At 39.9% G+C, this 261759-nt stretch overlaps 2 protein-coding genes and 1 non-coding gene across 7 annotated transcripts; 1 reads left to right on the top strand and 2 right to left on the bottom strand.

The window, feature by feature from the left end:
• The first annotated feature begins 99107 nt into the window (after positions 1–99107).
• Positions 99108–129896, top strand: F9 (coagulation factor IX). 2 transcript variants are annotated; one of them, XM_065915891.1, is made up of 8 exons: positions 99108–99195; positions 105462–105625; positions 105820–105844; positions 110054–110167; positions 117315–117443; positions 119839–120044; positions 127593–127707; positions 129210–129896. In XM_065915891.1, the coding sequence occupies exons 1-8, from the start codon at positions 99108–99110 to the stop codon at positions 129755–129757; spliced, it is 1389 nt and encodes a 462-aa protein (XP_065771963.1). In that variant the 3' UTR covers positions 129758–129896. The 2 variants fall into 2 exon arrangements, with proteins under 2 accessions (XP_065771963.1, XP_065771964.1); XM_065915892.1 differs by lacking the exon at positions 110054–110167.
• Positions 129897–138959: 9063 nt separating this feature from the next.
• Positions 138960–260475, bottom strand: MCF2 (MCF.2 cell line derived transforming sequence). 4 transcript variants are annotated; one of them, XM_065915113.1, is made up of 31 exons: positions 260359–260475; positions 225817–225885; positions 221593–221707; positions 220291–220381; positions 207047–207166; positions 206108–206224; positions 204507–204656; positions 203492–203625; positions 203068–203182; positions 200335–200454; positions 198064–198255; positions 196585–196776; positions 191885–192056; positions 190344–190391; positions 187538–187575; positions 184742–184830; positions 183356–183422; positions 182109–182224; positions 181927–181996; positions 179802–179894; positions 167924–168016; positions 167062–167187; positions 166153–166374; positions 160610–160702; positions 158558–158636; positions 157942–158008; positions 154368–154477; positions 152707–152816; positions 149557–149669; positions 148563–148657; positions 138960–140523 (listed from the first exon to the last, which is right to left on the bottom strand). In XM_065915113.1, the coding sequence occupies exons 1-31, from the start codon at positions 260441–260443 to the stop codon at positions 140480–140482; spliced, it is 3345 nt and encodes a 1114-aa protein (XP_065771185.1). In that variant the 5' UTR covers positions 260444–260475; the 3' UTR covers positions 138960–140479. The 4 variants fall into 4 exon arrangements, with proteins under 4 accessions (XP_065771185.1, XP_065771186.1, XP_065771187.1 ...); XM_065915114.1 differs by lacking the exon at positions 190344–190391; XM_065915115.1 differs by lacking the exons at positions 138960–140523; positions 148563–148657; positions 149557–149669 and adding an exon at positions 150921–151306.
• TRNAE-CUC (transfer RNA glutamic acid (anticodon CUC)) lies at positions 246001–246073 on the bottom strand. The gene has a single exon. It is a non-coding gene; the product is annotated as a tRNA-Glu (tRNA).
• Positions 260476–261759: the final 1284 nt, after the last annotated feature.

The following is a 261759-nucleotide window of genomic DNA, read 5'->3' as shown; positions in this document are numbered from 1 at the left end:
AAGAGCAAATTTAACCCAAAGTAAGAAGTAAAAATATAACACAGATAAAGCAGAAATCAGTCAATTGCATAGAAAAAAGAAAAATAATAGAGAAAAATCAATTAAACTACAAACTAGTTTTTGGAAAATACCAATATGGGAAAAAGTAAAAAAAGGCACAAAATACCAACATTAGGAACAAGAAAGGGGACATCAATAAAGATCCTACAGTCTTTATTTTTTTATTTTTATTTTTTTATGTTTTATTTATTTTTATTAGTTGGAGGCTAATTACTTTACAATATTGTAGTGGTTTTTGTCATACATTGACATGAATCAGCCATAGATTTACATGTATTCCCCATCCCGATCCCCCCTCCCACCTCCCTCTCTACCCGATCCCTCTGGGTCTTCCCAGTGCACCAGGCCTGAGCACTTGTCTCATGCATCCAACCTGGGCTGGTGATCTGTTTCACCATAGATAATATACATGTTTCGATGCTGTTCTCTCGAAACATCCCACCCTCGCCTTCTCCCACAGAGTCCAAAATTCTGTTCTGTACATCTGTGTCTCTCTTTCTGTTTTGCATATAGGGTTATCATTACCAGATCCTACAGTCTTCAAAACGATAAAAAGAAGTTTTCATGAATAGTTTTACACGTCAAAATTCAATATCTCAGAATTAACAAATATCTTGAAATACAAAGCTCACCTAAGACTATAGCATCTGAATATCACAGTATCTATTAATACATTGAACTTTCTCACAAAGAAAACTTTAGGCCCTGATGGCTTCACTGGTGAATTCTAAAAATTAAGGAAGAAAAAAGTACCATTTCTTTTTAAAAATATATTTATTTATTCATTTATTTATTTGGCTGCACTGGGTCTTAGTTGTAGCATGTGGGACCTTTTCCGTTGAGGGATGTGGGATCTAGTTCCCTGACCAACGATCAAACCTGGGCCCCCTGCATTAGAAGCTCAGAATCTTCCTGGACTACCAGGGAAGTCCCAAAAAACACCTTTTCAAAACTAGGAGAGACAGTAATCTTTTCAATTTTTTCTGTGAAGTCAGCATTATCCTGATATGAAAGCCTGGTAAAACATTATAAAAAAAAGAAAGCTATGCTTTTGCGACCCCATGGACTGTAGCCAGCCAGGCTGCTCTGTCCATGGGGATTCTCCAGACAAGAATACTGGGTTGCCATTTCCTTCTCCAGGTGCTCTTCCCAACCCAGGGATCGAACCCAGGCCTCCTGCATTGCAGGCAGATTCTTTACCATCTGAGTCACCAGGGAAGCCAGCAAAATATTACCAAAGATAATTCAGTCAAGACATAAAAGGGATAATACATCAAGGCCATGAGGGGCTTAGCCCATGAATGCAGAGTTGGATTAACACTTCAAAATCAACCAATGTTAACCAACATATTAATTGACTAAAATAAGAAACACATTTATCTCAACAGATGCAGAAAGTATCTTGACAAACTTAAATACCCTTTCATAATATCAATTCCCAGAAAGCCAGGAATAGAAGAATAGAAGGATGCTTCCTTGAGTTTATAAAGTACATTTGATTTTTGAACAGTTGAGCTTGAACTGCACAAGTCCTGGATTTTTTTCAGTAGTAAACGCTACGGTACTATACCCACCACAGTTGGTTGAATCTGCAAATGCAAAACCACAGATATGGGGGAACCATGTTTACAGAGGGCTGGCTATCTTTTATAAGCAGATTTTCAGCTGTGCGGAGGGCTGGTCTCTCTAACCCTCGCATTGTTCAATGGACAATTATGTATCTTTAAAAAACCCTCCAGCTAATATTGCACCCTGTTTTCAGTAATAAGGCAAATTTGTCCATTCTTGCCATTTTTATTCAACATTGTATTAGAAGATCTAATATAGTAAGAAAAAAATTAAAGATTGGAATAGAAGAAATTAATCTCTATTTGCAGTTGCCTTCATTGTTTACACAGATAATTAAAAAGAATTTCCAAATCAATTACTAGAACTCATAAGTGAATTCAGTAAAGTGTCAGGATATGACATCAATACACAAAGATCAATTGTATCTTTATATACTAAAAGGAAAAAGTTGTAAAATGAAATTTTAAAAGAAACAATTCCATTTACATTATCATCAAAATTATATGATGCACTGAGAAAGCCATAATATCACTCTTGTGGTATTTCTGCCAAAAATACATAACCTTGCATCCAATCATAAAGAAACATCAGACGAACTCATATTGAGGGACAATCTACAAAATAACTGGCATATATTCTTCAATAATCTCAAAATCAAGGTATCAAAGAAAGTCTGAAGAACTATTCCAGATTAAAGAAGATGAAATTCCACTGGGGAAATGTAAGTCAAACCACATGGAATGTCACCTGTTAGAATCAAAAAGACCAGATAACAAGTAAGTGCTGGTAAGGACATGGAAAAAAGGGAACCCTCCTACACTGTTGGTGGGAATGTAAACTGGTGCAACCACTGTGGAAAAGAGTATAGAGGTTTCTCAAAAAATTTAAAAAAGAGTTAAAAGAGAGTTACCATAGGATAGGCACTTTCACTCCTGGGTATACATCCAAAGAAATTAAAACACTAATTCAAAAAGAAGACATGGAGACAACTTAAGTGTCCACCAAAAGATGAATGAGTAAAGAAGCTGTTGTATATATACACACAATGGAATATTATTTAGCCATTAGAAAGGAATGAAACCTTGCCATTTGTGACACCCTGGATGGACCTAGAGGGCATTATGCTAAGTTAAATAAGTCAGTGAAAAACAAATGCCTCATGAACTCACTTATGTGTGGAATCTTTAAAAAACAAACAAAAAATCAAATTTGTAGATACAGAGAACAGATCAGTGATTGCCAGAGTCAAGAGGTGGAGGGTGGGCAAAATGGATGAGAGGAGTCAAAAGGTACAAACTCATGTTATAAAATAAGTCATAGGGGTGCACAGGATGTACAGCATGATGACTAATGTACAGCATGATGGTTAATAATACTGTATTGTATATTTGAAGTTTGTTAAGGGATTAGATCTCAGGTTCCCATCACAAGAAAAAAAAATTCTGTAACTATGTGTGGTGACAGCTGTTAACTGGACTTGTTGATCATTTCACAATATATACAAATATCAAATCATTATGCTGTATGCCTGAAACTAATACAATGTCATCTGCCCACTGTACCTCAATTAAAAATAATAAAAGAGATTAAATTCACATGACAGCAAGTGTAATGCATGACACTAAATTATAATCTAGATCAGGCAAAACATTAGCTATACAGGACATTATTAGGATAACTGGCTAAATGTGAAAACAGACTACGAATTAGAAAACAGAATTGGTTTGCATCAATGTTAAATTTTCTGATTTTGATAATGGTACTGTGTTTATCCTTGTTTTCAGGAAATATACACTGAAGCATTTGCAGGGTACCATATCTCTTAATTATTGCCATATGATTCAGGAAAATATAAGTGCTGTGTCTGTGTACAGGCAGAGAGAGAAAGAGAAAGAAAGACAGAGATAAGTACATACAAATGGTGCAAAATGTAAATGGTTGATGGATTAGGGTAAACGATACATGGCACAGGGTATTTCCTTACACTATTCTTACAATGTCTTTTTATTTTTTTAATTATGTCAAAGTAAAAATGAAATAACTGACCAAGTGCACACCCCAATGCATTGGAGAAGGCTGCCCTTCCTGGGGAGGGGGTGCTAATATGAACACAAGTCATCATTTGACTTATATTTTCCCCACTAATTAATAGGTTGATTTTCTAATTCACGGTCTGAGCTTTACTGGCATAAGCCAGCTTTCCCAGAGCTAAATCACTAAAGAATGAGCTGCTTGAGGAGATTCTGGACCTCATTTTTCCCCTCAGACATGTCCTGAGGGCATCCTCTATGCAAGGCTCTATACTACTTGGGCTCTGAAGTCAAGTAATCCTCCCAGGAGGCTGGGCCTATGTAGTCTGGTTTGTATAATACATCCCACCAGTCTCAACCATCTTCACTAAAGGGAATCCACCTCCTCGCTCCATTTGTTTGGCAAAAGACAAAGTGATATCTTGTCATTTGGGTTTCTCACTTCTTCAACTAGTTGCAAAAACAGGCTCTCCCAATTGGCAATTCTACAGTATCAATTGCCAAAATGTTTTTTTGCCACATGCTCTGTTTTGTAATACACTGCTACAACTTTGTTTACTCACTAAGTGATTTCTCCCATCACCACTTAGAAGCCCCAGCATTCTTCTTGAGATCACAAAACCCTCAAAGGAATATCACTCTATAAATTCTGAATTTCCTCCTTGTGTACTTATTAACCCTGAAACCAGTCCTTGTGTTTGGGAAGGCAGGCAGCAAATCACCAGATAAACTAAACTCTTTTGTGTTTGTTTTTACATGAAACTCATTTTAAAGAGAAGAGGGTGTGTGTGTATATGTGTGTGTGTGAACGTGCAATGACCTTTTCTCACCTAGTACTAAAATATGATTGTGCTGTGGGAGGCAATTTGTGAGGGACTATTCTATTCCTTTGTCTTTGAACTTCCCTATGTTTGCCTCATTTTTCCTTTAATTTCTCAGTTGGTATTATGTGGGCCCTTTAATCCACACATACTCTATTTAAAATAGTGCCATGGCTTATCATTCATTTTTATCTATCTTCTTCACTTGCTTTATTTTTCTTCTTATCACTACCTGATGATATCATAAATATGGTTTATTCTCTCCTACCAGTGGAATAAAAGTCCCATTACAGAAAGTATATTGTTTTCAGTGCTTTCTCTCAGGACCTAGAAGAGTGTCATATATATATATATAGTCAGTCTATCTATCTATCTATCTATCTATCTATCTATCTATATATAGTCAGTCTATCTACTTATATATATATATATATAGTCAGTCTATCTATTTATATATATATATATAGTCAGTCCTCAATAAACATTTGTTAAATGAATGCATGATCAGGCAGTGATAACATAATGCCTTATGTTATCAATGCATATTACAGGTCAAAAGCACGTTCCTGTCTAACACTATTTGATCCTTATGATAGCCCTGGGAGGTAGACAGAAAATGTGATATTATCATCATTTTATGAATTAGGAAGCTGAATTCATATACCACAAGATACCAGAGAGACTAAGTGATATGCCCAAGTTCATACAGCAAGACATAAGCAGAGTTGAAAAACATATATCATGGTTTTCCCAAGCTTTGAGGCTAAATACTTTCCACTCACCTACTATGCCTTGACAGACCTCTGTGGTTTCGGAGTAAACCTGGAGGGTGGGTGGGGGTGAAGCAGCCTGGCAGCCCTAGGGTAATTCTTCCTTTAAGTTACTAATTTATGGCATCCTCTTCTACCTGGGACCAAATTTCCCCCTCCAACCAAAATGAAATGATGAAGTGACAGATGAGAGGGCCATGGCTTTTGCCTCAAATCTAAGCCATGGTGGTTTATCTGATTGTGGCCTCATGCTGACTCTTCTACTTCTTGAGCTATCAGATGTCATGGTCACTGCCATGACCTGACCTCATGGAAAACCCTAAAACAGTGCACACTGTACCTCTGGCTACTCCCTTCCTCTCTGCCCCTGCCCCAAGTTCCCTCAGTGCCAGCTCTCAGTCATTCACTGAACGCCCAAGAGGCCCCCTAGCTGAGCTCATCCAAGTTCAAGCTCTAAGCATCTTAGAAACACATTTGAGCACAGTTTGGAGTCACAAAGAGCTTCCCTGATGGTTCAGCTGGTAAAGAATCCATCTGCAGTGTGGGAGACCTGGGTTCGATCCCTGGGTTGGGAAGATCACCTGGAGAAGGGAAAGGCCACACACTCCAGTATTCTGGCCCGGAGAATTCCCTGGACAGGGAAGCCTGATGGGCTATGGTTCACAGGGTCGCAAACAGTCGGACAAGACCGAGTGACTTTCATTTTCACTTTGGAGTCATAAAAGGGCAACACTGTGAAAGGAGAAAGTTTTGTTCAGGCACAAAATCAGTAACTGAAGAAGCAATGGAAGCTAAGTACTGCAAGGTTTCTTAGACTTTTTGGCAAGTTACTACTTATATTAGTCAGGGTCCTTCCGAGAAACAGAACTAATATATATTGGATAAAAATATTTTATATGGGTGATTAACTCATATGATTATGAAGGCTGAGAAGTCCCAAGAGCTATAGTTGGCAGGCTGGAGACCCAGGAGAGCCAATAGTGGGGGTTCCAGTCTGAGTATGAAGACCCAGGAACCAGTAGACTCGATGGTATAAATTCCAGTCCAAGTCCAAACACATAGGCAGGAGAAGATCAATGTCCAAGCTGGAAGACAGTTGAGAAGAGAGAGTGATTCCCCCTTACTCAGGCTTTTATTTCTATTCAGGCCTTCAAAGGATTGGATGAGTCCCATCTATATTGGAGAGGGCCATCTGCTTTACTCAGTCTACCAACTCGAATGTTAATTTCATCCAGGCACCCCCCCTCACAGACATACTCGAAATAGAATTTAACCAAATATTTGGACAACTTGTGGCCTAGTCAGGTTGACACATAAAATTAACCATCACAAGCCTACAAATTCTACAACGTGGCACCATAGGCAACTCCTTAAACCACATTTAATCTCCAGTAAAGACAATAACAAGGTCATAACTCCAACTAACTGATGCAACTATTTGCATATAACTGAAAATGTACTAATCTCCTCCCCAGAAGAGCTAAAGTCCTTGAGGGATGTTTACTTTTATCTTTCATATATTGATACTTAAATACTATGTTATAAAACTGACAATAAGAAATACAATGACAAAGTCAATATATATTATATGATAAAGGAATAAGAAAAGGAAGAAAGAAAAGATTATTTGCTTAGTATATATGTGTATAGTATTTAAATACATATACATATGTATGTATAACACACAAATATATTCATAATGAAATAAGGAAATATTCATATAATTATAGTTCTCATTTCTGAAACTGGTCACATGGTCATAACTGGTATCCATAACTACCTTCTCCCACTACTCAATAACAGTATTCATTATTGTCAGTGCAGCCAGCTCTTTTCTCAAGGGGAACTGGTCCCTCCTTCACTGAAGATGTTTTGCATCTATAAAGTGACTCAAGTCTAAGAACTGACTAAGAGACCATGACTCTCTGTTTTTATGATTCAGGTTACGATTTTTCCTCATTTGACCTAAAACTTTTCTGTTTATGCAGACCAAGTAAGAACTTAGTAGGTGTTCACAAAATCTCAATATCATATAACAAAAAGTCTTTATTTCTTACTTATAAGTGTTTTCAGTCAGATAGGGTGATTCTGTTCCAAACTACAGGCGAAGAATCAGCTTGCTGCATGTTTCATGAAGGAAGTCCAGGTCAGAGAGGCAGCAACTACCTGGCTCGTGTTTTTCTCACAGCAGAAGACAAAAATCATCAAAAGGGCAAGAAGACACAGGTCCTGCCTCTAAGATCTAGACTTGGAACTTCCACACTGTCCGTTTCACCCATATTCCATTGCCCAAAGCACCAGGTATGGAGGATATTTGCAAATGTTAGTCTAACTACTTCATACTGCTTGGGTTTCCACATCCATCCAAGATGGAGTAATAGGAATGGGATTTGCCACCCTACTTGAAACAACTAAAAAAATGGCCAAAATATATTTAAAAATAAAAAATCTATTTCTAAGACATTGAAAGTGATGCAATAAAAGACAGTGATCCTTGAAATATGGAAAACAAATGAGATGAGACCTACAATTTCCCATGCTTGTTGCCTGAAGGGAGTTTCCAGGCGGCTGAGCAGAGAAGATGCAAAGAACTAACTCATTTGAAAAGACTCTGATGCTGGCAAAGATTGAAGGCGGGAGGAGAAGGGGAAGACAGAGGATGAGATGGTTGGATGGCATCACCGACTCAATGGACATGAGTTTGAGCAACTCTGGGAAATAGTGAAGGACAGGGAATCCTGGCGTGCTGCAGTCCATGGCGTCGCAAAGAATCGGACACAACTGAACGACTGAACTGAACTGAACCGAACAGAGAGGGGAAACCCAGAAGAGCCCTATGGCGCCCCTGAGTGGAAGAGACAGGGATAAAAGCCTGGAAAAGCCAAAGGGGCAAGAGTTCATAGGACAGAGTAACAGAGAGAAACAAGGTGCACAGAGAGAACTCTGGAGATCTGCTGAATCTGCAGTTTGAGTACTGAGGAGCACATGTGTGTGAGGAAACTACCAAAGAAAGAACCACACAAGACGTTTAGGCAAACAATCTTCAGTTCTTGCACAGAGATGGGAAAAGCTCCTGTTCCTACAAGGCAGAGTGGACAACTCATAATTCATGAGGTACTGAGTACTCAGAGAGGTTTTCCTCAGTAGTGAAGCAAAATAAATAGTAAGTCTTCCCTTGTGGTTCAGCTGGTAAAGAATCCATCTGCAATGTGGGAAACCTGGGTTCGATCTCTGGGTTGGGAAGGTCCCCTGGAGAAGAGAACGTCAACCCACTCCAGTATTCTGGCCTATAGCACTCCATGGACTGTATAGTCCATGGGGTCGCAAAGAGTCAGACACAACTGAGCGACTTTCACTTTCACTTTTCACAGGAAAATAAGCCTTTGAACTAAATGCTACTCTGATGCTTCCTACCAAAGCAAGGCCAAAAGGATCAAGCTGTTTTTGATTAACATAACTGTGGTCCAGTATAAAGCTCAAAAACATTTTTAAAAATCCAGCACTGTAAAGATAAAATTCAAAATATCTGTCATGCTATCAAAAATGATCAGGCATGCAAGAAAGCAGGAAACTAAGATCCAAAATTACAAGAAAAATCAACTTAAAACCAGTGACACAGATGACAGAATTAGTAGACAAGTACATCAAAACAGGTGTTGGTTATACATGTGTTTCACATATTTTAAGAAGCTAAAGAAAATATTGAACATGATAGTGGAGACACACAAGATATTTTAAAAGACCTAAATGAAACTCCTAGAAATGAAAACAATGAAAAATACGCTAGAGTTGATTAATACCAGGCTAGCCATCACAAAAAGAAAGATCAGATAATTTGGAGAAATAGAAATAAAACCTATAAAAAATGAAACACATTGATATATGGCGGAAGCCAACACAATATTGTAAAGCAATTATTCTCCAATTTAAAATAATATTTTTTTTTAGAAAAAAGATCAACAAAATTGAAAAAAAATTGAACAGAGTAACATTGGGCTTTGGGACAACTCCAAGCAACTGAATATTTATGTAACTGTAACCTCTGAAGCAGGGAAAGGGGAGCAGAAGAAATATATGAAGAAACAGTGACTGAATATTTTTCATATTGGATGGAAACTATAAACCAACAGATCTAAGAAGGCCAACAAATCCCAAATTCCAGAAACATGACAAAAGCAACAGTAAAGCACACCACAGTCAAATTCTTTAAAAGCAAAAGTAAACCACTTAAAAGTAGCCAGAGGAAAAAATACACATTAAATACACAAGAGAAAATATAAAGACTACTACAAATTTATTATTAGAACAATGCCCACCTGCAATGCAGGAGACCTGGGTTTGATCCCTGGGTTGGGAAGACCCCTGGAGGAGGGCATGGCAACCCACTCCAATATTCTTGGCTGGAGAAATCCCATGGACAGAGGAGCCTGGTGGGCTACAGTCCATGGGGTCGCAAAGAGTTGGACATGACTTAGTGACTAAATCACCACCACATGAAGTGATATACCATCACTTAAAAGTAGAATGTGAAAAATCAAAGATGTACACTACAAGCCAACTTAGCTATTTAAATAACAAAACCAAAAGTCATAGCTAATAAATTGACGAAGGTAAGAAAATGGAATCAAAAAAATATTCAGTTAATTCAAAAGAATGAAGACAAAAGAATGAAAGGAACAAAGAACAGGTAAGAAAAGAGAAATCAAATAGCAAGATAGTAGATTTAAATCCTATCATATTGCCTATCACATTAAATGCAAATAGCTGAAATCCCTCCCCTCAATAAGGAAACAGAGTGCATGAAATTAGATAATAAAGCAAGACTCAATCATACCCTTCCTAAAATAAGTCATGGTAAATATAAAAATGGGCTTCCCTGGTGGCTCAGAGGGTAAAGCATCTGCCTGCAATGCGGGAGACCTGGGTTCGATCCCTAGGTCGGGAAGATGGCAAACCACTCCAGTACTCTTGCCTGGAAAATCCCATGGATGGAGCAGCCTGGTAGGCTACAGCCCACAGGGTCGCAAAGAGTCGGACACGACTGAGCAACTTTACTACTTTAAATATAAAAACACATATCAATTAAAATTAAGATAATGAAAACTAATATCTCATCCTAATAATGATCAAAGAAATGTGAGGTGACTATATTATTATCTGACAAAGTAGCCTTCAGAGCAAATAATATTACCTAAGACAAAGACACCAAGAGAACCTAAGACAAAGATACCAAAAGAGAAACTAAGACAAAGATACCAAGATACCAAGAGAATTAGAGATACCAAGGGAAATTTTCATGCAAAGATGGGCACAATAAAGGACAGAAATGGTATGGACCTAACAGAAGCAGAAGATATTAAGAAGAGATGGCAAGAATACACAGAAGAACTGTACAAAAAAGATCTTCACGACCCAGATAATCACGATGGTATGATCACTCAACCTAGAGCCAGACATCCTGGAATGCGGAGTCAAGTGGTCTTAGGAAGCATCACTATGAACAAAGCTAGTGGAGGTGATGGAACTCCAGTTGAGCTACTTCAAATCCTAAAAGGATGCTGAGAAAGTGCTGCACTCGATATGCCAGCAAATTTGGAAAACTTAGCAGTGGCCACAGGACTAGAAAAGGTCAGTTTTCATTCCAATCCCAAAGAAAGGCAATGCCAAAGAATGCTCAAACTACCACTCAATTGCTCTCATCTCACATGCTAGCAAAGTAATGCTCAAAATCCTCCAGGCCAGGCTTCAACAGGAAGTGAACCGAAAACTCCCAGATGTTCAAGCTGTATTTAGAAAAGGCAGAGGAACCAGAGACCAAATTGCCAACATCCGTTGGATCATCGAAAAAGCAAGAGAGTTCCAGAAAAACATCTACTCCTGCTTTATTGACTACGCCAAATACTTTGACTCTGTGGATCACAATAAACTGTGGAAAATTCCTCCAGAGATGGGAATACCAGACCACCTGACCTTCCTCCTGAGAAATCTGTATGCATGTCAAGAAACCACAGTTAGAATTGGACATGGAAAAGCAGACTGGTTCTAAATTGGAAAAGGAACATGTCAAGGCTGCATATTTTCACCCTGCTTATTTAACTTATATGCAGAGCACATCATGAGAAATGCTGGACTGGATGAAGCACAAGCTGGAATCAATATTGCCATGAGAAATATCAATAACCTCAGGTATGCAGATGACACCACCCTTATGGCAGAAAGTGAAGAAGAACTAAAGAGCCTCATGATGAAAGTGAAAGAGGGGAGTGAAAAAGCTGGCTTAAAGCTCAACATTCAGAAAACTAAGATCATGGCATCTGGTCCCATCACTTCATAGTAAATAGATGGGGAAGCAATGGAAACAGTGACAGACTTTCTTTTCTTGGGCTCTAAAATCACTGCAGATGGTGACTGCAGCCATGAAATTAAAAGATGCTTGCTCCTTGGAAAAAAAGATATGACCAACAGCTTATTAAAAAGCAGAGACACTACTTTGCCAACAAAGGTCCGTCTAGTCAAAGCTATGGTTTTTCCGGTAGTCTAGTATGGATGTGAGATTTGGACCATAAAGAAAGCTGAGAGCACCAAAGAATTGATGCTTTGGAACTGTGGTGTTAGAGAAGACTCTTAAGTGTCCTTTGGACAGCAAGGAGATACAACCAGTCTATCCTAAAGGAAATCAGTCCTGAATATTCATTGGAAGGAGTGATGCTGAGACTGAAACTCCAATACCTTGGACATCTGATGAGAAGAACTGACTCATTTGAAAAGACCTTGTGGGAGAAGGCGAGGGTGGGATGTTTCGAGAGAACAGCATGTATATTATCTATAGTGAAACAGATCACCAACCCAGGTGGGATGCATGAGACAAGTGATCGGGCCCGGTGCACTGGGAAGACCCAGAGGAATCGGGTGGAGAGGGAGGTGGGAGGGGGGATCGGGACGGGGAATACGTGTAACTCCATGGCTGATTCATGTCAGTGTATGACAAAACCCACTGCAATGTTGTGAAGTAATTAGCCTCCAACTAATAAAAATAAATGGGAAAAAAAAGAAAGAAAGAAAAGGCCCTGATGCTGGGAAAGATTGAAGGCAGGAGGAGAAGGGGACGACAGAGGATGAGATGGTTGGATGGCATCACCGACTCAATGGACATGAGTTTGAGTAAGCTCCAGGAGTTGGTGATGGACAGGGAAGTGTGGCATGCTGCAGTCCATGGGGTTGCAAAGAGTCGGACACAACTGAGCAACTGAACTGAACTGAAGACAAAGAAGATCATTTCCTAATGAAAAAGGGGATCATTCATCAAAGACATAACAATCCCATCTGTTTATGTACTTAATAATAGAGTTTCAAAATCTATGAAGCAAAAATTAATAGAACTTTCAGGAGAAATGCACAAATCCACAATTTTAGTCAGAGATTTCAACACATTTCTCCCCAGAACTTACAGAAAAAGTAGAGAGAAAAATGTACCATAGTCTACATCTTCAAAGTGTCATGTAACTTTTCTACTTCTTACCCTTTGGCACATCTCTAAAAATACTGCTTCGCAAATATCGTTCTCATGTTCAGTAGTTTCGTACAGTTAGGTCCAAAGACCCAAGTCAGGCATTCAATATCTTTAATAATCTAGCCTCCATAGGCTCCCCTTGAGGAACTTTCCAATCTAGTCAAATGAATCTAGGCATGATCTCCTAAACACGCTGCTTGCATTCTCTGATCCAGGTGTTTGTTCACTACTTTTCCCAGGTGGAAGGAGATGGACTCTCCTATCATCTCCCCTTAAAAAAGCTCTACTTACAATTCAGCTCAAATACCACCTCCACAGGAAGTCTTTGCTACCTCTACAATTCAGTGCAAACCTGTGTCCCATGAACTCCTCATATACTTATTGAAGGTTTCATCTATTTGAATATTAACATGCCAAACTATAATGCATTAGTTACCTCATTTCTATATGTTCTACTTTTCCAACTAGACTCTCAGTTGTTGAGAGCCAGGATACCATGTCTTACACCTCCTTGTATTCCCAAGAAGTTAGCTATTGCCTTTTACACAGTAGATCCTAAATAAATGATTACTGATGATGATCGTGAACATGATGATATTGATGCTTATGATGCTTTCTTCCTTATGCCTGCCAACCTTGACAACAAAGCAGTTAGATTTTAACTTTTATGCAATTTAGGAAAACCATTCATATAATTCCTCTTGCAAAAAAAGACCTAATGTTAAACAGAAAGGGAACATCAATGCCAAAATGATTACCTACACTCTTTAGAATGAACAGAGACTGTGGATGAATATGTTACATACAGGCTAAGAGGGGCTTAGGAACATGGCTTTATTTCGTCTTGTACTTTGGCCACCTGATTAGAACAGCCAACTCACTGGAAAAGACCCTGATGCTGGGAAAGATAGAAAGCAGAAGGAGAAGAGAGTGGCAGAGGAAAAGATGGTTGGATGGCATCACCAATTCAAAGGACATGAACCTGGGCAAACTCCAAGTGATGCTAAGGGACAGGGAGGCCTGGCGTATTGCAGTCTATGGGGTTGCAAAGAGTCGGACACAACTTGCCAACTGAATGACAACAATCTTGTTTAGACAGGGAGTTAGACAAGGGCCTTAATGTCTGCTTTATCGTAAAGTTGTCGTTGGTTAGTCGCTGAATCGTGTCCGACTCTTTGTGACCCCATGGACTGCAGCCCGCCAGGCTCCTCTGTCCATGGGATTTTCCAGGCAAGAGTACTGGAGTGGGTTGCCATTTCCTCCTCCAGGAGATCTTCCCTACCCAGGTATCAAACCCGAGTCTCCTGCTTGGCAGTCAGATTATTTACCACTGAAGGAAATCACTCCTGAACTTTCATTGGAAGGACTGATGCTGAAGCTGAAACTCCAATAATTTGGCCACCTGATGGGAAGAACTGACTCATGTGAAAAGACCCTAATGCTGGGAATGATTGAAGGCGGGAGGAGAAGGGGATGACAGAGGATGAGATGGTTGGATGGCATCACCGACTCAATGGACATGAGCTTGAATAAGCTCTGGGAGTTGGTGATGGACAGGGAAGCCTGGTGTGCTGCAGTCCATGGGGTCACAAAGAGTTGGACACAACTGAGCTGAACTGAAGTGAACTGAACTGAGCCACCTGGGAAGTCCCTATCAGGCACAACATTGTAAAATCAGTCAGTCTACAGAAGAGGCTGGATTAAAATTGGGTTTCTGTTTCATCCATCTCAGTAGAACTGATTCAAATGAATTCTTTTTAATGGCTGAGTAATATTCCATGGTGTATATGTACCACAGCTTCCTTATCCATTCATCTGCTGATGGGCATCTAGGTTGCTTCCATGTCCTAGCTATTATAAACAGTGCTGCGATGAACACTGGGGTGCACGTGTCTCTTTCAGATCTGGTTTCCTCAGTGTGTATGCCCAGAAGTGGGATTGCTGGGTCATATGGCAGTTCTATTTCCAGTTTTTAAAGAAATCTCCACACTGTTCTCCATAGTGGCTGTACTAGTTTGCATTCCCACCAACAGTGTAAGAGGGTTCCGTTTTCTCCACACCCTCTCCAGCATTTATTGCTTGTAGACTTTTGGATAGCAGCCATCCTGACTGGCGTGTAATGGTACCTCATTGTGGTTTTGATTTGCATTTCTCTGATAATGAATGACGTTGAGCATCTTTTCATGTGTTTGTTAGCCATCTGTATGCCCATTATACAGAGTGAAGTAAGCCAGAAAGATAAAGAACATTACAGAATACTAACACATATATATGGAATTTAGAAAGATGGTAATGATAACCCTATATGCAAAACAGAAAAAGAGACACAGATGTACAGAACAGACTTTTGGACTCTGTGGGAGAAGGCAAGGGTGGGATGTTTCGAGAGAACAGCATGTATATTATCTATAGTGAAACAGATCACCAACTCAGGTGGGATGCATGAGACAAGTGCTCGGGGCTGGTGCACTGGGCAGACCCAGAGGAATCGGATGGAGAGGGAGGTGGGAGGGGGGATTGGGATGGGGAATACATGTAACTCCATGGCTGATTCATGTCAGTGTATGACAAAACCCACTTCAATACTGTAAAGTAATTAGCCTCCAACTAATAAAAATAAATGAAAAAAAAAATTGGGTTTCTGGCTGACAGAATAAATCAAGCTCACTTGTCTAGATAGCTAAACCCTTTTCTACTAATATTTATGGAAAACAAGTCAAGTTCTAAATTATGTTACCTTCTTTTCTGAAATTTGTATTTTAAAAAGATGGTGGAGATAAGGGTTTCTGAGAAGGCCAGGTAGGACACTTGCATCTCAAAGAGCTCTCATAAAATTGGCACAAGCTTTCTGCCTGCTCCACTTTAGCAAGCAACCCTGCAGTACAAGAGAGAACAAGGGCTGACTAAACTATTTGATTTTTCTGCTCCTGTAAGTAAAAGTTATATTTTTCATGATAGGAAATCCTGGAACTTTGCTATCTCTAACTTTAATTATGTTGCCTTTTCTGCAACACAGTGATTTGAGTCAATTGCACTGTATTGTCTCATTCAGACAGATGCTGTCATCATTGCTATGGTACCAATGTGGTTAGGGGACTTAGGGACTAGAATCAAGATGCCCAATATTATAAGATGGCATTGCTATGGGAAACCAGGTCCTATCTTTGAACATCAAATTGACTGATGTCCCTTTCATATTTGCACAACAATTTTTTGCTTGTTGTCTGAGCAAGGTGGGAAGCATCAAAACAGAAACAGTTGTCTTCTACTTCTGGAACATATGCAGAGTTCCATAATTAGATATTTATCTGGCAATACACATTGTTGTTCAATGAATTATGCCTCCAGGTAAGCAATTTTAGAAAAACTGTGCCCTGTTTTTCATTAAATGTATCCATTTCCTAGGGTTGTTGTAACCAAGTACCATAAATTGGGTGGCTTAAGTTTATTAGATGTGTAACGGAGGCCAAAAGTCGAAAATCAAGATGTTGGCAGGGCCATGCTCCCTTCAACCTTTCCAATGAATGATGCTTCCTTGACTCTCCCAGTTTTACGGAACCCCAGATACCCCTTGCTCGTGGCAGCATACCTCGAATCCCTGCCTCTGTCTTCACATAGCCATCTTCTCTCTATATGCGTCAGCATCCCTTCACTTTTTATAATGAAGCCAGTCATACTGAACTTTAAGAGCCCATCATTCTCCAGCATGACTTCCTCTTGGTTACGTCTGAAAACACCCTATTTCCGAATAAGGTCACATTCACAGATACTGGGGGTTAGGATTCAAACATATCCATTTGGGGGGACACAATTTAACCCATAACAGTAACTAAATGTGTATATATATATATATATATATATATATATATATATATATATATACACACACACCCACCATATATCTTTGCTGATATACACTACATCACAATTCTTTACCCTGACACAATTTAACCCATAACAGTAACTAAATGTGTATATATATATATATATATATATATATATATACACACACACCCACCATATATCTTTGCTGATATACACTACATCACAATTCTTTACCCTGACTGCTATTTGACATGACCACAGCATTCCCTTGAAACCTCCAAGATGAATATTTTTTGTGTAGGCGAAACGCTTTGGAGTCTCTAACAGTGCTTTACAACTATAACGAAGTGCCACATAACCATGTAGAAATAGGGTCCCAGAGCCTTTTCAACTTACTAAGGAAATGTTTCTGAGATAGAGGTTAAGACATAGCAAGAGAGAAAACAAATTAACTGAGAAAGTAACAACATTTCATCAGTTTTTCAGTTTTAAAAGTCCCAGTGCTTGTTGCCAAATAAACTCTCTAAGTACTTTCTTCAGAATAAATGGATTTCTCCCTAGCTGAACACTTTTACAGGTCAGTCAAATAAGACAAAAATATCAAAAAGGCAAAAAAAAAGTGATGATTGCGTCAATAAAAGTGTTTGCAGAATGAATTTTTTATATGTCCTAATGGCCACAGCCATATCTTTAGTTCCCAAGTAATATCAATGGCTATTTGACATAAAGTTACTTTCTCTTAGGCCTAATGAATATGAGCAGTGTCCTTAAAAATCCATTTTTATAAACTCAAAGGACAAGAAATCCTAGCAAATTTACCCTCCTCATTTATCACTTGTCTCTCCACTTATACCCACAATATATACCTGACAAAGATTCTAAAGAGTGGAAGTACACTGCAATCAGACCAACTGCCATTCCAAATCTTCCTTGCCAACGAACACAACTTCTCCATCAAGTTAATGCCATTTTAGGCTTAAAACTAAATACCCATTGCACTTCATTGCAGTGTTAAAGGGTAACCAACGGTCAGAAAGGTACGTAGTCTTCAGATTTGGCATTGGCAATTTAAGGTGATTTTTTTAGCAGAGTAAACCTGCAGGCACAAACATGTCAAATGAGTAAAAGCCAATTGAGAAAAAATGTTAAGAATGAGTTTAATTAGTTGGAAGCAATGCTGTTAACTGTTAACACCCAAGTGTGCCTCCCCAGGAATTAAGTCAGAGTTTGGTCAAAGAAACATAGTGGAAATACATGTGTGCTAGATCAAAGGCCGGAGAAGGCAATGGCACTCCACTCCAGAACTCTTGCCTGGAAAATCCCATGGATGGAGGAGCCTGGTAGGCTGCAGTCCATGGGGTCACTAAGAGTGGGACATGACAGAGCGACTTCACTTTCACTTTTCACTTTCATGCATTGGAGAAGGAAATGGCAACCCACTCCAGTGTTCTTGCCTGGAGAATCCCAGAGACGCGGGAGCCTGGTGGGCTGCCGTCTATGGGATCACACAGAGTCGGACACGACTGAAGTGACTTAGCAGCAGCAGCAGCAGACCAAAGGCAATGGCTTAACCCAGCAGGATGAGGGAGACTGCAATTTGAACATTGTTTCTCCAAACTAAAGCAGTGTTTTTGTTGAGTAATGTTCACAATGGCTGATTATGAGTTCCACAAAGGATATCCAGACAGAACACTGATTGAATATGCCCTCTGAGCAGTCATTTGTTGCTCTAACTGGGAAGCAAGATACTCATATTTCCCAGATTCCCAAGAATACTCAAATCAGCCAGAGACACCCTTGACTTTTGTGCAGAACAGGCAGAGAGGGTCAGATCTCATACAGGAGGAAAGGAGTTACAGTCTCAACCTCAAAGAGCTAGTTTCTGACTTCCTCTCCTTGCTGAACATATGAAAGAAGAGTTGTAGGAAAGAATGAAGCGAAAATAAAGTACAATGAATTAAGAGATCCTTCAGATCCACTGAGTGCTCATATAACTTCTACATTTGGAAAATCTATCGCTTAATTTGCGAACTCAGTGAATTCAATTCAACACATTTGAGTGCTTACTAATACCAGGTACTGCTAACCTGTATCAGCATCATCTAGAAAAAGTAAAGGTGAAAGTGTTAGTCGCTCAGTCGTGCCTGACTCTTGTGACCCTTTGGACTGCAGCCCACCAGGATCCTCTGTCCATGGGATTTTCCAGGCAAGGATATTGGAGTAGGTTGCTATTTCCTTCCCCAGGGGATCTTCCCGACCCAGGGATCAAAGCTGGGTCTCCTGCATTGCAGGAAGATTCTTCACTGACTGAACTAGGAGGGAAGCCCTGGCATAGTCCAAGTGGAGGGCAACTTCAAGTGCAAAGGCCATGGGGAAGAGTGTATCTGGCATGTTTGAGAAATAGCGAGAAGGCTAAGGAGGTTGACATGGAGTGATGGAGGAAAAGAAAAGCCAATGATGAGTTAAGAGAAGCAACAAGGAACCAGATCATGTAGGGCCATCGCAGTTTTGAGTAAAGGAGTGTACCAGTAAAGCAACTGCTCAGAAAATAGACTGTTGGGGCAGGGCAGAAGAAGGAAGAACAGTAAGGAACTGAATGCAATAATATAGGTAAAAGATGATGGTGGCTTGAACTAGTATGATAGCAATGGAAGTGATAAAAAGTTGTCAGATTCTAGAATGAAAGAACAAAGAAAGGAAGGGAGGGAGAAAAGAGTCAATCAGGGTAGAATGAATAGCATTTTCTGATGGATTGGATATAGAGTATAAGAGAATATGAGGCAGAGGATAACCAAGATGAATTCCAAGGTTTGTGGCCTGATCTGACTTAAAACTCAACATTAAAAAAACTAAGATCATGGCATCTGGTCCTATCACTTCATGGCAAATAGATGGGGAAACAATGAAAACAGTGACAGACCTTTTCTTGGGCTCTAAAATCACTGCAGATGGTGACTGCAGTCATGAAATTAAAAGACACTTGCTCCTTGGAAGAAAAGTTATGACCAACCTAGACAGCTTATCAAAAAGCAGAGATGTTACTTTGCCAACAAAGGTCCGTGTAGTCAAAGCTATGGTTTTTCTAGTAGTCATGTATGGATGTGAGAGTTGGACCATAAAGAAAGCTGAGTGCCAAAGAATTGATGCTTTTGAACTATGGTGTTGGAGAAGACTCTGGAGTCCCTTGAACTGCAAGGAGATCAAACCAGTCAATCATAAAGGAAATCAGTTCTGATTATTCATTGGAAGGACGGATGCTGAAGCTGAAGCTCCAATAGTCTGGCCACCTGATGTGAAGAACTGACTCATTGGAAAAGACCCTGATACTGGGAAAGATTTAAGGCAGGAGGAGAAGGTGATGACAGAGGATGAGATGGTTGGATGGCATCACTGACTCGACAGACATGAGTCTGAGCGAGCTCCAGGAGATGGTGATGGACAGGGAAGCCTGGAGTGCTTCAGTCCATGGGGTCGTAAAGAGTCAGACAAGACTAAGCAACTGAACTGATTGATTAATAATAAAAAGGAAGGATGGGATGAATTGGTGTTGAATTATTTATGGAAGACCGTTAGTAGAGAAGGTATGAGGGTGGTTGAAGATTAGGAGTCCTGTTTTCAACATGTCAGTTTTGAGATGGCTATTAGATAACCAAATAGGTATGTCAAGTAGAAAGTTGGATATACAAAGATGGTATTAAATGGAGAGATTCAAGCAAGAGATATACATGTCTTGAAAGCCTATGTAAGTTATTTAAATTCATGAGACTGGATAAATTGCCAAGGGAATGAGTATAAATAAAGAAAAAAGGCCCAAGGCCTAAGCCTGAGTCAAGCCAAAGTCAAGAAGTCAGAAGATGATGTGGAACAAGCAAAGGAGACTGAGAAAGAGAGACCAGTAAAGTAGGAGAAAAACAGAGAGTAGACTATGTTGTTCTAGAAGCTAAGTGAAGAAAGATTTTTCCAAAAGGAGGAGGTGATCAACTTTGGCAAAGCCAGCTAACAGATTAAGTGAAATGAAGACTGAGAATTGATCACTGAATTTGAAACAAGGCTGTCACAATGGCCTTGAAATGGGCAGTTTAGTAGAGCAGTGGGAGTGAAAGCTCATCTAGAGTGGGTTCAAGACAGAATGGGAAGAGATGAAGTGAAGACAGCTAGTGTAGACAACTCTATGAATTCTCATGTAAATTGAAGGAAGGAAATGGTACAGTGAGTGGGGTGAACAGAAGACTATCACAAACTGAGATGAGCAATAGCATGTCTTTATGCTGATGAAACTGATCAAAGAGAAAGGGAAAAATACATGAGGGAGAGGGGAGAATTGCTGGAGAATGTAATGGGGAGATAGGATCTAATGCAGAGTTGGAAGGGGTGTCTTTTGAAGCAATGGAAGTTCATCTGTAGTCACTGTATAAAGGCCGAGAATATAAGTAGACATGAATGTGTGTGGGTAGATGTTTTGGTAGGAGTCTGCAGTTTTCTTCAGACTGCTTCAATTTTTCTCAATAGAGAAGGGAAAAAGCACACTATTTGAGAGAGTAGTGGAGGGAGGAGGTGTTAGGTGTTGGAGAGGAGAATGTGTGAAACAGTCATCTGGAAGAGTGGGTGCAAACACGGACCAGGAAAGAGCAGACGGACCTAGATAAGATCATCATCACTTAGGACTGAAGGTTTGAACAGAGCCATCAACAATAAGCAGGGGTGACAAAGCAACTATGCAAACATACTACTGCAGACAAAGAAGAAGGGAGGGGAAAGAGAGAGAGGTGAATGAAGGGAAGACCCAGCAATTCTGAAGGAAAACAAAACAAGAAAACAAATTCATGTTTAAATGTCTTATGGAAGGATATCATGCTAAAAAAAAAAAGAAAATAAAACAGGAGTTATAAGATAAAATCAGAGGACAGGGATGGGGGGGTAAAAAAATAAAATGTTAATACACATTATAATATATAAATTAAAAATAACAAGAAAATAGAATGGACTAATGGAGGAAAAATTGGAGAGAACAAAGGTAGATATTCTGGTTAAATTATTAAACCTGAAGTATCCCTGGAGGTTCGGATGGTAAAGAATCTGCCTGCAATGCAGGAGACCCAGATTGGATCCCTGGGTTGGGAAGATCCCCTGGAGAACGAAATGGCTACCCACTCCAGTATTCCTGTCTGGAGAATTCCATGGATAGAGGAGCCTGGTGGGCTACAGTCCATGAGGTCACAAAGAGTTGGACACGACTGAGCAACTAACACTTATACTTTTCATGAGGAAAATCTATTTAGGTATCCAAGCAGAAAAGCAAGTCATCCACAAAGGGGGGACAGTCTGGCCTCAGATTCTTCCCTAGAAAACTTTCGGTGCTGGAAGAAAGACCAAAATCGTGACTCCAAAATGCTTTACCAAGACAAGTTGTTCAAGTATGAAAATAATAGGCGGACATTCTCAAACATGAATAAATTAAACACTCAGGAAATGTAGCCCTAATGAGCTTCTGGAAAAAGAAATACTACTTGATAATGAAACTCAGTCAACCAAGAGGAGAGTCTAATGAAGAACTCAGGACAGGATAACATAAGGTAATGGGACAGTAAGCATCAAACCCAATTAAACTAGAATTTAACTGAGAGAATTGTGATTGCAGAATAGTAATGTAAATATTATAAGCTCTGATGACATGAAACCCAGACAAGCAACGGAAACCAAGAGGTAGAGGGGAAGGAAGTGAGAAAAGTGGTAAGAGAACTAAGTAGCTGGTCTTTTAAGGTCATTTATACTGTTAAAAATTGGAATATGGGGCCCTGTAACAAATATTACTTCAGTCTCATAATGACCTTTAGAATCTGTTCATCTGAAAGAAATCTTTTAGAAACCAACATCTCTTATGGCAAAAAAACTTTTACCTAATGTTCAGTGAGTTCTTCAGTTCTATTTTATTTTCCTTTTATTAAATTCAAGGAAAAAATGTAAATCTAATACTTTTAATATTAAAATAATAATATTCTTCCATATGATCCAATTCTTTTACATTTTTTATCTGCACATTCATACATCCATTCATCCTTCTGTTTTTATAGAGAGTGCTATCCATAATAATGTCTGCAAAGTGTGATAACATCAGTCATTTCTGAGCACTGAGATTTGAGATTTTCTAAAACATATGTTTTCGTCCTTTGTTATATTGCTTGAATTTTTAAACCTTGCCTGATTCATTTTATAAAAAATATTCATTCCTATTAAAGGATCACTCTGTGATAAACAGGTAAGGGAGAAAGAGTTGGCCAAATATTTAGTTTTGACCCTAAAATGAGGCTTTCACTGTAAGTCTTCCATGTCAGAACTACTTTGCAGGGTCATCACTTAGGGCAATTTCAAATTGACTTAAGTTATTGAACATGCATGTGCTGCCTGTACTGTTCCAACATGTGATTCTTTCTCCTCTTGCTTGTGGTGAAACAAACCCTAGCCAAGAGAACACTGACAGAAGACATAAATTATCCTGTGAGTTAAAAAGGGCAACCAAGGCTTTTGCCTTCTGCAACAGTGGTTTAGGAACTATGCAGAGAAAAGGATCGTGGTAGCAAAAGCTCTGTGATACACTACTGGAGGCTGCTGGAGACCATGGTAACTGTCTAGGGCTTCTATCAGTATAAGACGGCCTCACATGTCATACATAATCCAAAGCAGAGCCTGAGACAGACAACACTGATTTAGAAGCATGCATAAAGAGCACAATTCTGAGGTTATAAGTCAAGTGATACAGGATTAATTTTATTTATAGACTTACATATCTGTAGATTAACTCCCAACTCACATATAACTAATAAAGGTATGTGTCCTATAGAAACATTCACTAGACTGGGAATCTAGTCCCTCCCCTTGAAATCCAGGCAAGTTTTGCCCACCAGGGACAGGAACAGAGATCTTCAGAAAGGGATTTTCCTAGCACAAAAGTGGCAAAAATAATACAGTTCACATCTACCCTTTATCCAGCTTCCCCTAACTAATATCTTAAACAACCACAATACAATCATCAAAAGCAGGAAATTAACATTAATGAAATACTATTAATTACAGGTCTCATTCAAGTTTCACCAGCTTTTCCACTAATGTCCTTAATCTGTTCCACGATCCCACCTTGCATTCAATTGTTAGTTCTCTGTATTCCTCTCCGACCTGCAATAATTCCTCAGAATTCACTTGTCTTTCATAACCTGGACATTTGAAGCATACTGAGCAGTTAATTTGCAGAATGGGTCTCAATTTGAGTTTGGCTGGTATTTCCTTATGAGGTTATATAGTGTTGGTATGAATGCCATAGAAGTCACGTTGTGCCCCACCTACCTGAGTGCATTGTATCAGGAGGTCCAGCAGGCCCATGTGTCTTATTACCCTTGATGTTAATCCTGATTAGATAGTTTAGGTGGTATTTGATTGGTTTCTCCACAGAAACGTTAATATTCTTTTCTCTTTGCAATTGGTAAACATCTTTGAGATATTTTGAGACTATGCCAGTATCTTGTTTCTCCTCAAATTCTCACCTACTGTTTTCCTTTTATCCATTGGTGGCTCTTCCTGTAAATAATTATCCCTGTGCTGTTTGCGTAATGGTGATTCTGCATTTTGCTCATTCCTTCTACACATATTAATTGGAATTCTTCTATAAGAAAGAGCTGCCCATTATCTTCTATTATGAACTGAATGTTTGTGTCCCTCTAAAATTCATATGCTGTAAACCTACCCTCCAATGTAATGATATTAGAAGATGGGGCCTTTGGGAGGTAATTAGGGCTAGATGAGGTCACGAGGTCCTTACAAGAGTCAGGAGGTAGCTTACTGCTCTCTTTCTGCGACAAGAGGAAACAAGAAGTCAGCAATGTGCAACCCAGAAGAGGGTCCTCACCAGAACTTGACCATGCTGGCACTCTGACCTTGCATTTCCAGCCTCCACAACAGTGAGAAATAAATTTCTGTTGTTTATAAGTCACCCAATTTACAGTACTTTGTTATAGCAGTCCAAATGGAGTAAGATATCTTCCAGGTACTTATTCATTCATTCATTTATATCAGTATGGACAAATGGATATTTATTGCATTCTACAGGTTATAATAGTACTATACTATGATCATTTATTTTGTTGCTCAACTTGTCCCAAATTTGGCCATTGGGAGTCTCATCAGATTGGATCCTATCTCCTTTTGACATGCTTTTTTTGTGTGAACATTTTCTAATTGTCTTACCACAAGACGCTCCAGGTTCATCTTATATTTTCTATGTTTCAACTCTGAAATCAGTCACTTCTCTGAGAAGCCTTGGTTCCTTTTATTAGAAAACTATTATTTCAAAATCAAGGTCTGGGCACTAAGTGCACTTATTGCTAATGGGTTGTCCCAAGTGCTAGGTCTTTTCAGAGAAAAAAGCTAAAGATATAGGTGTGTATATTAACTCACATATAAAAAAACATCAATATATTTCTATATCTATCTCTCTGTAGCTATACTAAAAGTCATGAGTTCACACTGATAATGCTGAGTCCAATCCAACATGTCAATCATTCTAGCCTTCCCTCTTTCCTGATTTGTAACTTCTTTCTCCACCTATGAGAAAACAGGCTCTCATTATCTACAATAGATTCATTTGATTTGTTCAATCTTGACCACATAAAGTTGTTAAAGAATTGCTAAGCAATACCTTACAAATAACAAGAGTTAACAAAAGGAATGCAATATTTGGGTACAGTTTTTTGTCTTTAATCTTACTGTAACCAGTCAGAATGCTGTTTTCCAAAGTCACTATAGTAGTTAACTATTGCTACATAACAAAATTTCCCCCAAATTTGGCAACTGAAAACCACAGACATTTTTCTCACTAGTTCTGTGGTGTCGGAGGTCTGGGCATAGCTTAGGTAGATGCCTTTGGCTCCTGGTCTCTCACAAAGCTGCAATCAAGGTGTCAACCAGGGTTGCATGCATCTCAAGCTCACTCGTGTGGCTGCTGGCAAGCCTCAGTTCCTCCACAGCTGTCAACTGGAAACATCAATTCCTTGCCACAAGGATCTCTCTACAGACAGCTCACAGCCAGCTTCTATCAGGATGAGAAAGGAAGAAGGGTGCCCAAGACAGAAGTTAGAAATACTATCTGGAAATACAGTTTGAATACTGTTTGTATTCCAATTGAGTTCCTTCCCACCCCCCACTCCCTGCCCATCTTGGTTGATTTAAATCATCGATTCATTTTTGGCAGGGTATTGGGAACATTACCACAGTTCTAAGAACCCAAGTTATACCAAAAGAGCAGCCCTGAGAAATGTCACTGCCTCCTCATCCCTACTACCTCATGGCCATCCTTCTCTTCATTCCATCCCAGACCCTGCAGGCAATCAGTCTGTTCAGTTTCTGGTTTAACCCTCCCTCCTGCTTATATTGTACACATGAGCAGATACGTCTATATGTTCTTAAATCCCTTTCTTCCTTACATGAAGGGTATAGTCTTTTGCACTTTGCTATTTCCATTTAAGAGTATATTCTTGAAATGATTCCAACTCAGTTAATTAGACTCTCCCTCACTTTTTTAAACTGCTGCCTACGACAACATTGTGTGGATGGGTCATGCTTTACCCAACCACTCAGGGAGAGGAATTTTTTACTATCCCCTTTTGACCAAGAAATGTTCCCCAAATATTTAAGGATAATTTTAAAGTAATAATTGGGAAAGAAGATTGTGTTTCCTCTAGGCTACTCTGACGATTAGAAGAGCAGTGTTTCAATTCTCATTGCCTGATAAGGCTGAAATGGAATCAGAATCTCCACACTCTGCTAGTAGCCTTCTGAACAGAAACATCATCTTAAAAGTGGCATAGCAATATGTAAGAGCCACTTCCGTTGACTCACTAATTCAACTCATAGGAATTTAAGAAAGTCATTTAGCAGAGGGATAAATCTTGAAGCAGAAGGATGTTCATATTAATAGAAAGAAAATGTATAGTCTTCAAAACCAGAAAAATAATCTAAACATCCAATAAGGGATGGCCTGATAAATTATAATTCATCTACACAACAGAATATTACATTGCAACTAAAAATAATTATGCAAACTCTGCAGACAGGAATGGTTTGAATATCTTGGGTTGGTCAAAATGTTTGTTCAGGTTTTCCCAGAACATCTTATGAAAAAACCTGAATGAGGTTTTTGGTCAACCAAATATGGGAAGTGAAAAAGCAGGATACAAAATGATTATGGTTACAATGCTGCCAAAGCGAAAACCGTGTGTAGCTGCTCTAAAGTGGGCTGATGCTGAGAAGTGGCTGCTCTATCTTAGTACATTTCCCAGTTCCTCCAGCATCCTGGCAGCGCCACGTGCCTGAGTTCTGGCTAATAGAATTGTGTAAAATTTATGTGAGCAACCTTTCTGCCTGGGTCACACCCATTTCCCATGTGATTTCTTTCCCTGTCGGCTGATGTCAATACAACGAAATCATGTGTTGAAGAGAACAGAATCTCTGTTAGTCTGAGTCCCTGATTGTGGGATACCATCTCACCCCTACCATTGCCAACTGGACTTTAATAAGCAAGTAACAAGTATCTAACATGATAAGCCACTGAGGTATCAGGGTCTATCTGGTTTGAAAACTTCTTTAATGCTAACATTTTACTCTATGGCACTCCAATCTGTAGGGGAAAAAAAAAAGTGAGTTGAGTCATTAGTATTCCTTCCTACGGTACTTCATCAGAAAGACAGCCAGCAAAAGCCAAACACCTATCCTATCGCTGATTATTCTCAGCAGAGTCTCAGAACACTCCTGGAGAGGGGAGGGGAGTGGATTTATGTGCCTTTGACTCTCAACACGCTGTACTCACAGGGCTGCCACAGCCAGCAGGAACACAATCATCTAGGAAGCCAAGAGTGTCAGAGATTTGGGGCTATAAAAGATGACTAGCCATATATCAAAACATCACCTTAATCCAATTGTTCAAGCAAAGATGTATTAGACAGAACAGCTGCCTTGGGCCTGTCGGAGATGGGCTGACCCAACCCTCCAGATCCTGACAGAGGCAGCTATGGGGCTGTATATCATCAGCCTTAATATCTGTGACCACATCGATGTATGGCATTGCTTCTCTTGTTAGAATTCCTGCTACCCGTTGGCCTCCTGTGTTTTCCTGCTGAGAGTGCTAGTGGTTTCAACACATTCCAAGTCAAAACGTGGACAAGCCAAAGGAACAGCTAAAGAAGTCTATTATAAATATTTAAAGTTTCTTGTATATTATGATGTTTTGACATCCTAAAAAAAATCTTCTGAATGGAAAAAGCCTGCCCCTCCGGGACTAGCCAATTCTCAGAGATAAAGTATCCAGGCAGAAGTATGCCTTTGATATGCAAACCAACTAATCCAGAGCCTATCTCCTTCTGTCTGGCCCCTACACCCCTGAAGACATATTCCTCTGATGTAATCACTCAGCCCCAGGTGTCAGAGGAATAAGGACCGACCCCTCTAGGCCACAGCCCAAGGAAACTCTTCCAACTAAACCATCCCAAACTGTTCACCTTGCCTCAACCTTCCCCTCCCTCCTATTTTCTGTGCCTCCCAAGCACCCCCTCTCTTTCCTATCTGGAGCCTGTGGGGCAAGGTGGCCCCTCACCCCATCCCCCTCTCTAGTACCTGAGAGTATCATCATCTTTGTTCCCTGACCCTGTCCTCTGTCTCCTCTTGTGGCTGTGCCTGACTAACCACCTCATAAAAGAATACAATCAAGGAGCTTCCAGCTTATAAAAGAATCCAGATGAAAGCCAACTCCTTCCAGAACACCATCCCCACCCCACCTCTCTCCGTCAACTACAGAAGGGGAAAAAAAAGTAAAACTTTGACTCCTATAAGCTCTTCAAATGTAACCAGAGTACATTATGCTTATTATAATGATTTAAGTATCTATCTCATCGCCCTTCCTGCAAGTTCCTGCAGAGTCAGATTGTATATTTTTTATTTATCACCTACCCCCTCCACCTTCTCACTTCAGGGTCTAGAAAAGGGCCACACGAATCCTCTCTTTTCACTGAATTTGAAATAGACTTTCAAACACCCAAATAGTCAATACCTTTTAAGTAGAGTGCTTTCACTTTCAATTCACTTCAGTCGCTCAGTCGTGTCCAACTCTTTGTGAACCCATGAATCTCAGCATGCCAGGCCTACCTGTCCATCACCAACTCCCAGAGTCTACTCAAACTCATGTCCATCGAGTCAGTGATGCCATCCAGCCGTGTTATCCTCTGTCGTACCCTTCTCCTCCTGCCCCCAACCCCTCCCAGCATCAGGGTCTTTTCCAGTGAGTCAACTCTACGCATGAGGTGGCCCAAGTATTGGAGTTTCATCTTCAGCATCAATCCTTCCAATGAACACATAGGACTGATCTCCTTTAGGATGGACTAGTTGGAACTTCTTGCAGTCCAAGGGACTCTCAAGAGTCTTCTCCAACACTACAGTTCAAAAGCATCAATTCTTCAGTGCTTAGCTTTCTTCACAGTCCAACTCTCACATCCATACATGAATACTGGGAAAACCATAGTCTTGACTATATGGACCTTTGTTGACAAAGTAATGTCTCTGCTTTTAAATATGCTGTCTAGGTTGGTCATCACTTTCCTTCCAAGGAGTAAGCATATTTTAATTTCATGGCTGCAATCACCATTTGCAGTGATTTTTGAGCCCAGAAAAATAAAGTCAGCCACTGTTTCCCCATCTATTTGCCATGAAGTGATGGGACCAGATGCCATGATCTTAGCTTTCCGAATGTTGACCTTTAAGCCAACTTTTTCACTCTCCTCTTTCACTTTCATCAAGAGGCTTTTTAGTTCCTCTTCACTTTCTGCCATAAGGGTGGTGTTATCTGCATATCTGAGGTTGTTGATATTTCTCCCAGTAATCTTGATTCCAGTTTGTGCTTCTTCCAGTCCAGTGTTTCTCATGATGTACCCTGCATATAAGTTAAATAAGCAGGGTGAAAATATGCAGCCTTGACATACTCCTTTTCCTATTTGGAACCAGTCTGTTGTTCCATGTCCAGTTCTAACTGGTGCTTCCTGACCTGCATATAGGTTTCTCAAGAGGCAGGTCAGGTGGTCTGGTATTCGCATCTCTTTCAGAATTTTCCACAGTTTATTGTAATCCACACAGTCGAAGGCTTTGGTGTAGTCAATAAAGCAGAAATAGATGTTTTTCTGGAACTCTCTTGCTTTTTTGATGATGCAGCAGATATTGGCAATTTGATCTCTGGTTCCTCTGCCTTTTCTAAAACCATGTTGAATATCTGGAAGTTCACGGTTCACGTATTGCTGAAGCCTGGCTTGGAGAACTTTGAGCATTACTTTACTAGCGTGTGAGATGAGTGCAATTGAGCGGTAGTTTGAGCATTCCTTGGCATTGCCTTTCTTTGGGATTGGAATGAAAACTGACCTTTTCCAGTCCTGTGGCTACTGCTGAGTTTTCCAAATTTGTTGGCATATTGAGTGCAGCATCACAGCATCATCTTTCGGATTTGAAGTAGCTCAACTGGAATTCCATCACCTCCACTAGCTTTGTTGGTAGTGATGCTTCCTAAGGCCCACTTGACTTCGCATTCCAGGATGTCTGGCTCTAGGTGAGTGATCATACCATCGTGATTATCTGGGTCATGAAGATCTTTTTTGTACAGTTCTTCTGTGTATTCTTGCCACCTCTTCTTAATATCTTCTGCTTCTGTTAGGTCCATTCCATTTCTGTCCTTTATCGAGCCCATCTTTGCATGAAATGTTCCCTTGGTATCTTTAATTTTCTTGAGGCAATCTCTAGTCTTTCCCATTCTGTTGTTTGCCTCTATTTCTTTGCATTGATCACTGAGGAAGGCTTTCTTATCTCTCCATGCTATTGTTTGGAACTCTGCATTCAAATGAGAATATCTTTCCTTTTCTCCTTTGCTTTTCGAATCTCTTATTTTCAGAGCTATTTGTAAGCTGTGACCCACTTCTGAGGTCAGGGGCTGCAGCCGAGAGGAGCTACCCCATGCCCAAGGAGCAGTGGCTGCACAGGCGCAGGAGGGCCGAGAGGAGCTACTCCACATTCAAGGTCAGGAGGGGGGGCCGTGAGGAGATACACCTCGTCTAAGGTAAGTAGCAGTGGCTGCTCTTTGCTGGAGCAGCCGAGAAGAGATATCCCATGTATCTCTTCTTACTTACCCAAGTAAGACGGTAGGTGTTGTGAGAGGACATCAGAAGGCAGACACACTGAAACCACAATCGCAGAAAACTAGCCAATCTGATCACAGGACCACAGTCGTGTCCAACTCAATGAAACTAAGCCATGTCATGTGGGGCCAGCCAAGATGGACGGGTCATGGTGGAGAGGTCTGACAGAATGTGGTCCACTGGAGAAGGGAATGGCAAACCACTTCAGTATTCTTGCCTTGAGAACCCCATGAACAGTATGAAAAGGCAAAATGATAGGATACTGAAAGAGGAACTCCCCAGGTCAGTAGGTGCCCAATATGCTACTGGAGATCAGTGGAGAAATAACTCCAGAAAGAATGAAGGTATGGAGCCAAAGCAAAGACAATACCCAGTTGTGCGTGTGATTGGTGATAGAAGCAAGGTCCGATGCTGTAAAGAGCAATATTGCATAGGAACCTGGAATATTAGGTCCATGAATCAAGGCAAATTGGAAGTGGTCAAACAGGAGATGGCAAGCGTGAACATCGACATTCTAGGAATCAGCAAACTAAAATGGACTGGAATGGGTTAATTTAACTCAGATGACCATTATATCTACTACTGTGGGCAGGAATTCCTTAGAAGAAATGGAGTAGCCATCATAGTCAGCAAAAGAGTCCAATATGTAGTACTTGGATGCAATCTCAAAAACGACAGAAAGATCTCTGTTTGTTTCCAAGGCAATCCATTCAGTATCACGGTAATCCAAGCCTATGCCCCAACCAGTAATGGTGAAGAGGCTGAAGTTGAATGGTTCTGTGAAGACCTACAAGACCTTTTAGAACTAACACTCAAAAAAGATGTCCTTTTCATTGTAGGGGACTGGAATGCAAAAGTAGGAAGTCAAGAAACACCTGCAGTAATAGGCAAACTTGGCCTTGGAGTATGGAATGAAGCAGGGCAAAGGCTAATAGAGTTTTGCCAAGAGAACATATTGGTCATAGCAAACACCCTCTTCCAACAACACAAGAGAAGACTCTACACATGGACATCACCAGATGGTCAACACCGAAAACAGATTGATTATATTCTTTGCAGCCAAAGATGGAGAAGCTTTATACAGTCAGCAAAAACAAGACTGGGAAATGACTGTGGCTCAGATCATGAACTCCTTATTGCCAAATTCAGACTTAAATTGAAGAAAGTAGGGAAAACTACTAGACCATTCAGGTATGACCTAAATCAAATCCCTTATGATTATGCAGTGGAAGTGAGAAATAGATTTAAGGGACTAGATCTGATAGATAGAGTGCCTGACGAACTATGGACAGAGGTTCGTGACATTGTACAGGAGACAGGGATCAAGACCATCCCCATGGAAAAGAAATGCTTTCACTTTAGTAAGCCACTAATCTAAAGATGCTGATGTGTTGGTAAACCCAATAAATTATTCATTTGTTTTAATTTAGGGAAATTTTCCACACAAATGTCTCTTTTGATTAAACTGACTAGTCAGTTCAGCCTTTCTAGTAAGTCAGATACTTTAAAAAAATTATTTAGTATCAAATAGCTGATTTGACTGGTTTTCTGTTTTGTTGAGGTAACCAATAGCTGTTCAGTCTCAACTCCTGTCTAAGATGAATATAAGAACTCTCCTTTGAATCTACTGTAGCTTAGGTAACTTGTTAAATGTGGCTAAAATTTCACTCATCTAGTCTTCAGAAAACTCTGAGATACAGATACTAGGCCCATTTTATAGAGAGAAAAACTCAGGCTCAGGTAAGTAAATGACAGTACCATGATCTGAACTTAGTTCTATCTGATTCCAAAATCCATTTGACCAAGACTTGTCCAAGGAGTGGGGAGAAAGCAGACCCATGTCTGAGTGGTTTCTCTGTGTGGAACACGTCCTCCCCTTCAACTGTAGCAGCTGCAGCATCAGGGAACACAGGCCAGCAGCCTAGAATGAGCATGGGCAGAAATCTGATGGAGGAGTAGTTGAGTGGATGGGGAAGGAGTCAGTCAGTCCCTAGGAGCAGCTGAAAATGGTGTATGCTGGAAGATGTCCAGTTGTAGTGAATCAAGTCTCATGTTGTTGTATCCATTTCCTTCCCAAACAGCACAAAGTGAGGGTAAAGGAGTAAAAAGAGGACACATGAACAAGAACGCAATGCTATAAAAATAAAAGAAGAGCCAGAAAACAAGATACACTCCTGTGATTAAGAATTCAGAGCAGACTTTGTTTTAAAGATCACATAAGTGTTGGAAACTAAAGTTGAGATAATCTGATCTCTTTAATTGCAGACTGGCTGGCTGGTTAGGCTGAAGAGGCTTGAAATAGTTCACCTTTAAGGCCAGCAGAAGCACTTAAGCAGCTGTCAGGATGAACAGCTATGGATATGGGCTGCTTCTGGCTGCTAGCACTCTAGAGAGTCCACAATGCCTAATGGTGTTCTATGGCATACATACTGAAAAAGATAGTGTCTCCACTCCCAGCTCTTGAACCTGCTTTTATCGTGACCAGCTTAGTCTAACCACTGTCCAAATGCGCTGATCTTACCGAAGAACTTCTCAGAGCACAGACCTGCCATGTCTGGCATCACTAACTGTATATATTGCAAGGTAAAATACAAATCCATTCTCCTACAAGAAACATATCCCTCCAAAGTGCACACCTACAATCCTAATGCTAGTCTTGAAGGAGAGTACTGCTATCAACAACCATATAGAGCTGCTATATCCGGGTGCATACTTTGGCCTGCAATATAACTGAAGCCATCCATGTTACAGAAAGTTTCAGTGTTGTGGAATTTGTCTTTGTGTGTTCAGACTGCTAAAACAGAATACTGTAGACTGGGGGCTTAAACAACAGACATTGTTTCTCAGTTCTGGAGGCTGGGAAGTGCAAGATCAAGGTGCCGCAAGATGTGGATCTTGAAAAGGGCTCCCTTATTAACTTGCAGACAGTCGCCTTCTTGCCATGTCCTCATATGGCCGGGAGAGGAAGCTCCAGTGTCTCATCTTCTTCTAAGAAATCTAACCCTACCATGGGGGCTCTACCCTCACAACCTCATCTAATCCTAATTACTTCCCAAAGGCCTCACCTCCTAATACCATCACATAGGGGGTTAGGGCTTCAACATACAAATTTTGAGAAGACAAAAACATTGCATGCATAAGAGAGTTCTACTTCATTCAGTCTTGGCAGAGACAAGGCAATCTCATCCTTTACTGTCCTTCTAGGGTTGAGAACAGAAAACAAATTTATATAATCAAGATATTTTAACTCTAACGGCTTGAGTTAGGCTAAAATTATTTTTGGCAAATATTCCACACAGAACATCTAATTCAAGTAAGATTTATATCTCTCCCTTCTTGATGCAATTATACCAGAGCTTTCAAATTAAAATGCATAGAAATATGGGTGACAGTCCAAGAACTGAACGCTTGAGTTAGACTGTCCTCATTGATCTTGCTTTGCTATGTAACAATAGGACCAGATCACACACAGAAGTGACCACACAGAAAGTTCATGTCAAGTCAGGGTTGATCAATCTCTGGCTTCTCTCCTAAATTTCCAGCCACAGAAGAGGTAGATAAGAAGGGTATGGAAGTTATGTTTTTGTTTGTTTGCTTTTCAGGGTTTGGGTTTTGTTTGTTTTTTATGAAGTTCATTTTATATCTCTTAGAAAATGAAATTGGAAATGAAAGATTCCCCTGTTGGTGTCAGTCATGTCCTCCTTCTCCATAAAGATATTTCCCAAGGACCATGGCAGCTGTACTCACCAATATGTTCCTGATCTCAGAGCCATCTGAGCAAGCAATTCATAAAGTAAAAAGAGGAATAATATTTTATCATCAATGTACATGTACTGGAAATCTCCTTTCGCTTTTCAGGGCTTCAGTATTCAAACACTGTTGGCCATTATGGTATTCTATTCTTCAGAAACAGAGGAAATAAACGACTCCCCTTAGAACCAGTATCAGTTCAGTTGCTCAGTCGTGTCTGACTTTTTGTGACGCCATGGACTGTAGTACGCCAAATTTCCCTGTCCATCACCAATTCCTGGAGCTTGTAGAACTAGTATAATATCCAAAATATTTAACAACCAGAACACCACAGGCACTAAACAATCTAAAAAGATACAGACCTCAGGGATCAGCTAGTTACTGAAAGTCCCTTGATTCACTAGAACCTAACCCCTTAGTTGCCAGATTGGGGGGGTGGGGGAGTACAGGTAGGTTGAGAAGGCTTGTCTTGTCTTTGTAGGACTGGAAATTAGGCTACATCAGTCAAACTAACCTGGCCAACAACTTCAACACAGCTACACGGTACAGTGTTACCACTCCCACTGGTGGAGGGGAACGTCTTCGTCACAGCTGTAGTAGTAGTACTAACTAGTAGCGGCAAATGCAGCAGCAGCAGCAATTAAGCTAGTTAAGCAATTGAGGGATTAAGTACATGAGTTAGGCTTACTTATATCATCTCTAATCATCAAAAGTGACTTGCAAGACAGGTATTTTCTACAGTCTGTAGATATGGACACAACGTTTCAGAAACTTAAAAGTAACTTTCTACAAGTCACACAGCTAGTGCATTAACAGAACCAGGATGGGAGCTCAAGACTCCCAAGCTGATGCTCTGCTTCTTATGCAATACTGACTCCTCCTATGAAGGCAGGAAATCAAAGGCTAATGCTCTCCACTCTGAGGTTCACATTTCATGACTTAATTTTATCTGTGAGGACCAGTAACATTCTCTGGTAAAAATTCTTTAATGGGAAAAAGTGATACAACCATTCTTTTGGATACTAGGTCACTCAACATTTTTTTTTTTCATTTAAAGATAGAGAATCTGAAAATTTCCTGGTTCTCCAGAGGTTAGGACTCCACTCTTTCTTACTGCTAAGGCCCCAGGTTCTTTTTTTTTTCCATTTATTTTTATTAGTTGGAGGCTAATTAATTTATAATATTGTACTGGTTTTTGCCACACATTGACATGAATCAGCCATGGATTTACATGTATTCCCCATCCCGATCCCCCCTCCCACCTCCCTCTCCACCCGATCCCTCTGGGTCTTCCCAGTGCACCAGGCCCGAGTACTTGTCTCATGCATTCAACCTGGGCTGGCGATCTGTTTCACCCTAGATAATATACATGTTTCGATGCTGTTCTCTTGAAACATCCCACCCTCACCTTCTCCCACAGAGTCCAAAAGTCTGTTCTGTACATCTGTACATCTGTGTCTCTTTTTCTGTTTTGCATATAGGGTTATCATTACCATCTTTCTAAATTCCATATATATGCGTTAGTATACTGTAATGATCTTTATCTTTCTGGTTTACTTCACTCTGTATAATGGGCTCCAGTTTCATCCATCTCATTAGAACTGATTCAAATGAATTCTTTTTAACGCCTGAGTAATATTCCATGGTGTATATGTACCACAGCTTCCTTATCCATTCGTCTGCTGATGGGCATCAAGGTTGCTTCCATGTCCTGGCTATTATAAACAGTGCTGCGATGAACACTGCAGAGCACATGTCTCTCAGATCTGGTTTCCTCAGTGTGTATGCCCAGGAGTGGGATTGCTGGGTCATATGGCAGTTCTATTTCCAGTTTTTTAAGGAATCTCCACACTGTTCTCCATAGTGGCTGTACTTGTGTGCATTCCCACCAACAGTGTAAGAGGGTTCCCTTTTCTCCACACCCTCTCCAGCATTTATTGCTTGCAGACTTTTGGACACCACCCATCCTGACTGGTGTTTACCTCATTGTGGTTTTGATTTGCATTTCTCTGATAATGAGTGATGTTGAGCATCTTTTCATGTGTTTGTTAGCCATCTGTATGTCTTCTTTGGAGAAATGTCTGTTTAGTTCTTTGGCCCATTTTTTGATTGGGTCATTTATTTTTCTGGAATTGAGCTGCAGGAGTTGCTTGTGTACTTTTGAGATTAATCCTTTGTCTGTTGCTCCATTTGCTATTATTTTCTCCCATTCTGAAGGCTGTCTTTCACCTTGCTTATAGTTTCCCTTGTTGTGCAGAAGCTTTTAAGTTTCTTTAGGTCCCATTTGTTTATTTTTGCTTTTATTTCCAATATTCTGGGAGGTGGGTCATAGAGGATCCTGCTGTGATTTATGTCAGAGAGTGTTTTGCCTATGTTTTCCTCTAGGAGTTTTATAGTTTCTGGTCTTATATTTAGATCTTTAATCCATTTTGAGTTTATTTTTGTGTATGGTGTTATAAAGTGTTCTAGTTTCATTCTTTTACAAGTGGTTGACCAGTTTTCCCAGCACCACTTGTTAAAGAGTTTGTCTTTTTTCCATTGTATATCCTTGCCTCCATTGTCAAAGATAAGGTGTCCATAGGTACGTGGATTTATCTCTGGGCTTTCTATTCTGTTCCATTCATCTATATTCTTGTCTTTGTGCCAGTACCATACTGCCTTGATGACTGTGGCTTTGTAGTAGAGTCTGAAGTCAGGCAGCTTGATTCCTCCAGTTCCATTCTTCTTTCTCGAGATTGCTTTGGCTATTCAAGATTTTTTGTATTTCCATACAAACTGTGAAATTATTTGTTCTAGTTCTGTGAAAAATACCGTTGGTAGCTTGATAGGGATTGCACTGAATCTATAGATTGCTTTGGGTAGTATAGTCATTTTCACAATATTGGTTCTTCCAATCCATAAACACAGTACATTTCTCCATCTATTTGTGTCCTCTTTTATTTCTTTCATCAGTGTTTTATAGTTTTCTATATGCAGGTCTTTCGTTTCTTTAGGTAGATATACTCCTAAGTATTTTATTCTTTTTGTTGCAATGGTGAATGGTATTGTATCCTTAATTTAATTAATTAACTAATTCCTTAATTTCTCTTTCTTTTTTCTCATTGTTAGTGTATAGGAATGCAAGGGATTTCTGTGTGTTAATTTTATATCTTGCAACATTACTGTATTCATTGACTAGCTCTAGTAATTTTCTGGTAGAGTCTTTAGGGTTTTCTATGTAGAGGATCATGTCGTCTGCAAACAGTGAGAGTTTTACTTCTTCTCTTGCTATCTGGAATCCGTTTATTTCTTTTTCTGCTCTGATTGCTGTGGCCAACACTTCCAAAACTATGTTGAATAGTAGTGGTGAGAGTGGGCACCCTTATCTTGTTCCTGACTTTAAGGGAAATGCTTTCAATTTTTCACCATTGAGGATAATGTTTGCTGTGGGTTTGTCATATATAGCTTTTATTATGTTGAGGTATGTTCCTTTATTCCTGCTTTCTGGAGAGTTTTTATCATAAATGGATGTTGAATTTTGTCAAAGGCTTTTTATGCATCTACTGAGATAATCATATGGTTTTTATCTTTCAATTTGTTAATGTGGTGTATTACATTGATTTGCGGATATTAAAGAATCCTTGCATTCCTGGGATAAAGCCCACTTGGTCATGATGTATGATTTTTTAATATGTTGTTGGATTCTGTTTGCTAGAATTTTGTTAAGCACTTTTACATCTATTTTCATCAGTGATATTGGCCTGTAGTTTTCTTTTTTTGTGGCATCTTTGTCTGGTTTTGTTATTATGGTGATGGTGGCCTCATAGAATGAGTTTGGAAGTTTACCTTCTTCTGCAATTTTCTGGAAGAGTTTGAGTAAGATAGGTGTTAGCTCTTCTCTAAATTTTTGGTAGAATTCAGCTGTGAAGCTGTCTGGTCCTGGGCTTATTTTTTGCTGGACGATTTCTGATTACAGTTTCAATTTCTGTGCTTGTGATGCGTCTATTAAGATCTTCTATTCTGGAAAGTTATACTTTCCTAAGAACTTGTCCATTTCTTCCAAGTTGTTCATTTTATTGGCATAGAGCTGCTGGTAGTAGTCTCTTACGACCCTTTGTATTTCAGTGTTTTCTGTTGTGATCTCTCCATTTTCATTTCTAATTTTGTTGATTTGGTTCTTCTCCCTTTGTTTCTTGATGAGTCTGGCTAATGGTTTGTCAATTTTATTTACCTTTTCAAAAAACCAGCTTTTAGCTTTGTTGATTTTTCCTATGGTCTCTTTGGTTTCTTTTGTATTTATTTCTGCCCTAATTTTTAAGATTTCTTTCCTTCTACTAACCCTGGGGTTCTTCATTTCTTCCTTCTCTAGTTGCTTTAGGTGTAGAGTTAGGTTATTTATTTGACTTTTTCTTGTTTCTTGAGGTATGCCTGCATTGCTATGAACCTTCCCCTTAGCACTGCTTTTACAGTGTCCCATAGGTTTTGGGTTGTTGTGTTTTCATTTTCATTCATTCTATGCATATTTTGATTTCTTTTTTGATTTCTTCTATGATTTGTTGGTTATTCAGAAGTGTGTTATTTAGCCTCCATATGTTGGAATTTTTAATAGTTTTTTTCCCCCCTGTAATTGAGATCTAATCTTACTGCATTGTGGTCAGAAAAGATGACTGGGATGATTTCAATTCTTCTGAATTTACCAAGACTAGATTTATGGTCTAGGATGTGATCTATTCTGGAGAAGGTTCCATGTGCACTTGAGAAAAAGGTGAAATTGATTGTTTTGGGGTGAAATGTCCTATAGATATCAATTAGGTCTAGCTGGACCATTGTGTCATTTAAAGTTTGTGTTTCCTTGTTAATTTTCTTTTTAGTTGACCTATCCACAGGTGTGAGTGGGGTATTAAAATCTCCCACTATTATTGTGTTATTGTTCATTTCCCCTTTCATTCTTGTTAGCATTTGCCTTACATACAGCGGTGCTCCTATTTTGGGTGCATATATATTTGTAGTTGTTATATCTTCTTCTTGGATTTATCCTTTGATCATTATGTAGTGTCCTTCTTTGTCTCTTTTCACAGCCTTTATTTTACAGTCTATTTTATCTGATATGAGTATTGCGACTCCTGCTTTCTTTTGTTCTCCGTTTGCGTGAAATATTTTTTTCCAGCCCTTCACTTTCAGTCTGTATGTGTCCCTTGTTTTGAGGTGGGTCTCCTGTAGACAGCATATATAGGGGTCTTGCTTTTGTATCCATTCAGCCAGTCTTTATCTTTTGGTTCGGACATTCAACCCATTTACATTTAAGGTAATTACTGATAAGAATGATCCCGTTGCCATTTGCTTTGTTGTTTTGGGTTCGCGTTCATACAACCTTTCTGTGTTTCCTGTCTAGAAATGATCCTTTAGCATTTGTTGAAGAGCTGGATTGGTGGTGCTGAATTCTCTCAACTTTTGCTTGTCTGTAAAGTTTTTGAATTCTCCTTCATATCTGAATGAGATCCTTGCTGGGTACAGTATTCTGGGTTGTAGGTTATTCTCTTTCATTACTTTAAGTATGTCCTGCCATTCTCTTCTGGCCTGAAGAGTTTCTATTGAAAGATCAGCTGTATTCCTTATGGGAATCCCCTTGTGTGTTATTTGTTGTTTCTCCCTTGCTGCTTTTAATATTTGTTCTTTGTGTTTGATCTTTGTTAATTTGATTAATATGTGTCTTGGGGTGTTTTGCCTTGAGTTTATCCTGTTTGGGACTCTCTGTGTTTCTTGAAATTGAGTCACTACTTCCTTCCCCATTTTGGGAAAGTTTTCAGCTATTATCTCCTCGAGTATTTTCTCATGGCCTTTCTTTTTGTCTTCTTCTTCTGGGACTCCTATGATTCGAATGTTGGGGCGTTTCACATTGTCCCAGAGGTTCCTGAGGTTGTCCTCATTTCTTTTAATTCTTTTTTCCTTTTTCCTCTCTGCTTCATTTATTTCCACCATTTTATCTTCCACCTCACTTATCCTATCTTCTGCCTCCGTTATTCTACTGTTGGTTCCCTCCAGAGTGTTTTTGATCTCATTTATTGCATTATTCATTTTTAATTGACTCTTTTTTATTTCTTCTAGGTCCTTGTTAAACATTTCTTGCATCTTCTCAATCCTTGTCTCCAGGCTATTTATCTGTAACTCCATTTTGTTTTCAAGATTTTGGATCATTTTAATTATCATTATTCCAAATTCTTTTTCAGGTAGATCCCCTATCTCCTCCTCTTTTGTTTGGCTTGGTGGGCATTTTTCATGTTCTTTTACCTGCTGGGTATTTCTCTGTCTTTTCATCTTATTTAGATTGCTGTGTTTGGGGTGGCCTTTCTGCATTCTGGTGTCTGTGGTTCCTTTTTATTGTGGAGGTTTCTCCCAGTGGGCAGGGGGGAGGAGGGGGCTGGACATTTGGCTTGTCAAGGTTTGCTGGGTAGGGAAGCTTGCATTGGTGTTCTGGTGGGTGGAGCTGGATTTCTTCTGTCTGGAGTGCAATGGAGTGTCCAGTAGTGAGTTTTGAGATGGGTCTATGTGTTAGGTGTGAGTTTGGGCAGCGTTGCTGGAGAATTTGCATGGTATGTCTTGCTCTGGAACTTATTGACTCTTGGGTGGAGGTTGGTTTCAGTGTAGGTATGGAGGCTTTTGGATGATCTCTTATTAATTAATGTTCCCTGTAGTCAGGAGTTCTCTCATGTTCTCAGGTTTTGGGCTTAAACCTCTTGCCTCTGGATTTCAGTCTTATTCTTCCAGTAGCCTCAAGACTTCTCCACCCATACAGCACTGATAATAAAACTTCTAGGTTAATGGTGAAAGGATTCTCCACAGTGAGAGACATCCAGAGAGGTTCACAGAGTTACATGAAGAAGAGGAGGAGGGAGATAGAGGTGAGCAGGAGGAGAAAAAGGGGGATTCAAGAGAAGAGAGACAGATCTAGGCAGTACTCTGTTCCCTAAGTGTTCTCCACAGCCCAGAACACCTACAGAGATTCACAGAATTGGACTGAGAAGAGAAGGGGGAGGAAGGAAATACAGGTGATCTGGGGGAGAAAAAGGAGAGTAAAAAGGGGAAGAGAGTGATCAAACCAGTAATCACACTCCTGAGTAAAAATGGGTACTGAAGGTTGGATTCTTAAATGTCCAAAATTGATATGAAATACTGAAAAACAAAGATTAAAAATCTAGAGTAGAGGTTAGGCTCTTAAAAATACAATATTAAAAAAAAGCAAAAACAAAAAAAACTTAAGAAATATATATGATGTTCACTTTAAAAATAGGGTCCTTTTTTTTTTTAACCAGGTTATAGTGGGTTATAAAAATGAAAATTAAGGGTAATATAGGAGTAATAGAGGACTTTAAAAAAAAGAAAGAGAAAAAAAAAATTTTAATTAAAAAATAATAATAGTAAAAATATATCTAGGAATTTCTCTGGAGCTGTTGCGGGCAGTGTGGGTTTGGTTCAGTTTCAGAGAGCTCCTTGTTCCAGCTTACACTTATCAATATCTATAGGCCCCTTCCCGTGTAGTCGGTGTTAACTACAGGGATTTTAATCTGTTGCACCGCTCACTTCCAAGGCGGTTCCCTTTGTTTATTTGGCTTCTGTTTGCAGGTCTCTTCAGTATCTAATTTCCGCCCTGACACACGTGGGCGGAGGTGGTCTCTTGTTTAGGTTCGCTTGTTCAGTCGTGCTGCGGGGAGGGAGGGGCGCTGCAGACAAATATCACTGGCATGTGTGGGGAGCACTGGCAGTGTTCCGGCCACACTGGGTTTGCCGCTGCTCAGGGCGCGTGTGCTTTCCCCGTCTACACTGCTCAGGCTCCAGGTTGCTCTACAGGGCGTGGGCCCTGAGTTGTGTGCACTTCCCAGGCCCAAGCCGCTCAGGTTCAGGTTTTCAGGTACTCCACAAAGGCCCAGACTCAGTTGGGCCTGCGTTTTGTGCTTTCCCAGGTCAGAGCAGTTCCGGCAACCAGGAGTTTGACAAGCGCACTCTCCCCGGGTGCAGTGCCCCTTATCCCCTCCGCAGTCCAAGTCTCAGTTTCTGGGGTGTGCCAGTCGGGTGCGCCTTGTGTCTCTTCTGGGGAGCTGATTTCTGGCTGTGACCCTCCCGGTGGATGTCAACCATCCAGAATCTCAGGAAGTCCTTGGTTAGAGACTGGAAGCCTGTTTGCAGTTTGGTAGGGGATGCCGTCTCTGGGGCCGAGTTTGCCCCTTTTCCCTCCCCCCTGCCTCCGGAGTGGGATGGGTTGGTCCACAGCCGGCTAGCTCTTCTCTGGTATTCGCTCAGTCCTTTGCTCTGGGAACAGGCAGGCAGTGCCTAAGTTTAGGGCTTTTCCCAGGTTAATTCTCTCTCTCTTGCTATCCCACAGTTTAAATTGCTATCTCTCGTTAGCTCCCTCCGATTGCCCTCATGGCTTTCAGGCCCGGTCCTTACCCTAAGCAATGCTGCCGCCTGCTCCTCTCCGTTCAGCCCCCACTTGCTGGTGGCGGATGCGAGCGTCTGGGGTACTTTTCTGCTGGGAGCTGTTTATAGGCATGTAATCTGTGGGTTTTATTTATTTTTCCTCCCAGTTGTGTTGCCCTCCGAGATTCGAAAACTTCCCCCAGACCCGCCGGTGAGAGGGTTTCCTGGTGTTTGGAAACTTCCTCTATTAAGACTCCCTTCTCGGGATGGATCTCCGTCCCTAATTCTATTGTCTCTCTTTTTATCTTTTATATTTTGCCCCACCTCCTTTCAAAGACAATGGGCTGCTTTTCTGGGTGTCTGATGTCCTCTGCTAGTGATCAGAAGTTGTTTTGTGGAGTTTGCTCAGTGTTCAAATGATCTTTTGATGAATTTGTGGCGGAGAAAGTGGTCTCCCTGTCCTATTCCTCCGCCATCTCAGCTCCTTCTCCGAAGGCCCCAGGTTCAATCCCTGGTTGGGAAACTGATTCCACCAGCCATGCTGTGAGATCAAAAAAAATTTTTTTAAAGATAGAGGATTCAACTACTTTAGTGTCAAAGTTCCTCTTTCTGCTGCTGCTGCTGCTAAGTTGCTTCAGTCGTGTCAGACTCTGTGCGACCCCATAGATGGCAGCCCACCAGGCTCCCCCGTCCCTGGGATTCTCAAGGCAAAAACACTGGAGTGGGTTGCCATTTCCTTCTCCAGTGTGTGAAAGTTAAAAATGAAAGTGAAACCACTTAGTCGTGTCCGACTCGTAGCGACCCGATGGACTGCAGCCTACCAGGCTCCTCCGTCCATGGGATTTTCCAGGCAAGAGTAGTGGAGTGAAGTGCCATTGCCTTCTCCGCCTCTTTCTGCTAGCCTCCAGTAATTTTCACAAGAATGGTTAATACTGGAATTGATTGACAGGTGTAGTGACTAACATTCTTCTCATGAGTAATTCATGCTCATTTTTAAACTTTGGGAAACACAAAGAAATACAAAGATTATGAAAATCATCCATAATTCCATTGCCCAGAGAGAATCCTAGTTAAAATCATGACATATTTTCTTCCAATCCTTTTGCTATACATATACTTACACAAAAATTGAGATCACTTACACGTGTTTAAAATCTAAGTATTATGAGCATTTCCAGTGGTCATTAAAAATTCCAAGAAACAAAATTTAAATCTTTTTTAATGGTCCAACATATAGATGAAACATTATTTATTTAACCATTCCTCTATCTTTGGAGAACAGCAAGCCTTGGTCAGGAAATAAATAGCTATGTAAATAACAGGACCTGAATTAAGTGCAGAAGATTAACAACCGTAGGTTATTCCTTGGTCTCTGCAACTTAATAGAATCAAGAAAGGCAGGACCAACAAAATATTTTTAGCTTTTAGAAGGATTCATCCATATACATCTATACTTAGCCTTTTTGCTGATGTGTTATGTTGAAAGGTGCCCCTAGATCAGAGCACTTAAGACAGGGGTTCCTTACCAGAATGATGAGAGTGGGTCTCATATCTGTACTGGTCAGAAACCAGTACCAGAGAATACAACTCAGGGAATTCAACTGGACCAATAAAAACCCAGCTTCTAAGAAAATTAAATCAAGGTTTTCATTCCCCATATTCACGATATTTAACAAAAACTTGAGTTGAAATTATTATCAATTACTGTATCTGTTTTTTTTTTAATTTTCTAAATGATGATCCAATTTTAATGGGGGGATTCCTGGCTCTAGAAATCATAAATGGTAAGCTGTTGTAGTGCCACCCATGATGAGGTACCCACTCTTCTCCAGATACATTAATTTTTTTAAAAAAAACTGCATTTGTAACTGGTGACTCAGACTTGAAGATTTCATGATTATACACAGTTCATTTGGAATGGGGAACAGAGCAGGTCACTTAGGAGTCAGAAGAGAGCTCTCGTGGAACAAAGTTCTCAAAGCACAGTGAAAGAGAAACAGGCAGCAGAACACCAAAGTGTACTGTTGTCCCTGGGAAGTGACTGCCCAGCCTTGGGCTACTTTTCTCAGTCCTTCCTTCATCTGTGTGGGGCCATGTGAAGTTTTGGCCAATGGAATGAAACAAGTAGAGAATGTACCACTTCTGGACCAAGTGTCACTTGGTTCCTTGTACTTTCTTTTCTTCTGCAGTGACCATGGAGGCTCACCTTGAAGATGACAGCATCGCAAGATGGAATGGGGCTGCATGCTTGAGTCACCATTTATAGGAGAGCTGCCTAGGACAACTAATTAACCGGGAACATCAACTTTGGATCTTGTGTGACCAAGAAAGAAATATCTCTTGTGTTAAGTCATTGACATCTGAGGGTTGTTTGTTAAATTCATCAGACTGTCTCAACAGCGACTCATGAAAAAGGCCTCTCTCCTATCTGACAACCTGATTTAGCAGAGACAGAGCATGGGGGAAAAGATGAGTGTGGAGTACTTCTTCAAGATGGAAAACATCATTCTTATAATAAAACTGGGAAGAAAAAAAATAGAATAGAGAACACAAGGAGGGGAAAGACAAAGCAGGAAGACAAAGCACTAAGGTTTATATGGTCACAGAGAATCTAAATCAAAGCTCTAGAAAATCAAGGTGGCAGAGGGAAGTCTAAAATCAAAATTTTTTTTGATCTGACATGGACTTTTGATGTGTTCCAGGGCCTACATGACCAATGAAACATTAGTTACAAATGTATATTTCTGTCAACAAGCAGTGTTTCTTTGGTATTCAAATCATTTCTGTTTCCTAAATAATCTCCAGTATTGATTGATGACTCTTCACTCTTGATTTTTAGGTCACATTCTAATTCACTGAGTTCTCTTGAGACTTTGGTTACTGGTTGAAGCGACAATAAAGGCATGAAAAATAGTTCAAGATTTCATTACACAGATTAAAGATGTTAATGAAAGCTTTTTGATCCGAAGCAAGATCAGTCAGGGTTTTTCAGTCAGCTATAGATTTTTCAGAGCTCTGGAAACATTCACAGTGACATGAAGCTGCACCCACCTGTTTACCGATATCTTGAGTGTTAAATGTGCCTTGTGTTATTCCCCAAGGACAGAGCATTGAATTGGTATAGCTGCCCCTCACCTTCTGAAGCCCTGCTCCGCTGGAATTGCTGAGCTTCATTCCCATTTATCTCTCAATCTATATATGTATATATCTTATCTATTAATTTTTAAGCCCTAGTAAGGCGCTACACAGGGAATATGTGTGTGTGTGTGTGTTGGTCTCTCAATCGTGTCTGACTCTCTGCAACCACATGGACTGCAGCCCACCAGGCTCCCCTGTCCATGAAATTCTCCAGGCAAGAATACTGGGGTGGGCTGTCATTTCCTTCTCCAGGGGATCTTCCCCACCCAGGGACTGAGCCTGGGTCTCCTGCATTGCAGGCAGATGCGTTACCGTCTGAGCTACTATACTAAACGCTGAAACCAATCTTTTTTTTTTTTAGAAGGGAAAATATTAGTTTTTGTTTTCATTTGACAAACCATTATTTCCCCCTTTATTTTTTTTTTAATTTTATTTTATTAGTTGGAGGCCAATTACTTCACAACATTTCAGTGGGTTTTGACTAGGACAGAGTGTCTTACAAGAGCCCCAGCCACAACCAAAGATGGAAGCCAGACTGTGGTGCTGCCCTAGAATGATCCTAGGTCAGTCTATTGGTACTATATCCACTGGCCTCTTAGTTCCTTAGTCTATTGGAATTATATCCTCAATGCCTGGCTCAGACTCTGGCACAGAATAAGTACTTGACAAATGTACATGGAGCAGAACTAAGTTCTGGAATGCTCTAAGTCATGATTTTCTTGGAATGCTTTCTCATTTGGTAAAGTCTGTTTGTGTGGGCTTCTGCCTCGGTTTCTTACTGGTGCTGACTATCAGGCTTGGTGGCTCAGGTGGTAAAGAATCTGCCTAAAATGTATAGAGCTGGGTTCAATCCTGACACTGAGCAACTAACTAATCAGGCTTGCAAACAAGCCACACTCCACCCCAGCATGGTCAACCCTTCCTACAGGATTTTGAACCCTGTTCTCAGTGGATCCATCTCTTGCTTGAGAACCTTCTCTAAGAGAAACAAGGCATTTTTCAGTTGATTTCAGATCATCACCCACTCCTGACATGCCCCCTCCTACCCTTACACACATATAAATTGGAATTTTGAAGATTCTCATGTAAGTCTTGGTCAAAGAAGAGTTCACTCACTCCACTGGGTGCTGCATTTTTCACTGTTGGATAGCCATACCTTAGGAACAGAGCTTGTAACCCTGCCTTGTCTAATAACTTGTCCCACTATTTCTCCTGCTTTTCCCTCAGCACCTGCTCACTGAAGAGGCTCTAGTAAGTTCCTCCAAGAGTCCCCTCACTCCTCTAACCCCAAGGTATGAGCTAAAGCCAGTTAGAAGTTCCATTCAAATGCTTTCTGCTACTTCAGACCTGAGGTTTGCTACATGCAATTCACTACACACATAATTAGAAACTTACAGAATACGTCTTCTACCAATACTTCATTCAATCCAGGATTTATGGACGGTGGAAGAACTCAATCTACTTACAAAAAGAATTGAGGTAATATACACCTGTGAATAATTCTAGATAAAATTAATGGGGGAGGGAGGTAGGCATGGTTATAAAAAAGGAACAAGAGGGATCCCTTTGGGGTTGTAGCTCTTCTGTATGTTGACTCTATCAATGTCAATATCCTGCATGTGACACCATATGATAGTTTTTGCAAGATGTCACCTTTGGGGAAAGTGGGTAGCCTGTATTATTTCTTGCAACTGCATGTGAATCTGCAATCATGTCAAAATAAAAAGCTTAATTAAAATTAACGAACAAGAGTAAAAGAAGTTAGGCTCTTTTGAAATTTGTTCTTAAAAGTCTTATGTACACAGGCAGAAAGGCAAATAAACTTTAGCTAAAACTGACTGAATTGATCTATTGATAATGAAAATCCAAACAAGACACAGGTTAGACAAGTCTCAGTAAGGAAAATGAAGAGCAAATAGAAACATAGTATCAGAACCTTCTAGAACTCAAAGGGTATAAACCATTCAACTTCTGACGATAACACAAATTCCTCAAAGCAAAACATTTAATTATTTCAGTTTCCATACTGTACATGCCATAGTAATAACTATAGGTGCAAAAAACTAATCTCTTTCTACCACATTCCATTTAGAAGTCTATAAAAAATAGCCAAATGAATCTCTCATTCACAGTTATAAGTCATATGAGATAAATTGTGATTTAAAAATGAGATGCCTGATGACCTGATAAAGAAGTATTACATTGCGACCCAAAAGTCAACTAAATAAATCCATAGCATTAACTTGGAACTCTTCTCAATAACTGCAGCATAAAGCAAATTATTAATGACATACCTGTTGATATACTGCAGCTGTCTGGGCAGCAATGTTTAGTTATACTCCTCACATGTACCTTCACCAGGAAATAATCATAATTACTTTTAGTACAGCCCTGAGCTACCATTAGTGAAAAATAACGATGAGGAGTGCATTAAACGTTATTGACTACATGAATGATAATACTATTAACGAATTAGATTGAAGGTCTTATCTAAAACAAATGTTCTAATGGGAAGGAGTAAAATGGTTTCAATATGAGGCCCAGAGCGACTTCCAGATAGCCAGTACTACCTCCTATGAATTCTGATGGAATAAGATAGATGACATAAAAGGTGGTAAGTCTCAATTCAACAGATACTCAGGAGAATGTTCTGAGTAAGTATGAAGGATATCTTTGTACTTCCCACTTGTGTTAATTAGCCAAGACTTCCAGCTTCCTGGAGAGAGACCCAGGGATCTTGGCACTGAAAGCAGCCAATAAACTGGGAAAGATCCAGGGCTTCAAGTCAGTTTTACTAGAATAGAGATCTCACTAGAAATGCCAAATCACAGGGTAAGTCAGAACAGGAAGACCTTGTGCCTATCCACCCAAAATCCACCATGAGAGCTAGAGAGGGGCCAGCTTGATGGTATATGCTCAGGCTCACAGGACCCAGCCAAGGACAGGTACATGCCCATTTTTTCTCCATCTCTAGCCCCAAAGCCTTCATTTATTTTTTTATCTTATACAGTTTCATGGTAATTTATCTCAAATCCTGTTTTTGGATAAAGTACAAATGAAAAGACAAAAATAATGGCCTTATTCACTGGCCTTCCTTGTTGCTCTTAAAGGCTTATAGCACCCTTCCTTCATGGTGGCACCATGGCTGTCCAAAAGCAGCTGAAGTTGTGAGGTTGTGAGTCACCATTAATCAAGCATTGATTTGGACATGGGCGTTTCTGGAGAACTGTCCTGATCAGAATACAAGCCATCTGGTCTCAGCTACCAGTGGTCTCTGAAGAGACAGAGATCTTGCTTAGAGAACTATCCTTGCACTGCTGGGTCCCAGAGACAGTCTCAGATTAGAAAAGTTGACCTGAACCAAACAAATTTGGACCCCATCACCAAATGCCTGCTGGGCACTTTTCTTCTATTTTTTAAAGTAATTTGAACTAGAATCATTGAATATCTGAACTCTACCTATTTCCAAAAGGACTAAACATGTTCAACACCTATGACTGTGGATAAAAATAGATGGGGATGGGATTCATTTTTTTTTTAATTTTCTCTTGGAGCCTTGTCAACACATGCAGAAAGGTTAAGAAACTTCAGCTGAAAAAATGACTGAACTGACGGAATGAGAAGGAAAAATCATCCCCAGCAGAGGCTGCTCGGTCAATTTTCTACAGAGTCAATGGGAGCTGAAAGCAAGGACAGGAAACCCTAAGTGCAGTGTGAAAGCACAGCTCTTGTCTACCTTCTTAGGGGCTGTGTGTGTCATTTCTGCTGCCCAGAAAGCCCTCCCTTCAATTTTCATACCAATCATGAGTATGTCTCTAGACCACTCATTGCTCAGTCACGTCTGAGCCTTTACGACCACATGGACTGTAGCCCACCAGGCTCCTCCCATCCATGGAATTCTCCAGGCAAGAATCCTGGAGTGGGGTCCTGGAGAAGGGATCCTCCCTTCTCCGGGGGATCTTCCTGATCCAGGGATCGAAGTCTGGTCTCCTGCATTGCAGGCAGATTCTTTACTGTCTGAGCCACCAGGGAAGCCCTCTATCACTCATTCAGTTCAGTTCAGTCGCTCAGTCGTGTCCGGCTCTTTGCACCCCATGAATCGCAGCACGCCAGGCCTCCCTGTCCATCCCAACTCCCGGAGTTTACTCAAACTCAAGTCCATTGAGTCAGTGATGCCATCCAGCCATCTCATCCTCTGTCGTCCCCTTCTCCTCCTGCCCCCAATCCCTCCCAGCACCAGGGTCTTTTCTCATGGGTGTTTCTCATGATCTATCACTCATTACCTCTTCCCTATTTCCATTCCTCATTCTCCTAGTGGCAATCTATTTCTTGAAAGCAGATCTTTTGACCCTTTCTGCTATGCCCATTTCTCTTCCCCTCCAACCTTAAAAGAAGCTAATTACAGGAATAAGATCACAATGCAACCCTACCGGAGGTACACCATGCCTTGCCTAACCTGTTGATTCTTTTCCTAGACAAAAAGAAGAATAAAGAATTAAGCAGTTAAATACCACTTCCCCCAGCAGTCCCCTTAGCAGTCCTGCAGGCACATCATGTGGGCAAGAAAACATGTGAAGAGAGTCAGCCAGTCTGCACTCCATGGAGAAGGATGCAGAATCCAACCTTGAGGATTCACTGAGATTTTTTTCCCCTTTTTCAGTTTAAAAACTGTCACAGCTAAGCAGAATCTTTGGAGATGGTCTCTGGACATAAATCCACCTTCTCCCGAGATTGCCGGCTTTTTTGATTAAAGCACCTTTTCTTTATACTAACACTTTCCTCTCAAATTATTGGCTTTTGAAGAGTAAGCAGTCAAATCTTGGTTCTGTAACATCCTTTCTTGATTAAAAGGAAATCACAGAACTTTCCTGGGGGTCCAGTGACTAAGAAGACTCTGTGCTCCCAATGCAGGGGGCCCAGGTTAAATCCCTGGTCAGCAAACTAGATCCCACATGCTGCAGCCAACAGTTTGCACGCCTCAACTTAAAAAACAAATCCTGCATCCTGCAACAAAGATTGAAGATCCAACATGCCAGAACTAAGACCTGGTACAGCCAAATAAATTAATAAAAATAAATATATTTAAAAGGAAATAGAGGCAAAGAGAGTCTCTTCAAGAAAATTAGAGATACCAAGGGAACATTTCACGCAAAGATGAGCACAATAAAGAGACTAGAGATCTCAGAAGATCTAGTTTCTTGGATCAGAGATCTCTTCAAGAAAATTAGAGATATAAATAAAGTGCTGCAGTCCATGGGTCGCAAAGAGTCAGACACGTCTGAACAACTAAACTGAACTGAACTGAGAGGTAAAGAAGATGAAGTGTTGGTAATAAGGGAATGGAAGTCAAGCCTCAACATGGTTTTCCCTGGCAGATGATGGAATATGTTGGGATGTGTAAGAGGGTCTGCAGTCCAGTCTGGTCCCTACTGTGGAGGAGCAGGAGGAGGAATGGCAGAACTGAATAAGGCAGATTTCTCTTGCCTGACTGCAGAAACATATGGCTTTTCACTTGCATGCATTGGAGAAGGAAATGTCAACCCACTTCAGTGTTCTTGCCTGAAGAATCCCAGGGACAGGGGAGCCTGGTGGGCTGCCGTCTATGGGGTCACACAGAGTTGGACACTACTGAAGCGACTTAGCAGCAGCAGCAAGGGCCCAAGCACAACATCATCACAGGAGAAGAGAGCCAGGGAATAAGGAGTAGACCAAAAGAGAGTTAAGTCTGTGTGTGAAAGAGGAAAGACACAGGGACAGCACCCAGGGGTTAATATTCTCATTATACCCCTGGAAGCAGGATTGTAGATTTAGCAAATAAAAATATAGACCCCCAATTAAAGCTGACTTTTAGATAAACAACAATTTTTAGAATAAGTGTATCCCAAATGGGAAGGGCTTCCAGGTGGCTCAGTAATAAACAATCTGCCTGCAATGCAGGAGACATGGGTTCAATCCCTGGGTTGGGAAGATCCCCTGGAGAAAGGAATGGCAACCCACTCCAGTATTCTTGCCTGGAGAATCCCATGGACAGAGAAGCCTGGTGGGCTACAGTTCATAGGGTTGCAGAGTTGGACATGACTTAGCGACTAAAACAACAATCCCAAATGGAACACACATATTTTTAAAAAGTTGCTATTTATGTGAAAATCCAATTTAAGTGAGCAACCTTATCCAGACCTTAAGCTCTGGAGTCAGATAGACAAAACTGGACAAGTCACTCAATTGTGTGTGTGTTTACCTCAGTTTCCTAAACTGTAAAAGGGAAATAATAATAGTGCCTATTGCCCAGGCCTATTGTGAGGATTAAATGAGATAATTCATGTAAAGCCCTTAGAATAATGCCTATCACACGGCTCACAGAATGTTAGTCTATCTGGAAGCACAACAACTGGATCAGAAAGGTAGCAGTAAACCACTCTGCTGTTACCTTTATGCAAATAAGCTCCCAAAGCAATGTGTGTAACAAACTCCTCCCCTGACTGCTGATACACCAACTTCTGCGACATCTCACACCTTCTAAGGCAAGCACATATCTCCAAAAGTTACAGGTGCTTAAGACAACCTTGTTTCTGTTCATAGCACCATCCTTCTCCCAGCACAAAACCTAGCAGTCATCTCTACCACTCCCTCTCCCGATCCCATCCTTGACATCTTTGGTTAACTATTTGCAAGTTGCATGTTAATTTCTTCTCAATACCTTAAGACTATGAAATTCTGACTTGGCATTATAACCACACTCTTCTTGCTATATATGCACATTATTCATCTGATCAACATTCCTTTCAGAAGCAGGAAATATTTTTATTGATTTTGCTGTAAATCCCACAGTCGGTGCTTCCTTCATATAAGAAAATAATGTGAAACTTGGCTGTCCAGAAGGTCACAGATTTTGGAGCTAAGCCAAAGGCCTGAGTTTTATTTGGTTGTTGTTCTTTAAGAAGAATCAATATTTATAAAAGAGACTTAAAGATTCTTCCACACCTTTAACCACATCATACATGTTTCTGTGCAGTCTGAATCCAACTTCTTTTGCAACTATACCTCATGCCAACATAGAATACCCAACAGTTCATAGACAAACTCTTCATTTTCTACCTCCATGCTTCTTTGATATTTGTTACATTTCCAGATTCAGATTTTTTGAGCACTATGTCAGATGATGAAACAAACCTTGTACCATCTCATCTCCACTGCACTGCCCCCCCCCCCCGCCCCTCTGCCAACCCCTGCCTTGACCACAACATGCAGCTAGCAGGATCTTAGTTTCCCGAGTCCTAGACACTGGACTGCTGGGAATTCCCTGTACCATTTCATCTAATCCTCATAACAAATGCATCAAGTGATTGGTACCATCATCCCCATTTAACATATGAGGAAACTGAGGCTTTGAGACATTTAGTGACTTGCCCTAGGACATGGGCTAGTGAGTGGCAGAGCTTGTACTGGAATTCAAACCTTCAGGCTCAGAGCCTCACGTTTCTTCCCACTACACCACACAACTTCCCTGGGATACAAAGTGGCTTTGACTGCACCCCAGTCCAAGTTTTTACCTACAAAAATGTCTTTTTTGTGTGTGTCTGTTTCAAATATAATGTCCTCCCTAAAGTTCTTGATCACTCATTCCAAAACTGAGCTCTCCTTACTCAGATTTCTTTAGCATGTTCTCTATTCAGTCATTCAAGAAACAACTGAGTACCTACTGGTGTGCTAGCTTCTATGGTAGGTGCTGCAGAAACAGCAGTGAATGACACAGGAAGGACATTGATTCCATGGATTGTGTATCTTTGCAGTACATACATGTGTGCTCAGTCGTGTCTGACTCTGCGACCCCATGGACTGCAGCCCGCCAGGTTCCTCTGTCCATGGAATTCTCCAGGCAAGAAATACTGGAGTGGGTTGCCATTTCCTCCTCCAGAGGATCTTCCCAACCCAGGGATCCAACCAGCATCTCTTGTGTCTCTTGCATCAGCAGGCGGATTCTTTACCACTTGTGCCACATGGGAGGAGTATGTTTGCAGTATGTATCATAAAATCAGAATGATAGTTTTGCATTTCATGTTATCAAAAGCCCTTATTTTACAGATGAATAAACACACACATGAAGTTAAGTGTCATGCCTTCACAAGCCTCCATCCACACTGCTCATCAGTTTTATCTGTGCCCATGGCATCTTTGCCCTCACAGGCTCTCAGCAACTTAAGGGCAGAAACTGCCTTAGTCATCTCTGTTCATCCTTCAGCATGAACACAGGCGGTCCAAAAAAGGGACATGGCAAACAGGAAAGATCTATTACAGACGAAAGAACTGGATCTTTAACATATATAAAGCATGTCACCATTCAAAGTATTCTCCCACACCATTCATTCCTTAGCAAAGGAGCTTTCATAAATTATGGATGGACACTGCAGAGCCAAGCTTGTGGGGAAGATCACATATTTTAAAAACACAAAATGCTGTTTTCTATAATAACCTGCAATATTTCATTGTTATCCCCTCTTAATTCAATCCCCAGAATTATGAATAGCATATTAATACCTAACTTATCTCAAGGCTACCTACCTATCAACTTCAACCCTGAAGAAAGCACTTAAAATTTAAAAGAATGCAGAAAATTCCTCTGAGCAGCTAAAATCTATCTTACAAAGTACGGGCACTGAAGAGATACACTGCACTGGTTCTTTGGTTTGTTCATTCCACAGTGCCTGAGGGCTCATGCTTTCTGTGTGCAAGTTACTCACTCTGGGGCTCTTAACTCTTTCTTAGTTTGGGCACATTTCTAACAGGTGTCAAATTTTCATGTTTCATAGCCACTGAAATGCAGGAAACAGAACTCGGAAAAGGTTGGCCAGAAGGAGGCTATTCTCCCCCATTCTCAGAGTTCAGTGGAATGCCAACAGCCACAGGTGTACCTCATAAATGCCCAAGAAAGATGACAATGCAGAATCAGTCTATGGGTTATGGTTCTTCATTATATTTGTGACATGTGTAGCATAAAAATACACTGCGCAGAACCAGGGTTCCTTCTTAGCTGCAAAGGATCAGACTATGGCTGCTGGAAGATATATTCATTTATGTTTCTGTATTTAAAAGGCAGAATTACCTTTGTGGGAGGGAAGGCACTGTGTTACAGTGAGACTGAAATTCCCTCCCCTTAAATTTTTCAACTCCTGAACAGACTATACCTGGATTATCTTTCACCAGCAGGGGGAGGTTAATACAAGGAAGTGCTAAAAATGTCCAAGTCCTCACCCGAGGGGCTGAGCCATTTTGCAGTGTGACTGATTGACTCCTGTAAGCAGCACAGTCTAATTTAGAAAGGTCAGGAAATTGTGTTCAACATTTACTAAGGCAACAAACTTAGGAAAAATGAAAGCGGTAAAAAGGAAACACTCTCAGCAGGACTGTCCCTTACACAATGGCTTCAAGAAGAGCTGAGGGGGAGATTTCACAACGTCTGCACCACTGCCAAGAAATCATTTTTGCCCTGAACTCACACTTGGTGTATGTTTTTACAGTGAGAATACATCTACACATCAACTCCAGAGACAGCTGAGTGCTTTCTCTACGTTGCAATGAAACCGATGATGCAGAGGCATTCGCTGTTGTTTTTCTGCGGAAATCACCATGGGTAACTCCAACTCCTTGGCAGGACCAAGGACCTGGGCAGAGGGCAGCCAGCTCCCCTCTGCAGCTGCCATTGGGCTCGAACAAAGATGGGCTTCGGGGTCTGGGAAGGAGCATAGCACTGGAGATTCTCCAGGGAGGCTGAGTAACAAACTGTGAAGTTACCTTCACCTTAGCACAAAACCAAAGAACCACCACAACCACAGGGAGAAAGGTCAGTCTTTGAAAAATGCACATACTGCCAAATTGCTTGCACTTCCTGAGAGACAAAGGGTAGCAAATCTGGCGGAAGTCCAGGCTCTAACATGAACCTGCTGTGTGAACAAGTCACAGTCCCTCTCGTGGCTTCAGTTCCTCCGTCTGCAAAATGAGGAAGTAGTATGGACTACAGAGTCTCTAAAACCATCTCAGTCCTAACAGCCTGGGCTCTAGGATTCAATTGCCAGGTTGAAACTATGTGAGTGGGATTATCTTCCGAAGCTAAGGTTGTCCCACTTCTTTGTTTATTCATCATAAGAAAGATGGGCCAATTATCATAACTGATCAGCCCTCCCTCATGAACTGTGCTCATATTTGGGCAACATTTAACTAGATAAAGAACAGGAACCTGCACTGACTGGCTGCAGAATACCTCTCTGGGAAAAAAGCTGTTTTGATTTAGGACAAAGACTATGTTTGGTTTTGAAAATGAGCTCCCAGGGCAGAGTCTGTATGGGCTGAACTGAGACTGGTCTAACAGCTAATCTGCTCTCTATAAGAAAAGGGAAGAAATGCAAGTGGCCAGAAAGAAAGGAGCTGAAGAGGGAAAGAAAAGAGGTAGAAGGCAGGAGGCAGAGGCCATGCAGCACAATGGAAGGCTGAATCACACATATAATGGGAGTCTCAAGAACAGCTCCCAGAAGCTGGGCTTGCAGATCAAATTTAACTGGATACCTTGCATTTTAATTTCAGGTGAACATGAAATAATTTTTAGTATAAGTATATCCCAAATATTGCTTGGGACATACTTATAGTAAAAAAAATACATTGTTTATCTGAAATTCAAATTTAACCTGTAGCCTGTATTTTTTTATTGGCTACATCTGGCAACCCTACCAGGGACAGAAATGACAAATGCTCTAGGAATTTCAATCTGAGGTTGTTTAGCTGTACTAGAGGGTAATCCCCCTCAGAGATGCCACCTAATCCATAACACAGGTTTGGGTTAGTTATAATAGAAAAAACTAACCCTTCCTCCCAGGACCTAGCTAGGGCACAAACAAGGCTTGGTGAGTGGCTCATGGGCTGAATTTCAGCCTCCATTCCCCTCAATCCTGCCCTTTCCCTGTCTTTAAATTTTTAGCAAAGTCTGCTGCACACAGCCCTAAGTCAAAGGTACGGAGGCACTGAAGCCCTCTGCAACACCGTCCCCCCCCCCCACCCTGCCCCCTGCCCAGTCCAGGATCTGCAAGGAGAAATGCAGGAAAAAAATCTGTCAGGCTTATTTCAAGAGATAAGACACACAGCAAAGATCAAGGATTCAATAGTGGCCCCAGAGAAGAGGATTCAGAAATGCTGGAGGGATTCTAGGCTGCCCACTTTGCATTGGGTGGGATTAGAGTTGATTATAAAGGACAGGGTACAACCTAAAGATGGGAGAATTTGGGCATATCAATGTGGTTACATAGGAAGAGGAATCCTGACTCAAGACTTTGAGATTGAGGTTAGCTGTTACCTGCTCTGCAAAGCTTTTCCTGATGACTCCAGGCCCGGGATTCATTCCTTCTTTGTGCTCCCCTGTTCCTGCAACCTACCTCTGTTAAACCACCGGGAAAGAAACAGCCAGAATCCAAAGAGAAAGAGAAAGAGTGTGTATGTGTGTCCCCCTAACTAGATCAGGAGTCTGGAGAAATGATTTTTTGGCAGAAGAATTATCTAGAACTGGTTATTTTTAAGTAAAAGCTCTGAAAACCTAGAAGTTACCTTCTTGTAAGAGACATTTACAAGGGAAATCCCCATTTGTAAGTGTGTCTCCCTCTTCAACCAGGAAGACAAGGAAGACTCTCTCTAGACAACTTTATCAATACAGAAGGCAGACACTTCAATCTGCCCAACCTTACCCTCCTTTACAGGCGTCCCTGATAGCTCAGTTGGTAAAGAATCCGCCTGCAATGCAGGAGACCCCGGTTCGATTCCTGGATAGTGAAGATCCCCTGGAGAAGGGATAGGCTACCCACTCCAGTATTCTTGGGCTTCCCTTGTGGCTCAGCTGGTAAAGAATCTGCCCGCAATGCGGGAGACCTGGGTTCGATCCCTGGATTGGGAAGATCCCCTGGAGAAGGGAAAAGCTACCCACACCAGTATTCTGGCCTGGAGAATTCCATGAACTGTATAGTCCATGCGGTTGCGAAGAGTCGGACACGACTGAGCAACTTTCACTCATTCACTCACTTCACCCTCCCTTACAGGGCTTTTCCCAGTCACTTCCCTCAACTGACTCCAATCACCTGCTGTCTTTAGCTGGAGATGGTAGATTATATTTAAGGTGGTGACTTGGGCCTTTGGAGGAGTTACTCAGTTTTCCTGGGTCTCTCCTATGTATATCAAAGGCATACATGTCATTAAATTTGCTTTCTCCTATTACTTGGTGTTTTATCACTTCAGGGCAGGGGGGAGGGTGGGTGGGCACTCAGCCAAGGGGTATTTTTACCTGCCTACAAGTTCTTTGAAAGCAAAGACTGATTTATTAACTTATTAATTTTAAAGCCACAGTAACTGGCACGTATTAGTCACTTAATGCATTTATGGGAAAGAGAAAAGATGCTCTGAGTTTGAAATGAGGGCTGTAGGGCAGTATAAGAATGTCTTTGTGTATATAAGGGATTATTCTCCATGTCCATAGAGAGCACAACAAGAGAAAAGCATCTGAAAAGCACGGTGAGGGAAGTAAGCTAGCCAAAAGCAAGAATGGAAGTCACCAAGTAATCAGTCTCTGATGTGGGCTTCCAAAAATAGAAACAATTTTTATTTACTTTAGCTAGTTTAGCATGGTCCTGTCTCTCAAGGTCCCTTGCAGATGGAGATTCTGCTTTTCATGACTTTGAATTCTAAGTACAGGAGAAGCCATAGCATGACCATTTCCCTAGCTGGTAGGGGAACACACTATTCACATTGTAATGCTTTGCTGATGGCCAGTTCCCAGAAGGGAACCTGCACAAGAAAATGCAGCCCCCAAAGCCCCAAACTGCCCATTCATAAGAGACTCTTAAGTATATGCTTTGAGTCAACGCTCAACTTTACCTTTAAGATGGGAGAGACGCAATTGACTCTTGAATGCCCTGCTAATTCAGTCCTGTTGACTAATCGTCTTGGGTTAATTTTGGAAATGCTGGAACTGTCTGAACTCTCATACGAAAGAATTGTAAATAGAAATCTGGAGAGGAGAAAGGAAGGACAGGTCAAGTCTCAGAATAATATTGGTAATAGCGATGATGAGAATTTCCCTGCCCTACAAAATCACACAGAGGTGTCATTCTCTGTCTTTAGGGCATTGTTTGACTCTAAGGAAGAAACACATTCCTTTTTCCAAGGTGAGGTCCACCCTAATTGGCACTTCTGTGCCCATCCCCCTTCTAGGACTTTACCCTGTTGATTCTTGTTTTTTCTCACCCTCCTCCTTTCCCCTTTACAATTCCCTTCCTCTGGCACCCTTCTCTTGCCCTACACACATAATCAGTTCTCTCCCAAGTGGAAAACACTTCTCCACTTCCCTGCTCCTTTCCAAGCCAACATGACTTGTCTTCACCCAGTTCTCTCCTCCGAGATACGTAACAGTCCATACTGCCCACTCCTTATGGTTAGGAAAGCTCATGTGGCTTGTTCTGGCCAATGAATTGTGAAAGGAGGTAACACATCACTTGCTTAGAAGAGCAAACGTATCAATAAAATGTCCATGCACTTTTTCCTTGAAGGAGCAGCTAACCTCATGTTCTAGAAGGTATAGCAGCAAGATGATTAAAGCCTTTGTCAGCCTGACTTAAACAGAGACCTCTCCCCTAGCTTATGATGATCAGACAGTAGGAGTAAGAAATCAGCATTCCTCACTGACAGAGAGTTAAATACACTGAGGTTTGGGGCTGTTAGTTCAATCTTTTCTAATCAATTCTGATCAACAGTCTTTTTTTCTCTCTTGCTTCTACTTTACTACCAGTTCCCTTCAATAAAAGTTGAGCATGTGGTTCTGAAATCTACCTGTGTATGAGAAACATGTAGAGAGCTTTTAAGAAAGCAGAGTTCTAAACCTACCCCACACCCGAGGAGTCTGAATACAATTTGGGGGTTGAGGCTTAGAAATCCAGTTTTTTATTGTCTCCCCAGCTGACTCTGAGGCAGCCAACCTGTCCCACTCCTCAGACACATCTGAGTACCACAGTCTCCACTCCTCCCTCCCGTTTACACATCACCTGCCTTCTTCATCCCCCGCCCCTTACCACAGACCAGGTCAGACCTCCATGACCTCCTCATGACAAAACCACTGTCTCTGTCCTATTCATGTTCCTTGTAACATCTGGCACTGTTATCTGCCACTCCCTTTATTGAAATTCTTGCCTCCCAAAGTTTCCGTGACATGACATTACTGTTGCTTTCCTTCTAGCTCTACAATAACCAATATATTTATGGGTCTTCCGATTTCCTGTTTTCTTTCATTCTGGATAGATGTGATCTTATGCTTTGAACTTGAGTCCTCTGCTCTTTTTCTCCCTTACATATGTTCACCCTCTGTTAGTGTGCCGGAGCTATCATAACAAATCCCCATGAACAAGATGGCTGACAGGACAGAAATCTGCCTAACGGTTCTGGAGGCTAGAAGTCTGAAGTCTATGTGTTGGCAGAGTTGGTTTTTCCTGAGGTTATGTGGGAAGGATTTGTTTCAGGCCTCTTTCCTTAGCTTGTAAACAGCCATCTTTTCCTTATATCTCTTTATACTGAAGGAGAAGAAAACATATTCCTCTACCCTTCTGGGTTCTTTGGTTGGTTTAATAATTAAACTAGCATAAGATAGATTAACCATACAAAAACAAATTTCATGACTCATGTACGGGAGCCCCCAAAATATGATACCTAAGGGCAAGTTGGGCAGTTGAGGCTTATATGCCATCCCGAGCTAAGAGATGGGATGGGGGTCTGGTGTTTCAGAAAGGAGGAGGGTAATTCACTGGACAATAAGAACAGATGCTTGAAAACAGAAACAGACCCACAGACACAGAAAACAAACTATGGTGACCAAAGAGGAAAGGCATGGGGGAGGGATAAATTAGGAGGTTGGGATTAACATGTACACACTAAAATAACCAACAAGGACATGCTGTATAGCACAGAGAACTATACTCAATATTTTGTAATAACAGACGGGAAAGGAATCTGAAAAAGAATGCACACACACACACACATATGTATAACTGAATCACTGTGTAGTTCAGAGGGGGTAAAAAGCTCCTCCTGAAACTTTGGCAGCCCAATTGTCTTCAGGCTCCAAATAATCCACATGCCAAAGTGGCACATTTTGGGGAGACATGTTCTGAATCCCTTTGATATCATCTTCCTTCCATGTGAAGGGGAGCAAGAAGATATATCACCCTAAAATATGCCTCTTTGACATGACGATTATCTTGAACTGGTTATTTTTAAGAAATAACAGATACAGGAGAAGTTCTGAAAGTCAACTAGAAGTTACCCTTTTGTAAGAGAGATTTACAAAAAGGGAAATAAGGGAAACCTCCATTTATAAGTGTGTCTCCCCCTGTATACCAAGAAGAGAATGTCCGCATTTCCAGAAAAATCTATGGAGAAGGCATGGACTTAAAGCTGCATGATAACCGTATCTTTGTTCACTGTGCTCTTCCTGGTCACCTCTCATAACTGATTCCCCTGCCCCTAACATTTTCTTCTCTCTTTACCTGGAGATGGTATTTAATGTGATGGCTTGGGCCATCTGGGAGAACTGCTTTGTTTTCCTGGATATCTCTCGTTCGTACAGGAGGTATACATGTTATTAAACTTGTTTGCTTTTCTCCTGTTGCACAGGGTCTTAGCCAAGAACCTAAAAAGATAAAGGGAAAATTATTTTTCCTTTCCTATGTATGCATGTCTGTATCTGTCCAAATTTCCCCTTTTTATAAGGACACCAGTCATATTGGTTTAGGACCCACCCTCTTTACCTTATTTTAGCTTGATTACCTCTATAAAGACCCTATCTCCAAATAAGGGCACATATTCCAAGGTACTGGAAGCTAGGACTTCAACACATGAATTTGGGGAGACAGTTCAACCCAAAACATCCCTTCACTGATTTTATCTACCAGTGGTTTGAATGATCACTTTGGTCATTGTTATCCATCAGATTTAGCCTTGACCTCTCTCCTAATCACTAGCTCACTAATTAAAAAAAAAAAAAAAAAAAAAAAACCATATTGTGAACCTATAACTTCTCATTGAACAAAGGACATTGAACAAAGTCCTTCTCCATACAGAGCTAATAGAAACTCATTACACACATAGCTATAAGGGAAGGTGGTGTGCAGGTAGGGAGCGCACAGGGAACCTATGGCAGGGGGGTCTGCACTAGTCTCATTTCACATTTCCAATAGTATTTGGGGTACCTTTATTCAGATGTTCAACTAGCACAAAGCCGTCTGTTCAAAACCAAATGTCCACTTTCAAATCAATGACCCCAGCTGCTTTCTCAATTTCTATGAGTGATCCTATTCATTTACTCCTCTGGGTTTGAAAGCTTGCTGTCAACTTTGTTTCCTCTCTACCTTATTCCCAACAGTCCATCAGTCACCAAGTCAGAGCCAATTCACCTCTCCAATGTCCATCAGTCCTGTCTCTATTCTTGTCCCAGTACCACCAGAGTTAAGTCAGACACACATCATCTCTACCTAGACCACTGCATTAGTCCAAGTGCCTTCCACACATCTACACAGTACTATCCAACTAGTGTTCTAAGTAATACCTGCTGGTGGCTGGCACTAACATATCTTTCCTGCCTCATTTCCTGTCCCCACCCCACTTTACCTGGCATTGTACTTGGAACGTGACCTGTGTTTTCCCATCTCTCTCTGTGCCTTTATCATCTAAGATAAGACACTCTATATTTAGGGAGAACATGGAATTTGACACCCATCTCTATACCATCCTTACATTAATGAGAATGTCTTACATGCAATAAGTTCAGTAAATATTTGTTGACTTGTAGTGTGTAGTGTTCTGTGTTTCACAAAGGATATCATATCATTAATCCTTAAATTAACCTTTCAACATGGTACTGTCTTCGGCAGGGGTATACTAATCCCATTCCCGCCCCAAACCTGCCATTCTTCATGGTTGTCAGCCCTGGGCTAATCTGACTGGGCCAGGAAATGGGGAAAACAGCCATTCTAGAGCTTCGAGAGCCTATCCCTTGCCCCACAAAGCATGCAGGGACATGCAGAGGAAGGCTGTGTTCGTGAAATTACTTTAGACACAAGTTTCGACCCCTGCCACCTTGTTCTCCTCTCTGCTTGCTCCCTTATTCTCATCTGGCTTCCAGCTAGTACAACTCTTCCAGAATGGTGACCTGTTTGACTAACTGTTCAGCTCTTGACTTTCTGGCTTTCCTTCCCAGCTATAGATTGCTTTTTTCTTTCAGATGCAAAACTTTCTTAAGTTCAGTTACAAGACACCATTTGGCTTGGCCCCCAAGACTCATGACTAGGAAGATCATCCTTCTATTCCATCCCAGGAAGGAACCTATCACTCTGGAGCTGCCTTCCAATTGTGTTCTAGAGGCTGACAGCAGCAACTAAAAACCAATTCCTGTTCCGTCTTGTCTTAGCACAAGCAGTATAGCTTGCATTGATTATTCCTGCAATCCTGGGTCCTGTGGTGGAGGGATGTCAGGACCTAAGTTGATTAGTATCTCAGCACCACCTCCTCTGTCACCACCGTGTTTGCTGACCACTGAGGAACTGGGCATTGATCTGCCCCATTGTGAGTGGCGTCCCTTATCACCTCCCAGCATAAAGCTCCTTGGTGATACTTTTTCTAGACTGAAAAGAGAAAATGTTATCAGCTTTTCCCCATTCTCACCTGCTGAAAATCCTGTCATGCTTTTATGCTTCTGAGATGGGTGATAGGAAGGTCTTGTCTAAAGGGCTAATCCAGACAAACGGCAGATCTTATATCAATGTGTTTGCTCTGCTTCTCTCTTGACAGTTCCTGAACTAAAAGCACAGGGCTGTGAGCAAAATATTTACTCAACCATTCCACGAATATCTAAGGAGCACCAACTCTGCACTAAGTGCTGGGAATCCATAAGCTGCTTGCCTCGAGTAGTTTCCAGCACAGTAGGGAAGAATGAGCCAAACAGATCAACTTCTTTTTTTATTATGATCATGCAAGGCAAGCATTTTCTCACATTTGGGAGGCCCCTGTTCAACCTTTTCCCATCAGCTTCTGTCTTTTTCTTTTCCAGAGGAGTCGGGTGGAGAGGGAGGTGGGAGGGGGGATCGGGATGGGGAATACGTGTAACTCAATGGCTGATTCGTGTCAATGTATGACAAAACCCACTGAAATGTTGTGAAGTAATTGGCCTCCAACTAATAAAATAAAATTAAAAAAAAAAAAAGAAAAAAGAAAATGAGAGCTTTGCTTAGGGAATTATCACTTGGATCCAGGCGGCAGAAGGGAAAAGATCTTCATGGCAGTGGTTTACTACAGCCTTTTCTTTGCAGAGATTATTCAGCCACAGACGATAATTTCATTCACTTGAGGGTTTGCTTCATTTCTTCTTTCCTTCGTCTTGTGGATATCATATCATCAGGTAACATGAACTTGAAAACATCCCACCTCCACAAAGAGATCATTTCTACACATGGAGACTGGAACAGAGGTAGAGGGGAGGCCATGCTGCTAAAGAGACACAAGAGACCAGGCCTGGAAAATGGGCAGTGGGGCTCAGAGCCCGATCTGAAGGACTGGGGTAGGAGGCAGGGGATGAGTCAGGCTAAGAGGACCATGCTGGATGAGGTCCTCATCCCAGGCAGAGCTGAGAGTAGGAACAATGGCAGGAATGGAGAACCTGGCACCTATCCCTGGAATAGGGATCCCTGGTCCAGGGATTACTGAACCATCAGCAAGGAATGGGAGATGAAGCGCCATGTTAGACAGAGTCAAGTCACCAGGAGGCTATCTTCACTTGCTCTGCCAACAGGAACAACAAAGGATCTGCAAACTATCTACCTCTGGTCTCTGGGAAATCTCTTCAGGGACTTTGGGAATGCTTTCTCTTCACCTTGCTATAAAAAATTTCCCTTTCTCCTCTAATTGGAGAAATGATAAAATCCTCTAATGATATAGCCAAAGTATCCTGGGTGCCCCTGTCATGAGGGTCCCTCTTGAAGTCACTGCAGATATTTGAAAGGATGGAGAAAGTCAATGGATCTCCTTTGAAAATACAGAGGCCCTCAGCAGCCCCCCAGGGCCCTTTTGTAAATGTGCAGCAACAAGTGTCCAATTGTCAGAGACACCTGGAGGACAAGCTCGCAGCCTGGACCAGACAACACAGGAGGTGTGTAGCGATCAATGGAAGGTCTCAAAAACAAGAGTGAAGAGTTACGGGAGGGAGGAGACATGCCACGCGGATGGATGATGAGCTGACAACAGAGCTCAGCATGGCGCCTTGAGATGATGAAAACTGTGGTCTAGGGCTGAGAGGAGCCAGAGAGGAGTCTGGTCAGATATCTGTGCAGAAGGAATAGTCAACGGACTACCTGGCCCACTGTAGTGCGTACTCATTTCCCATGGCTCCTGTAACAAATTACCACAAACTTGAAACAACAGAAATTGTTTCACAGTTCTAGAAGTTCAAAATCAAGGTGTCAGTAGGTGTATGTGCCCCTCCCAGGAGGACCTAGAGGTGAATGCTTCCTTGCCTCTTCTGGTTCCTCGTGACTAGCAGTATGCCTTCATTTATGGCCAAATTCCACTTCAGCTTCGTGACTTTCCTCTCTGCATCTGTACCTTCTCCTCTTCTGTCTTTCATAAAGAGACTTGTCACTGGATTTACAGCCCACCTGAACAGTCCAGGATGTTCATCTTGAGACCCTTAAGTTAATCACAACTGCACTCTCTTTCCAAATAAGGTCCCGTTCACAGGCTCCAAAGACTAGGAAACTGACATATATGGGGGTGTGCCACCATTCAGACCACTACAACAGCATTTACAAGGGGTAAAGAGGTACCCTCTCTTTTTTTCTGATTATAAAGTTAATACACGTTCCTTAGCACAAAGGAAAAGAAAATCCATCTTTAATTCTACAACTCAGAAACAGCCATTGTTGACAATTTGAGAAATTATATTCCAGACTTCTCTGGATATGTGCACACATTTTATTAAGCTCCTACTGGGCTATCATATAATCTGCTTTTCCTCTAATTATTGATATAGCGTAAATATCATCCTATGTCATTCAATCCCTTTTCTATAACATGGCCATCACTTAGCTGCATCACAGTTTAATTAACCAGTTCTGTTCTATTTGATGCTTAAAATGTTCCCAAGTTTTCAGTGTTATAAGTAACACTGAGATGAGAACAGGCATGTCAGGGTATTTCAAGACAACTTGGGCCTATAAAAAGGATGACACAAAAGGATACTGATTGTGTATACCCTACCTTCTCTGAGTCTTATAGTAGAGTGTAAACTGGACTTCACTGAATTAGGCCAGGGTTAGGCCAAGGATTTGGCCCAGAGCTGAGAATGACTTTACTACTCTTTCTCTTTCTTAGAAAAATGCCTCATTATTCAGCTTCATCTTCTGCCACTCTCTGCCGTGTGCTTTTTATTTGCAAGGGGGTGGGGATGGTAACACAACTGTTTCCTCTTTTTAAATCTTGTATTTTATTAATGCTTGCCAGCTTTTTAAGCCAAGCCAACCTTCTTACTCAATGAAGTATAAATACAGCTTTTTATTTTAAGCTCCCTGAATAGCACTAGAAAAATCTACCATGGTTTTTTTCTTTCTACACCTGCCCTGAGAAATATTTGTCTCTAGACTAGAATGAATGGAGGCTAGGGGTGGGGCCATGGGTAAACTGAGTAAATATGGGGTTGTTTGAAAAAGCTATTCAGACTCCTGAACAGCTAGAAAAGATAGCCCTCAGACTGATGTGAAACGGAAGCTTATGTTTGAATTACAACAAAATCAATGCAAACCCACCTCAGAGTCTCATATAATAAGGAATACAAAGAGCCTTCTGATTGTTCATTAAAGAAAATTAGTGTTTGCTGAGGAAGCCCATTCTTCTACACAGCCAGCTGACTTTGTGAAATGACACAGGAACCAGCAAGTTCCGATCTACCTACATTTGTGATTTCTAGGATTACTGCCATAGAATTTTGGCCCATGAAGGGAATGTTCTTTCTGGTTTGGCCTTCTGCATTCTTAAAGTGACAAACTGCTTTTCTAAAATGTCAGTCTTGCTGTTATCTCTGCATCTGTGTAGCACAAGTGGGCAATTCTGATAATGAAATCACAGAAATGACAATAATACACAGCCCTCATGCCTACAGTTTCAAACAATATGTTGAAAGTGCATTTTCATCACTCATTCGGGTTGGCTCAAGCAGTGATTTACAAAAAAGAATTTTTTATGCAGTCCTGGCAGAGGGGGTTGTTGAGAACGTGAGAAAAACACAGTTCAGTCCAAACAATCAACTCATTAAGAGCAGCTTCTGTCATCCTGCAGACTCATGCAGCTCCCTGCTTTCCACAACGAGCCTTGACACAAGAGCACAAACACTGAGCCCTTGGATAGGCCAAGAATGCTCTATTAGATTTGCCCCATTCAGTCATTTCTTCATTCTTGAAATAGCTAATATGTCTACCATCAATCATCTTAAAATCTAATGAAATAAGCAATGCACCAATGAGAGTGCCCAGCCTGCTAAGTAAAGTAGAAAGGTCAGAGTGCAGAGAAGGAACAAACACCTATCCTGCTAAACCACCATCAGGGGCTCACTTCCAGGGTCCTACCATCTGGCTTGGTACCCTGGCTGACTGCTCAACCTCTAAGTTCTTGCCAGCTTGACTGCAGAGCTACCATTTAGTTTTTATTTATGTGGTGCTTAGTTATATGACATATTTTACATGCATCATCTCATGTAATCCTCACAACTATTATATGAGGTAGATACAAATTCTATTTCATGGGTGTAGAGAAGACGAATAAAATTACCCAAGAGTTTGAGCCCAGCTTGGCTTAACTCTTGGAGAAGGAAATGGCAACCCACTCCAGTATTCTTGCCTGGAGAATTCCATAGACAGAGGAGCCTGGCAGGCTATAGTCCATGGGGTCACAAACAATCAGACATGACTGAGCGACTAACACTCAGCCTAACTCTACAGCTCTGGTTTATTCCATCTCACCATCCTCACTCTCAAATTTTATTCCATCTCACTCTCAAATTTTAAAAAGGAAAGTGGCTAACAGGGTTAAAAAGTGCAGATGGGTCAATCAGAGTGTGCAAGAAGGGGCCTTTGGCTTTGAGCATCAAGAAATCCTATTTGTGGTCATTGTACTGGGGCTTTCAAATAACAAAGTGCCACAAACTGGGTGGTTTAAACAACAGACATGTATTGTCTCATAGTTCTGGAGCCTGGAAGTCAGAGATCAAAGCATTGGCAGGGTCTGTTCTTTCTGAGGGCTGTGAGGGAAAATTTCTTCCATGTCCCTTTCCAAACTTCTGGTAGCTTCCAGGGTTCCTTGGTTTATAGACAGTATTCCTCTGGATGTTTACATAGTCTTTCCTCTGTACATGTCTGTCTCTGTGGCCAAATTCCACTGTTTATAAGGATACCAGTCATATAGGATTAGGACCCACCTTAATGATGTCATTTTAACTTGATCACCTCTGTACTCTATTTCACATTTTGAAATGTAGAGAAATATCAAATCACTATGTTGTGTAACGGGAACTAACATAGAGTTGTAGGTCAAAAGTGAAAGTGAAAGTATTAGTTGTTTGGTCGTGTTCAACTCTTTGTGACTCCACAGACTGTAGCCCACTTGTCTTCTGTCCGTGGGATTCCTCTGTCCATGGACAGAATTCCTCTGCCCATAGGATTCTCCAGGCAAGAATACTGGAGTGGGTTGCCATTCCCTTCTCCAGGAGATCTTCCTGACCCAGAGATTGAACCCAGGTCTCCTGCATTGCAGGCAGAGTCTTCACTGCTTGAGCCACCAGGGAAGCTCTTATGCCTCAAAAACAAAAAAATAATAGAAAAAGAGATCAGATTTGTGGTGACCAGAGGCAGGGAGTAGAGAGAGGGGAACTGGATGAAGGCAGTGAAAAGGTAACTATCAGTTGTAAAATAAAAAAGTACTATACTATGAGTATAATGCTCAACATGATAAGGATGATTAACACTGTTGTGTGTTATATACAAAAGTTGTTAACAGTCAATACTAAGGGTTCTCATCACAAGGAAAAATATTTTTTCTATTTACTTAATTTTTATCTATATGAGATGATAGATGGTCTCTAAACTTACTGTCGTATCATTTCATGACATTTGTGAGTCAAATCTTTATGCTGTATACCTTAAACTTATACAGTACTGAATGTCTATTATAGCTCAATAAAACTGGAAGAAAAAAGAAGACTTTCATAAACAAGTCATATTCTGAGGTGCTGAGGTTAAGACTTCAACATACCTATTTTGGGGAGGAGATCCTTAAACCCACAGCCCCCATGGAAAGCACAATTTCAGCTCAGTAGTAACTACAGAAAGGGCATAAGGGCCGGGACTTGGTAAGGTCAAGAGAATTGGCTGGCAGCTAGAAGAGGCCTGAGAATGTCCTCCAGGTGAGAGAAACATCCCAGGAGGAAAGGAAAACTTCAAGAACTATGGAGAGAAAATAACCGATGGGCAGAGTCAGGCAGGAAATGGGAGGGGACGTAAACTGTCAGAAAGATGGTAGCCAGTCACTTTTGAAACAAAGGAAAAAGGGAGAAAAGATTTAAATAACTGATACTGATGTGCAGTTTTGGAGACACCTTTAGCATCTCAGCCCAAACCTCAGCCCAAAGTCTCCAGAACCCTGCTTCATATTTCTTCAGTAACTTGCAGTTATAGCTTTGTAACTCAGATCAGCTTTATTTGTAGTGCTATAATTCTCCACTACTGTTTTGCACGTGATACAAAGTATCACAGGACTATCTCACAGTTATTTCTAGAAAATGTTTGAATGATTAAGTAAATAAAAAAAACACATAGATATGAGAAGACAGTGTGGTGAGGAACAATCAGGTCTTGACACTACTTAACCTGTACTCTGCCTGGCACTCAGCCGGCTGAGGTAAATAGAGAGGCTGAGGTCTATGGGCTCCAGATGGGAGCAGGTGCCCAGCCAGGGTGTGGATGAGCCCACAGTGGCACCAAGACACGGGGCCCTCAGAGAATACAGTTCCAAAACCTCTTCAGGTCCTGCCAGGGTGAGGAGCAGTGAAGCATGGCCCCAAGGACCTTATCATGTAACAGGCAGCTTGAACAAAAAGATGCCTTATCACCTAAACCTTCAGTATTTCAACCCAGTTGTCAGAATCTGAAGCTACCTGAGAAGGCATAAGTCTTACAAGTCAGTGCACAACAGGCGTTTTTGAAACTGTTGACCCACCAGACCCTAGAGCTCCAGGGTTTTCAGCAGTTCTTCATGGACTCAGCCCTGGTGCTGCTGACCTGGCATGTGGCAAAGCATGGCTCTCGTCATCTCACTACGTTCCTCTTAGTAAATTAAGAAAGCCCATTAGAGAATGATGAAATGCATTCCCCAAAATCTTCCAGCAAATCAGTGCAAGGGTGTAGAGTGTGATGGAGAGGCCCCTGGGTGCCCGGCTAGTCTCCTAACCATGAACCACAGTGGCCTGAAGAATAGACTACAACACAGAAGGCAAGTATGGCAGCACTCTCAGTATTTCTCCTTCACAATTTTTCTTGGACTCATACACATAGTATATATTTATGGAAAGAGTTTATTAATAGCCTACCTGTCTAAAAGCATGATTCCTTCCATATAAAATGTGACATCTTATCATTGAGTGCATACTCTACACTCTTTATTCTTTCACTAATTTGACAGTTCTCCTTTGAAATAAAAAGCTCTCATAAACCAGCACCCTGTTGTGTGTGTGTGTGTGTGTGTGTGTGTGTGTGTGTGTGTGTGTGTAATAACCAAGAGAATATTTTAGTATTTAAAGCTACAGGGGCCTAAATTTGATAAGCCTATCCCAAAAAGAAAATGAAGGTTTCAGAAAATCTGACAGGTCCAAAAATTAAGCCTGCTCCCTTTGAGGCATGGTTCACAGAAACAGCTTTTTAAAACTTTACATCAAATTTTTAAAAAGATGATGTAGTCCAGCTGCTACAGTGCCTGTTTATAATTCTAACATTTTATTTTCAAAGTAGGGTTCACCTGCAGAAACAGGCTGCAGAAACAATGCCCATGGGCTAATCTGGTCAGGCCATTGACTGCTCTGCTTTCTTTTTTCTCTTTCGTCTCCTCCTCTGGGGAGCTGAGAGGCAATTAGAGCTGTCTCTATGCACTCTGGTTTACTGTGGAAGAGCTCAATTCACAAAGTCCAACTGTTGCTCGCTCACGCCAATTAAAGGGCTCTGTGCTTAAATCTGCTCCAGGCCATCTTTTAGAAATGAGTCTTTCTGACCAAAATTCTCAGATGGGGAAAGGCACTGAAAATTAATTAGTCCTATTCCTGGGTACCAGCAAGGATGCTGCAGTGCCACTGTGCTCTAGGAGGGCTCACCTGGGACTTGAAGGGATGCTCAGAATGCGCACCTGCTCACCGATTTTCTAAATTGATTCTTACAAATGACAGATGCTGGCAGGCAAGTTCAGGGAAGGTAAAAGCCAAAGAGCAAAGAACCAAAAGTTGAGCTGAGTATTCAATTCATGATACATGTGGCCTTAACCTTCTGCCTCAGAAGAGATCTATATCTCAAGAATGGCTCTTCAAACAAACAGGAATATGGAATCAGCCACCATGCTGTCACTGGCGACATGACATTTAATGGTCACAGAGGGGAAAAACAGCTCCTGGGTCCTCTTTTGTGTGACCTGTTGCTGTATGTCAGAATAAACAATGTCAAATGTTCAAATGGTTAGTCTCTCTTGCCTCATGCTGACCTTTCCATTTCTCTCTTACCACACCCTATCCCCCAAATGAAAAAGAAAGAAGTAGGCAAAGCACTAAATTGACCCATCGTGATGACAGAATATGACAGTGTCTTCACTGCCACACGCTGCATTCACTGGAACAAAGAGTGGTTTCATTACAATATTTGCTTTGACACATCTGTCACTGCCCAATATCTTTGCCGTCTTGTACCAATCCCCTTGCAAGGAGATTATATCTGACTAAACTTTAAAAATAAGTAAGGAGGCCCCTTACATACAGTTGACTCTGTGAAGTTCCTCCAACTGAGGGAGGAAGCAAGGCCTAATAGATGATGGGACTTCTGCATTTGCATGCACTGTCAGGTACACACTTGGGGTCTCTCAGATCACCTACCTGCATCTCTATCTTAGTCACTTTTACTAGCTCTTTCACATCTCTCTGACCTTTAAATGTTAAAAGACTTCAGGGCCCAGTCTTTGGACATTTTTCTCTACACTTACTCCCTTCGTGATCTCATCATGTCCTCTATCTTTAAATTCCATCTCTATGCAGGCAACTCTCCAATGCACATACATGTATCTTCTGAAGCCCAGATGTGTCCAGTTGCCTTCTCAATAACTCCCCCTGAATTCTAACAGGCATCTCAAATTTAACATGTCCAAAACCAAAGCCCAGACTTCCCCTGATACCTGCTCCTCCTCAATATTCCCCCATTGAAGTTAATAACAACCCCACCCTTCTAGCTGTTCAGGTCAAATCCTTCAAGTCATCCTGACTCCTCTCATTCTTTCATATCTACACACAATCTCTTGTTCAGTTGCTCAGTTATGTCCAACTCTTTGTAACCCCATTGATTGCAGCACGCCAGGCCTCCCTGTCCATCACCAACTCCTGGAGCTTGCTCAAACTCACGTCCATCAAGTCGGTGATGCCATCCAACCATCTCATTCTCTGTCATCTCATCCTCCTCCTGCCTTCAGTCTTTCCCAGCATTAGGGTCTTTTCCAATGAGTCAGCTGTTTGCATCAAGTGGCCAAAGCATTGGTGCTTCAGCTTCAGCATCTGTCCTTCCAATGAACACCCAGGACTGATCTCCTTTAGGATGGACTGGTTGGATCTCCATGCAGTCTAAGGGACTCTCAAGAGTCTTCTCCAACACCACAGTTCAAAAGCATCAATTCTTCAGCACCCAGCCATCTGTAAGAAAATCCTATTGGCAATAGCTTCTGACGACACTTAGAACCCCATCATCTCTCACCTCTGCCCCTGTTGCCACCTGTTCCAGCCCCTAGCACCTCTGCCTTAGGGTGCTGCAGCAGCCTCCTCACTGGTCCAATTCTTCCCTTGCTGCTTAACATTGGTTTTCAACACAGTGGGCATGGTGATCCATTAAACACATTTCAGATCATATCACTTCCCTGCTGGCTCCCAACAGTCCCCCATGACATCTTCAGGCCTCCAGCCAGGTTCTGCCTCCCTTACTCAATTCTAGTCACCTGGCATTTCACAGACTTAGCTATGCACAGGTCCATCTGAGAGTCTTTGCACTTGGATGCTCTCCCTTTGCCTAGAATGTTCTTTCCTCAGATGTCTGCATGCATTATTCCCTCAGCTCCTTCAAATCTTCATTCAAATGGCACCTTGTCAATGAGGCCTTTTCTTGCTACCCAATTCCAAATGGCACCCACTCCCACACACCACAGGTGTGTTCCCTGTCCGCCTGTGATCCCTGATTATACTCACAGCACTCATCACCAAGTTACTCTACATTTTCTTTACTGTTTAATTTTGTCTCCTCTGACACTGGAGTGCAGAGTCTATGAGATCAGAGATTTTCTTCCTGTCTTGTTCTCTGTTTTATCCATGGGACACAGAACAGTACCTAGCATACAGTGGGTATTCAATAAATATTCTTTGAATAAATGAATTAAAATCCCAAATCAACTAGTCAACTCAGAATAAAAATGAGGCAAATGTATTAAAGTAGCTGTACACTAAATAAAATGTTCACTCCAGGCAATTATTTGGGAACTCTGGGTTTGTGTGTGTGTGTGTGTGTGTGTGTGTGTGTGTGTGTGTGTGTATACATAGAGACAGAGAGACAGAGAACCTACATTAGTTAGCAGTAAAGCAATAGAGACAGGAATGGGGGTGGAGTAGCAGAGCAGAGGTGTTCCCAGGCCCTGGGGCATTGCCAAGGCCAATTTTGTAGGCCTAATGCTTTATAAAAATAACTTGCAAAGCTTATGACGAAGTACTATTGACAATTCAATTAGCCACACAAAAAAGGAAGATTCATCTAACCCCTGGCTGAAAACTTTTCATTGTGCAACATAAAATGGCTATACTCAGTTATAAACAGAATTACCAAGTCTGATTATTTTTTTATCTGAGAGTTCATCATCAATAGAAAAACAGACTAGACTCAATAGAAGGAAAATGACAGATGCTACAGGAGGAAAAGACAGTTTACTAATGAATTAATAATCATGTTTGTCCTCTCTGCTGTAGACTTTCCCCTGTCTCACCACTCAGTTCTGTCATTTGAACGGAAAAGCTATCTTTGCAAGAAATTTTTTTTTAAAGTCAGCCACTTCATCTCAACCTGCATGTTTTTTTTAACTTTTGATATTTTTCTTCCCAGACATATTTTACTGTGACAATATTTCTCATATGAAAGCAGAGTTCAAGGTAGGTTACTATACACAAATCTAATTAAATATTTGATAAAATAGGTCTTTTGATCCAGTAAGAATTCAAAATTTTATTTATGTGTTTCCTTTCTCATATACTAAAAACTGAAATGTAGGGGTTTAAGTGATGGCTCAGATGGTAAAGAATCTGCCTGTAATGTGGTAGACCAGGGTTCGATCCCTGGGTCGGGAAGATCCCCTGGACTAGGGAATAGCTACCCATGCCAGTATTCTTGCCTGGGAAATTTCATGGCTAGAGGAGCCTAGTGGGCTATAGTCCATGGGGTCACAAAGAGTGGGATATGACTGAGTGACTAACACTCGCTTTCAACTGATGGTTGAACAAATAATAATGAAGTTAGATCCAACATAAACTCAGCTTCTGGGGTGGCAGAGTGAATAAAGGCAAGAACACTGGCCAGGATTCAGAGTCTTGGTTTCCATACCTAGAAGACAGATATCAACTCTTTCCCCTGCCTAGTTCAACGAATTACTATTAGACCAAATATGAAAATGAATGGGAGTGGGCTCTGTCAATTGTAAAATACTATCCACATATAAGCCAAACGACTCAGAGAACTTGAAGGAACTGGCTTCTACCTTATTCCCAAGATGGGAGAGCAAATGCAATTGTTAAAATGTAGAAACTTTTGGCTTTTAAAGAAAATGAAATGCTTTAAAAAGCAAAAGAACATCGTTGTATTGAATCACTCAAAAATTCCTTTTATGTTTCATCTGCTATGATGTATTATCTTTGGAGGCAATATGATGCTCCTCTTCTAAAAATGTCACAGCTTTGAGGATAATAATTTAAGAATTTCAGACAAGCCAATGAATTTCTCTTAGAACTTTCTTTTTGAAAAATGACCAAGTATAAATCCTCTACCCTCAATTTGTGTCATAACAATTGATAACCAGAGTGGCTGTCTCACTTATAATTGGCTATATCCTACCAATATGGCTCTTGATTCTAGAATGCAGGGGAACAGCAACACTTTTACAAGACCCTGAGACACATATTGAAAGCCAGATACTTATATAACACAATTTTTGTATATGTCAAAAATCTTATTAATTTAACTTGGGTAGAACAGTAGTCTCCCTGCTTCCTGTATCCATGGGGTCACATTACGCTATACAACTGCACCTCATTTTCCCTGGGTGCATCTGCTCATTTGCAGAGTCTTACACACAGAGGATGTTAAGTAATTATCATGACATTCTCCAGTTGAATTCATAAATAGATTAAGTACAGCTTAAGAAGCTTCTGCTGCTGAAGCATGATGGTGGTTACTTCACAAATCATCCACTGGTGTAACCCAAATCTCAAAACCATAGAATGAGACGAGTCAAAGCCTCATACTGTCAGCTACAAGACTGAGCTCTGGTAAACCTATATAAGTAGGTCAGCCAGTTTTACCTCAACATCCCAGCTCTGTAGCCTCCCCTGACAGATTCTCTTACTCCCTCTATTAAAAGGCAGGCAAAAATATCTGATAATAGGTACAGATTTTAGCCTGCACTCTAGTATGATATACAGTTGACATGAATCAGAGAGTCAAGAAGTAAAAGTACCATTAATTTTATTAAGAACCTACAATGTGATCAGCTATTTATATAGACAGCATCTCCCTTAAACATACATTCAGTTATTCACAAATAACCTATAAATGTCAGACAACCCCAAATCAGCAAAGCAGACAATGTTCCTACCTTCATGTAGCTTACAACTGAGTTCAAGAAAGAGACATTAAAAATAATCACACAATTTCTACTTTCAGGTAAAATGTAATAATATTTATTTTGGGGGGCAATAAATACTCCCGTTGCAATAACTCCCACGGGCAAAAAATACCCGTGGGCAATAAATACTCCTGTTGCAATAACTAATTAAATATGGATACATTATAAAAATAATAGTTTAACTGCCTGAGAGAGTTTCAGTAACAACTAGGACTCGTTCTAATATTCTAGGGAGTATACAAACACTCCAAGCCCTGCACCACAACAAGAATAAGGGGAGTCCATGAGGCAGAAGAAAGGGACCCCAGACAGAAATGTGGAAATGCAGGAAAGAATGAAGAACCCAAGAATGAACTAACATGGATGGACTTAGAGGGCTAAGTGAAATAAGTCAGACAGAGAAAGACAAATACTATATCACCTATATGTGAAATCTAAAAAATACAACAAATTAGTGAATATAATAGAAAACAAGCAGATGCATGGATACAGAGAACAAACTAGTGTTTACCAGTGGGGGGCAGTGTAGGAGTGGGGGAGTGGAAGGCACAAACTACTGTGTGTAAGATACACTCAAAGATGTATCATACAACATGGGGGATATAGCCAATATACTGTAATAAGGTAAATGGAAAGGAACCTTTAAAAATTGTATTAAAATTTATAATGTTAAAAAATCAATAAGATTTTTAAAATGTTAAAAAGAGGCCAATACCTCTTCAATATCTATATGATAACAAAGAGTTCAATATCATCAATAAGATATCACTATCCTAAAATGGTATATACATAGTAATATAGCTTTTAAGTTTATTACACATAGCAAAAATCCTGAGAAAACTAAAATGAGAAATAGACAACTCCACAATAATAAAGAAATACTTACCCATCAATATTTTTTAATAAAGGTATAGTTCATATACAATGCTATGTTAATTTCTGCTGTAAAGCAAAGTAACTCAGTTACATATACATATATATATATATATATTCTTTTTCATATTCTTTTCCATGATGGTTTATCATAGGATGTTGAATATAGTTCCCTACGCTATACAGTAAGATCTTATTGCCCATCTCCATCAATCTTAACAGTTGATAGACCAGACAGACAAAACTATCAATATACACATAAAAGTTCTGAAGAGCACAATTAACAAAGGTGATGCAATATTCATTTACAGAGCGCTGCATCCAAAAGAGCCAGAATTCACAATTTTTTAAGGGCACCTGGAACAGTTATTAAAATCTACTATATGCTAAGCCTAGTCATGTATGGATGTGACAGTTGGACTATAAAGAAAGCTGAGCACCAAAGAATTGATGCTTTTGAACTGTGGTGTTGGAGAACACTCTTGAGAGTCCCTTGGACTGCAAGGAGATCCAACCAGTCCATCCTAAAGGAAATCAGTCCTGGGTGTTCATTGGAATGATTGATGCTCAAGCTGAAACTCCAATACTTTGGCCACCTGATGTGAAGAGCTGACTCATTGGAAAAGACCCTGATGTCAGGAAAGATTGAAGGCAGGAGAAAGGGGATGACTGAGGATGAGATGGTTGGATGGCATCACTGACTCAATGGACATGAGTTTGAGTAAACTCCAGGAGCTGGTGATGAACAGGGAGGCCTGGCATGCTGCAGTCCATGGGGTTGCAAACTGAACTGACATGCTGAGCCATGAAAAAAACCTCTACACATTATAAAATATATAAAACCATTCAGAATACTTTTTAACTAAAATAAAATTAAAATAGAAATTAATAACAGAAATGTAAACAGAAATTAATAACAGAAATAAATTAATAATAAAAATAAAAAACAGGAAAAAAAAGACCAACTGAGTGGAAATTACATAATACAAACAAAATAACCATGGCCCATGCATGGTGGTGGTTTAACAATTAAGTCTTTAAGCCTTTGCTCTGCTTCTTTGAATGTGCTCTGTAACTACTGGTTCAGGAGTCAGCCTGAGACTTCCCTAGTGCTCATACACAAAAATAGGATATCCCTTTCTCCAACTCTCCCCTCTGGGAATTACACCTCATGCTCTAGTCATGATTGTCTGGATTTCTTTTCCTGGTTCTCTTGGGCTAAAAGACAGAACCATTTCTATTAGAATGGAAGCTGCCTTTGCTGCCCTGTCAGAGGAAACAACTGAGTGCCTGCCCTTGGGGCAAAGCTATGAAGACGGAAACAAATAGCACAAAACTCATGCCCAGACATGTCACTTCTCTGAATTGCAAGTCTCCTCCACAGTTTGTCTACTTATATTTTTACATCAGAATCCTCAAGTAGCTACTTTTGTATCTTGTCAAGTAAACAGTTACCCCTTTCAGAAGTTAATGGTCCCATACTGTGATTTTAATTTGCATTTATCTGATGACAGTGAAGCAGGATGACCATAGATTTCTCATCAGAAAATATGAAGAATATAAGATGTAGCAATAGCATGCTAAAAGTGATAGGAGGGAAGAAAGTCACCCAGAATTCTATATCCAGTGAAAATATCCCTTAGTAATGAAGGCAAAATAAATAAATTTGTAGAAAAAGGAGAACTAAGAGGTTACATTGCAGTGTTCTTTACCCTAAAGGGAAACAGTACTGGGGGGAAACCTGGATCTTCAAGAACAAATGAAAAGCATTAGAAGTGGTTTACTTCTTAAATTCTTTAAATCATACATGATTATTAAAAAAAGTATAACACTTTCTTGTCTGATTTTCAATGTAGGTAGATATGATATATGGCAATTATAACATAAAGGATGAAATGGGGGATTAAAAGGATCTATATGGTTAAAAAGTTTCTACATTTTACATTAAATGGCATCATATTACTTCTAAATAGATTGGTAAAGCTTAGGAATGTATATTTTCATTGCCAGGACAATCACTAAAAACTAATATAAATTATTATAGCTAAAAAGGCAATCGATAAAATAGAATACCAAAATATGTTCAAATAATCAACATGAAAGTGGAAAACAGGATACAAGCAACAACCAAAAAGAAAGAAAAGACAAACGAAACAACAAAATGGTAAGCCTAAATCAGATTCTCAGAATGCATAAAAAAACAAAACTGAACTATACCCTGCCAACAAGACGCAAACTAAGAATAAAACTCTGACAGGTCAAAAGTAAATGACTGGGGAAAAAAAATACCGTGCAAACTGTATTAAGCATAAGATGGCTGGAGGGACAGAGGTATAGTGACCATATATATTCTGTTTGCTTGGGATAGTCGTACCTTAGACCTGTTATGCCATTTTAATAATTAATATCACCTCATTTCACTCTAAGAAGAGTCCTGGCTGTGAGAAGATGTCACATGGTCACCATAGGCAGAAATGACACAAATTCTAAGATTCAAAAGGTCCAATGAATTACAAGTCTGTAGCCACAGAAAAAGAAATTCATGCCTAGACAAATAGTAATGAAACTATACAGAGACAGATTTGAGGTATGTGTGGTGTGGGGGAATGAATTGAAAAGTAGGATAAAAAAGACAAGTCAACTTCAGAGGAATAACCAAATAGATAGCTGGCCTCTCAAAATCAGCAACAGAAACCAAAAGATAATAGGCTATTTCAATGTGTTGAACAAAATATTTTTTTTCCTTTCTGGCCATACCACATGGCTTGCAGGTGTTAGTTCTTGGACCAGGGATCACACCTGGCGCCAGCAGTGAAAGGTGCTAACCACTGAACCACCAGGGAGTACCTCCAAATAATCATCCACCTAGAATTCTATAGGCTACAGAAATATTTTTTTCTGAATCAATGCAAAACACAGACAACTACAGTCAATTATAATAATAATATTAATAATAATAAGCATTCAATTCAGTTCAGTTCAGTCACTCAGTCGTGTCCGACTCTTTGTGACCCCATGGACTGCAGCACGCCAGGCCTCCCTGTCCATCACCAACTCCTGGAGTTTACTCAAACTCATGTCCATTGAGTCAGTGATGCCATCCAGCCATCTCATCCTCTGTCATCCCCTTCTCCTCTTGCCTTCAATCTTCCCCAGAATTAGGGTCTTTTCCAAGGAGTCAGTTCTTCACATCAGGTGGCTAAAGTACTGGAGTTTCAGCTTCAGCATCAGTCCTACCAATGAACACCCAGGACTGGTCTCCTTTAGGATGGACTGGTTGGATCTCCTTGCAGTTCAAGGGACTCTCAAGAGTGTTCTCCAACACCACAGTTCAAAAGCATCAATTCTTTGCTGCTCAGCTTTCTTTATAGTCCAACTCTCACATCCACACACGACCACTGGAAAAACCATAGCCTTGACGAGATGGACCTTTGTTGACAAAGTAATGTCTCAGCTTTTTAATATTCTGCCTAGGTTGGTCATAACTTTCCTTCCAAGGAGTAATCGCCTTTTAATTTCATGGCTGCAATCACCATCTGCAGTGATTTTGGAGTCCAGAAAAATAAAGTCTGACACTGTTTCCACTGTTTCCCCATCTATTTGCCATGAAGTGATGGGACCAGATGCCATGATCTTAGTTTTCTGAATGTTGAGTTTTAAGCCAACTTTTTCACTCTCCTCTTTCACTTTCATCAAGAGGCTCTTTAGTTCTTCTTCGCTTTCTGCCATAAGGGTGGTGTCATCTGCATATCTGAGGTTATTGATATTTCTCCCGGCAATCTTGATTCCAGCTTGTGCTTCATCCAGTCCAGCATTTCTCATGATGTACTCTGCATACAAGTTAAATAAGCAGGGTGACAATACACAGCCTTGACGTACTCCTTTTCCTTTTTGGAACCAGTTTGTTGTTCCACGTCCAGTTCTAACTGTTGCTTCCTGACCTGCATACAGGTTTCTCAGGAGGCAGGTCAAGTGGTCTGGTACTCCCATCTCTTTCAGAATTTTCCACAGTTTATTGTGATCCACACAGTCAAAGGCTTTGGCATAGTCAATAAAGCAGAAATAGATGTTTCTCTGGAATTCTCTTGCTTTTTCAATGATCCAGCGGATGTTGGCAATTTGATCTCTGGTTCCTCTGCCTTTTCTAAAACCAGCTTGAACATCTGGAAGTTCACGGTCCACGTATTGCTGAAGCCTGGCTTGGAGAATTTTGAGCATTACTTTACTAGCGTGTGAGATGAGTACAATTGTGTGGTAGTTGGAGCATTCTTTGGCATTGCCTTTCTTGGGGATTGCAATGAAAATGGACCTTTTCCAGTCCTGTGGCCACTGCTGAGCTTTCCAAATTTGCTGATATATTGAGTGCAGCACTTTCACAGCATCATCTTTTAGGATTTGAAATAGTTCAACTGGAATTCCATCACCTCCACTAGCTTTGTTGGTAGTGATGCTTCCTAAGGCCCACTTGACTTCGCATTCCAGGATGTCTGGCTCTAGGTGAGTGATCACACCATCATGATTATCTGGGTCGCGAAGCTCTTTATTGTACAATTCTTCTGTGTAATCTTGCCGCCTCTTCATAATATCTTCTGCTTCTGTTAGGTCCCTACCATTTCTCTCCTTTATTGAGCCCATCTTTGCAGGAAATGTTCCCTTAGTATCTCTAAATTTTCTTGAAGAGTACTCTAATCTTTCCCATTCTATCGCTTTCCTCTATTTCTTTGCATTGATCACTGAAGAAGTGTTTCTTATCTCTCCTTGCTATTCTTTGGACCTCTGCATTCAAATGGGTATATCTTTCCTTTTCTTCTTTGCTTTTTGCTTTCCTTCTTTTCACAGCTATTTGTAAAGCCTCCTCAGACAGCCATTTTGCTTTTTTGCATTTCTTTTTCTTGGGGATGGTCTTGATTCCTGTCTACTGTACAATGTCACGAAGCTCTGTCCATAGTTCATCAGGCACTCTGTCTGTCAGATCTAGCATTAGTGTATACTTTTACTAAAAAGCATTTACTAATAAAGATTTATTTAAAGTCAAAAGAAAATATACCAGATGGAATATCCGAGGTGTAAAAAAGACTGAAAAATAAAGTAATAAAAATGTAGGCAAATATAAACGAACATTAACTATAAAAGCAATAATAATATATATGTGTTAGTATGCTATAGTATTCTTTATCTTTCTGGCTTACTTCACTCTGTATAATGGGCTCCAGTTTCATCCATCAACTAATTAAAAAAAATAAATAAAATAAAATTTTTAAGAAAAGCAATAATAATAATGTCTAGTTTTTAATACCTTAAAAACAAAAATGAAAGGCAATAGATTTTAATACCAAAAAATATATAAGCTTGAGGTGAGGAGGAGAAGACAAAATATAAATGAGTTCCAAAATTCTTACAGTATATGGGAGTAGGATAAAGGCTTAGACTGACTTTAGAGTTCGATGTTATTTATTCATGTTATAATTTACAGGCTAACATCTAAATAAATAGAAAGAGTATATAACTTTTTAAGTGGCAAAGGGAAAGTAATAGAATGATTAAAAATAATTAACTGAAAGAAAGGCACAGAAGAAAACAAAGAAGAATACTATAAAATAATAAGTTTAATCCCAAATACATTTGTAAATACATTAAATATAAGTGAGCTGAATGTTCCAATTAATAGACAAAAATGGCTGGATTGGGTCTTTTAAAAAATCAATCATTTGTGGGTGTTGTTATTGTGATGAAACTGAGATTCAAAGAGATCAATTAATTTGCCCAAGTTCACTCAGTCATTAAGTAGCTAAGCTGAAATCTGAATTCAGGTTGTCTAAAGCCCATGCTCTTTTCACTACTACATGCTGCCTCCTCATATATGGATTTGGCTGTAATCAAATGTGCAATGTTTGATTTTCTATGCACTAAGTCACAGAGCCACAGCTTAATCTAAGATATGAAAGCCCACTAGCTGTCTTATAAGCATCCATCAGTTGGTGGTCAGACTTTTTGGCCACTAGATGTCCTGATACTCTCATGCATGTCTTCACATGTAAGAAACAGAACATAAAATTCTTGTCATAAAATTTCATAACTCACAAGGTTCTCCTCTACAGGATAAAGAGTATGTCATGAAACATTTTCACATTCATTCTTTCATCTTCTCACCACTATATATCATGAGATATATAGCCATTATCACTCCCACTTTTTATAGATGAGGAAACTAGGATCCAGCAAAGTGGGGCATCATACCCAAGGTCCCACACAATAACAGATCTACAAACTCAAATCCACGTCTTCTGTCCCAACAGTCTGCCTTGAGTTCACTAATACACCAAAAGTTATGAGACCTGTCACTACATGGCATGTGAAAGAGAAGCTGTTCCAACTCACACAGAAAGTGTAAAGAAAAAGGCAGTTGCTAGCTGTGATTAGAAAAATCACTCTTTTCTAGTTCTCTCCATGATAACACAACACCTTCATCACAGCACAAAGATGGTTGAGTACTCGTCTATGTATCATGATCTCTAAGCAGTACAAGTTCAGACAGGAGCCAAGAAGGACCTCTGCAGTGAGCTAGTCACAGAAAGCTGTGAACAGGCAAAGATCTAGTCTCTGAACAGAGTGGTGGACAGTCCACTACACATAGCCCAAAAGCTCATGTGGGGATCTATGATTCTCAAGTGTGGCCAGCTTCCATAGGCCAAGGCAGCTAGCAGCGCACATCAGCACCTCAGAAGTGGAAACTGAGCATCTGAGATCATGTGGGCCAGGTCCAGGCTCCAGGGAAAGACTGGGTCAAGGATTATAGACTGGTAGAAGATGGTTTAGAGGAACGTGGAGAACTGGTGGGCCAGGTGGAGAAAAACAAGGCAACAGTCCAGTCACATGGCCTGGTTGCATGGGTTCAACTCAAGCAAAGTGGATGTAAGCCTGGCAATAAAAGTAGGTCCAAACCCCACCTGATGGAAAGGATGGAATGATTAATATCCTTTCTGCCTCATGGTGGATTAGGGCTGAGTCCATGGGCTGGAGACTGAAGAAGTCAGAGGCTGACAATCAGAGCTGTCTCTGGGCAGAAAGAATGCTCAGCAGTCTATTGCATAGAAGAAACTAATATGGTTTCTCTGCAGAGTTTGGTATATGGGGTTGGAACAATTCTGTGACCTTCTTTTGTGCCCCTGTAACACAAACTCATCTCTAAAAACCAGTGTGATGACTTCTTAGACATCCATCCATCGTTTCTTGTGGCTGCTTCTCTTTGAGAAACACAGGAGTGTTCGAGCGGATACAAACTTGGAGAGAATGCTGGAGGCTTTGTCTCTATGAGTGAGGCGAGACCCTGAGAGAAGTAAAAAGAATGAGATGAAATTCTGCCAGCAAAGTCGCTGGAGAGCATCCTTGGCATGAGATTCTCTTGCCCAGCTGCACAGACTCACTCTTTGGGCTTTCATCTTCCAAGTGTACTGGTTTGTCTTGCTAACCAGGAAGCCATTTGACAGCAATAATTATATCCCTGGTAGTTCAGATGGTAAAGAATCCACCTGCAATGCAGGAGACCCGGGTTCAATCCGTGGGTCAGGAAGACACTCTGGAGAAGGAAATGGCAACCCACTCTAGTATTCTTGCCTGGAGAATTCCATGGACAGAGGAGCCTGACCAGTCCATGGGGTCACAAAAGAGTTGGACACGACTTAGTGATTAGCTCTTTCACACACTTGTTGTTGTTCAGTTGCCCAGTCATGTCCAACTCTTTGCGACCTAAGGAACACACTCAGATGCACCCAGATGTTCATAGCAGCACTATTTACAATAGCCAAGATGTAGAAGCAACCTAAATGTGTGTCAGCAGAGGAATGGATAAAAAAGATGTGGCGTATACACACACACACACACACACACACACACACACACAATGGAATATTACTCAGCCATAAAAAAGAAAAATAATGCCATTTGCAGCAACATGGATGAACTTAAAAATTATCATACTAAGTGAAGGAAGACAAAGACAAATATCAAATGATATCACTTCTATGTGGAATCTGAAGAAATGATACAAATGAACTTATTTACAAAATAGAAATATATTCAATAGACATAGAAAACAAACTTGTAGTTACCAAAAGGAGAAGAAGGGGATGGATAAATTAGGAGGTTGGGATTAAAAGATATATATTACTATATATAAAACAGATAAACAAGTACCTACTGTATAACATAGGAAGCTATATTCCATATTTTGCAAAAATATATGAGAATATAAAAAAGAATATATATGTTTATATATGTATAATCAAATCACTTGTATAATTGTACATCTGAAACTGACACAGTATGGTAAATTAACTATATTTTTTAAAAAGTTTTTTAAATACCAACTTAACAATGTTGTCAGATGAAAAGAGAATAAAGGAGAAAACTTGAGAAAGGCTCTAATATATGGTTCACATTCAGTAAATGAGCATCACTATGCAGTTAAAACTGTTTTACTTATGCACAGACCCTGCAGTGAGTTGTTCACACACCCTGTATTCCAGGGAACCTCAACTACATGGAAGGCAGAATAGTGGTGGTTGTAATGCTGGTGATAGCAGCTGCCCTTTATTGATCTGTATACTATTCTGCTAAGTAGGTACCTTACATGTATTATCTTATTTAATCCTGACCACAACTTTAAGAGGTAGGCATCAACAAAGAAGCCAACCAAAAGGGTTTTGAGATCAGAAAGTGCTGGATTTGAACTGTGGCTCCTGCACTTAATATCTGCATAAGCTTGAACAAGCCTATAGAACCTGTCTGTCATGGAGCATCAATTTCCCCATCTGTAAAACATATCATTCCTACTTCATGGGTTGCAAGGATTTAGAGGGGATCACATATATGAAGTTCCTGGCACATGCAGGTATTTAATGTCAGACTTTCTTCTTTATTTAAATTTAATAAGAAAAGGGCAAATGAATGAGTCTGTACATTACCTTATCACTCCTTAAATCTAAAAATTAAACTAAGATTTGTAGGAAGCAATTTAGAGGGAAAAAAAAAGAATAATAAACCAAACCATCGTGGAGGAAGTGTGGAGTAGGGCGGGAATGGAAAGAAAGCTAAAAGGAGATTTTTATCTTAGCTTTTTCCAATACTAGTCCTGAAAATAGAGCTATTTTTATTTGAATGATGTGTTATTTCTCAATTTTACTCACTTGACAACTGCTTCAATAGTTCTTCAGGGAGGTCGTGGTTACTGGAAGAAAGCATATTGTGACATTTGAATAAACCATTTTTAGCAGCTCCTTTTTGGCCAAATAGAGACAATGTAGGTGTCAGGCAGAGTCAGAAATCAATCCAGTGGCTAACTTCATCTTAATGACAACAAGCCACAACTGCCAATTCCCAGAAAGTTTCTAACTGGCCTCTTCCAGGAAGATACAAGGTGTAGGCCTGTATAGAACTTTAACAAGTGACCCCTGCAGCAACCTGCCAAGGGCCCAGTGGATACAAACTTATTTCTTCAACACTCCACCCCCAACCCCTTCACTCCATACCTTTTTCCCCACTCTGACTTCTTTTATCCACTGGGTCCCAACCATTTCAAGTCACCCCTTCAACAGGACAGATAATCTAGTCCATCCAAACATTCAGCCCCAGCTTCTCTCCTGGCCAAATGTTTCTGTCATCTCCCCTTCTGGCTCAAGCTGATAACTTGGAGGGTAGTGCCCTTCGTGGACCAATCTGGCTCCATAGAAATACTCTGTTCACACACTGTCCCTGCGCACAGCTTCCCAAACCTCTTCTGTCACAGCTGTTGCAGAGCCCTGGCCTGATAGAGATGATTAAGAGAGGGAACCCAAGAATGATTCCCAGCAACCCAAGAACCATGCCTGCAAAAAATCTGAACCTGAGGACAAGTAGGAGTCTCATGAAATAAATCTTCCTCCTAAGGCCTCTCCATGTCTATTTCACCCTTCCTCCTGCATTTGTACCCGTTCTAGTTCCTCTTTAAGAGCAATCCCCACCACCTAAACCTCATGTCTCCTCTCTAACTCTTGTTAGCACCTAACCATGTGGACTGGTATTTCCATCAGCCAAGACAAGTGTCAGTCACAGAAGAACTGTCTCTATGTCATTACTGAACACACCATCTCTTCAGTGCATTCAAATGCTTCAGCACAACACCTACCCTTCCATTTAAGAAAAATGGCTCTTGGCTTCTACAGGAACAACTACAAGGCTCACTCTGAGACTCCCATAGCATTCAAACCAATTATTGATATTTATACTCTTCCTTATTACCAACAGGATTTATATGATACGACTGATTTTTATTTATTTTATCTCATGATAAAATTGTAGGTAAAAAGAAGGTAAAAGGTCAGGAAATCAGAGCAAGGTGGGAAAAATGGTAGAAGGTAAAAAAACAGGGTCAGGAGTCAAGTTAATACACAAAACACCTATTGAAAGTGCGGAACACCTGCCAACAGCATGCCAGTCATAAAATCAGCCAGTGTGAAGGAAGAAAAGCAGCGACAAGATTTACAGTGCCTCCAGGAAATAAGCCAAACAAGAGGACAGGTATTTCTGGTACTAAGATTAGACATTACATTACACAATCCATGAGCACCATGCTTCCTAGTACTGTTTCCTATAGGATCACTTGCTGTAGGCTGATGACTTCAGGTCAAAGCCCTTCTAAGGGAGCCAGAGAGATGGGACCAGCTCTGCAAAGGTCTGGCTTACATAGGCTTTAGAATTTCTTTAGGAACGGGTAGTTGATGTAACTTATGGGCCATTCTCCATAAATATGATACCAACAACTGAGTTTTGGTTTTCGGCATCAGCAATTCCTAGCAAATGTTCCCTGACAAGTCACTGAAATGGAGCTCCTTCAGACAACCAGCTAAGCACGTGCTTTAGCAGTGAGTCCAGCTATCATAAGTCAAATACTCATGTTAGTTATTTTAAAAACATAAAATAATCATGAAATGTCTAGTCTAGGACAGCATCAATTTCTGGTATACAGTTTAAAATACATCACAAGTGTGGCTAAGTAAATCATAAGGTTTCCCATGATACCTTCCTCCTAGGGACCGCCTTCTTATATAATCCCTTTACCCTAAGTGTGGGCAGGACCACGGCACGATAAAAGCTTAAAGAAGTAAGTAGTCATATTGGGGAAACCCATAAAGCAAGAAACTGTGAGCAACCCCTAGCAGTGAGGGCAGCCAACATAGCGCCAAGGGACCCTCTATCCTCACACCACCAAGGGAATGAACTCTGACAACCACCCAAGTGAGCCTGAAAGCAGAATCTTCCCCGGTTAAATAACTACACAGTCTGGCTGAGACCTTGACTGTAACCAGCTAAGACCCTAAGCAGAGGATTCAGCTAAGGTATGTTCACACTTCTGACCCACAAAAACTGTGAGATAATAAATGTGTTATTTTAAGCCATTAAATTTGTGGTAATTTGTGGTGCAGAAAAAGGTACTCAATATAAAAAGACAAACTTGTTTGAAAATGTGTGCCAAAACAGCAGTTCATTTCTTAATTATAAAACAGTTTAATGGAGGGGAGGGGCACCTACCAAAGATAAAAACCTTTGGCTTTAGAATAAAACAGAGTATCTTTCTGGCTACAAACAGCACAGTTAGTTAATGATTTAAGTTTCTCCTGGTTTCTGCAAATACAACCATTTTATCCACACTGACTGTGTCCTTGCTGTGTGCAAGCACTGTTACCAGACTCTGGGAGAGTAAAAACAGGAAGAAAAGCCAAGATCCCAGGAAAGCTCACAAGCCACTCCAGGACACCAAACATATACAAGGGAAATTACTTTCAAGCAAATGCAAAACATCAGGTCACTTGTACTAATGCAAATTAAAGACGTAGAGAACTCAATCACACAAATAATCAGCATTGTTAAATACATTTCCACTCAGCTTTGGGTGTTTGGGCGCCCACCTTTGATTGTGGATATGCCTGTTGTTCTGAGAGTTCACCTAAAATACAAAGCAGGGGTGCCACCACACTGTGCCCATTACCCCCCACTTCTTCCCCTGCACTCTGGACAAAGAGCAGGCTCATTCAATCTGATCAACGAAGCAAGCTCTGCCTTCCTTCCACTTGTCCTGGAATAGAGGAAATATTCAGGGGAAAAGCTGAAGTTTAATGGACTTTTCTCCTTCCTCAGTGCCACTGTATCTGAGTCCATAAGTGCTAGCAGCTTTCTTCTTTTTTTTAATGTAATAAAATTAGGCAGAACGGGAGAAAATAATAGCAGATGAAACAACTGACAAAGGATTAATTTCCAAAATATACAAACAGCATATGCAACTCAATAACAGAAAAACAAACAACCCAATCAAAAAATAGGAAAAAGACCCAAACAGACATTTCCCCAAAGAAGACATACACATGGCTAATAAACACATGAAAAGATGCTCAACATCACTCATTATTAGAGAAATGCAAATCAAAACCACAATGAGATATCACCTCACACCAGTCAGAATGGCCATCATCAAAAAATCTACAAACAATAAATGTTCAAGAGGGTGTGGAGAAAAGGGTACCCTCTTGCACTGTTGGTGAGAATGTAAATTGATACAGCCACTATGGAAGACAGCATGGAGATTTCTTTAAAAACTAGGAATAAAACTACCATATGACCCAACAATCCTACTAGTGGGCATATACCATGAGAAAACCATAACTGAAAAAGACACATGTACCCCAATGTACATGTGAAGCAACCTAGATGTTCATCAACAGATGAATGGATAAAGAAGTTGTGGTATATATACAATGGAATATTATACAGCCATAAAAAGGAACGCATTTGAGTCACTGCTAATGAGGTGAATGAACCTAGAGCCTATTACACAGAGTGAAGTAAGTCAGAAAGAGAAGAACAAATATTTTATAGTAACGCATATATTGGATTCTAAAAAGATAGTACTGATGAACCTATTTGCAGGGAAGCAATAGAGATGCAGACAGAGAACAGACTTATGGACGTGAGGGGCGGTAGGAAGGAGAGGGTGGGAAGAATGGAGAGAGTAGAATGAAAACATATACACTAATACACGTAAAATAGCCAGTAGGAATTTGTTATATGACCCAGGGAACTCAAACAGGGGCTCTGTGACAACCTACAGGGGTGGGATGGGGTGGGAGGGGGGAAGGAGGCTCAAGAGGGAGGATATATATATACATATATATATATATAAATACCTATGGTTGATCCATGTTGATGAACGTCAGAAACCAACACAAAATTGTAATTACCCTTCAATTAAAAATAAATTTTTAAAAATAAAAAATAAATTTAGGAACTTCCCTGAAGGTTCAGTGGTTAAGACTCCAAGCTTTCACTGTAGCAGGCATGGGTTCCATCCCTGATGGAGGAACTAAGATCTCACATGCTGCAGGTGCAGTCAAAAACTTTTTAAAAAATTACATGCTCATTCCAAAAAAAAAAGAAGAAGAAGAAAGAAATTATAAACAAGGAAAATAAAAACCGGTAATCAAGAACCAGGAAAAAAAACACACTGAAAATTTTGAAGTAATCCACTTTGACTATAAGTGTGCATATGTGTGTTAACATCATTTACACACGCAAGAACACACATACGTGAATGCAATCACACTAACATGCTGCTTTCTCAATTGACAATTGAAAGCAACTGTCCATGTCAAACACACTTCCCCATTATTGTTTTTCTGTTTATCTTTGGCTATGCAGCATGTGGTATCTTACTTCCCCTGACCAGGGACTGAACCCATGCCCCCTGCAGTCTTAACCACTGAACCAACAGGGAAGTCTTAATATGTGACCTTTTATAACTGGCTTCCGACAGTTAGCATAATGTTTCCAAGGTTTACCCATATTGTAGCATGTATGGATTCTTTCCTTTTTATGGCTGAATAATATTCAGTTGTATGAACTTACCACATTTCGCTTAAACATTCATCTGCTAATGGCACACTTTAGCTATTGTAAATTAATGTTATTAACATTGATGTACAAATTTTTGTGTGGACATAAATTTTCATTTCTCCTGAGTAAATGAAATTCTACCTAGGAGTAGAATTCTTGGGTCACATGGTAATTCTGTGTTTAACTTTTTTGGGAACCAAAAATTGTCTTCCATGGAGGCTGTACCATATTACATTGTGTAGAACAATGTATGAGGGTTCCAGCTTCTCCACACTCTTACTAAACTTATTTTGTTTTGCTGATTATAGCCATCTTATTGGGTTTGAAGTTGTCTCTAATTGTGAATTTAATTTGTATTTTCCTAATGACTAATGAAGCTGAGCATCTTTTCATGTCCTTCTTGGCCATTTGTATATCTTCAGAGAAACATCTACTTGGATCTTCTGCCAATTGGTGGGGGGGTCTTCTGCCAATTTTTAATTGGGTTATTTGCATTTTTTAATGTTGAGTTGTAAGAGTTCTTTATATATCCTACTAAAAAGTTTCTTATCAGATATATGATCAGCAGATATTTTTCTCCTATTCTGTGAGTTATATAAATACTTTTACTCTTTTAGTAGTGTCTTTTGATGTACAAACATTTTTAATTTTGATGAGACTCAATTTATCAATTTTTTTCCTTTGGTTGTTTGTGCTTTATGTGTCATATCTAAGAAACTATTGCCTAAACCAAGATCATGAAGATTTACATATGTTTTCTTCTAAGATTTTATAGTTTTAGTTCTATTGTTCATTTCTGAGTTAATTTTTGTGTATGATATGAGGTAGGGATTAAACTTCATTCTTTTTTTCCAACTTCACTCTTTTGTTTTCAACTTCATTCTTTTTCACATGGGTATTCAGTTGTTCCAAAACCATTTGTTGAAAAGACTGTTACTTGCCCCCATCAAATTGTCTCAATACCCTTGTCAAAATCAATGACCATAAAATTGAGGATTTACCTAAGGACTCTCTAATCCATTGATATGTATGGTAGGCTTAATATCGGCCCCCAAATATCCCCAGATTCTAATCCCCAGAAACTATTAATGTCTTGTCTTACTTCTGGTAAAAATAGAGACTGCAGATGTGATTATTAATAAGAATCTTAAGATAGAGAGATTTTGCAGGATTATTCAGTGAGCCCAATGTAATTACAAGAACTCTTATAAGAGAGAGGCAGTAGGATCATAATCAGTAGGAGAAACAATGATGGAAGTAAGAGGCTGGAACAATATAAGGAAGTGATATAAGCCAGAAATTTAGGTGGCATCTGGAAACTGAAAAAGACAGGGAAAAGGAGCTATTCTCTCTGAACTTCCAGAAATAACCAGCCCTGACAACACCTTGACTTTAGCTCACTGAGACTGATTTTGAATTTCTGACCCCCTTCAGAAGGATAAGATAATAATTTATTTTAAGCCACCAAATTTGTAGCAACTTGTTACAGCAGGAATAGGAAACTAAACTGTCTATCCATGTGCTACTACTGCATTTTCTTAATTACTGCAGCTTTGTAGCAATTTTATTTATTATTTATTATTATAGGCATAATGATGTACAGCAGAATTCTAGAACTTATTTTTCATGCATAACTGAAATTTTATACCCATTGAACAACAATTCCCCACTGTTTTTGCTATTCTGGCAAGCTGTGTCATGTCAGAGATCAATATACCATTATTTAATTATTACAATTCTTATTGTTGAATATTTGGCTTATTTTCAGTATTTCACTATTACAATAACTATAAAAATGTAACTTGGAGGTAAATTTTTTGTTCATTTATAATCACCAGCTGAATTTCTATATCAAAAGAACGAATTTGTGAGGCTTTTGATAAGACCTAAATGACCTCCAGAACTCTGTATACCCCTCAACAGCAAATGCAAATATTCTTTCCCCACACCCTCATCAACTTTGTTATCAAATTTTAGACTTACAGATTAGACTATAAACCTAAATGTGAAAAATAAAGCTATAAAGTTAGTATAAAAATATAAGAGAATATCTTTTTGACCAAGAGGCAGGGAAACAATACTCAAAACTTTAAAATCACAGATTATAAAAGCAAAAACTGATGCATTTAATAAATTCAAACTGAGGACATCTATTCAAATATGTATAAGAAAACCAGTTACTTGACATATGACAGAATGGGAAAAATTACAATTATATAACATTATATAATTATATAAACATTAAAATTATATATAATTTATATAATTACAAAACATTATAAACAATGTCTAAAACTGATAATGGATTATCTTAATTTCTAGAATATTCAAGGAAGTCTTCAAATTAACCCCAAGAGAAAAATTGGCAACCGTCATTAGCACACAATTTACAAAAGGGGAAATTTAGAAGTCTGAAAAGAATACAGAGACGTGTTCTAACTCATAACAATAAGGCAAACATCAAATAAAAGAAGATGGCACTTTAGCCCTTTTCAATTATCAAAAATTTTACAAGGCTAATCCCAAGAATTGGTATGAATGTGCAATATAGAAATCTATATGCACTGCTGCTGGGGATGTAGGTTGGTGCAGCCAATATGGAGAACAATCTGGAAGTTCTTAGACAAACCAGGAATAGGAATATCCTAAGACTGAGACATCCTGCTCCTGAATATATATCCCAAGTAAATGACCATATTATTCCATACTGGTACTCAAAAGAAGGTGTCCACTGTGGCAATATTTGTGGAAACAAGATGTTTTAAGCAATCTAGATGCCAGACTACTTCTGCTTTATTAACTATGCCAAAGACTTTGACTCTGTGGATCACAATAAACTGTGGAAAATTCTGAAAGAGGTGGGAATACCAGACCACGTGACCTGCCTCCTGAGAAATCTGTATGCAGGTCAAGAAGCAACAGTTAGAACTGGACATGGAACAACAGACTGCTTCCAAATCGGGAAAGGAGTACATCAAGGCTGTATATTGTCACCCTGCTCATTTAACTTATATTCAGAGTACATCATGAGAAACACTGGGCTAGAGGAAGCACAAGCTGGAATCAAGATTGCCAGTAGAAATATCAATAACCTCGGTTATGCAGAAGACACCACACTTATGGCAGAAAGTGAAGAGGAACTAAAGAGTCTCTTGATCAAAGTGAAAGAGAATGAAAAAGTTGGCTTAAAACTCAACATTCAGAAAACTAAGATCATGGCATCTGGTCCCATCACTTCATGGCAAATAGATGGGGAAACAGTGGAAACAGTGGCTGACTTTATTTTGGAGGGTCTCCAAAATCACTGCAGATGATGACTGCAGCCATGAAATTAAAAGACGCTTGCTCCTTGGAAGAAAAGTTATGACCAACCTAGACAGCATATTAAAAAGCAGAGACATTACTTTGCCATCAAGGGTCCGTCTAGTCAAAGCTATGGTTTTTCCAGTAGTCACATATGAATGTGAGAGTTGGACTATAAAGAAAGCTGAAGAATTGATGCTTTTGAACTGTGGTGTTGGAGAAGACTCTTTAAGAGTCCCTTGGACTGCAAGGAGATCCAACCAGTCCATCCTAAAGGAAATCAATCCTGAATATTCATTGGAATGATTGATGCTCAAGCTGAAACTCCAATACTTTGGCCACCTGCTGCGAAGAACTGACTCATTTGAAAAGACACCGATGCTAGGAAAGATTGAAGGTGAGAGGAGAAAGGGACGACAGAGGATGAGATGGTTGGATGGCATCACTGACTCAATGGACATGAGTTTGAGTAAACTCCGGGAGTTGGTGATGGACAGGGAGGCCTGGGGTGCTGTAGTCCATGGGGTCGCAGAGTCAGACACAACTGAGCAACTGAACTGAAGTGAACTGAAATGCCAATCACTGAGGGAAAAGCTAGGAAAAAATATGGTGTATATACACCAGGCAGCAGTTAGAAGCATCAGACTAGATGTGTGCAGAGCAATAAAAATGGGTCTTTTTTTTAAACTTTTTTTTGGCTGTATCATGTGGCATGCAGGATCTTAGATCTCCAACCCATGGTCCCTGCAATGGAAGAGTGGAGTCTTAACCACTGGACCACCAAGGAAGTCCCAAAAATGTATCTTAAAATGATGGATTTGAATTTAAAACTTTTACTATACCCTCATTCATATAAATTAAAATGTATACAAAATGAACAGAACAGAGAGTTCAGCAATAAACTCACATGAACAGAACTAACTGTTTTCTGACCAAGGCAGCAAGCTAAAATGAGAGGGAAAGAATAGCCTTATCAATCAATACAGCTGGGAGCAATCCATATTCATAAAGAAGAAAAAATTAACCTTAAATATTAACCTCACTTCATATACAAGATTTATTCAAGATATATCACAGACTAAAACATAAAAGCTAAAACTATAAAGCTTTTATAATCTCAAATTAATGTTCTCAAGATGGTATCTGTTTATCCTCCCAGAGGTACCAACAGTTCAAAAAGAACTTCAGGAAAAAAGCAATGTTTAGCACAAATGAAAATACTAATGATAGAGTGTTAAGTTTTCTATTGTCACATAACATATTGCTACAAACATACCAGCTTATAACAATACCCATTTATTATGTCACAGTTTGGTAAACAAAAGAGCAAGTGATCTCAAATAAGATCTCACCTTAGGATCTCCTGAGGCCGAAGTCAAGGTGTCAGTCAACTAGGCTCCTATCTGGAGGTTCTGGGGAATAACCCATCTTCAGGCTCGTTAAGGGTGTTGACAGAACTGAATTCCATTTTGCTACAGGTCTGAGAGAAGGAAATGGCAACCCACTCCAGTATTCTTGCCTGGAGAATTCCATGAACAGGGGAGCTTGGTGGGCTAGAGTCCACAGGGTCACAAAGAGTCAGAGATAACTAAGCAACTAACACACTTCACTTAGGTCTGAAATCCCTGATTTCTTGCTGGCTCTCAGCTTCTAGAGACCACTCTTTGGTCCTTCCACACGCCCCATCACCTCCCAGGCAACTTCAAAGCCACCAGTGCTTCATCAAACCTGTCACATACTTTGAACATCTCTGAATTCTCCTTTTGCTATCAATTGGAGAAAGCTCTCTGTTTTGAAAGGATATGGCTGACTAGGTCAGGCATAAGCAGATAGCCTCCATATCATAATATTAACTGACCTGGAATTTTATTTACCAAATAATCCCACAAAGGATCTAAAAGTTGAATTGGAATCACAGCCCAGAACAATAGCCCATGACCTGGGTCATAGGTCAGAGTGACAGACTGCTAAATAGGACCCAGGGTCTATTAACATAATAGCCAAAATGTCCAGAATACTATTGAAAACCACTCATCATGCTAAGAACCAGGAAAATCACAATTTGAATGAGAAAAGATGACGAAGTGACACTAATACTGAAATGAATCAATGTTGGAATTATCTGAAAAGAATATTAAAGCTGGCATCATAAAAATGTTTCAACAATCTACTACAGATTATCTCAGAAAAAATTTTAAAATAGAAAATCTCAGCAAAAGTAGAAAAGCTTGTTTTTTAAAAAAAAGAAAATGGAAAATATAAAGCTGAAAAGAATAACTTAAAAAAAAAATCTCGCTGGAGAGGCTCAACATCAGAGTGGAGATGACAGATTGACTCAGCAAACTTAAAAGAGAGCTTACCAGAAAGTAAATTCACAGAATGTACTTAATAAGAGAGAAAATACAGACTAATAGAGACTGAGAGTCCTGTGGACCAGTAAAATACATGCAACACTGGTGTCATTAGAATCCCATATGGAGAGGAAAAAGAAAGTGGAGCCAAAGACATAATAGCTGAAAATTTCCAAATTTTGGAAAAAAGACAAATTTATAGATTCAAGAAACTGAGTGAACCCCAAACAATATAATGCCAAAAGAATCCATACCAAAGCACATCATAAGTAAACCTGTGAAAACTAAAGACAAAGAAAACAAAAATTTGATAGCTGCCAGAGAACTCTGACACAATACCTGTAGAGGAGGACCAATTTGAATGACAGAAGATTTCTCATTTGAAAACATGGAAGCCAGGAGAAAACGGTACATTTTCAAGTACTAGAGAAATTGGATCACTCATCCACTGCTGGTTGGAATGTAAAGTGGTACTGATATGTTGGAATACAGCTTGGCACTTTATTTAAAAACCAAACATTCAACTCTCACATGACCTAGAAACTGCATTCCTACATGTTTATCCCAGAGAAATTTAAAAATTATGTCCACATAGAAACCTGTACATGAATGTTGAAAACACATTATTGCAATAGCAAAACATTGGAAACAATCAAAATGTCCCTAGTAAGTGAATAGTCAAGCAAATTGGCATATCCATACTCCTCAGCAATAAAAAACAACTACTAAAACATGCAGCGATCTAGATGGATTTCAAAGACATTGTGCTGGATGAAAAGAGTCAATCTCAGAAGGTCACATACCCTATGATTCCATTTATACAATATTCTCACTATAGAGACTGAAAACTGATCAGTTGTGCCAGCGGTTAGGAATAATTGGAAGAAGGGGGAGGGGTGTGATCATAAAATCGGTAGCACAAAGGAGATGTTTGTGATGACAGAATTTTTCTTCTATACCTGTGATAAAATCACGTAGAATTATACACATAAAATAAACCACTCAATGTTCACTACCTGGTTTTGATATTATACTACTATATTTATATAAGACATATAGGACCTCTCTGTATTGACTTTGTAATTTCCTATAACTGTTTTATTTTAAAACAAAATTTTGAAAAAATAAGGTACAAGAATTTTCCTAATTTTAATGCCACAGATTCAAGAAGCTCAATGAACCCCAAGAATACCTTGACTCACTGTAGTCAAATTGCTAAAAATAAATAAGAATATTCACTGCCTTATCATCAGAAACAATGCATGCCAGAAGGCAATAGAATGACTTCTTTAATGTGCTGAAAGAAAAAATTTCAACCTAGAATTGTATATGCAGCCAAATTTGAAACATGAAGGTAAAATGGAGACATTTTCAAATAAAGTTGAGACAATTTCTCATAAAATAGCCTATACTATCAAAATTATTAATGAAAATTTTTCATAATGATGAAAAATTGTAACAGATTGAAATTTGGGTCTACCCAAAGAAATGAAGAATATCATAATGGTAAACATATGACTAAATATATTTTTCCTCATTTTAAAGTTTCTTTGAAAGACTGTTGACTACTTAAAGCAGAATAAGAAGATAATATAGGGTTTATAACATTTGGAAATAAAATGTATCACAACAGCAGCGCAAAGAATGGCAGGTAAATGTTGCTATACTATTATGAGTTTTTTATACTACATGTGAAGTGGTATATCAATATGAACTATTATATAATAATATTTATACATTTATTTTCTATACATAAGTATACATGCATACATATATACACTCAAACATATATACATATGTTCTGAGACAGGGCCCATCTGCTTCACCATATGCATATACAGCACAATGAAGTTTATAAACTCCTCATTATGAGGAGGAAGATAAAAGATCCACCAGGTGACTCAACAGATAAAAGCAGTGGAAACGTTTTAAGGTGGGTGACAAAATGACTTCATTCTTTCCATCTCTTTACCTTTCAACTATATGACATTAGTGTTCCCTGACAAGGACAAGATGAATCCTAAGATGAGTTCTGCTGCCGCAGCAGCAGCAGCCATTGTACCGTCCCCTATTCTAACAATGGGTCACTTCGAGCTTCAGTCTCAGGTCAGCCACAGTGACAGAAGCCCATGGAATCAGAGGTGAAGTTTAACGATGGCCACTGCCTCCTCTTTTCATTTAATCCAAGAGGCCATTGGAAACAGCCCACTGAGGGAGATAGACACTGTTTCCCAGAAGTAAATACAGCTCAGCTTGTACTTTGGAACAATTGGTCAACCGTGCTACTTGCACAATCTACTAACAAATGTTATGCGGTACCTGAACATGATCATGGCAGAATCACCGGGCCTCGTCACCATCTGTCTTTTAGGATATCTACTGAGTGCTGAATGTACAGGTTTGTTTCCTTTATAAAGCTACATTGAATGTGCTCCTATTTTAGATACAGAAAGGCCTGGGGCTGTCTTCTTCATTAAATAATGATTACAGGATTTGATCACAAAATTTAGGATTCTAGTAGTTAGCTTATGGGTTAGTAAGGACTGGTTCTCTGGTAGCTATGCCTTCCTCATTTTAAAAATTAAACAGATTTACAATATTTATAGTATGTTTTTAAAATGGACACTGTTGGGCTTATGATTTGACAATGTAATTCCTTAGCCAATTGTCGTCTCCTTGGTTTAAAAAAAATTAAACGGGGGGAAATGCTTTAACAAGGAAACAGCAGAATGTGAAGAAAAATTAATTGTCATTTTGTGGGTTCTTTACTCATTACTTTGAAATCAAAATGGGAAACAGAGCAAAAACAATGGTTTTATTTACACAAAAAGTTTGATTTTAAGACATAATGTGATTCAAAATTTTAGAATTATTTAATGAGTCAGACCTCTAATTTTTAAAGTCTATAAAATCATACACCTTCAATTGATAGTCTTAGAATACAAGCAAACTTTCTAGTAATAAGTTGTTACTTATCACTAAAGTTTTCCATAGGTTAGTAAGAAATTATTTTGTCTGATTCCAAACATCTCGGGGTTGACATAGGGGGAAATTCAGTGCTCACTTGAGCTCTTAGGACAGCAAAGCAAATCCAAGAACTGACATCAAGAGTACAAACTTAGTCAATGCAATTTATATCACTTGGTTTTTTTCCACAACTTCAGTGATTTTATGAATTCCCCAAAGGCAGGCACACAAAGAAACTACCCCATTGAGACAAACAGCTAGTTCTCACAGGAAGCATTTATCACATTTACTTGTCAACCTATTATAATAAAATCTAGTAGTTGACAGTGCCAAGATCAGGGGTGCCAACCCGAAGCATCCCCAGAAAGCAGACTGGCCCTGTGGTTTCCACTCCAGACATGATGTCACACTGAAATGCAGAAATAACGACACATGAACGCAGAGGTTAAATTAAACTAGCAAACTGGGCACCATCAAGCAATAAAGAAATTTAGCTGAAACATTCACAAAGTAGAACATAAAGCTGTCTTTACACACATCTCATCAGTGTGAGATCTAGGAGGACAAAGGATCCAAACTCTTTCTTCGAGATAAGTGGTGAGATGATGGAGGTTTTAAGAGGCTGCTGCCCCCTTGAAGACCTCAGATGGAGGAAAAAAGGGCAGATTCAGAGTAAAAAAAAGGAGGACTAGGATTTCAGAAACTTGGTAAAAATGAAAACAAGAGGTAAGCCTGAAGAAGGGTTAAATATATGACCCTCTGACAATGGTGAGGAGAAAGGCAGTGCAATCCTCATAGTCAGAGATATTAGGTCCCTGAGCAGAGCACCAGGGGGCTTTCCCTAAGGATGAACAGTGTTGGTGCAGTGCTCTCCTCTGCTGTTAAACCGTCACTGGCTTCTTAAAGCAGGTTCTATGAGTGATTTTCACGGAGATGTTGCATTTTCATGGCTGCTGCCCTTAGGTATTGCTGCATCAATTTAGAATTTTGCAATCAAAACTATTCCGTGCAACCAATTCGGTTTTGTAAAGTGTATGGACCCAAGCTGTCTTTCATTCAGAATGAATGAATGAAATAAAATGAAAGACAGCTTCAGTCCATAACACAGTGGCTACTATGGTGCCAGGTACCATCACAAGGTACGAGGGGCTTGGGGATAAATCAGATTCCCTCTCTAATCTAAAGTACCCTGAGGCCAGGTGAGAGATTTCAATACAACATGATAAGATGCATACCAGGCACTAAAGGGGCATAGAGAAAGGAACATATTAATGGGGGGACACTGACAGAGGGACACTATTTTGAAGTGGGTCTTAAAAAATGAGTAGGTTCATTCTCCTTAAATGCCTGATCGAGGGCATTCTACACAGAGAGGAGCACTCATGTGCAAAGATCCAGATTCACAACAAATGTGAGGTCTTTCAGGAACTCAGTATTCTTTCAATGTTGAATATGACAGGTGAGGCAGGGTCAGGGCATCATATAAGGAAGGCCCTAAATTAAGGAGTATGAACAAAAGAATGCAATTTGGAGTCATCAGAAGTGTAAACATGAATAACACTGATGGCTGACTAAGGCTGCTTGGTCTGCCAACATTCTCATGAACTGTGTGAGAAATCAATGGCCAGACACAGGGAGACCAGTCTTGAGGCCACTGCAATCATACAGGGAAGGCACGAGAAGAGGGAAGGAAATTCAAGTGACACTATCAAAGTATTGACTAGAAATGACATGACTTAGCCATCTGGATATCGAAGGGGAAAGGGTTTAGAGGAAGTGGAAAGAACATGACCTTGAGTATCTAGGATATGGCCCAGTGCCTAAGAGCATGGACTGTGGGCAGTCTGACTGCCCACGACTAAATTCTGACAGTGACACTTTAATGCGTTACTTGGGGCAAGTCACTTAACCTCTCTGAACCTGTTTTTCTGATTTATAAAACTGAGATGACAGCACCTATCTCATGGAACTGCCGTGAGGAGGGAATGAAATAATGGATGCAAACACAGAGCACATTGTCCATCCAGCATGACAGAAATAGGAAACATCAGGTCTTACCAGTCACATGGTGATGTACAGTTACAGAGTTGGAAAGACCATCTGGAATTCCAAAGATCTATCTGACTTGAGGTGGATATTTGGAACTCACTGTCATATACATGACAGTTACAACCACGTGTGTGTGTGTAAGGATCCAGGGAGTGAGAATGGATCTTGTGGCACCTAGTGCAGTGCCTGGCAGGAGTGAGTGCACAGAAAATTATGTTGAGTCAGGAAAGGACTCAGATGGGGCCTCAGATGGTAAAGAATCTGCCTGTAATGCAGGAGATGGAGGTTCGATCCCTGAGTCAGGACGATCCCCTGGAGAAGGAAATGGCAACCTGCTCCAGTATTCTTGCCTGGAGAATCCCATGAACAGAGGAGTTTGGCAGGCTACAGTCCATGGGGTTGCAAAGAGGCGGACACAACTGAGTGGCTAACACTTTCGGGCTGGACTAGGGTGAGGCAAGAAGGGCACGAAGGGCATAAACATACTTGCACACCCTGAGAAGCCGTGCCTCCTTGGATTCTGTGTCCTAGGAGCCTTGTTTACCGCACCCAGTCCTGGCCCTGACAAATATGTATGGATTGAAGAGGAACAAGGCTGAAACTGGTGGCTGGAGCCTGGGAGAACACTGAACCTCATGGGGCAGGCAGAAGAAGGGGAATGAATGGATGCAAGTGGTGGGTGAATAACAAGAGTCAGTGCACAACGACGGAAACTATAAGCAAGGTGAAAAGATAGTCTTCAGAATGGGAGAAAATAATAGCAAACGAAACAACTGACGAAGAATTAATCTCCAAAGTATACAAGCAGCTCATGCAGCTCAATACCAGAAAACCCAATCAAATTCAATACCAGAACAACCCAATCAAAAAGTGGGCAAAAGAACTAAACAGACATTTGTCCAAAGAAGATATACAGATGGCTAATAAATAAGAAAAGATGCTCAACATCATTCATTATTAGAGAAATGCAAATCAAAGCCACAGTGAGGTATCATCTCACACTGGTCATAATGTCACACTGGTCACCATCAAAAAGTCTACAAAGAATAAGTGATGGAGAGCATGTGGAGAGAAGGGAACCCTCTTACACTGCTGGTGGGAATGCAAACTGGTACAGCCACTATGGAGAACAGTGTAGAGATTCCCTAAAAAACTGGGAATAGAGCTGCTATCTGACCCAGCAGTCCTGCTGCTGGGCACACATCCCAAGGAAACCAGAATTGAAAGAGGCACATGTACCACAATATTGATTACAACACTATTTACAATAGTTAGAACATGGAACCAACCTAGATATCCATCAGCAGATGAATGGATTAGGAAGTTGTGGTTCATATACACAACGGTATATTACTCAGTTATAAAATGGAATGCATTTGAGTGAGTTCTAATGAGGTGAATGAACCTGTAGCCTATTATACAAAGTTAGGAAAGTCAGAAAGAGAAAGACAAATACTGTATATTAATGCATATATATGGGATTTAGAAAGACTGTAATGACGATCCTACATGCAGGACAGCAAAGGAGACACAGATGTAAAGAACAGATTTTTGGACTATGTGGGAAAAGGCAAGGGTGGAATGATATGAGAGAATAGCACTGAAACATGTACATTACCACATGTAAAATAGATGACCAGTGCAAGTTGGATGCATGAAGCAGGGCAGTCAAAGCTGGTGCTCTGGGACAGCCCAGAGGGATGGGGTGGGGGGGGTTCAGGATGGGGGGACACATGTGCACCCGTGGCTTATTCATGTCAATGTATGGCAAAAACCACCACAGTATTGTAAAATAATTAGCCTCTCATTAAAGTTAATTAATTAAAAAGAGCAAGAGTCAGCCCAGAGGAGAACCAGGAGAGAGTGATTTCATGGAAAGAGCACCCTGAGAAGGGAGAGATCAACAATTAGGAGTGTTTCAGAGCAGGCAGCAAATAGAGAAGTTCAAAATTATCCTTTAGGAAGTCACTGCTGATCCTGACAGGAGTCATTTAATTATACAGATGGGGTAAAGAAGAGAAAGAGCCACAGAAAAGTGCATTAAGTAAAAAGGAAATTGAGAAAAGGAGGAAGGCAGACCAGACACAGGAGTAGAAAGGAAGAGAGCCTGCACACACACCAGCCTGCACAGGATCTCACTGATCCTGTCAGCAATGCTGGGAGGCAGACAGTCTGATGATACTACTGTTTACACTTGACAAAGTTAAGCTGCAAAGATTATGTGACTTGCCTGAGGTCTCATAGCCAATAACTGGTAAGACATGTGACTCAAATTCAGGTGTGTCTGCTCTGCCTCCAAACCCCTATTTTTCTACTAGATTGCACTGTACATGGATACAGACACAGATGCTACTTGTAGGAGTGCCCAGGGCCAAGCACAGGAACTAGCGAGCAGAGAGGAGGGCATGGTGGAGGCTGGGAGGCATCAGCATGCCATGGCACCCATTGGCAGCTTGTGACTTTCTCCCAGGGCACCTGGCTGTCTGATGTAGCAGTTGGGATCGTGGGGCATTAAGCATTGAAGAAGCAGTGAAGGGAATAGAGAAAGTTGACAAGGGAAGAGTTGGAGAGAAAAAGTCTAAGCTAAATTCAGGGGGAAAGTAAAGCCCAAGGGGACTAGAGGAGTGAGAGAAAAGGGAGAGACTGTCAAGGGACTAGCAGGCTCCATAAAGCGAACAGCTGCAATGGAAATAAAGGACTTTAGTTGTTTCTTCTCCTTTCCTTTTTTCCCTCTTTGGCACTAACAAGAAAACAGTCCCCAAATGCCCTGGAAAGTTCATGTTATAAACACCTCGTCCTGTTAAGATGCTATCAGATGTTCTCCTAAGGAAAGGAATAACTCTAGGCAGCTTCTTGAGTTCCTGTCATTAATTATAAATATAGATACATATCTATATCTCTCTATCTAGAGAAAGACACATGCACAGAGACAGAGAGTGAAACAGAAAGAAGAGACTGAGATTGGAGAGGGGTTGGGGGGAGGGGTGGAGAATTAGGTTAGAGACCTTAATCCTCCAGTGTTCAGGAGTGTTCCTACAGGCTAGGCAGTCAAAGCTAAAATAAATCACATCCTGAATCCCAGAGAATGACATATATCACTGGAACTCCTAGAACACATTCCAACTTAAGGGGCTGTGAGTCTGAAGTTTTAAAAAATAAAAAACATGAATGCAGGGGTTTCTCTTTAATATCTAGTGAGACACCAGGGTTGCCTTTAGGCCTCTGCTCTTCCAAGGGAAATGTGCTGCCGAGTCATCTGGGCAACTGCATCCTGTAAACACAGCCGGGCCAGGGTGATGGATCACCTTGCAAGGATCTGCAATTAGCTATTTTCAAATGATGACAAAGTGTGAAGTTAACTGCTTACTTGAGAACTTTCTTTTTCATCCAGAGTAAATTCAAATACGATTGAAAATCTGACCTTTTATTACTGGAGCTCTCTTGACTAAAAGTAAAACTGAATTTTAATTCCTAACTCTCCATATGTATATAGTACTATGAGAACATCATAGATTTTGGCTCCATGCCCCAAAGATAAATTGGCTTTGGGATTACTTGGATTAAAAAACAAAGCCTTTCTTAAGAGATGTATTTCATTTTCATGATATTTTCTTTCCTCTAAAGCTAAAGAGTTCTTTTAAATTTCAGTTTTTCTTGACCGTGAAAATGCCACCAAAATTCTCCATCGGCCAAAGAGGTACAATTCAGGTAAACTGGAAGAGTTTATTCCAGGGAACCTTGAGAGAGAATGTAGAGAAGAAAAATGCAGTTTTGAAGAAGCACGAGAAGTTTTCGAAAACACTGAGAAAACTGTGAGTATCTCCACATAACACCCTTCAGATGCAGAACAAAGAATAGAAAAACCTTTTTGAAAAATAGGGAAAAAACCGTATTTCCCTTTGGAATTTAAAAAATCTATATATTATAAATACTATAACAGAGAAGGAATAAAAAACACTGTAAATAGTACCATTAACTTGTCCTCTTTTTTTTCTTTTTTTTATAGACTGAATTTTGGAAGCAATATGTTGGTAAGCAATTCATTTTATCCTCTTCCGGGTATATTAAACATTCGAGATTTATGTATTGCTTTCCTCTGTGTCAAAGGGGCTCAGAAAAACAAGTTAACTTGTTTTTACCCAACACTGAATGGTAACTATCTGAGATAATGGAGATATCTGCTGGCAGAAACCTTACTCCTCCCTAGGGCTTCAAAAGGAACATGGTTCCACCTCAGGAATCCCGAAGGAAGAAACCACAGAGAATTGTATCTGGGACCGAATGAAAGTTTACAATCCTCTGTAGAGAATCAGAAAATGCTGATTGACTTAAGTGTTTACTGCTTAAAAGCCGTCCTCCTTCTGGTGGCCTGCAAGGCCCTCCTGATTGCCCCTCCCTGTGACCCCACTCCTCCTGCTCTCCCCCTCACACTCGGGGTGCCAGCCATCCTGGCCCTGCAGCTATTCCTTGCACATGCTACAACTGCTTCTACTTTAGAGTCTTAGATCTGACTGTTCCTTGCATGTTGAAGATTCTTCGGCCAGGTTCCTGTAGGCTCACTCCCTCACGTCCTCTCAGGTTTTTACCCAAATGTCACTCTCTCAATAATGCCTGCCTTGATCGTCTATTAATATGTGCACCTGCATCCCCCCACAACCCCATCACTTTAGACACTGTATCCTGCTCTATTATTTTTCATAGCACTTTTCATCATCTGAGGTATCGTATAATAGTCTTACTTATACTATTAATTTTTCCCACCTTGCTAGAATGAAAGCTTCATGTTGGCAGGTGTATTCAACTGTTTTGTTTATTGATGTAGTCCTAGTACCTCAAACAGTATCTGGTACAGAAGCACTGAGAAAATACTTGTTGAATGAACTGAAAAAGGAGGAAAAGTCACAACTTTAATGACAACTAAGTTTTAACACTAAATTAAAATTTAGCAGCAGGATTTTGAGGCAGTGTTAAGTTTCCCAGCTTGACTTACTTAAGACCATGTGCATGGACAGAAACTAACTTGGACAGAAACTAACTTGGACAGCCAATTCACTGAATTCCATCAGTTCTATTTTCCCAGATTCCATTCGGTGAACACTAATGGACTTATTCATATACTTGTGACTAATTATTTCTCCACTTTGTTTTTAAATCATGAGGGAAGAAGAGGTCCACTCTGTTATATTTGCTTTATCTGCCTTTGTTCTTAATAATGAATGCTACCGTGCCAACTTTCTACTGAGGTAGTCCACTACAGTTAATCCAAACAAGTCTTTTCATTCTCTATTTCTAATCTATTTAAAACTCTGAATCTTGTCTTTTTTAAAAGCAAATCAATTTCTACTTTTCCTCCCCATATATACCTGGCTGCATTTTAAAAACTCTCTTGTCCCCTTTATTGCCCAGCCCCTCCTCAGTTGGCCTCTCATCACTGAATATGGGTTCATCAGTACCTCTTTAACACCATATTTTGAAGCTTCTGCCTTCTAGGCCACAGGCTGTGTTGTTTACTGTAACTTGGGTAAAGAAACCTGGAAAACATCAAGGGCATGATTTTGCTGTTGACCTGAAAGAAAAAGACTACAGCAAAGATGGGTTTATTCAGGATCGGCAGAGAATCATAATTCACGGTCTTCAACCACTGGGAGCCATGTGCAAGTTCCTGCAGGACAGAGGGCAGAGAACTCTTTTGAAGAGGGGAAAAGGAAGTGGGAAGGGCGTGCGTGTTAGGTCACTTTAGTCGTGTCCTACTCTTTGTGACCCCATGGACTGTAGCCCGCCAGGCTCCTCTGTCCGTGGGATTCTTCAGGCAAGAATACTGGAGTGGGTTGCCATGCCCTCCTCCAGAGGATCTTCCTGACCCAGGGATCGAACCCACGTCTCCTGCATGTCCTGCAGTGGCAAGCGGGTTCTTTGCCACTAGCGCAACCTGGTACAGTAAACAAAGAGTCCCTGGCTTGTCATTGGCTGACTCCTTGCCAAGAAAGAGGTGGAGTCTGTCTTCTTCCTGGTGGGCTCTGCTGTCATTGGGCGTGAGCGCTGTCCCTTCTGTTCTCTCAATTCTATTTAACTGAGGTTTCTGTTTATTAATTTTTTACCCTGTCAATACTGCTTTGTCTACTAAAAACAAGAAGAAAGAAAAAGAAAACCCAATTCCATGCTTCTTTTCACTTTGCAGTTGAGATTCCCAAGCACCCCAAATAGCCTCTTCTGTTTTCCCCTGTGTGGGCCTTCTCACACAATGGGGACACAGGCCCCTCATTCCTGCCCTTCCCTCTGCCATCATTTCACCACGGGAAGAATTTGGCTGAAGAAGAAAAACTGCCCAACCACATTAACCAGCATCTGCCCAGCACTTTACAGTTTACAGACCAGCTGTCACTTTTAATCCTCACACCATCCCTGTGAGCAAAGCATTATGAACTTCATTTTACAGAAGAAACTGAGGTTTAGGGAGGTTAAACGACTTGCCAAAGGTCACGCAGCTGGGGAGTCATGGAGCCCAGAAGAGCAGCCAAATTCTCCATTGCCCAACCCCCGCTTTCTCTATGACCCCTCCTGGCCTTCAGATCTCAACATGGTTATTCATTAAACCACCACTGAGTAGCCTTAAACAGGAAGCTCTCACTTGGCAAGGTCTTCTCCCTTGCTGTCTTTGACCCCTATTGTCTGTGGCTATGCCTCAGCCCAAAGTATACACAGACAAGCACCCAAAGGAGGACTAAATGCAGGATAAAATGACACTCATTTTAAAGATATGTCTCAGCAAATGAGTTGCTGTGTAGCTGGCTGCAAGCCCAGAGCTTTTCAGTGAAACATCCTAAATAATTCAGCTCTGTTCATCTGCAATATAAAGTGCAAATGTGGCTTGTTTTTTTAGACCAGTCCTGAACATCAATAATAATAAACCAGAGATAACGTATTTTGTTTTCACAGAATTGGGACAAATTGAAGTATCTGTGCAAAAGCACATTGGATCAAGGGGCAGAGGGGACAAGGTCTAATTTTTACAACAAGCAGATTTTCCAGGGAGAGACTCTGTCTGAGAGAGGGTTATGAGCCCTCAGCCAGTGGGACGTGGATACACGCTCCTGACAGCGAGCATGACTGACATCCTACCGCTGTTCTCCAGCAGGCAGGGCTCCAGTCAGGAATCTCGGCTCTAAAATACGACTGACCGTCAGAGATCCCTCTTGAATTGCCCCCGTTCACTCACTGCTTTATTTTTGTGTCATCTTTACCGCTTACTCTTTTGTTCCTCACACATCAAGCCTTGCTGATCTTGCTCCTGGCTTTCTTCAGGGCTCTTCCTCTGCTCAGAGGACGCACCAGCCTCCCTCCTGGTTCTCTTCACCCCTTTCTCCTGAAGCTGCCTTCGAGTTAGGAGTTGAGGCAGAGCTCTGAGAAATCTGACTGAAGGGTTCCCTTCTCATTCTGACCCTTCCCCTCTTACCTATTCCTTGCTCCTGTTTTCTAATGACCAGTGTCTTCAAAGGCTCTCCAGAATGCTGTGAATGTAGAAACTTCAGGAAAGATAGGAAGGAAACATAGCCAATCTATATAAAAACATAGTACATTTTCAGAAGCTTTTCTTTTTTAATTCTTTGTGTTGAAAGCTGTTTGTCTCTTTACCAAACCATTCGGGACCTAATCATAGACAGTAGAATATCCTTCAGGAGTCGAGCATCTTTTGGGCTGTTTGGAACCATCACTGACTACTTAACAGTGAAATGATGAGAAGAGGAAGTAGATGTATGTGTGCCATGCCAAGGCTGCCAGTTCCCTGGGTGGAGTTGCGGTTACCTAGCTCAATTTGCTCTAGAAGACATGCAACAGAGCAAGCTGAGTACAACACGTAGATGATTGCTGAAGCAACATGGTTCGATTTAGAATTAACTCCATCATCATTCTATAAGGAAGGACTGAAAATTCCTCTCACCTTCTGCTGAATCTATCACTATACTCAGACTTTCTTCTCCCTCATCTTCCTCCCTTCAGTTGCATAAACAATCCACATGCCTTCCTTAGAGCCATTTCCTAGAACAATGTTAGCCTAAAAACCTTTATTAGAATTTTTAGAAACTTAGGAAAACAGAAGCATCCCATAAGCAGCTGATCTCCAGGTCAGAAGTCCTGCTCTGACCCTAAAATTAGGCTCCCCTCTCCACGAGTCTGTGCAGGAAGGACTGGGCATTCTAACCAATGCATCTGTTAATTCATCTTCTTAATCTACCTTGAAGATGGAGATCAGTGTGAGTCCAATCCATGTTTAAATGGCGGCATGTGCAAGGATGACATTAATTCCTATGAATGTTGGTGTCAAGCTGGATATGAAGGAAAGAACTGTGAATTAGGTAAGTAACTATCTTTGGATTACTGGTGTTTCCAAATTTCCCTTTGAAACCAGATGCAACTGGAAAATGCAATATGTATGTACCATAATTTTCTCTTAAATTATGGTAAAGAACCCTTTACATGAGATCTACACTCAACAAATTTTGAAGTATGTGATACCGTATTGCTAACTCTGTATAGCAGATGTCTAGACTGTATTCCTCTTGCATAACTGAAACCGGGAGAACAGCAACTCCTCACTTGCTCCTCCCTCCAGCTCCTGGCAAACACCATTGTATTTTCTGCTTCTATATGTTGGACTATTTTTAGACACATCATATAAGTGGAATCATGTGGCACTTGTCCTTCTGTGACTGCCTTGTTTCATTTATCATAATGTCTTCCAGGCTCATCCACTTTGTTGCATATGACAGAATTTCCTTATTTTTGAAGGTTGAATAACATTCCATTGTATAAAACATACTTTTAAAGCTTGTAAAGATGATCAATTCATTTTATCTCTGGTCATAGTTTCCAGGATGAGTTCAAGAAACCATATGAAGAGCAACAGTAGTACCTGGTAACTAGTAGGAAGTGGTAGGTTCCCAGGTGGCACTACTGGTAAACAACATGCCTGCCAATGTAGGAGACGTAAGAAACCCAGATTTAGTCCTGTGGTTGGGAAGATCCCCTGGAGAAGGAAATGGCAATCCACTCCAGTATTCTTGCCTGGAGAATCCCATGAGTAGAGGAGCCTGGTGGGCCACAGTCCGTAGGGTCGCAAAAAGTTGGACACAACTGAAGTGACCTAGCACGCATGCATGCACAGAACTGGTAATGGTGTTCTACTATCTTATTCATCCTCAATACAACCATTATTCTCCCCATTCTACACAGATGAGGAAAGTGCAGCTCAAACATTTCAAAATCACAGAAGCAGTAAATGGTTCAGTCAGGACCTGAATTCCAATTTATCTGACCAAAACCCATGCTTCTAACTGCTATCCACAAAACGCAAAGAAAACTGACCAATAAAACTGTTTGAACTCATGACTAAAATATCAACAAAGAAGTGGAAGTCAACTAAGTATAGAATTGGGGTAGGGAAGCCTATTATAAGAACCTTATAATAGGTTTTTCTCCACCCATATGAACCACTTCACATGTGAAATTTGTTGACAAAATTCAGAATTCATTTCTGAATTTGACTAAATCGATAAACGAATTACACAGAAAATCTAGGGTCATTGTGTATCTTTTCTTTGTATAGCCTAGGCTTCTTTTTTTCTGAGATTTTGGCAGTTGGAACAGTAAAACCCAAAGTCCTTTACCTATTTGTTTATTACCTCTGGATGCAGGATTACTGGTACTGTGATTGTGAAAAGCACACAGTGTTAATGACAGATTCTCTTTCTACTCTGTAACTCCAGAAGAATAGAGGTGCAGTCCTAGGGCAAGAATTCAACACCACAGGCTACATGACTAAGGGCAAAGAGTAGAAAATTAGCAGGACTCTATTTAGGCGTTATAGCAATCCACCTGACACAGATGAAAAGGGCATGAAAACAAAATGAAATGCAGCAGATGCACTTGTCCTACAGAGAAGGGGGAAAGTCATCTCTAATACCGTGCAGAAATCCTTTCAGTGCTAAAGAGAAATCCATTGATCATCCTTTGAGATCCAAACGATTAAAAGGAACAGAAGACAGGGAAAAGAAAAGGTAGCAGGGCAAAAACATTTAAAAAGAAAGAAAAAAAGGAAATGCAGGTGGGTGAACTGGTACCCTGAGCTTGGACTCCCACTCCCTCAGGCTTCACAGTGTGGGGACACTCCAATGCCTGAGTTTCCTTTCCTATAGGCATGTTCAATGGTTCAACATCTCCGAAGTGCTACTAGCATCTGAAAGGTTACAACTTCAAATTCAGATGGACCTAGATAAATCTGATCCTGCTGCTTGGAAACTCATGGAAACTGATTGAATATCACCTTAAATAATATAATTATTAGAGTTGATGGAATGAAAGACTCAACTGGTCTCCATTAAGAATGAAGGGCATGTCATAGCAAAGTATAACTGAAAATAGTGTTTAATGTTAAATACTCCTAAATGTGAGTTGGACCATAAAGAAGGCTGAGCATCAAAGAACTGATGTTTTCAAACTGTGATGCTGGAGAAGATTCTTGAGAGTTCCTTCTACAGCAAGGAGATCAAACCAGTCAATCCTAAAGGAAATCAAAAAAAGAAAAAAAAAGGAAATCAATCCTGAATATTCATTGGAAGGACTGATGTTGAAACGCCAATACTTTGACCACCTGATGCAAAGAGCCTACTCATTGGAAAAGACCCTGATGCTGGGAATGATTGAAGGCAGAAGGAAAAGGGGGTGACAGAGGATGAGATGGTTGGATGGCATCACCAACTCGATGGACATGTAAGCAAACTCCAGGAGACAGTGAAAGACAGGGAAGCCTGGCGTGCTGCTGTCCATGAGGTCGCAAAAAGTCAGACATGACTTAGGGACTGAACAACAAAATGTCTTTAAATATAAAGACACTTTAAAAGAGGCAGAGAGCCCTGAGGAATGTAATTATAAAAGCACAAAACTGTTATGATAGGTTTTGCTGTGTGCATGAGGCTATGGTCCATACAGCAAAAGTGCTAAGTCTACAATGGGCACTTTTTCAGGCCCCCCAGGTTCGCCACATTTTGGTTTGGTCACGGCTCTGTGGAGACACTGCAGCCACCACCAACCCTAGCTTCTAGGGTGTCTTGAGCCCAGTTGATCAAGGTTTAGAAAAATCCTCCCAGCTTGCTTAGTTTAGAAACAAAGTGGGAATTCTCTCAAAAAAAACTCTACCTCTGACACTAGAGGAATGCAAAAGCATATACAAACTCCCATTTAAGCTGTTGCTTCAAACTGAACTAAGGACTGATCTCAAAAGCCACTATGAAAAAAGCACAGTTCTTGGAGTATCTGTGCCCAAGTCCCTGGCCTCACCCAGTGTCTGAAAGGAAAGGAGATTTCCATTGTTAAGACCTTGTTCTTTTTCCTCTTCTCTTGTTCATCAGGCTCCTCTCCAGGGAAAAGAGGTGCAAACATTCAGGGAATGCTTTCTAGTTAGAACAATTAACTGGCTACTGTGTCCCTTTGGCTGGAATAAAGACCACTGAGTGTCCCCAGCTACACAACTCATCTGAGTCCTTTTCCTGTCCATTCCTGTCCCTTCTAAAGAGTACAAGAGGCATTTCCCCGCAGTAAGAGAGATGGAAAGAAAAACAAGCCCAGAAACACTTTTTTTTTCATTTTGGTAAATCACAGACACTACAAATATACTGTGTATTTCTGTGGAGTAGAAAAAAAAAAGAAAATACTTTGAGTTTAGTTGATAAACTTGTTAAAGAGAATATCTTTCATCCCAATTTTGGTTCTCTCATCTGTGAATACATTGGGGCAGATGAAGGCAGAGTAAAATGAAGCAGAACATGCTAACTTATATAGTAGGCAGGAGGGGAGTTAGAGGTGTTTGTGCTAACAAAGAGGGAGAAGAACAGACACTGTGAGATGTCCATCCACAGATATTCTAGGGGCTTCCCTGGTGGCTCAAATGGTAAAGAATCTGCCTGCAATGCAGGAGATCTGGATTCAATCCCTGGGTTGGGAAGACACCCTGGAGAAGGAAATGGCAACCCACTCCAGTATTCTTGCCTGGGGAATCCCATGGACAGAGGAGCCTGGCAAGCTACAGTCCAAGGGGGTCGCAAGAGTCAGACACGACTGAGCGACTAAACCAACCAACCAAAGGACCAGGGAGAATCTACACCCAACACAGGCCTAATGTCCAAGTGCTCCAGAAACAACTGATGACTGAGTCCCACAGTGACTGTCCCCAAGGTGCAGGACTACAGACCTCTCCACTGGAACTCCTTGTGCTGTTATTTTCTTTCCAGACTCTTAAGATCTTTACTTGAGGTCAAAAGACTGCTGGTCGGACAGCAATATTTCCCATTGTGTGCACAAAGCAAGCCATAAGACAGCAGCAGCAGCAATATACTGGACTACAAAGAGCAGTGATAAATGGGGAAAAGGATGGATAAGTCTAGTTACTTAGCCAAGGATGCAGAATCTGGCAAAGCACCTCAACTTTACCCATTCCTGTTGTGCATGGCCAGGTCCAAACTGGTCAGCACTTGCCACCCACCTCTGTGAACTCCACACATTCTCATATTGACTGAACATTCCCTACAGGGAGTATTTGATTTGGCTGCACACTCTAGTATTGCTTTGTAGCAACAAAATGACTGCTAGTAACATGAGAAGAGCCAGTGATGTAATTACCGTTAGTAAGGAGAAAGGTCTTTAATAAATAAATAAATAAAAAGGACCAAGCACCATCTTTTTGGTTCCTGCACTGAGTGGATTATTGGCAGCAAAGGGTAAAGCTTAGGCTGGTTCCTTTGTCTACCTGGTAACAGTTGATTTGCCTTCCCTCGTTTCCTGAAGATCAGTAAGGAACATGAACTAATCATTACTCTGTTGCTGTTAAGTCATGTCAGTTGTGTCCGACTCTGTGCGACCCCATAGATGGCAGCCCACCAGGCTCAAATCCCTGGGATTCTCCAGGCAAGAATACTGAAGTGGGTTGCCATTTCCTTCCAGTGCATGAAAGTGAAAAGTGTAATAATCATTACTCTAGTCTATGCTAACTACGTAAAATGGAATTCAAAAATTTAGATCTGTCACTCACATATCCATAATATACTCCCAGACCATACAGTCATTCTGTTAGCCTGAAATCTAAAGGAAAAAAAAAAAAGAGTCTGTGACACGAGCTTATGTGTTAAGGTGTACAATTCTAGGGGGGAAAGAGTAAGGGATGAGGGACTGAGAAGTGAGGAAAGGAGAGCCAAGAGTAGGAGTCATCTCTTCTCACCTGCAACTGACTGCTTGATCTCTGGGGACTGTTTTCCAAGAAGCCACGTGAGCTGGCCTCAGGAGAGTCAGTCTCAGAGGGGAAAAGAGGCAAAACAATCTGTCCACCAGCACACATCTCTCGATGGTCAACAGTTCAGCCTGTGTGGCATTAACTCCCCGGCATCACCACGTTGTACACACTGGGGCCCCGAGAGGCCACATGGCATCCCAGGCCTCAGCATCAACCCAAGAGCGTCAAGCAAAGAGACCAGAGGCCCACAATACAGAGCTGAGCCAGGCCATTCAAGGAGGCACCTGGATGAAGTCAAGGGAAGTCCACGCAGAGCTAATCATCAGCAGGGCTGGGACAGATGCAGGTGAGGCTGGGGGCAACTAAGGTGGCCCACAACAGGTGGCTAACACAGTCGCGCATATTCTAACTACACCGACAAAGGAGCACTTCTCTTGAAAGCTCTACTGCTGCTAAGCCTGTAGGTAACGGGAAGATGCCTTCCATTCACTGTGTTCCTGCGCTGCTCTAGCGACAGAAATCAGTCCAGGAGCAGAGCCTATTTCTCTTAACTCAGGAGGTCTCAGCTAGCAAGCCCTGAACCCTGCTACTTCCTGTTATTGAGATGGCATCGGAGAAACAAAAGGAAAGCACAGGAATTTGAAAATACAGAATAAGATGGCAGGAACAAGCCAAATATATCAGGAATCACAATTAATGTGAATTGGAGTTAATGACAATTTTCAGTCTGGAGTTAAAAATCTAATTATATACTGCTGATCAAAGAGATACCTGAAATAAAACTATACCAGGAGGATAAAATAAAGGGATATAAAAACATTTGCCAGGTAAATGCTAACACAAAGAAACTGGCAAAGCCATCTTATTATCAGATAAAATAGAATCCTGACCAAAAGCATTACAAGAGACAAAGAAAGATGTATGAATAAGGAAGATTGTATAGGAGAATAAAGAAAATATGGGCCCTAGACTGCTTATCTTTGTCAACACATAGTGTTTTTAGCATTTAGCTCCCTTAAAGGACCTTATTTCATTCTCCTGTGTTGATATATACCCACCAGGGACAGCTTCAAGTTTGCTTTGAAAAACTGGATTATATTAACAGTGCATGCATGCATGCTAAGTCACTTCAGTCGTGTCCTACTCTGTGCGACCCTACGGACAGCAGCCTACCAGGTTCCTCTGTCCACAGGATTCTCCAGGCAAGAATACTGGAGTGGGTTGCCATTTCCTTCTCCTATATTAACAGTAGGCACTTGTATTCAGCAAAATATACTATTTAGGGTGAAAAGGTAAGTCACAGAGTGGGAGAAGGTATCAACAATGCATATATCCAGCAACTAGAACTCTCATATGCTGATGGTGAGAATCTAAATTTGTATAATTATCTTAGAAAACTATTTGGCAATATCTACTAAGCCTGAACATATGGTCCAATCATTGCACTCATGAGTACAGATTCAGTAAGCATGCACACATATGTTACCAAAAGATATGTACAAGAATGTTCATTACAGCATTAAACATAATAGCCAAAAACTGGAAACTCAACTCAAATATTCATCCACAGTAAAATGGAGAACAGAGGTAGTAATATTCATACAATAGAATGTATTACACAGCATGTAGATGATCTATGGCTATACAAAACAACATGGATGAAGCTCACAGGCAAAATGTTAATTGAGAAACACAGAAGAGTACATAATGGGAGCTTCTCCTTAGATAAAGTTCATGAATAGGTGAAACTGATTCCTTGTTAGAAGTCAGGGTAAAGGTAACTTTGGGAAAGAGGAAGTAGTGACCAGAAGGGGGAATTAGGAGAGCTTCTGGGCTGTTGATAAAGTCCTCTGTACTGATCTGTTTACTGTTTAAACAAGTGAAGTCACCTTGTGAAAACTCATACCAAAGTTCTGGGTACTTTCTGGAATCTGTTATACTTTAATAAGCAGCTTTTTTCACTGCAGTCTATGATTTTGTGAAAATAGCATATCTACACCTTCAGTTTTATGCCAAATCACATATATTGCTGCCACCATTTTTAATGCCATACTAAGAATTTTATCTTCCCCCCCCCCCCACTCTTAGCTCAAGGCTCACAAACTTCTCTCCACAAATGCTCCCAGCTTATATTTGACCTGTACCGGAGTTAGTGGTTTCATGTACTTTTTAGAATTGTATGTTACTTGGATGTTATTGCTGTGGATTTTGCTTTCTTTCAGATGCAACATGCAGCATTAAGAATGGCAGATGCAAGCAGTTTTGTAAAAGGGACACAGATAACAAGGTGGTTTGTTCCTGTACTGCCGGATACCGACTTGCAGAAGACCAAAAGTCCTGCGAACCAGCAGGTCAAAATCTAAGTTGTTTTTTCTTTTTTTAAGTTCAGCAGATATGTTTTCCAAATGCATATTTGAACTTTTAGCATCCTACGTAATTTCGTTCCTTGTTTTTACTTGCTTTTGAAATCACAGAAAAGGCTAGTAGCATGGACAAATTAATTTTTCAAATTGCACCATCATTTTGAATAGAGATTCTGTAATTGCCTTCCATCTTCTTTTCTGTACCCAATTTTCTCCTTTGACCTTTATATCATGAAGCAATTGATTTGTGTGATTTCTGTGTACATATTTATAATTCATGAAGTCAAATTAATGTAGTAATCCTGTAATAAAAAAATAAAAGATACATACGTGGTTGACTGATAGGCTTCTAGTACAAGGCTGGTGAATTTTAAGCATGATCTGTCCGAGCGTGGCTGGTTTACACTGAGAAAGTTATTTTCTATCCTTCGGTCTCAGCCTGAGTTTACACGCTTGGCGTCAGAATTGTTCTGACAACTATCTGTTCTGAGTTGTGTCAAGCTGATCAGCACAGTCAATCTATACAGCAGTGGACAAAGCAATGTTTCCCAGTTATGTCAACCATGCCACCATATTGACAGCTGACTGGTATGTGGACAGCATCTCCACTCTTCACACTGCTCTTCTCTGGAAATGAAGGCAGCAGAAACATGAAATTTTCTTTTAAATGTAGGCTCCACAGGATCAATTGTATTTGATAAATGAGGGACCTTTTTGAAGCAAACTAGATATAATTTCTTTTGCATTTCCAAAGCCTGATAGCTTATTAAATTGATACATTAAATCACACACCATTCCTCTGTAACTGGGTTTGATACCTACCTTAAGAATGCACCTGGCAGAGGAAATTACAGAAAGAACCAGAAGACAAGAGTATATAGACTGCACTAAAATAAGAGTCTAATGCTTCCAGGACCTGCCTGCCTCCCATCCTTCTACCTGGTTCTTGACATACACAGCTTCAAACTAGCCTACCTAGGGAGAAGCATGTGTGTATCTGTTTTTACCTTCGAAACCTAACTTCCAGTGTAGACAGCATAGTAGCTAAATTGTTATAAGTCCTTTTCTGTTATAAAAAAGAGAAAAAATGGAGAACCACCTCCAACTATTAAGTGTTATTCTGAATATAGCCTTAGTTTTAGCAGAATAAATAAGCCAAACCTAAAATAAGCTTTTCTGACTTTCAATAGTAATGGTCCCTTTTCTCGAGCCAATGTTGATGATTTATATTTATACATAAGTATTTTGAACTAATTTCCTGTTTTCCCAACCACATGCTGTCTTCATGATACTTTGCCACAGCTGGTTGCTATAGAAATGTCTGTTATAAGAAATGTGGATAGAAGGAAAGTGAGAAATGAAATGTGAGGTGACTTTGCTTGACTACAAATTTCCATTCTGCTTGTCCCCAGTGTATCAGTAGATGATTTCTTTTCTTTAGGAAATAAACCAACCCAAGATAAAAGGTAGCCAGTGCCCAGGTAGATGTGGTGGTTATAATCATATTAGTAATTTATCTGGTTAATACTCAACAGACAGGTAATTAAATCACGACCTCTCCCCAATGGATATCTAAATTCCACCTTGGAATCTTGAAGGCATTTTGGTTTACAAAAGAAGTCCTGGAAATTTCCTGGCAGTCCAGTGCTCAGGACTCTGCATTCTCACTGCCAGAGGCCTGGGTTTGATCCCTGGTTAGGATACTAAAATCCCAAAAGCCCCGCAGTGTGGCCTCAAAAAAGAAAAAATGAAATCCTGTTAACAATAAGGAGCAGACATCCCATTTACCTAATTCTAAAATCAAGGTTATATGGCACCAATCCCCAGACTTCCATTCCATACCTGGAAATACAACTTTTTCGTAAAGAAACAGGAAGTCATTGGACTTCATATAAGTGAAAGTGAAGTTGCTCAGTCGTGTCTGATTCTTTGTGACCCCGTAGACTGTAGCCTACCAGGCTCCTCCATCCATGGGATTTTCCAGGCAAGAATACTGGAGTGGGTTGCCATTTCCTTCTCCAGGTGATCTTCCCAACCCAGGGATTGAACCCGGGTCTCCCACATTGTAGGCAGACACTTAACCATCTGAGCCACCAGGGAAGATAAAAGTCTTATGAAATTTGATTTGGGAACACCTCTTCTGTTTCCATAAAAATGACAGATTCCTGAGCCAAATGTCCTTTCCATGAAGTGTTTGAAAACTTTCCATGGAAATAATGCAATTAACCTCTTAGTTTGAGACTATATTCATTGATTCGATTTTTTAAAAAATATCGATAGGCTTGTTTCTCAGACATGACAAGGATGGGCCTCACTCCTGACTTCTGTAATACTAGTCAATGAGAAATACCAGAATACTAATTTTTTTTCTCCATTTGTCTAGTGCCATTTCCCTGTGGACGAGTCTCTGTCTCACATACTTCTAAGACACTCACCCGTGCTGAGACTATTTTTTCCAATATGAACTATGAAAATTCTTCTGAAGCTGAAATAATTTGGGATAATGTCACTCAAAGCAACCAATCATTCGATGACTTCAATCGTGTGGTGGGTGGAGAAGATGCTGCGAAAGGTCAATTCCCTTGGCAGGTACTCAGTGTGGATGGTGTGTCAAAACTGGAGCCCATTGGAAAAGGGACAGGCCAGGTGGGAGGCTGAGACTAGACATCAGTCAGACCTATTAGGATGAGGGAAGTGTCCAGGCACGTTTCAGCACAGAGTAGGATGAGGAAATCCCCATAAGTGAGGAGCTGCTGAGAGAGAAATCCAGAGACAGCTACCACACAAGGCCAAGGAGAGTTTGGCATCAAGGACATGGCATAACAGGATTTCCAACAAACAACAAGGATGTCTGGAAGCGAGGTCACCAGTACAGGGGCTCTGGGTACTACTTCAGCTTCAGCCCCTGGGAGAACTGGACAGAGTCAGAAAGTCTCTAGGTCCAGAGAAACTGGGGTATTTCGAAGGCATTTTTAAAAGAACTCAGGAAGGATTAAGGCAAGAACTGGGGTACTGGACCCAGGCAGGGCATAGGAGGTAGGGGCTTGGTCCAAGGCTGTAGTTCTCAAGGTGTGGTAGCATCAGATTCACTTGGAACTTGTTGGGACTGTACATTTTCATGCTGTGCCCCAGACCTATAGGAATCAGCAACTCTGGGGGTAGGGCCCAGCAATCTGAGCACAAACAAGCCCTTCAGGTTATTCTGAACACTGTACAATTGGAAAATCACTGATCCAAAGGAAACAAACTTGTTATAGCAGCTAGGATGTGTGTGTGTTAGTGGCTCAGTCGTGTCCGACTCTTTGCAACCCCATGGACATTAGTCCACCAGGCTCCTCTGTCCATGGGATTTCCCAGGCAAGAATACTGGAGTGGGTAGCCATTCCCTTCTCCAGGGGATCTTCTTGACCCAGGGATCAAACCCAGGTCTCCTGCATTGCAAGCAGATTCTTTACCATCTGAGCCACCAGGGAAGCCCAGCAGTTAGGGTCCAAAACACCAAACAGTGGGCTCATGGTACCTAGTCCCACATTTCTCCAGGTGTGATCTGCAGACAACACACATGAGAATCACCTGTCCATGTTTTTGAGGTAACCAAGGGCTAGATTTGAGACCCATCATTACAAATCTTTTCATGTCTTCCTTGCTGCACACTTAATAGTGAGTGCACCTGTTGTCTCCTTCCTATCAGCCTAGGTAAGGTCATCTGGAGTGTTCAAGATCACTCATCCCCACACACATTTACTCGCTATTTCATCCATATGAAGTAAGATTACTGACTGCAGAGGTACCAAGCACCAGGTTTCAGTCTTGTCTTTTCCAAATGTGAAGAGCCATGCTACTCTCTAGGATACTCCAGAAAGACCCTGTCACACTTTCACACTGATTCCTTCCTCACCAGAGAAACTCTCTCTCCACACCCACTGCACCCAATTTCTCCCAAAAGGTTTCAAAAGCAGGAGATAAACTGAATATACAAGTCACTTTTAGGGATATCCCTGGTGGTCCAGTGATTGAGACATCACAGTCCCAATGCAGGGAGCCCAGGTTCAATCCCTGGTCAGAGAACTAGATCCCACATGACTCAACTAAAGATTCTGCATGCTGCAACTAAGACCCAGCACAGCCAAATGGGAAAAAAAAAGTCTAAATTCACTTTTAGACACAGACAAAACAGGAAAAAAAAAAACAGAATCTCTCCCCATTTATGGATGAGCCAACTGCCACCATTTCAGTTAATCTGCAAGGTGGAAATACCTGATTTGATTGCAGACCTGACTGCAACACCCCTGCTGAAGGCCAAGCATCAAGAGAAAGTGAGCAACAGCTGGAGTTGCAACACCACCTAAAAAAGATTCAAAATGCCGCTGTGTCAGTAAAAGAGGATGGGGAATCACACAACCACGTGGGTGAAGCAATCTGGCAAAGAGGCCCAGATGAAGTTCAGTTTCCTATAGAGTAACAAATAATTTGAACGAACTGGGAACGTCTGATCTGTTCAAGAAAAGGGTTAGGTGAGTTGTTGGCTGGCGGGAGCTGAAGGGCCACAAGAGCAAGGGGGCGACGACTTTTTCTTGGAGGATTTAGGGATGAAAGTTCCAGGCAGGCATGTGGACCCTGTTCCCGGTGAAGAAAGGCCATTCCGGCCACTTGGGTCAGTCACGGGAGCCGGGCAGCTTGGGGAGCAGATCTGGTCTAGCAGATGCTCATGGAATTGTTGGCTTGAGGCACTGCTCTGTCCCGAGAACCGCAGCGGTGGGACAAGGCCATCCCGGACCGTTGAGGGCCTGGGCTCAACGAATGGGAGATGAGACGGGGCAGGCTAGGGACTGCGGCCATCCCGCCCCTCTCTGAGACCCTAAGAAGCGAGCTTCACCTTTCGCGTGGCTGTCAGCGGCCGTGTGCATGCTTACCTTATTCTAGGGCTTTCGGTTCAACTTCCCCCTGGAGGCAAAGCCGCCGCAGACGCAGCGGGTTGGCCACAGGGGATTCCCAGAAGCCCCTGCGCTTCCGGCTGCTCAGACCTCCGACCCCCAAGGTCAAAGGCGAAGCAGACTTGACCGATCTCTGACCTCTAATCCCTCATCACAGCGACAGAGGGCCTGAGAGAGAAGCGGAGGCGTGAGGCCAGTTAACCTGCATTTTCATTCCAGATGCCCAGCTCCGGGTTCAGGGCCCCTGGAGGACTCAGGGACTCTGCAGAGCCACTCAGGAGCCGAGAGAGGAAGCTAGAGAGTTGACTGCACTATATGGGAACAGAAAGGCTATTTCCTAGAGTCGGTATATCCTTGGCGGGGTGAGCAACTAAAACAGAACTCAAATTTCATACAGCTACAAAGGGAAGCGATGAAAGATGTGAACATTAGAGAAAACAGGGAAATCGCAACACCTATATTATGAGACTACCTTCATCAACAGCTTAAAAGTCAGAAATTGGAGGAAGCAGCACTGAGTTCTCACTGGCTTTTGGTCCTATTCGCTTGACCCAGCCAGCCAACAATTCTGAGCATGTGCGAACTTGCCCCCAAGAACTCCACCCTCCTCTTCTGCTTTGAGTTAGAATCTGTCTGGCCATGGATGCGATGTGCCTGGTCTTTCTCTTTTGGCTTATTATGGGTCTCAGGTTCCGTATTAGTCATAAGTATTGTATGTTTAATCCGAGCTACATGGCTCAGATGGTAAAAAATGTGCCTGCAATGCAGGAAACCTGTGTTCGATCTCTGGGTGGGGAAGATTCCCTGGAGAAGGGAATGGCTACCCACTCCAGTATTCTTGTCTGGAGAATCCCATGGACAGAGGAGCCCGGCAGGCTACAGTCCATGGGGTCGCAGAGTCGGACACAACCGAGAAACTCACACTTTCACTTTTCATTGTATGTTTAATCATTTGAAGATCATTCTATGAGATTGAGAAAGCCAGAATACAATGGAAACCAAGTGGTTAAGCTTTCTTTAATCCTTTATATTGTTGTTGTTTAGTTGCTCAGTTGTGTCCAACTCTTGCGCCCCCGTGGACTGTAACCCGCCAGGTTCCTCTGTCCATGGGATTCTCCAGGCAAGAATACCAGAATGGGTGTGCCTACTCAGACCCAATTCTTTCTATTTGATTAGGACACACCCCCATGGCAGACAACAAGTAGTTACCATCTGTATACACCGGAAATTTCTTTCTCCTAGTGGGGGGGGGGATATTGGGAGGAAGATAAGATATTACATGAACTTCCTAAGACTATAGATATATCTTCACTTGAAAAGATAATCCTCTATTTTTCTTAGCTCAAATTATACAGTTCCAATTAGCAGAAATGAAAACATGACATATGTAATCTCATCTGGCCCCACAAAACTATTTTGGACAGAACATTTAGAGAATTCTTCTCTAGTATGGTTTGATGAAGTCTATTTCAATGACTGGGCTTCCCTGGTGGCTCAGATGGTAAAGCATCTGCCTGCAATGCAGATGTCAATACTAGTCTAGTTAACCATTGAAAGCCAAAAGTGATCCTCCCCTCTGTGCCCAGAAAAATGAAGTAGGGCCAAGGGCTGGGTGAACCACACCTGTGGACTTAATAAGCCATACATCATGTAGAAATGGTTTTGCTCTTTATACATAAGAGAACAAGTATGCCAAGAAAAATTGTTAGGAGGTGGCTAGGTATGGAGAGTAAGAGTTTACTGAAACGACAGAGAAAGGTCAAGTTTGAGTTAAAAGGTTAAAAAAAGGAAAAACAGGGGAGCAGCTATTACTCTAGGCTGGCATTGTCAGTGAAGAACATCAAAATAGATATGTGAATGTGTATTTTGCAGATGTATGTGGGTGTGTTTGGTGTGTATCTGTGTGTGTGAAAGAGAAAATGTGTTCCTGTTAGGATATAACAAACATTAAAATGTTTGACAGATCAGCACTCGAACACCTTGCTCAGAACATATGCTTTCCCATTTTTCTGATCGTTCTCCAAAGTGATGTCATACAAGAACTCGTCCTTGGCCACGCAGACAGCTCATCTCCAAACAGCTAACATTTAGATAGCTGTGATCCTGAAGTAGTCAAGTAAACATTCCAAAACCAAGTCACTTGAAATATTTTTAAATGTAAATGTATGTATTTTAGGGCTTTTTCTTGGCAAAGATGTTTACCAAAATTTCTAATACTAATCAGGAATGGGCAAAAAAAAAAAAAAAAAAAACACTTTTCGAGCTTGAAAGGACACAACTGTATTTCTCAGCCATCCACCAGAACCGCGTAGGAGCTCCAGGCAGCAAGTCATTGGCAGGAATCAGACTAGCTACAACATAGTCTCTGTGCCTGAGGCTGTGGCTATCATTCACTCTGACCTAACTAGCCCATTAAGCTGAGAGATGTCCAATTCGCCTCACATATAGAGGGTAAGCACCATTATATCATTATATATGAATGCTTAACTCCTGTTACTGGAGCAGATGTATTCAGTTGTAGTCATGAGGCCAGTAAAGAACAGTGTTGCGCAAATTCGCCCAGTGAGGATACTCACCTGAGGTCTGGGCCAGTTTCAAGAATTGGTGACCAGTGCAGTTGCAGGGCCCTGTCTTCCAAAGGGTCCTGCATTTGTAGTTCAATGCTTTGCATTTGTGTTTTATAACTCAAGTTCAATGAAACAATGGAGCACGCGTGCGCTGGTGACCTAGAACCTCAAGTCACTGCAGGCTCACCTCTCAGCACCGCACAGGGGTGGATTCTTGACACCCCCCTCTCCCCTGTCCCCTGGTGCCTTGGCTAGCTCTGTCTCCCCTCTCCCTAGCCGCCCAATGACCACTGCCACCGCCAACCCTTGGCACAGTGGCATATGCCCCCTCCTCACTGCCAACAGCTACTGTTGTCATCCTCCTCCAGCATAGGCACACAGAGAGTTGAAGCTGGGTGCCCAGACTCTCTGCCATTTGAGGAAGGGGCATGGCCACATGGCATCTCATACGGCCAGAAATGCCTCCTGGCACATTTGGAGGGGGAATAATGGGGGCAAACCTCTTGCCTCCCTTCATTCCAGGAACTGAACATATCCTGACACGGAAGTTGAAATCCCCTGAGAGTCACCATTGGCTGTTGATTGCTTCAGTGGACCAGTGGGAAGGGAAGATGGCACCAGGGCACAGGCACAGGGCTGATGGGAGAGGGGACCTGGCAGCTGAGAGCTGCATTTGTGAGTGCCTGTTCAGTGCCCCTGGGCACCTGTGAGTGCCTGCGCTCACCCAGTGGCTATGCCCCACACATGAGGGAGCCCAACTTTAAACAGTAAATTCACAACACTATGATAGGTTGTGAGAGACCACAGAAGAAAAGCAAAACTGTTTTATTTTAGTATCTCCCATGGCACTTTTTCCTAGCTTGAACAAGGGGACCTGCATTTTCATTTTGCAACGAGCCCTGCAAATTGTGTAGCCAGCTCCTCCTGGACTAATCACTTTTAAAACATAAAGGTCACCAAGCCGTGGAAATTCGGAAACAGAATTTCTCGAATTTAGTTATGCATAAGGATATTCTCGAGATCTGCATTTTCTCCCATCCCACGCAGCAAATATCCTGATGAAATCTGGGTGGGCGCCCAAAGCTGCATTTTATAAGCACCCCGGCACACTAGGAGAAATACTGGGAGCTTAGAAGCCTAGAGTCTGAAGCCAGGCAGACTAGGGTTTGTATCCCAGCCTCACCACTAACTGAGCTTAACTAACTGCATATCTAAACCTCAGTTTGCTCATCTGTATAGATGTGTCACTCCACAAAGTGTTGTATTAAATGTCCGTGAAACACTTAGCACAATGATTTGTCCACAGTGAGCAATACAGATTCAAAAAACAAATTAAGATCGTTGTTGAGTCTGGACAGTGGGTGAACTGGTGTTTATTATGTTGTGTGAGTTTTCCTACGTTTTTATTTTTCAACATGAAAAACGACAGCTAGAATGAGAGGGAAACCTGTGTTTAGAGAAGAGGGTCAGAGGCTTGCAGTGAGTCAGCCCCATAGGTCTCCATGTGGGAGGCTAGTGCTTTAGTGTCTAGGATTAGCCAGGGTTCAATAAATAGAATTCAGGACAAAAAGAATCTTCACTAGAATATGCCCCCAAGGACCTTCTCAGACTCACACCAGAAAGGAGTGACCACTCCCTTTTCCTAGTTTATTATGAATGGGCTTATGCCTGAGGCTGTATGTGCTTCAGTAGAAGGGCAGCAGTGCCCACAAAGGGTTTACCAAATGTTGAGCATGCCCTCTAGTGTTCACACTTCTCAGCTTTCTTCCTGAAGAGGTGGACCAAGGCTCTTGCATACACAGGAAGTGAAAATTCTCCAAGTTGATCTAGACATTGAGGTGGTAAAAATATCTATAGTCCACTCTGGTTATACGATGAATGTGTAGATGAAAGAATGGATTGGCGTCTTATCTAATCACGCCCAGGCTCAAGGTAGTGCTCAAACATCTCTGTCCCCAAATCAAACATAGCTTAGTAGAGCTTTTAGGACAGGGCAGCTTACAGATCCAGTGGGGGGAGGTGGAGATGGTAGGGGGGGAGACCAGAAGGAGTGCACAAGTTTGGCTGTTACTCCCGGCCTGAGTGGCCATAGCACAGCCATTAAGTCTCATTTCATATCATTCTTGTTGAGAAAGGACTTGAAAAGATCTCCTGGAAAAGTCAGTAGTTTTTCTTTCAAATGCTCTATGGCAAGCAGATTTCCTCGTGCATGGACAGGAGGCTCAGTAATCACTTGATCTCCAGGAGTCAAGTCAGTGCACTTCTGAATGTACCAGCCATATCCCCAAGAAGCAATTTATGCTATCAGAGAACCTGACTCGCCTGGAAAAGAAATCCAAGGACCCTACATCATCCAAAGAAGCTATTTCCTCCTAGTTGCCTCATCTAGCACTCCCCCTGGCTATCACTGCTCATTCTCTTCAAGACAGTTTCAGAAATGGCTTTTTTGATTGTGCTCCAGGAACACTAAGACATCTTCAAAACTGACACTTGCCAGAAACACTCCACTTCAGCCAGCACTGAGAAGCCAACTTTTTGCTCACTCCTCTAAATAGCACACGTGTTTTGTTGTTGTTGTTGTTGTTGTTGTAGATCAAATATATTATGTAGTAAGATTCATCATTTTGTTTCCACAGGTCCTTTTGCATGGTGAAATTGCTGCGTTCTGTGGAGGTTCCATTGTTAATGAAAAATGGGTTGTAACTGCAGCCCACTGCATCAAGCCTGGTGTTAAAATTACTGTTGTTGCAGGTAAATAAACAAGTAATTGTTGTTTACAAAAAATACCTGCAAACAGGTAATTGTTTGCAACAGTCCTAGATCTATATGACTGCTGTATCATTTGGGTGTTGGTTTAGTAGCTAAGTCATATCCAACTCTTGCAACCCATGGACTGTTGCCTGCCAGGCTCCTCTGTCCATGGGATTTCCCAGGCAAGAATACTGGAGTGGGTTGCCATTTCCTTCTCCAGGGTATCTTCCAGACCCAGGGATTGAACCCCCGTCTCCGGCATTGCAGGCAGATTCTTTACCGACTGAGCCACCAGGGTAGTCCATATCATATTTTACTAGAGTCTATTAAGATCATTGCTAAATAAGTTGAACTAGTGGTAGAGAGGCAATCTTTTCAAAATCCAACTTATTCCATCCTTATTATTATTATTTTTTGGCCACACCACACAGCATGTGGGATCTTAGTTCCCCAACCAGGGATCAAACTCAAGCCCCCTGCATTGGAAGGTGGACTCTTGACCACTGGACCACCAGGGAAATCCTTCCGCATCATTCTTTTGGCAGACCTTTACTAGTACTCATCTCAGTGCAAATATACTTATCTATTGATGTGTCCATTTCCCCACCAGACTGAGCCTTTGCAAAAGCCATGTCACATCACTAATGCTTACATCCCTACCGCTGACACAAGCTGTAACCTGCCCTTAGTTAACATTTGAATGAATGACCAAATGAATGTATTATCTGTGCTCAAACAAGCGGTCAAAATCCTTGAAATTGGGAATGAGTTTGAGCAAGCTCCAGGAGTTGGTGATGGACAGGAAAGCCTGATGTGCTGCATGCAGTCCATGGGGTCGCAAAGAGTCGGACATGACTAAGTGACTGAACTGAACTGAGGATAATTCATAACGAGTCAATTCATTATCGCCTGTGAACAGGATGAGACTTGTAAACAGCATGGGTGAACAGATCCATCTATCTGATGGTCCTGAATGGCTTTTTGCTCTGAAAAGAATGCACTGGCCCTCAATTAAGTTTTACCAAAATCATAACAGTACAAGAATAAGATATTTGATGCTTGACTGGCAGGTAATTCAATGGTGCTAAGTGGACACTTGGAGAATCTGCTTCTTTATGTGAAAGGTGATATGTGACTGAAGAGAAATTTATTTTCAGTGGGTGAATATAAGCTGCCAGCTAAGGACAGGGGCTTCCCTGGTGGCCCAGTCAGTAAAGAATCCACCTGCAATGCAGGAGACTTCCTGTAGCACAGGAGACCAGGGTTGGATCCCTGGGTCAGGAAGATCCCCTGGAGAAGGAAATGGCAACCCATTCCAGTATTCTTGCCTGGGAAAACCCAATGTACAGAGGAGCCTGGTGGGCTTTAGCCCATGGGGTCTCAAGAGTCAGACATGACTGAGCGACTAAACCACCACAAGGAAGTGATGCTAGATGGACACTTGGAAAACGTGTTTCTTTGTGGGAGAGACTGTGGCTGAAAAAGACATTTCTTTTCTATAGGTGAACATAACACCGAGGAGCCAGAACCTACAGAGCAAAAGCGAAATGTGATCCGTGCTATTCCTTACCACGGCTACAACGCATCTATTAATAAGTACAGCCACGACATTGCCCTCCTGGAGCTGGATGAACCCTTAAAGCTAAATAGCTATGTAACCCCTATTTGCATTGCTGACAGGGAATACACGAACATCTTCCTCAAATTTGGTTACGGTTATGTGAGTGGCTGGGGCAAAGTCTTCAACAGAGGGAGGTCAGCCTCAATTCTTCAGTACCTGAAAGTTCCACTTGTTGACCGAGCCACGTGTCTTCGATCCACGAAGTTCACCATCTACAGTCACATGTTCTGTGCCGGCTACCATGAGGGAGGTAAAGATTCATGCCAAGGAGACAGTGGGGGACCCCATGTTACTGAAGTGGAAGGTACCAGTTTCTTAACTGGAATTATTAGCTGGGGTGAAGAGTGTGCAATGAAAGGAAAATATGGCATATATACCAAGGTGTCCCGGTATGTTAACTGGATTAAGGAAAAAACAAAGCTCACATAAAGAAAAATGTATTTCCAAGGCTGACGTATTTGGAATTGAACATGGACAAGGTCCTTTACTAACTAATCACTTTCCCATCTCTTTAGATTTGAGTGTATACCTTCTATGAATATTCCTTTTTCTCTTTATGGGGAGAAGTCTAGCTAGACTTCATATTTTACTAGAATAAGTAGATAAGAAAATGTAATCACTGGAAAAACATACTGTGGTGGGAAATTGTGGCCATTCCTTCAGATCCAGCCCTTGACCAAATTGTGAAGTTCTTAATCCTGCCTGTCAGGCATTGTAGTTCTCCACCGGGGCAACTCACTGTTCCTCTATCCTTAGCAGCATTCCACATGCCAGATCTTTCTTACATCCCCCACCAAGTTAAAATTTATTGGATCTGTATCCAGGATATTTGGTCTAGTCCATCAAAAAACCAGCCCCACATTCATCCAGGAAGAACATAGGAGCAGCTGAGAGATTAAGTCATGGGAAACACTACTTCTTTTTCAGTACCCTTATTCCTGCATCCTTTATCCTTTCCACCTCCTAATCCCCACATCACTTTCTGTCTCTCCCCCCTTTCCCCTACATAGGCATTAAAGGAGGGGAAGAAGGCATTGTACTGTTTTACTGCTGTGCACCTATCAACCCCAGACTTGCTCTCAGTTTGGTCTTGAGCCTCCTTTTCATCACACAGAGATAAAGTAAGGTGCCTGATCTTGCAGGAAAAGTTCCTCTTAGACACTCACATTATTAAAATCATACATAATGGAAGGAATGACCCATCAGAGTAGTTTCCTATGGACTTGTAATTATGTTGTTACGGAGGTTTGACTAGGCATGGTTCCATGAAGGCAAACGGGCATGTCATTATAACCAAGAAAACTGACATATAGCCAGGTGAGTTGACACCTGTCAGAACAGTTTGCAAGTAGAGCAAATAGTGTCTTCAAGAAAACTCATTGGTGTGTCTCCAGTGTTGTTCAGGGCTAAGGAAGAAATTGCTCAGACCAGAAAACACAAGCATCATGCCTCCTCAACTGGCATATCACCACAGTGGAGAGGGCTGCACCAGGCTTACAGATATGTATTGTTCCCATGAACCAGCGAACTCCCTTTTGCTGGTTCCATGCTCACCAGGCCACTTTTTTTATTATAATTAGGCCTTCTATATTATATTCTCTAGAGGGTTATTGACCAACCAACATATCAATCAATCACATCAATATTTTGATCTATTAGACTATTTCCCTTTGTGAATTAAACTGATGTTCTGATTCACACCTTGGCTTTTCATTAATTTGGTTGATGTGAATAATTTACCCTGCATGTGACTACATGTGGAACTACTGAAAACACCATGTTTTGGACCACTTTGGCCCAACCACGTTGCTGCTGCCCCTGCCCTCATGTTACTCCCATCCAGGCCTCACACTTGCTGATTTCTTTCAACTTACTCTCATTAATCTCTTTTTTCCTTGAGTTTTTCAAATACAAGTATCAATAAATGTAGTTTTCAATTCCTCAAAAAGTGTTTTTTGTTGAATCATTCAAAGAGAGGGCTCCCAAATACTACATTCGGCAGGACACTCAAAAGAATGTATCCAAATGCCATATGACACAGCAGAGACTTGATGCTCTTTTGTCATGCAGCTTTCATGGGAGGCAGTGTGTACTGACTGTTTCCTGATGAAGACAGTGGTCTGGATCCACACAGAACAGAATTGAGTCTAAATAGTTGTGAATATGACCTTGGATAAGTCACTCCACATTTTAGAAAGAGATTTTTATTTACTTGGCTGTGCCAGGTCTTAGTTGCAACCTGTGAAGTCTTACTCCCTGACCAGGGATCAAACCCGGGTCTCCTGCATTGGAAGCACCAGGGAAGTCCTAGTCACTCTACATTTTGTGCCTTGACTTCTGCATTGTGTAATGATAGAGTTTGACAGGATGCTCTCCAAGGTCCATCGTTGACCTTGTGATAGTCAGCAAGTTTACGTTCTTCCACACTTTTATTCAACAAATATTCAAAGAGTGATTACTGTATGCCAATCTCCATTAGTGTTTATTACATTTGAGTTCACATTTATATATTTTGTGAGTTAACTAAAATAATGTATGTGAATTGCCTTGTGGTCAACTACTATGCTACTACACAATAGCTGCTCAGTAAATGTTAGCTAAATTTGAATCTATGTTTATCCCACAATAGGAATTACTCTTGTATTGAGTATCAGGAGAAGAGGCCATACCTAAATAAAAATAATGCCTAGCATTGAGGTTTCATGAACAAACAAAAGAAATCAATTCAGCTATTGTTGGCTAAAGGAGAGGGGAGACACTGTGATTATCCATCTTAGGTTTGAGTAGGACACTGATTTACGTATGGAAACGCATTACTTCACATTTGAACGACGCAAGGTCTGTAGCCCCAGCCCTCTGCGATTGGTAAAAGGAGCCACACTGGCCTTGTTGCCATGGAGACCACCCTTTACAAAGAGAGCAATGGGGGCGTGGTCTTACACTTCCTGTGATTGGTCTTCCCTGCGGCAGAGGGAGGAGCTCCTGGGCCCACCAGTCTCGAGCCACAGCCTCTTACCTCAGGAGTTCAAAAATGACTGCATTCTTTTAAGAGCCACCTGCGACATGTTGCTGCCAGTAAACATTTGGGGCCTTTAAGCCCACCTAAGAGCTTCGGAGCCAGGCCTTCTCTAGATTCTACCTAGAACATTTACAGTCGCCATATAAGAATCATTAATGCTTTCAAAATCGCTGTAGCTACTTAGTCTAAATGGGCTGAAACATGCTGCTGCAATATTGGAAGTGACAGGTTAAAATAGAACTTTTGCTGAGTGGAGAAAAGTGTGTTAATGTAGTGCAGTCATTTCAAGTTGCTGTTTAAGTATGATTGTTTTGGGTTCTTTTGAATATTAGTTGCTAAATGGTGACAGGAACAAAATGTCCAATTTTCTTTGCCAAGGAAGAAAGAAAGGTTTTCTTCCCTACTTTCCTGAACTGTGACAGACCAGTTCACAAAATTGCTTAATTATAATTCTTAAACCACTTCTGAAAGCTGACAGTCCAATCTAAAAAAGTCAGAGCTGCAAGGGCCCTTAGACACCATCCAAATCGCTCTGTCCATTTAACAGATGAGGAAATTGAGGCCAAGATAAGGCCAGGCCCAGGTCTCCCACTTCACATTGTGGAAGTACAGTGCTTTCAATTAGAGCTTTGTCTGTTTTTAGGGCAGCAGGGTGTATTCTGCATTGGTGGAAATCCTTTCAGCAAACCTGGGACTGAACACTGCCTGAAATTCTTATTAGTGATGCTCTAATTGACAACCAAGTGACCAGATCAACAAAACCATCGGGTAGCAGGGAAGGCAGAGTGGCCGTCCAATAACAAACTGGAACCGCAGTCCTGGACTCAGGGCAGCACCTGTGGAGTGAACCTGCAGTGCTGGTGTCTGGCTTTTAGCCCACCTGAGAGAACTGGGCCTTCCAGGTGTGACATTTGACTTCCAGAGCAAGTTGATCACTGTTATCTGGCACAAAGTCATCCTGGAACATTTCAGCTCAATTCATTGCAACTGCACGGAGTAAAACATAAGCAGCACGCCAAGACAGCAGGCTACTGCAGAAGCTGTTGTTTGAAAGTTGAAGGAAGACTTCAAAGGCCAGCTGAAGCCGGGGTACTAACAATGCCATACAGTCCTGGGTGACAGGGAAAACACACTTCAGCAGCTGACAGGCCTGTCTGAGCAAAGTACTCAGGGCTCTTTTTGAATCTGAAGCTGATGCCATTTAGAAATCTCAGGATTAGAAAAAGAATGCTAGGGTCAGTGGATTAATACAAAATAAAAACTGGGGGGGGGAGGGGCGAGGATCTCATGGTTAAAGCCACAAAAATCATGTTCTGGAAACTATGGAGACTGCTGAAGTTACAGCAGGCAAAAAACTTGGCCTGCGACCCCTGTCCTTTCCAACCAAGCCAGGTATCCAGATTACTCATTTTCTCCAAGAGTACTTTCAAGGCAGACTGTTTCCACTGTGTCTGTGGGGTTATGGCTTGCCTAGAGATTTTCAGAGTTAATTTCAGCCTCTAGTAGGGATAAGGTTATCAGAAGGGAAAAACGGCAGGCAGAAACTTTCTTATAGATAAAGAGGCAATGGCTTCTAGAACAGAGCTGAAGACCTGTCACAGAATGAGAGTAATATTTTGAACTCCTGACCAGATCATTTCACCCTGGTAGGAGACTGACCTCTTTTTCCCCCCCATCCTCACCCCTGCCCTGTCCCAGAGAGTTACCTCTTGATTGGAGAAGGATGGAAATAGGCACAGGGATATTCCTGATTCCAAGGACTTCTTTTCAAAAGGTTGCTTCTTCGCAAGGTTAAATATGAGATCCTAATCTATTAAAACTTGCTGATGCTTCCAGCATGCTGTCATAGATAGCTTCTGCAAATCAATAATCATGTAGTGGCTCAGGTGTTGACCTCATTAAGCTAAAAGAGTCCCAGGATTTAGACATGACATGCTTTAGTGAAGATCTATATATAAAAATCTGTTTTCCTCTTGGAATATATGACAAAAATAAAGCATGCATTTTCATGATATTAAAACTCAGCTCGAAAGTAAGTAGCTGAATTAAGAATACACCAGGTCTCTGAGAAATAGCGCATGCATGCGTGCTGTCGCTTCAGTCATGTCCAACTCTGCAACCCTATGGACTATAGCCTGCCAGGCTTCTCTGCCCATGAGGATTCTCCAGGCAAGAATACTGGAGTGGGTTGCCATGCCCTCCTCCGGGGATCTTCCTGACTCCTGCATTGGCAGGTGGGTTCTTGACCACTAGCGCCACCTGGGAAGCCCTGAGAAACTCAGTACATGCTTGTTAAATGAATGAACCAATGGATAAATGAAATGGAAGGAAAACAACCTATTACTGACTACATCAGAGCAAAACACAGTCATCTAGGGTAAGAATGAGAAATTCACCCTGAACACAGGGAATATGCCATAGAAAAAGAGACAGATAAATACAGACAGAATGCCTACATTCATGTCCTTCCAAGGATTATGAGAGGAGTTATTATTACTTTCTAGGAAATGTGAAACAGATTAGCCTTTCAAGACCTTGGTTATAGTCTTGAGTTCTTTGAGCACATGTGTCAATGTTTCCCAGGGATAGATACTTCAGAGTGGAATTGCTAAGCTATACAGTGTTTACTTCAACTTTATTTGGTATTAGCAAATTGTTCATCAAAGGGCTGTACCAATTTATGTGCCAGTAAGAGTTCATGTAAGAGTTCTTGTTTCACATCATTTCCAACACTTGGTATTTTGAGGAACACAAGCAGATTTTAAAGTTGCAAATTCTCATATGTAAAATGTCTCTTTTGCATTAAATTCAGGTATTTTGAAACTAGCTCTAAATGTATAAGTGTAGCTTTGTGTCTTCCCCAAGGTCAGTAAAGAGACCACTTTAGCTTCTAATATTATACTCCAAAACACCCACTAGAATTTTTCCATTTTAAGTCATTTTTATTATGGCTGAGAAGTTAAAGTTCACTTATTTTATTTGTTCTTGTAGCTTACCATGTAAAAGAGCACATTCACTATCAAACTGAGATTAAAAAAATATTCACTAAGATAATTCTCAGCACATCATGTTTTTTTCATGCTTCAGATCTTTCTGACTTTCACTCTACCCTGCTCCTCTGTTCTATTATGATGTTTTGATTTATTCTCCAGCCTGGGTTTTGTTTGTTTGGTTATATTGGGAGTAATTGAGTTAGTGAGTCTATCTCACCAATACTTACACAAAATGCATCTTTGAAACAGTTTACATTTTATTTGCTTTGGGCTTAAGGAAAGTTTCATTTACCTTTTTCACAAAGTCCAGCTTCATGGGCTATTCTCAATACACATTATTAGTCCTATTTTGTATACATTTGCTTCAGAATTTAATGGTGAATTCATACGTGAAATGAGGTGATCAACGAATATAAGGTAGCCTCTCATCAAATACAAGGGAAAACTTTTTAAATTTTTAAATTAATTTTTACTGGAGTATACTTGCTTTACAATGTTGTTAGTTTCTGCTAACAACAGTTTCTGATTCACAGCAAAGTCAACCAGTTATACATATACATATATCCCCTCTTTTTAAGATTCTATTCCCATATAGCTCATATAGGCCATAAAGAGTATTGAGTAGAGTTCCCTGTGCTATACAGCAGGTTCTTATTAGTTACCTATTTTACACATAATTAGTATATATATGTCAATCTCTATCTCCCAATTAATCCCATTCCCCCCTTTCACCCTTGGTAACCCGAAGTTTGTTCTCTACATCTGTGACTCTATTAAGGGAAAATTTTAGACTTGAGTATGTCTTGAGCTTTAACATAGAAAATACATTTTGAACTAAAGAGAATTTTTTTTAAAAGCCAGTTTTCATTTCTATTAATTTCCTTTTAAAGGGTTTAGTTTTGTCTGTAACATTCTTGGTTGGTTTGCTTGCTGTCCTTGGGCAGACCCCATAAGACCAACTACAAACTGATCATCCCAAATCAACAAAGGGGAAGTGTACTGAAATGTACTAAAAATGACTTGTTTTGACAATTAATTGCTTGAGACTTGATTCACTGAGCACTCTGGAGTCTACTGCTCCTAAGGGAAGACCATTTCTATGTTCTAATACCTACTAATAACGAGCATTTTTCTCAGAGAAAGTATTTTAAGTGAAACTGGATTGAGTTCTGACTAAACCTCAAACAAAATCACTGACCTAATTTCTCTTCAAGTGGAGCATTTCTCATACTCTCTTATACTTTCAAAAATATACTCTGAAATTTTCTCTCTTCTTAAGAGAATACCATAGCCTAGAATTTGGGAAGTCTTTTATAACAACTACATACTCTATATTGTGAGATTCATATGTAACTGTGGAAATGTCATCAATAATATTGGGTTGGCCATAAAGTTCATTCAAGTTTTTCCATAAGTTCTTATAGAAAAACTTGAACAAAATTTCTGGTCAGCCCAATACTTATTCCTCAGCCAATGCATAAATAAAAACTTGAATACACATTTTAATTTTCAGGGAGTTCTTAAAGATGAATTAAATGTTTGATTAAGCAGTTCACTGCTGGTGCTTCCTCAAAAAAGCTAAAAATAAATTTAAAGGCCAAAAGAAATAGTTAAATCTGTGATGGGATAGTCATTAAAACAACAGAAACAACCCAACCAAACCAGTGTGATAGGTTTTGATTCTCCTTCTATATTAAGGCATAAGTTCTAACTCCCTAATGGGCTGGGGAAAAGATTAAGTCTAGCAAACCCAGCTAAGAGCCCTTTGCAAAAATCAACAGTTCAGAAAACAACTGTGGGTATCTAGATGCTTTCCAGCTTTCCTTGGACTTCATCAAATGGAAGCAGATTTTTTTCAATGTGTGGAAATATCCTCTCACAACCATGGCTATCTAACCCCTGAAACCTCATGTACTGCTTTCCTACAGATTTGGGTAAAGAAACTTTTTGAGCAAAATATTTTACCCTAGTTCTGGTCAGATGTCTCTGTGTCTCTGTCCCTTTCAGAGAAGCAAGGCTACAAGTAACCACGTTTTTACAACTTACCTAGCACTATTTATTAAACTGTCTCTTATTTCCCCACATGCAATGCTACATCCATCAATACAGCAAATCACATACATATAAGACTCTGTTTCTGGGTTTTCTTTGTTCTAGGGTATTTTATCTATCATTGAGCTCATTTTCTTTGTTTTATATATTACAACTTTATGACAAAAATGAAGGTAAGCAAGTAACTCAAAATAATTATGGTGTCTTTAGTGTATCACTAATAAATGAAAGTAAAGGGGTTTTCTATTCTCTGACAAATCGTACCAATGTTTTCTTATGTCAGTCCCTCCAGGCAACAGAAATTTAAAAAAAATAAACAAATGAGACCTATCAAACTTACCAGTTTTTGTGAAGCAAAGAAAACCATAAACAAAATGATGACAACCTATAGAATGGAAGGAAATATTTGGAAATGATGCAACAGACAAGGGCTTAATTTCCACCATATACAAACAGCTCACACAACTCAACAATAACAACAACAACAACAAAACTCAATTCAAAAATGGGCAGAAGACCCAAATAGACATTTCCCCAAAGAAGAAATATAGATGGCCAACAGGCACATAAAAAGATGCTCAACATCACTAATTATTAGACAAATGCAAATTAAAACTACAATGAGGTACCACCAGTCGGAAGGGCAATCATTGAAAGTCTACAAATAACAAATGCTGGGGAGGGTGTGGAAAAAAAGAAACCCTCCTACCCTGTAGGTGGGAACATAAGTTGGCACAGCCACTGTGAAAAACAGTATGGAGGTTCCTCAGAAAACTAAAAATAGGCTAGCATATGACCCAGCAATCCCAACCTGGGCACATATCAGGACAAAACCATAATTCGAAAACATACATGCATCTGTATGTTCATAGCAGCAGTATTCACAATAGCCAAGACGTGGAAACAAGCTAAATGTCTATTGACAGATGACTGGATAAAGAAGATGTGGTACACATAGGAAATAGAATATTACTTAGCAATTAAAAAGAGTGAAATAATGCCATTTGCAGCAACATGGATGCCACTAGAGGTTATCTCACTACGTGAAGTCAGAAAGAGAAAGACAAATACCACGTGACATCACTTATATGTTGAATCTAAAATATGACACAAATGAACCTATCTATGAAACAGAAACAGAATAATGGATTAGAGAAGAGACTGGGGGTTGCCAAGTGGGGAGGGACTTGGGGGGGGATGGAGTGTGAGGCTGGGGTTAACAGATGTAAGCTTTTATATACAGAATGGATAAACAAGGTTCTTCTGTATAGCACAGAGAACTGTATTCAATATCTTATGAAAAAACATAATGGAAAAGAATATATATGTGTGTGTGTATATAACTGAATTACTTTGTTGTACAGCAGTAATTGACACAATATTGTAAGTCAACTATACTTCAATTTAAAAAAAAAGAAAGGAAAAGCTTTTTCAATGATACTAAACCAAAAAAAATATACGAGTGAGTTTAAGGTTGGATATTTTTAATGTGGAATTAATGCAAGTACGTTTACATTTTTAGTACATTTATAATGTAATTAAAATTCAAAGACTTAAAGGAAAATTGCTGCTATATTTCATAGTAACACACATTTATAAGTTCAATAAAATCAATACAGTGCAGTTACATATACAAATACATGTATAAATAAAGCATTCACTGTCTAGTGATTAAAACATTAAAAGACTATACCGTATGTTTGAATCTATAGAACTCAGTATTTTCTTTAAGTGATTAAAATCCTTAGTTTAACACCATGAAAATTAAATGTTTTGTGCAGAGGGGCACCATTATTCAAAGGTTTTAACTCCTAACTCTATCTAGCCACAGGATCAGCAAACAAAATAAGTGTATTTTAATATTTTGTTGTTGTTTCAGGAGCATTAATCAAGTGAAATATCAAACATATGGACAGATTCATGAGTTAGTTATAAATCAGCCATCACAAATTCTAGCAATTGGACGTTAGAAGATTTATAATTTACAGGTGCCTTTGAATAAAATTCAATTGGTTTGTCATATAAATGGTTACATCAAATGATACCATTGAAATAAACTATGATTTGACATAATACACAAAACTACTTTAAAAGATAAATAATTTGTGTATTATATAGTTGTGTTGTTTTTTGTAAAACCAGTCATCAAAAACCATGCACCTAATATGCCAACTTGATAGTAAAACTCACGATCCATGATTCAAAAGGCAGCAGTTTCAAACCATTGACTTCAGTGGCCCATAATACAAAATACTCCAAGCCTAAGTTCAACACTGCATGCAACAACTGAGCCTGTGCTTTAAAACAAGTGATCTTACCATCTACATATTTAAAAGAAGGATACCTATACCATTATTAAAGAAATACAATATAACTTATGAAACTCTGCACTAGAATAGATTTTTCTAGAAAATTCAAAAGCAAGTAAACACTGGAAAGCAGAGCTTTGTTACAGGAACACCTCTTGTGCAAATACTAATATTTAACTTAAAGCTGTGATGCATAAAATGTAAACTTCAGCATCCTAACTGCAGGATTTTTAGCTTTGGGCCTTTCAAAGACAGCTCTGACAACCCTAAATACCAGTCTAAGTGCAAAAGAGGTCCTTCAGAACATATCCCTTTGGTATAGTAAAGTCACAAAGATAACAAAAATAATAAAATAAACTATCAATTACCAAAGGGGTTTAAAATCTCTGATTATCTCTCATCTCTCTTTGGATTTTTGTTTTGTTTTGTTACTGAAAAGTTGCCCCCCCCCAAATTTTTGCCTGTAAATGTTCAGAATAATTGATAATATGGTTTTCAGATGGAATCTGAATGCATGCCATGAAAAACCCTACTTGAAAACAAAAAAACACTGCACTTTTCACCTGAGGGGATGGAAGGTGTGAAGATGGCTTCTTGTAAGAATGACACAAACTGTGAATGACGCAGTCCACCTCAGTCCTGAGGAAATTCTGTGAATGTCATGGGCAGCATAGGATCATCTGATTCTTGTGCTGTTTATCTGTGACACTGAACTAGAGCTATAATCTAGTTCACACCTCCAAAGGAAACCTTATTTTTTAAGTCTATTCATTCTCCTTTAATTCAAGGGGAACTTAGTTTCCTTGTTACTCAGAGCAGCATCTACAAAATAATGAAGAATGATGTTAATACTCAAGTGACTTTTAAGGCCAAAAATGTTGTCCGTGCTATGACTTCTAACACTAAATGTGAGGATTCAAAAGGTCCATCCTAATTTCAAAGGTGATATCTTTTGGATGTTTATTTTAATATGAAAGTTGTTATTCTGTTACACAGTGGTTTATTAAAATCATCTATTTTACGAACAGCATAACTTCATAGAAGCAAAATAAATATAATTCACATCTCATACAACCAGATTTCACAAATATTGTATGAACTATACTGTGTACATACAGATGAAACATATTAAGCACATAATTCACAGAGATACTTTTACATTCCATTTTCCAGAATTCAAATAAAATACTCTAATATATATTTTGAATCCTAAGTGCTGTTGACAGTTGCATTTGTGGTCAATTTTCATTTCCTAATCCATTAACTGACACACAATACAATCTATTTTTGTAGGCCACGTTACACTATTTTGTCCTCTGCAATGTAATATGAGGATAGATCTCAATAAGGACCATATGATATTATAGCATTCAACCAAAATCTACCAATAAGTATTAATTTTTGTCAATTTGACTTGTCATAAATGCATGCTACTTAAAAGAAATGTATATTTTTAAAACATCTAAAGTCAGAACTTGCTAGAGAACGGGGACCTATGGAACCATGTCACCTCATCTAGTAGCATGTCACACCAAGAGAGTAATACATTCTTTAAATGCTGATGATATATCAACCCATTACACGTAACTCTCCCAATGACATTGCAAGAAAGAAAACGATACTGAAAAGTGTACTGATGGTAGAAAGTAGAAAATACAAATGGAAAGGATAATGTGATTTTTTTCCCAAATAAAGTGTACGTACATCAATAAATGTATGGTAAGCTCTTTATTGCCTGAAAAATAAGCACAGGCTTGAAGTATATTTAAGCTATTTTGTCATGTACTTTTCAAAGAATGGTAATATGCCCTAAATCTACTGTGATTAGTTACAGTAATGGAATAATATCAAATTAAAACTAATCAAATATGTAATTTTACATGTCCTGCATTGCAGTTAGCTAAAATTGAATGTAATTAACTTTGTCCTGAATTAAGTATGAGGACATCTGGCTCTATATTTAAATGATGATGATAAAAGATATGAAAAATCTACTGAGTGTTCCTAATGTTGAATAGAAATGCTAATATTATATGGAAGTTAGATGAATGCACTTGGTGTTTTCAATTTTGAATTTTGGAGACCTGAGTACAAGAAAGGCCATTATTTTCTAGTATATACACTGCATTGTTATTTCATAGCTTTATTGGCTTTTAAAATATGCTTCATTAAAAATGATTTATATGTTAATTTACACAGTTCTTTGAGCATGGATTTTAAGTAACTCGTGTTTCTTTTCTATCTCTCATTACTGACTTAAATAAGCATAAGCAGTTGGCAGAAAGATGGTCTTATTTATTTTCAAACTTAACTCTTTAATGTGTAAGATGGAATCAGTTAATTTGGGGGGGGAAATATGATTCATTACAACTATTTGGTTTTTTAAAGCGTTCAAAATGTCACTATCTCGGATTTTACCTTATTTCAATACATACACACTTTTAAAGGGTAAAGTGCTCAGTTAAGCATGTGCAATGTTTCTTTGTCTGATACTGTTCCTTTACGGTTAGCACTGTATATGCCCTGTATAATACAAGAAAGAAATGGTTAACTGCTCACAGGCATGAAGATACTGTCCTGTGCTTAGAAGCTTTATGTTTCTAGCTTTTATGTTTAGGTCTATGATGCCCACTTAAATTAATTTTTGTGTGTGGAGTGAGGTGTAGGGATGGAACTTCATTTTTTTAATGTGAATACCCTGCATCATTTGCTAAAACAACCTTCCTTTCCCCATTCAGCTGACACTTTGATTAAACACTGCGTGTGTGCTCAGTTACTCAGTTGTGTCCGACGCTTTTGTGACCCCATGGACTGGAACCTGCCAGGCTCCTCTTTCTGTGGACTTTTCCAGGCAAGAATACTGCAGTAGGTTGCCAAACCCTTCTCCAGGGGATCTTCCCAACCCAGGGATCAAACCTGTGTCTCCTGCATTGGCAGGCAGATACTTTACCACTGCATCATGTGGGAAGCTCATTAATCAGTTATATAGTATTATATGTGGGTCTATTTCTGAACTCCATTTTTCGATATTTAAGCCAATACCCACTGTATTCACTACTGCAGCCTTTTAGTAGTTCTTGAAATCAGATATGTATATCCTCAAGATTTTTGAGATTCTTCTGTTCTAGGTTGTTTTTTTGCCATTCATATACATTTTATAATAAACCTGTCTTATTTTTTTATTCAAAAGGGCTTGCTAAAATTTTGATTGAATTATCTGTAAATTTGGGGACAATGGATTTCTTAACAATAAAATTTCCAATCCTCCAACATGGTGTATCTCTCCTTCTAGTAGGTCATTTTAAATATATCCCAGCAATTATCTGTTCCTGTGAGTATAGAAGCCTTGGACATTTGTTAGATTTATTCCTGTTTATTTTATGCTTTATATTACTAATGATATTTTTATTTCTTTTTTTCAATTCTCTGTTACTAGGATATAGAATTACAATTTACTTTTGTATAATGGTTTTATATACCATTGCCTTATAAAATTCACTTATTACTTCTAATAGAGTCATTGTGTGTATAGATTTCCAATGGTTTTGGACATAACAAGATCTGCTAAGCATGAGAACGTTGTCTCTTTTCTTTTGTTTCTTATCTCTTTAGCTTGAATTATGGCACTAACACTTCCAATATAAGGTTAAACAGAAATGGTGAGAATGAATATCCTTGGCTTATTCCCAACCTTAAGGGGAAAAGCTTCCAATATTTTATCATTAAGTATGAGGTTAACTGTGGTTTTTCACAAGCACACATTTTTCCCTTTATTCCTATCATGGTGAGAGTTGTTATCATGAATGTGTATGGAGTTTTATCAAGTGCTTTTCTGTATCTACTGAAATGATTACATAATTTTCCCCTTTATTATGTTAATATGGCAAATTATACTGACTTTTAAGTGTGTAATACAAGTACTTAAACCTATAAAATTCCCTACATTTCCCTCCCTCTTGAACTGCATCCCCGAATTTTGATATGTCACATTTCATTTTCATTCAATTTTAAATAATTATAATTACTGTTGTGATTTCCTATTTGTCCCATGTGTTGTTTACATGTATATCATTTAATATCCAAATATTTAGGGATTATCTATTTCTAGCATAATATCTGAAGTAACTCAGTCGTGTCCGACTCCTTGTGACCCCACGGACTGTAGCCTACCAGGATTCTCCGTCCATGGGAATTTCCAGGCCAGAGTACTGGAGTGGGTTGCCAGTTCCTTCTACAGAGGATCTTCCTGACCCAGGGATCGAATCCAGGTCTCCCACACTGTAGGCGTCCAAGGAGCGGTAGCTGCGCGGGCACAGGAGGGCTGAGAGGAGCTCCTCCACGTTTAAGGTCAGGAGGGGCGGCTGTGAGGAGATACCCTTCATCCAAGGTAAGCAGCAGCAGCTGCGCTTTGCTGGAGCAGCCGTGAAGAGATACCCCATGTCCAAGGTAAGAGAAACCCAAGTAAGACGGTAGGTGTTGCAAGAGGGCATCAGAGGGCAGGCACACTGAAACCAGAGCTAAACACTAATCACAGAAAACTAGCCAATCTGATCACAGGATCACAGTCTTGTCCAACTCAATGAAACTAAGCCATGCCGTGTGGGGCCACCCAAGATGGTGGGGTCATGGTGGAGAGGTCTGACAGAATGTGTTCCACTGGAGAAGGGAATGGCAAACCACTTCAGTATTCTTGCTTTGAGAACCCCATGAACAGTATGAAAAGGCAAAATGATAGCATACTGAAAGAGGAACTCCCCAGGTCAGTAGGTGCCCATATGCTACTGGAGATCAGTGGAAAAATAACTCCAGAAAGAATGAAGGGATGGAACAAAAGCAAAAACAATACCCAGTTGTAGAGGTGACTGGTGATAGAAGCAAGGTCCAATGCTGTAAGAGCAAGATTGCATAAGAACCTGGAATGTTAGGTCCATGAATCAAGGCAAATTGGAGGTGGTCAAACAGGAGATGGCAAGAATGAATGTGACATTCTAGGAATCAGTGAACTAAAATAGAATGGAATGGGTGAATTTAACTCAGATGACCATTATATCTACTAATGTGGGCAGGACTCCCTTAGAAGAAATGGAGTAGCCATCATGGTCAACAAAAGAGTCCAAAATGCAGTACTTGGATGCAATCTCAAAAATGACAGAATGATCTCTGTTTGTTTCCAAGGCAAACCATTCAGTATCATGGTAATCCAACCCTATGCCCCAACCAGTAACACTGAAGAAGCTGAAGTTGAATGGTGCTATGAAGACTTAGAAGACCTTTTAGAACTAACACCCAAAAAAGATACCCTTTTCATTATAGGGGACTGGAATGCAAAAGTAGGAAGTCAAGAAACACCTGGAGTAACAGGCAAATTTGGCCTTGGTGTACAGAGTGAAGCAGGGCAAAGGCTAACAGAGTTTTGCCAAGAGAATGCACTGGTCATAGCAAACACCCTCTTCCAACAACACAAGGGAAGACTCTACACATGGAAATCACCAGATGGTCAACACCGAAATCAGATTGATTATATTCGTTGCAGCCAAAGATGGAGAAGCTCTATTCAGGCAGCAAAAACAAGACCGGGATCTGACCGTGGCTCAGATCATGAATTCCTTATTGCCAAATTCAGACTTAAATTGAAGAAAGTGGAGAAAACCACTAGACCATTCAGGTATGACCTAAATCAAATCCCTTATGACTATACAGTTGAAGTGAGAAATAGATTTAAGGGACTAGATCTGATAGAGTGCCTGATGAACTATGGACAGTGGTTCGTGACATTGTACAGGAGACAGGAATCAAGACCATCCCCATGGAAAAGAAATGCAAAAATGCAAAATGGTTGTCTGAGGACGCCTTACAAATAGCTGTGAAAAGAAAAGAAGCAAAAAGCAAAGGAGAAAAGGAAAGATATTCCCATTTGAATGCAGAGTTCCAAAGAATAGCAAGGAGAGATAAGAAAGCCGTCCTCAGTGATCAATGCAAAGAAATAGAGGAAAATAACAGAATGGGAAAGACTAGAGATCTCTTCAAGAAAATTAGAGATACCAAGGGAACATTTCATGCAAAGATGGGCTCAATAAAGGACAGAAATGGTATGGTCCTAACAGAAGCAGAAGATATTAAGAAGAGGTGGCAAGAATACACAGAAGAACTGTACAAAAAAGATCTTCATGACCCAGATAATCACAATGGTGTGACCACTCAACTAGAGCCAAACATCCTGGAATGTGAAGCCAGGTGGGCCTTAGAAAGCATCACTACGAACAAAGCTAGTGGATGTGATGGAATTCCAGTTGAGCTATTTCAAATCCTGAAAGATGATGCTGTGAAAGTGCTGCACTCAATATGCAAGCAAATTTGGAAAACTCAGCAGTGGCCACAGGACTGGAAAAGGTCCATTTTCATTCCAATCCCTAAGAAAGGCAATCCCAAAGAATGCTCAAACTACCGCACAATTGCACTCATTTCACAGGCTAGTAAAGTAATGCTCAAAATTCTCCAAGTCAGGCTTCAGCAATACGTGAACTGAGAACTTCCAGATGTTCAAGCTGGTTTTAGAAAAGGCAGAGGAACCAGAGATCAAATTGCCAACATCCGCTGGATCATCAAAAAAGCAAGAGAGTTCCAGAAACATATCTATTTCTGCTTTATTGACTATACCAAAGCCGTTGACTGTGTGGATCACAATAAACTGTGGAAAATTCTGAAAGAGATGGGAATACCAGACCACCTGACCCACCTCTTGAGAAACCTATATGCAGGTCAGGAAGCACCAGTTAGAACTGGACATGGAACAACAGACTGGTTCCAAATAGGAAAACAAGTACGGCAAGGCTGTATGTTCTCACTTGCTTATTTAACTTATATGCAGAGTACATCATGAGAAACACTGGGCTGGAAGAAGCACAAGCTGGAATCAAGATTGCCAGGAGAAATATCAATAACCTCAGATATGCAGATGACACCACCCTTATGGCAGAAAGTGAAGAAGAACTAAAAAGCCTCTTGATGAAAGTGAAAGAGGAGAGTGAAAACGTTGGCTTAAAGCTCAACATTCAGAAAACTAAAATCATGGCATCTGGTCCCATCGCTTCATGGGAAATAGATGGGGAAACAGTGGAAACAGTGTCAGACTTTATTTTGGGGGCTCCAAAATCACTGAAGATGGTGATTGCAGCCATGAAGTTAAAAGACACTTCCTCTTTGGAAGGAAAGTTGTGAACAACCTAGATAGCATATTAAAAAGCAGAGACATTACTTTGCCAACAAAGGTGCGTCTGGTCAAGGCTATGGTTTTTCCAGTCGTCATGTATGGATGTGAGAGTTGGACTGTGAAGAAAGCTGAGCACCGAAGAAGTGATGCTTTTGAACTGTGGTGTTGGAGAAGACTCTTAAGAGTCCCTTGGACTGCAAAGGAGATCCAACCAGTCCATCCTAAAGGAGATCAGTCCTGGGTGTTCATTGGAAGGACTGATGCTGAAGTTGAAACTCCAATACTTTGGCCACCTCATGCGAATAGCTGATTCATTGGAAAAGACCCTGATGCTTGTAGGGATTGGGGGCAGGAGGAGAAGGGGATGACAGAGGATGAGATGGCTGGATGGCATCACCGACTCGATGGGCATGAGCCTGAGTAAACTCCGGGATTTGGTGATGGACAGGGAGGCCTGGCGTGCTGCGATTCATGGGGTCGCAAAGAGTCGGACACGACTGAGCAACTGAACTGAACTGAGCATAATATCTTTTGAGACTGTATAATTCTGATCTTCTGAAATTTATTGAGATTTCTTTTGTGTTCCAGTGTATGTCCTATCTTGGTGAATGTTACATGTATACTTAAAATAATGGTATATTCTGCAGTTGTTGGGTATAGATTTTGAAAAAATGCCAATTAGGTCAGGTTATTGGTCTAGCAACTTCTGATTACTAATTATCTATATAATTCAGCAATTCAATAATAATCAAAAAACCTTTGAAAGGTAGCCCAGATTAGATAACCAAAAACAAACAAAAAAAACAAGAAGAGATTCCATTTTGGGGATTCCCATGTGACCCAATATTTATAGTGAATCCTATCACATTTAGGTCTTGTTTCATGCCATAAATGAAATTTGGAATCAAATAAGTCACTCCTGGCCTGTTAGATTCACTTAAACACAAGATAATATCACCTAGACTTCAAATACAAGCCCAAAACTAGGAATTCAAAGAAATATGTACATATAATAAAAATCTTGTTCACAAACAATTCTGGGTTTTTTGTGCTGCCTTTGTATAAATAGCTCAGTATCAGGTGAAAAATTTATAAGAATATTGGTTTGTATACAGAAATTTCAAGTGCTAATGTTTGTTAACCAATGGTTTTTAACCATTAACTAATGGTTAATAGAAAGGAATATTCTCATTGCTTCATAGTATCTTCACACATTAAGTTGGGCACAAAACAGAGTGTGTTTGTGTGTGTGTGTGTCCATGAATACACAAGTGTAGTAGAAACATACCATAAGGAAAGAACATGCTCTTAGAACTGAGTAAAAACACACTGGTAAAGCATTCTTGGATAGTAAGGCTGAATCCTTAAAAGTATATCATCAATATTTAGTTCTGAAGGATCTCTTACAAGGCAGCACTATATATGAACCTTCCTTTCAAACCTATCACTTTTGTAGGGAAAAGTTCAACATGTTTAAAACATCTCTATTCATTAATTTAAAACTATTAAAAGAAAAAATTATTAATAAGTCAACTTGCAGCTTATTTCAAAGTGCAGAGAGGTTCTTATCCTATGCCAATTACACTTGGAGCTGTAACATTTTTAGGCTTTAAACAAATGGCATACAATCCAGTTCATATTATACCTGTACCTTTGGCATTCCGAAACCTATAGTCACCAATTAAAATCTGCAAACTGTTCCCTGGAATCAGACCTTCTTTTCTTCTGTTTAGATTTTTCACCAACCTAAATAATAAGTGAATTAGTAGCCAATAATGGTAGTAGAAGGTAATAAAATTAACATATACAATGCACTGAAGCTCAAATTTTCACAAAACTATTGCATGTATTCAAAAGAACTTCATGACACTATGCTTGAGTCCTTTGAGTAATCTACAAAGGACTTAGATCACAAAAAAGGCTATTACATTATTGATCCATCATTAATTCACTCTCATGTGTACACTCTTCCACCTTTAGGGTCAGAGTACACAGTCAATATAGCATTTCAGTTAAAGTTATTGATACAATGAAGGCAGAATTATTTTATATAAAATTTCCAAAAGCTTTATGGAAGTTTCATTCAGTCCTCTCCCAAACAATATTTCCTTCCTGCTTTGGGTTCTCTTTAGTTAAACAGTATGTTTGGCAGAAGCATCTTTGCAATCAATGCTGTATAAAGTCAGATGCATGAAGACAGAATGTTAAGACTAAAAAGTCAGTATTTGAACTAATAAAGCAAAGTGCAGCTATGCTGTAGAATAGTGAACATGGTCCCTGGCACATAGTGGGCATTTAAACATGTGATGAATTAATGAATGACTTGACCTAATGCAATGTGATTTGTAGCTGTTACAAAGCCCAATATATCAGCTGAAACATCTGAGTCAAAGGTAAACCACAAAAGAGCATGCAGACTCTAAGCATTTCATTCTTTCAAAGCATTCTTCACTCACCAAAGGTTAACATTCCTTTCAGTGAGCTATATAGGCATGGCTGAAGCAATGAAATTGAAACACTGATAAGAAATATGATATTTCTGCTTCTTTAGACTGTATAACAAAGATACAAGTAAAGCAGAACATCTGATTAGATATCTATGTGCCCCAGGGGGAGGATAACATAGCCGTGGAGAATGCACCTACCATCGACCCTCAGCATCCTCATGGAGAAGCTGAATGACATCTCCATTTCTAATCAGGAGGTCTTCTGAGCCTCTCTTCCTGCAATCTGCTAGGGCTTTATATTTGCCTGGAGACTGTAAGGTTGTTTTGAAAAATGACATTACAAATTTGAACGCAAAACTACTTGTATAACTGCATGTTCTGTGACATAAAGACTTTGCTCTTTTCCTCAATGGCAAATGTGGTTAGCTGCAGCAGCTTTGTAAGAACAAACAAACATTGAGCAGTTTGTGATGGCAAAAAAAAAAAAGCAGAACATGTGTTGATTTAACCTGAAGAATTCATTTTTATTTGTGAAAAGAGAATTACAGTGTGAACGACACAGAAAATAACAGAGCCCAACTGATTTAAGTTACATGAATAATAAACATAAATCCAGAAAAAAGCATGAAAATAATATTTAAATACTGTTATTTGTAAATTACTCTCATAAAAGAAATTATCTTGGCATATAAAAAAGGCAGTGGCCCTGAACAAAGATTTACAAATGTCCCCAAAAGGATTTCTGTGCTTCATATCATTCTGCACAGGTAAAAATCATGGGCGCAAAAGCTTAGTCCAATAAAAGCATATTAAACCATAATGCTGTGCTTTACTTGGCCTTAATCATTTTGCAGCTAGAATTTTAACTTGATTCATTAATAAACTAAATAATCCAAGGCACACAGATTGCATTTGGTTACAAGATAGAGAAGAAATAATAACTGAGTCCAAATATATTCTGAGATGCGAGTTTTTCCAGCACAGTATCTTAGACATTGAATATATGATTTTATAGAAAAAGAGTACCATAATTAAAAGTGCTTTTTTTAATACGAAAGGAAAGTTGTGCGGATTCAAGTCAATGTATGGCAAAACCAATACAATATTGTAAAGTAAAATAAATTAATTAAAAAAACAAGCAAAAAACAAAACAAAAAAAGAACAAAATGATAAAAAAAGGAAAGTTGTCTATATATGACAGAAACCATTCACAATACTGTAATTATCCTCCAATTAAACATAAAATACAATTTAAAAGGTTAAAAAATAGGAAAGAAAGAATTATGTCGTATCGAGCCTTTGCACATCCAAAAGAATTAACCTGAAAATATTATCCACATCACTTGGGCTGAACATCTTTTGAGCAGTATTTTTATCAAATGGTCCAAGGAGCAGGCAGGAAAGAGCTACTTGCCATTCAAGAGAGTAGCTTCATTAAAACTGGACAGCCATCTCTGACTCAGGCTTCTCCAAGGGAAGCAGCACCCAAATTTCTTGGTTTTGACTTGATAAAGTGAGGTTAAAAGATAGCTCATTCCAACTCGCTTTGCTGTTTAGTTTGGGGGTTATTTTATTGGGGGGTGTGGAATGCACCGTATTATCTTTGTATCTATCTTCCTTAGTAGCACAAGTCAGGGAATTCATGGGAGAAAGGAGAAGAACTAGTAGGTTTTTCTCCATTCCCGTCCCCTAAGATGAAAGCATTCTTCAGTTTTGCATATTTGCTTTATTTTCTGACGTGATAGCTGGAAAAATGCTTAGTGAAAGCTTTCTCAGTTGTTGACCATCCCTTCGTAGAGCATCATTCACAGCAAACATTGAAACCCCACCCAGCTTCCCCTGACTTGTTGCTCCCATCTGAACAATGACCCCTCCTGTCCGCAGATAATGTTACTTCAGGAAATGAAAGTTCTTTTCAGTGATTCTCAAGGTTGGGGGTTCCCAGGGCCTGCAAGAGTCAAAGTTCTATTTGACTTATTCATTCTCATCCTCTCACAAGTCTACTGAGGCATTTTCAAGAGGTCACCAAATGTGTGATAGCACAACAGACTGAATGCAAATGCCAGTATGAGAATCCAGCTGTCTTTTCTGAAGTCAGATGTTAAATAGATTTGCAAATTTTTTTTGTTTTGGTTGCACCATGCAGCTTGAGGGACCTTAGTTCCCTAACCAAGGATTAAACCCGTGCTGCTGAAGTGGAAGCGCAAAGTCCTAGCCCCTGGACCATCAGGTAAGTCCTTTATTTCTTCATTTTTTTGTTGCAAAAATATTTCACATGCTACCCTTCTCACTACACTTTTTTTGTTTGAAAAATGCAAATTCACTAAAAAGTTTGAGCACTACCGGTCTAGACAACGAACTCTGGGCAAATCTCTTATCAGCTCTGGGCCTTGGTCTCCTCCTCTGTCAGTTGGAGGGAATAAAGCCTGCCGTTTTTCTCACTAAGACTATGAATATTCAGTGTGAAATTATTTTGTCAACTGTAAACGACCATACAAATATGAATTATGGTCATGGTATTATTGATGGAAAAAATATTCTGTTGCTTTTTTAAAGAAAGCAATTCAGCATCAATGCTATGGAGATTTGAGAACAGACCTGCCCAACTGAATGTATTCCTCTGAAAAGCACCAAGGAACAGTCCACTACAAAAACATCATTCCCACCCTCCACACTGGTGACTTCAGAAAACTGGAGATTTATTCTAAATAGTCCTAACTCCCTGGGATAATCCACTAGGAACCTAATAACACCAAAAACTAGTTCTTCTAGAAAACATTTACTTTTACCCTAAAGCAGCCTTTATTTATAAAACATTTACCTTTACCCTAAAGCAGCCTTTATTTTTATGGGGTGTTCCCTTGCTCTAATATTCTAAGATTCATAGTATTAGCATGTATTTTTTGACAGCCTACTAAAATATATTTCCCAGGTGAAATTAAATAGTTTTTAAATGTGTCATATTTATTTCCTATATCTAATCTGGAATCTATTCTAAGTATACCTGAACTTCCTGTTGTGCTCTGATTTTATCTGACATGCCCAGATTGAAAATAAAATAAAACTGAAGATAAAATTGATCATGATATGACTTGGAATGATTGACTATCTCATTAACTTCAGTAGGGGCTCAAGTTATGGCTCAAACAAGTTCTTACAGAGCAAAGTGCTTACTGAATGTTCATGGTAAGACTTATTTCAAGTCTTGGAACACCTCTAATAACCTTGGAACACCTCTAATAACCTCAAGGATACTGACAAAAGACCGCCCCTATGTGCCTAATCTATTTCACCAATAAAACTGCTTGAAGAGTTTTTATTTATTTATCTTAGTATGTCATTACTAACCATTAGAGGTCTTTCTTCTTCATGGCCATCATAAGAGGAATAGAAATAGTTACTGGACCATTGCTCAGGCTCATCAGAGACTTTTGCAGGTGACGATATCTCAGTCCAAACTGTAAGAAAATCGTGCAGGGTGGCAGTTACTGGTACACCACAAGGAGAGAAGTAAAACAAACTGTAATTATCAAGGCTATACACTTCAATAGTCCAAGAATAATATCTTTTGTAATAAAACCTCCAATTGGGTTACATTAGTTTAGAATTTCTGATATTTCAGAAAGGGCCTGGAATATCTACACTTCTTTAACTTTTTAGGATGGTTTCATGTTGGGGTTGGTGCAAGTTATTATACTCCTTACTACAGAAAAGTCATCTCTTTCAAAAATTCTTTCTATAGCATTCTTCCTGGTCCCACTTAAATAACACTTATAACATTCTACCTGGTAATATGGTTATTTTGGACTTATCTCTTTTATTATGCACGGACCATGTGTTACACACTGTGTGTCTCATAAGAACCTGCCTGTAAGAGATGCTTAATTAATAAAATAATTAATAGCATGCATTGAACTGATATGAATGAAGCACTTGGAAGGGGCGAAGAAGTAACAGAATGTCATCTTGGCCACACTAAACTGTGAATGTAACCTTGAACAAGCCATGTCAACTTTCTCTGACTTGGTTTCCTCATTTGTCAAATGAAAACAGTGATACTAGGCTCTCCTGACGGCTCAGGGGGCCACAGTATAGATGATCTGAGGGAAGTGACCTGTAAATGGAAAACTGAAGCTGAGCAAGGTTGTTGTTCCTGTTTCTCCTCAGCTAGTAGAGAAGTCTTGCAGATTGAGGACCATCATGTTTAAGCACTGAGAATCAGGCACTCCATTAGCCATTTCTTCAGAGAAGTCTATTCTGTTGATCCCGGAGTTGTTAATGTGACCCTCTTGGATGCCTCTGAAGCACCATTTACTTCTCTGTTATCACACTATCAAGTTGGATTTTCATTGCTTGTTGCATTATCTTTCTACAGTCCTAGCTTTATGGGGATGGCAGCTGAGTGTATCTCAATTAGACTGTATGCCCAGAGTACAGTAAGATTCCTGGCAATTAGGCTGTTATGTTCATTGAAGTAAACAAATTGTTTTAAATCCCTTTAAATGATCAAATTTGCAAAAGAAAAGAAAATATTCCAGTTGTAAATAACTCTTCTCTATTTATTAAACCTATAGTGAGTCACGAGTGCCTCCCTTGATGCAGTGTATGTGTTCTATTCACCTCTGTATCCTCTGTAGGAGGGGCTTCCAAACTCAAGCAGGTGCCAGAAAGAATCACATAGAGAAACTGTGACATCACAGCTGGCTGGGATCACTCCTAGAGTTTCTGATTCAGAAGGTCCAGGATGGAGCCAAAGTACCTGCCTTCCTGACAAGTTCCCAGGTGATGCTGATGCTACTGGTCCATGGACCACACACAGACCACTCTGCTCAGCAGTGCCCACCAGAGAATCTTGCATATATACACAAGACAGAAGAGCTTTCTAAAAATGGGTTAACTTTGTTTTCTTCAGCATAAAGGGAATAGATGAAAAGATTTCTCAAAATAACAATGAGAGAAAACAATTTGCACAACCATGAATCCTCCCTTCGGATAACCATTACACATACCTGTATTTGCTTCTGCCTGAACTGATGTGATGGACTCACCGACCTCCACCATAGTGCTGATATGTCCCAACTCAGGTTCCTCAGCACCTATAAAAGCTCTCTGCTGCCCTCTGAAATAGTAAATATGTAGAAACAGTGAGCTTTCTTACAATCTAAGAGTAATAAGAAATTTAAAATGGTATTTCTTCCACTGATACTCTGTGTTAAGAACATAATCTAGGGGCTTCCCTAGTGGCTCAGTGGTAAACAATCCGTCTACCAATGCAGGAGACTTGGGTTTGATCCCTGGTCTGGGAAGATCCCACATGCCTCAGACCAACTAAGCCTGTGCACCACAACTACTGAACTTGTGCTTTACAGCCTGGGAGCCCCAACTACCGAACCCGCGTGCTGCAACTACTGAAGTCCGCACGCCCTACAGCCCATGCTCCACAACAAGAGAAGCCACCACAATGAGAAACCTGTGCACCACAGCTAGAGAGTAGCCCTTGCTCACTGCAACTAGAGAAAAGCCTGCATAGCAACAAAGACCCAGCAGAGTCAAAAATAAATAAATTGTAAAAAAAAAAAAAAAGAACATAATCCAAGACTCCATTCAAGCAGAGCTGACTTTCCCCTGTATTTAAGTCTGTGTGATAATAGCTCATAATATACAAAAGCTTAAATCCTATGATCCAAGCCAGCGTGGAAAAATATGATTCCCTTCTGAACCCAAGGCAGGTATATTATATAAAATTCCTGTTGTATATTATATTGTATATCCAAAATTTGCTAGGAGGTAAATCCTGAATGTTCTCACTACAGACACAGGAAAGGATAACTATGTAAGGTGATGGATATGTTAATCAGTTTGACTGTGGTGATATATACATATATATATATACACACACACACACATATATATATATATATAAATAAAATCATAGGCTTCCCAGGTGGCACTAGTGGAAAAGAATTCACCTGCCAAAGGGGAAGACCCAGGAGACACAGGTTTAATCCATGGGCTGGGAAGATGCCCTGGAGGAGGAAATGACAACCCACTCCAGTATTCTTGCCTAGAGAATTCAAGACAGAGAATGGACAGGTGGGTTATAGCCCATGGGGTTGCAAAGAGTTGGACACTACTGAGCATGCATGCAATCAACACAATATCAAATCATCAAATTGTACTCTTTAAATGTATACAATTTTAATTGTCGACTATAACTCCATAAACTGGAAAAATATAAAGAACAACAAAAAATCACTATCGTTCTATGAACTTTTAACTTTAATGAATTAGGTATATGCATATACATACATTATATATATATATACTTATATATACTTATATAAGGTATATATGAATGATGATTAAAACCTTAATCTGATTAATACTGTTGAGGTGAATCAGCTACTATAGAGTTGGTACTGTCTGAAATCTAAAGACTTCCAGAATATATGACAAAATATTGAGTACTGTGAACCCTGGAAAATAAAGACTTTCACTGTAATTTTAAAATGGTTCTCCTAAATGCAAATCAAAACCACAATGAGGTACCATCTCACACCAGTCAGAATGGCTGCTATCCAAAAATCTACAAACAATAAATGCTGGAGAGGGTGTGGAGAATAAGGGAACCCTCTTACACTGTTGGTGGGAATGTAAACTAGTACAGCCACTATGGAGAACAGTGTGGAGATTCCTTAAAAAACTGGAAACAGAACTGCCATATGACCCAGCAATCCCACTGCTGGGCATACACACCAAGGAAACCAGAATTGAAAGAGACACATGCACCCCAATGTTCATCACAGCACTGTATATAATAGCCAGGACATGGAAGCACCCTAGATGTCCATCAACAGACGAATGGATAAGAAAGCTGTGGTACATATACACAATGGAATATTACTCAATCATTAAAAAAAGAATACATTTGAATCAGTTCTAATGAGGTGGATGAAACTGGAGCCTATTATACAGAGCAAACTAAGCCAGAAAGAAAAACACCAATACAGTATACTAACGCATATATATGGAATTTAGAAAGGTGGTAACAATGACCCTATATGTGAGACAGCAAAAGAGACACAGGTGTATAGAACAGTCTTTTGGACTCTGTGGGAGAAGGCAAGGGTGGGATGATTTGAGAGAATAGCATTGAAACATGTATATTATCATATGTGAAACAGATCGCCAGTCTAGGTTCGATGCATGAGACAGGGTGCTCAGGGCTGGTGCACTGGGATGACCCTGAGGGATGGGATGGGGAGGGAGGTGGGAGGGGGGTTCAGGATAGGGAACACATGTACACCTATGGCTGATTCATGTCAGTGTATGGCAAAAACCACTACAATATTGTAAAGTAATTAGCCTCCAATTAAAATAAATAAATTAAAAAAAATAAAATGGTTCTCCTAAAGCCTAGAAAAATCAACATACTTTGCACCTGATTTAGCTACCCGTGAAAGATGATGTGCAACAAAGAGAAAAAGAACATTTTAAAAAATTTTCTTACTGAAGTATAGTTGATTTACAATGTTGTGTTACTTTCTTCTGTACAGCATAGTGAATCAGACATATATATACAAATATTCACTCTTTTTTAGACTCTTTTCCCATATAGGTCATTGCTTACTACTGAATAGAGTTCCCTGTGCTATACAGTAAGTCCTTGTTAATTATCTATTTTATATATAGTAATGTGTATATGTCAATTCCAATCTCCCAATTTATCCTTCCTTTCTTTCCCCCCCCCAGTAAACACAAGATTGTTTTCCACATCTCTAACTCTATTTCCACTTTGTAAATAAGTTCATTTGTACCATTGAAAAAGAGTATTTTTAATAAGTCTTTCAATGATCCCTACATCATGCAGATGCTGCATGGTTAATTTCTGTGCCAAGGCTTTGAAATAAGTGTGGGGATTCTTTCGGCATATAGGCAAATGTTCTATGGAAACTCCAACTTCTAGGATTCCTAGAGGCAGAATACAAGGCCAAATCTCTAAACCAGCAGCATAGCTTTCATTTAGAATGCTACCTTCCTCAAAGACTTTGTGACTGTGTCCAGGCACAATCCCCTCTCCCCGCCCCTGCCACCCAGGAGCCATACCTCCTCTCTAACTACACAGAGAGGCCAAGTCACCAGCATGTGGTCCCTGTCAAGGGACCACAAAGCTGTGGGCCAGTATCAGCTGCCAGTACTTCATCATTCTTACATCCCTCTTTCTCCAATCAGATTGAAGGTGTCCAGAAAATTTTTAAAAAGAAATCCATGAGCATAACCACTTTTGCTAGCAGCCTACATGTAACTCCCCCCAGGAGAACAAAGCATTTATAATTTTATTAAAAAATTAGCCCATACTATTATTTTTTTTAACATCAGAGAAACAGTGGGATAACTATTAAGGACCATCAGGCTCCATGTCCAAGGACAGAACTGAGAAAATGATGTGTTTATATAGAATTTGACAAGATACTGCTAAAAGGGTAGGTAATTTTTGTCTGATAGTTTAATTACATTGTTTCATGTTACACACAGAAAACAGAAGATTGGAAGAGTGATATTTCTTAAAGAAGAATCACTTACTTGCTATTCTGCTGAGAAGAAAGATGATTCTGTTCTGTTAACTGATTATGCTGTTCTCGTTTCTTAACTGTGAAATAAAACAAAGCTTATATAAGTATCATTTGGAAGCCATGCTTCTTATTTCCTTGAGGACCAATAATCTTCACATGTACATACACACATGCCTCAATCCCATTCTAGTTCACTGTCACAGACTTGAAACAGCCAGAGGGAAGGCCAATCTGAATTGGAATATAGAAAAGGATCAAACCATGCTGTATTTTATTCAAGACATTCAAGTTTATAACTAGCACCCCTCTTAGGCCAACATTACTAGGCACTGATTGCTGAGTTCCCACACAGAGTTGCCTCATGGGAAGGACTTAGAATTAACACATTCAGATTGCTTTATCACTGCAAAACTGCTTCCCAGGCATTAGAGCTCATCTTCTACTGCAAAATTCATTTTCTGAAATAATTCAAACAGCTCCCTGAATCTTGATCTCCGACTAATGAGTTTAATTATAAATAGTAGAAAGTAAATATCAGCCACATTCCTTGTAAAAATTATCACAAAATCTGAGTCACTGAGCTGTTCTTATACTTCCCATTCTACAGAATGCATGCTTGAATTTACCTGTCAAAAGTTCCTGTTGCTTCAACAAAATAGTTCTGATTTCTTTTAACCACATCATCTTCGTATCTATATTCGAAGCCTAAAGATTTAAAAAGTGAGGAAGGAGAAGACATGTTTCCTTTTTAAAACGATGCTTTATAATAAAACAAAGGTCATTATTATATTAAACATAATCTATATCCTGAACTATCATATTCTTACCCTAACATTTTGATTCTTAGACTTCCAAGAAGCAAATAAACAGCCATCAGATTAGATGAAATAATAGTCAAGACTAATTTGAAACTGCCCTTCAATAATAATGCTTAGTGAAAAGTGAAAGTCACTCAGCTGTGTCTGAATCTTTGCAACCCCATGGACTATATAGTCCATGGAATTCTCCAGGCAAGAATACTGGAGTGGGTAGCCATTCCCTTCTCCAGGGGATCTTCCCAACCCAGGGATCGAACCCAGGTCTCCCGCATTGCAGGCGGATTCTTTACCAGCTGAGCCATCAGGGAAGCCCAGATGCTTAGAGAAATGTGAAATATAAATCTCACTTATTCTTTTCTGTGTAGGAGGGTTTTTTAAATATACAAACGTTTTCATGTTTAATTTTAGTAAAACAAAACAAGCTCTATTGTTTCTGAAAAGACAATCTATTGCACAGAATTCCCTGGTGGACTATTGGGTTAGGACTCAGTGCTTTCACTGCTAAGGACCTGGGTTTGATCTCTGGTTCGGAAACTAAGATCTGACATACCACGCTGTAGTGCAGCCAAAAAAATAAATAAAGACAATCGCTTCTTAGTTTATCTTCATAACTGATGACAGCACGAAAGCTTCCTTAAATATCTTCCCATTACTTACAAGATAAGTTTGTTAATAGATAAGAAAAATCTTACATCTAAATCAAGCCAAGAGCATATATTTTTATGAATTGTAATCACCTAAGATAGAGTTAAAACAAAGAAAAAACACCAAGCACTGTCAACAGGTAACAAGTCATGATACAAATACTTTTTGAAATGGCTCTTGAAATGTTCTAATTTCTCTCCTCTTCCCTGAAACAGGTTGAACATTATAGTATGTGTGGCCAGGGCTTTAACCACATTCTTTAGAAACAATGACCTGATCTGTACCATCATATCACCTTGTCTCATAATCAGGTCCTCTCTGAATGCTGAGCACAAGAGGAACTCAGCACTGTTATCAATCTGTAACTCTAGAAACTTGATGGGGACAGAAAAGCAGCAGCCAAGCTCTTGACTTCCAGCTCTTATTGGTAAGTCTCCTGATGCAGCAGTGAAAACTTAAAGCTATAGAAAGCATCACAGACACATCTCAAGTTAAAGAAAACTTTTGCCAACAGAAGTAACCTAAGTGTGCATCAAAAGATGAATGGATTTAAAAGGCAATATATATATACACACACAATGGAATACTACTCAACCATAAAGAGGAATGAAATTTTGCCATTTTCAACAATAGGATGGACTTGGAGGGTATTATATCAAGTGATATAAGTCAGAGAAAGACAACTATGACTGATATCATGTGTATGATATCACTTGTATGTGGAATCCAAAAAATAAAACAAACTAGTGAATATAAAAAAAAAGAAGCAGTCTCACAGATACAGAGAACAAAATAGTGGTTACCAGTTGGGAGAGGGAAGTAGAGAGGGGCAATGTGGGGGTAGGGAATTAAGAGGTACAAACTATTAGGTATAAAATAAACTACAAGGATTTATTGAATCACTTGGGGACTATATCCAATATTTTATAATAACTATAAATGGAGAATAATCTTTACAAATTATGAATCACTATATTGTATACCTATAACATATAATATTGTACACCAACTATACTTAAAAGAATCAAAGAAAATTTGCTAACTGAAAACATGTTTAACTGTATCACAAAGAATAATCATCAGATAATATTTAGGTGACCTACAGGAAAGGACTGAGAATTTCTGTAATGTAACCAAAATTATTTTTGTTTGCAAATTCAGATTTTTGTATCTTAAGGCAGGTAGAGTTTCTAGAACAATTCTTAAGTGACCAACCTGGACAATATAAACTTCTTCCTTTCCAGCATACCAGATTTCAAACTTGCGGTTATCTCCTTTTACATATTCCGTGATTCCAAGTTCATCCATCTACAATATATGTCATGATTTTTATGAGTATTTTATTCTGAAAATGAAATTACATTAAAGCAACTCCCATCATACCCATCATATTCTAAACGAAACAGAATTTCTCATTTGTGCAAAATATACTTTTACATTCAAAGAATTTGAAATGATGAATATAATCACAGATCTGAGTATTTATGTTTTCACTGAACTATGCACTTATAGTACAGACTACATGCTCCATTCCAGTGACTGAAACAAATGTTATAAATTTGAACATCCAAGTAGCCCACCTAAGATTGAATTCTGTTATAAATTAACAGTACACTATAAAAACAAATTGTGTCAAACACAGAAGTAAAAGTAGTTAAATATCAGTGAACAAGTTCATCCAAAACTAATTTAAATGGTTTATTTTTAATAATCATAGGCCAGATAAGTTAATCTCATAAATTATTACTTATGTCTGTAGAAGTCCTACGTGTTATAGACATCCAATTTACAGGTCAGGCAGGAACCAATCAGCTACACAAAAATCCCCTCTATTTGTACCCATCTCTCAGGCTCTCTGGAAAACAATCTGTCATGGGAGAGTGATATCTTCTTGTAGCCAGTGAAGCTCTGACATGCAATAGTCCTTCCTTACCATAGTTTTTCTTCTCTTTCACATGATTGTGCAAAGTACAAACTTTTCCATTTTCTTTTATCCTGTGCTGCTAGTAGCTTGGGTAATTCCATTATGAGCAATTTCACTCCCTTGTACACATTCTCTTTTAGTCTCCTTCTGCCTTTTCTTTCAATTCTTGCCTAATTATCTAAAGGAATATCTCACACTCTGTTCCATTTACATGTGTCCCAAATGATCCTAATTAGAGCTGATAAGCATTAAGAGTAGTGCTTAGTGAGATCCCCATATCAAGAAAGAGAAAAGGGATTATATTTAGAAATGAAAAAGCCTGTGACATCTACCCTGAATGTACTCAGAAGTTACTTTCAGAATGTCCAAAAATAATCTTTTATATTCCTACTCAATCGCTCTAACTAAACTACTTTTGTTCAAACATCAGGTTTTAAGATATATAATAATCTCATATTCAAGCTCTATTTAAACTGATTTTGTTTCAATATATAGTCCTAACAGCATGATTAATTTGGAAAGCCCATGAGCTAGCTAAGTGTCTTGGTGCACGTTGCTTAATCTTTCTGAACTTCCGTTGACTTGACTATAAAATAGGAAGAGTACTTATTTCATAGAGTTGATAGAAGGATTATATAGCATGCATTAAAGACTTAGATAACAAGATGAGTTTTTTTAAAGTATGAGTTTGCTTCCTAGCTTTTCCTTATGTGAATAGCAACAGTTTTGCTATTTTTCACTGCCTATATAGAGTACAGCATTATAGATTAAATAAATCTTTTGAGGTACTCTGGAAATCTAAGAATTATATCTATCAAACTATATTGTTCTTGCTGTTGTTGTTTAGTAGATAGCCATGCCCAACTCTTTTGCAACCCCATGGACTGTAGCATGACAGGCTCCTTTGTCCACGGCATTTCCAAGGCAAGAATACTGGAATGGGATGACATTTCCTTCTCCAATATTATTCTTAGTTCTAAGCAATTTACTACAAATGATCCACTGTAATACAATCTATTTGTAATTCATAAATTGTACATATTTTCTCAAATAATAAAATATAAGGATTTTATTGAGAGGTTTTTAAGAAGAGAGGCAGAATTAAAGTTCTAACTATATGAGTACAGTCATATGATATACTATGTAATAAATAATATATATATAAAACAAAAGAACAAAGTTGATTCTATAGTTATACCATAACTGTGATCTCTGCCTCATCCTTCACATTTTCATTGATGATTTCTGACAGCTGGGAATTTATTTTCTTTACTTCAAAGCATTTTATCTGAAGACATCTTGCTGCATCAAGTACTCAGGGCCCCAACTTTTAAACTAATTTTCTGTCTTCAAGACAGTACAATGATGTCAACTACCTTGTTAAAAAGTCTCCCAGTGGGTCAAGAACTCTGGGATTATAACCAATAACTACCTATTTTAAGACTTTTATTTATGTATCTGGAATACATAATAGTTACCTCTTGAGTTAGTATTATTTAAAAATTTATCTTCATATCAACAAAACAAAAAATGCAGCAAGGCTAAACTGCCATGAGGCAATTACAAGCAAGGTATTGGGTATAAAACAGTAACATAACTATATCTTGAAAACAGTTTAAATGAGGATTATATCAGAATACAATTTATAAAAATTAAAACTAAATGGGCATAGAACATTAGTATGTATTTAAAAAGAACACACAAACTGAAGGATGTACATCAAATAAATTAGGATGGTTGCTACAGGGGTAGAGAGGAGATTAAGTGCAGAGGATGGAGATAAAAACGAATGAAGGAATGAAATAAACAAGCAAGAACAAGACTTGCCAGCATGGCGCAGGGCTTATGGTCATGGAGTTCGAGGCCATCTGCTTGGGTGTGAATCTATGCCCTTGGATGAATTATTCACCTCTCTGGAACTTGGCTTGCCTATCCTCAAAACAGGGTTGATAATAGTTCCTACTTCACATAAAGTTGCTATGTAGATTAAATGAATTAACATTGATAACATTTAAACAGCTCCTAGCAAAATAGTCAGTATGACACATATATTTGTTAAACTTAAAAACATAGATGAAAATAATAAACACAAGAACTGAGGAATCTGAAGAACTTGAATGTCTCCATTTGACTAACTGTGACTTCAGGGCCTTTCCTTTGCACAGGAGCTATCAACTTAAAATATAGTATGCAGTCATCATTCAGCTGTCAGGCCATGAAATTCCAGCTTGATATGATGAAGTCAAGGCAACAGTTCCTTGAAAGTGCTTCCACATTGATCCTCTCTACCAAGGAGAAGATTCTGAAACCAGGAATCCAAACTCTTATGTAACACACTGACTAGTCCTACCAGCAATTATTTAATCCCAGAATCTCATGTAAGCAAGAGGAAGTAAGCATAGTGAGGCTTATAAGAAATAGTTTAATTTCCATCTTTCTCTGTGAGCAACATCACCATTTTCCTAATAATCCTGGTCTCAATCCTTGCAGGCATCAGTGACTAATGTCTTATTAAGGACACTAGGCATTACTGTGGAATCAAAGAAAATCAGGCTGATTTTTTCCTTCCAATGTCAGGTATTATTTATTTTCTATATCTAGTAAGTCAACAAGCCTGCCTGTTTACCTGCCATGGAAATGTTTCTTGCATCTATCCCATCCTCTGTTTCCATGGTAACCACTGTTGTATGAATTGGTTACCTCATACCAATCCATCCTCACTCTGATGTGCTTTAGAAATACTAAACTACTCTGTTGGTGTGCCCAATTTGTGATAAATTAAAAGTAAAAGAGAGAGAGAGAAAAAAGTAAAAAAAGAAAAATCAATACAAGCCAGAAATAGTACATTAGGTAGTAACTAGGTCACTCTACAAATAAAAAGTGAATCAAATGGATTTGGGTCCAACTGGTCTATGAAGATGAAGTACCTTCCCTGGGAATAGATATACAGATAGCAGGAGACCTGAACCCTATTTGATGTCGATTACAAACTCTTGATTCTCAACCAAAGTTTATTAGAGACATAAGAGACCCTTGGAGATTTTAGGGACTTGGAGATGGGTGGCTAATATCAGAACAACAGGGCATTTGTTATGAAAACAGTGAGAGTTTTCAAGAGCCACTACTGTGGGTTCAGCAGGGAAAGCAGACCATAGCAAAAGGTCAGAGACCTAACTGTGGTTAGGAATTCTGTCAGGAACAGCATAGGGTTGTTGGCATCTGGGAAGAATCAAAAGCAGGACCTGCTTCTCGGGGGGCCTCCTGACACAAAGCCCTCATGCCTGCTCAGGACACATGGCCCATCCTCTTTATTACCACTGCTGGATATCTCATCAATTCTCAACTTGCTAACAAAAAAGAAACAACAGGCTCATGAGGAATAACCAAAATGATAGTGGCTGGGAAGTTGAGGGTAATAATTTTCTCCATTTTCCAAATTTTCTTTTCTTTTTTTGGTCACACCACACAGCATGCAGTATCTCCCTTGACCAGGGATCGAACCTCTGCCCCTCCCAGCGGGAACTCAGAGTCTTAACCACTGTACCATCATGGAAGTACCCAAATTTTCTTTAACAAATGCTATATTGTTTTTACAATGTAGAACTTGAAAGATAAAATTAATTAGTGTGAAAAAAATCAAATTTGCCAATTACAGACTCCTGTGGATTGGAAGTTCCTCTTCTCAAATGTCAAAACCAGCTGGGAATGGCACTGAATTGCCAGTAACTTCCTCACACAATACTGCTCTCATTTGAATACCAAACTAACTGTAGGACAGAATGGTGGTTTGGGTTATGGGAGAGTAGAAAGCAATTTCTAAGGATCAGACAGGACAGGCGTGGGCAAGATTCAGCAATTGGTTGGCTATGGAACACCCAGGAAAAGAGGGGATGGAGGAGGGATATGATGGGAATGTGCTAGACATAAAAGTGATCTGGCAGTCCAGTGGTTAAGACTCTGTGCTCCAGTGCAAGGGGGGCATAGATTCAATCCCTGGTTGGGGAACTAAGCTGAGTCGCAAGGCCAAGAAAAACAACAGAAAAAAAGGTGATCCATTTTTTAATTACATTGGAAAAAAAAAGGAAAAAAAACTCTTTCCTCTGACTCTCCTGTATGATAAAAAGTCCTTGCTACCAAGACCAAGAACTCCACCTGGTGTCATTGGTAAGACAGTGCAAATCGGGGAGCCTGGGTCTCTTCCTGTAATTTCAAACTGCACCAGGCAAGACACTAGGGCGCCCCCTTGAGGAATGCCTGGGACTGAAGTGAGAGAGGAAGAGAAGGTTACATTCTGCCCTTCCTGGCTCTCATTTTAAGCAGACAAGTTCTGCTTCACCTGACATCTCTGTATGACTCCTACTTAAGGTTTCATGGGTGAGAGCTTGAGAAATGAGTAGAGAAGGGGGTCAAAGGGTGCAAACTTCCAGTTGTAAAATAAATAAACCCCAGGGATGTAATGTATAGCATGGTAACTATGATGATCATGATTAATAATACTGTACTTCATATTTGAAACTTGCTAACAGAGTAGATCTTAAAAATTATCACAAGAAAAAAAATGTTTTTAACTGTGTGGTGATGGATGTTATTTGTAGCAATCATTTCACAATACGTACAAATATTGACTCATTACACTGCATACCTGAAACAAATATAATGCTATAGGCCAATTATACTTCAGTTTAAAACAAAAGATTTTGTTTAGAAAAAAATAAACAAATGTGTGTGACTAAAGCGTAAAACCCATTCAGCTGAACTGAAAAAGTACACAAACTTGAATACAGTATATGTATACACGAGAAACTATTACATTATACAATTCAAAAGGTCTTACTTTCAAACAGTGCTTAAAACTGTATGATGGGTATCGATCACCGCCTTCTCCACTTTCAATGCGCCTTTTACAAAATACAATGGCTTTTTCATACAGGAAAAGGTGCCGCTGCATTGGTTTGAATCTAGCAAAATCCTTCATCTTTGTAGTACCTTTCTTGTGTCCAATCCAAACACTGAACGCACCCTGGATTATCATCTTGCCCAGCTCATTTAAGTTTCCCTGGAACAGAAAACCTCAGCTCATTAGTACAGGGCAGAAGGGTATTCAGATCTCTGACAGCATCATTACAGTGTTTAGCTTGAGCTACTAAAACCCTGAAGCATAATTTATAGTTTTAAAAGTTTCATTCATCATAACTTTTCACGTGAAAACATGCCATGTGTCAGCCAGTTACAAAATGACTGTGGGACTGGGAGATAGAAGAAACTTCCTTTTCCCTGGCTTCATGTCTCCATGTGGAGGTATTTCAGCTGGGCCAACTCTCCCCATGGCTTCCTCAGTCCTGATTGGTGAGTGAGCTCTTCCAGTCCAAGTTTTCCCATAGGGTGGAACTAACTCCTAAAGATTTGATCTCTTTCTTCCATCTCTCTATCTTGGACCTGGGCAAAGAGCACCTCTGAGACCATATGTCTCCTTAGAATAGACCCAAACATCCCATGACGTGGGATCTCCCAAGGTCTGCACTTGGGGGTAGGCCTTGTTAGGGACAAGGGGAATGTCATAAATCCATCTGGCTGCTGATCTGAAGCCAATTTTCCACTTAGCATCATAAGTAATAATGCTGACATTTAGATCCTTTGTTTGTCTGCCTCTTACGTCTTATTTCTCAGTTGTTCCAGGAGAGGAAGAAAGAGATGTTAACATGCTTACCCTGTAAAACTGCAACAGTCATGAAGATCTACTTACGATATAACCATTTATTGCAGTCTGATGCATTGAGTCATTAACTGACTTCAGTAAATCCAGCATTGTGTCAAGTGCCTCCTTTAATTCTACAGATCCGACACAGTCTTTGCTATATTTTAATAGCTCCTGTAATTAGAAGTCAAGAGTTAAACTTAATATTAGGCAGATATTAACAACTGGAGAAAATGAATATATTTTTGGCTAGCATGCTTTCAAGGAGGAATCCAAAGATAATGGCACTTTTTTGAGTAATTTCTTTCACATGCTATTTGTCACATTAATACTATATTTAATAACAATGTCAAAACTGGGGAAGAAATGGAATAGTGACTAAACAGTAGAAAGCAAAGAACATTCAATACTTCCGGGGCTGGCAAACAATAACTATTAGGACACACTAGAGATTCATTTTTAAAACAATTACACATCTTTTTGGTCCTCCATGTAGAGCAATTAACTTTATTCACCATGCGTACACCATAGAACATTGTGAAAAGATATTTTAAAACAATCTATGTTGTATTTATACCTAACATGACATTTTAGGAATCCTTTCACATTACTCAGGGATATGCTATCTTTATTTTTCACTGAGAAAGCTTATAGGAAATATAGTCTCAAAACTACAAGGAATATTTGCTTAGTTCCGCTTAACAACAGTAAAAGTTCTGCAGTCAATCTTGTCCACATATCAATGTAATTTGTATGGACACTTAAACAGCTAAAAGCATAGATTCTACTGCTATATCTAGCCCTCCCATTCAGGGAGCCTACCTATTTCTAGTGCTTCCTTTTTAATAGCTTTGCTACATCTGACCCAAAAAAGTAAGTAAAGAAAGAAAGAAATGCTTCATGTAATTACCTTCAACAGTAACTGGTATTTAGTGATACGTTGCACTGGTTTCAGTAAATAGGAATCTAGACCAAGTCTGTGTTTTAATTTTCTTTGACATTCCTGTCATTAAAATAGAATTATTAATAAGTTTAAATTAAGACATTTGCCTATGAATATGCCAAATGTTCACTGATTAAACCCAATGCATGGATGTTTCTTACATCTCAAGGAAAATTTACCAGAAAAATCACTGTCCTATATGGTATGGAAACTGTAAGAGGGAGTATATCTGGAAAACTACAGTGAATGTTACTTCAAGGATTGGAGAGATAGAAAATCCCCAAATTTCAAAGACTAAAAAAAATTATGTATAAATTCACAATCATGTGGAATGCTTAAAAAGTCAGAAAGCAATGAATGATCCTAGGTTAACATGACCAGAAAATTCTTTAGAGTATCCAAGAAAATTAACAAAAGGCTCAGTTCCACAGGACAAGACCCAGAAAAGAAATAGGTTGCACTGAATATAAATCAGACTGGGTATGAGAAGAGTTTCCTAAATGTCACAAGAAAAATATAGCCCTTATCAACTAGTGCTATATTTCATCTGATTACTGGCTTGCTGCCACTATAAATATAAGAGTCATGACTCTGGGTCCTGGGAACATTGTAGAGTCCATACTTAGGGCAAAATGAAGCTATTTAGGATGGAATGTGCATATAGGAAGTGCAGAACACAAAGGGAATGGGAGAGGAGATACCTATGTAAGATCCAGGACCCTCCTCTACATATGGGTAAAACTCAATACATCTAATTCAATTATCAACTTATGGTTAAAAATGGTGAACTGACACATGTATTTGGATCTTTTCACTCATGAAATTCAACTGACACGATGGAAACATTTTTACAAGGCAAAGCCTAAAGTTACAAGATGAGAGAGGGGAAAACATCTACAAAATTTGGAAACTGGCAAAGGGCAAAGCCAAGGAACAGCTCAATTTATGTTCACGAACACCTTTCCCCCTCCTCCAAGAATGTCCTCCTCTTCCTCCTCTGAAAGTTGGAGATGAAGGTGGGGTTTAAAAAACAGATGTTTGTTTAAGAAGTAATTTTAAATGCTTGTTTAAGGGGCGGTCCTAAGATGGTGGAGGAATAGGATGGGGAGACCACTTTCTCCCCCACAAATTCATTGAAAGAGCATTTGAACACTGAGAAAATTCCACAAAACAACTTCTGAATGCTGGCAGAGGACATCACGCACCCAGAAAGGCAGCCCACTGTCTTTGAAAGGAGGTAGAACAAAATATAAAAGATAAAAAGGAGACAAAAGAAGTAGGGATGGCGATCCGTCCTGGTAAGGGAGTCTTAAAAAAGAGAGAAGTTTCCAAACACCAGGAAACACTCTCACCGGCAGGTCTGTGGAGAGTCTTGGAATCTCAGAGGGCAACATAACTGGGAGGAAAAATAAATAAATAAATAAATAAATAAATAAATATCAAAACCCACAGATTACGTGCCTAACAGCAACTCCCAGCAGAAAAGCAGCCCAGACGTTCGCATCCACCACTAGCAAGCGAGGGCTGGACAGGGAGGCGCAGGGTGCATTGCTTAGGGTAAGGACCGGGCCTAAATGCTCCGAGGGCAACCTGAGGGAACTAACTTGAGATAGCAACCCAGATTGTGGGACAGCTATCCCACGAAAAGCCCTAACCTAAGACACTGCCAGGCTCGCTCACAGAACAAAGAACTGAGCAGAGTTAGCCGGCTGCAGACCAGCCCATCCCCTGCCGGAGATAGGCAGGCGGGGACAGCCAGAGTTGGAAGGGGGCAATCGTGGCCCCAGAGAGGCATCATCTACCAAACTGCAAGCAGGCTTCATTGTAACCAAGACTTCTTGGGATTCTGGACTGTTGACATCCGCCAGGATGGTTGCAGCCAGAGATCAGCTCCCCAGAAGAGACACACGGCACACCTGAGAAGGCGCACCCGTTGTACACCCAGAAAACCAAGCAGCTGGGACGGGGGAGGTGATAAGATGCACCCTCCAACTGGGGGTGACTGCATTCACCAAGCACCTGGTCACCTGAGCTGCTCGGACCTGGAAAGTGCACAAAACGCAGGTCCAATCGAGTCTGTGCCTTTGTGGAGTACCCGAGAATCTGAACCTGAGTGGCTCAGACCTGGGAAGTGCATGCAACCCAGGGCCCGCCTTAGACAGTTCCCCAGCAGAGCAACCTGGAGCCTGAGCAGTGTAGACTGGGAAAGCACACACGCTGTGAGCGGGGCAAACCCAGTGTGATTGAGACACTGCGAGCACTCCCCACACACGCCAGTGACATTTGTTTGCAGTCTTCTTCCCTCCCCACAGCACGACTGAACAAATGAGCATAAATAAGTGACCACCACCGCCCCTTTGTTTCAGGGAGGAAATTAGACACTGAAGAGACCAGCAAACAGAAGCTAAAATAAACATAGGGAACCACTTTGGAAGTGACAGGTGCAATAAATTAAAATCCTATAGTTAGAACTGACTACATAGGAAGGGGACTATAGATCTTGAGCAGTACAAGCCAGATCAAGGAACTATCTGAAAATGAACTGACCCCACATGTCCACAACAGCTCCAGAGAAAGTCCTAGATATATTTTTAGTATTATCACTTTTTAAATGCTTAAAAAAATTTTTTTTTACTTTTAAATCCTCTATTACCCCTTTAATTTTCATTTTTATAATCTACTATTACCTTGCAAAAACAAAAGATCCTATTTTTAAAGCAAACTTCATATATATATTTTATAATGTTTGTGACTTTGTTTTGTTTTATTAATATTGTATTTTTTGGAATCTAACCTCTACTCTAGATTTTTAATCTTTGCTTTTTGGTATTTCTTACCAATTTTGTACCTATAAGAACCAAATCTTCAGTACCCATTTTTACTTGGGAGTGAGATTACTGGTTTGATTGCTCTCTCCCCCTTTTGACTCTCTTTCTCCAACAGTTTGTCTCTAATTCCTCCCTCTCCCTTCTCTTCTCTACCCATCTCTGTGAATCTCTTTGTGTGTTCGGGGCTGTGGAGAACACTTAGGGAACTGATTACTGGCTAAATCTGTCTCTGTAGAGACAGATTACCCCTTCTATCCTCGTGGCCACCTTTGTCTCCCTCCTCCCTCTTCTCTGCTCTGTGTAACTCTGTGAACATCTCTGAGGGGTCCAGACTGAAAAGAGCACATAGAGAAGTGATTACTGGCTAGCTTGCTCTCTCCCCTTTTGATTCCCCCTCTTTTCCTCTTGGTCACCTAATCTCCCTCCTCCCTCTTCTCCTCTCCATGTAACTCTGTATACCTCTCCGGCTGTCCCTCACTGTGGAGAAATTTTTCATTATTAACCTAGATCTCTTATCATCAGTGCTGTATAGATGGAGAAGTCTTGAGGCTACTGTAAGAATAAGACTGAAAACCAGAGGCAGGAGGCTTAAGTCCAAATCCTGAAAATACTGGAGAACTCCTGACTCCAGGGAACACTAATCAATGAGAGCTCATCAAAAGCCTCCATTCCTACACTGAAACCAAGCACCACCCAAGGGCCAATAAGTTCCAGAGCAAGACATATCATGCAAATTCTCCAGCAACACAGGAACATAGCCCTGAGCTTCAACATACAGGCTACCCAAAGTCACACCAAACACACTGACATCTCAAAACTCACTACTGGACACGTCATTGCACTCCAGAGAGAAGAAATCCAGCTCCACCCACCAGAACACCGACACAAGCTTCCCTAACCAGGAAACCTTGACAAGTCATCTGTCCAATCCCACCCACAGCAAGGAACCTCCACAATAAAGAGGAACCACAAACTGCCAGAATATGGAAAGGCCACCTCAAACACAGAAATATAAACAAGATGAAAAGGCAGAGAAATACTCAGCGGGCAAAGGAACAGGATAAATGCCCACCAAACCAAACAAAAGAGGAACAGACAGGGAATCTACTTGATAAATAATTCCAAATAATGATAGTGAAAATGATCCAAAATCTTGAAAACAAATTGGAGTTACAGATAAATAGCCTGGAGACAAGGATCGAGAAGATGCAAGAAATGTTTAACAAGGACCTAGAAGAAATAAAAACGAGTCAATATATAATGAATAATGCAATAAATGAGATCGAAAACACTCTGGAGGGAACCAACAGTAGAACAACAGAGGCAGAAGATAGGATAAGTGAGGTTGAAGATAGTATGGTAGAAATAAATGAAACAGAGAGGAAAAAAGAATTAAAAGAAATGAGGACAACCTCAGAGACCTCTGGGACAATGTTAAATGCCCCACCATTCGAATCATAGGATTCCCAGAAGAAGAAGACAGAAAGACCATGAGAAAATACTTGAGGAGATAACAGTTGAAAACTTCCCTAAAATGGGGAAGGAATCACCAACATCCAAGAAACCCAGAGAGTCCCAAACAGGATAAACCCAAGGTGAAACACCCCAAGACACATATTAATCAAATTAACAAAGACCAAACACAAAGAACAAATATTAAAAGCAGCAAGGGAAAAACAACAAACACACAAGGGGATTCCCATAGGATAACAGCTGATCTTTCAATAGAAACTCTTCAGACCAGAAGGAATGGCAGGAAATACTTAAAGTGATGACAGAAAATAACCTACAGCCCAGATTACTATACCCAGCAAGGGTCTCATTCAAATATGAAGGAGAAATCAAAAGATTTACAGACAAGCAAAAGCTGAGAGAATTCAGCACCACCAAACCAGCTCTTCAACAAATGCTAATAGATCTTCTATAGACAGGAAACACAGAAAGGGTGTATGAACTAGAACCCAAGACAATAAAGTAAATGGCAACGGGATCACACTTATCAATAATTACCTTAAATGTAAATGGGTTGAATGCCCCAACCGAAAGACAAAGACTGGCTGAATGGATACAAAAACAAAACCCCTATAGATGTTGTCTACAAAGAACCCACCTCGAAACAAGGACACATACAGGCTGAAAGTGAAGGGCTGGAAAAAGATATTCCATGCAAATAGAGACCAAAAGAAAGCAGGAGTAGCAACACTCATTTCAGATAAAATAGACTTTAAAATAAAGGCTGTGAAAAGAGACAAAAATGGACACTACATAATGATCAAAGGATCAATCCAAGAAGAAGATATATCATAAATATACATGCACCCAACATAGGAGCACCACAATATGTGAGACAAATGCTACAAGCATGAAAGGGGAAATTAACAATAACACAATTATAGTGGGAAACTTTAATACCCCACTCACACCTATGGATAGATCAACTAAACAGAAAATTAACAAGGAAACACAAACTTTAAATGATACAATAGACCAGTTAGACCTAGTCGATATCTATAGGACATTTCACCCCAAAACAATGAATTTCACCTTTTTCTCAAGTGCACACGGAACCTTTTCCAGGATAGATCACATTCTGGGCCATAAATCTAGCCTTGGTAAATTCAAAAAACTGGAAATCATTCCAAGCATCTTTTCTGACCACAATGCAGTAAGATTAGATCTCAATTATAGGAGAAAAACTATTAAAAATTCCAACATATGGAGGCTGAACAACACGCTGCTGAATAACCAACACATCACAGAAGAAATAAAAAAAGAAATCAAAATATGCATAGAAATGAATGAAAATGAAAACACAACAACCCAAAACCTATGGGACACTGTAAAAGCAGTGCTAAGGGGAAGGTTCATAGCAATAGAGGCATACCTCAAGAAACAAGAAAAAAGTCAAATAAATAACCTAACTCTACAACTAAAACAACTTGAAAAGGAAGAAATTATGAACCCAAGGGTTAGCAGAAGGAAAGAAATCTTAAAAATTAGGACAGAAATAAATGTAAAAGAAGCAAAAGAGACCATAGCAAAAATCAACAAAACCAAAAGCTGGTTCTTTGAGAAGTTAAATAAAATTGACAAACCATTAGGCAGACTCATCAAGAAACAAAGGGAGAAAAATCAAATCAACAAAATTAGAAATGAAAATGGAGAGATCACAACAGACAACACAGAAATACAAAGGATCATAAAAGACTATTATCAGCAACTATATGCAAATAAAATGGGCAACGTGGAAGAAATAGACAAATTCTTAGAAAAGTACAACTTTTCAAAATTGAACCAGGAAGAAATAGAAAATCTTAACAGATCCATCACAAGCACGGAAATTGAAACTGTGATCAGAAATCTTCCAACAAACAAAAGCCCAGGACCAGACAGCTTCACAGCTGAATTCTACCAAAAATTTAGAGAAGAGCTAACACCTATCCTACTCAAACTCTTCCAGAAAATTGCAGAGGAAGGTAAACTTCCAAACTCATTCTATGAGGCCATTATCACCGTAATACCAAAACCTGACAAAGATGCCACAAAAAAGAAAACTAAAGGCCAATATCACTGATGAACATACATGCAAAAATCCTTAACAAAATTCTAGCAAACAGAATCCAACAACATATTAAAAAGATCAAACATCATGACCAAGTGGGCTTTATCCCAGGGAGGCAAGTATTCTTTAATATCTACAAATCAATCAATGTGATACACCACATTAACAAAGTGAAGTAAGCCAGAAAGAAAAACACCAATACAGTATACTAATGTATATATGGAATTTAGAAAGATGGTAATGATAACCCTGTATGGGAGACAGCAAAAGAGACACAGATATATTGAAGAGTCTTTTGGACTCTATGGGAGAGGCGAGGGCGGGATGTTATGGGAGAAAGGCACTGAAATATGTAAATTATATGTGAAATGAATCGCCAGTCCAGGTTCAATGCATGATACAGGATGCTTGGGACTAGTGCACTGGGATGACCCAGAGGGATGGGATGGGGAGGGAGGTGGGAGTGGGGGTTCAGGATGGGGAACACATGTACACCCGTGGCGGATTCAAGTCAATGTAATGCAGAAACAATACAATGTTGTAAGGTAAAATTAATTAATTAATTTAAAAAAAATCATACATCATGACCAAGCGGGCTTTATCCCAGAGAAGAAAGGATTCTTCAATATTCACAAATCAATCAACGTAATACACCACATTAACAAACTGAAAGATAAAAACCATATGATTATCTCAATAAATGCAGAGAAAGCCTTTGACAAAATTCAATATCCATTTATGATCAAACCCTCCAGAAACCAGGAATAGAAAGAACATATCTCAACATAATAAAAGCTATGTATGACAAACCCACAGCAAACATTAGCCTCAATGGTGAAAAATTGAAAGCATTTCCCCTAAAGTGAGGAACAAGACAAGGGTGCCCACTCTCACCACTACTATTCAACATAGTTTTGGAAGTTTTGACCACAGCAATCAGAGAAGAAAAAGAAATAAAAGGAAACCAGATTGGAAAAGAAGAAGCAAAACTCTCATTGTTTGTAGATGATATGATCCTCTACATAGAAAACCCTAAAGATTCCACCAGAAAATTACTAGAGCTTTCTCGAAGCCAGGCTTCAGCAATATGTGAACTGTGAACTTCCAGATGTTCAAGCTGGTTTTAGAAAAGGCAGAGGAACCAGAGATCAAATTGCCAGCATCCGCTGGATCATCAAAAAAGCAAGAGAGCTCCAGAAAAACATCTATCTCTGCTTTATTGACTATACCAAAGCCTTTTTCTGTGTGGATCACAATAAACTGTGGAAAATTCTGAAAGAGATACGAATACCAGACCACCTGACCTGCCTCTTGAGAAACCTATATGCAGGTCAGGAAGCACCAGTTAGAACTGGACATGGAACAACAGACTGGTTCCAAATAGGAAAAGGAGTACATCAAAGCTGTATATTGTCACCCTGCTTATTTAACTTATATGCAGAGTACATCATGAGAAACACTGGGCTGGAAGAAGCACAAGCTGGAATCAAGATTGCTGGGAGAAATATTAATAACCTCAGATATGCAGATGGTACCACCCTTACAGCAGAAAGTGAAGAGAAAATAAAAAGCCTCTTGATGAAAGTGAAAGAGGAGAGTGAAAAAGTTGGCTTAAAGCTCAACATTCAGAAAACTAAGATCATGGCATCTGGTCCCATCACTTCATGGCAAATAGATGGGGAAACAGTGGAAGGAGTATCAGACTTTATTTTTTTGGGCTCCTAAATCACTGCAGATGGTGATTGCAGCCATGAAATTAAAAGACGCTTACTCCTTGAAAGGAAAGTGATGACCAAACTAGATAGCATATTAAAAAGCAGAGACATTACTTTGCCAACAAAGGTGCGTCTGGTCAAGGCTATGGTTTTTCCAGTGGTCATGTATGGATGTGAGAGTTGGACTGTGAAGAAAGCTGAGCACCGAAGAATTGATGCTTTTGAACTGTGGTGTTGGAGAAGACTCTTGAGAGTCCATTGGACTGCAAGGAGATCCAACCAGTCCATCCTAAAGGAGATCAGTCCTGGGTGTTCATTGGAAGGACTGATGCTGAAGCTGAAACTCCAATACTTTGGCCACCTCATGCGAAGAGTTAGCTCATTGGAAAAGACCCTGATGCTGGGAGGGATTGGGGGCAGGAGGAGAAGGGGACGACAGAGGATGAGATGGCTGGATGGCATCACGCACTCAACAGACATGAGTTTGGGTAAACCCTGAAAGTTGGTGATGGACAGGGAGCCCTGGCGTGCTGCGATTCATGGGGTCACAAAGAGTCGGACACGACTGAGCAACTGAACTGAACTGAACTGAACTGAATCAATGAATATAGTAAAGTTCCATAATATAACATTAACACACAGAAATCCCTTGCATTCTTATACACTAACAATGAGAAAACAGAAAGAGAAATTAAGGAAACAATTACATTCGCCATTGCAACAAAAAGAATTAAATACTTAGGAATATATCCACCTAAAGAAACAAAAGACCTATATATAGAAAACTATAAAACTGATGAAAGAAATCAAAGAGAACACAAATAGATGGAGAAATATACTGTGTTCATGGATTGGTAGAATCAATATAGTGAAAATGAGGATACTATTCAAAGCAATCTATAGATTCAATGCAATCCCTATCAAGTTACCAATGGTATTTTTCACAGAGCTAGAACAAAGAATTTCACAATTTGTATGGAAATACAAAAAACCCGGAATAGCCAAAGCAATCTTGAGAAAGAAAAATGGGACTGGAGGAATCAACCTGCCTGACTTCAGGCTATAGTACAAAGCTACAGTCATCAAGACAGTATGGTACTGGCACAAAGACAGAAATATAGATCAATGGAACAAAATAGAAAGCCCAGAGATAAATTCACACACCTATGGACACCTTATCTTTGACAAAGGAGGCAAGAATATACAATGGAGAAAAGACAATCTCTTTAACAGGTGGTGCTGGGAAAACTGGTCAACCACTTGTAAAAGAATGAAGTTAGAACACTTTCTAACACCGTACACAAAAATAAACTCAAAATGGGTTAAAGATCTAAACTTAAGATCAGAAACTATAAAACTCCTAGAGGAAAACATAGGCAAAACACTCTCCAACATAAATCACAGCAGGATCCTTATGACCCACCTCCCAGAGTATTGGAAATAAAAGCAAAAATAAACAAATGGGATCTAATTAAACTTAAAAGCTTTTGCACAACAAAGAAAACTGTATGCAAGGTGAAAAGACAGCCTTCAGAATGGGAGAAAATAATAGCAAACGAAGCAACTGATAAAGAATTAACCTCAAAAATATAGAAGCAACTCCTGCAGCTCAATTTTAGAAAAATAAATGACCCAATAAAAAAAAAATGGGCCAAAGAACTAAACAAACATTTCTCCAAAGAAGACATACAGATGGCTAACAAACACATGAAAAGATGCTCAACATCACTCATTATCAGAGAAATGCAAATCAAAACCACAGTGAGGTACCATTTCATGCCAGTCAGAATGACTGTTATCCAAAAGTCTACAAACAATAAATGCTGGAGAGGGTGTGGAGAAAAGGGAACCCTCTTATACTATTGGTGGGAATGCAAACTAGTACAGCCACTATAGAGAACAGTGTGGAGAGTCCTTAAAATAGTGGAAACAGAACTGCCATATGACCCAGCAATCCCACTGCTGGGCATACACACCAAGGAATCCAGAATTGAAAGAGACACATGTACCCCAATGATCATCGCAGCATTTATAATAACCAGCACATGGAAGCAACCTAGATGTCCATCAGCAGATGAATGGATAGGAAAGTTGTGGTACATATACACAATGGAATATAACTCAGCCATTAAAAAGAATACATTTGAATCAGTTCTAAAGAGGTGGATGAAACCGGAGCCTAATATACAGAGTGAAGTGAGCCAGAAAGAAAAACACCAATACAGTATACTAACACATGGAATGAATGGAATTTAGAAAGATGGTAATGATAACCCTATATGCAAGACAGCAAAAGAGACACAGATGTATAGAACAGTCTTTTGGACTCTGTGGGAGAGGGCGAGGGTGGGATCATTTGGGAGAATGGCATCGAAACATCTATATTATCATATGTGAAATGAATCGTCAGTCCAGGTTCAATGCATGAGACAGGGTGCTCGGGGTTGGTGCAATGGGATGACCCAGAGAGATGGGATTGGGAGGGAGGTGGGGCGGTGGTTCAGGATAGGGAACACATGTACCCCGGTGGCGGATTCATGTCAGTGTATGGCAAAATCACTACAATATTTTAAAGTAATTGGCCTTCAATTAAAATAAATAAATTTATTTAAAAAATACAAATACAAATATAAGAACATAAAAAAAATGTTTGTTTAAGAAGTAATTAGATACAAACCACTGTTGGTGGGGGTGTGGAACAATTAGGCCCCTCATACACTGCTGGTAGGAATATAAAATGGTGCAGCAACTTTGGTAAACAATCTAACAGTTCTTCAAAAAGTTAAACAGAATTGACCTAGCAATTTCATACCCAGGTCCATGGAAAAGAGAAAAGAAAAGAATGGTGACACAAAAGTTCGTACACAAAAGGTGAAGTGAAGTGAAAGTTGCTCCGTCACGTACGACTCTTTGTGACCCCATGGACTATACAGTCCATGGAATTCTCCAGGCCAGAATACTGGAGTGGGTAACCTTTCCCTTCTCCAGGTGATCTTTCCAACCCAGGAATCAAACCCAGGTCTCCTGCATTGCAGGTGGCTTCTTTACCAGCTGAGCCACAAGGGAAGCCCACACAAAAGGTAGAGACAACTCAAATGTCTATCAGGTGATGAATGGGTAAATAAAATGTGGAATATCCATACTATGGAATATTATTAAGCAATAACCAATGTGAAGACAACAGAAATTCTGCATGGAGGCAAGAACAGTGAAAGAAAGCTAAATGCTCATCTTCTATTGTAGGAAGCAGCAATATAAGTATGGTATTTGGAGATATGGAGGTAAATAATGAAATAAATAGCTAAAAAAGCAGAAAGTAGTTGCCTCTGAGGAGTGGCAAAAATGTTGGTATACATATATGTATATTTTGGGGAGGGTCAAACTGCACTTTTATATATATATATAAAAGGCTTCCTCAGATGGTAAAGAATCTTCCTGCAACACAGGAGATCCAGGTTTGATCCCTGGGTCGGGAAGATCCCCTGGAGAAAGGAATGGCTACCCACTCCAGTATTCTTGCCTGGAGAATCCCATGGACAGAGGAGTCTGCTGGGCTATAGTCTATAAGGTTGTAGAGTCAGACATGACTGAGTGACTAACACACACACATACACACACACACACACATACACACACACATACATATAAAACTTACTGAAAGCAGAAAATGAATTTATAAATAAGGAATATCCCGGTATCTTCCACAGAGACTTTATCCAATACTTGAACAATTACTATACCTGGAAAAAAGCGCATTCTGAATACTTCTTCCAAATTGCCTCTGACCTGGGCTTATTCTGACAATACTTGGCATACATTTGAAAATCATCTTTCTGTGATAAAAAGAAAATGCAAATGTATTAGCGATTTGTAAATATGTCCTTTTCTTATCAAGAAAGGTTGTGCAAGAGTGAGTGTGGCCAAGCATCACAGGGAATGTGGCTTAAAGGGCCAGGTCAGAAGCCTTCTTTATATTCCAAGACCAGCATGCCCAGCAAACCGGGGAGAGGGACACATAATTATCCAAGTAATTTCATAACTTCCACTTACCAAGTCTGACAGTTAGAGGGAAAAAAGCCTTCTCTGAATGAACTATGAAAACAGACTACTTTTTTGATTACTACAAGCTAATGGGTACCAAGAGATACACTCTTTCTTTGCTCTCAGTCACTCTGTTCCTTAGTGAATGAACTTATAGTAACTCCCGAGGTCCTTGGGTCCTCATTGGACCATCATTATCGTATCAGAACCCTGTGTGGTATCTGCTCACCCTCTTCTCTCTCCCTGTTCCTTTGACCCTCATCTAATGGGCTACCTCCTACTCAGTCATTAACACTCATCTCACGAGTCATCTCTTCTATACAACCATCATTTATACCTCCAGTCAGTATCAGATGCACTTCTTCTTGGCTCCTATAAGACCCTTCATACAACTTTAATACAGCACAACTGACACTGTACACAGTGGAATCCCTCTTTTCCTATGTGAATAGTCTTGGTATTTCACATTGCCTAGTTTAGTGCTTGGCTCAAACTAGGTACTGAATAGTTGATGACTACTGAATGAATGAAGAGATCAATAGGCATTTATTAAACTACTGGTTGCCAAGAATTCTGCTGACCTTACTAGAGACACAAAAATATATAAGATATGGACCCTGCCTCAATCAGTTTTCCATCTAGTTGGAGAAAGAATTCATGAAATTCATGTGTAAACATGCATAGTACATGTAAAATTCCCAATGAGTAGCACAGACATTAAGTACCATAGAAGTTCAAAGGCAAGAGGAGCTGCTGTTACTTAGGGAATTAAGGAAGAATTAGGGAAGAATCTGGCCATGGTTTCAGTTCAGTTCAGTTCAGTGGCTCAGTTGTGCCCGACTCTTTGCGACCCTATTAACTGCAGCACACCAGGCCTCCCTGTCCGTCACCAACTCCTGGAGTTTACTCAAACTCATGTCCATTGAGTCGGTGATGCCATCCAACCATCTCATCCTCTGTCATCCCCTTCTCTTCCTGCTTTCAATCTTTCCCAGCATCAGGGTCTTTTCAAATGAGTCAGCTTTTAACATCAGGTGGCCATGGTTTAAATGTCTTTAAATGTTAGGATATGTTGAGAAAGGTCCTGCCTTATCCTTACTATCTTCTCACTCCATAAACGCTTCCTGAGGAGATATCTCCTTGGAGGCTTTCAGTGATCACCTCTATCAAACTGACTCTCAAGTCAAAACAAAACTGATCTTTCAGGAAGTGCAGGAACTAGATAAGCAGAGAACATTGAGAGAGAAAACTCTAATGGAGGAGAGTGTGATTACAGAGACTGGGAAGTCAATTATACTAAGCATACCCGTGGGACACAGAGACATGAGCCTCTTGAAAGATATTGTAGAATAAAAAGAACACACAGCTCCCTGTTTTGCAAAGTTCCTGTGATAGATGCCTCAGTGTCTGAAAGCCAGACTATATTTGATTTGAAGACTTCACATGTACTAGAGGGGAATATCAGGGCATCTCTCAGGCTAAAAATTAACCAAGCCAAGAATGGTGTGCCAAGATGATTCCAACTCTTTCATCTTCACAGCCAGGATGGTCCCTGGACTCCTGGGATCACCCAGAGGTCAGAGGTCACAAACTGAGCCACTATAGCATTTGATGCCACAGAATACAATAGCCATTTGCATGATCCAATACCCCATTCCTGTAACAAAACTTGATTTAGCATTAAATACTTGCTGGAGTGATGTGTCGCCTGCAAAAATAAGAGGACATCAAAAATAATGCCTACCTTGTCCCCAAATCTGGAAAATGACATGCTATGTTGGTGGCCTATATATTTATTTATTTTGAAATAATCATTGAACTAACCCTTTCCAGGAAACAAGGTCCCACTCTTTCTGGAGCATCAACACAACTTTCCAGACTGCTCATGAAAATGCTGTAAAAATTTCAAAGAAAAAAACACAATTTTATGTGAAATATGCTACATTGGTCAACAACCTTTTAAATAATAATCACAAAAAAGAAAATTCAATTCAGCAATTACATACTTGTTATGGAATTCATATATTTCTGCCATGTTTCCAAAGAGAACATCCCTTTTACTTCTCAGGAGCGGTGGCATAAGAACAAACATCTCTGGATTATCCATCTCTGCTCTATAGCCCTACCCAAAATAAATACATTTATTCATTTAAAAAATAGTCACATCAACATTCGATTGGGCCACCAAAGATACAAGTACAGCAGAATGTATATGGGATTAGAGGGTAAAGTTGTTTGTAATTTTAATATTCATATCTTCTAGTTCCCCCCAAGTTATTCACTATTATTATCATTTTAAATAGCAGGACAAGGAAGTCCAGGTTTTCTACTCAATGGGTAGAAGAAAGGGATAACTTTTTGGCCTTCAGGGTAGCTAACAGGAAACAAAATAGAAACCAGGTATGAAAGATGATATTACAGGTTATTAACTTCTCCTTAAATAGGGAATAAGTGTTTGAGTTTTGCCAGACCAAATTAATATTACTGATATGACATTTGTAACAAGTGAATGCTTTTCTCCCATACTCAGGGCTTTATATCATGATCTCTAAATAGCACCCAGGGGATAATTATAACAATCCACTGTATTCCTAACAGAACAGCTTATCTCTTCTGTAATGAATTATGAAGCCACAATCCTCACTGCAGAGGGAGAACCAGAATGCACACATTTAACAAACAATCAAGGAAGGAGACAAAAAGAGAAGTCTGCCCAAAGCACTTCCTAATGAATTCCAGAAAAAGAATGCATTTGAATCAGTTCTAATGAGGTAGATGAAACTGGAGCCTATTATACAGAGTGAATGAAGTAAGTCAGAAAGAAAAACACCAATACAGTATACTAACGCATATATATGGAATTTAGAAAGATGGTAATGATAACCCTGTATGCGAGACAGCAAAAGAGACACAGATGTAAAGAACAGTCTTTTGCACTGTGGGAGAAGGCGAGGGTGGAATGATTTGAGGGAATGGCATTGAAGCATGTATATTATCATGTGTGAAATAGATCGCCAGTCCAGGTTCGATGCATGAGACAGGGTGCTCAGAATTGGTACACTGGGATGACCCCGAGAGATGGGATGGGGAGGGAGGTGGGAGGGGGGTTTCATGATGGGGAACACATGTACATCCATGGCTGATTCATGTCAGTGAATGGCAAAAACCACTACAATATTGTAAAGTAATTAGCCTCCAATTAAAATAAAATAATTAATTTTTTAAAAAGGTAAATACAATCTGAGTCACTTACCAACAAAACAGTAAACAGTTCCCTAACATATGCCCTCTCAGTCTGTATCAGTTCATTTAGGACATGGCTAAAATGAAAGGACCATATTTGTCAGTTATTTTATGACTTTAGAATTGTATTGAAACATTTCATTTATTATTATGATAAATTGTCTAAGATGAAAATTAGCAGTGCAGAGGAACTACCCATGGTTTGGTTTTATCATCAAAATATAAAATTAATTCTATGGTTTCTAGAATAAGTACTACCCACAAGACTCTTTAAAATGTATTTTAAAAAAAAAAGAGGAGTGGGGCTCAGGAGTCATTTTTAAATGAGGACAAAAAAACAAAACTAATTTTATTTCCAACTCACTAAACTTAAGAATCATTTACTAAAAACTCACAAAATCTATTCCCAAAAACCTGGGGAATACTTTCTCGGACAGCACAATTTCTGTGCTATTGTTCCCCCCCTCTCTCTCTCAGAAAAAAATCATATTAGCATTTTAGACACAATTTTTCCTTTTTCCTCAGTAATGTTCTGAAGCTTTCCAAGACATGATATGAATTTATAATACTGATTTTCCCAAATAAAGATCATACTTAACTTTCTGCAGTAACTTTTTTACTGTCTCTTTAAAATAAAATAAAACACATTTTCCTTCCAATGTGATTTCTAGTTGACATTGTATTTAAAATTTATTTCCTCACTCCTCAATGTTATACATTTAATTTAACTTCTTTTTCTTTGTTTTTTGTGTTTTGGCTGCACCACACAGCATGCAGGATCTTCATTCCCTGACTAGGGATTGAAGTCATACCTGCTGCAGGGAAGCTTAGAATCTTAACTTCTGGACCACCAGGGAAGTCCCTAACTTTTATCCTTGTCCTCTTTTTAATTTAATTTTTATACTTTTATAAATTTAACTAACATTTAACAATCTTTGTATATAACTATGTTTCAAACTATTTGTTACTTGCTCCAAACTACTGGTTACTTACTCAAAATTCTGTGATATAAAATTTAAAAGGTAACTATTCATATGTGTGGAATATTAACATAATAATATAAAAGTGAATGAAACAATTTCTACTAGTACCTATAAAATCACATTGTATATCTACACAATCTTCTGTAGTTTTTGAAACACTGACCCATTCACTCTCACCTCTTTCTTAAAAGAGGAAACTCTGAATCTGAAAAGATCTAGTTAATTTTCAAGTCACATAAACACAGTATAGGTTGGCCAGGACTTCGGACACCTTCTCTAGTGCACATTTGATCACACCCAGAAGAACCATATTCTGGGAACTCAATATTCTAAGTACATCTGCTTTGAACACTGAATCAGAGCCTCCTACTGGTAGATGTGTATATGGGTATATGTTAATAAAAAAAAGATACTTCTTTAAAATATCCAAGCTATTGTCATTGTCCAAACTGGAGGACTGAACAGAACTTCTCTTCTCCTGACAATCATATACTGCTTCAGTCTGAAATGAGAAGAAAAGTGAAATTAGCATCTATGTAGGTATAGTTCTTCTTCATGGAAATGTATCCCAAATTAAGTTTTCTTATTTCTACGTTCTAACTATATAGATAAACTAAAAAGTAACACTATGACTACGATTTTTCTCAGAAATAACTTTGATATATACTAGTTAAAAATTATTTTAGTTGCCTAAGAGGACAGATTTAAGATATTCATTACAATTTACTTTATATGTTAAGTAATGTTTCATTTCTGTAACACTTTGGGAAAATGAGGTTAGTTCATAAAAAGTTGATTGTCCTGGGACTTCCCTGATGGGTCAGCAGTTAAGACTCTGCGCTTCCACTGCAGAGAGCATGGGTTCCATTCCTGGTTGGGGAACTAAGATCTGAACCCAAAGGGAAAAAAAGAAGTTGACTGCCAGATAACTAAAGTTTATTTACTGAAGCAACAACCTGGCTTTTTAACCTTACTGATTTTTGATGGAAACCTGGCTAGCAAATATTACATGAATCCTTGAATTCTTTAAGCAAGGACACACAATATCAGACCCTTTTCCTAATCACTCAGTGGCATCATCATGAACATGAATGAGATGATAAAACCTAATGCACATTTAGGGCCCTGCATATCCAGGGCCAATAAGATGTGCAGAACTGTCTATTGTGTCTTGAAATGGCTGTGTCTTGTTCATCTTTCTCTGCTCTCTGTCATGTGTCGGAGACCCCCCTGCCTTATTTTGCAGACTCAACAGGACCTGGACGGCCCCACTGAGAACTGTGATGGCTATCTGCTCTTCGAAACTATATTCCAGGGATCTTGGCCATACTGGCCAGCTGAGCTTGCCGAAAACCTAACCAAGTAAATGCAGCGTTACTTCATAACAACAACCAAAAATGAAGTACAGAGTCTATCAGCTGAACAGCCTCTCCACACAATATGACCTACTTATTACTGATACATGTGGAAAGGAGCAAACTTTCATTGACTGATTTCTATTGTATATACTGAGCAGGCACTGTCCTAGGTGCTTAACACACCATCATCATATCTAATCCTCACATCAATTTAGCAAGTGATGGCACACTAATCCCCAATCTCCATATCCATCTTACAGATGGGAAAATCGAGTTTCAGAGAGCTTTCACAAAGGGCCAAGTTCACCTAGTAAGTGATAAAACTGCCAAACCCATGGTCAGCCACCATTATTACATTCCCTCTTTTTTTGGACTTTTTTTGTGGACCATTTTTTAAGGTCTTTCCTGAATTTCTTACAATATTGCTTATGTCTTATGCTTTGTTTCTTTTCTTGGCTGTGAGGCATGTGGGATCCTAGATCTCTAACCAGGGATCAAACCCACACTCCCTGCACTAGAAGCACAGTCTTAACCACTGGACCACCAGAGAAGTCCCTCATATTTCCTCTTTACAAGTGTACTTTGGTTTCTGTATGCTCCATCTACCAAGTGTTATCATTTTAACTACTATAATTAAGACTGAAAATACTGCATACTGCACTTCTCAGATAGGTATGTGCCATCCACTCCTAACAGGGTTCTGAAATACAAGGCTGAAAAGTTTTGAACCATCAAATTTTAAATGCCTAAGGATTGTGCAAATTGACTTGACTTGGAAGTATATGTGCATTTGGGAACTGGATTGACTAGCTAGATATCTCACCAAGGAAATGTACAGAATCACAGCCTTCTATTTTTACCCTCGGGATATGCAAATGAATAAATCCACATAGCTATTAAGGTGGGTATGACTTGAAACCAGAACCAAAGTTCTGGCAGACTAAGGAATTTGGCATTCAGCCTGTTTCCTTCTTGAAACCAGAAACTCTGGCTGTAGAACATGATAACCAGACATGGTGTGTCAGTATGGGTCATTTGCTAGCCTGCTAACAACTACATAAAACACTTAGAGCATTACCATGCACCACATAATACTCAAAGTACTTCATAAATACTAGATTATTTTATCTTAGTTATACTAATACCATAATGAGGGTGTTCTCTTATTACCTCCATTTTATAGATAAGGAAACTGACTTCCAGAGAACTTGCCCAAGGTTATGCAGCCAGTAAGTGATGGAGCTGGGCTTAAGTCAGGCATTCTAGCCACACAATCTGTATCATATGCTATCCTGCGTCTGGAAGATACATTTTTGGCCTCATTTACCATCAAGAACATACAAAGAAAATGTAAGATGCTGCAGTTACGAGGCGGCTACTCTCTGCAGATACCAGATTGTCATGAATAACTCAGAAGGAACCTTGAATCTACCAAGAAAAGAATAGGTGTATTTTTTGAGCCTAGCAGACGGTCCATTAGAACCTGTCCTTTGTCCATGCTTTCTACTTGCAGGACTGGAATCACTTATGAAAGGAATTTCCTTTTGTAAAAAGGTGCAGCACTTATTCAACTGAATTGAGGTGCGGGCAGGAAAGAGAAACTAGAACTTATATGAGATGTTCTACAGCATTTATTCTGAACTGGAGCCAAGACTTGAGAAACTGCTCATACAACTGGGGCTACGCCAGTGCTGTAATTAGACACAACACAGCAGCGGCTTTTTCTTCTAGATAAAATAGGCTTTCAAATGCACAATATTGGTTCAGTGAATGAAAAATATGGTTTTAGCCCCATCCCGCTTCTGCAACTACAGCAATAAAGCCAATGTTGAATTAATTAATGATATTTACTTTTGTGTTGCTCTGATTTTGTCTCCAAGTCTTCTTCCCTGATAGAGAAATATGAGAGAAGAATTTCAAACAAGAATTAAAATCAATACTTTCATAAAAATATGTGCATTTATATTAAAAACAGATTAATGTGCCAACATGTTTATATTAGTATTTTAAAATCACACTATATAAAACAGGTGATTGGTTAGACTTATCTACATGATTTCAACTTCTCATAGAGCATGATTTTGCCATGTATTCACCCATTCTCTTATTCACTGAACATTTGCTGGATTGCTGAGCAAGCATGAAGCTAGGTGTTAGTACCCATGATTATTAGCATATTTAGTGATCACAATACAATAAGCATTTAATCAGACTGTAGCTCACTGATTAACTGAATCAAAAAGAGTTTCAGAATAAAATCTCAATTTAACTAATAGCATCTGACGTTTATTTGGCACTTACTTTATGCTGGACACTATTCTAAGCTCTACATGTGCATTTGGTTTTTTTACCTCTCGAATAGACCCTTGAAGATAAGTACTACTTCTCTCCCCATTTTATAGGTTAAGCATAAGATGTCCAAGAAGCAGAAGTGGTACACAAATCTGTATAATCTACTGTCAGAATTCGTGTTTCTAACTGCTCTCTATAAAACAACATTTCTGAAGCACATTAAAATGCTAAAACAAAACCAAATAAAACAAAAAAATCCCCAACTTTATCAAAATTCCAAGCTTCCATCTTTCTGTTCTTCCTGTGTAATCTTTCTTTTTCTTTCTGTTTAATCTTTCTGTTTCATTTACAAAAGGTGAGCCCCTGTATTACCAAGCAAGGAGTCCAGATGCTCCTCCAGAGCCCAGGGCATGGTCCAGTCAAAGACTAGGCCATTTAAGTTCCTAAGTCTCAGGGCTGCTGAAAAGAACCCCGTCCACATGGGCTGTGTGCATCACTTCTCACCATGGAAGGAACAGATTTCTTCTCCTTTCTGCCTCTACTGGGAGCCATTGCAAGGCCCACTCAGGGAAAGACTCTGCTATTAATGAGTTCTCTAAACTGTATCCTTCTCTCCATTTACTTAAAATATATTCTATACAGGAATTTTTACCTTTATATAATATATATGTAAATGGATAAACATAAATTAGATTTAGTGGCAATTACCATATAAAATTAGTTTCTCAATAAATATTGATGTCCCTCAGTTTAAAGAAACTTGATACCCAGAGATCCAAAGTTACTTATAAAGGAAACTTAGGGAGCTTTACAAACTAGCTTTTACTAATTAATTCTTTGCAAATATATTAAGAGATGAAAAAGGAATGCATACAAAATTTATGAGGAGTGTATCTTTTTCTGAAAAGCAAGGTATTGGGTTGGTTCAACCTTTTTGACCAACCCAATAGATATCTTCATTCTTTTACCCATGTGACTACAAATATATATATATATAGTTCTTGAGCACCTATACTGTCTGCTAAGCTCTGTGTCTGGTACTGGGGCTACAAACATGAACTGAGTTTACATTCTAGCAAAAGAAACAGAAAACAGGCAATTATGCTAAAGCTAGGAAGACATGAAGAGGGGCTTGTTATCCCATAGTATAACACCTGACCAAACTGGGGTGCAGGAGAGGAGGAGAGGCAGGAAGAAAGAACTTACCTTAAGGAAGAGAAGAGAACACTAGGTGTAAAGTCCAAAGGGCAAGACAGCTAAGGGCAATTAAGAAGGGAAAGTGGGAAACTGGGAGACTGCTATAGTTGTCAAGGCAACAGATGGGTGTTAGCTTGGATTAGGAAAGTGGCAGTGAGGGCTAGTAGGGAGGATTTGAAGAAGTGGATTTTTGACTGATTAGAGGTGGGGATGAGTGAGAAAGAGGAGCAGAAAAAATAGCATCCTTTTGGGGTATGCTGAGATTGAGCCGCCAATAGGAAATTCAAGGAGGCAAATTATAAATACAGACTCTGAAGTCTAGGAGAAAGATCTAGACTAGAGCTACAGGTTTAGGAGCTCAAACCATTTTACCTCTCACACACGATGTTCTTCCATAACTTCCCTCTATATGAAATATTAATTCAGCAAAATATTTATTACATTTTTCTAGGTGCCAGACATGGTGCTAGATACAAGATTCTACTTGATGCAAATTAATAAACATAAACAAAAACAACAACAAAAAAACAGTTTGACTTATTTTATAAAAAAAAAAATTAACACTTCTGTGTTTATTTGACCAAATTCCATATTTTTTTTTTTTTTACCAAATCTTATATATTTGACTTAGCAATGAAAAGTCTTGAAGAATTATTTGGACCTGATTGTTATAATTTCCATTACTCATAGACCAAGTAGGTAAAATGAACAGTGTTTGTAGCATAAATGATGCTCTGATTTAATTTAGGAACCATGATGGATAACTGATATAATCCATCCATGTCATTTATTCAGTAGGCTACCGTACTCCTCATAAATACTTTAGGCAAATCCAAGCTACTCCCAATAGGCTTACTGTGGGTGACACAGTCTCTAAAATGAAAGCAAATTTATTTTAACAAATTTAAGTTAAAAGTCAATTGTTTTTCTTGTTTTTGTCTTACAAGTGGTCATCTGATAAAAGAGAATAATCCACTTTTTATATAGTTATTTTCCAATATAAGTTTAATACTGAGAGACTAATGGATGCTTATTATGAAACAAATGAAAAAGTTAACCTTAAGCAGAATGTGAGAAGGAACTGCTGCTGGTTTTAGGTGCCAAACTGATTTTTCACATGTACACAAATTCAGAAAATGGACTGACGAAAAGTAATAAAGATGGGTACCTTTTGAAAAAAGTTTACATGCTTGAAAGAAAGAATATCCAACTCCCACTGCAGAAAGAAAGTGTAATGCCATTAAATAAGAATATCGAAAAGAAAAAAAAATGAAACAACACAAAACAAAATGTACTTTTAGTGACTAAGGCCTTGAACAGGTCTTGGGCAGTCTTTTCAGAGCTCTGTTCCTCAACCCTTCAGAGGAGTTGAGCTTTTAGAGAACCATAAAGCAAGAGGCCTTCATCAGAGGGAAGGAATAGTCTAGTTTATTGAGTATTTTTAAATATTCTACATTGTTTTAACTTTGTCTTCAGTAGGTATTTCACTTTGAAATCAATAGGCATTATTATTCCTATTTTATAGACAAACAAAACAAGGCAAAATCAACAAAAGAGGTTAAGTGAACTGTCCCCGGTCACACACCCCATGAATGGAGCCAGAAATATAACTGAGCTCTGCTTTCTGCTTAGGAATATCAACCTATTCTATTTTTATTCTCATAGCTGTTGGTTTTGATCCCCTATTGGTTTTTATTCTTATTCTTTTTTCTTAGTATCTTTTTAGTATTATTCATTTATGGGCAACGCTTGCAGTTTTATTTGTGAGTATATTTTTATATTTAATAACCATTAACTATATGACTTTTATAATCTTAGCCTAGTTACCTGCTTTCATCACATGGTTTTAACCTGATCTCTGCTGGAGCTGAGCTGGATTTTTATATTCATTATGCCTGGCTCAGGCCTTCTCTGATTTTCAAAGCAGTTCCCATATATTAATGAAGTCTCTGATTTTCTCAGATCAAAGAGATGGAATTTAGGCCCACCTTCACAAACTTAACTAACTTAGGGCCCCAAAGACCAACTACTTTCTCCTAAGGGGCCCCAGAGGCAGCTCAAGGAAAACCTTGGAGCAATAGTCATCTTATTTCCAGAATAGCTCAATACCACAGAGAGTATAATTATTTTATCCCACAGAACTTAGAAAATAGAAATAAGTATTACATGTTTAAAATAGTCTACAAAGATTAAAACAAGTAAATGAACTCCATAACAGTTAATTACTAGCAAAATTATTTGATTTACCTGTACCTGTTTAGAAAAGGCAATCTATTTGATTATCTAAGTCATTCACTTAATAGAATCCTATAAGAACCAAATAATAGTTTATCCCTATAAGTGGTAAATGCATGTATGTATATATTAGTTTTATATGCTTCCTTGCACCTGCTGAAGAAAAGGGTGAATTGTTTGTGAGTTTGATGCTAGTATAAAGTTCATATTCACTGCAAAATTGGGAAATTCAGTCCAGATTTTCATCATCCTGTACTATATATACTATATTACTACTCTGCTTAATTATCATATGATAATCTCTATCATGACTCCTGCCTTCTGCAATACAATTTGCACATGACCAAGGATGCTTAAAAAACACAATTCCTATTTCTCAGGATTGAAGAATGAGTTCAGTATTTACATTAAATGTAACAAGGTAAACAACAGCAAGAAGAAGAGAGAGAGAAAGGGAAATGTAAGATATTCTACCTTCTGTAGGTGAAAAAAATGGTGCTCTAGATCTGACCAAATTGTCAGAAGCAGGTACTACAAATGGAATCGGTCTCACATGCTTATCTGTCAGGTTTCTGAAACCAGCCTGTTGGTTCTCAAATATACTTCGGATGTTTTCAAGCTTGAGTTGGATGGTCTGCATTTGAACCTGCAGGTTGCATAAGTAATCTATGAAATATTTTCTGAAACGGGGGTTATTACAAATCCTATTACATTTCTCAGTCTCAGACAGATGCAAAATTAATTTAGCCTTTAATATAGAACTAGAAGAAATTTAGGAAAATAATAGGGAACAGATTAAGGCATTATTTCACATGGTTACAAAACCAGAAGGTCTCAACCAAAACAACTTGAAGAAGAAATTTATCAAGCAGTCATGAAATAAGTCAGTCACTGAATAAGGTGATTTACCCTTTATTGGCTGAAAGGGAATAACAGCTAGAAAAGAGGGCCGTGTTGAGCACAAGAAAGCTACTAAGTTAAGCGCTGTTACAGTAGTTTGTTACGTTTTAGCCTGCAGGACATTCTATAGTTCACTATGTTATACTGGGTTGGTCAAAAAGTTCATTTGGGTTTTTCTGTAAGATGGTATGGAAAAACTGGAATGAACTTTTTGTCTAACTCAGTAAAAGGCTCCTCAGAGGCACTGATGGATAATGTACCCTTCTGGCCCTCCTAGATGATTTGAGGCAGCAAGAGTTAGGCTTCGTTGCTTCTAAAGTCACTTGGTTATTGCCAAGGCCATGTTTCTGATCTTCTGCAGCATGCCCCTAAGATCTGAAGCTAAACATGGATTTAGATACTATTCTAAACTTTAGAGTCAATGAGACATTTTAGCAGCAAATAGCATCACAGATCCTCTTATCTATAATGTGGAGAGAGAGTTTGATGGCAGCTGCAAGGGGGTGGTGCTGAACTAACCTAAGCTCTCTACCCAGCTTCTACTGCTCCCCATTCCCCAGGTAGACCCATATCCTTCCTTTATCACTTTATCCTCAAACTAAGTGGGAAAACCGGATCTGTGTCTACAGAGCATCTTCTGGTGGTCACTGCAGCAGGAAGGAAAGATGTTCGGGGTAGACTGTTCTTGATATAGGCCCAATATCCTATGACAGCTTTGGGCGTTTCTCTAAGGATGCACAAGAAAATATATGTGAAAGTTGCTAGTAGGTGAAAAGAGTTTAAAGGTAATGCAGTCATGGGACTTCCCTGGTGATCCAGTGGTTAAGAATTTGTATTCCCACTGCAGGGTGCATAGGTTCAATCCCTGGTAGAAGAACTAACATGCCACATGCCATTCAGCCAAAAAAAAATGTTTTTAATTAAAAATAATTAAAAGCTCAAAAAGGAAATTCAGTTCAGTTTGTTTCAGTCGCTCAGTTGTGTCCGCCTCTTTGCAACCTCATGGACTACAGCATGCCAGGCTTCCCTGTCCATCACCAACTCCTGGAGCTTACTCAAACTCATGTCCATTGAGTTGGTGAAGCCATCCACCCATCTCATCCTCTGTCATCTCCTTCTCCTCTGTCTTCAATCTTTCCCAGCATCAGGGTCTTTTCCAATGAGTCAGCACTTCGCATTAGGAGGCTGAAGTATTGGAGCCTCAGCTTCAGCATCAGTCCTTCCAATGAATATTCAGGACTGATTTCCTTTAGGATTGACTGATTTGATCTCCTTGCAGTCCAAGGGACTCTCAAGAGTCTTCTCCAACACCACAGTTCAAAAGCATCAATTCTTTTGAAACAAGCATTGAAACATGTATATTATCTAGGGTGAAAGAGATCACCAGCCTAGGCTGGATGCATGAGACAAGTGCTCGGGCCTGGTGCACTGGGAAGACCCAGAGGAATCGGGTGGAGAGGGAGGTGGGAAGGGGGATCGGGATGGGGAATACTTGTAAATCCATGGTTGATTCATGTCAATGTATGACAAAAACCACTACAATATTGTAAAGTAATTAGTCTCCAACTAATAAAAATAAATGAAAAACAAAAAAAGCATCAATTCTTCAGTGCTTAACTTTCTTTATGGTCCAACTCTCACATCCATACATGACTACTGCAAAAACCATAGCTTTGCCAAGATGGACCTTTCAGGGTAAAGAATTATCTCCGCTTTTTAATATGCTGTCTAGTTTTGTCATAACTTTTCTCCCAAGGAGCAAGCATCTTTTAATTTCATGGCTGCAGTCACCATCTGCAGTGATTTTGAAGCCCAAGAAAATAGTCTGTCACTGTTTCCATTGTTTCCCCATATATTTGCCATGAAGTGATGGGACCGGATGCCATGATCTTTGTTTTTTGAATGTTGAGTTTTAAGCCAGCTTTTTCACTCTCCTCTCTCACTTTCATCAAGAGGCTCTTTAGTTCTTCTTTGCTTTCCACCATAAGGGTGGTGTCATCTGCATATTTGAAATTATTGATATTTTTGCCTGCAATCTTGATTCCAGCTTGTGCTTCATCCAGTCTAGTATTTCACATGATGTGCTCTGCATATAAGTTAAATAAGCACGATGACAATATACAGCCTTGACGTACTCCTTCCCCAATTTGGAACCAGGTCATTGCTCCTTGTCTGGTTCTAACTGCTGCCTTTTGACCTGCATACAGATTTCTCAGGAGCCTGGTATTCCCATCTCTTTAAGAATTTTCCAGTTTGTTGTGATCCACAGGGTCAAAGGCTTTTGCATAGTCAATGAAGCAGAAGTAGATGTTTTTCTGGAATTTTCTTGCTTTTTCTATGACCCAACGATGTTGGCAATTTGATCTCGAGTTCCTCTGCCTTTTCTAAATCCAGCTTGAACATCTGGAAATTCTCGGTTCATGTACTGTTGAAGCCCAGCTTGGAGAATTTTGAGCATTACTTTGCTAGTGTGTGAGATGAGTGAGATCATGCAGTAGTTTGAATAATCTTTGGCATTGGATTTCTTTGGGAATGAAAACTGACCTTTTCCAGTCCCATGGCCACTGCTGAGTTTTCCAAATTTGCAGGCATACTGAGTGCAGCACTTTTGCAGCATTAGGATTTGAAATAGTTCAACTGGAATTCCATCACCTCCACTAGCTTTGTTCGTAGTGATGCTTCCTAAGGCCCACTTGACTTCACATTCCAGGATGTCTGGCTCTAGATGAGTGACCATACCGTCATGGTTATGTGGGTCATGAAGATCTTTTTTGTATAGTTCTTCTGTGTATTCTCACTACCTCTTCTTAATATTTTCTGCTTCTGTTAGGTCCCTACCATTTCTGTCCTTTATTGTGCCCATCTTTGCATGAAATGTTCCCTTGGTATCTCTAAATTTCTTGAAGAGATTTCTAGTCTTTCCCATTCTCTTGTTTTCCTCTCTTTGCATTGATCACTTAGGAAGGCTTTCTTATCTCTCCTTCTAATCTCTGGAACTCTGCATTCAGATGGATATATCTTTCCTTTTCTCCCTTGCCTTTCACTTCTCTTCTTTCTCAGCTATTTGTAAGGCCTCCTCAGACAACCATTTTGCCTTTTTACATTTCTTCTTCTTGGGGATGGTTTTGAACCCCGCCTCCTGTACAATATCATGATCCTCTGTCCATAGCTCTTCAGGTACTCTATTTATCAGATCTAATCCCTTGAATCTATTTGCCACTTCCACTGTATAATAGTAAGAGATTTAATTTAGATCATACCTGAATGGTCTAGTGGTTTTCCCTACTTTCTTCAATTTAAGTCTGAATTTTGCAACAATGAGTTCATGATCTGAGCCACAGTCAGCTCCTGGTCTTGTTTTTGCTGACTGTATAGAGCTTCTGCATCTTTGGCTGCAAAAAATGTAATCAATCTGATTTTTGGTGTTGATCATATGGTAATGTCCTTGTGTACAGTCGTCTCTTGTGTTATTGGAAGAAGTTGTTTGCTATGACCAGTGTGTTCTCTTGGCAAACTCTGTTAGCCTTTGCCCTGCTTCATTTTGTACTCCAAGGCCCATCTTGCCTGTTACTCCAGATATCTCTTGACTTCCTACTTTTGCATTCCAATCCCCTATGATGATAAGGACATCTTTCATTTGGTGTTAGTTCTAGAAGGTCTTGTAGGTCTTCATAGGTTTGATCAATTTCAGCTTCTACAGCATCAGTGGTTGGGGCATAGACTTGGATTACTGTGATGTTGAATGGTTTGCCTTGGAAATGAACTGAGATCATTCTGTCATTTTTGAGACTACACCCAAGTACTGCATTTTGGGCTCTTTTGTTGACCATGAAGGCTACTCTATTTATTCCAAGGGATTCTTGCCCACAGTAGTAGATATAATGGTCATCTGAATTAAATTCGCCCATTCCAGTCCATTTTAGTTAACTGATTACTAAAATGTCAATGTTCACTCTTGCTATCTCCTGTTTGAGCACTTCCGATTACTAAAATGTCAATGTTCACTCTTGCTATCTCCTGTTTGAGCACTTCCGATTTACCTTGATTCATGGACCTAACATTCCAGGTAGGAAATTACTCTTCATTATAAGGCAAATATAAATATTAAGATTCTTTGACACCTAACAGTGGCTCTGATATAACCGCAATCGTTAAGAGAACTCTGTAATTGCAAAGTGATGTAAAGTTACCTGTGAAGCAGTAAAACTCTTATCAACACTAACACAATCATAGCTTTTAAAAATTTGTTTCCGTGCCCCCCCAAAGCCTCTTACCTTGAGTTCAGGAGATAAATTTATACCAAATTCATACTGTAGGGTTTCAGGATCATAATTTATAAAGGGTAGAGCCATTTCAAGAAAATTTTCAATGTCTTGGAGGGCCTTCTGAGCATCTTCTTTAGACTGAAACTTGTCTATTTCTTGATTAGCTAGAAAGCACTCTCCTTCATCACAGCACTGGAGAGCCTGATAAACAAATCCCCCCCCCCCACACACAAACCGTGAATGAATAAATGAGAAATCTGTTTGTCCCTTAGGAGAATGTTTATCAGTCCTGGCTGCTATGAATCAGAGTTGTTTTCAGAGCTGTTAAAAAGAAAAAAAAGATCTCTACTCCCAGAAATTCTGATTCAGTAGCTCTGGGCTATAAGCCAGGCTCCACAGGTATTTCTTTCCTTTTTTTTTTTGGAACTATAGCTGATTTACAATGTTGTACTAATTTCTGCTGCATAACAAAGTGATTCAAGTGATTCAGTTATATATATACATATATATTCTTTTTCATGTCCTTTTCCATTATGGTTTATCACAGGATATTGAATATAGTTCCCTGTGCTATAGAGTAGAACTTTGTTGTTTTTCCATCCTATATGTAATAGTTTGTATCTGCTCACCCCAATCTCCTACTCCATCCCTCCATGACCCACCTCCCCCTTGGCAACCAGAAGTCTCTTCTCTATATCTCCACAGGTACTTCAGAGGCACGGCCAAGGTTGGGAAGCCCTGCACTCATTTCATAACAAGGAATTCATTCTGAAGCAGGAGTCTAACCATTCTCTCAACACCAGCTGCACGTTCTTTCCCAAAAATCAATAACTGAAATATGAAATTCTTTGCAAAATCTCAAGTGTAATAAAAATGCATGATGATTGCCTAGCACAAAGAAAAAGTTTCCTTGCCAGAGAAGATGTACAGATAAGAATGCTCATGTTCAGATCCAATGCCTATATGTGATAGCCCTATTTTACATTCCACTGCCATGATCAAAACTTCTCTTCACCGCCTAATCATAAAAGGGGTCAGACTCTATTCCATGGAGGAACAGTTTCTAATCACTGTTTGTTGTTAGAACAGTTTTTAATCACTGTTGTTTATAGTTACATTGCTGTAACTATGAAATGTGGAATGAGAGTCAGGCTTGAGCAAAATGCCCGCATGGTTTTTCAAAGTGTTCTAATTGCAAACTGTCACCAGAGCAGAGGCTTCAGAGATAAACCTAAAATAGAGAGGAAGCCATCACCACCACCATGCCCATATTCAGAACAGGGGCCAAAATCCTTACAATCCTGGACCAGCCGTGAATACTGCAAAGTGGATGAATGAAATAGGCATAATCAAACTCAGTTCTTCAGACTTCTTACAAATCTAATAACAAAGCTATGCCAGACCCTTGCCCTATAGCATCTGAGAAGGACTCAGGTAGAAAAAAATATAATTTCTCTTTCAGAAATGCACCATGTCCCGTGACATTACCTGCTGTAGGAGTTTATGCATTTTAAAGGTCCTGCTGAGCTGTATCCGTTTGGTTCTGATCTCATTTACCAAAATATCAGAAAGGTAACGTAGTTCATTGCACCTCTGACAGATCAAATCCAGGGCATAATGGTGACTTGCTGCGAGTCTGTGTCCATGTATTATTACGAACCGGGCCTTCGCTAATAGGTCCTGATTTTAAGAAAGAAGGAAAATAATAACTGCAAGATGTCCATCTGAATAGAGGGGGAGAAAACATAATTAAAAAGGAAATTGGTTGAGCCAGAGAGAAATATTGCCAAGTATACGGTTTGATGTCATACTTCTGCCAGCTGCAAAAAAGCTTCCAGTTAGAGTCATTAGCTATACGTGCATGTGCATGCTAAGTTGCTTCAGTTGTGTCCTACTCTTTGCAAGCCCATGGACTGTAGCCCACCATGCTCCTCTATCCATGGGATTCTCCAGGCAAGAATACTGGAGTGAGTTGCCATGCCCTCCTCCAAGGGGATCTTCCCGACCCAGGAACTGAACCTGTGTCTCTTATGTCTCCTGCATTGTAGGCAGGTTATTTACCATTAGCGCCACCTGAAAAGCCTAATGTCATTAGCTATGGCAGCGATGTTATCAGAAGCTCATGCACTTCTGATCATAGAAACAGAAAATTAACCAGCCCACCCAGAAGGTGGATGAGATTTGCTCCTCCTGGGAGGTACAGATTTAGAACAGAACCAAATATAATCAATGAGATGCAAACCAGCCAAGTGAAAGTTAAGGGATTTCATATCACCTCAGCCATGGAAATCCTATTAGATCTAGTTGGCATCTACTTGAGGACCTGACAGATTTGAAGAGACCACCACAGGGTTTCCCTGTCAAAAAGGAACTCAAAGCTTATTATCCATTCTAACTACTGACTGCCTCACCCCAGTGTTGTGACTGAAACATAAAATTTACCATCTTATCCATTTTGAAGTATACAGTTAAGCAGTGTTGAGTATATTCACGTTGTTTTGCAAGATGAAAAAGATCTGGAGATGTGTTACACAGCAATGCAGATACACTCAATACTGTTGAACCATACACTTCAAAATGGTTAAGATGGTGAATTATATTTTGAGTGTCTTACCACAATTATCTTACCACAATTTATTAACTAAAAATTATTCAAAACAAAACACAACAAAATGAAAACAAAACAAAAACAGACAAAAAATTCGAAGCTCCAAAGCCAGTTTGCCTTCTCTTTTTCTCCAAACCAAAGAGATCTGGAAGTTGCCCCATGATAACAAAGATCTACAAGTACAATTCTAGAACTGGGCACCACAACCACTGCCTCTCAATTTTGTTTTTAGATACTTATGGTACCGAGAAATCAATTTATTTGTTGAGAATACACCTTGAAAGGGCTTCCCCGGTGGCTCAGCTGGTAAAGTATCTGCCTGTCATTCAGGAGATCTGGGTTTGATCCCTAGGTTGGGAAGGTCCCCTGGAGAATGGAACGGCTGCCCACTCCAGTATTCTGGCCTGGAAAATTCCATGGACTGTATAGTCCATGGGGTCGCAGAGTGTCAGACACGACTGAGCTACTTTCACCTTTTCACGTTAAAAACAATAGCCTCACTCTCACATACAAGACAGGAGAGCAAAGCTAGACTGTGTTGAGTGTTAAAGTCTTGAGTCCAAGCTTTAAGACCAGCAGAATAAATGACAGCTGGCTCTCGTGAGTACTTATGCTTTATGTCCATATATCCTAGGTACTGTGCTAAGTGTTTTATCCACAGCATCCAAATAATTCCTAATAATCACTCTCCAAAGTAGGTCATCACATCCCCAATTTATAGATAAGGACGCAGAGTCTTAGAAAACTTAACCAGTTTACCCAGGGCCACACAGCTGGTAAGGCAAAATAGACCTATCTATATTAATCTGTGTTTGATTCAGCTGCATATATCAAATGATGGTTATTTAAGGAATTATATTTTTAAGGTTTCCATCATTTCCAAATACCAAATAGCATTCTTGATAGACATTTTTCTAGTTTTTTCAAAATGATGTATGCTCCTGTTCCTATGGATGGGCCTGAAACAGTTATAACTAGATGAGATGTCTGCAAGGTCCCACACTGAACAGAATAGACAAATATTGCTGAGCCAATTATATAGACTGTTGTTACAAGAGACTAGTCATAATAAGGGTTTATACTACCAAAAGACATCAAAATATAACTATTATACTCTTTAGATACACTGCATATCTAAAATATAATCTTACCTGAGAATTTTCATCCAAGTTTTCCAACTTTTTAATTTTTTGTTTCACTTGAGCTATAGTTCCTGTTACATCTGCCAACTCCGCTTGTTGGTTTAGTATAAGTTCAGCTTCACTCACGAGCTAAAAATAGGGGAGGAGAAAAATTCTTCAAAGCATGCAAATTATTAAGCCTTTTCACCTAATAATCAAGCTTTGTAGTAAATGCTATTAAGAACCTCGACACGGAAAAATCACACATATGGAAAATGTTTTCAGCTCTCTTATTCACAGAAATCAATATAATCTGTTAAAATTTAACCTGCTAGACATCAGTGTGCACTGATGATTTATAAAAGATCACTATGTACATGTGAAGGCATTTGTATGTGGACATGTATAGAGGTATACATACGTGCATATACATGCACATATATTCCCTAGCTGTATGGTGAGTGGCTCTAGAAACAAAGACCCTTCAGTAGCAATGAGCACACCTAATACCCAGACCTTGATTTTGAATATCATTTTCCAGAAAAAGAAATTGGGGTTTCATAGGAAATTGGCTGATTCCAGGGCTGAGGCAGAATAGGAATAAGATGAGCTTGGAACATCTCTTTATGCCCAAAAGTAAAGAACTGATAAAAATGTTTGGTCATGTCACAAGGACACAACAGCCAGGTGGAAACAACAGAACGGTCAAGAACATTAATGAATTAAAAGCTAGGAAGCCCTAAGCCCAATAAGTAGATAAATACTGTACTAAAGGGCATTCTTGACAGACATTTTTCTAGCATCTTCAAAATGACTTGTGCTCTTGTTCCTATCGGTGGGCCTGAAACAGCTACAATGCCATGACATATCTACATGAAAAATCAGCATTTCACAACTATCATAGTAAAGATTGGTTGGAGCAAGAATCATCAACTGAAGAATTTTTGATGAGGAACAAGATAATTACATGGCCTTAAATTTCCTCCCCACATATTGGGTTGGCCAAAAAGTTCATTTGGGTTTTTCCGTAACATCTTCCAGGAAAACCTGAATGAACCTTTGGCCAACCCAATATTTCCTACCAGTTGCAAGGGCAGGAGGGAAGTAACTGTAGTATGAAGAAATTCAACAGCACCCTGACAGGGTGACCAAAACGCTCCAAAGGACACATTACTTATGTGGTATTCTTGCTGGTCATATGTAGGTTAATCCAATCATGAGACAATGTCAGACAAACTCAAAATCGTGAACATTTTACTTTAAAAACGACTGTATTTTTCCAAAATGTCAGTATTATAAAAGACAAAGAAAGGCTACGAAAATGTTAGAGATTAAAGGAGACTAAAGACACATGACAATTTAATGCAATACCTGACCCTCTAGACTAGATCCTGTGCTGAGGCAGGAAAATGATATAAAGGACATGATTGAGTCAACTGAGAAAATTGGAATACTGATTGCAGATAATAGAAAAGTATTACATTATTTGTAAACGTACAAAATATGACCGCTGTACTATGATTGTGCAAGAAAATATTATGCAAGAAAATATTCCTATTCTGAGTGTTCAAGAGGATCTCAAGTTTGAGAATATTCAAGTTTTTTCTTGCAAGTTTAAATTTCCACATAAGCTTTTATTTAGTTAAATGCCTAAATATTCAGAACCTATCTGCTATGAACCAATCAGAGCCTATGTCACTATGAGAGACAGACTGCGTCAGTGAGATTCGGACCCACGATCAGAGGCAACAATGACTTCACAGAACAGACTATAACCACAGGACGAAAATGTAACCTGGAGGCAAATTAACATATAAGTAGAGGCACAATGGGTTTGTTCAGGGAAAGTAATGTTGCTGCATGTGTTTGGTTGGAGAGGAGGGACAGACATAAATATCTGGAAGGCCCAAGAGCAATTTGACCTATTCTTTCTTTAAGAAAAGTTTTACTGAGAGCCTGATACTTCAAAATCTGAATCACCAGAGGGAAAAGGCTGGTAATAACTGAGCCCTGGGTCCCCTCCCCCCAACTGATTTGGCTAGAACAAATGGAATACTAGGCAAGTCCGCCACTCATGGGCAGAAACAGGCTGACCACATGTAAGAGAGAGAAGTGACTTTTCCTTGGATCCCTGGGAAAATACTATGACAGAGACTGGTAGAAGCATGGAGGCTGATTATAAAGTGAAAGGAAAATGAAGCTATGTCTCTTGACCATATAGGATGGATTTTCCAGAAGGACAGAACTAGAATATACTTATAACCTTTTAAATAATGTATAATTGAACACAATTTAATCTCATCCAAGAGGCTCTTTATAGAAATAAGTCACTGAATCAGAAAAAAATGTTTTGTTAGATCATATTAAACATGGTCAGCATAGGTAGATGGTAGTTTAAAAATCATGAAGGAAGTTAGTATTATTCCCTTGGTAGATTTCCCATAGTCTGAAAGTATTTTATATCTAAAATACATTTGAATATCAAACATCAATGGAGACAGCAACTTTACCCCTGTCATCTATGTTAGCCCCTTAAGTGCTTTCCCATAAGAAATGAGCCTGAGCCAGAGAAGTATAAGTGTTGGCATTTTCGTAGCTGTTTCTTCATTCTAAGTCAAAGTGCACTCACACTTGCCTCCTTTTCACCTCTCTGAGGGTATACATGAGCATTCTGCATCTCGTGAGACTGTGTTTCTGATGATCAAGGAGTAAGAATCTCCAGCATAATGAAAGAAACTGTACCCAAGAAAAGTTTTAACTAACCTCTTGAAAATCCTGCTCAAACTTCCAGAGCTGCAGATACTGCTCCATTTTTAGCTGGTGTTTCTCCCAAAATCCATCAAAAGCTATTTCCATATCATGTACTTGAGTCAGCAATCTTAACAAAGCAAAATCATCATTAAACCAATGATTTGTGTTGCAGGTAGGTAGATAACCCTAGTTTGGATGTTAAGAATTATAGGCAAAGTCACAGCCCATGACATTTGATCCAGGTAGAGACTATCAATCAATGTCCACAGAATCTCCCCTATGAGCAAACTAATCTCTATGGAACAACACGGGGAGGAGTTTCAGCTTGATTGCCAGAGGTCCAGGAATACTTTTGCAGGTTAACAGGTAGCCGCAAAAATATATAATTCCCTTTCAAAAGTATAAGTAACTCTAAACCCCAAAGAATACTACTCACTTATTAATAGTTTGCCAGTCACCACTAGTCTGCTGATGATTTTCAAGTCTTGAACTCACAGCACCCTCGGCATCAGGCACTTCCAGATTTGTTAGCAGAATTTTTCCTTCTTTGGTTACAGCTGTGATATCTTTCTGTACAAAGGCAAAACAGGAAGTGTCAGCCTGCTGGGCACCTATTCTGAATGAGCTGGGTTGAAGGCAGCATACAGCAACAGATGCAGAATAGAATAGTTCTAGCACAGCCTTTGCTTTCATCACTGAAAAATCAAGAACTACCTCAGTACCATGGAATCCAAAAGCTGCAAGGATCTCCAAGAAGCCTCTGCCTATTGAGACAGATTTACAGTCACCAATTTTATAGGCAGAAGTACCCCAAGGCTCAGTTTGTAGCTTCCTCTCACTAGAAGAAAGTTCTAATTTAATATAGAAGCAACCTAAGCATCCATCAATAGATGACTGGATAAAGAAGATATGGTATACATATATATATATATATATATATATATATATATATATATATATACACATATATATATATAAGGTTCATTGTCTTATGACCTTATATATATATAAGGTTCATACAATGGAATACTACTCAGCCATTAAAAAAGAATAGAATCTTGCCATTTGCAACAACATGGATGGACTGGGAGGGTATTATGCTAAGTGAAATAAGTCAGACAGAGAAAGACAAATACCATCTGATGTCACTTATATGTGGTATCTAAAAAGTAAAACCAACTAGTGAAAAAAGAAACAGATAGAGAACTAGTGGTTACGGACAGGGAGAGGGAAGGGGGAGGGGTACCATTTCAAAAAAAGGGCCACATAAATTCAACATATCCAGGACATCCTCCTCTTGTACTCCTCTTTTTTTAATATTGTGCTTTACACCATATAAATATCTCTTTCTGTCTCCCTATCCAGCTATCTGTGTAAAATAGACACTCAACACCTCTCTATCAAAAGAAGGACCATGGAAAATTTTGGTTTGTCTCCCCTATCAGACATACCTTTAACAGGTGGTACCTTTCAGCACGAATTGCAAGAATTTCTTCTATTGCAGGAATGTCACCTGGTAGTTCTGTGTCGGCCAGTTCAGTTCCAAAGGACTGTAACATCTGAGCTGTATCTTTCACTGTGAGGGCAAAATTTTCTATAGCCTGCAAAGAGCCCATGCATGATTCTCTTAATTCTGTGGTAACTTGGCCAGCATATCAAAACCTCGACCAGCAACTATATTAACTTTCATTTAGATATGACAGCAAAGACATATACTATGACATCTCCTTTGCAAGGAAAGTTGGCATTGGCCTTAACAATGAACCTTAACTTTGCATCTAAGCCCCTAAGAAACTTAGTGAGGTGAAGAGACCTCTTGAATATCTAAACATCTGTATTTATTTCTCAAACAATGATGAAAACTATTTCTTAAATATGCCATGTACTGAGTAATTTGTTTTATTATCTGGCAAAACTTTGTGTTTTCCTTATTCTATTTAATTTTGGAATTGCACAATTGTTTTATAATAACTACTTCTGAAGAGACATGAGAACATCAAAGCCACTTTATTATCATTTATGAGCAAATGTTAGCATTTGATGGACTAAGATGACAGAGGAACATTAGTCACAATAATTCATTTCAAGTTCTGGAGAAGATTTGAAACTATGACCCCAAAGGCTCTGCTGCCCTAAAATGTCAAGTAAGGTTTGGTTGTTCATTTTGTTTCCAAAATCAGTGACTTAGAGAAAGAAAGACAACATTTACAGACCATATAAACCCTCTGTTTACCATGTAACTCAAGGCGTCTGTCTGCTCTTTTATTTTTAGCTTTCTAGGTTATTAAAGGCAAGATACTGCTTATTTTGACAACTCACTTTCATGCGCATGAACAGGACTGCTGAATGAAAATAAAGATGAGGAAAATAAAATCTTGATTTAAGTAAATATCATTATTTCCTTCAGAAGGGTTCCCATACCTCTGGAATTAGAAGACCCTTATATGACAAATTCACCCTAGTGAGGCACAGAGCCCTTGCCTATCCATACATTTCTAAAACAGAAGGCATTTTTGCTACAAATTTAACTGCCCCCAGGAGAATCACTAGACTGATGAGATTAATAAGATGACTCTCATTTTCTGAGGGCAAGCCATAGGCCAGGCAGTATCAAACATGGTGCATCTGTAATCTCATTTAATCTTCTCAATAACCCAATGAGGTAAAATCTTATTCTTCCCACTGTATAGTTGGAAAAACTGAGGCTGAGAGAGCTTTTACAACTTGCACAAAGTTATATCGATAAAAATCAGCAGTGCTAAGATTTGAACCCAAACCCTTGGTTTCTTCAGGTTATTACATGGCCACAGGAGAGGGTGGGCAGAGTAGGGTCTCCTTATTCCCTAGGCCTCTCATTTAAATGCCATCCTCAGGGACTCTTCACCATTTCTAGATATTTCCTAAGCAAGAAAATCAAGATGTTGAATTATATGTTTTTGAAAAATAGGAACCCCAGAAATCTGTTTTCCCCAAGAAAGAAAAAAACTTCTAGAACTAGATTTCAAAGCTCACACGAACTACAGGCTCTACAGTAAGGGCAAAAGAAACATACATTTCTGAAGGTGATCCATTCACTGTGGCAGTACCGCAAGGTGCCGCCTAACTCAGTGGTTAACTGCTTGTCATCAATGTACGTCAGCAAATCACTAACTGAGCTCAGCATAACAACCTATACAAACAAGCGAGAAAGATACCGTTAACTGCCCTTCATGGCACTCCTCCACACAGCCAACAGTACAATGAACTTTAGCATTCATTTAGCAGAAATTTATCTTTTATAAATGGTCCTAACAATTCTCTCCTGCACATCCCCACACACATGGATACACTACCTTCCCTCAGGGAATAATAGCTTTCATTTACAAAATATTTCTCTGTAAAATGAAAGTAATCTCCATAGAAACCCAAACACCTGATTCTCTCTGACCTAAAAATTTTGCACTGTCCGTGATCAACCTTCTGAAAGAATGTTAAGCCCATGACAAAGGAAGCACTTTCTGTAGTAAATTATAATTTATCATGAGGGACTAATCTTTGCAAAAGCAGCAAAATTTATGAGCACCCTTATTCCCAACACTAAAAGTGTTTAAAAATATCTTCTGGAAAAAAAATGCTACTCTGAACTGCTCAGGATGTAAGTTCATGGGAGGTCAAAAACATAAAACACACATTCATTTTATTCTCTAAAAATAAAATGTCCTGATTTTATTATGCACACACACAAATACACACACACACACACACACACATATAAAACATATGGGACTTAACATCTTTTTTCAAAATGAACTGCTTTGTTACAAATTGACTAATCTTTTCCTTTATTTTAACAGTAGGGGCAGAAGACTTTAAGGCATTTTGAATTTACATTTTTGGAAGACAAATTCTAAATTTTTTTCTTTTACATGCGCATGTGACCACATGTAAAATAACAACATGATACAAATTCTTCATGAGAAAGGGTCAAAACACTTAAATAATATATTCTTACCGGTAATTTGAGCATGAAATCTTCCTGACTAAATCGAAATCCAATGTCTGTGAAAGTTCGTTGGAGAAAACTGGTGGGACGAAGGACCAAAACCAAGTGCAAGTTCCCAGGGAATGAAGACTATAGGGAAAAAACAGCACAGGAGAAAAGAAAAAAAAAACTGTCAAAACATGCACTCGAGTGAGCACATGGCAAAAAATACATAATGAAAGAAAACAAATTCTAAAGTCATAAAAACCACTGAAAAGATAAAACTTAAAAAATGGATGTTGATAACATCTTAAAGCACGAAAATAGAAATGAAATGAATGTAAGGTCATCAGGTCAGATCCTTGCAGTGCTTGTGGCCTGGAATTTTCTCACACTGAAGTCAATCCCACATTATGAAGAATTATATTCTTAAGCTTCATTTTAAACGTGGTTGTTTTTGTACTTAAATTGTTTTTAATCCTTGCAAAACAGAATCAGGAGGCAGGTTTCTAGGATAGCCCTAAAAGCCTAAAGGGAGCTAAAATACTGAAACCTGCAGTAAACAATGGAAGAAAACCATTTTGTGGACTTGTATTTTTATTTCATCCAAGAGACATTCACCAAATATCTTCTACATGTTTCCTCCACATATTTAAGTGAATGATTATCAGGCACTGTTAGCATTCAGTGTACACCAATTAATAATGTACAGTCCCAACCCAGCTTGCAAGAAAATGACAGTCTAGAGTTCATTAGCATCATTTACTCTGTAGCATGATAAGTTGATAAATGAAACAAGGGAATTAGAATAACATACAACAGGAAGGGATAACACAGAGCATCCTAGACCTAAGAATGTCAAAAAGGTCTTGCCTAAAGAGGAATAAAGTGGATCAGACTGTTTTTTTGGTGCATCCATGTTTCCCAACTTCTTAGAATACTGGCACATAGAAGGTGATCAAGAAGTAACTGTTAAATGAAAGAGTGCAAAAGACAAGGAGGAGCCTAAGCAAAATTCACAAGGGCTGGAATAATATGGCCTGATATAAGTAATAAGGCACCACATTCAAATGCTTACTGTATGCCAAGTATTTTGCTAACATTATTACAGTTCCTCTTCATTACAATCCTGCAAAGTAGTTAGGAAATCCGCTTTTACAAATAAAGTGAGGCTCAGAGAGTTTAAGTATAACTTGGCTCAACTGATGAAGTCTGAATTGGTACCCAAGTCTGTATTACATCAAGAGGTCCCAGTCAGAAAAGCTAGAGGAAGATGCTGCTGTGGGGTGGAGAGATGTAGTCACCAGAAATGGTGCTAGAAAGATGAGCAGGATCTAGACCAGGAAAGACCTTGGGTCTTTTCCTGGATGCAAGGGGGAGACTCTTAAGGGTTTTTAAGTAGCAGAGCAGCATAATTAGATTTGCATTTTAGGAGGATCACTTTGGCTTTGGGAATGGACTCGATATGGACAAGAATGGAAGCAAACAGATGAGTTTGCATGCTGGAACAGTCATCCAAGTGAGGGATGATGAGTTTCTGAACTGGAGCAACAACAGCAGGGAAAAGGGTAGAATTTAGGAGGTATAATGTGCAAAGTATGATAACTCGATATGTCTGATGAGAAAAGAAAGACTATGACAGTCAATTTCCAGATTTCTGGTTTGAGTAACTAACTGGGTAAATGGTACAACCCTCATTGACATGGGAACACAAGAGAAGCAGGCTTTCAGGAGGGGGATAAGATACTGATTCTTATCCCTGGACCTATTGGGTTGTAAGGGTCAGCAGGACAACCAGATGATGTCTATCAGACAAATGGATGTACAAGGGAGGAGGGAAAGAAGCCTAGACTGGGAATATAGAGTTGGAAGTCATCAGCCTCAAAAGAGCAGATTGAAGCATAATAAAGCAAAATATGCTCAAAATGCTTTAAATACAGTCATCTTTCAGGAATGCTGAAATATTAATAATGGAATAAAACTACAAAAGAAAAATTAATAAGATATTGTGGGGTCAGATATATATGGGAAGTCTATACTTTCTACTGTGAACCTAAATCTGCTCTAAACAACACAGTCTATTTTTTAAAAAAGAGCAACTTTCATAGAGGGATAAAACTTAGACTCTGAAATGACATTCAAAAGTGGAATTTTTTTAAATTCAATTTGAGATGGTGATAAAAACATAAACAAGTGGCAATGACAACTAAAGCGAGGGAAAGAGAACTGAGTGTGACACAAATAGGAAAAAGAAAGGAGCACAAGCTTAAATCAGTAAATTAAACAATGATTACAAACAGACACAAATTGGGATGGCTATCCAACTGATCACTCCTCTAGGGGGCCATGTCTGCACTACCCTCTCTTCCCATGAGATTCTACATCCCCTCCCCACCAAATTCCTATGTTGAAACTTAAGCCACAATATGAAGGTATTTGGTGGTGGGGTGTTCAGGAGATGATGAGGTCACGAGGGTGGAGCCCTCATGAATGGGATTAGTGCCCTTAAGAAAGAGACCCCAGAGAGCTCCTTCACCCCTTCAGCCATGTGAGGACACAGAAAAGATGGCCATCTATGAAGCAGGAAGTGAGCTCTCACCAGATACAGAATCTGCCAGCGCCCTGACCTTGGACTTCAGACTCTAGAACTGTGAGAAGTAAATTCTGTTGTTTATAAGTCACACAGTCTATGGTATTCTGTTATAGCAGCCCATAAAGACTAAGACAGTCTCTTATTAATCTTAATATTGTTCCTAATGAGAACTGTTATCTTTCTACATGACCTTGCCCTCCTAACACACAATGATTTGTCATGGGATGAAAATCTGATGTAAGCAGAATCCAAGTCTCACACTAGCATTTTTTGAACTAGCACTAAGGGAAGGAAACTTTGAGGGTGCAGTTCCAGGGCTGCTGGTAACCATGACCCCTACAGCCAGAGGAAGCTTATTTCAAAGAACAAAGAAAACAAGTATAGAGAACTGGCAGTAGAGACAGAATCCCAATGATACTGTATATCCTACTGTCTATTATGTTGTTTTTCAGTTGCTAAGTCGTGTCTAACTCTTTGTGACCTCATGGACTGCAGCACACCAGGCTTCCCTGTTCTTCACTGTCTATTATGTACGAATGTCTATTTTAGTTTATGCTAAGAATGGTACAATACTTTCCATAGTTGTTATAAAAATTAAAAGAAATAATAAATATAAAGCTACTTTGTCAACCCTAAAAAAACTAATAAGATAGGTTTTTTTTAATTTACTTTGGGTTCTTGGACTTAAGGACAAGTAGACTTAGACAAAAGGTTTTTCAGGCTATGGATAAAGGCTTGCTTAAGGGGAAACTCGGACAAGGACTTGTGAGAACTGGACCTATTTCTAGACTGAGAGCACTAATTCTATTTCTACCCTGAAATATTCAGTTTAGGAGTTAAGTCTTTCCTCCTTCACATGGGCAAATTACCAGTATTAGTATTATACTTAACTGTCTTGACTCAGCTTATTTTCTCACTTTTAAATGGAATCAAGGGGCTACCTTGATTACCAAGTGGCTCAGTGGTGAAGAATCCGTCTGCCAATGCAGGAGACACAGATTCAATCCCTGGTCCAGGAAGATCCCACATGTCGTGTGCCACAACTGTTGAGTCTGTGCTCTAGAACCCGGGAGGCACAACTACTGAACCCACGTATCACAACTACTGAAGCCCATGCCTGTGCTCCACTGTGAAGCACCTAGAGCCTGTGCTCTGCAACAAGAGATGCCACTGCAATGAGAAACCCACACACCTCAGTGAAGAGTAGGCCTCACTCACTGCAACTAGAGAGTAGCCCAAGCAGCAATAAAGACCCACTGCAACAATAAATAAATAAATAAATGGAATGGAAAGCACCCTACTTTTGCCAACACTTAAAGCACTCTTATTTTTATTCTTTCATGGACTCTAGGTTGATATGGTTTCATTGTCTTTTTCTCTCTGACTTTCCTTAATGTCATATTCTCTGGTATTGCATTAGAAATCTCTAGATGTGAGACCCCAGGGTGACCAACTTAAAGCCTAGAATACTCACCCCCCTCCAAAACTGAGGGTGGGGGTAGGGGAGGATACTACAGGAACAGAGAAGGCCATGTGGTAACTCTCTGCCCGAGGTCAGGCCCTGGTCTGTATCCTGCCACTTCTAGGAGAACAAGGCTGTCCCAGCAGTCAGGCCACTGATCACACAATAGGGGACAAAGCAGAAAAGAAAGAGACGCAGAATCACTGTCCACAGAATCCATGGGGAAGAGAGTTCAGGCAGTGTTTGTGGGTGTTCAGCTGCTCCTAAGTCAGGGATTTCATGTTGGTTGCTTTATTAAATCAGTTATTCTGTCTATTTGATAAAATAGTTAGTTATAAACATTGAAAGCTGAATAAAATGCTTCTAAAAATATTTCTACATTCTAATCAGATCATTCTTAAGTAAAACTTCCTGATTATTTTATCATACCTTCTCCTCCCTTAATTCCTTCAAAATGTTCAGTGATTTGCTTATCACAAAAAGCCTACTAAATTTGCATTTCTAAAGAAAAAGCACTATCAAGGATGAAAACTTCATTTATTGCCTGTATAATCACATTTGCAATGTTGTTCATTATATGATAATTTTAGAATCTTTACTGAGCCGCCATGCAAATCTTCCTAGAATACATGGATCCATTAAACTGATAGCTACTCTCAAATCTAAGCCATTTGAAGGAATAAATAACTTGTAGGCAACAGCTATTATTTAGTAGGCAAAACTACTAAACAACTGGGTGGCACTCAAACAGTTCATTTGATTTGTCAGAGTTACATTTTTTAGAAAACTAAATTATACAGTTCAGACCAAGTATATTGTTTCTATCCCTCATGTCCACTAGATCCCATGTATGAATCAGATACACTTGACTTTTTGATCCCAGTCCCACTCACTTATCCCAGATTTAAATATGTGACTGCCAAACTAATTGCAGTAAATCCACAACTTCATATGAACGACTTTTCATAGCTTCTCTCCAGCAAATACATACACACACACACACACACATATATATATATATATACACATGTCCATAAATTTATATGTCTTCTGGGCCTCTCAAAGCCTTAAGGCAGGGACAGGAGATTGGCTTGATGGCCATGGGTTGGAGTGTTGCTTTTTATTGAGTGACTACTATGAGAATTTTCCTCATTGTGAGCATTACTATGACATTATGCTAAGTATTTATCTGCAGTAGATTCTGTTTTTACCCTCATTTCACAACTGGAGGAATTGAGTGTAGCAGGCAGAATAAAGGTTCCCCAAAGATGTCTACATCCTAATCCCTGGAACCTGTGAATATGTTACAAGGCAAAAGGGACTCTGTAAATGTGATTAAGTTAAGAATCTTCAGAGCTTTCCTGGTGGTTCAAATGGTAAAGAAACTGCCTGCAATGTGGGAGACCCAGTTTTGATCCCTGGTTGGGAAGATCCCCTGGAGAAGGACATGGCAACTCACTCCAGGTATTCTTGCCTGGAGAACTCCATGGACAGAGGAGCCTGGAGGGCTACAGTCCACAGGGTCGCAAAGAGTTGCACATGACTGAGCGACTAACACCTCACCTCACCTTCTGATGGGGAAATGATCTTGGATTATCAGGGTGGGAACAATGTGATCACAAGTAGAGTTATTAAACAGAGGAAGGCACTAGAATCAGAGAAGATGTAACAACAGAAGCAGAGGTCAGAGTGATACAGGGCCATGAGCTAAGAAATGTGGGCAGCTTCTAGAAACTAGAATGTCAAGGAAACATTATCCTCTAAAGCCTCAGAAGCCCTGTTGATATCTTGGTCTTAGCCCAGTGAGACTCATTTGGACTTCTGACCTCCAGAACTGTAATAATACATTTGGGTTATTTTGAGCTACTAAGTTTGTAGTAATTGGTTACAGCAGCAACAGGGAACTAATACACTAAGCTTTTGTGATGTTAAGTAATTCTTCAAGAAATTCTAGCGTATTCTTTGCAAATACAGCTCCAGACCTTTGAGCTTTCCCATTCAGTCTGGGGAAACGATGTTCCTACATTCTCCAGCATGCTGCCTTACAGATCTCTAATCTGGTTGGTTATATAAACATGAAAAGGCACAGTTTCTATTTTCGCCCAAATAAACCCTAGATTTTAAAACTATAAATCGTCTTTGAGAGCTTGTCAAAAAAGCAAAAGGATGTGAGCAAGGGTCAGCCTTGTTTTCTTTGATTGCTTTTTTCTTTACAGAAAAAAAAAAAGCACGCAGCATAAGAGAGGAAACGACATTGGTTTTAGGCACTGGTTGCCTAAAACCAGTTTACTTTAGGCAGTTTTTTTTTTTTTTTCTTTTTTGTAGTTCCAACATGTGACTGCTTAAAGGCGCCTCGGTAAAAATGAACATGTTGCCCATCTTCGCAGGGTTCAGAGCCATTTCTCCACCTCTGAGCCTGGCCCCACCCCAGTCCTGGGGAGCAGCTCCTACCGGTTCTTCAAATTCAGGAGCAAAGAATTCACTTTCTCCTCTTCTCCCCGCAGAGAAGACACTGAATCCCTTCTCTTCATGACTGCCTTCAGATCACCCAACTATATGGCCTCATGACAGTTAGCACAGCAATAACAACGACCAAAGGCATCACTTGATACATTTCACTACTGAAGCCTGGAAATAAACCTTGCTTAATGTTATTTTATGCAACATCTAAAACAGGCCTTTCACACACCCTCTGCCCCCTTTTCAGTTATCCTAGCTACTTCTTGAAAAACTTTTACAAGTGGCTGATACCACATAAAAGTTTGATTATTTTACTATAAAAACAATTTATACTCCTAGAGCCTTTTCTTTTCATCTTTAGGGCAAAGAAATGGGGTCACAGTAACAGGGAACCCTTTACTGAAAGCCTAGGACATACGCGCCAGGCTTGTTACGTATATTATCCTATGTAGCCTTTGTAACATTGCAGTGAAGTAGGTATTACAGCCTTTCCACAGACGGGCAAACTGAAGCACAACGTGGGACACTTACTGCTTGCTAGGAGCACACAGGCCAATCTGAATCCTAAAGCCAAGCTCTTTCCAGGACACTTAACCCTTTTCAGACACGTCCTTCACAACGCACACTCTGAATGCATGCTCAGACTGGCTGCCTTACCTTTAGGAATAACTTGACCTTGACATCTACAAAATGGGACAAAAACTAACAGTCAAAACAAATGCTTGAAACAATTTAGCATCACGGAGCCTACTGAGCAAAACCATTACAATTTCACATCATTACAGAGTATTAATACTGAGTTGCTGGCATGTGATTGACCTCAATATGGTCGGAACTATCACTTTAGAATATGCTGAGAAAAATCTTATGACCTCAAGCTACAGAGAAGAGTTTCCAATGCTGTGAGCTACTTCTGTACTCATTCTTCCCACACTGAAAGAGTACAGAAAGAAAGAGTTACTCCACAAGATCACCAAATCCCTTGCCAAGTGACCTCAGGTGTAGGACACTCTCGGGCAATGCTCTTTCCTTAAGACTCACCCTTCTTGTCCCATATCCGTTCTCAACAGCCCCCCTCAGTTGTTCACGGTCATTGCAATTTCCATCAAGTAGCCAGTAGAAGCCTATCCATGGACTCTAAGGCCACTTTACCATCCTTCCAGGTGCCACCTATCGTAACCTCCAGAATCAGCCCAACACCAGAGATTCTTCCAAGTCAAACCATGGTGTCACCAGCTGAGTTGCAAATTTTTCACTCTGGTCAAGCTGTATCCATGCAAGCAGAACAAATCTGTCTTCCACTATAGTTCTAGGCTTTAGACTTGATCCAATCAATTTCATTTCAAGCTAGCTGTTCCTACAGACAACTTCAAGTAATTAATTTGAGAGAAAAAGAGAGGAAAGACACCAAGAAAGATAATAGACACATATGCTATTCCTTAAGGTCCAAACAAATGTCATCTCTTGAGGCCTTCCCCACCAGCTAGAAGTTCTTTCATAATAGTTATTTAATAGTTGTTTATGAACATGTCATACCTTCTCTACTAGTTTGAGAGCTCTTTCAGTTCTGTAGCCACTCCATGTTTACCTGTGTAACCCATATTGTCTGTATCACAATACTAGATATACCTATTCACTAAGTACTTATGTGTTGCATTAATTTCTGTGTATATTAAGGTGTGTGTATAAACAGAAAGGGCTTCCCAGGTGGCACTAGGGGTAAAGAGCCTGCCTGACAATGCAGGAGACATATGAGATGCAGGTTCAATCCCTGGGTCGGGAAGATCCCCTAGAGAGGATATGGTAACTCACTCCAGTATTCTTGCCTAGAGAATCCCATGGACAGAGGAGCCTGGCAGGCTACAATTCATGGGGTCACAAAGAGTCAGACACGACTGAAGTGACTGAGCATGCAAGCATGCATATACAGGAAACGAAGTTCAGAACTGAGAAAATATCTATGCATATAAAGGAATTAGGAATCTTCTTAACACTTAAGTCAATTACTTTTTATAATGAAAGTACTAATGTCAGTTGCACCCAACATTGCAAAGCACATACACAGGCATCTCTTGTGCACCATAAATTGTCTGTTAAAAATCTGAAGCTATTATTCCCATAATACACAATCATGTGTAGAGCTGGAGATACAATTTTGTCAAAATAAAAAAATTCAAAAAAAATAAAAATAAAAATAAAAAAATTCATATCCTAAACTGTAATTTTTAAAATACTATCTTGTGCTAAGAGCTTTATTAGAAAATAAACCAGTTACTCACCCATGGATGTTCACTGTCATTCAACAAGAGTAAAATTCTTACTGGTTTATTTCCCTGATCTTACTTTTGATTCCAAGTGTCATTCTGTTCTATGACTGATTGTCACTCTCTCATTTTTTTGGTGTTGCCTTGATTATTTAAATAAGCAGGTATTCTATTTTAAATCATAGCATCAATAACGTTATCTTAAGTTTTGAAAGAAAAAGAGCAGCACCGAAAACTGGGTTGATGACCAGTTAATTATTAAATTAGCTATTGTTATTTCACATTTCTCCAAACGACATCTAAATAGCCCTTCTGAAATTTGCTGGGAATCTGGTATATAAGTGAACCAATGATGGGAAAATTTGAAAATGTATCTGAAAGAAGAGATTTCTAAATTCTAGCTTATAAATAACGGTGAGTCAGTCTTTTTTTTCTTTAAAAAAAAGGTAGTCAATGGGCTAGAATTCTGCATCTTTAACATTTGAATTTGGGGAAATAATTTTTTTTAATTTGAGGAAAACCTGAAATCAGAAAGAATTCAAATCATCAGACTTAACATTTTTTCACTTGTCCAGTAACATGTAGCCTTTTTAAACACTGATAAAGTCATCTGCAGATCTGTCCATGATACCATAATCTACTTGTCCATGGTGAAAAGAAGGATGAATCCTTTTGTTTGATATTATTTTATTGATAACTAGTGACTTTAAGCTACTCTGCCAAATGAGTCAATATTGTTCATACACTCTTAAATAAATACCATGACGAAGGATGCTTCCTCATAAATTTGATCACATTTAGATCTTGATGCCTTAACGTTCCCCTACATCCATATTACAGTAATCACATCAATGCAATCCACGCAAATCCAAGTCTCCACTCTCGCCCTCCATCCTGAAAAGCCCCATTCAGCAGTTTGTGCTATAGCACCATGCTGCAGCATTCCTGCACTTGAACTTGGGAACGGGCTTTCCAGGACTGCAGGCAGAGCCCTTACCGCATTCCTTCTGAACCTCATCTTGCCTCTCGGGGGAGTTGCTTCTGCCATCTCGCCTATACACAACAACACGCTTCTTTTCCAATTGTCAATGCAACATTGATGAAATATGAGCTGCGTCTTAGGTAGTATTTAAAAGCGGCAGCCAAAAATTTCTATCAAACAAAGCTACCGTGGCTGCTTCCATTACCACCCTGGCAGCGCTGCAAAAAATAAAAAAAAAAAACCCCACTATCTCCGATTAGTCAGCTGACAGATCCTTTCCTACTGCTCATTGTAATTCAGAGTCCACACATTCCCCCAATTACTTAGCCTGATTGAACCTCATGGATTAGCTGGTGCTGGACTGCTCAGGAAGATCAGGCTTTTCCTAAGAGTGGAGGAAGAAAAAAAAAAAAAAACTGTCCTCTTAGGGGCTAGATGGGGCTGGCTTTCTCTGCGCAATTTGATTTTTAAGGTGGAATGCTAAGAATCTTTGTGAAGGTAGTATTAACTGATATCTTTATTCTTTCCCTATCCCCCTATGTAACTTGAAATTCAATTCTGTTTTATTATTATTATTATTAGATTCTATTCTGGGTTTAAGCCTGGGAAAGGTTAATAGTTTGTGGGATTTTGTCCCGATGATAATCTAAAAAGAACAGAACATACAAACTTTCTGAGACGGGTAGGAGTCTCTACCGAAGGAACATTTCCCCAAAACATGTAACTAAAAAAAAAAAAAAAAAATATATATATATATATATATATATATAGTCTCCTATCATTATGAAGTATAGCCTAACTGCATAGTTTCTTTAAGAATCTAGAAATTAAGGTCTTCAAATTGAATTATATAATTACTTCACAGACACTAGTTTAAAATAATATACCAAAGACAGTTAGACCTATCTATACAATGGCTGTTTTCACCAGAAATTCTTTCTGAACGTCAACTTTTGCTCTTGAAATTAGCTTGTATTCAATATTTACCTCTACTGCAAACAGTGTCCAATGGGCAAACAGTGTCCAATGGTTGAGATATAATTAATGTGCTTTTAAGTATGGGTATAGAGACTATACCATAAGCAGAAACATTTAAAATATTTAAATAAAACAATGCTGAAACTAATCTATAGCCAGTCAGATGTCCTCATCACCTGCACCCCCACTCCTGCCTGGCAATTATGCAAATAAAGGGACCTTGGATGCTGTTGGACCTCTTTGCTGTGCAGACTTCTCAATTCCCCATTGAGAGAGCATCCCTAGGAAACAGAAAGGGGAGCATCACTTCCAGGAAACAACTCATTATTCCTTTATTGACCCCAAATCAGTAGTGCTGTGCTGTGATTAGTCGCTCAGTTGTGTCCAACTCTTTGTGACCCTATGTACTGTAGCCTGCTAGGCTCCTCTGTCCATGGGGATTCTCCAGGCAAGAATACTGGAGTGGGCAGCCGTTCCCTTCTCCAGGGGATCCTCCCAACCCAGGGATCAAGCCCAGGTCTCCCGCATTGCAGGCAGATTCTTTACCATTTGAGCCACCAGCAAAGCAGTATCAAGACCCAATTTCAAAACTGACGCCATATGCCAACCAGTCACTCATGTGACCCTATGTACTGTAGCCTGCTAGGCTCCTCTGTCCATGGGGATTCTCCAGGCAAGAATACTGGAGTGGGCAGCCGTTCCCTTCTCCAGGGGATCCTCCCAACCCAGGGATCAAACCCAGGTCTCCCGCATTGCAGGCAGATTCTTTACCATTTGAGCCACCAGCAAAGCAGTATCAAGACCCAATTTCAAAACTGACGCCATATGCCAACCAGTCACTCAGTGAAAATTAATTTCATCAAACAGGTAGTTTTGGCCAAAAAGAAAAAAAAAGCTGGGCTGGGTGATTTTAAAAATGCCTTATTATAACAAGTGCTATATTTAGTGTTAAATAATTGATTCTTATCATGAACTAAAGTTTGTTCAACAAGCCCAAGGACTGATCCTAAAGGCCAGGGCATGATAAATACCTGGATAAATATCATTCAGCCCCACTGATAGGAGTCTGTAGTACATGGAGGGCAGATGTATTCTCTCCAAAGGAATTTTACCTTTTTCTTAAAAAAATTATTAATGTATTTGTGTATCCACAAGTCGTTTGGAAAATGATAGGAAGCAGCAAGTGGAAAGGTCACCAACTAGAATTTATGAAAATTCAATTCTTGTTCCCACTCTTTTGGTTATCTAGCTATCTGACCTTGGATTCATCACATAACCTTTCCAAAATGCATATTGTATATCAATAGAATTCCCTCATCTATAGGACAATTTATAAAGACATCCACCCATAGTACTTAATCAGGAAACAGAGAGAATCAACATTAATAAATGTGAAACTGTTTGAAAAAGCAAAAATGTATTATATAAAGTCGACGTTTTACTATTTTATTTTGGTGATTTTCATGAATCTGGTATTAATTCTTCTCTCCTCTGTTTTAAGAAATAAAAAAACTACCATACTGACTTGTTCAAGATGAAGAATAATTCATAATGGGTATGAAAATAATAATGATCTCATTCATGATACCATGTGTCAATGTATTTCTTATACTCATCAGCAAGTTAGTAGAACAAAAAAGAACACTGGTTCAGAAGTCCAGCAACTTAGATTTCTGTCTTGGCTTCACAACTAAACCAACTGCCTCTGGTGGGTGTGGCCTCCCTGTCGGTTGGTTGTGAGATGAAGGAAGAATTTCATTGGCTGATGATACTAAACTCTCAAAGAAAAACATGGATTGATTCCCAGCTTCTCTGGTCTGATAGAACAAGTTGACCACATGGCACTTCCACAGACAGCCCCACTCTTACCAGCTCAGGAAGAGCCTATGGGTTCCTCACCTCCCTCTTTTCTATGAAAGAACTGTCAGACAATATCCAGATGAGCCTAATAATGTAAAAAGATCATCTCAGCTGTGGACAAGACTGCATCTCTCATACTGTCTCCTTTAGGGACTCTCTGGGTCTTGGGGAGCTGGGGACTAGACTCTAATTGAGGAGATATGTCATTTTGCAGGTGACTCCATACCCTCTCTGTCCCAGGGGAGAGAAAAATCTAGAAAGATACACACCAAAATGTTAAAAAGTGCTTATTTCTGGATGGTCGGATTATTAACTATTGTTTTAAACCTCCTTCTTTATACTTTTCAATATACAATGTGTATACAACATGGCTATTGCTGTTTTATAAAAAGTTCCCATAAAAAACTGCCTTGCTTTGAAAGGCATAGGAGACCATGAATCTCTTCTCACTCAACTTGAACCATTAACTACTCATTCTTTCCTATAAGGTTTTCTACTGAGTAGAGTTGTTCAGCTCAATCTCCTTTACCAGCTCTTCTCTTTAGTTTCCCACCTCTCCGTTCCATCTAATTTTTTTTAGCTTCCATCAGAATAAAAATAATCTGTACCCCCACAAACAGAAAGTATAATGCAAAACAAAAATAAGAAGTTACTATAGAATAAATTGGTACTTACTGAGATTTTCTGGAGAGATGTTTTGAGAGAAGACCAGGTATCCAATCTTCGATCAAGAATAATGGTAAATCGGGAGTCAGATCCATTTTGCCTAGAAGATAAGAGGAAATGATATGTTTTTCTTAATAGCAACCCAACTTTGCTAAATATGTCCTTACTTCTGATTATTTCATTTACATATGACGTCTGGCCTGAAGACAGATTTGGGAAGCTATCACAAGGTGCTACAATGAAAAATCAATTTAATTCCATATTCTACTACAATTTAAAATTTCTTTTTGCCACTTATGTCAATCTTTTAAACAGGTAAGTGCCACTAAAATGGATTTGGAATACTGTGATTTGGGGCATGGGAAAACATTATAGACAGCTGTCCTTCATGACATCAGATTTAACTTCACGGCAATCCATCATAAGTCAACGATCCATTAATTCATTCAGAAAAACACTGTTAAATCTCTTGCCTGTTCCTTGAGGGAAGGCAGCGTAATGCATAATAAAACTTTTATTTGCCCTAAAGAGACCACTTTCAAGCTTTAAGAGGTACAGTGTAAATTTTGTTTTCTGGGATTTGATTTTTGTTCGTGCGTGCTTAGTCACATCAGTTGTGTCCGACTCTTTGCGACCCCATGGACTGTAACCTACCAGGCTCCTCTGTCCATGGGATTTTCCAGGCAAGAGTACTGGAGTGGGTTGCCATTTCCTTCTCCATTTTGTTCATGAGACTCTTCATAATATTACCATTTTAGATTAATGCCTTCTTAGAACTCAGGATTAATAACCAGAAAACATTTCCTTTAAAAAACTTGTTTGCAAACTAAATAACATCTTTAAGGGAGCTTCTGAAACTTTCCCCTTAAAGCATTCTCATCTCAAATGATTTCTAATATCAAGAAGTTACTCCTAATCCATTTCAATATCACTTTTAAGTCTATTTAACTTTGTCTTCTTATTTTATCCTTGGAAGAAATGAAGAATAGCTGTCCAGATATTGGCTAGTGACAGTTTTTTTTAGACTTTAAAGTATGATCATCAATTTCAACCTATGTTCTTCTACATGGGGAGAAATACTTCTTGGTCCCCAATTTTGTTTTCATAGATCCTCAGTATGATTTTTATAGCAATTTAAGTAGTGGTCAGCTTCCGCTTCTAAGTTATTTCTTATCTATTCTGAAAGTGAGTCTTACAAATCATTTACAATAATAATAGCCACACTAAAACATCATTTTCTTGTTATTACATTCAAATAGGTATCCAAAAAAGAAACCAAATTGAAGAAAACAATGTAATGAAATGCTGTACCTTGCAATAGACGTCAAGTAAGTCAGTACTTTTGCTATAACTTCTTCTGGTATGCATTTGAAATTACAATTTTCTGGAAATGTAATGATCCAAGCATCATCCTTTCCCCGGCCACCTAAAACAGTATCAAAAACCAAGTTAACATTTATGTCACAACAATGTAAAATAGAGGATTTTAGATTTGAGAGGAGTGATAAGAAGACAGGTTGGGGCCAATGCAACTTTTATAAGGATGATGACCTCCACAGAAACCAAAATGGCACCATGCTCCTGCTTAAGTGCAAAAAGTGGCAGGGTGGGGCACTTATTCGGGGGCCAATGATTAAGGCTTCCGATGCAGGGTGAGAGTCCAATCTCTGATCGGGGAACTAATATCCCACATGCCATGTGGCATGGCTAAAACATCTTTTAAAAATGCAACAGGGTGGTTTTGAAATTGAAAAGAAGAAGGAAAGAAAAAGAGAGAGGGGGGAAAGACAAAAGAAAGAAAGGAAGAGGGAAAGGAGGGAGGAATAAGAGACAGCAAAATGAGGGGAAAATGTCATGGAATGTGTGTAATAAACAGAGTTGAAAATATCACTGATCCCTCATATTGGACAACCATGGGTATTGGGAAATAACTGTTTCTATACCAATACTATGAGTTTAAATTCAAAATGAGTCACTGACAGCTTGATAACAAGTGGAAACCTTGAAAAAATTGACCCCTTAGAGTCATGGTGAACATGAAAGAGTATAGTAAACAAACTACAGGTAATAAGTAATGTTCTAACAGATTGGTGGAAGAAACAACATAAGGAATAATAGCAACAATGGTATAGGAATCTTACTAATGCAAAGAAAGAAAGACCACAAAGTATAAAATTCATTGTTCATCCCACTCCACGGCCCTCTACACAGCCTAGAGGATTGAGAATGAAAGCCACCTAAGTGCAGGGGTGAACCTTTCATGTGCCTAAGCTCCCATTCTACAGTCAGCCTAACACCTGGGCACAGAGTAGGTGCTCAATACATTTTTAGTGTTAAATGGAAGTTGAAGGATTATTTTAGGAGGCAAGTTGTAGGGTGGCCTTTGAATCTGGCTCGCTAAAAGAAAACTTTTGAGAGATTTTGTTGTAATTCTTATTTGGCTGAATTTAAGTGAATATAAATATAAGTTATAAAAAAATTCAGTATGCAATAAAACTATGACAAAGGCAAAGGAGATAAAGTAGAATGATAAAACAACTAATTCCAAAAGAAAGCAAAAATGGAAGGAAAAAACAAAGAACTAACAGGACAAATAGAAAACAAATTGTAAAATGGTAGATTTAAACCAAGCCATATGCATAATCATGTTAAATGTAAATGATTTTGACACTTCAATTAAAAGTTAGAGATAGTCTAACTGGATAAAACAATCAAGACCCAACTATATACTGTCTACGAGAAACAGACTTTAAATATAAAGGCACAATGCATTAAAAGGAAAAAGATATATCATGCTAATTAGTCCAAAGGAGACTGTCTAATATCAGACCAAATAGATTTGTCAAAATTAGAAGATCATTTGATAATCAGTGGTAAATTCATCAAGAGGACATAATATTCGTAAGTGCTTATGTATCTGATAACAGAGCTTCAAAATACAAGAAACAAAATGGATAGAGCTCCAAGGAGAAAAACAAATTCACAATTTTAGTCAGAAATTTCACCACCCCTCTGCATAACTGATAGAAGGAGTAGCTGGGAAATTCACTAGGAAACAGTACACCTGAACAATTTCACCACAGTGACTTAAGTGATGTTTCTAGAATACTCTATCCAACAAAAGCAGAACGCACATTCTCCACTAGAGCACTTGGGAAAAGGTCAGATTCATTCCTTGCCTTAATCTTTCTCAACAGAAACTTAAGGGAGGGTCCCCATTCCCATAGTACTTTTTTAATCAGACTAGACCAAAGTAATGAATCAAACTAGACCAAAATAATAAATCAAATGATGATAAATCTTTACAACATTCTAGACGTAAAGAGCAAGATGAAGAAAGATAATCATGGAAAATGATGGCATCCACCCAAGAATTTTAAAGGAACTCAAAGGAGACACTGTACAACTATGAACCAAGAGACTTAGCCAAGCAAGAAACAAGGGGCCTCTATAGACAGGGTATGGTGTAGAACTAGGAGTATAAATAATATATAACATATAATGCAACATATATATAAGTTAGACTTGCCGAGCAGTATTTATGCAAACTATACCTATCAAAGGAAAGAATGTTGGTTCTTATAAGGGTAGATTCTCATCAACTAATCAATAAACTGTTATCACCACTGAGTACCCACAAGTGTTGCTGCAGCTGTTGTTGTTTAGTCGCTAAGTCATGTCCGACTCTGTGCGACCCCATAGACCACAGTCCACCAGGCTCCTCTGATCATGGGATTTTCCAAGCAAGAATACTGGAGTGGGTTGCCATTTCCTCCTCCAGGGGGTCTTCCCTTATCAGGGATCGAACCCACATCTCCTGCACTGGCAGGCAGGTTCTTTACCACTGAGCCGCCAGGGAAGCACAAATGCTGTAGGTAGTAGACATGTGAGAAAAGAAAGGAGATATTGATATTCTAAATAGGGAGGTTTTTGTTATTGTTAACATTGGCAACCCTTTCTTCAAAAGAAACAATAGACAAGACGTATTTTGAAAACTATAAAGATCAGATAAGAAAGGAAATTATGGAGAGGGATCGAGATCAGGAAACAGGTCCTGAGGGTGTTTCTATTTGAACACAATTTTAAAAACACTGAGGAGCTTCTGCAAAATCCCTTAATCTAATAGTGAAAGCCTATCACACAATTATACCACTTATAAAATAAAAACATAAAACCTCATTAAGTCACCACTAATTCACAATTACTGCTAATTCTAATCATTAAAGCAGAAGCCAGATGGAAGTGTCCAATTAGGATCATCTATAAAGTAATTGCTCATTTGGTAAACCAGGCACGTAGGTATCATTTTAGGAGAAATAATTTAACTACTTAAAAGGAATAAGATGGTCTCTTGTACTCTCAACACCTAAGAAACATTTTCATACAAACAACACATATACTTGTAAACTGTTCTTATCCATTTAATACAATAAATATAATGTTTACTGGCATAGTTCAAGTTACTCTAACACCTGAAGCGAATTTGCTTGTCCTTAAGCAAAGTTTCCCCTAGATATCTGACCAGATTAAAACAAGAGGGGTGGTTTCCTATTGCTGTATCTCTAAAAATATGTAATGCTACTGAGCAGTTTTATTCACAAGAGCGAAAAGGTGCAAGCAACCCAAATGTCCACCAATGGATGAATGGATAAACAAATTAACTCATCATAGAATGGCACATTCTTCAGCCTTGAAAAAGGAAGGAAATTCTGATATATGCTACAGCATAGAAAGACCTGGAGGACATTATGCAAAATGAAAAAAGATAGTCACAAAAAGACAAATACAGCATGAGCCCACTCATATGAGGCACCAAGAATAGTCAAATATGTAGATACAGAAAGTATCAATATAACAGTAATTACCAGGGGTTAAAGGGAGGGGGGAACGAGGGGTTATTTTTCAACCAGTAGAGAGTTGCAGTTTTACGAGACAAGAAGAGTTCTGGAAATGGATGGTGGATGGATGACTGTATAACAATGTGAATGTATTTAATACCACTGAACTATACACTTAAAAAAAGTTAAGAAGGTAAATTTTATATGTATTTCATAATACATACATTATTCACAATTTTTAGAAATAATACACAAATGCATGTACATTTTAGAAAAGTCAACTTTTTATCATGTGTACACTGCTTAATTAGGGTGACTCACAGCATTTTTAATGAACATTTAAGTCATCAGAGTTATGGCAGCAGGGAAAACCTCAGAGAAATCTGTGGCCGCCCTCTCACTCAGCCTGCACCCACCTAAGGAGATGGATCCCACTTTCACTCATCATGGATTGCTAAAGATGTTCCCGAGTGTCCAGTGTACAAGGCTGGTAAGCCTGGTTTTAATCACATATCTAAACATATTTAAAACCTCTAGTTATTCTCTAAGTGTCCATTTCTTTAGCAACTACATGCACAATGCATAAATGTTTATTAAAATATAAAAATTATATAGCCAGCTATAAGAAGGACCAAATTAACTTTGTTAATGGATTCAAACATGTATCTGATCTTAATATATGAAAATGTCTGCTTACCAGACAGGAAGGCGATGTCTTGCATTAAGAAGTGGCTGATGTCCTTTACACAGGGAAGCACTTCGTCTTCTGTGACAAATGAGAAAGGGAGAGAAACAATAGGCACATTAGAGAACAGCCAGAAATGCACAGGGGATTTCTTAGCATGCAGGAAAGAACTCTGGGGGTCCCGAAGATCTGCCTCCGCAGATGCAAGGCCGACCTTCTTCTCTTTACTCCTCTCAGCCACCTAAGAAGGAAATCACACTCTGGACAGTGTCACTGGATAAATAAGACCAGTTGTCCTCATTCTCAGAATCTTTGCCTGGGACATAAACTACTCTCAGTGACCAAAAAGCCAGGGGCAAAAGTCCAAACTCTAGGACGTCTGGATTTATCTAAAGGGTAGACAGAAACGAAGAGACACTGTAGCATAGTGTATTCTACTTCTGATAATGCCTTTCACTCTGCAAAGCTTTATTAGTGATTACAAAGCATTTTTCGGGTCCTTTATTGCATTGGATCCTTAAAAAACCCTGGAGAAAGCTATTATTATCCCATCTTACAGGTCAGGAAAAGTGTCAGAGATCGAGTATAAAGCAGTGGTTAAACATACAGCTTTTGAGTCCAAGAGACCTGAATTCCAATCCCAGCTTGCTGCATATACTGGCTGCATATACATGTACAAGTTACTTAGCCTCTCAGAGTCTCAAGTTTCCTTACCTGTAAACTGGCCATAATAATATATACCTCACAGGGTGCTGTGCCAACCAAATGCAAAATAACTGGCATAAGAGTCAATGTTCCTTGAACAGCAGCCTATTAACTCATCTTTGACCATTAGAGGTGGGACACATCCATGTGATCTTCAATATATTTTAGTTGTCCCAGATCTTAAGTGCTAATTTGTAATGTGCAATTCTAGTGAACTCCACAGGGGCCCCAGATCAAAGTCCACTACCTGCCTCTGGTCCATGAGTCAGGATAACTTTTTCAAAGAAAATGGGCCATCAGACTCGACTATTTTGGATCATTGGTTTTAATGCCTGTGGTTCCACATTTCTCAGAGAAGCCATGTTTTCCCTCTTGCCCACTGATACAGAGGGCCTTCAAAGACCTGGTCTCTGGTGGTGTCAGGCTGATGACACATTCCCCTTCTTGGTGATCTTCAGATCATAGCATGTGGAGGGCTTGTATCCAGGCCCATCCTGCTCAAGGGCAATGCACACACAAGTTCTCAAATGACCCACACTAGACAATGGAACAGGGGCTCTGTTACAGAGAGCCATACACACACATACAAAATTTAAAACATAAAGAAATGCATTGACCAATTTATTTTCATTTTTTTTCATTTATTTATATTAGTTGGAGGCTAATTACTTTACAATATTGTAGTGGTTTTTGCCATACATTGATATGAATCAGCCATGGATTTACATGTGTTCCCCATCCTGAAAGATCAGTTCAGTTCCTCAGTCGTGCCTGAATCTTTGCGACCCCATGGACTGCAGCACGCCAGACTTCCCTGTCCATCACCAACTCCCGGAGCTTACTCAAACTCATGTTCATCGAGTCGGTGATGCCATCCAGCCATCTCATCCTCTGTCATCCCCTTCTCCTCCTGCCTTCAATCTTTCCCAGCATCAGGGTCTTTTCCAGGGAGTCAGTTCTTTGCATCAGGTGGTCAAAGTATTGGATCTTCAGCTTCAGCATCAGTCCTTCCAATGAAGGATGAAATGGGAGATAGTGCAAGAGGACTAGAACTTTCTCCGCTCTCAGAGGCCTGCACAAGTGGCAATGTTCTATCATTTAGATGAGAGCATTAGGCATTAAAATATTCCTACATAATAAGACCCAATTTCCTCCCTGCTCTGATCAGTAGAAATAACTATCAAGATAAATGGATAAATTTGATGTCAGGTGGCAGATCTGGAAACACTAATATCTGCAACCTGATTCTTCCCATACCATTCAGGCTGTTGCATAGTTACAGAAACTACATCTATTTACTCTACAATTTTTAAAAAATCCATTCATGTAGTAAGAGAGGCATCAGGGCATAAAATAAAGACCGAGGGCTAGGAGTGGGAGGACTGGACCTGATGCTGGCTCGGCCATTGAGCAGCTCTAGGGTCTGGGGCAAGTCACCTCCACCCCTCACTCATTACCCACCACGGGCAATACAAATGCTCCAAGGCTCCAGACATTTTGAGATCCAACAACAGGTAAAATCCATAGACAGAAGGAAAACACCCTGATGTTTCTATCACAAAATGTCTTCCACATTTGTGCCGACAAAATCACATTTCAACACTAACACAAAAGGACAAAACAATGGTTAAAAGAAACAGACTCACAGAGATAGAGAACAAACTAGTTGTTACCAGTGGGGAGGAGAAAGGGGAAGGGGCAAACAAGTGGGGGAGGTGATTAAGAAGTAAAAACCAGTATGTATATAATAAATAATCAGCACAGGAAATGCAGCCAATATTTTATAATAACTTTAAATGCAGTATAACCTTTAAAATTTGTGAATCACTATATTTTTCACCTGAAACTTGTATTATTAATCAACTACACCTCAATTTTAAAAAATGGTTAAAAGAGAAGCTGGTACTATTAAGGTTGGTCAAAAAGTTCGTTTGGGTTTCTCCATGGCATCTTACAGAAAAACCCAAAGAGACTTTTTGGTCAACCCCAACATTTTAAGGAAGGATCACATTCTCGGTTGAAAACAGGGTGAAGGGAGAAGAGATAGCAGGAACAGGAAACAGAAGCCACGGGGTTATCACTGAGCAGCCACAAAAGACACGGTGGGCTTGTTGCTGAGAACAAAGAAATAGAGTTCAGAGAAAGCTGACACTGAGTTAAACCCAACTTTGTATCTAACCCCTGGAATTTCCACACAGATTTCCCTCAGAAATGTAAAAATGAGAACAGATATGATTTAGGATGTTATTCTTGATGACCCTTTAAACTCTTTTACTCCAGAGCATGAGAAATAAAAAGCCCAGGTCACTAAAGCTGGATCAGATCCACATTACAGCGTGTTCCTTGTTGACCAGATTTATATTTGATACAAGACTTGCAGAACTGCCCCATGTGGAAAATTCAATTGCTCAAAAATGAAAGGCGTGCATTCTCCTTACTTTGGACTAGATGTGAAACCCCAAAAGGACTGCTTGGGAAAACAAAACAAAAAAGCACTAACGGGATAAATTGGGAGATTGGGATTGACTTATATACACTGCTGCTGCTGCTAAGTCACTTCAGTCGTGTCCAACTCTGTGCGACCCCATAGACGGCAGCCCACCAGGCTCCACCGTCCTTTGGATTCTCCAGGCAAGAACACTGGAGTGGGCTGCCATTTCCTTCTCCAATGCATGAAAGTGAAAAGTGAAAGTGAAGTCGCTCAGTCGTGTCTGACTCTTAGCGACCCCGTGGACTGCAGCCTACCAGGCTCCCCCGTCCATGGGATTTTCCAGGCAAGAGTACTGGAGTGGGGTGTCATTGCCTTCTCCGATATATACACTACTATGTATAAAATCCTGGAAGAGGGCATGGCAACCCACTCCAGTATTCTTGCCTAGAGAATCCCATGGACAGAGGAGCCTGGAGGGCTACAGTCCATGGGGTCACAAAGAGTCGGACACAGCCAAAGCAACTTAGCACAGCAGCATGTGTATAAAATAGATAACTAATGAGAACCTAATGTATAGCTCAGGGAACTCTACTTAATGCTCTGTGGTGACCTAAGTGGGAAGGAAATCTAAAAAAGAGGGAATGTATATTTACTTACAGCTGATTCACTTTGCTGTATAGTAGAAACCAACACAACATTGTAAAGCAACAACACTCCAATAAAAACTTTTTTTAAAAGGGCACTAACTCAATAGGCTTCCCTGGTGGCTCAGACGGTACAGCGTCTGCTTGCAATGCAGGAGACCTGGGTTCAATCCCTGGGTCGGGAAGATCCCCTGGAGGAGGAAATGGCAACCCACTCCAGTACTCTTGCCTGGAAAATTCCATGGACGGAGGAGCCTGGTAGGCTATAGTCCATGGGGTCTCAAAGAGTCGGACACGACTGAGTGACTTCACTTCACTTTAACTCAATAGGTAACTTGACGAACACCTTCGAAAACACCCTGATGGAACACTCTTCATTGAAAAGCTCTGCTGAAGAACCATGTGACTGCACAATCAAACACAATCAAGAACAGATTGAAGACAAGACAAAGAGAGTGCTTGTCAACTCGTTCAGTCCATACATTTAATCAGGAAGCAACAGAGGCAAGCTTTTATTGCCTTGGCTATCAATTGCAAACTCAATCTCTAATATTTCTTTAATAATATAAAAGATAGTTGTGCAAATGAGAATACAAGCTCAGAATTCAAATATGAAGAATTTTAGAAGTCCTAAAAGGTGTGGAAATAAATAATATATTTAGGATGGTTTGCAGAGGAGGAAGGTAAACCCATCCAATTAGTTGATTCATTTTGGTGGTGTCACTTGCAGAAAACAAAAAAACAAACAAAAAAACACTTGTCACCTTAATACAGGGTGCCCTTTATAGTTTTTAAAGATTTATTTTGCATCCATTTGCTTTTTAAAAACAAATATTTCTTGAGCACCTACTAAGTGCCAGATTCTATTCTAAACTGTGGATAGATGTTCTGGGTAACAGTAAAGATTCACAATCAAAAATTTTTGTGAACTACTGGGGTTTAAGCATACTGCAACATTCCCCAGGAAACACAAACACACAGCATGCAATTCCTCCTTGGGTATGGGCTATGTATGCAGTGTTCCCCAAACCTATTTATTCAGGTACTTCTTTGGTTGGTTGGTTGGATAGTTGGTTGGTTAATTGGTTAGTTGGTTAGTTTTTTCCCTTCAGAGTAAAAGAGAAGACAAACAGAAAGCAACACAGAGCTACACCAACTCCATGTAAAGAAGCACTTGTTTTAAAAGTCAGAACACCCTATAGATGAAATGACTGCCGTGGTAGCTAGAGAAGCCCTTTCCCATCACTAACAGCATTGAAACAAAGGCCAAGCAACTCTGTAGAAAGGAGACTAGAGAGAACAGTGGAGCATGTAGGTGGATTTGAGTAAATGATCTTCCGTATCCTACTTCTCCAAGAGTCTATGCCTCCATGAACTGAATATGTGCTACTATTCCAAGGCATTTAAATTCTACTGAGTTTATTAATGACTCTTATAGGGGAAATGATGGTTTATTTGATATCTACAAGCATTCTCATTTGATAGAAAGCGTTTTTACTCCCGACTCTGGTGTATAACAGCTATAATTCCAGCCGTTGAGCTTTACTTCCTAGTGACATGCTCTCGTGTACATTTATTTATCCCGTCCCTGGGGGTTCTGTTCCTATCCCATAGAAAAATATGAGTCCTGAACCATGGTGCATACATATGCCATTCTGTACAAGCACCAGAGAACCAGGGCAAATATTAACTGCTTAAGAGAGCAAATAACTCTGCTCTATCTTTTCTGAAAAATAAGATCGCAAAAACAGGGCATATATGTCTAGTAGTCATGTATGGATATGAGAGTTGAACTATAAAGAAAGCTGAGCACTGAAGAATTGATGCTTTTGAATTGTGATGCTGGAGAAGACTCTTGAGAGTCCCTTGGACTGCAAGGAGATCAAACCAGTCAATCCTAAAGGAAATCAGTCCTGAATATTCATTGGAAGGACTGATGTTGAAGCTGAAACTCCAATACTTTGGCCCCCTGATGGGAAGAGCTGACTCATTTGAAAAGACCCTGATGCTGGGAAAGATTGAAGGTGGGAGGAGAAGGAGACGACAGAGGATGAGATGGTTGGATGGCATCACCGACTCAACGGACATAAGTTTGAGCAACCTCTGGGAGTTGGTGATGGCCAGGGAAGCCTGGAGTGCTGCAGTCCATGGGGTCACAGAGAGTTGGACACGACTGAGTGACTGAACTGACTGACAGCTGATTCACTTTGCTGTGTAGCAGAAAGTAACACAACATTGTTAAAGCAAATATACTTCAATAAAAAATGTTTTAAAATGGGACGCAAATTAAAATAGAAAAGGAAATAAAGGAAATGTCAACCAGAAAGTTATCATCTCTTTGCCATCACCAATATGAAAACAGAGGGGGAAAGTGCTGTGAATGATTAAAAATAGCTATTTACTGAGCACCTAGTACTTGCCAGGTTTCCTGGGATTTCCCAGGCAAGAATACTGGAACGGCTTGCTATTTCCTTCTCCAGAGGATCTTCCCGATCCAGGGATCGAACTCACGTCTCCTGCTTGACAGGCAGAATCTTTATCATCTGAGACACCAGGAACCACATGGACAGAGGAAACCTGACAGATTACAGTCAATAGGGTCTCAAAGCGCCTAACACGATTGAGCGACTAATACACAGTACTTGCCAAGTATGCATAAAGTACTTTGTATGCATTTTCTCTGATCTTACAACAATCCTCCAAGATGGATATTAAAACCCTAGTAGAAGATCCAGAAGTTTTCACAGTGTCATCCATTTGGTTCCCTAACCTTCAGACAGGCAGAAGAATGTGAGGTTTATTAACCTCACATTTTCTTCCAGGAAGAGTTTCATCCCAAACCATATCAAGAATGTTTATAAAACAATCTTTTGCCAGAAATGCCATTATTTTTACAGACTGAAATTCTTTTCTAAGGTTCACTATTGCTGATGTTCCCGACTCAAATAAAAATTGGTTTTGTTTTGAGTCCTAAATCCTGTTGCAAGGCAGATGGGAGTCTATAAGTCTAATTCTTCCCTTTCAATATAAACATCAGATACACTATACCATCTGTAAACAGTAATGACTTCAAACATGCAACAAATTCAAGTGCTGTCTTGACAAGTGTTATGCTTTAAAAGGTGGAACAAATAAACGGGTAATTTTGAAACCATCACAAAATGAATTCCCATTAGACTATGGTAGAACAAACTATGCAGTACTTTGTTCTGTCATAAAGGTAGAGTATAAAAGACTCACATAATCCTGCACTAACAAAGGAAAACCAAGATTCTTGCTAAACCCCTCTGCTCACAACATCCTCCAATCTATTTTATTCAACTCACCAAACATCTACTGGGTTTTTATTTGTTCCTCCTGCTAGGTGCTGTGGCCCATTGGAATATGAAAGAGTGTCTCACCACAAGCTTAAAGATTAACAGAAGATACAACATCTAAACAACTGGCCATAATATGTAGTACAGTATGTGCTATAATAGAAATATACAATATAGAGTAAAGGAAGGGGAGAAATTATTGCATTGAAATTGAGAGATTAAGAAAAAGGAAGAAAAAAAAGAAAAAGGAGGATTTCATAGATGAGGTGACATCTGAGCTGAGCCTGGAAAACTGTGTGGGATTCAAATACACAGACAGGCGAATGAAAAAGGACATTCCAAGTAAAAGAAATGAGGCACCAACGCAGGAGTAGGTGAAGGCATCAGAGACTGTATATGCCCTGATATGGGTTGAGTTCAGAGAATGGGATAATCTAACTAAAGCCAGACAATAAGACTGGAAACAAAAAGTGGAGAACTTTTCCAAGCCTCCAGTGGAGAGCAAGCTTCTGGAACGCCTCTGATCCAGAAACTCTGCCTTAGCACAAAGGTATTTTCCAAGCAGGCAACACCTACAACACAGTGGTGGGGCTGGAGAAACTGGTGGAGTCTCGAGTCAACTACCAACTCTGGGTATAACCTCAAGATGCCCCAAGACTCAGGTTGCTGATAAGTGCTTGTGCAACAAAACGTGCAGGAAGGAAAAGGGAAAGGGAAGTCCAAGGCCCTCTCTCCTGTAGTATAAACGCCAAAGAAAACTTGGCCTGAGTACTAAGATGCCCATTTTTTTCCCAAAAGTTAACATTTTGAAACCTCACATTTGACTCTTTTTCATTCTTCTACTCCAAACCCAATCTTAAGGACCTTAGAACAAATCAATTAAAGTCATAAAAGGAAAAACAGGAAATTAAAAAAATTAATTCCCAGACTTCCCTGGTGGTGCAGTGGATAGGAACCCACCTGCCGATGGAAGGGACATGGCTTTGATCTCCGGAAGATTCCACATGCTGTGAGGCAAGTGCACCACAACTATTGAGCCTGCACTCTAGAGCCCGTGTTCCACAAGAGAAGCCACCACAGTGAGAAGCCTGAGCTTGGCAACTAAAGAGAATTAGACCCCCTCACCCCACCTAGAAAAAGTCCATGCAAAGCAACAAAGACCCAGCACAGCCAAAAATAAATTTAAAAAAAAATGAAGAAACAAAATTTAAAAAATTAGTTCCAAAACTCTTTGTAACTGGTATATACATATAGACATCATTAGATTTCACAATTGTCATTTTAGATGTCCTATAGTCCAAGATAGGCCTCCCAGGTGGCGCTAGAGGTAAAGAACCTGTCTGCAAATCCAGGAAACAAAAGAGACGCAGGTTCGATCCCTGGATCGGGAAGATCCCCTGGAGGAAGGCATGGCAACCCATTCCAGTATTTCTGCCTGGAGAATCCCATGGACAGAGTAGTCTGGTGGGCTACAGTCCATAAGGTCACACAGAGTCAGACATGGTTGAAGTGACTTAGCATGCATGCACACAGGGTGTGTAACGTCATATGCAGGCTGTAATGTTGCAGGAATCTATCTATCTATCTATCTATCTATATATCTACACACACACACACACACACACACACACACACACACACACAATGGAATATTACTCAGCCACAAAAAATAATGAAATCATGCCATTTGCAGCAACATGGATGGACCTAGAGATTATCATTCTGAGTGAAGTTTGCCAGACAAAGACAAGTGTCATATGTTGTCACTTATATGTGTAATCTAAAAAAATAAAAAAATACAAATGAACTTATTTATAAAACAGGAACTGACTGAGGTTGCCAAGGGAGGATGGGGGAGGGCTGGATTGGGAGTTTGGAATTAGCAGACATAAACTACTATATATAAAATAGATTTTAAAAAACAAGGCAGGGGTTTCCCTGGTGGTCCAGTGGTTAAGAATCTGCCTGCCAATGCAAGAGACATGACTTCAACTTGGTCCGAGAAGATCCCACATGCTGCAGGGCAACTAAGCCTGTTCACCGTGACTACTGAGCCCATGCACCTAGAGACCATGCTCTGCAACCAGTGCTGCTGCTGCTGCTAAGTCACGTCAGTCGTGTCTGACTCTGTGTGACCCCGTAGACGGCAGCCTAACAGGCTCCTCTGTCCCTGGGATTCTCCAGGCAAGAACACTGGAGTGGTTTGCCATTTCCTTCTCCAATGCATGAAAGTGAAAAGTGAAAGTGAAGTCGCTCTGTCATGTCCCACTCTTAGTGACCCCATGGACTGCAGCCTACCAGGCTCCTCCATTCATGGGATTCTCCAGGCAAGAGTTCTGGAGTGGGTTGCCATTGCCTACTCCGCTGCAACCAGTGAAGCCACCACAATGAGAAGCCTGCATACGACCAACTAGAGAATAGCCCCCACTGGATGAAATTAGAGAAAGCTCGCGCACAGTAATGAAAACGAAGTACAGCCAAAAAATAAATTAAAAATTAATCAATTAAAAAAAAGAATCTATTAAAAAATATAAAAACAAGGACCCACTGTATAGTACAGGGAACTATATTTAATATCTTGTGATAACTATAATAGAAAAGAATATGAAAAAGAGTATGTATATATCTGTATTTCTGAATCACTTTGCCTTACACCAGACACTAACAGAACATTGTAAATCAATTATACTGCAATTTTTTACAAAACTGTTTATCTGGTATGATGTCAACTATATAATTAACAAACAAAAAACTAAAAAAACTAACTTCAGTGTTAACAGGGCTTTTTCTCTGGGCCATAAAAATTGTTTTGGTATATTTTTCACTTTTTTTTGGTAATGATCATGTTCACTTTTTTAAGAGCAGTTTTAAGGTTAACAGTATAATTGAAGGGTAAATACAGCAATCTCCTATATACGCCCTGCCCCTACATATGCATAGCCCCCGTAATCAACATCACTCATCAGAAAAGTACATTTATTACAACTGATGAACCTTCACTGACACATCATTGTCACCCAAAGTCCATAGTTTACATTAGGGTTCACTTTTGGTGATGTAAATTCTATAGGTTTGGACTAAAGTATAATGACATGTATCCATCATTATGGTATCACACAGAATATTTTCACTGCCCTAAAATTCCTCTGTGTTCCACCTATTCATCTCTCCCACACACAACCCATGGCAATCACTGGGTTTTTTAAATTGTCTACATAGTTTTGCCTTTACCAGAATGTCTTATTGTTGGAATCATACAGTATGTAGTCCTTTCAGATTGGTTTCTTTCACTTAGCAATATGCATTTTAGGTTCCTCTATGTCTTTTCATGGCTTGCTAGCTAATTTTTTTTAGCACTGAATAATATTCCATTCCCTAGCTATACCAGTTTTTATTTATCCATTCTATTATCCTTTTTCGATAAGTTGCTAATTCCTGTAGCATTAGAAGTCAGTACAGAAAGAGTTAACATAGCAGGCCTCCATTGCTTATCCTGAGAAAGGCTGAATTGCAAAGTAAGCCTTTGGCTGGCATCTGGGAACTTTGACTCAGGAAGTAAACAATGCAGATTATGTTAAACACCTGCTTTCCTTTAGGGAGCAAGGAAATGTTGGTACCTGCTAGTGATAGAGTCCCTATGTAAATACCCACCACTATCAACCTTGCAAGAAGCCTCTAAAGAGAGTCCCTGATTGGCAACATTTCATATGTGTCACAACTTGTTGCTGGGGGAACTATTTAAGCACATTCTTTGTGACTCCACTTGGAAAAGAACCCTTGAAAGTTTGTGCCTGGTTTTCTCCAGACTTTATATTGTGTGCCTTTCCTCTTGCTGATTTTGCTTTGTATCTGTTTATTGTAATAAACACCAGCTATGAGCACAACATTAAGCTTGAGTCCTGTGATTCTGCCTAGAAAGTGATGCCAAAGAATATTCAAATTACTGTACAACTGTACTCATTTCACATGCTAGCAAATATTCCAAATCCTTCAAGCTAGGCTTCAACAGTATGTGAACTGAAGAAGTTCCAGATGTTCAAGCTAGATTTAGAAAAGGCAAAGAAACCAGAGATCAAACTGCCAACATCTGTTGGATCATAGAAAAAGCAAGGGAATTCCAGAAAAATGTCTACTTCTGCTTCACTGATTACACTAAAGACTTTGACTGTGTGGATCACAACAAACTGTGAAAATTCTTAAAGAGGTGGGAATACCAGGCCAACTTACCTGCCTCTTGAGAAATCTGTATGCAGGTCAAGAAGCAACAGTTAGAACTGGACAGGGAACAATGGACTGGTTCAAAACTGGGGAAGGAGTACATCAAGGCTGTATATTGTTTAAAATCGACACAGAGTACATCATGTGAAATGCCAGGCTAGACGAATCACAAGCTGGAATCAAGACTGCCAGGAGAAATATCAACAACCTCAGATTTGCATATGAAACCACCCTAATAACAGAAAGCTAGGAGGAACTAAAGAGCCTATTGATGAAAGTGAAAGAGGAGAGTGAAAAAGCTGGCTTAAAATTCAACATTCAAAAAACTAAGACCAAGGCAGCTGGTCCCATCACTTCAAGGCAAATAGAGAAAAGGTGGAAGCAGTGACAGATTTTATTTTCTTGGGCTCCAAAATGACGGCAGTCACGAAAATAAAAGACACTTGTCCTTGGAAGAAAAGCTATGACAAACCTAGACAGCACATTAAAAAGCAGAGATATCAATCACTTTGCTGACAAAGGTCCATCTAGTCAAAGCTTTGGTTTTTCCAGTAGCCACGTATGGATGTGAGAGTTGAACTATAAAGAAGGCTGAGTGCTGAAGAATTGATGCTTTTGAATTGTGGTGCTGAAGAAGACTCTTGAGAGTCCCTTGGACTGCAAGGAGATCAAATCAGTCAATCCTAAAGGAAATCAACCCTGAATATTCACTGGAAGGACTGATGCTGATGCTAAAGCTAAAGCTCTAATACTTTGATCACCTTATAAGAAGAGCCGACTCATTGGAAAAGACCCTGATGCTGGGAAAGATTGAGGGCAGGAGGAGAGGGGAGTGACAGAAGATGAGATGGTTGGATGGCATCAATGACTCAATGGACATGAATTTGAGCAAACTCCAGGAGACAGTGAAGGATAGGGAAACCTGGCATGCTACAGTCCATGGGGTCGTAAACAGTTGGATATGACTTAGTGACTGAACAACAAAGAGCCTGTAGACCTCAGGACTGGGTTGCCTCAGGCCAAAGAACTAACAGGAGGGAGTACAGCCCCACCCATTAGTAGAAAACTGGGCTGAAGATTTACTGAGCCTGGCCCTGTCCACCAAAGTAGGACCCAGTTTTCCCTACAGCCAGTCCCTCCCACCGGGAAGCTTGCACAAGCCTCTTATCCTTACCCACCGCAGGGCAGACAAGAGGCAAGAACTACAGTCTCACAGCCTCCAGAACAAAAACCACAATCACAGAAAGTTAACCATAAAGAACATTTAGTAATCAATAATAAAAAGGCAAATACAATTAAAACTGGGCAAAGTGGATTTGAATAGACACATCTCCAAAGAAGGTATAAAACTGACCAATAAGCACATGCAAAGATGCTCAACATCATTTATTCATTATGGAAATACATATCAAGACTATAATTAGATAACATTTCACTCCCATGGGAATGGTAATAATGAAAAAAGATGGACAATAACAAATATTAGCAAGTAAAAGTCACTCAGTAGTGTCCGACTCTTTGCAAACCCATGGACCATACAGTCCATGGAATTCTCCAGGCCAGAATACTGGAGTGGGTAGCTGTTCCCTTCTCCAGGGGATCTTTCCAACCCAGGAATTGAACCCAGGTCTCCTGCATTGCAGGTAGATTCTTTACCAGCTCAGCCACCAGGGAAGCCCAAGAACACTGGAGTGGGTAGCCTATCCCTTCTCCAGAGGATCTTCCTGACCCAGGAATCGAACTGGGGTCTCCAGCACTGCAGGAGGATTCTTTACCAGCTGAGCTACCAGAGAAGCCCAGTTAGCAAGTATGTAGAAAAATTAGAAACCCTATAGAGTGTTCAAGAGAATGTAAAATGGTTCAGCCCCTGTGCAAAACAGTTGAGCAATTTCTCAAAAAGTTAAACCATATGACCTAGCAATTTTACTTCTAAGTACACACCTGAAAGAAATGAAAACATACATCTACACAAAACATGTACAGAAATCTCAATATCATTATTCATAATAACCAAAAGTAGAAACAGAAATGTCTATCAACTTGAGAATGGGTAAACTAAATGTGGTATATCCATGTGATAGAATATTATGCAGCAATAAAAAGTAGTAAAGGACTGATACATGCTACAACATGGATGGATCTTGAAAACATTTTGCTAAGTGAAATAAGCCACAAATTATAAGATTTCATTTTATGAAATATCCTGAATAGGCATAGAGAGAGAGAGAGAGATAGTAAGTAGACTAGTGCTTGCTTCAGTTCAGTTCAGTTCAGTTCAGTTGCTCAGTGGTGTCCGACTCTTTGCGACCCCATGAACCGCAACACGCCAGGCCTCCTTGTTCATCACCAATTCCCAGAGTTCACCCAAACCCCATGTCCATTGAGATGGTGATGCCATCCAACCATCTCATCCTCTGTTGTTCCCTTCTCCTCCTGCCCTCAATCCTTCTCAGCATCAGGGTCTTCTCAAATGAGTCAGCTCTTTGCATCAGGTGGCCAAAGTATTGGAGTTTCAGCCTCAACATCAGTCCCACCAGTGAACACCCAGGACTGATCTCCTTTAGGATGGACTGGTTGGATCTCTTTGTAGTCCAAGGGACTCTCAAGAGCCTTCTCCAACACCACAGTTCAAAAGCATCAATTCTTTGGCCCTCAGTTATCTTTTTCGTCCAAATTTCACATCCATACATGACCACTGGAAAAACCATAGCCTTGACTAGACGGACCTTTGTTGACAAAGTAATGTCTCTGCTTTTCAATATGCTGTCTAGGTTGGGCATAACTTTCCTTCCAAGGAGTAAGCGTCTTTTAATTTCAGGGCTGCAATCACCATCTGCAGTGATTTTGGAGCCCAGAAAAATAAAGTCAGCCACTGTTTCCACTGTTTCCCCATCTATTTGCCATGAAGTGATGGGACCAGATGCCATGATCTTAGTTTTCTGAATGTTGAGCTTTAAGCCAACTTTTTCACTCTCCTCTTTTACTTTCATCAAGAGGCTCTTTCATTCTTTTTCACTTTCTGCCATAAAGGTGATGTCATCTGCATATCTGAGGTTATTGATATTTCTCCTGGCAATCTTGGTTCCAGCTTGTGCTTCTTCCAGCGCAGCATTTCTCATGATGTACTCTGCATATAAGTTAAATAAGCAGGGTGGCAATATACAGCCTTGACATACTCCTTTTCCTATTTGGAACCAGTCTGTTGTTCCATGTCCAGTTCTAACTGTTGCTTCCTGACCTGCATGCAGGTTTCTCAAAAGGCAGGTCAGATGGTCTGGTATTCCCATCTCTTTCAGAAGTTTCCACAGTTTGTGATCAACACAGTCAAAGGCTTTGGCATAGTCAATAAAGCAGAAAGAGATGTTTTTCTGGAATTCTCTTGCTTTTTTGATGATCCAGCGGATGTTGGCATCCTTCCTCTGCCTTTTCTAAAACCAGCTTGAACATATGGAAGTTCACGGTTCACATATTGCTGAAGCCTGGCTTGGAGAATTTTAAGCATTATTTTACTAGCATGTGAGATGAGTGCAACTGTTGGGTAGTTTGAGCATTCTTTGACATTGCCTTTCTTTGGGATTGGAATGAAAACTGACCTTTTCCAGACCTGTGGCCACTGCTGAGTTTTCCAAATTTGCTGGCATATTGAGTGCAGCACTTTCACAGCATCATCTTTCAGGAATTCCTGGTTTCTTAAAGTGGTTGCTTAGAGCTGGGAAATGGAGAAACTGGGAGGATCCTAGCCAAAGGGTATAGGGTTTCTTTTAACAATAATGAAATGTCCCAGCATTGGTTTCAGTGATGGTGACACAATTCTGAATGTGCTAAAAACATTGAATTTAACACTTTAAATGGGTACATTATATGTATGGTATGTTAGTCAAGTGAAAGTCACTTCGTCGTGTCTCTTTGTAACCCCATGGACTATACAGTCCATGAAACACTCCAGGCAAGGTTACTGGAGTGGGTAGCCGTTCCCTTATCCAGGGGATCTTCCCAAACCAGGGATCAAACCCAGGTCTCCCACATTGCATGCAGATTCTTTACCAGCTGAGCCACCAGTGAAGGCCATGGTATGTTAAGTGTATTGTAATAAAGTTGTTACAAAATAATAAATCAAGGAAAGAATCATTGTTTATGAGAAAAATGTCCATCTGATTCATCTGAGCAAAGGATGCCCTTTTTCTACCTCTCCTTCCAAAGGAATTTGAACATGGAAAAACAAATAGAAGTGGGTTCAACCTTTGAAAATGTGTGTTAAGGAAAAAAGATGAAGGTTGTGGGGTCTCCCTGGTGGCTCAGATGGTAAAGAATTTGCTTGCAATGCAGGAGACCTAGGTTTGATCCCTGGGTCGGGAAGATGCCCTGGAGAAGGAAGTGGCAACCCACTCCAGTATTCTTGCCTGGAGAATTTCATGGACAGAAGAGACTGGAGGGCTACAGTCCACGGGATCACAGAGAGTCAGACACCACTGAGCGACTAAACAAAATAATAATAACAATAAAGGGATTTTTTTTTAAAAAGATGAAGGTTGTGCATAAATGGTATCACACAATCAGTAAGTTCACACAGTGCTTATATTTCATTGTTATCTTGGGTGATGTAGAAATATAAAATTCTGATATTTTCATACACACAAATATTTCTTATAGAGTTAATATAGCACAGTACTTTTGAGTGCATGCTTCAAAGGCAGACTGTCTATATTCCAATTACAGCTCTACAACTTACAAGCTGTATCACCAAGGACAAGCTGCTTATAGTCTCAGTGTCTCAATTTCTTTTATTGGTAAAATGGAGGAAAATGACAGTAGCTATTTCATTGTGTTATTGTAATAAGTAAAGTTGTTAATATATAAAGACTTGGAATAGTGTCTAATATATGGTAATTACTCAATACACATTGGCCATTGTTACAGAGGAAAGAAAAAAATAAGATTACAATTTAAAAGGTTTACTGTACAAGTGAGCATTCAGGCAGTGGCAGATAATAACTGGGTTAGCATTATGGTTCTGCAAAGAGTTTCATTCCCACCCCTCCCCAAACAGCCACAGCTATTCCTGGCCAGAATACCACTCCCATCTTTCAGTTCATCTGCAAATAGGGGAGTAGGTCATGGTTCCTTATCCATATCTAAGGTTTTGTATACAAGGAAAACTCTGAGATAGTATCATCTTTGAATATAAAAATGGAACTTTTGACTTTGAAAAACAGGGAGGAGTTTTCTTTATTGGTCTCATGGGGGGACTAAAAATCCTCAAAACTCTTCCTGCTGCAAAACATAAAAACGTAGTGGAAAAAACAAAATTAAATTATTTCTAATGCATGGCTCAGTTGGCAGGAAAGACAAGGAAATCTTCAAAGGCCAAAACCATTATGAGGGCAAATATCCTGAGAGAAGCCAACAGAGAATAGTAGTTGCCCCAGGGCAGCTGCCAAAGCACAGGTGACTTAAAACCTGGTTTTAATGGTCATGCATTGATGGAGATTCAAAGCCTACAGCATTGGGAATCAGATCAGAGAAAATGTGTATAATCTTTGGGTAGGATAGAGGTTTCTAAACAGGACATAAGAAACACAAAGCTTAAAGAAAAAGTGATAATTTAGGCTATACTAAACATAAAATTTTCTTTCATCAAAAGACAACACAAAGAAAGTGATGACAAGACAAATTAGAAGCAGACACTGCAATACATATGTGACAAATAATATCAAGGATATATAAAAGATTGTAAGTCAATTTTTAAAAGAGACAAACAACATGACAGAAAAATGGAAAACAAAATAACAGGAAGAACAACAACAAAAATAACAGGAACAAGCATTTCACAGAAAAGGAAATAGGAATGGTCAATAAACATTTGAAAAGATCTTCCAAGACATTTGTAAAGTGTGCAATGCAAATTTCAAGGATAGTAAGATAATCTTTTATATCAACACTTAAACAAAAATTTTATTTTAGCACAAAGTATAAAGGGGCTTTTTAATTATATGTAACATAGGCAAAATTATTTAAGTCAGTAAACTTTTAAGGAATCCCACATGCTCTCATTCTTTCCATTGCCAATCACCTTAATTCCTCTAAAGTCAAAAACAAGATAAGACAGTCCTTTCAAAAAGAAGTTTTGCTCAGTCCACAGCTGTCATGTCAGTTAGTCCACAATTCTTTTAGTTGGACTTCTCTGATATCCAATCGAAATGGACACACTTCAAAATTCCCCACCTATAATCTTTGGGTCCAATTTCCTCAAGAAATTCACTTTAGGACCACATTTAGGGTCAGGAGATGGATCTGTCTGGTTTTGAATTTGACACCCTGTAAAAAGGCATTAAGTTCAAATCATAGTCACTCCTAAGCGATCACACCCAGAAAAGTACAGATCGTTGGGTTATACCAACCCCTAGTAGCATGAAGTGGATTTCTAAGGGAAGCCAGCAAAGGAAGGAAGGAATGAGAGACTGGAAGGAGAAAATGGGAATACAAATGAGGAATCCACATTGCAAAATCACTTAGGTGTCTTCTTCATTTAGGCACCAGCCACTCTCATCATCTGTGTATTTCTTCTTTCAACAAACTTTTGTTAGACTCCCATCTGTTGCCAGGTCCTGTGCAGCGATGGGGAGCACACAAAATCAGTCACTCGCTGGCCCTGCCTCAGGGGCTCCTCACCTGGGAGAATGCAGTGACAGCTCAGAGTATGAAGTGTTACAATAGCATTGAGCCCAGGACAGCATGAGCGCACAGAGAAACGACGTGGAGTACTAAACTGATGAAATAGATCGTGTCTAAAAAATGGCAGGAAAGAAAACGTTTTGTGGCCTAACCTATGCTGAATACCTCCTGGTGTTCATTTTCAGCATTTTCAGTTTGCAGTCATGACTCAAAATTATACCAAGGTCGGTGGTCTCTGACCTACATCCAAGGAGGGGAGGAAGCGGTGGCCAGCTCCCTCATCTTGTCATGGATGAGATAAATGAAGGGGAGACATTCATTTCTGTAACTTTTGTCAACACCAAAGTTTACATGTTTCTGCATATGCGTCTAGTCCAGAGAACTGAAAATAATAAGCATGTAATTAAAATGGCTGATTTTGAAAGTGCATTCTAGCATCTTTCAAATCACTTGTAGGGAGGGAGGCTCAAAAGCGAGGGGAATGTGTGTGTGTGTATCTTATTCACTTTGTTGTATAGTAGAAACTAACACAACATTGTAAAGCAATTATACTCCAATTAAAAAAAAAACCAAATCACTTGTAAAGTCGATAGGCAATATGAAGAGGCTCACACTGATAAGAAAATGTTAAAAACTGCAGCGTAGAGCCTTTATTTACTCTTCTCCACTGTGAACGTTCTTTTGTGACTTGATCATGTGCCTTTTAAAATTTACACTCCATAAAAATTGACAAGATCTTTGCTAAATGTCAGAACTCTGGTAAAGGGCTCTTTAAATTGGCCATGAGTACATATATTATATACATTTTTCATATATGTTTTATACAATTCTACATCATCTTCAAAACTATACATTACCTGTCATGAAAATAAATGTCTTTGAGAATTAGCTTCCGTGAGTACTTCTGTAAGCACAGGTTTAAAAAAAAAAACCTCTTCATCACACAATTTTGAATGTTCCAGATTATTTCTTAGCAAGAGAAATTTTGGGGGAAAAAAGAATGTAAATCAAAGGACCATCACTTTATTCATCGAAATCATACTCATTCAAGTACCCACAGTACAAGTGATCAGGGACAGGTTAGAATATGAGCTTAAAATCAGATCAGAGGCCCATGTAAATCCATGGCTGATTCATGTCAATGTATGACAAAAACCACTACAATATTGTAAAGTAATTAGCCTCCAACTAATAAAAATAAAAAAAAAAAAAATCAAATCACAGTCCCCAATCACCACAGTCACAGCCACCACTAGATAATTCTAAACACAGTGGCTTAGTAACAGGTAAATATTAACGTCAGCCTCTTTTTTAAAATTTTATTATAACATCAGACCTTTCAAAAGCAGCTATTAAAGTATAAATTATAAGATAAGGCAAGACGACCCACTAATGTCAGAACTCACAATATCACGTAGGCATATGACTAAGTGCCAGATCTCCTATTCCATGGCTATTCATCTCTTCTTAGGGTCATAAAATCTAATTTTGAAATACATAGCATCTGCAATGGTAAATCCAATTACGATGACTTACTTTAGCTTATAAGGCATGCAACAGAACACACAACATCTGTCAATGGTCCTTGGAAAGTGTTAATGGAAGGAAACAAAACTGACCCTCTTTTGGAAACTGACAAGTACAAAACGGCAAAGCTGGCACGTACTAACACAAAGATGTCCTGCAAATACACACATAACTTTTCAGTGTCATCAAAGACTCTAAGAATACATAATTACACCATTTCAGTTTAAGTAAGGGAAATATTATTTAAAATAACTTCCTATGGTTTTTCTTGTCTTCAGGCTGCATATTGAGCAGCTAATTCTTCAACTTTACTAATAGTGGCACAGGAGTACCAGTGAAGGTTTGATGAACAGAGAACCCAGTGCCTTGAATGTGTAGAAGCCTGTCTTCTCTGAAAGGAAAAAAAATAACAACATGATTTTATATATCTTATATTTCCTGTACTCCTGTGTGTATCACACATTTTATAATGAAATCATTTTTAAATAAACCCATTCAAGTGCAAGTCACACTTCAACATAAGGGGGAAGATTACAATTTGGTAAAATGTATAGATGGATTCTATTTTTTTTAAGTTAGCTCTTTAAAAAAAACCACAACTATTTACTTATTTATTTGGCTGAATGAGGTCTTGGATGTGGCATGTGAGATCTTTTTTTTTGTTGCAGCAAGAGGCATCTAGTTCCCTGACTAGGGATCGAACCCAAGCCCCCTGCATTGAGAGCACAGAGTCTTAGCCACTGGACTACCAGGGAAATTCCATACATGGATTCTTTGTTTTTCTCACCATTTATTTAGAAATAAGCTCCTTGAGGGCAGGGATTTTTGTGTTTTGTTCACTGAAATACCCCAACAGTGTCTAGCACACAGGAGGTGATCTACACATGTTGAATTTATGTATCTATATCCATAAAAAATGTCCACACATCCAAACGAACTGCTTATAAATAACTTAAAAACCAAAGACAATTTCTTTCTCTTATTTCACTTAGCATAATACCCTTCAGGTTCATCCACTTTGCTGCAAATAGCAAAATTTCATTCTTTTTTTATGACTGAGTAATACTGCAGTGTGTGTGTGTCTGTATGTGTGTACCACATATTCTTCCTGATCCATTCATCTGTTGACACTTAGTTGCTTCCATGTGTTGGCTATTGTAAATAATGCTGCTATGAACACTGAGGGTACATGTATGTTTTCTAATTAGTGTTTTTGCTTCCTTTGGATATACACCCAGGGGTTGAATTGCTAGGTCATATGGTAATTCTTTTTTTTTTTTTAATTTTTAGTTTTTCAAGAAACCTCCATACTGTTTTCCACAGTACTCCACATCCTCACTAATATTTGTTATTCGTGGTCTTTTTGACAATAGCCACTTCAACAGGAGTGAGATGATACTTCATTGTCGTTTTGATTTGCATTTCTCTGGTGATTAGCAATGCTGAGCATCTGCTTATGTTCCTGTTGGCCATCTGCACATCCTCGAGTCTTCTGCCCACTTTTTAATCAGGTTGTTCATTTTTTTTATTATTTATTTTTAACTGGAGGATAACTGCTTTACAATATTGTGTGGGTTTCTGCTGTACATTAACATGAATGAGCCATAGGCATACATATGTCCCCTCCCTATTGAACCTCCCTCCCATCTCCCTCCCCATCCCACTCCTCTAGGTTGTTACAGAGCCCCTGTTTGAGTTCCCTGAGACATACAGAAAATTTCCCCTGGCTATTTAATTTTACATATGGTAAAGTATTTGTTTCAAAGTTACTCTCTCAATTCACTCCACCCCCTCCATCTCCACTGTGTCCACAAGTCTGTTCTCTATGTCTGCGTCTCCACTACTGCCCTGCAGATAGGTTCATCAGTATCACCTTTCTAGATTCCATATACATGCATTAATATATGATATTTGTCTTTCTCTTTCTGACTTACTTCATTCTGTATAATAGGCTCTGGGTTCATCCACCTCATTAGAACAGACTCAAATGCATTCCTTTTTATAGTTGAGTAATATTCCATTGTGCATATATACCACAACTTCTTTATCTATTCATCTCTTGATAGACATCCATGTTGCTTCCATGTCCTAGCTACTGTAAATAGTGCTGCAATGAACATTGGGTACATGTATCTTTCTCAATTATGGATTCCTCAGGGTATAAGCCCAGTAGTGGGATTGTTGGGTTGTTTGTTTGTTTGTTTGTTTGTTTTTTATGTTGAGTTGTATGAGCTATTTATATTAGGTTGGCCAAAAGGTTCATTTGGGTTTTCCATAAGATGCTATGGAAAAACTCAAATGAACCTTTTGACCAACTCAATGTATTTTAGATATTAACCCCTTATTGGTTATATGACTTGCAAATGCTTTCTCCCATTCTGTAGGTTGCCTTTTTGTTTTGCTGTGCAAAAGCTTTTAAGTTTAATTAGGTCCCATTTGTTTAGTTTTGCTTTTATTTCCTTTACTTTAGGATACATCCAAAAAAATATTGCTATGATTTATGTCAAAGAGTGTTCTGCCGATGTTTTTCTCTAGGAGTTTTATGGTTTTTTCTCTTACATTTAGGTTTTTAATCCATTTTGAGTTTATCTTTGTATATAGTGTTAGAGAATATTCTAATTTCATTCTTTTATAGATAGCTGTCCAGTTTCTCAGCACCACTTATTGAAGAGACTATCTTTTCTCCATTGCATATTCTTGTCTCCTTTGTCATAGATTAATTGATCATAGGTGCATGAGCTTATTTCTGGGCTCTGAATTCTGTTTCATTGATCTATGTGTCTTTTTTTGTGTGTCAGTACCATACTGTATGGTATCGCTTATATGTAGAATCTAAAAAATACACAAACTAGTGAATATAATAAAAGAAACAGACCCACAGATATAGAGAGTCAACTAATGGTTAGCGGTGGGGAGAGAGAAAGGGGGAGGGGCAATATAGACTTAGGGGATCAAGAGGAACAAACTATTATGGATAAGATAAGCAACAAGGATATATCATACAACACAGGGAATAGAGTCAGTATTCTATAATAATTATAAATGAAATACTTTTAAAAATTGTGAATCAAAATATTATATAATTATAACCTATAATTCTTGTTCTTATAATTTTACTTATTTATTTTTGCTGTGTCTTCATTGCTGGGCAGGCTTTTTGTGTAGCTGTGGCGAGCAGGGGTTACTCTCTAGCTGCAGTGCCCAGGCTTCTCATTGCAATGGCTTCTCTTGTTTCAGAACATGGGCTCTAGGCTGTGCCAACTTCAGTAGTTGTGGCACATGCGCTGAGCAGTTCAGCTTCCCTGCTTCTAGAGCACAGGCTCAATAGTTATGGCACTCAGGCTTAGCTGCTCCACAGTATGTGGGATCTTCCCAGATCGGGGATCAAACCCATGTCTCCTCCATTGGCAGGCAGATTCTTCACCACAGAGCCACCAGGGAAGCCCAACTGTAACTTATATAATGTTGTACATCAATTATACTTCAACTAAAAAATTAATAATAATATAAATCAGATTAACGTGCTGAAGCAAACTGAAACTTTGACAACAGAGACTGCACATTTTCCTAGTATAACAGCTAGAACTGTGACTGTCTTGGGAAGCTGCCTAAGGATCAGTTCAGTTCAGTCACTCAGTCCTGTCTGACTCTTTGCGACCACATGAATCGCAGCACGGCAGTCCTCCCTGTCCATCACCAACACCTGGAGTCTACCCAGACCCACGTCCATCGAGTCAGTGATGCCATCCAGCCATCCCATCCTCTGTCGTCCCCTTCTCCTCCTGCCCCCAATCCCTCCCAGCATCAGGGTCTTTTCCAATGAGTCAACTCTTTGCATGAGGTGGCCAAAGTATTGGAGTTTCAGTTTCAACATCAGTCCTTCCAATGAACACCCAGGACTGATCTCCTTTAGGATGGACTGGTTGGATCTCCTTGCCGTCCAAGGGACTCTCAAGAGTCTTCTCCAACACCGACACGAAAAGCACAGAAGAGAAGAGAGAAAAACAAGTCAACAGGTACATACAAGAAAAGATGCTTAACATCACTAGTCATAAGGAAAATGTAAATCGAAACCACAGTGAGATATCACCTCACACCTTGTAAGAATAGCTATTATCAAAAAGAGAAGAAATAACAAATGTTGGAGTGGATGAGGAGAAAAAGGAACCCTTGTGTTAAGGTAAATTGGTGCAGTCACTATGGAAAACAGGATAGATGGTCCTCAAAAAATTAAAAACGAAAACTGCCCTGGTGATACAGTGGATAGGAATCCATGTGCCAAGGTAGGGAATACAGGTTTGATCCCTGGTAGAGGAAGATTCCACATGCTGAGGAGCAACTAAGCCCGTACACCACATCTATAGAGTAGCCCCCACTCTCTACAAGTAGAGAAAGCCTTCTGGCAGCAATGAAGACCCAGTGCAACCAAAACTTTAAAACAATTAATTAAAAATGAAACTGCCATATGATCCAGCAATTCCACTTCTGGGTATTTATCCAAAGAAAATGAAAACAACAACTCAAAAAGATATATGCACCTTTATGTTCATTGCAACATTATTTACAAATAGCCAAGACAGAAAAAAACCTAAGTGTCCATTAATGGATAAACAGATTAAGAAGCTACGGTCTACACGTACAATGGAATATCATTCAGCCATAGAAAAGAAGGAAATCTTGCCATTTGAGACAGCATAGATTGATTTGAGGGTATTATGCTAAGTGAAGTAAGTTAGACAGAGAAAGACAAATATCAAATAATGATTTCACTTATATGTGGAATCTTAAGAAAAAAAAGCGAACAGACTGATGGTTGCCAGAGGTGGGAGATGGAATGGGGGTGGGAGACATGGGTGAAGGAAGTCAAAAGGTGCAAACTGTAAGTTATGAAATAAATAAGTCATGGGGATGTAATGTACAGCAGAGTGACTATAGTTAAAAACACTTTACTGCATATTTGAAAGTTGCTAACAGAGCACATCAAAGTGTGGTGATGGGTGTTAATTAGGCTTACTTTGGTAATCATTTCCAAATATACAAGTATTGAATCATTATATCATATACATGAAACTAATATGTTGATTATATCTCAATTTTTAAAAAAATTTTAAAAAAGAGACTCAAAAAAAAAAGAGAGAAATAGGTAAATTTGACTCCAAAGTTAAAAAGGCTTGTGCTTCAAATGAAACCATCAATTAAATGAAAGATAATTCACAGGAGAAAATATTTGCAAATTTGATAAGGATCCAATATTTGCAAATATTTGATAAGGATCCTTGAATTCAGACTACATAAAGAACTCTTACAACTAAACAGTGTTTTCACTGTTTTCACTGAAATAGCCCAATTTAAAAATGGGCCAAGAATCTGCACATTTATCCAAAAACGATACAGCACACAAGTGGCCAATAAACACATGAAAATGTCCTCAGTTTCACTAGCCATTCGGGAAATGCAAATCAAAACCACAATGTGAAACCACTTCACATCCACTAGAACGGCTGGAATCAAACAAGTCCTCAGAAGGATGTGGAGAAAATGGAACCCTCCTACAATGATGATAGGAATGAAATGTTACAGCTGCTTTGGAAGTCAGGGAGTTCCTCAATGATTAAACTCAACAGTGACTCTATGACCTAGCAAATACACTCCTCCATATATACTCGAGAAGTGAAAACATGTCCACACAGAAACTTGTATAAAAATATTCATAGTAACATTATTCATAATAGATAAAGATGGAAATAATTCAAATGCCCATCAACTGAAGAACCGATAATTAAAATATGCAGTCAGATAGAAGAATGAATACTGGCACATGCTACAATATGGATGAAACTTGAGAACATTATGTTAAGTGAAAGAAGCCAGACACAAAAGATCATATATTCTATTTATCTGAAATATCCAGAATAGGCACATCTTTAAAGACAGAAAGGATATGAGGGGCTGCCAGGGGCTGGTGGGGAGGGCCAGTGGGAGGAAATGAGGGGTCATGGCTAATGGGCATGAAGGTTTCTTTTGGGGGTGATGGGAATGTTTTAAATTTGTGGTAATGAATGCATGACTGTGATTATACTAAAACCTACTGAAATGTATACTTTAAGTGGGTTAATTGTATGGCATGTGGGCTTCCCGCATAGTTCAGTTGGTAAAGCATCTGCCTGTAATGCGGGAGACCTGGGTTCAATTCCTGGGTCGGTAAGTTCTCCTGGAGAAGGAAATGGCAACCCACTCCAGTATTCTTGCCTGGAGAATCCCATGGACAGAGGAGCCTGGCAGGCTACAGTTCATGGGATCACAAGAGTTGGACACGACTTAGTGCTATATTTCTTAAAGCTGTTTTAAAAAAAAAAAAACTAGAAGGGATCCTGTTTTTCCCATCTGCCTTCTTGCTAACAAAACTTTTTCCACCTTCCCTTTTCAGATTAATACAAAAATTATCTGAAAACGGTGCAGACATATCTCTGTCAAGTTGCTGGCTCATAATTTTCCAGAGATGAATACACAAATATAAATTATAAGTGCTATTAATAAGTCTGGTTTCCCAGCATCTGCAGGGTGAACCAGACAACTTAACTTCTTCCTGGCAAAGGCAGCAATATCACTGGTAAATATTTTTAAGTCAGAAAGGAGATAATTACCTTTCAAAGTAAATTTCAGCATATTAAAATGTCACTATATTTGCTAATTCAACAATTTTACAAAGCCCCAAACTTTATTGTGTAAAAGTATACAATATATAAAAGTATAAAAGCATACAAGTATAAATTGCTCCTTCTTTCCAATATGCTATCAGCTTTTTATTTTTTCATTAACATGTTCATGTACATGTGCTTAATCGCTCAGTCATGTTCAACTGCTTTTGACCCCATAGACTGTAGCTCGCCAGGTTCCTCTGTCCATGGGATTCTCCAGGCAAGAATCCTGGAGTGAGTTGCCATGCCCTACTCCACGCAATCTTCCCAAACCAGGGACTGAACCCAGGTCTCCTGCATTGCACGTGGATACTTTACCATCTGAGCTAACAGGGAAGCCTTTCCATTAACATATGATTTTTTTTTTTAAACAATTATACCATGAATTGAAAATGATAGGAGGTAACTGATAAAGGTCTTCTCAACTGGAAAGCAAAAGTGGCTGCTTAGTATTTCTACTGAAGAAAGAATAATATAGGAAGGAATTCATCTGCTGCAGGAATTTAAGTCACGAATGACTAAACTGAGTATTTCTCATGCCCATAAAGATTAAGGCTCGCTTAGCACTGAAGTTGTAGTTTCTCTCTTTGGAGAGCTCTCCTAGACCTCTTCTTTGTTGTTGTCAAGTCACTAAGTCATGTCCGACTCTTAGGACTGTGAGAGTTGTGATCCATGGACTGTAGCATGCCAGGCTCCTCTGTCCTCCACTGTCTCCCAGAGTTTGCTCAAATTCATGTCCATTGAGTTGGTGATGCTATCTAACCATCTCATCCTCTGTCGCCCCCTTCTCCTTCTGCCTTCACTCAGACTTCTTTACCTCCAGGAATAGATTATTTTGGTTTCAGACTCTGAGCAAAGGAACATGAGTCAAAGTGTCCTGTGAGCAAATCGAACAGTGCAAACATTTGAACAATGAACCACAAAAATGATTTGTCTCTTTGGAGCACGGCTTCCACTTGTGCTCTATGAAATAAGATCTGGGGAAAAGGTCATCCCCAAGTCTTTATTGAGGGAAACAAACAACTGTCCCTTCTCACTGATCTCCTCTCTAGACTCATTCATCCAGGCTTTAAATACCACCTACGAGGCTGATGACTCCCAAGTTTACATCCCCAAGCCAGCTCCCTTCCCTGAAGACCAGATTTCTATATCCACTTGCCAACTCAACAACTCTGCATGGACACTGAATAGACACCTCAAAGTTATTAGCTCCTAAACCAAACTCTTTTTGGGGCTGTGCCACGTGGCTCATGGGACCTCAGTTCTCAGACCAGGGATTGAACCTGGACCTATAGCAGTGAAAGCATTGAATCCTAACCACTGGACCACCAGGGAATTCCCCCTCAAAGCAAACTTCCAATCCTCATGATTTCACCACACCCTGCTCCACCTACAGGCATCTCCATTGATGACAATTCCTTCCATCTGCTTGCTCAGGTCCAAATTCTCAGTCATCCTTGACGCATTTCTTGCTCTTAGGGCCCATATCCAAACCATGAGCAAATAATTTTGGGTCTACTTTCAAAATATACCCAGACTCTCACCACCTCCATCATTACCTCTCTGGTTCAAGCCACCATCATCAATCTTCACAGCCTCCTAATTGGTGAACTTTTTCTGGATACAAGGTAAGTCTCTCCTTTGCTCAGAACCTGCCTATGGCTCCTCATGTGACTCAGAGTAAAAGCCAAGATCCTTACCATGCCTTTTATGATCCAGACCCATTACTTCTTTGGTTTTATCTCTGTCTGTCTCTGTCTGTCTCTCTCTCTCACACACACACCCACACACACACACATAAACACACATACAACTTCTGCCACACTGGTTCTCTTCCCATTCCTTGAATTTGTCAGTACTTTGCCATCTCAAGGCTTTTACATTGATTGTCCCCTCTGCCGAGAACACTCCCTCAGACCCCTCTGGTGACATCCTACCTTCTCTTAGGGCTTTGTTCACTGTCACCTTCCCAGTGCTGAAATGAACAAGAAGTCAGTCAAAGCCTTACATTCACCATGCATACACAATGAGGGGTGGGCTTGGGTGAAAAAGAAATGAGAGGACGGCCTCTTGCTGGGTTCAGAATAAGACCTGGATCAGACAGGAGGTATCTCTCTTAGGGGGCTGACCTCTGCTTCTGTGCTGGGGCAGGTGAGGAGCAGGTTTTTTATTGAGCCTTCAGAGACTGCTTGGTTGAGAAGATACCATAGAGGGACTTTTGCTTTCAATCCTTGGGAGCAACTCCTAAGATTGAAATACCTCCTGGTGCCAAGCACTTGCAGGCATGCCCGAGAAATGTAATGGATAAAATGAATCTCAATTTTCTGATGGATTTTTAATACATTTATCTGTTTCCTTTATAAGAAAGTAAACTATTACAATTTCACAAATTGTAATAGCTCAATTTGTAAGAAAACACAGGTTTCAGTCATAACTGATTTAACAGCCTCAACCCTCCAGGACACAACTAAGAACTAGGAAAAAAAAAAAAAAGCTTTTAGGAACAGAAATAGACACACAGATACAGATACTAGGTAAACTAGGGGTTACCAGGGGGAGTGGGAAGGAAGGAGGAGCAAGATGGGGAAGGGGATTGAGAGGTGCAAAGTACTAGGAATAAAAGAAATACAGCATGGGGAACACAGCCAATATTTTGTAATAACTTTGCATGCAGAATAATTTATAAAAATACTGAATCACTATGTTGTACTCTTGAAACTAATATTTTAAGTCAAGTATACTTCAATCTTTAAAAAAAAAAAAAGCTTTTATGCAACCAGAAGAGATCATATTAAAGTCCATATACATTAGTATTAATAGAAGCAGAATCCCCACAACCCTACTCATAGTCTGTTTACTCATATTTTGCAAACAACACTAACACGTGTGGTTCTCTCATTTCCTAGCTCATAACATATCAGACTGAGCAATGAAGGAGGGAGATTAGAGGATTAGGCAGTAACTGCTGGCTGGTAGAAACAGTTAAAATAACAGCAGCAAGAAATGGCAGCTAAAAAATAAATAAATAAAAAATTTAAAAAATAATAAATACGAAAAAAAAAAGAAATGGCAGCTATGAGGGGTGGGAGGGAGGCACAAGAGGGAGGGAATATACATATACATACAGCTGATTCACTTTGTGGTACAGCAGGAACTAACAAAACATTGTAAGGCAATTACACCTCAAAAAAAAAAAGAAATGGCAGTTAACAGAGAGGGGATATATGGAAAGATTAGAAAACCAGACATTGCAAATTAAGAGGCAGAACAATCTGTGCCCAATTTAATGCGAGGACAAACAGACCTGCCACAGTTTAGAAGCCCTTGAGGCAACACTATATAGAACAAATTAAAACAACTAATGCTATTATACGGATAATCTTGAAACATCAGGAAAAGATGCAATTATCTCCAGGTTCAGGAGTCAGGAAGATAAATAATCTTTTTGAAAAGCTTTCCATCTAAAATGGTTAGATTGGTAAGAGGGAAAAAACAATCAAGCTCTAAAAGTGCTGAAACCTCAGTTACCCAGAAAATCATTTATGTGGAATAACTCAAAAATTAGTGTTACCCAGTAAGTGACCCATTATCAGTGGAATCCATTTTATACCACGTTGCAACATATAATAATTAACTTTTATTTTGATTTACACATCTTTATTGTTGTTGTGATTTACACAGCTAAACTCTGACAAAATCAAATTTGCAGTGAACAAGTTTTCACAACTACTTCTCTGAGTTACAGAGACAGTTTGCATTCTTTTGGGCTGCAAGGAACAAAAAACTCTTCTTTCTTTTTTTTTTCCCCCCTTTTTTTCTCCATCATCGGGTAAGGAAAGTGTGAAGGGGGAAGACACCTCTATTCAAGGGCAAGTTGAAAAGGTAATTTTATACTAAGTGTGGGCTCCATCTAGGCTAGATTTTCTGAGTGATCAGGATAATCCATAAAAGTCATTGAAGGAAAGAACTTGGATGCCAGGAATTGTTTGATGGGGGCCACAGATGACTGTAAGAAATAATATTCACTTCTTCCCAGCTCTAGACCTATGGGTCAGCTCTCCCTGAATGAAGAAACCACATATCCAAAACTGAACCCCAAATTTCCTCTCCCTCCTCCATTCCTGGTCTTTTATCTCTCCCTGCCTCATCACTTTAACAGGAAACCTGCAATTGACCTAATCTCCCGCGCTGTTCCTCAAACCTCACAACTAGCCACCAAGTTAAATCAATTCTACTCTCTCAGTTCCTCTAGCTTCTCCCCTTCTCCCCATTCCCAGAACTGACTCAGTCCATGCCTTTGTCCACTCTTGCCCAGCTTGTTCCAACTGCTCTCTAACTAGCCGCCCTATTTTTGTTCTTCCTCCTCTCTGCTCCATATGCCACACACTGGGTCCTCCCTACAACCACCAGAGTCGTATATGCAAAAGTAAGAAGCTCCGCCACTCACTAACACAGCCCACCACTGTGCACCCCTGCGCCCCTACAACCCTATGCAGCAGCCTTGCTCTATTCCCCTATTCACAACACTCTGACGGCTCCCCACTGCCTGACAAACAAGTAAAGCACTTTAACATGCCTGATCCAGCGTCTGCCTGCTTCTCCAAATTGATCTCCTGTGCTTTCCACACTTTCCACTCCCATCATTACAAAGAGACTCCCCCACCTACTATGCTGTCCCCTTTCTGCTCTTTTGGCCACATCTTGTTTCCTCCTTTGCCTGGATGACTTCTCCCTACCCTTCCCCACCACATTCTGTTCTGTCTCCAGTCCACCTGGACATTTGGCTGCATCCTTAAAGTTGCAGATCCTTCTTCACCCGCTCCCTGAAGTCTTACCTTAACTTCCTCATTCGAGTCAGCAGAGCCTTTTCTGGCTACCTCACAACGGATCCTGCACAAACAGGTGTAATTTGTTTATTACACCTTGGCACAACCTGGTAGCGAGCAGGCTCTAAATAATCATCCTTGAAATGATCTCTCGGAAAGTTCTGTCCCACGATGAAAAGCCTTGTAAATATATGTTTTATTTTTTTTCCCATTTATTTTTATTAGTTGGAGGCTAATTACTTTACAATATTGTAGTGGTTTTAGTCATACATTGATATGAATCAGCCATGGATTTACATGTATTCCCCATCCCGATCCCCCCTCCCGCCTCCCTCTCTACCCGATCCCTCTGGGTCTTCCCAGTGCACCAGGCCCGAGCACTTGTCTCATGCATCCAACCTGGGCTGGTGATCTGTTTCACCCTAGACAATAAACATGTTTCGATGCTGTTCTCTTGAAACATCCCCCCCTCACCTTCTCCCACAGAGTCCAAAAGTCTGTTCTGTACATCTGTGTCTCTTTTTCTGTTTTGCATGTAGGGTTATTGTTACCATCTTTCTAAATTCCATGTATAAGTGTTAGTATACTGTAATGGTCTTTATCTTTCTGGCTTACTTGACGCTCCAGTTTCATCCATCTCATTAGAACTGATTCAAATGAATTCTTTTTAATGGCTGAGTTATATTCCACGGTGCATATGTACCCCAGCTTCCTTATCCATTCGTCTGCTGATGGGCATCTAGGTTGCTTCCATGTCCTGGCTATTATAAACAGTGCTGCGATGAATATTGGGGTGCACGTGTCTCTTTCAGATCTGGTTTCCTCGGTGTGTATGCCCAGAAGTGGTATTGCTGGGTCATATGGCAGTTCTATTTCCAGTTTTTAAAGAAATCTCCACACTGCTTTTCATAGTGGCTGTATTAGTTTGCATTCCCACCAACAGTGTAAGAGGGTTCCCTTTTCTCCACACCCTCTCCAGCATTTATTGCTTGTAGACTTTTGGATAGCAGATATCCTGACTGGCGTGTAATGGTACCTCATTGTGGTTTTAATTTGCATTTCTCTGGTAATGAGTGATGTTGAGCATCTTTTCATGTGTTTGTTAGCCATCTGTATGTCTTCTTTGGAGAAATGTCTGTTTAGTTCTTTGGCCCATTTTTTGATTGGGTCATTTATTTTTCTGGAGTTAAGCTGCAGGAGTTGCTTGTATATTTTTGACATTAATCCTTTGTCTGTTGCTTCGTTTGCTATTATTTTCTCCCAATCTGAGGGCTGTCTTTTCACCTTACTTATAGTTTCCTTTGTTGTGCAAAAGCTTTTAAGTTTCATTAGGTCCCATTTGTTTATTTTTGCTTTTATTTCCAATATTCTGGGATGTGGGTCATAGAGGATCCTGCTGTGATTTATGTCAGAGAGTGTTTTGCCTATGTTTTCCTCTAGGAGTTTTATAGTTTCTGGTCTTACATTTAGATCTTTAATCCATTTTGAGTTTATTTTTGTGTATGGTGTTAGAAAGTGTTCTAGTTTCATTCTTTTACAAGTGGTTGACCAGTTTTCCCAGCACCACTTGTTAAAGAGGTTGTCTTTTTTCCATTGTGTATCCTTGCCTCCTTTGTCGAAGATAAGGTGTCCATAGGTTCGTGGATTTATCTCTGGGCTTTCTATTCTGTTCCATTGATCTATATTTCTGTCTTTGTGCCAGTACCATACTAAGCTTTGTAAACATGTGTTTTAAATGGATGACTAATTTTTAAATAGATGAAATCCTTTCCACACATAAAACTATCGTCCTAGGGTGCATGTCCTAACAGCAAAGCTAGCTACAGACCACTTCCAGGAGGTTCTGTTGGTCCAGCCAGCTACTAAGAATGCTGAAAAGCAAAACAGCACCGTTTGCCCGTGTAAAAACACAGCACAGCAACCAGTGTCATTCAGGTGCTGCGACTCATAATGCTGAGGCACAGAAGCCTACCAACATGCTGGAGCCTCCAGAGGTATGGAGGATGAAACACCGCACCCAACTATACAAACAGAGAAATCACTGGAGGTAGAAATGTCAACTTCGAGTTCATAGCACAGCTAATTTAATGCTTGTTAAGAAAGCATACATTTCTCCTATGGAGATTTTTTTTTTCACCCTCAGGAAGATGCAGGAGGCAAACACAGGACACAGAGGACTCCTCACACTTCCTTGAGCTGCCCAGCTTCCAGTAAGGGTCTGGTGTAAGCATTTCAAGCCATTTCAGACGCGAAACACCTAAAGAAGGAGCACGTGCCCCATTACCACACTCCCCTTACTGCTTGACCACACCTGGAAACCCATAGTACGTGTGTATGCTAAGTCGCTTCAATCGCGCCGGACTCTGTGGGACCCCAAAGGCTGCAGCCCAAAAAAATACTGGAGTGGGTTGCCATGCCCTCCTCCAAGGGATCTTCCAGACCCCGGGATGGAACCTGCGTTTCTCACACCTCTTGCAACGACAGGCAGGTTCGTTACCACTAGCGCCATCTGGGAAGACTCGGAAACCAACAGTGCCCACCCCCAAAACCAAACGTGGAGGGCTTCTGAAAGAGCATAAGCCGCTGCCTTGGCTTACTGCGGTCTAACTACGGGGGTTGGCCTAGGAGAAGGCAGAGTATTTTGAACATGTGTGGTGGCTATCTTGACTTTTCAGAAAATTGTCTCCAAGTCTATTTCTGGGGATGCCAAAACTTCCTGGGCCAGGCTGAGCACCTGCTAAGGCAAAAGCACCACGCGCTGCTGAGGAAGACACATCCGTGAATTGCAGTACCTCGAAAACTTGCCTGAAAAGTCCCTGGCTGAACGTGAGATAGCAGAGCTGCGCCCTCCCCATCGCTCGGCCCCTCTGGCGCGGTAAACGCGTGTGCATGTGTGTGCGCCACGGCCCCCAAGTGACGGCGTCCACGGTCCCCCAACCGCCGCTCTCATCCCTCACCCACACCGCGGCAGTGGCACACGAAAACTTCTGCCTTTATAGTGAGGACCCTGGGGAAACAGGAAACTCTTGGACTCAGCTGGAAGGACGCACTAGTCCGGGTGAGAAAGCCCAAGGCGCCGGCGGCACGCTTTCTCTACAACGCCCCCCTCCCAGCGCGGTGCCAAGGGTCTCCAAATCCGAGCGCTTTTTTTTTTTTTTTCTGCTTTCCCCAAACGTGCGATTCAACCCCCAGCTTTTCCAGCATTCATACAAAGGAAATGCACTTTCGGGAGGCGGGGGCGGGAGGCATCTGGTCGGCGGGATACGGAGTTGGAAGATACGGCGCAGCCCCACCTTCCCCGGCGGGCTGGTTCAGGTCCCCTCTCCGCTCCTCGCCCGCGCACCACTCGGACCTTCTCACGGTCCCGCGGCAGCGCGGCCCCGGGCCGGAGGAAAACGGCGGGCCAGCCAAGGGCGCGGGGAGGGAGGACAAAGTGTGGTCGGCAGCCGGGCGGCCGGGGCTGGAGTGCGGGAGGAGAGGGGCGCGCGGGGCGGCGGGCGCGACGGGGGAACTTACTTGCGACGGAGGCTGCTTGCAGCAGGCTGAAGTAGCTCGTGCTGTACTTATCGGAAATCCGCACGCGCCGCAGAGCCATGGCCATGTCCACCTGCAGAGGGATGTCCTGGGTAGCCTGCACTAACCCGCTGCCGTCCTGGTTCTGGGGCAGTTCCCAGGTACTGCCACTCAGCGCCAGGGTCCAGGGTTCCGGTATCCGGGGCGCGTGCCCGGGGGCCGTGCCCAGGTGGTACCGGGAGCCCGCCGCCGCCGCCATCCTCAGCGGGGAGCCCGGCCGGGACCACTGGCCGGGCCCGCCACCGCCGCCGCCGAACTCCATCGTGCGTCCGGCCCCGCTGCTCCGGGCTCCGGAGGTGCCGGTCGCTACCACAGCCGGACGACCCCGAGCCCTCGCGTGGGGACCCGGGCGCCAGAGGCTGAGAGCGCTGCGCGCCGGGAGGCCGAAAACTTGCTCGGACTTTAGGGCTCCAGTGGAGCGCTGCTGGCCGCGGCCGCAGAGGGCGACTCCTCCCGGGAGCGAACACACGCCCCCTTTTAGCTACCCGGAGGCTGGGGGGCGGGGATGTGGAGGAGGGACTCCAGTAGCCCAAAGGGAGAACCCCTGCAGAGACGCCCTTTGTCGGGGGAGGGGAGGCGGCCAGGGCGAGCCCAAGTGGTGGGAGGAGACGGCCCGGCCTTGCACTCCCAGGGTAACTCTTGCAACTCTTGGCGGTTATTAGCATCCCATCCAGCTAGCCCTGGCCGAGACACAGATTCGCCACGCGCGGGAGTCGCTCAGTGAGAACGCTTGCTCGTGGCCCTGCCAAGATTGCCTACCCTTGCCGGCGCCAAGAGTGCGCTATAGCCCTGGAGGCTCTGAACGGGTCTGTGCCCTCCGCCCACCCCCAACGCAAACACCCACACCCACACATCCCACCCCCTTGCGGGTGCTAAGTCCTGCGTCCTGATTCTCAAACGCTGGGGTCTCAGGAAGCGCCCTGTAGAGACACCTGGGCTGCCATCCCTCACCGGCTTTGGAATCTTGGCGTGTCCTAGAGAGAGGGCTCCAGAACGCAGAACGCAGGAGAAAATCGGAAGGCAAGAGGAGGCGACCCTTTAAAGAAGCAAGAAGTGGGAAAGAAACGGAGTCGACCTCTTTCCTTTTTTCCCTAAGCCCCCGGAGATGAGGTCGATGAACTACCGGACTCCGCAGAGCCGAGCTGTGGTGGGGGTGGGGGGTGGCGGGGTGGGCGGGGGCGGAGGCGGAGGCGGGGGGTTGCTGCCCAGAAAACTGTGGCCGCTGGGGGAGAGGCCTGGGGATGTCAGCAGAAAAACTGCGAGTCTGAAACTGAGTCAGTGCCATCGGAATTCACCACGAGTTTGCTCCAGCGCTACAAGTCTTTATGGGAATTGCAACTGCCA

The sequence above is a fragment of the Muntiacus reevesi genome, chromosome X (assembly GCF_963930625.1).
Source record: "Muntiacus reevesi chromosome X, mMunRee1.1, whole genome shotgun sequence".
Taxonomy (NCBI): Eukaryota; Metazoa; Chordata; class Mammalia; order Artiodactyla; family Cervidae; genus Muntiacus; species Muntiacus reevesi.
The sequence above is the reverse complement of the archived record's forward strand: the minus strand, read 5'-3'. Positions and strand labels throughout refer to the sequence as shown.

Bases quoted from the DNA above. Each gene is read 5' to 3' on its own strand.
- F9 (XM_065915891.1), top strand. From the start codon at position 99,108: ATGCGGTACCTGAACATGATCATGGCAGAATCACCGGGCCTCGTCACC. The intron at 99,196-105,461 runs GTTTGTTTCCTT...TTTAAATTTCAG, and splicing joins ACTGAGTGCTGAATGTACAG to TTTTTCTTGACCGTGAAAAT. The intron at 110,168-117,314 runs GTAAGTAACTAT...GCTTTCTTTCAG, and splicing joins AGGAAAGAACTGTGAATTAG to ATGCAACATGCAGCATTAAG.
- MCF2 (XM_065915113.1), bottom strand. From the start codon at position 260,443: ATGGCCATGGCTCTGCGGCGCGTGCGGATTTCCGATAAGTACAGCACG. The intron at 190,392-191,884 runs GTAGAATATCTT...TTCTTTCTGCAG, and splicing joins ATTTTTTTCACCTACAGAAG to TGGGAGTTGGATATTCTTTC. The intron at 179,895-181,926 runs GTTAGTTCAATG...TTTTTATCACAG, and splicing joins GACCTTGTTTCCTGGAAAGG to AAAGATGATTTTCAAATGTA.